This window comes from Malaya genurostris, chromosome 2 (genome assembly GCF_030247185.1).
Source record: "Malaya genurostris strain Urasoe2022 chromosome 2, Malgen_1.1, whole genome shotgun sequence".
Classification (NCBI taxonomy): domain Eukaryota; kingdom Metazoa; phylum Arthropoda; class Insecta; order Diptera; family Culicidae; genus Malaya; species Malaya genurostris.
The window spans coordinates 114,591,361-114,812,770 of NC_080571.1; the positions used below are offsets into that span (position 1 = coordinate 114,591,361).

At 36.5% G+C, this 221,410-nt stretch overlaps 8 protein-coding genes and 1 long non-coding RNA gene across 19 annotated transcripts; 4 read left to right on the plus strand and 5 right to left on the minus strand.

Moving 5' to 3' along the window:
• Window positions 1-16,960: 16,960 nt before the first annotated feature.
• Window positions 16,961-18,047, minus strand: LOC131432202 (uncharacterized). Its single transcript, XR_009229815.1, has 3 exons — window positions 17,915-18,047; window positions 17,033-17,854; window positions 16,961-16,975 (listed from the first exon to the last, which is right to left on the minus strand). It is a non-coding gene; the product is annotated as an uncharacterized LOC131432202 (long non-coding RNA).
• A 4,358-nt stretch (window positions 18,048-22,405) lies between these two features.
• On the minus strand, window positions 22,406-23,814 carry LOC131429349 (replication factor C subunit 4). The gene is made up of 3 exons (XM_058593423.1): window positions 23,540-23,814; window positions 22,604-23,474; window positions 22,406-22,540 (listed from the first exon to the last, which is right to left on the minus strand). Exons 1-3 carry the CDS (start codon window positions 23,653-23,655, stop codon window positions 22,448-22,450), a joined length of 1,080 nt encoding a protein of 359 aa, XP_058449406.1. The 5' UTR covers window positions 23,656-23,814; the 3' UTR covers window positions 22,406-22,447.
• Window positions 23,815-44,014: 20,200 nt separating this feature from the next.
• LOC131432353 (high mobility group protein D-like) lies at window positions 44,015-45,249 on the minus strand. 3 transcript variants are annotated; one of them, XM_058598574.1, is made up of 4 exons: window positions 45,107-45,229; window positions 44,743-45,048; window positions 44,321-44,521; window positions 44,015-44,244 (listed from the first exon to the last, which is right to left on the minus strand). In XM_058598574.1, the coding sequence occupies exons 3-4, from the start codon at window positions 44,468-44,470 to the stop codon at window positions 44,056-44,058; spliced, it is 339 nt and encodes a 112-aa protein (XP_058454557.1). In that variant the 5' UTR covers window positions 44,471-44,521; window positions 44,743-45,048; window positions 45,107-45,229; the 3' UTR covers window positions 44,015-44,055. The 3 variants fall into 3 exon arrangements, with proteins under 3 accessions (XP_058454557.1, XP_058454556.1, XP_058454558.1); XM_058598573.1 differs by lacking the exon at window positions 44,743-45,048 and having other exon boundaries at window positions 45,107-45,249; XM_058598575.1 differs by lacking the exon at window positions 44,743-45,048 and having other exon boundaries at window positions 44,321-44,562.
• A 10,471-nt stretch (window positions 45,250-55,720) lies between these two features.
• Window positions 55,721-56,999, plus strand: LOC131429409 (high mobility group protein D-like). The gene is made up of 3 exons (XM_058593496.1): window positions 55,721-55,879; window positions 56,466-56,666; window positions 56,744-56,999. The coding sequence occupies exons 2-3, from the start codon at window positions 56,517-56,519 to the stop codon at window positions 56,930-56,932; spliced, it is 339 nt and encodes a 112-aa protein (XP_058449479.1). The 5' UTR covers window positions 55,721-55,879; window positions 56,466-56,516; the 3' UTR covers window positions 56,933-56,999.
• A 16,677-nt stretch (window positions 57,000-73,676) lies between these two features.
• On the minus strand, window positions 73,677-148,466 carry LOC131433181 (mobility group protein 1A-like). 3 transcript variants are annotated; one of them, XM_058600062.1, is made up of 3 exons: window positions 148,346-148,466; window positions 73,972-74,173; window positions 73,677-73,901 (listed from the first exon to the last, which is right to left on the minus strand). In XM_058600062.1, the coding sequence occupies exons 2-3, from the start codon at window positions 74,119-74,121 to the stop codon at window positions 73,716-73,718; spliced, it is 336 nt and encodes a 111-aa protein (XP_058456045.1). In that variant the 5' UTR covers window positions 74,122-74,173; window positions 148,346-148,466; the 3' UTR covers window positions 73,677-73,715. The 3 variants fall into 3 exon arrangements, with proteins under 3 accessions (XP_058456045.1, XP_058456043.1, XP_058456044.1); XM_058600060.1 differs by lacking the exon at window positions 148,346-148,466 and adding an exon at window positions 146,974-147,113; XM_058600061.1 differs by lacking the exon at window positions 148,346-148,466 and adding an exon at window positions 96,043-96,187.
• On the plus strand, window positions 98,685-99,402 carry LOC131433180 (probable prefoldin subunit 6). The gene is made up of 3 exons (XM_058600059.1): window positions 98,685-98,873; window positions 98,927-99,027; window positions 99,084-99,402. The coding sequence occupies exons 1-3, from the start codon at window positions 98,801-98,803 to the stop codon at window positions 99,291-99,293; spliced, it is 384 nt and encodes a 127-aa protein (XP_058456042.1). The 5' UTR covers window positions 98,685-98,800; the 3' UTR covers window positions 99,294-99,402.
• LOC131433178 (transcription initiation factor TFIID subunit 9) lies at window positions 107,641-108,713 on the plus strand. Its single transcript, XM_058600055.1, has 3 exons — window positions 107,641-107,774; window positions 107,832-108,000; window positions 108,055-108,713. The coding sequence occupies exons 1-3, from the start codon at window positions 107,766-107,768 to the stop codon at window positions 108,660-108,662; spliced, it is 786 nt and encodes a 261-aa protein (XP_058456038.1). The 5' UTR covers window positions 107,641-107,765; the 3' UTR covers window positions 108,663-108,713.
• Window positions 116,731-148,460, minus strand: LOC131433179 (ras-like GTP-binding protein RhoL). Of its 2 annotated transcripts, none has more exons than XM_058600058.1 (4): window positions 148,346-148,460; window positions 121,092-121,340; window positions 120,900-121,017; window positions 116,731-120,834 (listed from the first exon to the last, which is right to left on the minus strand). In XM_058600058.1, exons 2-4 carry the CDS (start codon window positions 121,326-121,328, stop codon window positions 120,629-120,631), a joined length of 561 nt encoding a protein of 186 aa, XP_058456041.1. In that variant the 5' UTR covers window positions 121,329-121,340; window positions 148,346-148,460; the 3' UTR covers window positions 116,731-120,628. The 2 variants fall into 2 exon arrangements, with proteins under 2 accessions (XP_058456041.1, XP_058456040.1); XM_058600057.1 differs by lacking the exon at window positions 148,346-148,460 and adding an exon at window positions 146,974-147,115 and having other exon boundaries at window positions 116,732-120,834.
• Window positions 148,467-160,140: 11,674 nt separating the features above from the next.
• LOC131433165 (TBC1 domain family member 4) lies at window positions 160,141-214,108 on the plus strand. Of its 6 annotated transcripts, none has more exons than XM_058600020.1 (11): window positions 160,141-160,543; window positions 161,010-161,362; window positions 171,928-172,025; window positions 177,479-177,683; window positions 202,230-202,760; window positions 203,108-203,364; window positions 207,366-207,500; window positions 208,613-209,527; window positions 209,595-210,190; window positions 211,467-211,618; window positions 211,685-214,108. In XM_058600020.1, exons 2-11 carry the CDS (start codon window positions 161,243-161,245, stop codon window positions 212,999-213,001), a joined length of 4,326 nt encoding a protein of 1,441 aa, XP_058456003.1. In that variant the 5' UTR covers window positions 160,141-160,543; window positions 161,010-161,242; the 3' UTR covers window positions 213,002-214,108. The 6 variants fall into 6 exon arrangements, with proteins under 6 accessions (XP_058456003.1, XP_058456004.1, XP_058456005.1 ...); XM_058600021.1 differs by lacking the exon at window positions 160,141-160,543 and adding an exon at window positions 160,570-160,586; XM_058600022.1 differs by lacking the exons at window positions 160,141-160,543; window positions 207,366-207,500 and having other exon boundaries at window positions 160,616-161,362.
• Window positions 214,109-221,410: the final 7,302 nt, after the last annotated feature.

Sequence of the window (221,410 nt, forward strand, 5' to 3'; positions counted from 1 at the left end):
GATTGAAAATTTAGATTCTATCCGTTTTTTTGTATGCCTACTATTTTGTAAAGTCTAACACATTTGAAACATCTTTTTTTTCTTTGCATTTTATTATAGTAACACATTTAAAGAATATTCTGTGAAATTTTCAAACCTACACGGGCAAAATTCCGATTTAAGAAATGAACAAAACGAGTCATGATTTGGGGAGAATAGTATATTTTCATGTTATGATAATACACCATGATTAAAAGTTCTCGGATCATGATACATTTGGACTGATTTCGTTGAAATTTAGCGTAACGCATTTGACGTTGTTGGGTATAACTTCAGGCGTGTTTCTGCTACAATGGTAATCTTTGCAACATAAATTCAGGCGTTATGTTTTAAAATATGAAGATTTCAAATATGAATTAAATGGAATGGTGTAAAAGTGTGTGGCGTATTGTTTAGACGATTTCAACTAATGTCTCAAATAATGTACATTTGAATAGCAAAACAGTGAAAAGCACAACGAATTTCTTTTAATCTGAAGCATAAACAATTTAAATATGTTTTTAAACAACTGCGACATCTAAAATAACGTGTTTACTTGCGTTCATTGCTCCAGTTTTGATTTTTTTTGTCAGAATTTGAAACACATACACGAACTGCATGAAAAAACACGTGTGAATCAAACATTATAAAAAGATACTCTATGTCGAATTCTTGCAAAGACAGCGAATCATTTTTTCTTCTTTGTTTTCAAAACATCGTTTGCAAAATCGTCTTAGATGAAATATTTAGGTGAATCAATACAGCTTGTGTTCTTATATCTATGAAACAAATTAATCAAACAAGTTGAATAAAAAAACTAATTTTCGTTAGATGGTGCTCCTTGTTTACAGTCGAATTTATTTTTCCGTTTACGCTAGCTCTCGAAATATTATTTTAACAACAACAGTCACATCGAATATGTAAGAATACATTCAGATATATTCATACAAAATGTAAAACTTATGATGTCAATTTTCGGTTCATTATCTTTATGTTGTCAGTTCAGCCGGTGGGTAAACCAACACAATTATAAAATGAATATGCCTCAGGATCAAGTAAAAATTTTCAGTAGCTCTTGCTTTTGAATGTCTGCTTTATGTCTTATCATTAATCTATTAAACAATCCATCGGATCACTTGAGGCAGAGGGTTCAAAGTGATATCCGGATAGAAAATTGGAGTTACGAGCTTTAAAAGAAATACATTCCTCAAGTAACACATTTTCGGACCATGATTAATTTTCATGGGAGAAGACTTTTTGCTCATGGTATCATGAGAAGGTAAAATGATTGGTTTCATGATTTTCTAATCATGATAGCAGTAACGGATTTCTTCCCGTGTACCAGAACAAAACTCAGCAAGTTATCTTTATCTTTGCATATCTCATACTACGAAGAAGTAAGAGCTCGGCACACAGGCCCAAGATTTCGGTTTCGATTGACTTTCAAACTTGACAAAACATTCTTGAAATGTTTCATTATAACAAATTATAAAAGAAAAAATATAATTTTTGAAACTGTTAGACCCTACGGGCTCCCTTGAGTAACAAATTGTTTCTATTGATATTATAGACAAAAAAACTGAAAGTCCGTGTACATCGTCTTTCAAAAACTACTGAACCATTTTTTCAAATTTTGCACACACCTTCTACATATAAAAAAAACCAGACCCCAACCTTTTCCTTTCCGTTGTTTGTTACTTTGGATGGGTTTTATAACTACAAAATGGTGAAATTTTTAGTGAAAAATCGAAGTTTTCATTTTGAACAACCACCAAAAATTAAAAAAAAATCAAACAGAAACTTTGTTGTTTAGAAAAACTTCTACTCTAACTATGCTGCTTTTATTTGTTCACTTCTGATTAGTCTACGCTGTCCACTGTATACCGCAAATCATGATTTTCGTCCTCAAAAATACCTCTTAACCGACTAATCTCTCAAAATTTTTCCACGAAAAAATTACAAAATTTTGTTCAAAATGTTCGTCGAGTACGCAAAATGTCTGTGTGTGTGTATGATTTTCACAAACTTAGATACAAATGAAAGGTCTTGAGGCCCCATACAAAATTCCTGAATATTATTTGGATCCGACTTCCGGTTCGAGAGTTATGGGGTAAAATGTGCAAAAAAAGAAAATATGTGTTTTAACTTTTCTCATAGATGGCCGATTTTCACAAACTTAGGTTCAAATGAAAGGTCCTGTTGTCCCATGCGTTATTCCTGAATTTCATGCGGATCCGACTTCCGGATCCGGAAATATAGGGTAAAGTGTGTTAAAAATTGTACACCATCACTGAAAATGGGGAAAAACCTTAAAAAAATTTCTAAATCGACCTCAAATCTTTTCCAATTTGATGGTTTTTATCAGTAGACGGTCAAACAAACCGATTTCGGTTATTCTTTTAAGAATCGAAGAAAAATTTTTTTTTTGCCTTTCTCATATAGAAAGGTTATGCAATCACTGTGAAAACCGACGTTTGAACCGAGGCCCGGAGGGCCGAGTGTCATATACCATTCGACTCAGTTCGTCGAATACGCAAAATGTCTGTGTGTGTGTGTATGTGTGTGTGTTTGTGTGTGTATGTGCGTATTTGTGTATGTAACGTTTTTTGCACTACCTTTATGGGGTAAAATGTTCAAAAAAATGAACTAACTTTTCTCATAGATGGCGCGACCGATTTCCACAAACTTAGGTTCAAATTAAAGGTCCTGTGGTCCCATACGTAATTCTTGAATTTCATCCGGATCCGACTTCCGGATCCTGAAATATAGGGTAAAGTGTGTTAAAAATTTTATACCATCACTGAAAAGAGCGAAAAACCGTAAAAAGTAAATCGTAAATCGACCTCAAATATTTTCCAATTGATAGTTTTTATCAGTAGACGGTTAAACAAATCTATTTCGATTATTCTTTAAGAATCGAAGAAAAATAATTTTGAAGAATACCACAGTATTATATATGATAGTTTGATTGATATGAGAAAGGCATCATTACACCACTAGGTGGATTAAAACAGGTTTTTTATCATGCAATACATTTGAATTTATTTTATTGAACGATAATTCTGAAAAAAAAATCGCTAAAATGATGATTTTTTCATCATTTATACCCTTTGTTTAATTTTGTTTAAAGAAACTTTGCTAAAAAAAACTTTCCTAGCTCTTTATTTGAACGAGTTATACTAATTTTTCAGAGTTAAGGCAGGGTGGCTCTAAAAATTACCTTTTTATTCTAACTTTTCTGTGAACGAGAAAATTGTCTTCCGATGAGTTGTCATGCTAATTATTGAGCACAATTTTACTCAAAAAAGTTTTTTTAATACAAGCTAACTTTAAAAACTTAGGATAGTTTTTTCGTCAAACACTAACATTTCAACGGCTTTGAAAAGATCATTGAATATGAAGAGAAATCTGACAGGGCGTTATTTTTTAGGCTCGTTTAAGGCAAAAAATCGACAAAGTCGAATAACTCCAAACTTAGCAATATGTCGCTTTAGCAAAATTATTAAAATGTTCACATCATAAATATTCAAAATGAAACATGAGCCATAAGTTGATGTTAGTTTTAAATATATTAAGTCTAAATTATCTTAATAATTATGAAAAACTAAATATTTCGTCAAACCCGTAATAAGTGTGCGCAAATTGAAATCAGAATGTGAGATAAGATCAAAGATTACGAGAGTAAGTATCTGAATTCAGTTTTAGTGATAATTCCCTATGCATTATATCATTGCACATTTACGACTTTAATATAACATCGTTAATGTAGATTAACATTAATTCAACATGCTTTAATTCAGTGTGCATTGAATTTGCATTTAAAATATAATATAAATTGTAATAAAGCATTATCTTACAACAGCATAGAAATTGAATTGCTACATTGAATAAATGTACTGTGGTTGAAAAAAGTAGAAAAGTTCTTCAATTTAAACGCGTCTAAAACTTTGTTTACTAATATAATAGTTATCGATAAAACAAAAGTAAAATGGATTACCAACATTAACTTACATAGCCACTTACATTACCGAATTATTTACAGAGCAGCCATTTACTTACTACTTATTTACTTACCAGCCGCTACCTAATTTTGGATCAAAACCTACCCAAAATCAACTAAAGTGCATCTCCCCAATTTTAGGTAACGAGTGATGACCTCAAAATTCAGGTAAATCTAAGTTTATCCAAAGTGCCACACCATAACAAAGCACGCTACCCATTTTTTACAATCAAGTCAAAGTTTGAGTAGATAACGACCTAATTTTTGGTAGCTTATAGAAGAGCACGACAATTAGTGATTTCTCCTCAAAAATAGGTAAAATTGATTTTCAATGCATGTAACCGTCATCCTGGGATCAACTCCAGAAAATGAGTATATACACACCTTAATTTTCTTGCTGAATCTCGGCAAAAAATGTCGAGATTTGCACAGCCGTGTGCTGGGAAATCGTCTCGGCAAAATGTATAATTACTGAAAATCTCGGCAATCCTAAATTTATTAACTGTCAATTATTACCGAACTTGTCAGCAGAAATTAAACTGTTAGTTCGGCAAAAGCGAGCAGGATTGAATCATGAATTACCGAGTCATCAGTAACCGAACGTGAAATGGATTTTTCTTTATTATTGTATGTAAAATAAGTCACAAAAGCAACGGTTGGACAAAGATGGTGTTTTATTACGTTCATTTGAATCTAACATACAAAAAAGAAAACATCACGCCTCAAGACAATTTTTTCAAGTGCTCCTCAACGCACCTACCTGGAAATAAGTAGACATCAATTATTATATTTGCGAAGCAGATAGTTTTCTTATTTCACTCATCTTGTCACGAAATTTAAAAAATCTGTTCTCCTTCTTCCAATGTTTTCCAGCTCCACGAGCAATGACGACGTGGTGTTTTGAAAAATCGAAAAGAGACATTAGATGACAAGTGTCTCACTGAGTTTCAGTAAAAACTATCTCACTGTACGAAATCTCGGCAAACGGATTTGCTGATTTCGGTATATTTGTTGTTTACTGACAAGTTCAGCAATAATAATTATCGATAAACTTCGGCAAAAGTACGCGCTTTACTGAGATAGCAGAATATCACTTTAACGAATTTCGGAAAAGAGCATGTGAATTACTGAACAATCAGTAAAATCAGTCGTAATGCCGATCTAATTCAGCTTTTCAATATGACGAGCTCGAGAATCGGTTTAAGTGTGTACATACTGAAAAAATGTACAAAATAAATTTTCGATCCGAAAAAAATGATTCACTTTAATAATGAAAGGAAAAATATGTGCCGTTTAATTTATTAATTCGTATCACATATTTGTCTCACAAATTCCAAATTATTTTATTAATTTTTTCAAATTGAATTGCTGATGTTTCAAAACATCTTGAGAAACAATCATGTCCTATATACGGGGCTACCACTTTTGGCATAAAGTCGTTTGGCATAATACCGTTTGGCATAACACCGTTTGGCATAATGGTCATTTGGCGCTGCCACTCGTTCGGACTTAACTGAGGGATAGCTCCTAGCTTTGGGTAATCCGGGCAAACGCCCACAACTAGACAGAGGTGATTTCTGCGGGGGCGCTACCCCCCCGCAGTGGCCGGCGCTTCCAACGGCGGTTGTGTGCTTTTATTACAGAATTTTAAAAATAAAAAATAATAATGCTATTTCACCTAATATTATCGAAATATTTGGACCGAATATAAAATTCACATATTTCGTTCGAGTTTTCCTTGCACAACATCAATCGATCGAAACACAAACGAAAATTTTCATTAGATTAAAATATTGCAAATTCAATTATTATTATGCCAAATGGCATTATGCCAAATGACCATTATGCCAAAAGACCATTATGCCAAATAACTGTTATGCCAAATAACCATTATGCCAAACAGCGTTATGCCAAACGGTATTATGCCAAATGACCTTATGCCAAACGGGTCGCCCCCCTATATACATTATAAAAGTACGGGTGTGTAATGTCAGAGACATAACTAGATGTCGTGAATACGAATAAAACTGACACACTTTCTTTATACTTCCGAATTCGAACTGGTAGTTGATCGATTGCAACTTTCCCCTTTTTCACTACTAGAATTTTAAACGATGCGCCTAGATTAGTTACGTTAAACATTCTGAAACGCAAATAAATGTAATAAAATAACCAGATAGTTCTTTATAATAAAAATGGGCCGTATAGAGTACAGTAAAATAAAATTTCGCATAATTCTTTAGGAGTATTATTATGGTTCTAAAGAGAACCGATTTGAAGAATTCTGGAATTAAGAACTGGACCTGAGTTCAAGAACTAAATTCAGAAATTAGAATAGACTCAGAATTCAGTTGGATTTTAGTTATAGAACTACAATTTCGAAATTGAAATTAGTTCTGAAATCTTTTTCCAGAATCCAGTTCAGCACACAGGCTCTGAATTCTAAACCCGGAACTAAGCTCTGAAACTTGAAGACGATTTTTCGTCTCGACCATCAAAATGGGTTGTATAAAGTACAGCAAAGCAAAATTTCGCATAATTCTTTGAGAGTATTATTATGGTTCTAAAAAAAACCGAATAGAATTCTAGAATAAGGAACTGGACCTGAGTTCAAGAACTAAATTTAGAACCAAGAACAGAAGTTCTGCTTTCATTGACGACTGCTCCACCTGACGATTGAAGTCCAAATGAGAGCACGACCTGAGCGTTTGAGGTTTGGCACCACGCAAAAGGTCTGCTCTCTTTATTGACGACCGCTGCTCTCGACGATTGAAGTCCAAATGAAAGCACGATCTAAGCGTTTGAGGCTTTATATCACGCAAGAGGTCTGCCTTCATTACCAACAACTCCACCTGACGACTGAAGTCCAAATGAGATATGCGACCTGAGCGTTTGAGGTTTTTAACCAAGCAGAAGGTGCACTCTCCGAAGCTGCTGGTCCCACGACGTCTGCTTGCATCCAACGCACAAGAAGAAATGATCGAATTTCGCATTTTTTTTTTTTTTTTGCATAAATATCTGTTTATTAATCTTATTTTTGTGTATTACATCAACATTTTACAGTACAAGTGTTTTGACCCTTTGGCCTTTCATCTTTGTTGTTCATACGATTCGTTATTAATAATAGGTGTTTTAGTTACTCTTGTTTTACATACTAATGTTTAATCATAATATTTATTTTAATTATTAATAAAATATCTACCTACTTATAACTATCCCTAACCTAATACGTACAAATTTTGAATTATTTGTATTTCATAGATTGAGCACCTCTCTTCAAATTTCGTGCAGTATTGTTCGAATTTTTGTTCTAGTATATCCAGGGAAGCCATCTCATGTACTTCACTAGTCCTTGTCCAAGGGGGTAGATTTAGAATCATCTTTAAGATCTTACTTTGAATGCGCTGAAGCCTAAGTTTGTGTGTTCGTGCACAGCCCCGCCAAACAGGGACTGCGTATTCAATTGCGGGGTAGATGATTTGTTTATAGACAGCCATCTGATTCTTCAGGCAAAGTTTAGATGTTCTACAAATCAGCGGATACAGAGACCTAATGAGTATGCTGCATTTTTGAACGATTTTGTCAACATGTGACCTGAATATCAGATGTCTGTCAAAGGTGAGTCCTAGATAGATAACTTCGTCGGACCACTGGATGACCTCATCACCGAATCGTATTCGGCATTCGTCTGATGGAACAAGTTTTGGAGATCTTGAATGTGGAAACAAGATGACCTGAGTTTTTGTTGCATTGATCACAATTTTCCAGCTTGTAAAATATTCAGTTAGAGCGTCCAGACCTGTCTGTAGTTTATTCTTCAGAGCATTAATGACACGACCTTTGTAAAGAATGGCAGTATCATCAGCAAATTGTGACAGAACACCACCACCCGGAAGAGGTGGGATGTCTGATGTAAAAATGTTGTATAGGATGGGACCTAGGATACTTCCTTGGGGTACACCAGCAGGAATAGGAAATCTTTCTGAAAGTGCATTATTCAGAGAAACCTGGAATGCTCTATCTGCAAGATAATTTTTGATAATTTTAATAAGATACATGGGAAAATTATACCTATGCAATTTAAACACCAGGCCATCGTGCCACACATTATCGAATGCCTTTTCAATATCCAATATTGCCATGGCAGTCGTTTTGGACACTGATTTGTTTTGCTGGATGACGTTGTTAACCCTTGTGAGTTGGTGGATGGTGGATCTTCCTTTCCGGAACCCAAACTGTTCTTCCAGAAATATATCCTGTTCATCTGCGAAAGCAAGAATTCGCCTCTGTATTGACTTTTCAAACAGCTTGGATAGTGCAGAGAGTAAGCTGATGGGCCGATAGCTCTTGGAAAGAGAAGGATCTTTCCCCGGTTTCAATACTGGGATAACTTTAGCTAACTTCCACTTTGAAGGGAAGTAACCAAGCTCCCAGCACCTGTTGAAAATTTTAGCTAAGAAGACAAATGAGCGAATACTCAAATGTTTCAGCTCAATGTTGAATGTGTTGTCGAAACCGGGGGCCTTCATATTTTTGGATTTTTCCACAATAGCCATCAGCTCATTCGCAGTGACTCTACTTTCCTCAGGAACTAAGCTGTCTGATTGGTCAACCTCAGCTACTCTATCTGCAACGGCTCTTTCATGTGGACTAACTATGTTGAGTCCTAAATTGTGAGAACACACAAACTGCTGGCCTAGCGCATTTGCCTTCTCTACTGGTGTGATTAAAGGTATTCCTTCAGCTGCGTCCTGGGGTGGCAGCAAAGGAGGAATAGGCTTCGGTTTTTTCTTAAGCACCTTCGTTAAGGACCAGAAGGGGAGAATTTCTCGAAGCTTTTGCTGGAAGTTCCTGTTGCGAAGCTCAGATATCCTTTCCTGGATTATCCTAGTTAAGTTGTTATAAGAAGTCTTCCTATCTAGGATGCCAGTTCGTTGATACTGCCTCCGGTAGATATTTCGAAGTCGGATGAGTTTCTTGGTGACACTGTCGATTTGAAGAGAGGAACTCGGCATATGTTGTACTGGAACCGTCCTATCACGAGCGACTGTGATTGAATGCTGGAAGGAAGATAGGGCCGCATCGATTTCCATCGGGGAATCAAGTGGCAGATCGATATTAATATGTTGGTCGGCGATTTGTTGAAATTGGACCCAATCGGTGCGATAATAGTTCCTCCGAGGTTGAATAGGCACTGTTTCTGGTGAAGATCCCAACGTCAATATTACTGGAAAGTGGTCGGAAGAGAGCTCGTTGAAGACAACCGGAGAGCTGTCTACGGCGATGTTGCTGCTGAATATATCCAAAATGGAATGAACTCCCGATCTGGAAAGTCGCGTTGGTTGATCCGGAGCGAGGATGTTGTATTGTCCAGCTTCGTAATCTTCGGCAAGTACGAATCCGTTTCGATTCTGTCTTCTGTTTCCCCACAGCTCATGCCGTGCGTTCAGGTCCCCAGCAATGATGAATTTGTTCTGTCATCGAGTGAGCATAGCCAGATCTCGCTTCAATGATGCACACGTACCATCTCGAAGATTGGTTTGTTTGGGGCAGTACGCTGCAATGATGATGATGGGTCCCATCGTCGTTGTAATCTCAATTCCGATGGCTTCTATTAGTTGCAATTTAAAGGCTGACAGAAGCCTGTGCTGAATGGATCGTTTAATGGCAATGGCAACTCCCTCTCCTCTGGTAGTTGCCCTGTCGAGCCTGTGAATCCTGTAATTGGAAATTAAAATAGAAATTTCAGGTTTAAGATGAGTTTCAGTTAAAATAGCAATATCGGCATTCTTCTCTTGAAGAAAGTCGGACAATTCAGCAGTTTTGCTCCTGAGTGAGCAAGCATTCCAATTTACTATAACCAATTCATTATATTGCATATTCGATGATGAATTTGCCTAAGGCGTTGATTTGATCTAACCGCGTTCTGCAGTTCCGAAGTTTTGTTGTCATTGTTTCAAAAATGACGATCAGTTGTACAGCAGAGAATAAATCACTAGAGTCATCCTTTGCTTGTGGGTGATTATTGCCCCATCCAGGAGGAATTTTTGAAGAAGATTCTTTTTGTGATCCAGTGGTTGAATCTTTTGGGTTGCTGCGAGGAAGTGGCGGCAAATTCGGAATATCCCTCTTCGGTGGGAGCCGTGGGAAATTAATTTCATCCTTCTGTGGAACATTCTTGCGCGTTGATTGTTTACGGGACGCCTGTTGTCGAATTTTTGTGAACTCAGCACGTTTGGGACACGATTTGCTAGTAGATGGATGGTCGCCATCACAGTTCACACATTTTACAGCGATGTCATCTAGTAGGCAATCGTTGGTATTGTGTGGTTCGGCACATTTCCCGCACCGACTTTTCATGTGGCAATTCCTCGCTCCATGGCCGTAGTTCAAACAGTTCGTGCACTGTGTGACATCCCGATGTACCGGTTTATACTTTTGCCATTCGATGATTATGTGAAATAACGATTTAATCGTTTTCAGTTGACTCATGGTGATGGTGCCCTTCTCCAGATGAATCAGGTACAGTTGATCTCTAAACTTTTTGTCCGTATTATGTCGTTTCATTTTGAACACCATCATAGGCTTTAGTCCAGCCTCCGACAGTGCCTGCTTTAGTTCGGCTTCCATCATATAGGGTAGTCCTCGAAGTACAACCTTCATAGGTTTGTTGGCGGCAATATCGTGTGTGAAGTATTCCGCTTTTGTCTGCTTCAGATAACATTCCACTCCTTTGTCGTGATTCAAAGCCGGAACAGTTATTTTGTAGCCTTCAGTACATAAACGGATTGTTGCCTGTAGTCCTTTGCTGATCAGTGTGTTGAAATCCGAGCGTAGAGTTGGTGGGAAGCCCTTCAGGTAGAAAGGCGGCATTTTTTCCTTCTTCTGCAGTTCCTCTTCGACATCAACTGGCAGATCAGCATATTGGTTTTTACTCAGCAAACGGTCGTTTACCTGTACATCACTTGGCTTCAGACGCTTAGCATCCTTTGGATCCTTCTCGGATCTATGGCGGTTTTTACCCATAGCTTGGGTAGGTAGACAACTGCGAATAAAAAATAAAACAAAATCGAAATTAGTCGTAGTAGGTTATTCGTCTATCCACATCGAGTGTTAGATGACGAATGATCGAATTTCGACCACGGTTCCCCTTTTATACGCAGTCAGTTGAAGATATGTGCCTGACTACCTCAAAATCGTCGTCCTTGCGCGAAAAAGCCAAGCAAAAGTAAAGAGTTTTCCGCGTTGTTTTCAAAATTTGAGAAAACTAAATATTTGAGTTGTTTGTGGTTATCTCACACTGTTCAAAATATTATCCTAAATTCCTGATCATATATTTGATGAAATGGTGAAAGAATTATGTTGCTGCCTTTAATACAAGTCGAGATATTCACGATTACGTTCTGCCCATTCTTCCATATGGCTAATTTTGAAAAGGCACCCCATAGTAAAGTAAGTCGTATTCACGACAAAAACAATTATATAGTTACTATATAATGCGTTGCAGTTACTTGGGTAGCTTGTTGCGATCCTTTCAAGGAAGGCTACGTGGCAAATCTAAGAATCTGATGTTTGCATAAGAAAATAAATTAACACATATTAGTGTATGTTTCTGTAAAGTTGGCTCAGTCAACCTTCCCTCCTAGGTTAAAGGCACCTTGGATTTGGACTTGTTACCACTTGCGCCACCTTTCCTACAAACTTCAACCCTTGTCATTTTTGAAGAGCTTCCGTGCTATCTAGAGTTTGCCTATCATAATCGCCCTGACCTGAATCTATTGCACGAACTTATTGCAAATATTGGGGATTTACCACATTCGACATAAAAACAACATCGTTGGCTTCGTACTACTCCATCATTTGTTTCGGTGATGGCTCGATACCAGAATGGACAGTAAGCGATTTTGGAGAAATTTTACTTTATACATTTGAACGTTAATGATGGGGGACGTTATGTACGGATTGCTGAATTTCCCGCTGTCACATATGCCCTGCCACATTAAGTACTTTTTAGCCATCTTCGTGAACTTCATGAATACCCTGGCGAGACTTGCCGACGAAAACCTCCGAGCCGGAAATCTACTTGGTGTCCTCTTTGTGGAACGCCTCGTTGTTTATTACGATGTATTTCGGCAGCACAAACAACACGGCTTCCTAACGTGGCGTGGGCCACCGTGTTCTGTTTATTGGTTCAGATAGGCATATTCCTAACCTTGAAGACATGGATTTCGACCGAGGAAAAATTGATTGATTTTCTTGGCCATGTCCCGAATCGAAAAGTTCGGTTTGCTCTTGAAGTAATCCCTGACCTTCCGTGGGTGCATGATGTTGCATTTCTTTGCTTTTATTCCGTTGCAAGCCCGCCGCTGGGTGTTACGAGGCTCCTTCTGATTTAAACGACATGCATATACAGTTGTTTTTTTACACTTATAGAAATCGTGTGAGAGGTGTTCAAATTTGTTGTAGTTGGAATATTTCTATAATAGGCAGGAGTGCTTTGAAATAGTATTGGGATGTAGTCTTGAAAGATCTCGACGAAGAGTAGCCGAAGCAATAAGTTCCTTGTTTCCAACCTATAGCAAATTTACACAATTTAAAAAAAAATTTCCAAGCATGATGAATTTCGCGCCAATTCAACCAAATGTTGGTAATACCGACGACGTAATACCCTCTCATATTTGAATGAAACTTTCGGAACATGTAGACTGTGTCACAAAAAGCCACTTTGCATACTTTGTTTTTCCCTGATTTATCTAGGCTGTCTTTTGAAAAGGGCCAAAAAAGAGAAATTTGATGTCGGTTATTTCATTTCGAATTTCAATATTTTAGTAAAAGATACTATCAAAATGCTGTACGGGATTAATTTCTGGCAGCCCAGAAGAGCCAAATTGTATAATTTTGTAAGATATTAAACACTGATCAGATATAAACGATTTTAAACACTTGCGAATTTAGAACTGTGAAAATTGCAAAAAACTGATTAAATTATCTTAGATTTGCACTACACTGATAATTTTAATTTTCGATTTACAAAGAAGCAATCTTTATAGTTCTTTAGGTAACATTTAGAGTCATTAGAAGGGCTGATTTTGCAGAATGTTCCACATTGCTATCCATTTTCCGATGTATTTTGCTCTAATACAAACGACCACCAACAGGATGATGTAATCGATCTTCTTCGAAGGGAAACTGGCTCTGCGACCTGACAACTGCTCTACCTGACGACCGAAGTCCAAATTAAAGCACGACCTAAGCGTTTGAGGCTTTATACCACGAAAAGGTCTGCTTTCATTGCCAACTGCTCCACCTGACGACCGAAGTCCAAATGAGGGCATGACCTGAGCGTTTGAGGTTTGAAACCACGCAAAAGGTCTGCTCTCATTATTGCCGACTGCTCCACCTAACGATTGAAGTCCAAATGAAAGCACGACCTAAGCGTTTGAGGCTTTATACCACACGCAAAAGGTTTGCTTTCATTGCCAACTGGACAACTGAAGTCCAAAAGTTGTGACCTGAGCGTATGAGGTTTTTAACCACGCAGAAGGTGCACTCTCCGAAGCTGCTGGTTGATTAAGGCTGTGAACCATTTCACCGACGACACGACCAGGCACTCTGAAGGAAAAACGGTTTAAAAAATGTTCGTTAATAGCGGCCCTTACACGATCATTAAAAGTGTCATTACTAAGTAATGACACTTCTGCTCAAACGCTCGTCATTACTGCATTAATGTACATCATTACTTTTTAGCATTACACGTTCATTATTAATGATGAGTATTTGTAACTACTCCAGCAATAGCAATAGCAATATTTTTATTTTCGTTTAGCTGAAAATAAATTTGATTTGCCATTGAAACGTCAAGGTTAATGAGATATTAACAATTTAAATCTACACTTTGTCATTTTTTCGCGTATAGTTCTAAAGATATTCAGCACTTCCACAAAAAAATAAGAAGAAGAAATAATGTTGGTAATGATGGAAAATCCGGAATTGCATCATTACTCGTGTCATTACTGAACTCGTAGACCTTACACGATCATTAAAAGTGCCATTTCTTTTTAGTAATGACACTTTTAATGATCGTGTAAGGGCCGCTAATGATTTACCATCAATTACCATAAATTGAGCGGTCCCTCGTTATTGATAAAATCAATTTGATCGAGCAACACTGTTTAGTTGCTACGAACAAGTTTCCAAGGCGTTCCAATATAGGGACCGTGCACGATTACAAGTAGCGCCATTAGTGGCGAATAGGCGAAAAAACTCGACCATAGCTTTACACCTAAGACAAGACCTGACAACTGGCTTCTTATTCTTCCTTCCAAATCATCCTTCTCGTCATTTTCGCCCTGTGGAATAAATACCAACGTATCGGCTACAGTGTAGCCATATTTACTGATTTTTTTAATAACTATGCTAGGAAAAAAATATTACATTTAAATTTTTAGACTTTGGGCTTTTGATTTGAAATAAACATGAAAAATGATTTGGTGAATGCATTTTTTTTATTATATATTAATGCTTAAAAACAAATAATTGAGCTTTGATGACAAAACACGAAATATCTCATGTTGAACGCAATTCGAATCCACTGTTGACGTATTATTGGATCTTTTGGAAACCGGAAAAAGTCAGGCTTGGATAGAAATGCTTAGTGCGACCACAGTGTGGAACACAACAGTTCATTCTTCTCGTAAAACTAAACACACACGAGTTTACACTAATTTAACAAATCTTTTTTGGTTACACTTTAATTCACCAAAGAAAAAAACGGCTTGATGCCTATTTTAATTACACAGTGCTGCCACTATAAACATCTGTTACCAATGAGATTGAAAAAAGTGAAACATTCTCCGAAAAATTTCATTTTCATTGGTGAGCTAAAATTATACATTTTAATAAACTTGTTTTCTGATTTTCTTTATACTTGGCATCATTGCTCGCGTACCCTGCAAAAGTTTTTTCTTTTCACAAAGTGCAGGTAGCAACATCAAAATCAGCCAATCAGAAACTGGTCCATTTTGGAACAAAAGCAGCCCCCCCAGATGTCAGGTCTTGTCTTAGCTTTACACTGTTACCATATGTTCACGCTGAATAAAACAGTCAAAAACCTGTTTTAATACAACATAGTGGTGTAATGATCCTTTTCTCACATCAATCATATTCTCATATATAATACTGTGGTATACTATTAAAAACATTTCTCTCCGATTCTTAAAATAAACCAAAGAGATTATTTGTGCAATAACTAGTATAACCTACAGAATGGAACAGTTCTCTGACATGGATGAGAAAACGTAGTGAGTTCCATTATTGTAAGTATTTCGGGCACTAGAACCCGAGAACGTATAATCGAAGTTGGTTCGTATGGCCATCAACTAACATGATTTCAATTGCAACCAAAAAATATGTTTAATTTTCGGTAGAAACATAAGATCATTCATTTGAACCTAAGATTAGGAATACCGGACAAAGTGTAAAAATAAGTGAGATCTTTTTTTGAGTGTATGACTATTATCTGCCGTCGTTATTCGAAAACCGGGAATACTTTTGAGGCCAATTTAGAAAACTTTTTACTTTTTTCGTTTCGACTCTTCAAGTGACGGTACACAATTTTTAACACGCTTTGCCCTATCATTCCGGAACCGAAAGTCTGATCCGGATGAAATTCAAGAATTCCGTGTAGAACCTTTCATTTGAAACTAAGTTGGTCAACATCGATTAAGTCATTTTCGAGAAACACACACACAAAGATAGATTGCTCAGCTCGACGAACTGAGTGGAATGGCATATGACACTTGGCCAATTTTTACTAGTCGATTTTCAAGTGATTGTATAACCTTTCCATATGAGAAAGGCAAATCAGTTCAGCGTTTCAATAAAATGATTATTTGTTGTTAGCTTCGTGACTCGTATTTTCTATATACGTCAAACTGGCTACTCGTGAGATTGCTAGCTTTTTTACGATTACAATTTATTTTCTTACTCCATTCTAAGAGTATGAGCAGCCTGCGAATTATTTGAACTTTTAGTTGAAATTTGACAGTCGGGCAGTTATTTTTTATCGAGTAGTTAAATTTATTTAAAACCATGGCCCATTTCAAAGTTTGACGGATGGAAAATTATTTGGGTCTATTTTGCTCTGAAAATAAAGTAATAGCAAGTGGTGTAATAATTGCAATTCAGCGAAAGTAAAAATAACTTCGAGATAAACTTACTTCATTTAAAAAATATTTAATCATTTTATTGGGGTACTTTCTTTGAGTGAAAGTATGTAAAGAAATTACACAGAAGCAATTTTTACTAAAGGTCTGGAATTAGAATGTTTTAGCAAGATATTTTTCAGTGTTTCCAGTCAAGTCGATTAAAAAATCATTTAATGTGCTGAGAATATCGTTTGAGTGTTTGAAATTGAGTGAATATGACAAATATTAGACACAAATCCTACTGCAATGACAGAAAATGACGTGGCCGTATTTAGATACAGAATGAATAATTGGATTCAAAATTTAATAGTCAGTCGATGTTGAACAATCGTTCGCACCACACGCGAATAATTCCATAGGGTTCGGAAAAAAAATCCGCAGAGAAAATACGCTAGAAAGTATTTTCAAACTCAGTTTACAAGTTTTGCTATGGTAGCATTATTTTTTCCACTCGCCGCCTCGTGCGCTGTCGTCGCCGGCCGCTAACCCACGCCCTCGTGCACGGTCCCTATAAATAAACAAAGATTTTGCCTCCAGAAGTTTGCTACAGGTGAAACAAACTAGAGGGTCGGGTTCAGGTTTCCCGTCTCTGGTGCAGCGAACAATCTCCAAAAATTCAAATTGTAGACTCGGTCGGTTAAGGGACGACACGGTTAGGTTTGGTGTGATGAAGATGTCGCTGTTTTGTCTGAACCACCGAGAAAGCATCCTGGTTCCGGGAGCACTCACGAAAACATAGCCTATTCCACTGCTGATATCGAGAGAACCGGAAAGTGAATGACAATCACGTTAAAATTTGACCGATTACCTGTAAAATCAGTTTATTTATGCTTCAGACGTCAGCTATATCACTGTCTTCTGGTTTGGTACTCCATACGGAAAGTTTTGATACGTCTGACATAACGGCGATCGCTCATAGACATCCAAATTAAAAACATCGATTACATTACAGTAAAAATATGGTCTATGCGTTACAAGAAACTACAAGCCCCAATTTTCATTTTATCTTTTCAATTAATGCATTCAAAAATATAAAGTAATTGTTTTAATAAATGAAATAAAATGTGGAGTTGGCTTGATTACAGACACTTTATTTATTTAAAATAAACGTGTTGGATGAATGGGGTAAACTATCTTCGTTCACAAAATTCAAGTAGCTGGAAAGGTATTCTAGGATAAAAGTCTATTTGCACTATGCTGGGCCGGTCGATCCGGGACGCCGAGTTTTTCTTGGTGCCAACGGTGCGAAAACTCGGCGAGGGATATCGGTGGCAACAAAATGGATTTTACGTCGAATTCGTTATTCCAATATATGCACACGCCGGCAGCTCAGTCATCCCCGACGAGGAAATGAAACGTCCCGAATAGTCCCGGATCGACCGTCCCGGCATAGTTCGAATAGACTTCATGAGTGGATGATTTGCAAAAAATCACTTTTAATCCTATCCTTCCGCTCCGGCGAGTATCAAAAGGTTCGAATCCGACTCGATGTCGATCGCGCAAAAAAAATTTCGTTCAAAAATACTTTCGGATTGATGCTGGAATTTCCAGTTCGCTTTCCGGAACATTTTGAAGTTCTAGTTTGCTAGAACTTGGTGGGTTGTACTTGTTCGACTTACGAACGGGTAACCTGGAAATAAATAACTATTTTAAAAAGCTGTCGTTAGTGCATATATTATGAATACCTTACCTGGAATATTGTTGATAGTCATTTTTCGGTTAGCACAATCACAATTTCGGTACTATTCAAGATTATTTTTATTTTTCAACAGAACAACATTGGCAACTACGGTCTGTTATTCGAAATCAACAATGTTTGGCCCTTGTTGCCAGTTTCAATATTTTTTCAAGCGATTTAGTTTTGACTAGAGTGACTATAATCAGAGTGGCGACAACTGTTCGTTTGGAATGACAGCTCCCAGTTCCAAACGAGCAAACGACCTGTCAATTCAATGTAAAGCTAATGGAATGTTTTGAATTGTTCCCAAAATTACGGATGAGATGTCGTCACTCTGGTTATAGGCACTCTAGTTTTGACGTTACCAGTTACTGAGGGGTAGTTAAATTTACGATACAGTTTTTATAGACGAGTGGCAGGTCGTGTCGTCGATTTCACGGTTAATTTTAACTTTTGGTTAAAATCTGACACTTGAGTGGTTATTTGGTGTCGAGTAGTTAAATTTGACTAAAACTGTGGCCCATTTCAAAATTTGACGGACGGAAAGTTATTTGGGTTTATTTTCCACTGGAAATAATTTCAACTAAAGAATTAGTATTAGAATTTTCATTGCGAGATTTTTTTCAGTGTTGGGAAATAACTATCGATCTGTCAAAAATAACCATGCTCTCGAGCAGGGTTATTTTTGACAACATCAAATTAACCACTCGAGTGTCAGATTTTAACCAAATGTTAAAATTACCCGCGAAATGGTTCACAGCCTAAATCATTCCCACGACGTCTGGTTCCATCCAACGCACAAGAAGAAATGATCGATTTTCGACCACGGTTCCCCTTTTATACACAGTCAGTTGAAGATATGTGCCTGACTACCTCAAAATCGTCGTCCTTGCGCGAAAAACCCAGACAAAGTAGAGAGTTTTCCGCGTTGTTTTCAAATTTTGAGAAAACTTAATTCTTGAGTTGTTTGTGGTTATCTCACACTGTTCAAAATATTATCCTAAATTCCTGATCATATTTTTGATCAAATAGTGAAAGAATTATGTTACTGCCATAAATACTAGTCGAGATATTCACGATTAAGTTCTGCCCATTCTTCCATATGGCTAATTTTGAAAAGGCACCCCATAGTAAAGTAAGTCGTATTCACGACAAAAGTTGATCCAGATCCGACTTTCGGTTCCGGCATCACAGTGCGGTTAATGAAAATTTTCAATTTCATGAGTATTTTTTCACAAGCGATGGCGAAACAAGGTGCACATTTTTATAAAACTTACTGCTAAATTAATCTAGTTGGCAGATCTTGTTAGTTAGTGAATATATAAAACTAATTTGGGACTACTAGTCCCCAGTTCCCGCTTCCGAAAGTACAGATAATAGTGAAGAAAATGTCAAAAAATGGAACTCACTTCGATTTCTCAGCAACGGTTAAGCCGATTTTCACGAATCATGATTCAAATTAAAGCTCCCATTGTCTTTGAATATACGAGGCCTGTTCAAAAAGTTCCCGGAATTTTTTAATTGCGCGCGTCTGGAGAGTCCGGTGGTCAAAATTTTTTTTATTGTGTTGGTACATATGTCCCTAATGTATGGTGAAATTTTCAGCTGTATTCATTGTTTACATTCTGTCTTGTAGCGGCTGGTGTAGACATGTTTTTTTTGAGCTCGGCGATTTTTGTTAGTTTAAACAATGGAAGAATTGAAGAGTCAAAGAATTTGTATTAAATTTTGCGTGAAAAATGAAATAAAGTGTAACCAAGTGTGCAAAATGTTACAGAGAGCCTACGGTGAGTCTGCTATGAAAAAAACAAGTGTTTACGAGTGGTATAAGCGTTTCCAAGATGGCCGCGAAGACGTTGAAGACAACGAACGCTCCGGTCGACCCAGCACGTCAATAATCGATGAAAATGTGGGAAAAAAGGAAAAAATGATTATGGATGATCGCCGAATCACTATTAGAGAAGTTGCTGATGAAGTTGGCATATCAGTTGGCTCATGCCATCATATTTTTTCAAATGTTTTGGGCATGAAACGAGTGGCAGCAAAATTCGTTCCAAAACTGCTGAATTTTGATCAATAAAACAAACGTCATAACTGGTGATGAAACATGGGTGTACGGTTATGATGTCGAAACAAAAGCACAATCGTCCACGTGGAAGAGATAAAGGCAGAATAGCTGAGAGTGCTACAGAGCATTACAAAAAGTGACTATTAGGGGTGTTTCGAAGACTGGAAAAAACGCTGGCATAAGTGTATTATATCTAGGGGGGATTACTTTGAAGGGGACCATATAGATGTAGACGAATAAATATTTTTTTAGAAAAATGAGAATTCCGGGTACTTTTTGAACAGACCTCGTACTGTGCAATTTCATACAGATCAGACTTCCGGTTCCGATGGCGTTGAGCGTCATAACACTCAACATGACGATGCAAAACTAGTACGCGACGGTACGTGCGGCTTTGCTCCTTTCGAAGCGTGTATAGTTCAATTTCGTATACGTGCAGGATTGCCACATTAAAATTTATATTTTTCGGGTGATAAAAATGTAAATTTCTAAATCTTTTATTCAATTTGTACTTACTTGTTAGTGTTATTACAAGATCATGATAACGATGCTTTTCTATAAAAGTACCCTTATTGTCTTTCTCATATAGAAAGCTTATGCAATTACTTGAAAAATTGGCTAGTGAAAATTCCCCCAGAAGGTTAAGTTTTCTATATCATTCAAAAAAGTTCATCGAGCTGAGCAATATATGTGTCTGTGGGTGTAGGTGTGTGAGTATGTGTCAAATAATGTCACTCATAAAATAAAAAATCTTTCGTCCCATAGGTTGCAACTGAATTTCACACCGTCAGTGACGATGCAAAAAAGCGTAGAGACTCACTCAATTTTCTCAGATATGATTTGAATGATTTCCACAAACAGGCTCAAATAAAAGTTCCTATCGTCTCATAGGTTGCTGTCTAATTTCATCTGGGTCCGACTTGGCATAGCTGTTTACAAATTGAAAAGGTTATGTTACTTTATACCCAAAAAAAAATCCTTATTTTAATCAAGATTGAAAAAAAAACCTTCACAGAATCTTCTAGTGATATTTTTGGAAATATAAGGATATAAGAAAGGCATCATTACACCACTAGGTGGATTAAAAAAGGTTGTTTTTAAATATGTTTAGTGCAAAAACGACATATCCTACAAAAAAGTGTTGTTCTAGTGATATTCACAAAATCAGTCAAACTTTCGAGTAAAAATACTGAAAAAAAGTCGAGTTCTACACCAAAAAAAATAACTTTAAAAATGGAAATATGTGCAATGACTTTATGACTTTTCGCGAAGATGACTGAGAAGATTAACACACAGTATCAAATGAAACAGCTCAGGATCCAACATGAGAAACCGACTGCCGGGTCTGAAATTACAGGGTGATAAGGGCAAATACAATAATTTGTATTTGATAAGAGTATTTTTTATAAGTGGCCATGCACATAGAAGCGGGATTTTCAAAACTGGTTGATAAAATCTAATTCGGAGATCTTATTATTTAATGGGCAAATACACTCATTTCGGCTATATCGGTTCTCGATTCTGCCAATACGGAAATAGCGATTAAAAACTCCTAAATGGTAACTACGACTTTTCGAACATGATTGAAAATGTGAAATGGTGAAAAATATTACAAATTTCCAACCGTAATTAAGACTATGCAAAGAACGCAGAAATTCCGCAAAATTGCACTAAAACCTTTCTAATATCTAAGTCTTATTAGTAGATGGCAGACCCTGTCAGCTTGGAGCGATCTCAATCTTCAGTTCAGCAACGCCATCGTACGGCGTCTCATTCAACATGTCATGTCAATTGTATGGGTGCGCAGCCCTGCTATTTTGGCGCGTACGAATTTGACATTTCTCTCCCCTACTTCTATGTATGAGATTCGATGCAGACTCACCTGAGGGCGACATGCTCGCAAAAAAGAATGTTGCCAATTATTTGTTCGGGAAATGTGAGAGCTGAATATCTTGTTAATATGATGTCTTTGTAGATGGCCAAACTCAAAGGCTGAAATGAATGGTCCTATAGTCTCAAAGGTTTCTATTCAATTTAATTCAAATCTAAATTTTCCGATGATGATAGGTGACGATCCAAAGGAAGTGGAAACTTTGTGAAATTGTGCTAAAGGCTGTTATAAAATATAGATCTTGTTAGAGGCCTTGCAAATTTGAATTCTGAAATGAAGCTTGCATCAATGACTCATATTACCACTAGTGAGAAAGGCATCATTGCGCCACTAGATGGATCCAAACAGGTTTTAAAGAAGTTTTATAATATGTATAAATTTCGACCATTGGATTGTATAAAACTATGAAGGATAATTTGCAACCGATTCTAATTTTCGAATGTTTGCTTGTAAAATAAACAAAATAAAGCATATAGTTTATCTGACCCGAAGAGGAAAATGACTTTAAGGTTAAAACCTTTGTTGTCCAAAAAAACGCTTATAGTAATATCAAAGTTTTATTATTATGAAATTTATTCCCTGAAGCTCAGTTACTTTGAAGAGCCTGAATAGTGACACAACCTAAATCCATAATTTGTATATACTCCGATCCACCACCCTGTAAACGGAAACAGCACTCCTGTGAACAAAACAAAAAAACTTTACCGATAGATTTGAAATCTTCAATCCATCGAAAACTTACTCCTAATTTGTCACAAATAACACTCTTCTGCTTATCGTTCAGTCCGTCATGCATAATGACAAAATCCGTCATCTGCTCAAACAATTGCCCAACGCTATACGCTTCGTGCGTTAAGTTCTTTACGTAATCTTCCAGTTTGCTATAGTTAGCAGTTTTACAGACTGAGATGAAATCATTTAGATAATGTGGTGGTACGACACCGGACATTTCCAGAATATCGGTGTGTTCAATTTTTGCTTCCTTCCCCTTTAACCTATGGCAAGATTGAAGTGTGGTAATTGCTCGTCGCAAATCACCGCCAGAAATGTCCACTATATCGCGATAAGCCTGGTCATCGACATCGACATTCTCTTGCTCGCAAATATATCGTAGTCGTTCAATTATCTTATCGTCACCAAGAGGTTTAAAACGAAACTTAGTACAGCGGGATGTAATGGGTTCGATGATTCTTGAAACGTAATTACACACCAAACAAAATCGAGTTGTTTTCGTTTCCTTTTCCATAGTTCTACGCAAAGCGGCCTGAGCAGCGTGGGTCATAGCATCAGCTTCATCAAGAATAACAATTTTGAACGGTGGACATGGCTTGCCATCGGTTCTTGTTCCACTGGCCGTTAGTTGAGCGAAAGTTTTTACTTTGTTTCTTATGATCGCTATCCCACGATCATCAGATGCATTTAATTCTAGTATACGCTCTTTAAACATGTCCCCAAAAAGCTGACGAGCCGCAGCTAGAATAGTACTAGTTTTACCAGTACCAGGTGGTCCGTACAGTAGTAAATTCGGTAAATCAACGGCTGTCGCTAAACATTCTCTGAGTACAGCAACCACCTCACCCTGCTCCACAACATCGTCAACGCATTTTGGTCGACTGGAAGATTATTTTGAATTAATATACAAAACGTCATGGTTTTACAAATCTGTCTGTTTGCTTACTATTTTTCGACCCAAGGAACAGAATTTGTTTTACTGCGTTTTTCCATCAGCTGTCCATCGGTACCGGTGTTGAAAGGTGTTTCAGAAATCTTACCAGTTTTCAAAAATGCTTGCATGATGAATGAACTGTGCTCTAACTTATATACAAAATTTCTACACAAAAATGCAATCTTTTAGTACACCTGAATAATAATATAAAATGCGTTAAATTTACAGACAATAATACAAGGTTGAAGTATTTCGATCGAATACAAGCAAGACAAACAATAATAATTATTATTATTTGACAGTGTTTGCGCCAAATCGAGAAAACGTACACGATGTTTGATTTCTACTGAGAAATGGATCAAATCGAATCTACACGAAACAAGAAAGCTAGGACTAAATGTATTAATGTACCACCCGTACAAAAATAAACCATTGATTTTACAGCATAAACAATTGATTCACTATTAGAACGATTAAATATAGTGTTTCTACGATTCTTTTTTCTTTTTTTTTATTCGACTTCATTTGATATTTGTCAATCCCGCATGTACGTACAAAAAACAAATCTTAAGACGAGGTTAATGAGATTGAAATATGGGTATGTTTGGTAGTGAGAAAGCAATGTTATTGGCAATAATATTTTCCATGATTAGTATATATGAAGGGCAATAACTTATTGCCTTTCATATGTATCTTTTATTGAAAAAATAAAACTAAGACGCTTAAAATGTAGAACCGATTCAGAACGGTTCTGCCAATCTTGTATGGCAAGAATCCGACAGAAAAGAACCGGTAATAACCGCTAGACAAAATTCTCTGCCGGAAACGGTTGTTGCATTGTTGCCAGACTTTTGCCGGAATTCTGGCAAAAATGGCTGGTAGACATAGCCAGCCGTCTGGGGGGAAATCTGCCCGCCGCGTACAAGTGGGTCGATTTGTTCTTAAAATTTTTATTTTTTTTTGGGTCGATTTGTTCTTAAGATTTTCCTATACTCCATTTTGTTTTTGTGTGTATTAGTATTTAATTATGGCGTCTAACATCGAGTATAACCGAGTGGAGTACCTGAATGATTTTTCCACGAATGAAGACGTTGTCCGACTCTTGCACTATTTCCAGTTATCTACTGTGTGATTTTAGAGTTCCTGTAATTTCCAATAAGGCCAGTCCAACACGAAAACGTTCTTTCTCTACTGTTTCCAATAATGATAATGTTGAAGATGTCAAACGTCGCAAACGTTTGCTGTGATGGAGATGTACTGGTAGCTAATGGTCATGGAATGAGGTGAAACGTAGCAACTAAGTTCTGGTCTAGAACCACACATCCTCCCCTATCTCCAAATAAAGTAGATGCTCAGGATAATATTTATTTAGAAAATAAAGTTGGTTTGATTTTATTATCTTTACTTAAAATCAAAAATACAATACTTATTTAGCGGACGTCTCCACCCGCACTACAATTCCTTACGGCCGTCCCGGTCCGCGTAAAAATTTTTCTCAGCGGTCGTTCCGATCCCCACTAAAACTCCTCACGGCCATCGCGGTCCGCGTCCAAGTTTTTTCATCGGTCGTCCCGATCCGTACTAAAACTCCTCACGGCTATCCGCGTCCTCGTCCAAATTTTTTTCACCGGTCATCCCGATCCCTACTAAAACTCCTTACGGCCGTCCCGGTACGCGTAAAAAATTTTCTTAACAGTCGTCCCGATCCCTACTAAAACTCCTCACGGCCGTCCCGGTACGCGTAAAAATTTTTCTCAGCGGTTGTCCCGATCCGCACTAAAACTCCTCAAGGCCGTCCGAGACCGCGTAAAAAATTTTCTCAGCGGTTGTCCCGGTCCGCACTAAAACTCCTCACGGCCGTCCCGGTCCGCGTAAAAATTTTTCTCAGCTGTCGTCCCGATCTGCACTAAAATTTTTCCCGGCTATCCTGGTTCGAGTCCAAATATTTCTCAGCGTTTGTCCCGATCCGCACTAAAATTCCTCCGCGTAAAAGTGTTCCACAGCGGTCGTCCCGCATCGCTATAAAATGTCTTCCAAATCGCGGCTGCCACGTAAAATGACCACCTATGGTCGTTTTGTTTTCCCATGTATAAATAAGATACATTCATTTTCTTACCTATTAGCGGCCCTTACACGAGAATTATTAATGTCATTTTTAATGATCACTAAGTAATGATGTATTTCAAATTTGATAGAAATCTCGTCATTACTGCACCATTACACGTTCATAAAAATGACATTATTTTTTAGTAATGACACTTTTAATAATAGTGTAAGGTCCGCTATTCTCTTTTTGCACTAGATGCTGCGTTTTTTTTTAGAATTTTTTTTCCGTCGACTTGCTATGATGATCAAACTAACTTTCGTCTCCTGGCAGGATCGCCATTGTGTGATTTTAGAGTTCCTGTAATTTCCAATAAGGCCAGTCCAACACAAAAACGTTCTTTCTCTACTGTGTCCAATAATGATAATGTTGAAAATGTCAAACGTCGCAAACGTTTGCTGTGATGGAGATGTACTGGTAGCTAATGGCATAAATCAAATAAACATAGATTTCCCAGTGTAATAGTAATGTAGTTGAGCAACCCGTAACACCAAAAGCACCGTCTGGTGGAGAATGGGTGCGTAAATGCTCCTAAAATGCATGCAAAAAGTTGCCTGCGCATTTAACACAACAACAGTAGCTAATGGAAAAAAGTACACCCGTTTGTCACTAGAGGTGCTGTTAGTGTCACCGTACAGTGAGAAATCTATGTTTATTTGATTTATGCTAATGGTCATGGAATGAGGTGAAACGTAGCAACTAAGTTCTGGTCTAGAACCACACATCAACTAGTGCAGTTAATGAGTTTGTTGGTGAGTTTTTTCATATAAATATCAAAATATTGTCTAATTCTTTTTTTTAGCAAATAGTTACGAAGCTCTCTTACCAGTTTTGATGCTGGCTGATCGTAGAGTGCCTATAACCAGAGTGACGACAGCTGTGTTCCAAACGAGCAAACGGCCTGTCAAATATAATGCAAAGCTAACGCGAATTCCAACATTTCGGATTAAATGATTTGAATTGTTGTCAACATTTTGGATGACATGTCGTCACTCTGGTTATAGGCACTCTAGCTGATCGGCTATCTATAGTCTTAATAAGTGGCGGAATTCCTTGGTAAGTTGCTTGATATATTTTATTTCTTGTAGAAACGTGAAAAATTTCCGAATTTGCCTCCTGTGATTGTGACAGGAATTGATGAAGTTGCTCAATTGGGGTCTGCTGTGCAAAAATTAAAACAAATTTTAATCACCAATACCCGACACACAGCGATCACTAATTCAGTCGGTTTCTCGATTTTCGTACCCAAGCTCAAGCAGTTTTCTACAGTGACGCGAGAGAACAAGGAAAATTGCACCTCGTTCCACTAGCTGCGACTCTTCGTAAACTTAAGTAAGCATGAGGTTTAGTCACAGACTAACAGACATGACAGTATGAGTAAATTCTTATAAAAAATAATTTTTCGTGATGCACTAGCTCCACCTATATTGTACTGCGCGAACTATTTACTATCTGTACACCCCTTGTGTTATGTAAAAGTTTTTTTACTAGTTGGTTTCCCCTCGTTTGTCAACACCGATCAGCTGCTTGCAGGGATGCCTGATTTCATCAAAATATATGAAAATGAATCGTCACAATAAATTATTGGATTACGTTGATAATATATTTAACTTTTTCGCGATATTGGAAGGTAACCATTTATTTGACTCAACGTTGTTCATCTAGACTATTTTTTATTGTGTTGGTAGTTTTCACCCGAAATTAAGTGGCGGCAGACCAGAAGCAAGTAAATAATGTAACAAAACGGGTTCGATTTTGTCTTGCGTTGGAGGATGAGAAATAGGCACAATTATGTAAATAGTTTTGGCAATATGTATTAAATCTGTATCCTGCATGAAATTCGCATGGACGTATACAAATCAATACATTACAGGTAATTCTGTATGAATGGCCACTCTGTTGGTAAATGAAAAAAATAAACACAGTCTAGATGACAGACAGGATGTTTTTGATAGGGTAGCGTGGCGCCATCATGACACATGTGAGTACTGTCCCAAATAAAGGAATATTCGAAATGACCGTTAAAATGATTGAAGAATCTAATTTGAGTGTCCTGTCTGTTAGTCTGTGGTTTAGTTGTGTCGATGAATTTTGTCAATCGAAAACGAGTTGTCCTCTACTGTTTATTAGTCAGCTGCGCTGATTCCATGAACCGGTCGAAGTATATATCTGCACAGTGTACAACTGTAACAGAAGATTCTGTCCGAGGTATTCATTTCTTCGTCACTTAAAAAAATACATCGATCCTCTTGACACAAATAGACATTTTAAAGAACAGTTAGCAGATGCCAGTATTGTACAAGTCAAAAAATGACTACCAATATTCACAATCTTAATTTTCAAGCGACAAGGTTTGTTACAGAGCTCGAAACATGAGTATGTTTTCAAGTTTATTTATTGAGTAAATTTTCCAAACACATTAAATTTGTTTTTCCAAAATAAATGAGAAATCAACTTTGGCTAGAATATTTTATATTCAACTTAAGGCCATCGTCCAAGTACCATGCGCGCGGGTGGTTTTAAGAAATTTTCGATGGAAATTTTGAAAAATTTGAGAAAACCAAAAACATACAGACCTTTGAAATACTTTTATCTATCTACAGGGTGAAAATGGCTGGAAAATTCGGAGGATTTTCCGAGTCTTATCAAAAATAGCTCTGAAGAATGAGTGTTTTTGTGATCTTTCGCAATTATCTGGAAAAATAATGCGATGACATAATTTTTTTTTTCAAATAAACCTTATGATGGATACAAAGATTACATTCGGACACATTTTTGGAAAACCTTTTCACGCTTTTCATAGAAAATCCACGAATTTAAAAAATTTCCACGAAATCGGTTATATGAAATTCGTTGATTTTCCATGAAAAGCGTGAAAAGGTTTTCCAAAAATGTTTCCGAATGTGATCCTTGTTGCCAGCATGAGTTTTTTTGTGAAAAAAAAATTTCATTCCATCGAATTATTTTTTCAAATAATTGTGAAAAATTACAAAAAAAAGCTCATTGTTTCAGCGCTATTTTTGATAAGACTCGGAAAATCCTCCGAATTTTCTAGTCATTTTCACCCTGTAGATAGATAAAAGTATTTCAAAGGTCTGTATGTTTTTGGTTTAGTCAAATTTTTCAAAATTTCCATCGAAAATTTCCTAAAACCACCCGCGCGCATGGTACTTGGACGATGGCCTTAATCGCTGTTTCATTCAATAACTGATAACTATTTGTTTTTGCAAGAATATTTTCAAATCAACTAAATTATATTTTCGAAAATTTATTTTTCAAATTAGAGAATGATTGTCCTTACGATTTGTTGGTTGATTCAATATAGATATTCATGGTGGTATCAATCAGTCATCGTTGTTAAATTCAACCATGTTATTTGGTTGAATCGATCAGTATGTATAGTAAACAATGAAACAATATAGAAATATGTTTGGTTTTACATGAAATTTTTTTGAATGTGCCATATATTTTTCTGAGTGCTTTCGTTCCGCTACAAACTATCATATTATCAAACGTAAAGGAATTCAGTACCGTTATTAGCGAATTGCTTAGACTGCATGCATTCGACACATACAATGAATCTTGAAGTTCTGGCGGGAGTTCTACCAAATACAAATTATAATACGGAGTACTTCGACAAATTTTCAAGGACACATTTTGCATCGTGCGGTACACTGTCATGATACACTGTCAGAGTGACAATGTACTTTAACGAGTTTTCTATAAAACTAGCAACACTGAAGGGCAAGAACAAGTTCACCATAGTTACTGTTTATTGTAGTGAAAAATAAACTTGAACTATGTTGTTGTGTATGAGATATGGTTATTCCATATCGGATTTTGTTTTTTGTCCTCCTTGGCTTTTCAGAAATTTGCTCCTTGGCTTTTCGGAAATTGCTCAGTATTATATGTTAGAATGTCTCGGCACTGTTCACCGAATCGTTATGGTAGCCATCCGTTCTTCACATTGCAAATCACTCCCGTCAGAGGAGTAGGAATTTTTCCAACATCTGCTAAATGCGGGGAACCTTTACGTCATAATACTGATAGAAAATAATTCAATTAATAAGTTTATCCATCATGAAAGAAAAACTGTTGTGTCTGCCACCGTTCGGGCTATAATCAATTTGTCTGGGTCACGCATATATGAGTGACTATTGCGAAAATGCATACACAGCTTGCATTTGTTTCTCTTTTAACTTTTATTTTATCGTGTAGAGCGCTAATCGCTGTTTCCGTGGTACGTATACGAATCGTACCCATGTTCCACACCAAGGCCCGTCTATGAAATAAAGTCCCATCACTGCTAAAAAATATCGCAATTCTTCATTCATCGATTAGCTGGAGTGTATCTTTGAATTTGTTGCAATACAACAACGGAAAACATAAACAAACAAACTTGTTTTGCGCCGTAGCAACTAGCATAAAGCGTTGCCAGTAGGGATGTCGTAATATCGATCGATTAATCGAGTAATCGATTAATAACCCTGATAATCGAGTAATATTTAATCGAATAGCTTAAAATTAATATTCGATTATTGAGCTAATCGAATAATTAAAAAATCCCATAGTAATAATCGAATGAATAATCGAGTAATCGATTAATAACCCAGATAATCGAATAAATTTCAATCGATTAGTTTCAAAATTATACTCGATTATTGAATAATCGAGTAATTCGAAATTTCCGACATCCCTAGTTGCCAGAAACGATCTCCTTCCACATTTTCAGACTATCGTAACGAAAGGGAGTAATTTGCTAGGCTTACTTGTTCAGGCTGTGAACCAAACATTGGCGGTTCGTTTATATGGGACTTAGGGGTATTATTATTTGTATTTGGTTCTACCATTGAAAGCTCGTTTTTGGGAGCTTTCATCACGGCTGCTAATAAGATGTGAAACACTGAATCCCCTGGATATTAATAACGTCGAAAGGCTAGTTGAGCTTCAATCCCAAACAAGATTCATAATAGTATATTTTAACTAGAGTGACTATAATCAGAGTGGCGACAGCTGTTCGTTTGGAATGACAGCTTCCAGTTCCAAACGAGCAAACGACCTGTCAATTCAATGTAAAGCTAATGGAATGTTTTGAATTGTTGCCAACATTACGGATGAGATGTCGTCACTCTGGTTATAGGCACTCTAATTTTAACCATATATCACAGGAAATCAACCCTTCAAGGTATATTCATTCGTGATAGCTTTCTAAATTTCCCTGACTCGATGTTATTTTTCGACATATCAATGCAGCGCGATGTGCATGGAATCCCGGATCACCTACGCTCGATGAAAATCCCAAAAAATTTTTCAAGTAAGTTCGCAGGGATATTGACTCTGAGAAAATGTTTTACACGGACGGATCCCAAGTAACATTTTTAATATTATTAAATACTTCCCACATTATCGAAATGACGGAATGCGTAATGAATTCTTACTCGACTGCATGATTTTTCAGTGCTCGATCGGTTCAGTGCTAGAATTTTCGCCTGAGTTGGCAGCTCGATCAACCTGATTGACAGTGACATTATAAATGTCATTGAATATTCGCTCATTTTATGAATGTGTTAGTGTGAAATTTAAGCGACTTAAGCCGTTTCACTGCACTCCAGCTAGAGGAATGGATGATGCTGACTGAGGTACACTGAAATGAAAATCTTATTTATTTTCATTAGAATTGTCATATGAATCATATGCACAATATAATTTATAAAGGTTATATGGAAACCTATAATCGTTATTTAAAGTGTACGTTAAATGTAAATAGACTTTACCATAATGAAAATTATAAGAATATTCCATATAATTTATATGGAAATCCGATGAAACCTCACACGTTACATAATTTATATTCATTGGATGTGTAATATAAATCGTATGTAGATGATATTCCATAAAACATATATGACAACTTATGACCATTAATGGAACTCTATATAAAATTTAACTTATGTTCAATAAATTTTATATCCTAATAATCTTTATGATATTAATAAGATTACCATATACAAGTTATGCGAAAAGTCGATAAAACTTAAGCCAATATAATTTTAATATTCATTACATTTTTCTATGGATTGCATGCTTATTATATTTAATAAAAGTCATATGAAAACCTATAACCTTTATTGGAAGCGTATATAAAATCTGCGAAAAGGAAGAAAAAGGTACACTGCTTTCTTAAGCTGAAGAAAATAGCAAGTTTTATTGCGATAATATTTTAACTTAGATATATAATGGAGTTTGTTTTTACGAAAACATATGCGTGAATAGTACTGCATGAAGCTGAAGAAAGAGTTGTGTCCTCGATATTCATCATATCATATAACTTCAGCAAACAGTTTTTTAGGAAGTTGTCAATGTTATTTTAAATTGCTGACAAGATAGCTCATTCAACTTCGTTCAAGGATATGCTCTAACGGACCATGAAATAAATATCCGGTACGTTTCATTAGTCTGTCTATCTAGTAAGAGGATTTAATTTTTTGATTTTCAGTTTCGGAATCCCACTTCTCCTCCACAAATATCAGGAGGTGCTCCCTTACGGAACTGACCGCTAGTATAGAATAAATCCTCAAAAAGTAGAAGTTTGCGATTATCTGCTATTCGTACTGCATCTGATTCATCTGGTAACAGTCAATATCAGATGAAATCAGTCATTTCCAAAGAAGTAAGTGTAGTTTAAATATTAAAATGAAATTATACATATTATGGAACGCTTTATATACGAAAAATATAGCAATATTTTTTTGATAATTATTTCTATTGTAGTTTTCGATTTCCATAAACACCATAATCCCAGTCTTTTTAATTTGAATCTTATACGTATCACTTGGCCAATCAAATGGCAATCATTTGATCAAATAGAATAGTTCAAAATGCTATATTGAACTGGTAAAACCTACATCAAAAGTTATATATGAATTTAAAAATACACTCCTATGATATAGATGAACCTATCTATATAAATTTGAAGTGAATATAATATGCGCTTCATGAATTCTTCCAATGTATGTTGTGTGGATATCTAGTAATAGTTACAAGGCACGCCAATAAATTTGACTCAGGCTGGAAATTTCATTCGTTATATGACAACCTTGTGGAAATAACGTTAAGAAAAGTTTTATGTTTCAAAAGATTATCATATATATTTGACATGATGTTGAATACACCTTGTAGCTATCGTTGGCAATGCTAATAGTAAAAAATCATTAGAATATCATATAATGTGAAGAAGAAAATTTGGCTCAGTGTAGGCCGTTTTGTTAATTTCAATAGTTTATATTGGGATTCTAAGAAGAACTGGTTATTTACTAGTTCTGTATATCCGAAAAACATGAAGTTTTAAATTTGTATATTCAGTTATATAATGTTTTCGTTTAAAACTAAACTGAAAATCAACACGAAAACGTGCAAAATCAGAAAAGAAGAAGAAGAAGACGAATTAATTGACAATTCAGTCCGCATCTTCTCACTCAATTCCGAATGATTTCCGAATCAACCGGTTGTAGGCGAACCGGTTCATTCGGAATCGGTTGTTGCACTGGAGTTGGAATTGATTCGGAATTCATTATGATTTCCACATGAAATTCCGAATGAAAATTTCTCGCCGATTCGGAATTGATTCGGAATCCATACGGAATCCATTCGGATCTGATAATGTGGGTTGTAGCTGTCTTCAATGCTACATAATAAATCTTGCAATAAAACTTTAAATTCCACGAAAACCTACTGAAAACCTCTATAAGAGCATGTTCCTGCAAAGTGGACCATTCTTCATAAGGTTTATAAATCCAAATGAAGAATCAGCATAAACCTGCTTTAAAACTCCAAATTCAAGAAAATTTTGAAACCAGCTTTACGACCAACATTAAATTTCTTTGGATGGAATGAATTCCGTTATGAATAAACTGTCGTTTTGATGATATTTTTCTTGACTATGTGTGTCATGTCTACTTTGAGTGCAATCAGTAAGAATATATTATATTTTAATTACGAGTTTGAGACCATTTCCGAACGTAAAAACTTTATGCGCTTTTATTTTTATCGTGAATGTAAGGATAAAAATAAGAATTATAACTAATCGCCTTGAAATAAATGCGGTTTTTGCGAAAGTCTCCATGATTTATGAAAATTATTTTTTGTGATTCATCGTCATTTTCGTATAAAACTATTCTGTGGCGATAAAACTTGTGCATACGATCTGAAAATGAATCATGAAAGTCCAACATATTTCCTCGTTTTTGCATTTCTAAGTTTATTTGATGTCAATAAATGCTACGATATAGAACATCATAATGGCGGCCATGAAATTCCTTTTAATGCAAATTACACTTAACCTAAGAAGCAATAAATCAAATAGCCTACAACTATTGTGTCATAAATGTACTTTAGAACCCTCAAATTTACTCTGAGTGAAATTGTCATAGAATGAACACGCACACACACAAAACTAGATTTATGAAAGAATTTAACTGGCAATAATGTTTTAAAGAAAATGTTTGAAAGCAATATTAAGAGTGTTTGCATGGTTTTATTCTAGTGCAAATTGTTTTATTTTTATTTTATTTTTAGTGCAGGTAAAGGGTTTTATAGAAGCTTTGAAAACTATGATATTACTGGTTAAAAGAGACACTTATTATAGTTGGCATAAAACAGGTAGTGATTGAAAAATCAATTACAAAACTCCTATAAATTATAATCAAAACCATAAGGCATTCGAATTGTTACTTGGGATCACAAATTGAAGAGGCGACAGGGTTTGGTATGCTCAACTATAATGTTTCGGCCTCATTCAGGCTTTAAGAACCTGCATCTGTTTACAAAGCAGAGTTAACAGCAATTCATTATAGCTTGAGTGTAATTTTCACATTATTTCCTCTTCACAGATAGTCTCAGCGCAATTGAAGCCAGTTGATCAAGCACTGCTGTCAAAAATGAATCGTTTTTCTTGGGCAATATAAGACATTACCTGAACGGTATATTGAATAATAATTATCAAATCACAACAGTTTGGGACCCGGCTCATTGCTCCATTACAGGCAATGAAAGAGCCAAACGTGGTGCTATTGAGAGTGAAATTTATGAGCGACCGATTGCTTTCAACGAATTCTATAGCGCGTCTCGTCAAAGAACACTTGCCAGCTAGCAAGCTTCTTGGGAAGGAGATAATCTGGGTCGGTGGATGCACTCAATTATTCCTAAAATACCGACAAAGGCATGGTTCAGGGGACTGGATGTGTGTAGGGATTTCATTCGTGTGATGTCCAGACTTATGTCCAATAACTACACGTTACAATCCTTCGAATTGGACTTCCCGAGACTAATCATTTTGCTTGTGGCGAAGGTTACCGCAATATTGATCGTATCATTTGGACATGCATGGAGTACCGTGATGTCAGATCTCAACTAATAAATTCCTTGCGTACTCAAGGTAGACTATCCAATGCCCCAGTTCGCGACATTCTTGCTTGTCATGACCTTCATTACATGAAACTTCTTTATCGTTTCATTAAGTCCATTGAAGTTCCAATTTAATGTTTATTCTATGTTAGCCTCCTTCCTCTTCTATGAGTTCAACCAAAAGACCGCTATCTAACATTGAATAAAAGTGATGAATTGATACAAACAAACCTGAAACAGTTATAAAATTATGTACAGAATAAATGTTTATTTTTAATGTAATTAATAATAGCAAATCGCTTCATAAAAACAGTGTTTAGATTAACTAATGAATTCCGACATAAATATATGATATTCAAAATGTATAAGGTTTAAGGTACTATGTATTGCGGATGTTACGGCGAGGAAAACTTATGTATATTGTCTTATGAAATAAACGTATTAATTGAAAAAAAAGTGTTTCACAACAACATTAGCCCATTATGTCCCAAGTAACCATATGCATTATATCACTGCTCATTTACAACTTTATTTTTACATTGTTAATGTATAATTACACTAATCCTACATACTTTATAGCAATGTGCATTAAATTTGCATTCAAAATGTAGCTGAGCATTATTTTACAACAACCTTCAGCCGTGCTATATATCGACATTCAATGCTATAACTTAGAGCAACGAAATTTTAATAATAACTAGAAGAGTGATAATCCTATAAGAGTCTAATAATCGCCCTTTTCAGCTTTATAATAGCATTGTAAAAACATGTGTAAATCCGCTGCATTTAATCAAATTTTACACGAATTTTTAAAGCTGAATTAATGTAAAGTTATAATGCGTCGTGGTTACTTGGGGTCCCAGCGTATGATATATTATACGCAAAACTTCCTATATTTAATACATGTTTACTTTAGAAGTTTAATACCTAACAGCTTTACTAGAGCACTAGTTGATAGTTTACACTTCTAAGTTCTTTGTATTTTAAAATTGTTCTCAAATGTCAACGTTTTATTTGTATTATAACCTTGCAAAGTTCACAAAAATTACCAAAGAAAAGTAAGCAACATATTTGTGTGAATCTTTTGTTCAAAACCATAGGTAATACTTCCATCGTTTGACAAACCATTGTCAAAGATTCAAATTAGTTGTTTCTGTAGCGAAATTCCAAAAATGTATGTTAAACAATAAAAAAATGTTAACATTTCAACGTATGATATATCATACGGTGGGATAATACAGAAATATTTTTTCCAACGCATATCGTTAGCCGATTGCAGACCCTGTCAGCTTGGAGCGAAATCAATCTTCAGTTCAGCAACGCCATCGCACGGCATCACATTCAATATATCATGTCAATTGTATGGGTGCGCAGTGCTGCTATTTTGGCGCGCACGAATTTGACATTTCTCTCCCCTGCTTCTATGTACGAGATTCGATGCGGACTCGCCTGAGGGCACCATGTTCGCAAAAAAGGATGTTGCCAATGATTTGTTTGGGAAATGTGAGAGCTGACTATCTTGTTAATATGGTGTCTTTGCCGATTGGCACATTCCCACATTATCGAAATGACGGAATGAGCAATGAATTCTTACTCGACTGCATGATTTTTTAGTGCTCGATCGGTTCAGTGCTAGAATTTTCGCCTGAGCTGGCTGCTCGATCAACCTGATTGACAGTGACATTATAAATGTCATTGAATATGCGATCATTTTATGAATGTGTTAGTGTAAAATTCAGGCGACTCAAGCCATTTAGAGGCGTGCAAAACAGCTCATTTTGGTGAACAGCTCCGAACCGATCAGCTCACCAAAGTGAATCGATTCGATGTATCAGCTCATCAGCTCTTTTAGTTTGAACTTAAAGTTCATTTTGTGCGCCGTTTTTCTTATGCACCGGTTTTCTTTCATATGCATGATAGAAATTGAATCATTGATTTGCAATGATGCAATGAATGCAATGCGAATTAGTTTATCTTTAATTGATGTCGACTAAATTGAATCTCTTAAAGAGCCGAAGATCCGATCAGCTCGTAGCGTGTTCCCTTCGTCATAATGCAGTGAACTGGGTAGCAAATGAGTGAGCTGATGAGCTGCGGTTCTTTTGAAAAGAGCTGTGAGCTGTCAGCTCACTTCAATGATTCGATTCACTGGAACAGCTCAGGAGCGAATTGCCCATCTCTAAAGCCATTTCACTACACTCCAGCTAGAGGAATGGATGATGCTGACTAAGGTAGGCTGTTTTGTTAATTTCCAGCGAATTTCAACAGTTTATGTTGGAATTCTAAGAAGAACTGGTTATTTACTAGTTCTGTATATCCGAAAAACATGAAGATTTAAATTTTTATATTCAGTTATATAATGTTTTCGTTTAAAAATAAACTGAAAATTAGCACGAAAACGTGCAAAATCGGGAAAGAAGAAAAAGACGAAATGACATTTGAGTCCGCATCTTCTCACTCAATTCCGAATCAACCGGTTGTAGGCGAAATTCATTCGGAATCGGTTGTTGCACTGGAGTTGGAATTGATTCGGAATTCCACATGATTTCCACATGGAATTCCGAATGAAAATTTCTCGCCGATTCGGAATCCATTCGGATCTGATAATAAGGGCTAATTGTCGCAAAGCTGATTTACCGGTAGCGACACCTGTCTATGAAAAATGGATTCTTTCGGAAATTTTCATATCGGCAGTAGTCATTCGCAACATTTTTATCGTGTATTTAATAGTACAAATCGATAGTCCCACGACAAAAGGGCCTAACTGCAAATGAGAGCCTCTCTTTGTTTACTTTCTCTTTTGATTACTACGCAGCCATTATTGCACATTTTCTAAAGTTTCCAATATAAATCGAAAGCTTGTAGTTTTACCACAGACTAACAGACATGACAGTATAAGTAAATTCTTATAAAAATAATTTTTCGTGATGCACTAGTTCCACCTATATTGTACTGCGCGAACTATTTACTATCTGTACACCCCTTGTGTTACGTAAAAGTTTTTTTTACTAGTTGGTTTCCCCTCATTTGTCAACACCGATCAGCTGCTTGCAGGGATGCCTGATTTCATCAAAATATTTGAAAATGAATCGTCACAATAAATTATTGGATTACGTTGATAATATATTTAACTTTTTCGCGATGTTAGAAGGTAACCATTTATTTTTCTCAACGTTGCTCATCTAGATTATTTTTTATTGTGTTGGTAATTTTCACCCGAAATTAAGTGGCGGCAGACCAGAAGCAAGTAAATATTGTAACAAAACGGGTTCGATTTTGTATTGCGTTGGAGGATGAGAAGTAGGCATAGTTTTGGCAATATGTATTAAATCTGTATCCTGCATGAAATTCGCATGGACGTATACAAATCAATACATTACTGGTAATTCTGTATGAATGGCAACTCTGTTGATAAATGAAAAAAATAAACACAGTCTAGATGACAGATAGGATGTTTTTGATAGGGTAACGTGGCGCCATCATGACACATGTGAGTACTGTCCCAAATAAAGGAATATTCGAAATGACCGTTAAAAAGATTGAAGAATCTAATTTGAGTGTCCTGTCTGTTAGTCTGTGGTTTTACCTTGAAAGTTTTGCGAAGAGTAAAACGTCAAATATAATATCAGTTCGGTAAATCGTGAAAGAAAAAGTAAACAAAGAGAAACTGTCATTTGCAGTTAGGCCCTTTTGTCGTGGGACGATCGAAATAGATATCAGCAATAAAAGTACACTCGGAGTAGAAGAAAATCGATTTCAAAGTGATTACTACTACTTTTTTTAGTGTAAACTACAATTAAACATGGAAAATCTTCAGAAATTAATAGCGGCCCTTACACGAGCATTATTTTTGTCATTTTTAATGATGACTAAGCAATGATGTATTTCAAATTTGATAGAAATCTCGTCATTACTGCACCATTACATGTTCATTAAAATGATATTATATTTTAGTAATGTTTAATGACTCGTGTAAGGGTATGAAATTGGGTAAGGTTAGGTTTTGAATGAAAGGTATCGGGTTCAGTGCTGTCAACTGTTTTTTACAAAAATCTGTATTTGGCGGAAAAATCTATCTGTACAATATCTTTCGGTATAGTTGGCAGCGCTGATCGGGTTTTGAATTTGAATGAAAGGCATCGACAAATGAAGTTGTTTATTGCAGCTTATAATACAATATATGCAAATAATTATATTATCAATGACAATCCGCTAAAAACCGAAACGAAGGTATATTTTGGACGAAATGCACCAAATTTTTCTGTTTTCATTGTGCCATCCGGTGCCGATACTGTTTAAAAGACATTGAATCGTCTATAAATTTACCTCTTTCTAAATATAGGCATGTTTCTTATAATTTTGTTGCTACTGTATTGTCCCAGCGTATGATTTATCATACATAGGATAATTTCGTTTGGAAAAGATTTTTAATAGTGATTTGGCATTCCCCAACATCTTCAACACAAAATATGATGGTATTGATGATCACCCTCATTCTTGTTTACGTCCGTATCCGCAATACGACGAACGGGTACTTTCGAACGAATACGAATAAGCCATTCTTGTTTTCACTCGAATAAATTCGAACGCGACTCGTTTGCTACAAAATATTCAAATATCAGTAAACCGACGACAGTAAACTTCTTAAAATAAATGCTAAGCCTGGATGAAATCAGTCCAATTCTTGTGATTAACCATATGCGAAACGCTAGAATGTATGTCATTTTAGATTCAAACGAAACGTGTTTTCGAACATCATTCGTACGAACGAAAAGTTCCATTCTCGTTTACGGACGAATAGACGAAATGCCGTGGTTTCGATTCGTCAGTTTTATGTTGCGAATGAATCGTTCGAACACATTAAAAAAAGTTTAACCGATTTCTAACAAATTTATTTCGAGTCTAAAGGTGATTTGCAATCAAATCATAAATTTGTGTTTTGCATAGAACATTTAGAAAGCATAGCAGTACAGTAAAATGCTCTTTTTCTCTGGCGAGCCTTTGAATATATGCTCGGTTCCAAGTTTTAACGCATCAAATTTTACATCTATTAGGTACTATATGGAAAATACGCCATGGGTAAACATGCTTTATAAAAATATTGAATGCTTGATTTTACCAATGTAATAAATATGAAGACTATCGAAAACATGACAAAATTGCAAGAAAAATGCAAAATATTTTTCGCCGATACAACTGATCGGACTGCTATTTTAAAAACTTTTTTTACTTTGCATGAAGTTTAATTTGAAAATTTCATTTACCGACATGAATGAAATTGGTCCTGAGTGCGATATTTATTTATTATGTAGCATGCGATGCCGATCCTTCTTTTGCACAGGAATCGAGTGAAAACAAGAATGGCTTGTTTGCATTCGTTGGAAAGCATGTGTTCGTCGTATGGTCGATACGGACGTAAGCAAACATGATGATACAAAATCAGTGAAAAAAACAAGTCAAATAACAAACGATATCAAAGATTTTTATTTACAACTCAAATCTGTACCAGAACTGATAGTTTAAAGTTGGATGGGCGTTGTTTTTATGCATGTACGATGTTTAAAAGTGTGATTGATTCGAACGTAAACGGGAATACGAATTTGCTATACTTTCGAACGTATCGCATACGGCCGTAAACAAGAATGAGGGTGGATATCTGCTCATTTGGTTCAAATTTGGGAACCCCTGGGGTGGAATCATGTAAGGTGATTATCACCAAGTGATTATCACTTTTGAAAATTTGGAATCATGTAAGGTGATAATCACCAAGTTCTGTCACCACTGCTGAGAGGCTAACATCACTATCAAACGTTGGCATTACGTAAGGTGATAGTCACCACGATTTAATCACCTTCATGTCAAAATGGAGGTGATAGCATTTTAGTTATCACTTTCAGTAGTCATTTGATTTTTTGAGAAGTGGCTTTATAAATTATTGTCCGTTAGGTGAATTTTAAGCCACTGATATAAACAACCTACCAATATTGATCGAAGAGGATAATTTTTTAATAAAATTCGTACTGATATTGTGTCAAAATTAAATACCAAAATGAAAAGAACTTAGTTTATAAGGTATAAAGAATTCATAGAATGAACGGTAGTATTTATCAATTAAATCAATTCATTTATGTTGTAATTATTATTTGAAGGAATATCATTGGGGTATTCGTAGAGTCAAAGATAAATTGCTTTCTGGAAAAGTGATAAGTTTATGAATGTAGACATCTCATGTTGCACATAACGTAACATAAAAAATCTATGCTAACATTTTCAGTAGAATTAGATGGCCGTGACTTAGTGAGCGACATATCAGTCTCGTTCAACTGAACGAGTAAAAAAGATTAAACTGCGTTCTTAATTTTCTTCTTGTGAGTTGAACTAAATAAGGCAATATTTTTGGACAATTGGTTGCTGCTAATCATAGTGGATATTCGTAGTACCGGTGGGTAAAATTTCCAAAATGGAGGTAGCATTTGAAAGCTCTGTGAAATGACATAATCGTAAAGTGAATGAAAACTATACAAGAAATTATTTAACGGATCTTTCTCATTCGAGAGGAATGCCATCCGTTGTGAAACATCAAGAAGATCTAACAATTCGTGTCAAAGCTTTCAAATTTATCCCAAAGAATTGACTGTGACATTGATTTCCATTGAAAAATAAAAATCGGCACTAAATTAAACCAACAAGTGAATTTTTTCATTTGTTTATGCGCAGGTAATTTTTTTCAGCGTTACTCTTCGATCGATACAAATCATCATTGATAAACATGACTCGAATTAATGAAAAGGATTGAAAACTATAGGAATAAAAATTTAGATTTTAAAATATTATATGGGTATACGCCACTTTCATATGTTACTCCTCTAAATATCAACGGTATACGCCACATTCATATTTTACTCCTGAAAAATTGACGTTTCTTGACAGGTGATATATGAGTGAAGTTAGCTCAATCACCGGTGATGGTGATAGTAAAAGACATTCTGGTGATCACCTCTTTATCACCAGGAGGTGATAGTCACTTATCACCTTACATGATTCCACCCCTGGGTTAGTGTTTCAATGGTATAGTCTAAAAAACCTATCTGAATTCCGGAATAGAACTGACATCAATTTTCTAATAATGACTTTAACGATTTTCGCTAATTTAAATTAATGTGATATAAACGATATTGAGAAGTTCATAACTACAACGCTAAGTTTCCTTATAGTTTCCTTATATTACATTTTGGTGGGGAAAGGGTTCCAATCAGCTTTTTACAGCCCTGTCCAAAATGTATTGCCCTCCCCGTTAATTTGTATCAGGCCGAATTAGCGCATGCGCGCCATATAAACGCCTCTTTCAATATGAGGAAATTACATTGTTACCCAGCAGTTTCTATTATTTCTTCATGTTGGTTTTCTTACCTTTGTTCATAGCTTGTATTCTGTTTTACCTTAATTCCAGTGTTCTATTCAGCTGTGATTCGTGTCTTTTGTTGTCATTTTTCACTCCGTACTTTAGCTGGCATGTTATGTTGCTTCCAATATTCCTTTCTAATTCTTTCAGCATTTTCGTATTTCTTGTTCCTCATCCAGTCATCCGTTTCCAAAAAAAAAAAAAAAAAAAAAATTAGTGTTTCATTGATCTTTGTAGGGCAGCTCATCATGGTTTGACGGATAAGAACTGAGGACATGCGTTTTTATTTAAATGATAATAACACTTGGGTTTAATAGTATATCTACAGCATGTTCACATTTCGTTATCTTCGGTTGATTCTTGACAGTATATTACCATCCGCTCAGGCACTTTTGAACATCTGGTACACTGACTCGCAATCGAAATGTGTCACAACCAATTTGATACAACACACCCGAGGGAACGGTATGATGTATGTTGTACACACAAAAACACTTACATACACACAGGCACATACACATACACACATGCATACATACCTACATGTATTCCACAAGCAAGCATCACAACATTGAGTTACTATTTCTATTCTAATAGATTCTAACTAAAATTTGTGTGTCAATAGTCATCTCATTAGTAGAGTCACCATGTTATTTTACCGATTACTCGACTTTCAATAAATTTATTGAGATAAAATCGAATACAAAATCTTTGCCTCGTCTGTAAGAAGCAATGGAACATAAAAGTAGTTCAGAAATGATTCAATACTGCTGTTTTAACGAACAAAAAAAAAAAAAAAAAAAACGCTCCAGGTTTCATGTTATTCTTGAAATTAATCTATCAAACAGAGATAACAGATCTCACTCTAACTAATGGTTTTCGTACATGAAATGACTAATGGATTTGAGATGAATGGGGGTACCGTTACCCAATTTCTATCTCTTCTATTGGTCGATCGTTAGTCCTGAGCTGAAACAGTGGCCTTTATTACCGTTCTTGCATGCACTCACTCTTACATTTCATTCACACATCATCTCACCCATCAGGTCCCAAACGATACATCCTCACAATATAAACTGGATGAACATCGTTTGACAGCTATCAGTGGTTTGCTCATTGGTTCGGTCATTATTATTTTATTATATTCTACAATATTCTATTTCATTCCACAGTATTCCATGGTACACAAACCACCAATAAACGTCAAAGATGGATTCGATTTACCGTTCATTTATTGTCATCGTGTGAAACCCAATTGGGATACGTTTACTCTACTCAATTTTCACTTCACACTGGTAATAAGGGCCGGTAGTATGAAAATAAAACATAAAAAAGAGCTCAGTTAAGCCCTACCGGCCTCTCCAACCCCGGATGTTGGAGCGTAATGCAATCAACATCTTATTCAAGTCGTTCCCTATATTATTCATTTAATTCAATTATGAAACTAAAAACTGTAACGCATATCTTTATCAAATTGTAACGCTAATTGATTGAATGTGATGATGTTTGCAATACCGTCAAGCCCACCAACCAAAGGGAGGGATAACTACAACGCTAAGTGAATTAAAACAGATTTTTTTGCTGTTGTCAGTTTTTGTTTATTTTACTTAAGTTATTAGTTCAATCACTTTCCTCGCCGGAGTCGTCGTCGTCGTCATCATCGTCATTCTTTTTGCCTTTCTTAGGTGCAGCCTTCTTTGCAGTCTTACTCTTTTTCTTACCGGCGTCCTTGCTGCCACCATTCTGCTCGAACTCATGGACAAGTTTGTTATACTGATCCTTTTGCTTGGCGGCCTTGTTCTCCCATTCCTGAGGATAGAAAACAAAAATTAAATGTTAGACGAAAACATATAAATATTGAGTGGAAAATAAAAAAGGTTCTTACGCTCTTATCCTTCATTGCTCTCCATAGCTCACCGCCCTTCTTAGCGATCTCTGTCACCTTGATACCGGGGTTCTCCTTCTTTATCTGTTCGCGGGCAGAGCTCAACCACAACATGTAGGCGGACAGAGGACGTTTCGGTTTTTCAGCCATTGTACTTTGTTTGGTAGGTGTTTACAGAGTTGACGAAACGAAAGTAGGGATCTGAAGTAGTTGAAAACGAAAATTGCTTTAGAATATTATTGCTGAAAAAATAAAACAAATCGATGGGAAATCTCTCAAAAGTGGGTGAAGCGGAGCTACATCCGCTACTGAAGACTTTAGATTGAATGTATGCATACTTATGTTGCATTATAACAATTATTGTATCTCGTGATGTTTGGAATTTCAATTAATCCAACCATTGGAGGGATCTCTTTGCTTACTTTTCAAACGAAAACGATGACCTGTTCTAATTTGCCGTTACGAAAGAAAAATTACTCTTGGAACTGAACTCATTTTAAAAATTTGTTTCAATTATACTCAGATTAAAAATAAACTTGTGCATAGACTCAACATTATAGTCTTGAATATCAAGCCCTAAAAGAGGTGCGTCGTTATTTATTTAGCTGTATTCAATTTCAGAATGAGTATCTGGAAAATTTAATAGTAATGGCTCTCTTCTAGTATAACCGGCCATCTTTCAAAAAACGGTAGCTGTTTTTGGCGCTGACAAGCTTTTAGTCTATTTTCTAAAACAGACAGTATCACGATATTACAATTGCAAAAGAAAAATAGAAAAACACTTACCTTAAAACAGTCGATATTTTCTTAATGCCCTTAAACCGAAATATCACGAAAAATACTTTTTCTTAAAAATTGTTGAATGACAAAAAAAACTTCTTATCCTTTGCTGTATTTAGGGATGTCGTAATATCGAGCAATTAATTGAGTAATCGATTAATAACCCAGAAAATCGAGTAATTTTTAATCGATTAGTTTACAACTAAGAGCAAATTCAGCAGCTGCAAGATTCATATGGGTGGTCTATAATGTAAATGAAACTGAAACAAACGTATCCCCAGCAATCCGTTTTAGTTTTATTTATTCGACCAGTTCTACTGTCAAATTTAAAACTGGTATACATTGCCGTTCTATTTTTGCTATATTTGAAACACAGATGAAACGCTGTTGAGGCAGCCAGTTTATTTTGTTATAATTTCTAGATTTAAATTTTAAAACTGACATAAATTATGCATCTAGAACTAGAACACTCCTGAATATGCCGGCTGTGTACCATGTCGCGGTTAATTTTAACTTTTGGTTAAAATCTGACACTCGAGCGGTTAATTTGATGTTGTCAAAAATAACCCTGCTCGAGGGCATGATTATTTTTCATAGATCGATGGTTATTTTCCGACACTGGAAGTGGAAAATAAACTAAAATAACTTTCCGTCTGACAAATTCTGAAATGAGCCGCAGTTTTAGTTAAATTTAACTACTCGACACAAAATAATCGCTCAAGTGTCAGATTTCAACCAAAAATTGAAATTAACCGCGAAATAATTCACAGCAGAGATCCCAAGTAACATTTTTAATATTATTAAATACTTGTAGCTGTCTTCAAAGCTACATAATAAATCTTGCAATAAAACTTTAAACTCCACGAAAGCCTACTGAAAACCTCTATAAGAGCATGTTCCTGCAAAGTGGACCATTCTTCATAAGGTTTATAAATCAAAATGAAGAATCAGCATAAACCTGCTTTAAAACTCCAAACTCAAGAAAATTTTGAAACCAGCTTTACGATCAACATTAAATTTCTTTGGATGGAATGAATTCCGCTATGAATAAACTGTCGTTTTGATGATATTTTTCTTGACTATGTGTGTCATGTCTACTTTTAATGCAATCAGTAAGAATATATATTTTAATTACGAGTTTGAGACCTTTTCCGAACGTAAAAACTTCATGCGCTTTTATTTTTATCGTGAATGTAAGGATAAAAATAAGAATTATAACTAATCGCCTGGAAATAAATGCGGATTTTGCGAAAGTCTCCATGATTTATGAAAATTATTTTTTGTGATTCATCGTCATTTTTGTATAAAACTATTCTGTGGCGATAAAACTTGTGCATACGATCTGTAAATGAATCATGAAAGTCCAACATATTTCCTCGTTTTTGCATTTCGAAGTTTATTTGATGTCAATAAATGCTACGGTATAGAGCAACATAATGGCGGCCATGCAATTTCTTTTAATGTAAATTACACTTAACCTAAGCAATATTAAGAGTGTTTGCATGGTTTCATTCTAGTGCAAATTGTTTTATTTTTATTTTATTTTTAGTGTAGGTAAAGGGTTTTATAGAAGCTTTGTAAACTATGATATTACTGGTTAAAAGAGACACTTATTATAGTTGTCATAAAACAGGTAGTGATTGATAAATCAATTACAAAACTCCAATAAATTATAATCAAAACCATAAGGCATTCGAATTGTTACTTGGGATGCCATTTATACAAATTTATCTGAATTATACAGATTTTTACAACTTCATGCAGATCTAATACAGAATACAGATTTTATACAAATTCCCTAAATTAAATACAGAATTATACAGATTTCACAAGAAGTTATAAAAAAATTAAACTGTATTCGTCTGATCTATCTGAGATGAAAGTTTATTAATAAACGGCAAATCACAAATTGAAGTAAAAATTGGTGTGCAGATATTTGATCAACACAAAAAAACATTTAGAGAGAGTGAGCACGTGAAAGCAGAGCCAAACTTGGTACTGACCAAAGCGAGTAATGCACTTACAGTAAATTAAAAGAACCTTGTCAGATGGTGTCCCGGGTTGGCAGTTTAATGCATAGGGCGCTGGTCTTACAAACCAGTTGTCGTATGTTCGAGCCCCGACCTGGAAGGATTCGTAGTGTCAGTAGAATCGACGACACGACCTGCCACTCGACTATCAAAACTGTATCGCAAATTTAACTACTCCTCAGTAACTGGTAATGTCAAAACGAAATCATTTGAAAAAATGTTGAAACTGGCAACACAGATTGGTAGATTGTTGGTCTTGGAACAACAGTTACCAGTAACCGTGGTTACGTTTTCGGTCAGTTAAAATATAAATAACCAAAATCTCTTCTCTTCGGTGCGAAAAAATCCTTCATGTAACTTTTAGTTATGGAAAATTATATTAAAAAGCTAAAAAAAATGCCTTTATAAAGTGCGACGAACCGTCAACCGCATAGGTTAAAGAGATAATCTAGTGCACTGATGTGTGAAGTTCGATGATGTTTAGAACCTAGTGTTCGACAATATGGAATATGCCGATCCGCGGGTTTTGCTCGAATCACAACCTCGTAACGACGCTACTGAACAGCATACCGTTGGGATTCATAGGTAGATCCAGGTTTTGCTTGGGCCGGAGCGGTACAGCCGTCGGGTATCTACTGACGTTAGGAGGTGTCGGAATCTGGTAGATTGTCGATACCGTCTTGCAAATAATAAATACAGTGTAATAAATAAATTAGGGAAAAATAGATATATAGCTTGTGTCTTTAAAAATATACGGCAAATAATAAAGTTTTTTTTTCTAAATTTTCAATTGTAACATCAATTAATTTTGTTTTTATGACTAAAAATAAATAACATGTAATAAAAATTTCTGCTGTTTTATTACCCAATATTATTCTAATTGTTTCATTCATCAACGTTTATTACGCTCTGTAAACATATATATATATATATATATATATATATATATATATATATATATATATATATATATATATATATATATATATATATAGATATATATATATATATATATATATATATATATATATATATATATATATATATATATATATATATATATATATATATATATATATATATATATATATATATATATATATATATATATAGACTATTATTGCAAAACTAGTAGTTACTTAAACATCTAAATTCCATTGTTAAAATATCTCTATATCTAGAATAGAGTTTATGAGTAAGTAAATATTCAGCTATCAAACTTTGACACTGGATTCTACCGACGAATTCTATCTAACCAGATTAATATTTTGAATATATTATATATCACGTACAAACAATGGCCTAATGGTACAAGTATATGCTGCTTTAAGAGACGAAAAGAACGCCTCGGTAAAATATACGGCTTCGTTTTCTCTTCTGCTGAAGATCACACAGCTGCGGACAATATCGTTGAATGAGTCTCACAGCTTCTCCATGTAGTTTACGGATGAACGAAAAGCGAAGATTAATTTTGTAGTGAAACTGCTCTTGGTTTAGCGTTATGCAAAATATAAATATTCTTGTTCATCGTTTAAAATCTCTAAATGCAATGTCAACTATGAAAGAGTTGTTTCAACCAAGCCCATGAACAGCATATACATAAGCTGCGGATTGCAATCATAGATTTTAAAACTAACCATCTAACCACGCTAATATCACTATGATATTGTTCTCTCTCGTAAATATCTAAAAATAATAATAATATTTATTTATATTTTTTTACAAACTTTTAACGGAAACACAGTTTGTTTGTTTATGTTCCTGTATTTTTTTTGCTCATAGCAACCAGAGCAGTGTTGTTCGCAATGATTAATGTAATACGCAATCAGGAATGTAATACCAAAGCTTTGCTTTTTGTCAGATGGAATGCTGAGCAGATTTATCGCTTGCACTCTAACAGGGCCCCTTTTGCTTGATGACATTATCAGATAATGGGAAAATTAATCGAGTAATCGATTGATAAAGTAGATAATCGATTAAAATTTAAACGATCAGTTTAAAGTTAATCGATTGTTGAATAATCGAGTATTTCGAAAAATTCGACATCCCTAGCTGTATTTTATAGGCTAATGCCCAGCGATGCCAGAAGTTAGTAGTGACATTTATTAAAATTGATTTTTCTCCAAAACTCTCCCGGTGGAAAGCTTTTTTTTTGGTCGCCCGACAAGACTAGTTCCCGTAGTTCTGCGTTGATAAATTCACTTTTACTTAGATTCCGTAGGAAAAATCCAATTACCGTAGATTTTGTCTACGGATCCGTATAGGTCCGTAGATCAACGGAAATTCGAGTAGATCTGACATCGCTGCTAATGGCGTATGCCGCCAATCAAGGATGCCAGATCATTTTTAAAAATGTTTAGATCGAACCAAAAATATCAAATCAAATTCAGCAGCTAGAAGTTCAATATGGAAGATCTATAATTGAAGAATACAACCAACTCTTTTGCGATCGCAGCGCTGTCCGAGTGGCGAGCTTTGAACTAAGCGATGGTGATAATTTTCAGATTTTGCTTGAAGATTCGAACAAAATGCAGGGTTTTTATTATTTTTTCTTACGAATCGAATACTAACATACAAAAACGTGTGAAAATTTGGTGAAAAAATCGATCATTAATGATTCAGTAACTTTCCGTGGTATGTTTGATTGATATTTATGGAGAAATCGTAACATGAAATACCAAATTCGAAGAAGTGAAGTTGGGTACTGTTTTCATGTCTGTGATATTCTTTGTTTTTTGGGTTGGATTTTGAGATTAATTGATAAATTATGATCAAAAGTTGTATGATTCGTCTATTTACTCATGTTTTATCATCTGAATCAAATCTGTATGTGAACTGAAAATTTCAAATTTCATCCGAGATTGTCAAGAGTATAGGACAATTTGAAATCATATGTTTGATGACAACACGTGAATAATCGTTTTTCTTACCCATATTTGTAAGGTTTTGCCATCTGCATTCTTTCAAACTCAAGTAAATTGAAAAAATCGTCGAAAATTTTTCTAAATACATGGGATATGTCAAAACAATCACCATAACGCTATCTCGTGGTGACCACGCTGATTGGATTGTTCAATAGAGCAGAAACCAAGGGGCAATTCAGTCTAAACTCTAGACAATCTTACACGCTTAGAAAAAGTTACTCAAAGTTTGAGTACTAGTTACTCATTTTCAAATGATACATGGAAACGTCAAAAATTGAGTAGTTATCATCAATGATATTGAGTAACTCCTACTCTAAATTTGAGTTTAACGCAAAATCTTGATTTATAGTTACTATTCGCATTCGCGATAAGTCTAAAAGTTGTAATAACCATTTGTAGCAACAGGTTGTATTTTTTGTTAGTGAGACGCGTATTTCGAGGGTGAGTCGATCAACACAAACGGTGTTGTGTCTGCAAAAACCGGAATGATCAGCTTCGTGTTGTGCTTTAGAATGGAAACGAATATGCTCAAATGTCATTTATGAGGAATAAGTGTATGATTGGTGCCTGAGCATAACACACTACTCCAAGCGACCACCACTTGATATAGTATTGAGTTCAATTATAATACATTTTAATACAATACACTCAGAAAAGGAGCAATTTTTTTGCAAATTTGGTATATGTGAAATAAAATTTCACACAAAATTTGAGTGATAGTTACTCTGTTTTTGTACATGTACGAATAAAGTATTACTCAGTAAATGAGTAGATTTTACCCAAATATCGTTTCCAGTGGAAGAACTCAAATTTGAGTAACTTCGGAGTTACTCTAAATTAGAGTTGTTCCACTTTTTCTGTAGATGAGTGAGATCTTACTCATTTTTGAGTAACTATTTTTAAGCGTGTATACTAATAAACTCACGTCATTCCAAAATAATTTTCTCTAATCTCATTTAATCCCAACTAGTCTAGATAAGATTGGGTAATTTAAAACTAATCCAACCAAGTTTTTTCCTAATCTTGTTTGAAGTGTATAGCGGCCCTTACACGATCATTAAAAGTGTCATTACTAAAAAGTAATGACACTTTTAATGATCGTGTAAGGTCTACGAGTTCAGTAATGACACAAGTAATGATGGAATTCCGGATTTTCCATCATTACCAACATTATTTCTTCTTCTTTAACTTCTTCTTATTTTTTTGTGGAAGTGCTGAACATCTTTAGAACTATACGCGAAAAAATGACAAAGTGTAGATTTAAATTGGTTATATTTCATTAACCTTAACGTTTCAATGGCAAATCAAATTTATTTTCAGCCAAACGAAAATAAAAACATTGCTATTGCTATTGCTGGAGTAGTTACAAATACTCATCATTAATAATGAACGTGTAATGCTAAAAAGTAATGATGTACAGTAATGCAGTAATGACGAGCGTTTGAGCAGAAGTGTCATTACTTAGTAATGACACTTTTAATGATCGTGTAAGGGCCGCTTATCTGTCATTCGAGCTCCCACGCAGAGATGCCATTTATACAGATTTATCTGTATTATACAGATTTTTACATGCGCATACAGATTTAATACAGATTTCTTAAATTAAATACAGATTTATACAGATATCACAAAAAGTAAAAAATAAGTAATGAAACTTTTCCGTCTGAGCGTGTTTGATTGCCCATATTAAAATGAAAATTTTTTCGTGCAGCTGTTTAATGATGAACGCTGAAATACATTTATATCATAATTTGAAACCAATTTGAACTGATGTTCAAGGAAGTCATGGCGTCATGAAACTTTATTTTTAGACTGAAAAGTTGTATGACCTGACTTGACGTTGCGTATGGGTCGTTTGAATTCCTTTTTTGAATTCCAAGTCATCGTTTTCAAACGAAAAAAGTATATGGATTAACAATTCAATTGTGATTGATAACAAAAACAATTAAATTTTGTCGTTGAATGTTCTTGTCAGTACGGCAAGGACTTACGATATAAAGGAAAGCTCCTTGCATCTGCCATTTTATAACAATAATCTAATGGAATAACATCTTTAAACATCATTTTATTTCCGAAATTTCCTTTCATTAGTGAATACAGATATATACAGATTTTTTATATATATCAATACAGATTTTCTATGAAAATATCTGGCATCTCTGCTCCCACGTTTACAGCCTCTTATGTCAAAATAATGCTTTTCCAGATCTCGGCTAAACCTCTCTAATCCCATTCTAATCCAGCGAGATCCCTGCTAAACTTTTTTACTCCCGGTAAAACTTGTTTGAGTTCAGACAAAGTTTAGAGTGATTTGCCCCTTGGCAGAAACTGGAACAAACGTTCCAATTTTATTTATTCGACCAGTTCTGGTCTACGATGCCGTTCTATTTTTTGTATATTTGAACACGAGTAAAACACTGCTGGGGCTGCCAGTTTTTCTTGTTATAAAATTCAGATTTAAATTTTGTAACTGACATAAATTATGCATCTAGAGTTAGAACACTACTGAATATACCCTCAGTCTGTGCAAAATCTGTGTTCACTGCCCATAACAACAGTGCTCATCGGGATCGTATTGATGATTAATGTACGATTCAGACAGTCCCCTTCTTCCGTCACCAGCACCGGAACGTCAGCTTCCGTCAAAACTAGTTTAATACTTTCTTTACCGGAACGTTCACACGCTCCGTCCGTCAAGACGTTCCGTGACGGTGACGTTACGTGTGAATGGCTCCATAAGAATGCATGTAATTAATGTTGACGGTGACTGCGACGGAGGTTGACTGTGACGGAAGGAGACGGATCGTCAGAACAAATACAAATAGTACTTACAACATAGGAACTCACTTCGTTTTTTCCAAGAGACCTTTCACTTGAATCTAAGTTTGTGAAAATCGGTCCAGTTATCTCCGAGAAAATCTAGTGCACATTATTGTTACATACACACATATATACATACACACACAGACATTTACTCAGTTCGTCGAGTTGAGTCGAATGGTATATGACGTTCGGCCCTCCGATTCTCGGTTTAAATGTCCGTTTTTACAGTGATTGCATACCTTTCTAAAGAAGAAAGACAAAAAGTAGCTTCAATTCAAATACTGAGTGTCAATTATTAAATATTTATGCAGTATTCACAAATATTCAGCAATTTTTACGTAATTATTTAAATATACTAAATTTATTTCCACTCAAAGTTTGAATGCTTATTACTGAATTTTTATCTTATGTGTAAATAAACTATTAATCAGTTAATGAGTATATTTTACCCAAACATCGTTTCCAGATTCAAATCAAACTCAGAACATTGTTTATTTTGAAGGGAGAAATAAGCTCAAAACAATCATATTCTAGCTAGAAATCATTATGACTCAAATTTAGACATCCACTTGCAGTTTTGTTATTTTAAACAAGCTATATTTCTCTGCGTGTAGAATGTTTAAAAACAATAGAAAAAACTGGCCACCCGGCTCCATCATTTTTATTTCTTATTGACGGCAGAGATGCCAAGCTCACAGTTTCTCACAGACTGACAATGAAATTCGAAAAGTCTAGAAATAACTAGCGATAAATAGTGAAAATTAGAGTGCCTATAACCAGAGTGACGCCATCTCATCCGTAATGCTGGCAACAATTAAAAACATTCCATTAGCTTTACATTGAATTGACAGGTCGTTTGCTCGTTTGGAACTGGGAGCTGTCATTCCAAACGAACAGCTGTCGCCACTCTGATTATAGTCACTCTAGTGAAAATACTTTTTCGGAACAGCGTTTGACACCTTTTTATTGCTCTCAAAAATCAGTTGCGAGACCTTGGTTTAAATCCCGAAGTGAAAATAAGTCCGTTTTGTGCATGAAAATGTGAATCAAGATACCCGATTGTGAATAAAAAAAAAACGAACATCGTGAATTAAAAAAATGAGTAACAAAACTAGAATTGCGATTATGTTTAAACTATAATTTTTTTAACTGCTATTTACAAGGAAATTTTTGCTTGGCTTCATTTTCAATGCCCGAAAACAAAGGTCTCCCCACCTATCGTATGGAGGCTAATACCATAAAGATCTTGCGAGATCTGACAAAATCTAGGAAAATTTCAAAATCTGGGAATATTTGGAAAATCTGCAAAAGGTCTGGTTAGCGGCCCTTAAACGAGTCATTAAAAATGTCATTAGTAAAAAAAATATCATTTTAATGAACGTGTAGTGGTGCACTAATGACGAAATTTCTAACAAATTTGAATTACATCATTTAAATGACATCATTTAAAATGACATTTTTAATGCTCGTGTAAGGGCCGCTGTTAGTTTAAGCACAGACTAACAGACAGGACACTCAAATTAAATTCTTCAATCATTTTAACGGTCTTTTCGAATATTCCTTTAGTTGGGACAGTACACGTATATGTCATGATGTCGCCACGTTACCCTATCAAAAACATCCTGTCTGTCATCAGACCCTGTCAGCTTGGAGCGAAGTCAATCTTCAGTTCAGCAACGCCATCGCACGGCATCACATTCAACATATCATGTCAATTGTATGGGTGCGCAACCCTGCTATTTTGGCGCGCACGAATTTGACATTTTTCTCCCCTACTTCTATGTATAAGATTCGATGCGGGCTCGTCTGGGGGCGACATGCTCGCAAAAAAGGATGTTGCCAATGATTTGTTCGGGAAATGTGAGAGCTGGATATCTTGTTAATATGATGTCTTTGCTGTCATCTAGACTGTGTTTATTTTTTCATTTACCAACAGAGTTGCCATTTATACAGAATTACCTGTAATGTATTGATTCGTATACGTCCATGCGAATTTCATGCAGGATACAGATTTAATACATATTGCCAAAACTATATATATATATATATATATATATATATATATATATATATATATATATATATATATATATATATATATATATATATATATATATATATATATATATATATATATATATAATTGTGCCACTTCTCATCCTCCAACGCAATACAAAATCGAACCCGTTTTGTTACAATATTTACTTGCTTCTGGTCTACCGCCACTTAATTTCGGATGAAAATTACCAACACAATAAAAAATAATCTAGATGAGCAACATTGAGAAAAATAAATGGTTTCCTTCCAACATCGCTAAAAAAGTTAAATATGTTATCAACGTAATCCAATAACTTATTGTGATGATTCATTTTCAAATATTATGATGAAATCAGGCATCCCTGCAAGCAGCTGATCGGTGTTGATAAACGAGGGGAAACCAACTAGTAAAAAAACTTTCACATAACACAAGGGGTGTACCGATAGTAAATAGTTCGCGCAGTACAATATAGGTGGAACTAGTGCATCACGAAAAATTATTTTTATAAAAATTTACTCATACTGTCATGTCTGTTAGTCTGTGGTTTAAGGGTCTGGCTAGAGTGACTATAATCAGAGTGGCGACAGCTGTTCGTTTGGAATGACAGCTCCCAGTTCCAAACGAGCAAACGACCTGTCAATTCAATGTAAAGCTAATGGAATGTTTTGAATTGTTGCCAACATTACGGATGAGATGTCGTCACTCTGGTTATAGGCACTCTAGGTCTGGCGAAGCGAGAAAAATCTGTCATTTGCCAGACAAATCTGTCAACCTGGCAGCGCTGGTTCGATCTTAAAATTTTTTTAAAAATGATCTGGCATCCTTGATTGGCGGCATTCGGTATTAGCCTATAAAATACAGCAAAGGATAAAAAGGTTTTTTGTCACTCAACAATTTTTAAGGAAAAGTATTTTTCGTGATATTTCGGTTTAACACCCTTAAGAAAATATCGACTGTTTTTAAGGTAAGCGTTTGTCTATTTTTCGTTTGGAATGGTAATATCGTGATACTGTCTGTTTTAGAAAATAGACTAAAAGCGTGTTAGCGCCAAAAAAATGCTACCGTTTTTTAAAAGATGGCCGGTCGTACTAGAAGAAAGCCATTACAATTAAAATTTTCAGATACTCATTCTGAAAATGAAAACAGTTACATAGATAATGACGCACCTCTTTTAGGGCTTGATATTTATGACTATATTGTTCAGTCTATGCATAAGTTTATTTTTAATCTGAGTATAATTGAAACAAATTTTTAAAATTAGTTCAGTTCCAAGAGTAATTTTTCTTTCGTAACGGCAAATTAGAACAGGTCATCGTTTTCGTTTGAAATGTAAGCAAAGAGATCCCTCCAATGGTTGGATTAATTGAAATTGCAAACATCACAAGATACAATAATTGTTATAATGCAACATAAGTATGCATACATTCAATCTAAAGTCTTCAGTAGCGGATGTAGCTCCGCTTCACCCACTTTTGAGAGATTTCCCATCGATTTGTTTTATTTTTTCAGCAATAATATTCTAATGCATTTTTCGTTTTCAACTACTTCAGATCCCTACTTTAGTTTCGTCAACTCTGTAAACACCTACCAAACAAAGTACAATGGCTGAAAAACCGAAACGTCCTCTGTCCGCCTACATGTTGTGGTTGAGCTCTGCCCGTGAACAGATAAAGAAGGAGAACCCCGGTATCAAGGTGACAGAGATCGCTAAGAAGGGCGGTGAGCTATGGAGAGCAATGAAGGACAAGAGCGTAAGAACGTTTTTTATTTTATATATCAATATTTATATTTTTTCGTCTAACATTTAATTTTTGTTTTCTATCCTTAGGAATGGGAGAACAAGGCCGCCAAGCAAAAGGATCAGTATAACAAACTTGTTCAGGAGTTCGAGCAGAATGGTGGCAGCAAGGACGCCGGTAAGAAAAAGAGTAAGACTGCAAAGAAGGCTGCACCTAAGAAAGGCAAAAAGAATGACGATGATGACGACGACGACGACTCCGGCGAGGAAAGTGATTGAACTAATAACTTAAGTAAAATAAACAAAAACTGACAACAGTAAAAAAAATCTGTTTTAATTTACCTAGCGTTGTAGTTATGAACTTTTCAATATCGTTTATATCACATTCATTTAAATTAGCGAAAATCGTTGAAGTCATTATTAGAAAATTGATGTCAGTTCTATTCCGGAATTCAGATAGGTTTTTTTTTAGACTATACCATTGAAACACTAACCCAGGGGTTCCCAAATTTGAACCAAATGAGCAGATATAATCAATACCATCATATTTTGTGTTGAAGATGTTGGGAAATGCCAAATCACTATTAAAAATCTTTTCCAAACGAAATTATCCTATGTATGATAAATCATACGCTGGGACAATACAGTAGCAACAAAATTATGAGAAACATGCCTATATTTAGAAAGAGGTAAATTTATAGACGATTTAATGTCTTTTAAACAGTACCGGTACCGGATGGCACAATAAAAACAGAAATATTTGTTGCATTTCGTCCAAAATATACCTTCGTTTCGGTTTTTAGCGGATTGTTATTGATAATAGAATTATTTGTATATATTGTATTTAAGCTGCAATAAACAACTTCATTTGTCGATGCCTTTCATTCAGCCTACCTGGATTCGATTTCCAACCCCCCACACAGAGTTGAAGGTTTGTTCTGGCCCGAAGTGGTGAATGGCCTTAAGGTTCAAAGATGTGTAATGAATTGTAATTGTAATTGTAATTTATCAGCCCACAACCTGGCAGACCGTGTCCGCCCATCTGCTTGAGTGAGGTTCACTTCAAGCTGGCTGTGAGCCTACTAAAGCCTGACCGTTGATATGCACTAGACCGTATAGCACACCGGCTTCCTCCACCAGCAGGCGCTGCTCTGAGTCCCACTGGTTTCAGATACATTAGGTTAGGGATAGTGGAGATAAATAGGGAAATATAGCATTTAGAAGTTTACTAACTACTACTAACTACTGTCTTTGTGGCTGAAAATAAAGCGTACGGAACAATAATAATAATTACAATAATAACAATAATAATAATAATGGTAATAATAATAAAGTGACATTAAAAACAATAGTGCACTTACCCCTCTCTCCCCACCTTACCTCAGCTTAACAAAGGTCAAGTTATCACTCAGTTACCACCTTTTCGTCGTTCTCTGGAGACGCCCCAGGGTTCTTCTTCCTAAAATTTCCTTGCTCTTAGGCCTTCGATGACAGTTCCTTATTTCAACATTCTCGTTTCATTGCGCCCCCACCATGAAATGAAATAAGATAAAATAAAGTCAGGTGTTAGTAAGTCTGTTGGATCATATGATGCAAGGTAAGGATGCGCATTCAACACCAGATTGTCCAGGGAAGCCACAGTATGTACACAATGGCACGATTGCTTAAAATGTCTTCACACCTGCCCTGATCAGTTTCGCCGTCAATGCAACCTGTATAACATCAGTACCGATATCGAACCGGATCGGAAGGTTTGAAACTTCCCCAACGGTTCATAAGATGTCAATCCGCTCCTATTCCTGATCAGAGATGCCAGAACCGCAGATATGTCTGTAAATCTGCAAATTTTACAGACTTTTGAAATTGTCGCGACCTTTTTTCCAAGTTCGTTTAGTTATACATCATAGAGAAATTTCTGCAATATTTGCTAACAGCAGATTTGTTTTCAGATATACAGACTTTTGCAACGCTGTCTGAAGATATTTGAAATTTTTTTCTGGCATCTCTGATAATAATAAGTCCACTTTTTGAATTTAATTCACCTGTTCCGGACGAATGTGATATATTAATCACCCCCATTCTGCATCCCGATCGAGTCGGACCCCGTCAAACGAATGTAAAAACCTGCACTCTGTAATTCGATCGAGTTATGCCTTTGTATGGAGAACTCGATCGAGCTACAGAACGCAAAACTTCACACCCGATCGAAACAATCCGACTCGAACAGAACACAGAGCCGGGGTGAATAAGCATCCCAATTGCATCAGTAATGCCTGAAACAACCCAATGGCCCATTGTCAATTTCAAGCAGTATCAGTCATGTCAACTCTGTGATAAATACAGATGATATAATAAATTCGTTTTACCGTTTTAAGCGAACGATCGATCTCGGTATGATCCGACTTGGTCAACACGAAGTGTAAATTGACTCCCACCCTCATCCGCCAAGCAGGGTACGCGCCCTGTAGTTTATCATCCTAAGCTCAGGGCAATAGGATAGTTACTATTAATAATATAAAATTTATAATTTTGTTAATAAAAGTTTACATGTTGCACACTTCCCACGTTAAGAATATTAGCAACAGTCACAAAGTGGGTTGATAATCGAGACATCTATAGTAAGATGTTAGTTCCTTATCAACAGTTGCACTCTGTCCCACCGCTTGCTAATACTCCGCACCTCCTCATTCTGCTAAAAACAGGAGTCACCAGTCATCATTTGACACCGTGTAGGCATGAGGTCGGGGCTTGTGACGACCAGAGCTAAGTCAATCAAACTGCCGATACAAACAGTAAGATATGATATTTGTCGCTCCTTCCAGGATGTCGTGCACCTTTGACCCCCAAGGTTCAAAGATGTGTAATGAAACATAAAAAATAATTTCGTTTCCATTTCTTAAGGAAATGAATTTTCTATTTGTATTTTTATTGTATTTTAGATATTTGTACGATTTTTGGGAGTATCGTAAGCTCTTTTGATAGTTTTCCCAATGTTTAATAAGTTTTGGAGGTATTCATACTTCCTTTGCTAAGTTAGCGTTCTAATTCATATTCACGTGTTCGTCAAATCCCAAAGGGTCCCTACTATTTTTTACAGCAATGTTTTTGAATATTCCGCATTTCGATGATATAACAAACTGGATTTGATTTGCTGATGGCAAGAAATTTTCAACTAATTTCAAATTCTGATGCTCGAGTTTATCGGCTAACGATATGCTTTGGAAAAAATACTTCTGTATTATCCCACCGTATGATATATCATACGTTGAAATGTTAACAACATTTTTTTATTGTTTAACATATATTTTTGGAATCTCACTACAGAAATAACTAATTTGAATCTTTGACAATGGTTTGTCAAAAGATGGAAGTATTACCTATGGTTTCGAACATAAGATTCACACAAATATGTTACTTACTTTTCTTTGGTAATTTTTGTGAACTTTGCAAGGTTATAAAACAAATAAAACGTTGACATTTGAGAACAATTTTAAAATACAAAGAAATTAGAAGTATAAACTATCATATTATTATGTCGGAATTCGTTAGTTAATCCAAACAATGTTTTTATCAAGCGATTTGCTATTATAAATTACATTAAAATGAACATTTATTCACTTTTATTCAATGTAAGATAGGTGTCTATTGGTTGAACTCATAGAAGAGAAAGGAGTCTAACATATAATAAACATTAAATTGGAACTCCAATGGACTTAATGAAACGATAAAGAAGTTTCATGTAATGAAGGTCACGACAAGCAAGAATGTCGCCAACTGGGACATTGGATAGTCTACCTTGAGTACGCAAGGAATTTATTAGTTGAGATCTGACATCACGATACTCCATGCATGTAAAAATGACATGGTCAATATCGCGGTAATCTACGCCACAAGCACAATGATTAGTCTCGGGAAGTCCAATTCGAAGGAAATGTGCATCTAACGTGTAGTGATTGGACATGAGTCTGGACATCACACGAATGAAATCCCTACTCACTTCCAGCCCCTGAATCATGACTTTGCGATATTCTAGGAATAATTGAGTGCATCCAACGACCCAGATTATCTCCATCCCAAGAAGCTAGCGAGCTGGCAAGTGTTCTTTGGTGAGACGCGCTATAGAATTCGTTGAAAGCAATCGATCGCTCATACATTTCCCCCCTAATAGCACCACATTTGGCTAAAATATCGGCTCTTTCATTGCCTGGAATTAATTGATTTGATAATTATTATTCAATATGCCGTTCAGCTACTGTCTTATTTTGCCCAAGAAAAACGGTTCATTCTTGCCAGCCATGTTTGATCGACTGGCTTCAATCACGCTGAGACTATCTGTGAAGAGAAAATAATGGTTTATAGAAAATGTGACAATTACACTCAAGCTATAATAAACTGCTGTCAACTCTGCTTAATAAACAGATGCAGGGTCTTAAAGCCTAAATGTGGCCGAAACAATATTGTTGAACATACCAAACCCTGCCGCCTCTTACTTACTTCGCCTGAACTTACTTGAAAACATTTTTGGGATTTTCATCGAGCGCAGGTGATCCGGGATTCCATACACTGTCGAAAAATAACATTGAGTCAGGGAAATTTAGGAAGCTGTCACGAATGAATTTATCTTGAAGGGTTGATCACAGACTAACAGACACGACAGTATGAGTTAATTCTTATAAAAATCATTTTTAGTGATGCACTGGTTCCACCTATATTGTACTGCGCGAACTATTTACTATCTGTACACCCCTTATGTTATGTAAAAGTTTTTTACTAGTTGGTTTCCCCTCGTTTGTAAACACCGATCAGCTGCTTGCAGGGTTGCCAGATTTCATCAAAATATTTGATAATGAATCGTCACAATAAATTATTGGATTACGTTGATAATATATTTAACTTTTTTAGCGATGTTGGAAGGTAAACATTTATTTTACTCAACGTTGTTCATCTAGACTATTTTTGATTGAGTTGGTAATTATCACCCGAAATTAAGTGACGGCAGACCAGAAGAAAGTAAATATTGTAACAAAACGGGTTCGATTTTGTATTGCGTTGTAGGATGAGAAGTAGGCACAATTCTGTATATAGTTTTGGAAATATGTAATTAATCTGTATCCTGCATGAAATTCGCATGGAGGTATACAAATCAATACAGTACAGGTAATTCTGTATGAATGGCAACTCGGTTGGTAAATGAAAAAAATAAACACAGTCGAGATGACAGACAGGATGTATTTGATAGGGTAACGTGGCGCCATCATGACATATGCGAGTACTGTCCCAACTAAAGGAATATTCGAAATGACCGTTTATATGGTTAAAGAATCTAATTTGAGTGTCCTGTCTGTTAGTCTGTGGGTTGATTTCCTGTGACATATGGTTAAAATATACTATCATGAATCTTGTTTGGGATTGGAGCTCAACTAGCCTTTCGAAGTTATTAATAACCAGGGGATTCAGCACCTCACATCTTATTAGCAGCCGTGATGAAAGCTCCCAAAAACGATCCTTCAATGGTAGAACTCCCGCTAGAACCTCAAGACTCATTGTATGTGTCGAATGCATGCAGCCTAAGGCTATTCGCTAACAACGGTACTGATTTGTTTGAATCGATCTGGTTTCGTGAACCAATCACAGTCGCAGTCACAGTGCCTCAATGATGTCATACTCTCGTCCTATTTGCTCAGTATGAACTGTCGCATTAAAGGGAATCTATAAATATATGCTTGAATACATTCGTCATCTAACACTCGATGTGGATAGACGAATAACCTACTACGACTAATTTCGATTTTGTTTTATTTTTTATTCGCAGTTGTCTACCTACCCAAGCTATGGGTAAAAACCGCCATAGATCCGAGAAGGATCCAAAGGATGCTAAGCGTCTGAAGCCAAGTGATGTACAGGTAAACGACCGTTTGCTGAGTAAAAACCAATATGCTGATCTCCCAGTAGATGTCGAAGAGGAACTGCAGAAGGAAAAAATGCCGCCTTTCTACCTGAAGGGCTTCCCACCAACTCTACGCTCGGATTTCAACACACTGATCAGCAAAGGACTACAGGCAACAATCCGTTTATGTACTGAAGGCTACAAAATAACTGTTCCGGCTTTGAACCACTACAAAGGAGTGGAATGCTATCTGAAGCAGACAAAAGCGGAATACTTCACACACGATATTGCCGCCAACAAACCTATGAAGGTTGTACTTCGAGGACTACCCGACATGATGGAAGCCGAACTAAAGCAGGCACTGTCGGAGGCTGGACTAAAGCCTTTGATGATATTTAAAATGAAGCGCCATAATACGGACAAAAAGTTTAGAGATCAACTGTACCTGATTCATCTGGAGAAGGGCTCCATCACCATGAGTCAACTGAAAACGATTAAATCGTTATTTCACATAATCATCGAATGGCAAAAGTATAAACCGGTACATCGGGATGTCACACAGTGCACGAACTGTTTGAACTACGGCCATGGAGCGAGGAATTGCCACATGAAAAGTCGGTGCGGGAAATGTGCCGAACCACACAATACCAACGATTGCCTACTAGATGACATCGCTGTAAAATGTGTGAACTGTGATGGCGACCATCCATCTACTAGCAAATCGTGTCCCAAACGTGCTGAGTTCACAAAAATTCGACAACAGGCGTCCCGCATACAATCAACGCGCAAGAATGTTCCACAGAAGGATGAAGTTAATTTCCCACGGCTCCCACCGAAGAGGGATATTCCGAATTTGCCGCCACTTCCTCGCAGCAATCCAAAAGATTCAGAATCTTCCTCAAAAATCCCTCCTGGATGGGGCAATAATCAACCACAAGCAAAGGATGACTCTGGTGATTTATTTTCTGCTAAACAGCTGATCGTCATTTTTGAAACAATGACAACAAAACTACGAAAGTGCAGAACGCGGTTAGATCAAATCAACGCCTTAGGCAAATTCATCATCGAATATGCAATATAATGAGTTGGTTATAGTAAATTGGAATGCTTGCTCACTCAGGAGCAAAACTGCTGAATTGTCCGACTTTCTTCAAGAGAAGAATGCCGATATTGCTATTTTAACTGAAACTCATCTTAAACCTGAAATTTCTATTTTTATTTCCAATTACAGGATTCACAGGCTCGACAGGGCAACTACCAGAGGAGGGGGAGTTTCCATTGCCATTAAACGATCCATTCAGCACAGGCTTCTGTCAGCCTTTAAATTGCAACTCATAGAAGCCATCGGAATTGAGATTACAACGACGATGGGACCCATCATCATCATTGCAGCGTACTGCCCCAAACAAACCAATCTTCGAGATGGTACGTGTGCATCATTGAAGCGAGATTTGGCTATGCTCACTCGACGACAGAACAAATTCATCATTGCTGGGGACCTGAACGCACGGCATGAGCTGTGGGGAAACAAAAGACAGAATCGAAACGGATTCGTACTTGCCGAAGATTACGAAGCTGGACAATACAACATCCTCGCTCCGGATCAACCAACGCGACTTTCCAGATCGGGAGTTCATTCCATTTTGGATATATTCATCAGCAACATCGCCATAGACAGCTCTCCGGTTGTCTTCTACGAGCTCTCTTCTGACCACTTTCCAGTAATATTGACGTTGGGATCTTCACCAGAAACAGTGCCTATTCAACCACGGAGGAACTATTATCGCACCGATTGGGTCCAATTTCAACAAATCGCCGACCAACTTATTAATATCAATGATCCACTAGATTCCCCGATGGAAATCGATGCGGCCCTATCTTCCTTCCAGCATTCAATCACAGTCGCTCGTGATAGGACGGTTCCAGTACAACATATGCCGAGTTCCTCTCTTCAAATCGACAGTGTCACCAAGAAACTCATCCGACTTCGAAATATCTACCGGAGGCAGTATCAACGAACTGGCATCCTAGATAGGAAGACTTCTTATAACAACTTAACTAGGATAATCCAGGAAAGGATATCTGAGCTTCGCAACAGGAACTTCCAGCAAAAGCTTCGAGAAATTCTCCCACATTCAAAGCCCTTCTGGTCCTTAACGAAGGTGCTTAAGAAAAAACCGAAGCCTATTCCTCCTCTGATGTCACCCCAGGACGCAGCTGAAGGAATACCTTTAATCACACCAGTAGAGAAGGCAAATGCGCTAGGCCAGCAGTTTGTGTGTTCTCACAATTTAAGACTCAACATTGTTAGTCCATATGAAACAGCCGTTGCTGATAGCGTAGCTGAGGTTGACCAATCAGACAGCTTGGTTCCTGAGGAAAGTAGAGTCACTGCGAATGAGCTGATGGCTTTTGTGAAAAAATCCAAAAATATGAAGGCCCCCGGTTTCGACAACACATTCAACATTGAGCTGAAACATTTGAGTATTCGCTCATTTGTCTTCTTAGCTAAACTTTTTAACAGGTGCTGGGAGCTTGGTTACTTCCCTTCAATGTGGAAGTTAGCTAAAGTTATCCCAGTTTTGAAACCGGGGAAAGATCCTTCCTTTTCCAAGAGCTATCGGCCCATCAGCTTACTCTCTGCCCTATCCAAGCTGTTTGAAAAGTCAATACAAAGGCGAATTCTTGCTTTTGCAGATGAACAGGATATATTTCTGGAAGAACAGTTTGGGTTCCGGAAAGGAAGATCCACCATCCACCAGCTCACAAGGGTTAACAACGTCATCCAACAAAACAAATCAGTGTCCAAAACGACTGCCATGGCAATATTGGATATTGAAAAGACATTCGATAATGTGTGGTACGATGGACTGGTGTTCAAACTGCATCGGTATAATTTTCCCATGTATCTAATTAAAATTATCAAAAATTATCTTGCAGATAGAGCATTCCAGGTTTCTCTGAATAATGCACTTTCAGAAAGATTTACTATTCCTGCTGGTGTACCCCAGGGAAGTATCCTAGGTCCCATTCTATACAACATTTTTACATCAGACATCCCACCTCTTCCAGGTGGTGGTGTTCTGTCACAATTTGCTGATGATACTGCCATTCTTTACAAAGGTCGTGTCATTAATGCTCTGAAAAATAAACTACAGACAGGTCTGGACGCTTTAACGGAATATGTTACAAGCTGGAAAATTGTGATCAATGCAGCAAAAACTCAGGTCATCTTGTTTCCACATTCAAGATCTCCAAAACTTGTTCCATCAGACGAATGCAGAATACGATTCGGTGATGAGGTCATTCAATGGTCCGATGAAGTTATCTATCTAGGACTCACCTTTGACAGACATCTGATATTCAGGTCACATGTTGACAAAATCATTCAAAAATGCAGCATACTCATTAGGTCTCTGTATCCGCTGATTTGTAGAACATCTAAACTATGCCTGAAGAATCAGATGGCTGTCTATAAACAAATCATCTACCCCGCAATTGAATACGCAGTCCCTGTTTGGCGGGGTTGTGCACGAACACACAAACTTAGGCTTCAACGCATTCAAAGTAAGATCTTAAAGATGATTCTAAATCTACCCCCTTGGACAAGGACTAGTGAAGTACATGAGATTGCCTCACTGGATATACTAGAACAAAAATTCGAACAATACTGCACGAAATTTGAAGAGAGGTGCTCAATCTCTGAAATACAAATAATTCAAAATTTGTACGTATTAGGTTAGGGATAGTTATAAGTAGGTAGACATTTTATAAATAATTAAAATAAATATTATGATTAAACATTAGTATGTAAAACAAGAGTAACTAAAACACCTAATATTAATAACGAATCGTATGAACAACAAAGATGAAAGGCCAAAGGGTCAAAACACTTGTACTGTAAAATGTTGATGTAATACACAAAAATAAGATTAATAAACAGATATTTATGCAAAAAAAAAAATGCTTGAATACATTTCTGCTTTAGTTAACTCCTGGCTGCCAACGAGGAAGGTGTTTGAGTAATAAGTGGATGACATTGTAGCTGAAAGCTACATTAATTTGCTCGCTGGATTGTTGCTTTAGTGTGAGTGCGGTGTGTTGATATCAGTTAGCTGTTTATTCTCCGGTAACTAGCAGTCCTATTAGAATTATTAGATGCAATATCATACAGTATCAAAGTTAAACTCAAGATAAGCTGAAATGCGATTTTTCATGCAATGTTTGAATAGGAACAACAAGCATTTGATCGCGGAATTTTGTTGCGTATGCATTGGTTCCTAATATGCAAAAGTGAAAGTTTCCAAAGATTAGCGACGCTTTTTAACAGAGAATCATTAAAATTACACTATTACTGAGTTTATTGGTTCACGATTACTGGTTCAACATTTTTCGATCAAAATATATAAAATCTTCTCATGAATCGCTGTTTATAAAATAAATAAGTTTGCATGTTCTCTTTCTCGAAAATTATGATGACTACCGGTGAATCTCTCAACGAGTGAGCACGTTGAATCGGGCTAGTGCGGTGAAAATTCGAGAAAAAAAGAATTTTTATCCGTACTTTGGCGACTCGACGAAGCCACACGGCGAGATTTTCGCTTGAAGTTCAGTGAAAAGAAAGACCATTGGACTATAAACGAAAATTAACTGACAATACAACCTAAGTTGCAGTGTCAATCTCAAGTAAGGTGACGTCAACCAGAAGGCACAAATCTCTAAATAACTAGGGGACCGTGCTACTTGAGCCAATCAGTTTCGATTCCTGAGCCAGAAAAAAAGAAGAAAATTGTTATGATATGAAATCGTTTCATTTGTCTAAGTTTATATCCTGAGATTGTTTGTATTCTAAATGGATCTTTCAGGTAACTTCGAAATCATCATAATTAATATATTTTTCAAAAATTTTAAAATGTGAAAATTTGCTTAAGGAATCTAAATAGAGTAGAATTGTTCTGAAAAAAATCAAAATGTCGATTTGATAATTCGCAAAAACAATCTAAACGCTAAAAGTAGAGTAAGTTTATAATTTGTCACTGATTAGTGCATCTTTATTTTTGTATTTATTATAGGATCGTTAGAATTATTTAATTTTCAATCGTGCTCGGTCGTGTCTTCAGTCTTGCATAAAACCCTTTAATTTTTTTATATGCGTTCGTTACGAGGCTTTTTCACGAGGATTTCTGAAACTACGCGGTTTTTTATGCGGATTACGGAAGTTAGCCATCTGGCAGCCATGCGTATGCGGGGCAGACTCTGTTTTCCGCTTGTGACGAATTCCGGCAACCGTCAGAAGGCTGGCTGCATTCCGGCTGCTGTCAAACAGTCCAGGCGAAATTGCGTCATTATCACGTGTCTTGTTTATTTCCCTCCTCTTTCTTTTTTCTTTTTTTTTATTCGACTTCATTCTAGTGATGGGCAATACGGCTCATATCAAAGAGCGGCTCTGAACCGAACGCTCTTTCGTAAGAGCCGGTTCAATTGAACGGCTCATCGGCTCTTTTTCAATAAACGTCAATGTGGAGAAGCGGTTCGAGAGAGTGAGTGTGAGAGCCACGGAAATGCATGAGCGGTATGGGCGATCTAAAATTGTGTTTTACAACTAGAGGTGTCCGTGTACGAGGAAGCGGGATATTCAAATAAATTAGTTGAAATTCCATTTGGAAAAAAATCTATTTTTCTTCTCCTATTACGAAAGAATTCTTTGAAAATTCACTGCTGGATAAATGTTCCTGTGTATTTTTGACTGCTTCATTAGAAAACATCATTGTTTAACCAACAACGCAATCAAATTTGGGCGTACACAGGCACACAGATTTTCGAAGTTGAAACGCAGATTTTAAAATGGAAACTCTGCTTGAGAGCCGCGGTTCAATTTTTAAGAGCCGTGGTTCGTTCGCTCATTGCTACGAGTCGGTTCAAATGAACGGCTCGTGAGCGCTCGCCCATCACTACTTCATTCGATGTTCGTCAATCCCGCATGTACGTACAAAAAACGAATCTTGAGACGAGGTAAATGAGATTGAAGTATATATGAAGGGCAATAACTTATTGCCTTTCATATGTATCTTTTATTGAAAAAATAAAACCAAGACGCTTAAAACGAAGAACCGATTCAAAACGGTTCTGCCAATCTTGTATGGCAAGAATCCGACAGAAAAGAACCGTTAATAACCGCTAGGCGAAATTTTCTGCCGGAAACGGTTGTTGCATTGTTGCCAGACTTTTGCGGGAATTTTGGCAGAATTCCGGCAAAAATGGCTGGCAGACATAGCCAGCCGTCTGGGGGGAAATCTGCCGCCGCGTACAAGTGGGTTGCCTTGATTCGTGTTTGTCTTGTATCCGACGAAATTACATTAAAGCACAGACTAACAGACAGGACACTCGAATTAGATTCTTCAATCATTTTAACGGTCATTTCGAATATTCCTTTATTTGGGACAGTACTCACATGTGTCATGATGGCGCCACGTTAACCTATCAAAAACATCCTGTCTGTCATCTAGACTGTGTTTATTTTTTTCATTTACCAACAGAGTTGCCATTCATGCAGAATTACCTGTAATGTATTGATTTGTATACGTCCATGCGAATTTCATGCAGGATACAGATTTAATACATATTCACTTGCTTCTGGTCTGCCGCCACTTAATTTCGGGTGAAAACTACCAACACAATAAAAAATAGTCTAGATGAACAACGTTGAGTCAAATAAATGGTTACCTTCCAACATCGCGAAAAAGTTAAATATATTATCAACGTAATTCAAAATTTTATTGTGACGATTCATTTTCAAAAATTTTGATGAAATCAGGCATCCCTGCAAGCAGCTGATCGGTGCTGACAAACGAGGGGAAACCAACTAGTAAAAAAACTTTTACGTAACACAAGGGGTGTACCGATAGTAAATAGTTCGCGCAGTACAATATAGGTGGAACTAGTGCATCACGAAAAATTATTTTTATAAGAATTTACTCATACTGTCATGTCTGTTAGTCTGTGATCAAAGGCCCAAATATATGCAATTATACCTATATTAATACTAGCGTAAAGGATTTCGATATTTCAGCTTCTCTTCGTCAAGCTTGTATTCAAATTTTGAATGCATGCAGCTTTTTTATAGTGTTAAGTCGACGACACGACCTGCCACTCGTCTATCAAAACTGTATCGTAAATTTAACTACCCCTCAGTAACTGGAAATGTCAAATCGGAAACGCTAGTGAATTTTTTTAAACTGGCAGCACAAGTTGATATATTTATTGATTTTGAATAACAGTCACCATAATCTTGGTTACTGCATATCGAAGGCAAGATGAATGTAAACAAAATAAATTTCAGACCGGTTAATATATTACGGAACATTTTAATGGATTTACCTGGCTCGAGCGGAATGTAAAAATTGAGGAGTATTAGTTATGTCTTTTATAAAGCCAAGTTCAAAATTCAGGTCTTGACTTGAAACCGTTGTGTGAGAAGGAAGACATGGAAATGACCGACAACGAGCTGAGCAAGGCTAGTGCTCTGCGGTACCTGCATAACGTACGGTAAAATGATTTCTTTGTGGGATTCAACTAGTAATCCTCGAATAGTGGCCAACAAGGTGAAATACTGTTTCCACTGCTGCGCAATCAACCGACACAAAACAATTTTGACACCGGCATATTACACCGAATCTTACTGCCCAGAAAAGCTAGCAGTTGAAGTGTACGGATGAATCGCTGGAAGCAGATCATTGGTTCGTTCGTTGGTTTCATCCATAGTTTCGATTAAATTCCGTAAATCGAGTTCATTTAAATGCATTTCTGCTTAATTTGGACAACGTTTAACACTAATAGAACTATTCCACCGCTTTCAAAACATGTTTATTTGTTTTGGGGTTCCTTGGTAACTAGTCCATGGCAACTTAAACAGTGTTGCTCGAGAAGATTATTTTTATCATTTACAAGGGGTCGCTAGATTTGTGGTAACTGGCGGTGAATCGTTAGTGAACAGTTTTAATGCTGATTTTTCTTCGGAGTGCCTGGTCGTGTCGTCGGTTAAGTTCTCTACCATTCTTGTATCATGCAACGCCCGAGTATCTGAAACGCTCTCGAGTCCCTTCGAATCTCGAAGCGGCCTACAGCAAGGTAATGGACTCTCTTGTTCATGATTGTTTTAATATTGTGGCACATAACCTCGAAAAGATGATGAAAACATACATCGGGTTGAAAACTGAAGTTAGGCGTATCGTACTGGCCATATATGCGTCTAAAACAAAACACAGAGGAAAAGGTTCTAGCGAAGTAACACTACGCCTCCCACCACGAATATTGATAGACGGTGACAACGACGACACGACCTGCCACTCGTCTATTTAAACTGTATCGTAAATTCAACTACCCCTCAGTAACTCGTAATGTCAAAACGAGTTCGCATGATTTTTTTTTAAACTGACAACCTTGGCCGATATATTGTTATTTTCGACTAATAGTTACCGATATCCTAGCAACGATTCGATTAACGTGTTGTTTACATGTCTTGTACCGTCGGATTGAGCGCAATTCCTTCTCGATAGCTGCTGAACCTAAAGTGCCTTGTTTTCGATAGCTACATTAAGAGTATACGGAAGTGTGATCGTTGTAGAAGAGTCGGAGTTTGATTCCTTTTGTCAGTTTCCGTGCCTTTCACATTAGCGCTTATATCACTTGATATACCGAGATGATATGCATATCACGTGGAAGTGTTCACATATGATCGAAATGATATCGTTTGACAATCAAGTTGTCATATTGAATGTTCCCATTAGGAGTAAGATCAATAATAGTGCTTTCCTCTCATACAACTCAATCAATAATTGAAGTCTTGCATTTAATGTCTCCGAACGCTAGTATTCATTGAAAAATTTGAAATTATAATGATTGTTTATTATCATTCTCGAAGTGACGTCCATAAATGAGTGCGTTCAATGCCATTATCCGTGTTGCTAGTTGGAATTTTTGACAACTCGACATGATATCGTACATGATATCCCGGATATCATGCCAAAATGATGATACGCGTTGACATCAAATTGTATGGGATATCATGTAATGTCGCACATTATATCATCGGATATCAAGTATATCCGCATATCACTTGATATCAGGGCTAATGTGAACATGGTATTAAACTCGACCTATATTTGATTTTGTGTATGTCGATCAAATTAACACGTAGAAACGCATACAGCCAGTACTCAGAAATCTTATAAATAAATCACAACTGTGTTGTGATAATTGGCACCCAGCTCTCCGGTTTAATACACAATATTATAAGAGTTATAAAGACCGGTGTACAGCGAAAAAATACTGAATTTCCAATCATTGATGGAAAAGTTCTAGGCTCAAACTCCATGGCCTGCGTTAGCACTCTAATGGCATATGTTTATATGCCAAGGGCAGATATATCAAAACTAAAGATTACGTACAATCCTATTCGGTATTTCGATCGAATCGTAGTATTTTGGTCGAATACCAAATTTTGTATTCTCTATCGAGTTCGAGAGCTCCATAAAAAAGCATCACTCAATCGAAATGCAGAATGAAATTTTTTACATTCGGCCGAAATATTCTAATACGATCGAAATGCAGAATAGGGATAATAATTTCGGATTACATTCAGTTTATCAGAACCAATCCAGACTAGATAAAAATATTAACTATTAGAAAATGTGTGATATATTTTAGTGTGCAAATGCAATCGTTCTATCATTAATACAAACACACAACTGACTTTTTTTTGCAGAACCGTCTGACCGCCTTGCATTGTATGTACAGTTCCTGCATTTGTTCTTGTATTTATTTTTCGTCACCGGAGAAAAGAACTTTAGATTTTTCCGTGAATCTCTGCGCAAGCAAATTCTGCTCTGCGGAACGGAAAGATCTAGAGGTTTGTTATCAAGTTTGCCACATTGGAATTGGTAGTATCGTTACTGACAATATCTTCTGGCTTAACTTAAACTGCTCGTGATTTTCGAGTTCATTCTCCATATTCAGCTAATAAATCAAATTTTCATGAAGTCAATAGATAATTTATACCATACACCTAGAGTGCCTGTGTGTCCACTGACTACGAAGAGACTATTATACCGTTGGAGTCTAGCTTTATTTCTCCCATATCAAAGAAGGATCCATTTTTGAATTCAAATCATGTACTTTTGGAATTTTTTTTGTTTATTTACTTCGCCGGAATTTCTTGGTAACCAGTCCGTAGCAACCAGAACAGTGTTGCTTGAGAAGACTATTTTTATAATAAACAAGGGGACGCTCAATACTGTGGTAACTGGTAGTGAATCACTCACGAACACTTTTTATTGTGATTTTTCTTCGAAGTGTCTGGTCGTGTCGTCGGTGACAATATCGATGTGGTTGACGAGTTCGTGTTTTCAAGCTCACTGGTGATGGCCCATAATGATACCACCAGAAAAATTTAGATGCGTATTTTGGCAGTCAATCGTGCGTACTTCGGAACCAGAAAACTCTTCGATCGAGAAAAGTACGCCACCGCACGAAATTGACCTTCTACAAAACGCTCATTATACCGGTATATAATAGCAACCAGGCATGGACTATATTGGCAGAGGACCAACGCGTTCTCAATGTTTTTTAAATAAAGGTGCTGCGGACCATGTATGGCGGAGTGCAGATGGAAGACAGCGTATGAATCACGAATTACAACAGCTGCTAGAACCACCCATCGTACGGACAGCTAAAATCGGACGGCTACGATGGGCTGGGCATGTAATTAGGATGTCGGACGACAGTTCAGTGAAAGTGGTTCTTGAATCTAATCCGGCTGAGACAAAAAGAAAAGGAGCGCAGCGAGTAAGGCGATCAAGTGGAGGGCGATCTACGAAGCATCCGTGACTTGAGTGGTTGGCGACGGCCAGCCATGGACTGAATTTTGTGGAGACGTATGCTTGATGCAGCAAAGGACACCCGAGGACTATAGTTGTTAGGTAAGATAAGTAAGTTGGTTGTTGGCCAAACAAACTATATCTATAACTATATCGGTTCACGATTCACCCCGAAATAGAATCAACAAAGGTTTCTCATATAAAGGATAATGAGGAAGGCATAATTACACCGCTAGCAGGATAAAAACAATTTTTTCTGCTGTCATCAGTTTTGGTTTATTTTACTTCAGTATTTATTAGTTTAGTCACTTTCCTCGCCGGACTCGTCTTCGTCATCAGAGTCATTCTTTTTACCTTTCTTAGGTGCTGCCTTCTTTGCAGTCTTGTTCTTTTTCTTACCGGCGTCCTTGCTGCCACCATTCTGCTCGAACTCCTGAACAAGTTTATAATACTGATCCTTTTGCTTGGCGGCCTTGTTCTCCCATTCCTGGGAATAGAAAACAAAACAAAAGTTTGGCGAATGAAAATATCGAGTGGTGAATAAAAACGGATCTTACGCTCTTGTCCTTCATTGCCCTCCATAGCTCACCGCCCTTCTTAGCGATCTCTGTCACCTTGATACCGGGGTTCTCCTTCTTTATCTGTTCGCGGGCAGAGCTCAACCACAACATGTAGGCGGACAGAGGACGTTTCGGTTTTTCAGCCATTGTACTTTGTTTGGTAGATGTTTCACAGAGTTGACGAAACGAAAGTAGGGATCTGTAGGAGTAGTTGAAATTGAAAGTGGTATTACAATATTATTTTTGAAAAAATTAAAACAAATCGATGGTGTATCCTGCCCAGGTGAGCGAACCGATTCTCGAACTCGTTGTAATGAAGTGCATTATTAGGTTGGCAACACGAAATTTTACTGATTGTTCTGTAATTCACATGTTTTTTTTTCGAAAGTCATTGAAATAATACTCTGATATTTCGGTAAAAAGTTTTTGTCGTGAATACGACTTACTTTACTATGGGGCGCCTTTTCAAAATTAGCCATATGGAAGAATGGGCAGAACTTAATCGTGAATATCTCGACTTGTATTAATGGCAGCAACATAATTCTTTCACTATTTCATCAAAAATATGATCAGGAATTTAGGATAATATTTTGAACACTGTGAGATAACCACAAACAACTAAAAAATTAAGTTTGCTGAAAATTTTAAAACAACGCGGAAAACTTTACTTTTGCTTGGGTTTTTCGCACAAGGACGACGATTTCGAGGTAGTCAGGCACATATCTTCAACTGAACGTTATAAAAGGGGAACCGTGGTCGAAAATCGATCATTTCTTCTTGTGCAATGGATGAAAACAGACGTCGGGGCGAGAAGACGCATTCAAACAGCGGCATCGGAGAGCGCACCTTCTGCGTGGTTTAAAAACCTCAAACGCTCAGGTCGTAGTTCTCATTTGCCTTCCGGTCGTCAAGGCGAGAAGATGCATTAAACCAGTTTCGCATCATTTGGCACTGCGAGCGGATGTCTCGCGGGTTGTACGCAAAGCTAGTTTCAACTCAAACAAAAGCGATTGCGTCAGACAGCAGAGCTACTGGTCGTTTGCACTGGAGACTAAGAAAACGAAAAGTGGGCAACATTATATAAAGAACGGCTGATTTTGGCTCTAAATGTTATCTAAAGAACTATTAAGATTACTTCTTTGCAAATCGATGGTAGAAAGTAGCAGTAGAAAGTTTAGTAAAAATCCAAAATAATTTGATTTGCTTCGTGCACTTTTCGCTGAGCGAAAATCGTTCGAGATAAATGTTCCGAACTGTGCTAAATATCGTAGAGAATTCCATAATTTGGTCCTTCTAAAAGGCAGAAATGAATCCTGTACAGCATCTAGATAGTTTCTTTCAATGAAATATGCAAATCCGAAATGACGTCAAAAATCGTTGAAAATGTTAGTAGTGAAAAGGGGGAAAGTTTCGCAATTCACACAATCAATCAACTATTAATTCGAATTCGAAAGTGTAAAGAAATCGTGTCAGTTTTATTCGTATTCACGACATCCAGTTATGTCTCTGACATTACACACGCGTACTTTTTTTTACCGAAGTTTGGCATAATATATTGATAAAGTTAACCACAAATATATCGAAATCAGCCAATCCGTTTTGCGACGATATCAGGAAGTGTGTTAGCTTTTACTGAAATTCGGCGAGACACGAAGCTGGAAAATATAGAACTTGGGTGAATGATTTCGATATTTTGTCATCAGCTCATCACCCTTATTCGTATTGATTTTTCGATCGTGTTTCATTCGTATTCCCAATAACGCTAGCAAAATCAAAGGTAACTTGGTTTCGATCGAAGAATCAATACGTCGTTATTCAGAATAAGGGTTGCAAATATCATTGCATATTTAGTGTCGTATGTACGTGAAAAGTGATGGCATTGTAAGGGAGCACGTACCCACCGGGTAACGCCAATCGAGCACACACATTTTCTTAATAAACTTACAATGTTAAATCAATTGGAGCGCCAGCACCAGGACATCAGAACACCTGAGGAACTTATGGAATGGTGCATACGGCGAAAGAGGAAAGGAAAGGTAGGAAAGAGCAGACTATCAAACAGCCTTCATAGGGGTTTGTCGCTGGCGATAACCAACCAGCGACTGGCACAATAGAGAAGGCAGCAGTGATTATAAATATACTCTTCCACCCAGTGCTTGATAGGAAGAATATGTATAGAACAAGAAGACTAGTGTTCGTTGTCTGATGAACAGAAAGGATGTTTGGATATATGATATATGTCTATCACAAGGCTTAGGGTGGCGAAATGGTAGCGTGTATGCACGGATTGCATAAGAACGCAGGTTCGAGTCCTGTCTCTGAGCGCATCTTTTACCAAAAAATCACCTGTTCTGTGAGTTTCTCATTCATTTTGGTTTCTTTAATATATGCAAAATATAAAATTTGCAAAAACTGAAAGGAGGTTTTGCTGATTTGAAATGTAAGAGCTGAAATAAATATTCCTTCGATTCGATCTTCGATTTCTGTGGAAAGCAAGCAACAAATGCGTTTATTTACTACCTTGATCAAATAGTTCCCGGAATCACCACCGTGTGGCACTCTCTCAGTCACCCGATAAGATTTTTTTCTGGTTGCCACATCTGTTATTGGTATTTTATCAAATTTTTAGCTTAATACCTCAACATTTGTAAAAGTTACGCTGTATTGAGTACATCTGCGATTGTGCGTGTCCTCGATTTTGACTAATTTTCAAAATGGAATTGAATTATCAACAACGAGTTTGCATTAAATTAAAAACGGTTTCAATGGTGCGACAACATTGACAACAATTTTAGAAGAGTGTTCAGTGCAACGATACACTGAAGAAAACAGTCGTTTATCAGTGGCACGAACGTTTCAGAAGTGGCTGTGAGTCTGTGAATGATGATGATGGAAGTGGTAAGCCATCGACATCGAAAACCGACGAAAACATGAACAAAATCGAAGAATGGATAGCCGTACACTGCAATTTAGAGAGATGGCAGAGGAGTTTGCTATTGGATCGTTTGCGTGAAGCAATTCGCCCAAAAAAGACCAGATTTGTGGGCAAACAACTCGTTAATCTTACACCACAATAACGCACCGTCACACAATGCCATTGTTATCCGTGAACATTTGGCCAAAAACGAAACGAATACCATTCAGCAATTACCGAATTCACCTGATTTGCCCCCTGTGACTTTTTTCCAGTGTTGCTCAAATATCGAATATGAAACGAACGTCAACGATCATCGTTCGCTTTCCTTCGGAATTGTTCAATAATCGCTCTGGTATTCGGATTTGTTTGTATATCCGGGAGCGACCTAGGCCGATGCTGCATTGCTGCTGGCATGAAGGCCTTCTATACACAGTTTAGATTGAACAAGCCCCCGAATGCCTTAACGCAAATGAGTAACGAATATTTATGCAGTGATCATCGTCAAAACCTAATTCACGATGATCGTCCATGCTCTCTTTGAAACAAGTAAATCAAGACGTTTCCCCCTGTATTAGTACCATAGTCTTATGTGTGTGTGATGAACCATAACCCAGCACTCCCCCCTGGAATCCAACGATCATCGCAGTGACGAATGACAAACGTATGTATAAAACGAACATGCACGATGTATACCAGTAACGAAGAATATAGTAGATTCGAGTTCTCCACGATTATGACTTATTCATTTTAATCCTTCTCACTTTTATGCGGTGAATAATTCAACGTTACTCGAGAGGGTGTGAGTAATATAAGTAAGTTCGCACTAAAGATGGATGAATGAATTAGTTGTACGAAGAATATGTACAACATTGCTTTTTATCTATTGGGTCGACTCAAGAAACTGCTCCGTGGAACGCGTTTCAGCACCCGAGATGAGATTATGGAAAAATCGCAGATGGATCTGATGGCCATACCGAAACCGGAATATAAAAAAATGTTTCGAGGATTGGTTCAAGCGCTGGCATAAGTGTCGTGTAGTCGATGGAGTGTACTTTGAAGGGTACAATATAGATTTTGATGAATAAACTTGTATTTTTGATTTTCTGAATAAATTCCGGGATCTGTTTTGATCAAGGTAGTATAACCTGACGCACTGTTATGTACACGATATATTCGATGTTCTTGTTAAGACGTCTTCAATCGTATATCCCTTTATTACTATATTACCAAATGGGATTTCAAATGCAGGCTTTTGATACGGTTGACATCAGAAAGCTCGAGTCTGTGGTGCTGAATATTGGTGTTCCTTCTGCGTTCATCAATCGTATTATTCAGTGTTGTTTGGTTGCGAAGACATAAATTAAGTTGTATGGCCAGCGTATCTCTCCCGTATCCCGGGCTTGAGGTATCAAACAGGGCTGTCCTCTTAGTACAACATTATTTATAATTTTGTATCATCATGAATTTTTGCCGGATAGCAATTTTAAACATCGAGGAACTATCAAGTTGTTATGCAACACTTCTCTAAATGTGTCCACCTTGTTTATTACATTTTCGAAAAAATCAAATCTAATTGTATGTATATTGTGATTAGTGTGTATTTATTGAGAAGTCGATCAATACACAACATAAAAACATCTGTATTCTTGCGTATGCAGATGATTTGCTGCTTCTTTGTGAGGATGATAGTAACGTGTCTTTTCTAATTAGTATTTTGGAGCCTTTGCTAGTGTCCATTTGTCTATCGATCGACGTCTCTAAGACTAGAGTGCTGTTTCGGAATCCACACACTTAAATTTTTTAGCTGAGTCTCGGCAAAAAATGCCGAGATTCGCACAGCCGAGTAATCAGCAATCATCTCGGCAAAAATAAAATAACTGAGCGTCTCGGCACCCTCAAATTTGACAAACGTCAAATATTGCCGTAATCGCCAGTATAAGATTTACTGTTTGCTCAGTGAAACGTTCGCTGAATATTCGGCAATAAAATAAAACGAAAAAATGAAAAAAACAAATTGCCGAATCATCAGTAATTAAAAATCTACACACTTAATTTTTTTAGCTGAGTCTCGGCAAAAAAATGCCGAGATTCGCACAGCCGAGTAATCAGCAACCCTCTCGGCAAAAATAAAATTACTGAGCGTCTCGGCACCCTAAAATTTGACAAACGTCAAATATTGCCGAAATCGTCAGCATAAGATTTACTGTTTGCTCAGTGAAACGTTCACTGAATATTCGGCAATCCAATAAAACGAAAAAATGAAAAAAATAAATTACCGAATCATCAGTAATTAAAAATCTAGTCAATTAATTTTGTATTTTCTCAACATTATAAACACGCCATTCAGGATAAAAAATTCATTTTATTAACACTTAAAGGAGGCTTACAAATTTGTTGCCAGTAGTGCTTAAAGCCTACCTGAAAACATGTAGCATAAATAAAAAGCGGCGTTTCCAGATGCGGCCACCTTGAGTCGAGCTGGAAATATGAAAATAAAAATATGCATTGATTTTCGGCTTACAAAAATGTTCAATATTTAATGATGCATATACGGATTGTTCAAAGAATAAACTTACTTTGATCTATTGAATTATTCCTTGCATTGGGTTATTTTTTCGCATATCCCCCAAAGTTTTGTCTCGAGGACGCTTTCCACACGGTTCCACGCTTCTTCGAAGATTCTCCATTTTTTCACTCGAGAATTTCATTAGAAAATAATCGCACAATGCGAAGCGAAAATGTAACGCGGCAATAAATGACAGCTGTCGTGCTGAATCTCGGCAACAGCTAGCGCATATTCCGAAATCTCGGCAAACGTCTCTGCTGATGTCGGCATATCTGTTGTTTACTGATAAATTCAGCAAGCAATTATGCCAAATTTCGGCAAAGTGATGCATTTTACCGAAATATCAGTGAATGCATTTAACGAAGTTCAGAAACATGCGTATTGATTACTGAGCAATCAGCAAATTTACGTGTTGCTGATCAGTTTCGGCATTTTATTATGCCGAGCTCAAGAAATGGTTTTAAGTGTGTAGTCAATTAATTTTGTTTGTAATTTCTAAAAATTATAAACACACCATTCAGGATCAAAACTTCATTTTATTAACACTTAAAGGAGGCTTACAAATTTGTTGCCAGTAGTGCTTAAAGCCTCTACCTTAAAACATGTAGCATAAAAAGCGGCGTTTCCGGATGCGGCCAGCTTGAGTCGAGCTGGAAATATGAAAATAAAAATAAATATACAACAATTTTCAATATTTAATTATGCACATACGGTATTGTTCAAAAAATAAGCTTACTTTGATCTATTGAATTTGTCCATGCATTGGGTTATTTTTTCGCATATCCCCCAAAGTTTTGTCTCGAGGACTCTTTGAGCCCCGTGTTGGGTGTTTTTCCCTTATAAGGTGATCTGAAAAAGTCGCTTTTTATAAAGCGAAACATGTCACTATATTTATATTATATTTTTACTTGCAAGTGGTTCCACGTTTCTTCAAAGATTATCGATTTTTTCACTCGAGAATTTCATCAGAAAATAATCGCGCAATGCGAAGCGAAAATGTAACGCGGCAATAAATGACAGCTGTCGTGCTGTATCTCGGCAACAGCTAGCGCATATTCCGAAATCTCGGCAAACGTCTCTGCTGATGTCGGCATATCTGTTGTTTATTGATAAATTCAGCAAGCAATTATGCCAAATTTCGGCAAAGTGAAGCATTTTACCGAAATATCAGTGAATGCATTTAACGGAGTTCAGAAACATGCGTATTGATTACTGAGCAATCAGCAAATTTAGGTGTTGCTGATCAGTTTCGGCATTTTATTATGCCGAGCTCAAGAAATGGTTTTAAGTGTGCATATGGTTTAAGTGTGCATTCTTAGTACTGGCGACCAGGTTACGTTATTTGGGTGCGTTCATTACCAGCAGTTCAACCCGTTCAAGGACTACATCAGAGAGAATTAAGAAAGCGTATAAGGCCTTTTATATACTTTGTTTTATTTTTTTTTTTTTCAAATAAAATTTTTATTAGGCTCATTTGCTTTAGCTTAACGTGGCCGATTGTCTTGTTGTTAGGGGGAGAGAAAGGGATGCCGTATTACGGGGCGGCATACTCCCCAGTTAGTAAGGGGACATAGGGAGGGTGGGACCTACACAGTATTGAATTGAAATTTGAATACATCATTGGTTTGTGGCATACATCTTTTAGACACATTTTGCGTTCGATGAATCTTCATGTTTTTCAGCTTGTAGCAATGAAGAGATTATTCTGGATTGGGATGCTTCGTTGGTGTGTTCTGACGTTGATGTGACGTTTTTGGGTAGCTTCCAGCAACTCAGTCAGTTCAAGGCAGATGCATGCTCCGAAGCATCGTTTACACAGGCCATACTTCCAGCAACGTAAAGAAGAGTGCGGTAGAGCTGTAGACGAGAAAGAGATAGGGAGAGCACTAAATTTGAGCATTGATAGTTTTCAGGAAGTTATAGATGAGAGTCATATAAGGAAGATTTCGAGTTGCCAAGACGTCGCGGACTGGTACGAAGGGTGGTATACCTCGGGCCCGAAGGGAATCATGAGTTGGGACCTGGCATCACAATACTCGACACATGTCCAAACAACATGTTCGATGTCATGATAACCCTCACCGCAAACGCAGACACCACTCTCAGCGAGCCCCACACGACGGAAATGCGCGCTGAACATATAATGATTAGACATGAGCCTTGACATTACACGAATAAAGTCTCGGCTCACGTCTAACCCCCGGAACCAAGCTTTCGTCGATACCTGTGGGACTATTGAGTGTAACCATCGTCCCAGAGTTCCACTATTCCATGTATTCTGCCAGCTGGCTAGAGTTTTCTGACGACAGCAACTGAAAAATTCATTGAAGCAGATTGGTCTTTCATAGATATCACCTTCTAGTGCGCCCACCTTGGCTAACGAGTCCGCCCTCTCATTGCCTCGTATGGAACAATGTGAGGGGACCCAAACCAAGGTAATCTGGTATGATTTTGCAGATAAAGCACTCAATTATTCCCGTATTTTCCCCAGGAAATACGGTGAGTGCTTTCCAGGCTTCACTGAACGGAGAGCCTCAATGGAACTGAGACTGTCCTATACAATGAAGTAGTGATCTGTGGGCAGAGTGTCAATGATCTCAAGGGTATACTGAATTGCAGCTAGTTCTGCGACGTAAACTGAAGCTGGATCACTGAGTTTATAGGAAGCGGTGAAATTTACATTGAATATACCGAAGCCAGTGGACCCGTCTAGATATGATCCGTCAGTGTAAAACATTTTATTACAGTCGACTTCTTTAAATTTATTATTAAAAATTTTTGGGATCTCTTGAGGGCGTACAGGATCCGGGAATCCACGAATTTCCTCTTTCATGGATGTGTCGAAAAACACAGTAGAATTAGAAGTATCCACAAAATGAACACGATTGGGAACAAACGAAGAAGGATTTATATTCTGAGCCATGTAGTCAAAATACAAGGACATAAAACGGGTTTGTGAATTAAGCTCGACGAGCTTTTCAAAGTTTTCTATCACCATCGGATTCAAAATGTCGCATCGGATTAGCAGTCGATATGAGAGATCCCAGAACCTGTTTTTCAACGGTAAGACGCCCGCCAGCACTTCAAGACTCATCGTATGGGTTGATTGCATGCAACCCAAGGCAATACGTAAACAACGATACTGAATTCTTTCCAGTTTAATGAAATGAATATTCGTAGCGGAGCGGAAACAGAAACATCCATATTCCATTACTGACAATATCGTCGTTTTGTACAACCTGATCAGGTCTCCTGGGTGAGAGCCCCACCAAGTTCCGGTTATTGTACGAAGGAAATTGATTCTCTGTAGGCATTTTCGTTTCAAATACCTAATGTGACATCCCCAGGTACCTTTGGAATCGAACCAGACCCCGAGATATTTAAATGTGAAATCCTGAGCTATGGTTTCACCCCCTAGTTGAAGCTGTAATTGCGCAGGTTCTCGCTTCCTTGAAAATACAACCAGCTCAGTTTTCTCCGTAGAGAACTCGATACCCATTTGAAAAGCCCATGTCGACAAGTTGTCGAGGGTATCTTGCAATGGTCCTTGGAGATCGGCAGCTTTGGGTCCTATAATAGACACAACACTGTCGTCGGCAAGTTGTCTTAGCGTGCAAGATGTGTTGATACATTCATCAATGTTATTTACGTAAAAGTTGTATAAAAGGGGGCTTAAGCATGAGCCCTGAGGAAGACCCATGTAACTGAATCGCTTTGTCGTCAAATCACCATGCTCAAAATGCATGTGTTTCTCGGACAATAGATTATATAAAAAGTTGTTCAAAACTGGTGAAAGACCATGCTGATGCAACTTCTCAGATAGAACGTTAATGGAAACTGAATCGAATGCCCCCTTGATGTCGAGGAAAACTGATGCCATTTGTTCTTTACGAGCAAATGCCATTTGAATTTCTGTTGAGAGCAACGCTAGACAATCGTTCGTTCCTTTGCCCCTGCGGAACCCAAATTGTGTACCTGAAAGCAATCCATTTGTTTCGACCCAATTGTCTAGACGGAAGAGAATCATTTTCTCCAACAATTTCCGGATACAGGAAAGCATAGCAATCGGCCGATACGAATTGTGATCGGAGGCTGGTTTTCCAGGTTTTTGAATAGTAATAACTCTCACTTCTCTCCATTCGTGTGGGACAATATTACCCTCGAGGAACTTGTTGAATAAATTCAGCAAGCGCCTTTTGGCAGAGTCGGGCAGATTTTTCAACAAGTTGAATTTAATTCTGTCTAACCCCGGGGCTCTATTGTTACACGACAAGAGCGCAAGTGAGAACTCTACCATCGAAAACGGTGTTTCGTTTGTATTCAATGTCGCGACGCGGGATATCTTCTGTTCCGGAACAGAATCAGGACATACTTTCTTAGCGAAATCAAATATCCAGCGGTTAGAATATTCCTCGCTTTCGTTCGCGTGATTTCGATTGCGCATGCGACGGGCCGTATTCCAAAGAGTGCTCATTGCTGTTTCTCTCGTTAATCCGTCAACAAACCTTCGCCAGTAACCGCGTTTCTTAGCTTTAATAAGACTTTTCATTTGAAATTCTAACGCCGCGTATTTCCGATAATTATCTGGAGTTCCGTTCTTTCTAAACGAGATGAAGGCTGAAGCTTTTTTCGTTTTCAGCTCTGAGCACTCTTTGTCCCACCATGGGTTGGGAGAACGCATACTAGTTTGCGCGCTAGGTACTCGTTTCGTCTGAGCTTGAATTGCGGTGTCAAGAATCAAGCCAGCCAAAAATGTATACTCTTCCTCCGGAGGAAGCTCCTGTGATGTTTCTAGTTTCTCAGATATCGAGCTCGCGTAACGTTTCCAATCAATGTTTCGTGTGAAATCGTACGAAACATTGATTGTTTCCGATGGTCTTCCACGGTTGGTGATAGAAACTATGATCGGCAAGTGATCGCTACCGTGAGGATCACAGATTACCTTCCACTTGCAATCTAACTGTAGCGAAGTCGAGCAAAGGGATAAATCCAGCGCACTTGGTTGTGCTGGCGGTCTAGGGTTCCGTGTCATTTCTCCCGTGTTTAGAATTGTCAAATTGAAGTTGTCACACAGATCTTGGATTAACGAAGAACGATTATCATCATATAAGCAGCCCCATCCTGTACCATGCGAGTTAAAGTCCCCTAAAACCAGCCGCGGTGAAGGAAGAAGTTCTATGATGTCTGCAAGCCGACGATGCCCTATCGAGACTCTGGGAGGAATGTAGATAGAAGCTATACATAGATCTTTGCCTTTAATATTAATTTGGCAAGCAACAACTTCAATTCCCGGTGTCGATGGGGAGGTTAATACGATAAAATGAATAGCACTTTTTAATCCCTAAAAGTACCCCTCCATAAGAGTCTTCTCGGTCCAGGCGGATTATGTTAAAATTATGGAAGTCGAGGTTGATGTTAGAAGTAAGCCAAGTTTCACTCAAGGAGAATACATCGCAATTATGAGTATGTATTAAGTGTTTGAAAGAATCAAGTTTTGGGATGATACTTCTGCGATTCCACTGAAGCACAATGATCATATCTTCGATTCTCAGTGGTAAATTATCCATCAAAAGATACGATCGCTGCAAGGAGGGGCCATTGTTCAGTCAACTGTTTTAAAAATGTCCTTACTGTTGGCAGTAGAGCAGTTAGGAAGCTTTTCAGAGGATCAGTAATATTGAAGGCTGTTAATATCCAGTCCACGATATCAGAAAATTTCAATAATCCAGCGTTTGTTGGATTTTCTGGTTGTGCTTTGGGGTCATTCGGGTTTTTTGATGCCCCAGGAAGTACTGGGTACTCCTTATCATCCCTAAGTTTTTTGAACCCAGGAGGTGTTTGCTTCGGTTTTGAGTCAGCACTTTTTGTTTCCGTTTGGTTCTTTTGTGACGAAGAGGACAGTCTGAGGCCTTTACGAGGAAGCTTGGGAGAAGCCAGATTTTGTCTTTTCCTGCTTCCTTCAACCTGTGTGTAGGAAGGTCCTTCGCCTGGGTCGTCAGAGGTATCCTCTTCAACTGGCAAGATTGCAAACGGGTTCTCAGGGGTCGATGGAGTGGTTCTTTTTAAGATTTCCGCATAAGAACGTTTGGAACGTTCTTTCACGGATCGCTTCAATTTCTCCGCACGCTGTATGTACGTAGGGCACACCGAAAGATCATGAGGATTCTCCCCGCAGTAGCAACACTTTTCCACTGCTCTTCTGCAGAGATCGTCCTCATGGGCCTCTCCGCATTTGCCGCATCGCAGTTTGTTGCAACAATAGGTTGCCGTATGACCTAACTGTTTGCAGCTTGTACAATGCATTACCCGCGGTACATACAGCCGAACAGGTAGACGAACTCCACTCACTACCAAGTAATTTGGAAGTGCAGATCCGGCAAAAGTCACGCGAAATGAGTCCGATTGGTAAAATTTACCATCTATCGATTTGGAGTGCAATTGCTTGCACTCCAAAATTTTCACTGGATGAAGGTCGGGGTTTTTGAAACGGCCTACCCCGTCCTTCATCAGATCTTCGATTGTCCGACTTTCGTCACGGACCACACCGTCGATCTCCACCACATGAGACGGGACGTACACGCGGTACTCCTTCGTGAACAACTCGCTGGTAGCAATCGCGTTTGCTTGCTTCAGGTCGGACACAACAACGCGTAACTTGTTTGGCGAAACCTTATCTATTGTTTTTATTGCCGAGTAATGTTTTTCCAGGTCCCGAGCAATATTTAAAACTCTGAGAGACTTTAATTTGGGCCGGAAGTATACCACCCACGGACCCCCCGAGCCATCGTCTTGGTAAACTTTTTGGCGGGCAGGCAATATCTTAGAGGGAGATGGAGGCATCGGAGAGGGAGATGGCATCGGAGAGGGAGATGGTATCGGAGGGGGAGATGGTATAGGAGGGGTAGATGGCATCTCGGAAGCAAACTCAGCCTCTAAATGTTCTTCGTTCATTCGTTCAGCTTCGCCCTCCTCCGAGACACCCCCACTGTCATCAATATTCATATTTAAAGTGCGGGAGTAAAGAAGTCTTGAAATGAGAAAGAAAGAAATAAAATGAAAAGAAAATATATGAATAGTAAAAGTTGAAAGAAAAAGTTTGAGAAAATACTTAACAGTATGTCACGGTAAGCTGTTAGGTGAGTTGCTCCTTCACTCCTTCGTTGTGCTTCAGCGTGACCTTGACTCAGGATTTGGCTGCTGCGATGCGGGTAGCAAACAATAGAAATAACTGCTGCCCGAGGATAGCACAATAGCGTCTACTGTTGATACCGATACAAAACCGGTGCACAGACAGAACTCACTTGCGGGGATGCTACTTTTTATCACTTTTATTTAATGCCTATACTACAGCCTCTGCTGTGATAGGCACCTTCGTCTTACCGATGTCGATTGTTAAAAAAACGCGTGTGCTCACTTCGAACATTCGGTTACGAATGATGATATACTTTGTTGATTCTTACACAAATATCCTCTTCGATGGGCAGTAATAAAGCGGTTATATTATTTGTATCTTGAGTTTAGAGTGTATTTTAACGAAATATCACATCGATCATTTATCGAAGAGAATATGTTGAGAGATTCAGGTCTGACACTAAATAAAACTTGTGAGCTGGCTCTCTTGCATTTGAACTGCCTAACCGTGAACAGCTACTTTTTTCTATTTCTTCGAACTTTATAACTGGCAACGAGTGAAAAGTAACTAGCGGTGGTGAACAGTGTAGAACAATTAAAAATATATGTATAATTATACCACAGACTAACAGACATGACAGTATGAGTAATTTCTTATAAAAATAATTTTTCGTGATGCACTAGTTCCACCTATATTGTACTGCGCGAACTATTTACTATCTGTACACCCCTTGTGTTATGTAAAAGTTTTTTTTTACTAGTTGGTTTCCCCTCGTTTGTCAACACCGATCAGCTGCTTGCAGGGTTGCCTGATTTCATCAAAATATTTGAAAATAAATCGTCACAATAAATTATTGGATTATGTTGATAATATATTTAACTTTTTCGCGATGTTAGAAGGTAACCATTTATTTGACTCAACGTTGTTCATCTAGACTATTTTTTATTGTGTTGGTAGTTTTCACCCGAAATTAAGTGGCGGCAGACCAGAAGCAAGTAAATATTGTAACAAAGCGGGTTCGATTTTGTATTGCGTTGGAGGATGAGAAGTAGGCAAAATTATGTATATAGTTTTGGCAATATGCATTAAATCTGTATCCTGCATGAAATTCACATGGACGTATACAAATCAAAACATTACAGGTAATTCTGTATGAATGGCAACTCTGTTGGTAAATGAAAAAAATAAACACAGTCTAGATGACAGACAGGATGTTTTTGATAGGGTTACGTGGCGCCATCATGACACATGTGAGTACTGTCCCAAATAAAGGAATATTCAAAATGACCGTTAAAATGATTGAAGAATCTAATTTGAGTGTCCTGTCTGTTAGTCTGTGATTATACTGCCGGTGGCTATAGTTTTGGGGCAATTTTGTGAAAGGATTAAAACAGGTTTTTCTTCTTCATAAAGGTTTGATAGCGTTGTTCCAGCTCGTTTGGCTGTGATATCGAAAACCAGAATAGAAAATTTCAGTTGATTGATGGATTTGAATTGTTAAGACAAAAAAAGGAAACGCTAGTGGAAAAATTTTTACACGCTGATTCCACTCAAGATAACTTTGTTGGCGGTTTAGAAGTGAGACAGGACAGTGTTCTGATATTCATTGGAAGCGTCGAAATTATGGCGCATCATCATCACCTTCGGGTTGTTAGAGCTAGCGAGCGAAATGTTTGGCCAAACGTGGTGATTTCCACTTTGGTTTAGGATGGATCAAAGGGATATATGCAGAAGATATTGTCGATGAGGAGGATTTTGCGGATTCCCTGAGGACGATCGAGTTCCAGGAACTAAAAGGAAACAACATGAGGCAGGAATCTGCCCAACCCAACAGAAACTTCGACGGTCGAAGCGAGTTCGAACAAAATTGTATGATCATTTTAACATTGAAAACTTTGTATATGTTTCGAAAGATAATTGCATATGTTGCATGTTCGATTAAATAAGCTTAATTTTTTGAGTTTTCGAAGTCTGCGAAAACTCGATTTTCAAGTCTGCAAAAAATCTGCAACAAAAAAACGTCTGCAACACTTTATAAGAAATTTACAGACCATGCATTTCTGTTGCGTAGTGGAATCACGATTGGACTGATAAGCATAGAATTTCGCCTATTTTTGTACATTTCTAGGCATAACTGTCACATTATGCAAAATAGCTATAATTCAATTTACTAACGAAAACATAGACAGACAAAAAAATGGTGTTGATTCTAAGTATAGTTTTTAACAGAAGAGATTTTTGTTCATTGCCCCTTTTTTCTTAACCCTCAGGGTACGGACTGGGTTACCGTAACCCGAGCGAAATTTGAAAGAAGCGCCATACGAAGAGAAGTCGGCGAGGGGGGTCCGGACCAGGGGGGGAAAAAACTTATAGGTACACACTATTAGAGGCCCAAGCGGCAGAGTCAGTCTCCGCTTTGTGTCCGAGCTAGACACATATAAACATTGTGCTCGGGTGTGGTACACCCAGTCCGTATCAAACGTTACAAAATCCAAAATTTTCAAAAAAATTAAGTTTTAATTTTCGTCTGTTTGCCGCTGAGGAATAAAAAGGTAAGTAAGAAGACGTACTCTTTACTTAATTTTGTAGATTCTAACCTCAAAATAACGCGTTGTACATGGTGTAAGCAAAGTATTGTAGTAGATCTCAATCACTTGAACGTACGTCTTATATCGAAATCTTTGCTGCTCGTAGTGAATTATAACTCATTAAATTTTGTTTCTTGTAATTTTTTGTTAAAGAACACACATTAAAAACATGGCAACGCGTCGAATCACTCGAAGCGTTGCTGCTTTGGAGGAGTTGTACAAGGAAAACGAGGAGGACAGCGTTACAGAGAATGACAGTGACACCGATGTCGCCGTAGGTGCGGAAGAGGAAAGTTCTCACGATTCTGAAACAGACGCAGAATCTGAAGGAGAGCCATTGTCAGGCGAAGAAGAAACAGCTGCTGAAAAACAACTTTTTTACGCTCAAAGTAATTAATTTTAACCTTTATCATCATAAATCAACGAAACAACGTTTTTTCGCTAACTCGAAAAAACGCGTATTTTCATTTTTCAAAAAAAATATAGTTTTTGGAATAAATCAAAAAACCGTTATGGACATTTGTAAGAACTACTTTTTACCATTCAAATGCGAGTTATACATTGTTAATATTTTTTTTTTCAAAAAGTTACAGCATTTTGAAAAAAAAAAACGTTTTTTACAAAAAAAATTCAAGACCCGTTAATATTTTTCATTATAATTTTTTTTCAGTCAGTTAAATGATTAATCTGATAACTCTATTATATTTTTGAGACAATTTCACACAAAATAAAAAAAAATTATTCAAATTGACAAAGTACAGCTCGATATACACCCAATCAAAGTCGCCGGGTTAGGCTAACCCTGTCCGTACTGAACGTAACTTTTTTATAGTCCGTACCCTGAGGGCTAAAACATAAATACCACATAAAGCCGAAATTTCGGCAAAGCCGAAGCATAACAGGCCGAAATATATATGATGGCGAATGAGTGTTTCAAGATATTGTTCAATTTTTTCACGAAGTTACATTTTTAGCAGTAATCCACTTGTTGTCTATAATTGAACTACATATTAGTTATAAAAAATTAATTTCATTTACTTGAGCAGAAAAGATATTTATTTATATCTGGCATCCCGCAGTGAAGTTTGTTATTGTTTAGGTGATGAGATACCATATTTTTTTGTATTTTTCCTCTACCAACAACTGTCTTTCGTGATCAACTTTGTTAGTTTTTTTTCGCTGATCTGATTTTCACCGGTTTTAAGCGTTGTAAAGTGCTGTGTTATGATTGTGGTACAAAGTACTTGGTAAGAATTCTAACATTTAGTATAGTTGGAAGATTTCATTCCCACCTAAAAAAAGGCGGGTGGGTAATGTCAGAGACATAACTGGATGTCGTGAATACGAAAACAACTGACATGTTCCTTAACACTTCCGAATATCAATTGTATGAATTATGCACGCATTCCCCTTTTTCACATTTTTCGCAAAAACAAAGAAAGCTTCACTTGATCTCGATTACTGTGAATTTCACACAGCGAAAAGTGCACATATCTAAGCAAACTATTCTTGATTTGCAGTAAACTGAGGATATTTCCCTACGATTTGCAAACAACAAATCCTAATAGTTCTTTAGAAAACTTTTAGAGCCATTAGAACGGCTGATATTGTGCAATGCTCTCCATCGTTGTTTTTTTTTCCAATGCTAATGACTGGCAGCTGTGACGTAATCGCTCTTGTCGAAAGCGTGCAGACGACACAAAACACATCTACTCGCAGTGGCGATACAATCCAAACTGATTCAAGTTTTATTGAGAGGCTTGTTTCTACCTGATTTCGTTTGTAGCTTTTTCACTAATGGGCGGTCCTAACGGCTATAAAAATAGCCGCATACAGAATTTTAATGTCGATTATTTCATTTCGGATTTGCATATTTTATTGAAAGAAACTATCAATATGCTGTAGGGATTCGTTTCCAGCATTCAGAAGAGTCAAATTGCGTAATTCTCTACGACATTAAACTCTGGAACATTTTTCGCAAAAAAAGGCTTCACTTGATCTCGATTACTGTGAATTTCACACAGCGAAAAGTGCACAAATCTAAGCAAACTGTTCTTGATTTGCAGTAAACTGAGGATATTTCCCTACGATTTGCGAACAACAAATCCTAATAGTTCTTTAGAAAACTTTTAGAGCCATTAGAACGGCTGATATTGTGCAATGCTCTCCACCGTTGTTTTTTTTTCCCAATGCTAATGACTGGCAGCTGTGACGTAATCGCTCTTGTCGAAAGCGTGCAGACGACACAAAACACATCTGCTCGCAGTGGCGATACAATCCAAACTGATTCAAGTTTTGTTGAGAGGCTTGTTTCTACCTGATTTCGTTTGTAGCTTTTTCACTAATGGGCGGTCCTAACGGCTATAAAAATAGCCGCATACAGAATTTTAATGTCGATTATTTCATTTCGGATTTGCATATTTTATTGAAAGAAACTATCAATATGCTGTAGGGATTCGTTTCCAGCATTCAGAAGAGTCAAATTGCGTAATTCTCTACGACATTATACTCTGGAACATTTTTCGCAAAAAAAGGCTTCACTTGATCTCGATTACTGTGAATTTCACACAGCGAAAAGTGCACAAATCTAAGCAAACTGTTCTTGATTTGCAGTAAACTGAGGATATTTCCCTACGATTTGCGAACAACAAATCCTAATAGTTCTTTAGAAAACTTTTAGAGCCATTAGAACGGCTGATATTGTGCAATGCTCTCCACCGTTGTTTTTTTCCCACTGCTAATGACTGGCAGCTGTGACGTAATCGCTCTTGTCGAAAGCGTGCAGACGACACAAAACACATCTGCTCGCAGTGGCGATTGAATCCAAACTGATTGAATTTTTGTTAAGAGATTTCCTTTTATGTGATTTCGTTTGCAGCTTTTTTACTAATGGGCGGTCCTAACGGCTATAAAAATAGCCGCATACAGAATTTTATTGTCGATTATTTCATTTCGGATTTGCATAATTTATTGAAAGAAATTATCAATATGCTATAGGGATTCGGTTCTAGCATTCACAAGGACCAAATTGAGGAACTCAATTTGGTCCGTCGCTGCTGGTTGATGATTCCACTCCCACGACGTCTGCTTCCATCGAACGCACGAAAAGAAATGATCGATTTTCGACCACGGTTCCCCTTTTATACGCATTCAGTTGAAGATATGTGCCTGACTACCTCAAAATCGTCGTCCTTGCGCGAAAAACCCAAGCGAAAGTAAGGTGTTTTCCGCGTTGTTTTCAAATTTTAAGAAAACTTAATTTTTGAGTTGTTTGTGGTTATCGCACACTGTTCAAAATATTATCCTGAATTCCTGATCATATTTTTGATGAAATGGTGAAAGAATTATGTTGCTACCATTAATACAAGTCGAGATATTCACGATTAAGTTCTGCCCACCTCAAACGGAAATCCAGGGAGTCCGCGAATGTTCCTGCGAAGATTATCCGGGAGGTATCGTCTCTGCATCCTCCAATAATGCAGACTGTGGCCATCAAAAAGAAATTTGGGGAAAATTATTATTGCGAGACAAAGGGGTTTAATTATTCGTATTCGTTTACTGGGAAGAACTGAAGAAAACTATGAATGGGCAGCTTTTCCTCAAAAAGTATGTCCGTTATGATGAATGCCACTTTATATTTTTTGCAACAGCAGCTAATTTGCAGCATTCGGCCAATTTCGAGATATTGGCTTGTGGATGGAACATTTGCAACCGCTCCTTTGGAGTTAGCGCAAATGTATTCCATTCATGAGTCAATATGTTATGAAGATGTTGAATCCGTTGTGTCGCTTGTATTTATATTATTAAGTAACAAAAATCAAGAAACATATACATATGCGTTCGAAGCTTTCATTGATGTTTGCCAGAAAGCTGAAATAGTGCTTGAGCCTAAATTTATTATATCTGACTTTGAAAAGACTGTAGTAAATGTCGTAAAAGAAATATTCACCGAGGCTCAAAACATCATCAAACATCTCAACTTACGAGGTTTAAAAAACCTATACGCCAAAGATGTTACTATAAAAATGACTGTACAAATTTAAACAAACTCAATATTTTTTTTATACCGTTGATATTCTAGGCACTATCATTTCTTCCACATTCTCGTATACAGGAGGCGTATAAATCCATTGAAGTGGATATTCCTACAGAGCTGGAAGAATTTCTAAAATATTTTTTTTATTTTGAAATTAAATATGTTTTAGGACGCAATAAAAACAAACGGCCGATGTTTCACCCAGTGCTTTGGTCAAATTACAGGGCAGTTAAAGAAAATTTACCTCTAACAACCAACCAGCTTGAAGCATGGCACCGTCGCTGAACGGAACTGGTTGGAAATCAACACCTACGGTACGGAGCTTTCCAACATTAAAATGACTGAAAGTGTCCCTCTATTGCTTGTTATCAAAAACAAAATACCTTTAATATATATATATTTTTCTAATTTCATTTAAAAAATTTAGGAATGATTTTAATTTGGTTGATTGTGAACAAGGCAGCTAAGCCGAAGATATTCTTGCACAATTCAGAAACTGGCAGACCGGGCAAACAATATTGCAAACCGCGTTAGAGTATCGCATCGATCCCAAAAAGTTTCATCCGGCAGACTGACATACGTCGTGACATTACGCGCAGTAATGTGCCCATTGTTGTGTGGCAAGATTGGGCCATGGATAAGAATAGGATTAAATGCGGAGCTTGAGCTTTACCGACCACCCCTGGTTGCCACGTCCGTTACTGATCGGGATTAGCTGAAATTGTACAGGGAATTTCTAGATGATTCGACCTGGGACTGGTAAATCATCCTTCAATGGACATCTGGTAACCCCAGAATTCATTGACCAGTATCGGTGCCGGCCAGGCTCGAACGTAGATCGTCTAAGGAATGGGAAGGGATGTTAGTCCAACTACTAGCCGTATTTACTACTGCGCACTCCACTAGTGTCACGGGAGAAAGATATTTGTTAGTAAAAATTTAAGTATTGGTATTATTCGCGCGCGACTCAGTATGTTCCGTTTTCAAGATGCTCGGATGCACCACTAAACTCACTGACTTCCCGAGTGAACGTTTCAACAATATCCGACACTGAAGTCCCGAAAAGTCTTGATTTACAGTTCTTATCCGTGAATGAAAATTTGAAATACTATCGCGTAATGAATAAAAACTTCCCTATTTTTTTCTAAATGAAATTACCTGCTACAAAATAAACGAGTAAATAGGATTTAGACAAAATAGTTCATTCATTGTAGTAACATATTTTTAAAGTTTTTATAAAATCATTTTAAATCACCAAAAGTCAACAGATTTCACGCGCGGTTTGATAGTTTATTATTTCTGCTTCATTATTTTAATGATTTAATAAAATTATTAATTGGTTATATTGGTTGATCTGGGCAGTCCGCTACATAGAAAAAATATTTATTTATCAAACAAATAAGTATTTTTGCCTTTCTCTATAGAAAGGTATTAGAATTGCTGGAAAAACCGACTTTCGAACGGAGCATCGGAGACCCATAGTGTTATATACCATTCGACTCAGTTCGACGAGATCGAAAATGTCTGTGTGTGTGCATGTGTTTGCACACTTTTCGAAGCTATTTTAACGCACTCAATTTTCTCAGAGATGGCTGAACCGATTTTAACAAACTTATGCTCGTTTGAAAGCTACTATATGAATGTCACATTGTTTTCCATATAGATTTCAATTGAAATACGGGTGACCGAATCAAGTGTTTTGCACATACATATTTTCAGTACTCATTGCCACTATAATATGAAGTGTTTTACACATGTAGTTCGATTGAATAGCAAAACACACCACATCCAAAGGATAAATACATCAAAGCTATATGAAAAATAATCTAATCTTGCATCTTAGTAAATTTGCACATGGAACCTTAAAACAAATTTCTTTGGTTATGTATTGGAATGAAAAAGCATAGTAAAATGAAGTGCAATTTACATATGAATCGATCATGTACATTTTTATCAGTGTAGTAATATTAAAACATCAAACCTAACATATCGATAGTCCCACGACAAAAGGACCTAACTGCAAATGACAGCTTCTCTTTGTTTACTTTTTCTTTCGCGATTTACCGGATTAATTTTATGTTTGACGTCTTACTGTTCGCAAGACTTTCAAGTTAAAACCACAAGCTTTTGATTTATATTGGAAACTTTCACGAAATTGTAGTAATGGCTTTTTAATAATCAAGAGAAAGTAAACCGCGAGAGGCTCTCATTTGCAGTTAGGCCCTTTTGTCGTGGGACTATCGATATATTGCCATCATTAATAATGAACGTGTAATGCTAAAAAGTAATGATGTACAGTAATGCAGTAATGACGAGCGTTTGAGCAGAAGTGTCATTACTTAGTAATGACACTTTTAATGATCGTGTAAGGGCCGCTATTGTTTACGTTCGTATCGACCATACGACGAAGGGAAACTTTCGAAAGAATACGAATAAACCATTCTCGTTTTAGCTCGAATAAATTCGAATGGACTCGTTTGTTACAAAATATTTAAATATCTTAGGGATCTTACACAAGGACCAGGATTGTCATTATTACCCAGTAATGTAAATTTTAATGAACGTGTAAGGGCAATAATGATGAATTCTCCATACAAATTTGGAATGCCATAACTTAGTAATCATTGAAAATAATATTAATAATTCTCGTGTAAAGACCTCTATAAAGTAACAAACATCATCCTCTTTAGCGTTGTTGTTTCTAATTCCGAATTTCAGAAGCAAAATTCGGAATTGTACAAAATACACGCATACACGCTTTTCACATATATCATAAAATATATAGTATCACAACATTACAATTACAAAAACAGATACAAAAACACTTACCTTAAAAATGGTCGATTTTTCTAAAGCACTACAGGTGAAATAACCCGAATAAAACAACTTTTACTTAAATCAAATGCTGGTGGAACAAAATGGTACTTGTCCCTCCTCGTAATATATTTTAGACTTTTAGAACAATAGGAAATAAACAGAGATGCCAAGTAAAATTTAAAAATTTCCTCAAGCAGGGTTGAAAAAGTCTCGAAAAAACAACTACACTGAAAATCATTCTTCAATGATTACTAGATAATGACATTCCAAATTTGTATTGAGATTTCATCATTGGTAATAATACCAATACTGATCCTCGAGCAAGGTTCTCTAATCGGTCAGATAATCGGATCGATGCGCTTCGACAAAGCTAAGTATGCCGCAAGATTCGTATATACTACATCGGTATGTGTCACAGAGACGTACAATTGATCAATAGATTTCAGCTCTTTTTCATAGAAGGGCGAATCTTACAAAAGTAAACAAATCGAGTTTATATATATATATATATATATATATATATATATATATATATATATATATATATATATATATATATATATATATATATATATATATATATATATCAAATACAAATAATTTGTATTTGATTCAATTTCTAAAGAGGAAGGACGAAACTGTTTATGTTCGTTTTTTAGATGGTAACTTTTTATTACTGGAAACAGTAAACGAGACAGTAAAATTACCAGATTAGCCTTAGTCGCGGAAACCAACCAATTTCACGAAAAATGCTCGAGGGCTTAACTCACACAGGGAGCATAGAAGTAAACAAATCGAAAATAGGCGAAATTCTTTTAGAGGAAAAGTAAAAGAAATTGCAAATCTTTTAAAGATAAATCAATTCTTAGATTTATTAAAATTATTAGTCGAAACATTCATGTACATCCAAAAAATGAGAACGAGTCTTGAGACCAGGTAGTTGAGATGAAAATGCTGGTACATTGAGAGAAGAAGCTTTATATATAATGTTTGGTAGTGCAAAAGCTATGTTACTGCCCTTCATTGAAACTTATAATGAAAAACTGTCAACCAAAATAACCAAAGGCGCCAAAAATAAAAAACCGATTCCTGGTAGTCATGTATGGCAAAAATCCGGCAGAAACAGAACCGTTAATAACCGATAGGCGAAATTTTCTGCCGGAAACAGGGATGCCAGATATTTTCAGAGAAAATCTGTATTATACCATGTTCACATTAGCGCTGATATCACTTGATATACCGAGATGATATGCATATCATGTCGAAGTGTTCACATATGATCGAAATGATATCGTTTGACAATCAAGTTGTCATATTGAATGTTCCCATTAGGAGTAAGATCAATAATATTGTTTTTCTCTCCTACAATTCAATCAATAATTGAAGTCTCGCATATATCGGTCTCACAACGCCAATATTCAATGAGGAAATCAAAATTATAATGATTGTTTATTGTCACTCTCAAAGTGACGTTCATAAATGAGTGCGTTCAATGCCATTATCCGTGTTGCTAGTTGCGATTTTTGACAACTCGACATGATATCGTACATAATATCTCGGATATCATGCTAAAATGGTGATACGCGTTGACATAAAATTGTATGGGATATCAAGTGATATCGCACATGATATCATCGGATATCAAGTATATCCATATATCACTTGATATCAGCGCTAATGTGAACATACTATTACCCTGTATAAAAAATCTGTATTTATCTGTATTCACTAATAAAATGGAATATCTAAAATGAAATGATGTTGAACCAAACACAAATAACAATTTAAATTATTATTTGTATTTATTATTAAATATTAAATAAATAATTTGTTTTTGGTTGAACGCTATCTCAACAGATTATGGTTAAAGAATAAGATTTTCAATGAGCATTTATTTTTCATATCTTCGTAGTTCACAAAAATATGTAAAGACAAAATTTAATATGAATGTATTTTCAACGATAATTAAATACCAGACCAGCAGAAAGATATGCTTACCTCTTTTGGTCTGCTAATGTCAGCAAGCCAAAGGGCCCTGCTAATTCAGCTAGCCAAAGGGGTCCTGTTAGAGTGCAAGCGATAAATCTGCTCAGCTTTCCATCTGACAAGGTACTTTTAATTTACTGTAAGTGCATTACTTGCTTTGGTCAGTACCAAGTTTGGCTCTACTTTCTCGTGCTCACTCTGTCTAAATGTTTTTTTTGTGTTGATCATCAAATATGTGCACACCAATTTTGACTTTAATTTGTGATTTGTCCTTTGAATAATAAACTTTCATCTCGTTACTGCAATCAAATACTAAAAGATAGCTCAGACGAAAACAGTTTAATTTTTCTTTATAACTTCTTGTGAAATCTGTATAAATCTGTATTAAATTTAGGGAATCTGTATAAAATCTGTATTCTGTATTAGATCTGTATGAGGTTGTAAAATCTGTATAATTCAGATAAATCTCTATAAATGACATCTCTGGCCGGAAACGTTTTTTGCATTGTACCAGACTCTCGCCGGAATTCTGCCATCGTTCCGGCAAAACCTTCTGACAGACGCTGCCAGGTGTCTGGGGGAAATTCTACCAAGCACATTCAAGCGGGTAACAAGAATTCGGAAAAAAATTATATGGATGGCATCCCTAATCCAAATTGACATCTAAAATCACGAGCAAAAACCAAATGTATTGTTTGAGATCATCATTATAGTAGACCAAATATTGGAAAATTCATACTTTCATCCTTCAAAACAAGTTCATCGATTTAATCCTTAGACAACTATGGACAAGGAAACTGCTGTGCTTCAACGTAAGCTTGAATCCGAATTGAAAAACTACAAAGATGCCCAGAAAGGTAATTATTTTCTCTTAGGCAATTCAAAATCAGTTTAAAGTTAAATCTTTCAGAATTCAATAAACTTGTTCAACAACAACAACTTCTTGATGGTCAGTACAATGAGAATAAGAACGTTTTAGAGGAACTGCAACTCCTAAAGCCAATAAACACGGTAATGCTCAATTCTGTCTTAAAAACGATTTATGAAGAGTGTTTGCTTTTTGCTAGGTGTATAAACTTTACGGCCCTGTTTTGGTGAAACAGGAACTGGAGGAGAGTAAGCAAAATGTGGCCAAGCGAATCGAATATATAAATAAGGAGCTGAAAAAATGTACAGATAATATTTCTAGTCTTGAACAGAAACAGGATAAGTACAGAGCAAATTTACAAAAGCTACAACGTCAGTATCAAAGTCAAATTGCTCTAACAAAACCGTAACTTATTCGTCAGGGAATCCTTATTTGAAGCTTGTATCATTTGTAAGTGCAGCGAAAATTTGCAACCTGAAATTGAATAAACTTTGGTATGAGTATTACACTTAATCGAAGCTAACTGAATAAATATTGTATTTTTACATTCGTCAACCCCAGGTAAATAATCACGACTTTGTGCTTCGATCGAGTGCAAAATTTGCATTCTGTATTTCGACCAAGTTCGAGTTTTCCATACAAAAACATCAGTGGATCGAAATTAGAATGAAAATTTGACTATCGATCTAAATCCATAATAGGGGTGAATTGTTCGCCGAACTTCGCAAATACGCACAGAGAATAATATTGTAAAAGGTATTAATTTTGAATTTCACGCAATTTATTTCTTTAATTGGAATAGTGACAAAGTAAAATCTGGCTTAATATAGCAAATATTGTTACTTGGAACTACGAAAATATATATTTTAGATTAGTTTGTTTCAATAGATCTGTTGACTAACAATTTCATAGGAATTGAACTTGAAAAATCAATTCGGATTAACTTTAGTCAATCGTAACATTTGTAGTGATTTGAATTTAGAAACATGACTGTTGAAAAACCGATGTTATTTCAACTTACGCTTGTCTTCGTTAAAATCCTACATTTTGTTTGCCTTTAACAGCAGAATGATTTCCTTCCAAATAATTTAAAGGGTTCCCCTTCGAAGCAATCCTGCAAAAAGCACTAGAAAATAATCATATTTATTTATTTATTTACAATCAACAGACACAATTTGGTCCTAATGATAATTCCTAATAATATTCAGAAAATTTGTACGTATTCTGCTTCGTGACACATTAAAATCATACCCAGATGAAACGCGGTTGAACGATCTCTGTAAACCAATAATAGAACCGTTTGCGCCATAGTTGGTACGTCGTATAGGAAGTCGAAGAAAAGCACTGTTGCGGAGAGCTCTGGGTCGCACATTAATATTAATTTCGTTGAGCAAAACGGGACAGTCGATCCTACCGTTGAATATATCTGCTATTATCAAAGCGCGTGATAATTCTCGTCGCACTTGTAATGTGTCGAGACCCATTAATAACCCGCGACTTTCATAACTAGGTAGTTGATGAGGATCGGTCCACGGCAATCGACGAAGAGCGAAGCGAACGAATCTACGCTGTATTCCCTCAATTCTATGAGCACCGTTCAGGTAGCATGGGTTCCAAACTGCCGAGCAATATTCGAGAGTTGAACGAACAAGCGAGCAGTAAAGCGATTTTAGACAGTGTATGTCTGTGAAGTGCTTAGTTATTCTCATTAAGAATCCTAAGCTACGGGAAGCTTTAGCTACAATGTAACTGATGTGATGCTTGAATGTAAGTTGCTCATCGAGATGGACGCCAAGATCCTTAACGCTAGTAGATCTTCCAATCGAGGATCCATCCAGAAAGTATTCGACATGCAATGGCATTTTTCTCCTCGTGAACGTAATGGCCGAGCATTTATCTGGATTTACAATCATACGGTTAACTTTACACCAATCTGCGAAGATTAACAATTGCCGCTGGAGAAAGGCTACGTCTTCTAAGTTGCGGACGATGTGATAGATCTTGACATCATCAGCAAACGATAAGCGGGGACCTTCCAAGGCAAAATTGACATCATTGAAGTACAGTAAAATATTAACGGTCCTAGATGACTACCCTGTGGTATTCCGGATGATGCGAGGAACTCTCCGGAAGTATGATCGTCAATTTTAACTGCTAAACGACGATTCCTAAGATACGACTGCAACCAACGAAGAATGTTCGAACTGAATCCAAGTCTGTCCAACTTAGCAACCGTGATGTCGTGGTTGATTATATCGAAAGCGGAGGAAAGATCTGTGTAGATAACGTCCGTTTGTAAACCGTTAGACATTGCATCATCGGGTTGTTTGAGATACCTTTTTTTCGATTAATATATTTTCTTCGAAATTCAAATTACATTTATAAACTTCCAATTATTTTCATACCACAATCAAGCCCTGGTATATTACTTTTTATAGTATCCAATGATTCAGTGCTCCATCAGTCCGGTCAAGACAGAGATATCCTGCATCAAATGTTTTTTTGTGAAGAAAACGTGTTATGTAATGGTATGCAGTTTCCAATAATAATATTAATTATCCATACTTACGTTTGAATTATTGAAAAGCCCAAAAAATAAGCAGATAAAATTTCACTTATGAAACACGTACTAACTATTTGTTTATTCACGGGTGAACAAATTGCTCTGGTTAAAAGTTTTACTGCACCATACACGTTCATTAAAATGATATTATTTTTTAGTAATGACATTTTTAATTACTCGTGAAAGGGCCGCTGTATAAGCAGCCCTTACACGAGAATTATTTTTGTCAATTTTAATGATGACTAAGTAACGATATTTAAAATTTGCATAGAAAACTCGTCATTACTGCACCATACCGGTTCATTAAACGATGGTGTAACTTTTAATGATCGTGTAAGGTCCGATATAGAGGTTAAACTTTTTTTATTTTAGTGTGTTTTTTGTCTGACGAAAGTAAATATCGCCTACAAATAATGTACAATCACGCTTTTTAGACCTATCTACTTCACTTTTAAGAGTTATACCATGTTCACATTAACGCTGATATCACTTGATATATCGAGATGATATCAGGCATTTTTTTTAGAACGGCCAATAAGCCACCTGTCAACTTTCACTTTCGAAAGAAATTGCAAGCGAGCTATCCAAGATAGAGTGTTAAATTTAACACCAGACGAAAGAGAAAACCTTTCTCTGCCGTTTACTATTATGACTTAGCGTGTGCCGAGTCATTCAAAATTACTCTTCAAAGTGAATGTTGATGGATACTTATTGGCCGTTAAAAAAACGCGTGATATGCATATCATATCGAAATGTTCACATATGATCGAAATGATATCGTTTGACAATCAAGTAGTCATATTGAATGTTCTTATTAGAAATAAGATCACAAATATTTTATATTATATGAATACAACTTATGATGTTTCTCGGACTCCAATCCATCAACCAAGACTTGACATTCTCCTCTTCGTCCGGTTTGAAATGATTTTTTTACTTCCGGGAGAAAAGTTGAAAGTTCAGTACGGAATGCTCTGAAGTCGGAGATTATCACCGTTACTGGAGGCATAGATTGTTGTTTCTTCCCATGACGACAAGCGTCCATTTTGGGAATTTTCGAAAAAAAATTCTTCTATGCCGCTACAATCATATTCAGGAAGAATATTGTAAATATTGTTACACGGCATAGGATCAACGGAAGGGAAGTCCGTCCGTTGTCTTTTATTTTTTCACTCAGATTCTATAAGATCGTCAATGTTGTTAGAAAAGTTTTGAATAACGGATTGGGATTTCTTCCGTATTGTATTATTTTTAATCTTAGGCTTGTTGTCTTTCCGGTTGGATGCAGGCATTTTAAAAGAATATAAATTAACTAGGTTAAATTAGTCTTCGAATAGACTCCTAGTTTGGTTAAGTCTAGGTAGCTAGAAAAAATTCCAGGAGCCAAGAACTATTCGCGTGCGGTGTAAACGACTGTTTAACACCGACTGTGAAAATTAAATTTAAAGTAAACGAATGTGCGCTATTATATACTATGAAGATGAATTTTCGTTGCCGAACATTTTTATATCCGGTCTACTGTTTCTACCTGTACGCGGATATACAGATTTCCTAAACTCAATACAGATTTAAACAGATATCTAAAAACCCCTTCTTAATCCACCTAGTGGTGTGATAATGCCTTTCTCTTCTTTCATAACAGTATCATGAAAATATGTTTCATACTTTTATTAAATAATTTTGGACACTAATTTTGACAACAATTGATGCAGATTGATTCGAATAGTTCACAAAAGCATGCTTCAGTGTTTATGTCACACAGTCAGCATCATTTTTCCAAACTAGTGCTTGACATTTGCGTTGCCTATGTGTAATCAGTGATGCTAATCTAAAAGAGCCTTCTTAGTCCACTTAGTGGAATTTTCATATATCTTGAAAAATCACCATAGGGGGGATTACATGAAATTTTCGAAATCGAAAAAAAATATTTGATGCCAAAAGGCTTAGAATTGCATGAAACGTCGAGATTTAGTGTCATCTCGGAAAAAATTTTTTTGAAAAAGTCGACTTTTTGGGACTTAAAAAAAATATGAAAATTTTTCCTTAAAAAAAATATGAAAAGTCCCAGAAAGTTGATTTTTTCAAAAAAAATTTTTTTGGAGATGACACTAAATTTCGATGTTTCATGCAGTTTTAAGAGTTTCGGCATCAAAAAAAATTTCATGTACTCTCCCCTATGGTGCTTTTTCAAGATCGAAAATTGTCAAACCTTTACCACCGGGCAGCACCTCTTAAGCATGTCCGATTTAGGTCAAATTTTGCATGAAGGCTTTTTTCGAGGTGCTTAAACTTTTAAGCACTAGAACTTAACGAAAATAGAGTTGATCCCAAAATTTTGGCACCCTTATATATATAAGAGCGGTAAAAATCAACGTGTTTTGTCGGTTACGTCACTTATACCATCATATATCTGGAACCAAAAGTCACAACCATTTGATCTTCGAACTTGATCAACGGCCCGACAGTAGCTTTCAAACAAGCCCAAGTTTGTTAAAATCGGATCAGCCATCTCTGAGAAAATTGAGCGCGTTCAAATACAACGCTTTTTGTCGGTTACAATCATATCTCCGGAACCAAAAGTCACAGCCATTTGATCTTTGAACTTAATCAATGGCCCGACAGTAGCTTTCAAACGAGCCCAAGTTTGTTCCAATCGGTTCAGCCATCTCTGAGAAAATTGAGCGCGTTCAAATATCTTCGAAAAGTGCACACACATACATACACACACACACACACACACACACATACACACAGACATTTTCCGATCTCGTCGAGCTGAGTCGAATGGTATATAACACTATGGGTCTCCGAGGCTCCGTTCGAAAATCGGTTTTTCCAGCAATTCTAATACCTTTCTATAGAGAAAGGCAAAAAGCCTTCTTAGTCCACTTAGTGAAATTTTCATATATCTTGACAAATCACCATAGGGGGGAGTACATGAAATTTTCGAAATCGAAAAAAATTTTTTGAGGTCAAAAGGCTTAGAATTGCATGAAACGTCGAGATTTAGTGTCATCTCGAAAAAAAAATTTATAGAAAAAGTCGACTTTTTGGGACTGAAAATCCCAGAAAGTTGATTTTTTGAAAAAAAAAATTTTTTGAGGGGACACTAAATTTCGATGTTTCATGCAGTTTTAAGAGTTTCGGCATCAAAAAAAATTTTCGATTTTGGAAATTTCATGTACTCCCCCCTATGGTGCTTTTTCAAGATCGAAAATTGCCAAACCTTTACCACCGGGCAGCACCCCTTAAGCATGTCCGATTTAGGTCAAATTTTGCATGAAGGCTTTTTTCGAGGTGTTTAAACTTTTAAGCACTAGAACTTAACGAAAATAGAGTTGATCCCAAAATTTTGGCTTCCTTATATATATATATATATATATATATATATATATATATATATATATATATATATATATATATATATATATATATATATATATATATATATATATATATATATATATATATATATATATATATATATATATATATATATATATATATATATATATATATATATATATATATATATATATATATATATATATATATATATATATGAGCGGTAAAAATCAACGTGTTTTGTCGGTCACTTATACTATCATATATCTGGAACCAAAAGTCACAACCATTTGATCTTCGAACTTGATCAACGGCCCGACAGTAGCTTTCAAACGAGCACAAGTTTGTTAAAATCGGATCAGCCATCTCTGAGAAAATTGAGCGCGTTCAAATACAACGCTTTTTGTCGGTTACGTCACTTATACCATCATATATCTGGAACCAAAAGTCACAACCATTTGATCTTCGAACTTGATCAACGGCCCGACAGTAGCTTTCAAACGAGTCCAAGTTTGTTCAAATCGGTTCAGCCATCTCTGAGAAAATTGAGCGCGTTCAAATACAACGCTTTTTGTCGGTTACGTCACTTATACAATCATATCTCCGGAACCAAAAGTCACAGCCATTTTATCTTCGAACTTGATCAATGCCCCGATAGTAGCTTTCAAACGAGCCCAAGTTTGTTAAAATCGGTTGAGCCATCTCTGAGAAAATTGAGCGCGTTCAAATATCTTCGAAAAGTGCACACACATACACACACACATACACACACACATACACACACACATACACACACACACACAGACATTTTCCGATCTCGTCGAGCTGAGTCGAATGGTATATAACACTATGGGTCTCCGAGGCTCCGTTCGAAAGTCGGTTTTTCCAGCAATTCTAATACCTTTCTATAGAGAAAGGCAAAAAAATGGAAAGAACAAATTAATTTTTTTCGACTGAGGGGGCCACAGAGGCCACATATTATACAATATTATTGTCAATCCAAAGTGTTGTCAATACCGTCAATCCAACTAGATTGGTAATTTGTGTTTGCATTTTTCGATAAAAAATCTAGCGTTTGGAGCTTTAAATATTGTACTGAATATTGAAATCTTGAGAAAAGAGTTCATTGCACACCTTAAACAGTTTCGAATCTGGAGAGATTGGATTGATTGATGAGCAGTTTTGATTTTTTGATAATATTTTCATCAATTCGATTAAGTTTCCACTACACGATCAATAGTATTGTCAATACTCCTTGTATTGACAATAGTATTGCCGCTTTTGGTAGTAGTGACGAGATAAATGTTTCGTAATCAATGGATGAATCACAAATTGATATTGAATATCCTAAAATGGTGTTAGTATTTGAAATTGAGCACTGAGATCTCACATCAACTTACCAAGCCAACATTTTGGAAGTATTTGAAAATGAAACTATGTTTTATTGATTCTGTTTTTGAAAATTTGAAAACATTTCATTTCGTCGTTGTATCGTGAGATATAAATGTTGAACGCTCATTCAATTTCTCATTATAAAACCATAAAATGTTGGAAAACCATTACCTCAGCACATTTTCATTTCAAAATGTCGGTTTTATAGCGATTACAGATAAATACAGATTTTTCATTTAGAGTAATACAGATTTTCTATGAAAATATCTGGCATCTCTGGTCGGGGATAAACATTCTGGACATAAACTGATGCCAACATGCAAGTTTCACTCCTTCTTCTGATTGCTATTTGTTATGGTTAGCAAAACAGCTCCTGAGTCTAGGGTTCCTACTGCAGGGTGGTAGAAAAAGTGTTGTCAATATCGTCGGTAACAATGTAGCTTGATATTGCATATTTTGTTTTTCGGATCATCTTTTCAAAATTATTAATTTCAATAGGATTTAGGTTCAATTTGTTTTTAAGTCCTGTCAATGTTAAAAGTATTCGAGTACATTTAACAATCACTGAATGATACAAAGAGAAAGCCTGAAATCATTATCATCATTGGATACTTCTGTATGTTAGTATTTTTCTCAAATAGAATATGTTAAATACTTTAGTTAATAAAGCTGCAAAAATTAATTTCCGAAAATTGAGTGTTTTAGAAAATTTTTATTAAGCTGTTTCAACTAAACGTTTTCTTCAAAACAAACATCTGGTCAAAATGAATCCAGAGCTATATATTTGACCGATGTAACATTTGTCTAAGTGTTTTCAAATGATAAATAATCGCATGTTATAAGGGGAGAAAGTTTTCAGAATGAATAATTATCTCGACTGGCAACAGTAATCGCGAGGCATCTATTATTTACAACAGGGAGCAACCGGAATAAGAAGAGAAATATTTTTCTGGAAAAAGAAGCCAGTTGTCTGGTCCTGTCCTAGCTTTTGGTTGAAATCTGACACTTGAGTGGTTATTTTGTGTCTAGTAGTTAAATTTAAGTTAATTTAGTTTTTTTCTACTGGCAATAATTTCAACAAAAGAATATATTAGAATTTTCATTTCAAAATTTTTTTCAGTGTCGGAAAATAACCATCGATCTGTCAAAAATAACCATGCTCTCGAGCAGGGTTATTTTTGACAACATGAAATTAACCGCTCGAATGTCAGATTTTAACCAAAAGTTAAAACTAATCGCGAAATGGTTCACAGCCTTTATATTTAATGAAAAAAATATATTCCTCGATTTAAAAATTCTCTCGGTAAAAATCTCCACATCAGCTGATGCCCAGCAACTTCTCCCAATACATTCATACTTGGATTAGATCGTTCGGATTTAATGCGGAATAAATTTCGAGCTTTTTCCTCAGTGTACTTCGAAACGACAAAATGTCTAAAATCTATCTTTTTGGCATCACTGGCTCAGTTGAAGTTCTCTGTTTATTTTTGATTAGCTGACGCTTTCTTCAATTTTTTGTTTCAAATTTGTTATAAGTATTGCTGTGTTTTAAAATTCTCAGTTTCTATAAAACTTGAGAACATGGAAAATGTAAGTGTTCTTAAAAAAGAGATAACAATTTATTTAATAATGTAATTCTCATTACAGCCAACTCATTCACACCAGGGTGATCGGGAGAAATCTGAAAAAGTAAAAATTGCTAACCAAGCCAAGCACATACCGAAGGATGCACAAGTAATAATGTCTATTTTGAAAGAACTTGGTGTCACTGACTACGAACCAAGAGTTATCAATCAGCTATTGGAATTTACATACAGTAAGTTAATATCACTAAAAAATTACCCCTCTGATTTGTAAATACCATTTCAAGGATACGTAACTTGTATTCTGGATGATGCAAAAGTATTTGCTAACCATGCCAGAAAAAAGGTGATCGAATTGGACGACGTGAAATTAGCCACTCAAATGATACTTGATAAGGCATTTACCAGTCCGCCTCCACGAGACGTTTTGTTAGAGATAGCACGTAACCGAAATAACATACCGTTGCCGTTGATCAAAACTCACTGCGGTCTTCGCTTACCGCCAGATCGTTATTGTTTGTCGGCTTGCAACTACAAACTGCGTGCTGCTCAACAAGCAAAAAAAATGACAAAGTCCGCAATCGAAGGTCGCTCATCAATAAAAACAGTTCCTGGAAAGAGCATAGGAGGAGTGTCCGGCGTGAAACGACCGGCTGTTCAATCCACTGCAAAAACACAAGTTGTGGCGATACCTAAGCCAGTGTTCAAATTTACCACTGCAGCGAAAACAGCTATCCCGAAGGCCATTAAAAATCCAAATGTTGGTGTTGATGGCCCAAACACAATAGAGATCAAAACTGAAATTGAAGATCCACTGTCTTTCGGGATGAGTGACACGGATACCGGAAGTTCAAAACGAAAACGAGAGGAAGATGATTTCGAAATAGTTCAATAAATCTGGATTCCAAATCATATCGAATTGAATATACACTTTTTGTCAGCTTAATTTTTGTTGATTATTGGATATATCGAGAAATAATACTGGTACTGTTTCTATTATCGACATTGCTGGAACTTCCGCAATTGGACTTTTTCCCATGTTCTTTAGACTAATTGTTGTGTAGAGATCATCATTGTTTATCTGTATCTAGATCGAGTTCGAGTTTGCATTACGAAAGCATCACTCGATCGAAATACAGAATGTAAATTTTCACATTCAATCGAAATAATCCGATTCGATCGAAATACAGAACGATGGTGATTATATTTTGTATACATGTATACAAGATTTAATTGTTATGCATCCTGTAGTGTATGTTTTTTTCGAATTGTAGAAGCCTAAAAAATAGGTAAAACAATCATTTTGAAACGAAATTAAAAAAAAACGTAAAATTTTACTAAGTTTTTTGTCAATATTTTTGAAACGAATTGAATTAAATCATCTTTTCGGCGCGATTTTTGTACACGTGCAGTACAAGTTCCAACATTTATTTGCAAAACTATTATGCTTGCCGAAATTTGTGTTGTTGATTATGAGTTTATAATAGGGGAGATAGGGTCTATACTGGACAGCTTAAACATCTTATAAACCAACAATTATTTCGAACCATAGATTGACTGTAAACGCACTTTCATGTGACAAATTAGTAAATTCAGTATGTCGTCAATCGTGTTCATGTCAAAGCAAAGCCTTGGTACTACATTCCTTTTGTAGAATTTGACCTTCTGTTTCAACAGACTTTGTAACCGTTTCATATATAGCATACAGAACCATTACCTGGCTTGCTGGTGTTACGATCATACTGACCTGACACTAAGAATCCTTCCAGGTCGAAGCTCGAACATACTAGAGTGCCCATAACCAGAGTGAGCACAGCTGTTCGTGTAGAATGACAATTTTGTTCCAAACGAGCGAACGACCTGTCAACGTCAACAATGTAAAGACCACTATCGATAAGTACCCACGTCGTCATCTAGACAACCCCCATGTAAGATCCTTCCCGTCAACAACTGCCGATCATCAACTGGAGTGAGTTGCGTTGATCAGCACACGACAACGTTAACCAAATACAACAATGTTAAAATTCAAGAAATGATCCTAGTCTTTAGTACTGTTAAGAAATGCCCTCGGCATCTTAGATCTAAAGCATATTGTATATTGTTGAACAAAAAAAATATGTAAAGCTGACAACATTTCGGATTAAACGTTTTGAATTGTTGTTAACATTACGGATGAGATGTCGTCACTCTGGTTCAACCCATACACAACCTGACAGAAATGAGCCTGTTTCATATGTGTTCCACTGAATTCAGGACGGCGCTAGTGTACCTAAACAATACGGGTGCAATGAATCACGAAACAAAAAGATTACAAAAGAAACGAGTACTTCATTACGTTATTTACGGTCACTGTGTATGCGTCCAGCAATATATTTAAAAGGAGCGTAATTTTCATATTGTGACTCACGCAAGAACTCCTGAATGAAATCAAAATATTGCGAATTTTTCTAACAGCGCTGCATAGCAACAAACTCATCAATAACACACGTCATAAATCTCCAAACATGCGCATTTTGTAATCTTTCTATCATTTAATTGACTCTGCCCAGCGTCTTCTCTTTGGTCTAAAAATATAACTATTGATAATAATTGATAGAGTTAGAAATGAAGTGTTTTTTAAATGTGGTGGGTGACTAAAGAGTATCTTACGTATTTCGTCGTATCAATACAAACTCAAGGAATTAGTAGCATTTGTAGGAGTATTTGGTATCATTGAATGATCTTCTAACGATTCGGATGAAGATGAGAGAACCATAGATTTAATCTTGATTTGCAAATTAGTAGTATTGTTCTTCAAGATTCAGTAGAATACCTTACTTCATGTTCATTTTTTTTATTGAAATGTGATAAACTACTTTCAAACCTTCTATTGATGGAAAGAGAAAAATTATACTTATACTAAACTATAGTAACTAATCATCATAATTATTTTATAAATGTCAAGAAAGGCTACCAAAATTTATTTTATTTATTTAAATATAAAATTTTAAACCGCAGATTGTCGAAAAACAGATACGCTATTTCCAAATGCTATTCTATTTACGACGCCATTGTGGAACGAGAGAACCAAAACTTTTACTTATACTGTTTTCGTTCATTGACCAGAGCAGCCCTAGAGGTGACCCAGAGTCGCCCAAACAACTTTTGAGATGTTTGTTTTAGCAACCTGGGGTCGCTCTAGATCGGACTCCAATCGCTTAGCTTCGCTCTGAAAATTTTCTAGGTCGCACCACGCATCCATACGAGTTTGTTTATTTTTTTCTTTTTTTCATGAGTTTTTGTTCAGGGCGCATACTACGTTTTCGTTTTACTCGGAGTCAGTGTCGCCCGCGTGTAGGTTCTAAAACGAAAACGTTATTATATTCTATATGTATGGGAGCTGTCAAGTTGTCCACGGGTTGCTCTGGTTATAGGCACTCTTGAACATACAACAACTTGTATCGATTCTTTTATATGAGCTCCATTGAGATAAAGAGGGTTCCAAACTACTGAACAATATTCCGCTACTCCAAATTACTAATTAAACGTTTCACTTTTGTACTAAATTTCTATATATGCCTTGAAGGCAAATCATTGATATTATATATTCTAATCTAGGCGAATCATAAAGATAGTTATGGTTGAAAACGATTTTCTTAAGAAAGTGGTTGTTTGGGCGTGGGTTCAAGTGAAGCGTGCCTGTTTGGGAAACAGTACTGATTTCGTTCAGTACACTGTCAATCCACCATGCAATCATTGTACGGTTTAGCATTGCAGAGACTTCCGGTGGATCTCTCAACGGGTGAGAACGTTGAATCGTATTAGTGCAGAAAAAATTCGAGTATTTGGCGAGAAAGAAAAAATTTTTATCAGTACTTTGGCGACTCGACGTAGCCACACAGCGATATTTTTGCTTATAGACCAGTGAAAAGAAAGTCCATTGGACTGTAAACAAAAATTAACTGGTAATATAGCCTAAGTTGCCGTGCCATCAATCGGCGTCATCTCAAGTGAGGTGACGCAAACTAGAAAGAAGAAGAAAAAAAGATGAAGAAGGTCAATGCAGAGGCGAAGGAACAGAATTCACCTAGGTGTGAAGTGAAAAAGTGTAGGAGTTAAGTTTTCGGGTTAGGGGAGAGGATTTATGTTGAAGGGAACGGAAAAACCGCATTTCCAGGTGGGAAATTTCACACCCAGGCATTTTCCATGTGTGTATCATATTTATTGTACGAAATTTGCGGTATATTTGAGTCGATTATCTCCCAATAACTTGTCGATTATATGTAAGATAAAATACAGCAGATGCTGTTTTGGGACATTAAGTGGAAGATAGACTTTAGCAAACCAAGTAAAACTAGAAACCATGTGCTTTCATTCAACACACCGTTCGAACTAGTTGGCATTGATTCAAAGCATGTTTATCTTACATCATAAATCATTTATGCTTACATGTATGTCGTCATACCGAATTGTTCACAAAGCTTTGTTAACCAACACAAGCAAACTATGTGGTCAAATTTTCTCTAAATCTTCATGAATTTGATGTGATTTGATGATGACAATTTTTTTTCACTATCTCTCAATATTCTTGCATGCCTCTTAATATTCTTGTTCATTATTTCACTAGCTCCCTTGACGAAACGTCACTTTTAAACGGACAAAAACAGTTTTTAGTTCCTAGTAAGTCTAATTTTAATTATTTACTCTAATTCTGCAATTCAAACGAATCTGAATAATTCGAACAAATGTAAAATTTTTTTTCTATGTTTCGATCGAGTTCGAGTTTGCCATACAGTGAGTACCCAGTAAATTCGAACATCGGACGCATCGTGCACGAAAGCTTTTGATATCGTTTCGAGCTTACATAGTGTATCGATAGAACAAAAGAGTGAAGATATACCAAAGCAGAGAGCGGATATCCAATACTCAGGTGATGAGATATATCGGGGTTGGATATCCAACCTCAAACATAGGGCCAGAGATTTTCTGGCCCTAAGAGGCGAATGACCTAAAGGTTAAAGCCTCCATGATCGAAAGAAAAGAATGTTTAACACTCTTTCACAACCTATCGGGGAAACGTCGGCTCGAAAATGCCTTGTTTGATATTCCTTCGCTCTGTTTCTCTAGCGATACATAATATAAAAATAAAGGTTTCTTAGGTCGACGCGGTTGATGCAAATGGTGCAGAAGTGTCCGATGACGGGCCGATCGAAGCGCTACGATCGGCCCCATATCGTGCTCAATCGGTCCGATAATCGGCCCGATGATCGGACCGATGCGGGTCGACAACATCCACCGGGTATTAGAGCCAAATTCTAATGAAAAAATGCTCAAAAACTTTCGTTTTGACTAAGCGAAAATTTAAAAATGCATGATATTGTAGCATTTTGAAGCAAATTGGGATGTTACAGAATGCTAGTGAATTAAATTTACAAATTTAAAAAGTTCACCATGTAATATGAACGAATAATTGCAAAAGTCGGAAGATACGTTTTGTAACAGATCGGCGGAAAAGTTCGTATCTTTTTTATGAGAGGGCGCCACTAGAATTAAATCCATACCATTTTCAGTTAGTACCAACCCTCAAAAGATACGTGTATAAATTTGACAGCTGTCTGATTATTAGTTTGTGAGATATTGCATTTTGAGTGAAGCTACTTTTGGTATTGTGAAAATAATGGAAAAAAAGGAATTTCGTGTGTTGATGAAACACTACTTTTTGATGAAAAAAAGTGCCGCCGATACCAAAAAATGGCTTGATGAGTGTTATCCAGACTCTGCACCGGGCGAAGCAACAATTCGTAAGTGGTTTGCAAAATTTCGTACTGGTCATATGAGCACCGAAGACGATGAACGCAGAGGACGTCCAAAAGAGGCTGTTACCGATGAAAACGTGAAAAAAATCCACAAAATGATTTTCAATGACCGTAAAGTGAAGTTGATCGAGATAGCTGACACCCTAAAGATATCAAAGGAACGTGTTGGACATATTATTCACGAATATTTGGATATGAGAAAGCTTTGTGCAAAATGGGTGCCGCGTGAGCTCACAATCGATCAAAAACAACAACGAATTGATGATTCTGAGCAGTGTTTGGAGCTGTTATATCGAAATAAAACCGATTTTTTTCGTCGATATATAACAATGGACGAAACATGGCTCCATCACTTCACTCCGGAGTCCAATTGACAGTCAGCTGAGTGGAATGCACGCGATGAACCGAACCCAAAGCGTGGAAAGACTCAACAATCGGCCGGTAAGGTTATGGCGTCTGTATTTTGGGATTCGCATGGTATAATTTTCATCGACTACCTTGAAAAGGGAAAAACCATCAACAGTGACTATTATATAGCGTTATTAGAGTGTTTGAAGGACGAAATTTTAAAAAAAAACGGCCTCATTTGAAGAAGAAAAAAGTTTTGTTTCATCAAGACAATGCACCGTGTCACAAGTCGATGAAAACCATGCTGAAATTTGTTTATTTGTTTATTTGTTAAAATAATCCATCTGACAATTAAAAGTCTTAATGAATAACACGAAGTACAACGAACAAACTTATAACAAGGATACACTTAATAATTTCTGTGAGAACTTGTGCGTCGGCTCACCAAATTCAAAGAGATGCTCAACTTTGGAAAATGCACGTATGCATGCTGTCATTGGTTCATGTTGTCCGAAAGTAGTACGATGAAATCTTGGTTGAAGTAGACTCGTCGAGCGTAGAGATCGCTGAGAAGCACGGAAGTCAAGAAGAGATAACAATTTTGGTGAATCAATATCGCCATTGATTACTTTAGCCACAAGTAACGCTTGCTGCATCTTTCTTCGTCGCTCTAAGGATTCCAGGCCAATCAGACGACAGCGGTCAGGGTACGGTGGTAAATCCAGAGGGTTTTGCCATGGGAGGTGCCGCAGAGCCAACCGGACGAATCTCTTCTGTACACGTTCTATTCGTAAGTTCCAAACGAGTTGGTACGGGCTCCAAACCAAACACGCATTTTCGAGTAATGGACGCACCAACGAACAGTATAGCGCTTTTAGACAGTACGGGTCTTTGAAGTCTCGGCTAATTTTTGCTATGAAGCCGAGTTGTCGTGTTGCTTTGGAAATCAAAGTTGATCGGTGTTGGTTAAAGGTAAGCTTAGCATCCAGCAAAACGCCGAGGTCATTGACAACGTCGACTCTTCCAAGAGTTTGTCCATCGATTTGATAGTCGAATATTATGGGGTTGGTTTTGCGATGGAATGTTATAACTTGACATTTCACGGTACTGCTAATTAAAAAATTTCTTCTACACCAGCCAACGAAAATATTTAAAAGTTCCTGGAGACGAACACAGTCCTCAATAGACCGAACTGACAAATACAGCTTCAGGTCATCAGCGTAAACCAGTCTGCATCCAACGCCAAGTAGTAAAGTAGCGTCGTTAAAGAACAGCACAAACAATAGTGGACCTAGGTTACTACCCTGAGGAACACCAGATTTATTCGTGAAAGGAGAAGAAATACACGAGCCTAACTGCACACGTAGCACTCTGTCGCATAAATAAGAGCTCAGCCATTTAACAAACATTCTCGAAGCGCCTAGTCGGGATAATTTTGTTACAAGTATTTCATGATCTATTCGATCAAACGCTGCTTTCAGATCAGTATAAATTGCATCAATTTGAGATTTTTCTTCCATCCGAGTGATACAGGTAGATGTAAAATCCAACAGGTTCGTGTTCACCGATCGTCCAGGCATAAAACCATGCTGATCAGTAGAGATGTACGTTTTAGTTTTGGAAAGTACGACAGTGCTAACTACCAATTCAAAAAGCTTCGACGCTGCTGACAAACTGGTTATACCACGGTAACTTCGTACATTTAGGCGATCGCCACTTTTGAATACTGGGAACATATAAGACTGTTTCCAGATTGTCGGAAATACGCCTTGCTCGAACGACTTATTGAATATCACACACAAAGGATCAGTCAAGACGTGGACGCATCGACTATAAACTACTGCTGGAATACCATCAGGTCCAGTAGAGTATGACTTTTTCAACCTTTTTGCAGCGGTGACGATCATATCCGGAGTGATTTCAAATGTGCTTAAATCCACTAGACTAACAGGAACGTCCATTGCGGCGGTTTCAGCCTGCGTGTCAGAGGCGGTACTGTTAGCAAAAACAGATGCGAAGAAACTTGCAAACAGTTCACAAGAATCAAATGTACAAGTGGATTCTACCCCATCAAAACGAACGTTTGGAGGAATTGACGAGCATTTTCGTTTCGAGTTGACGAAGCTCCAGAATTTTTTAGGGTTCCGTCGTAAGTCATGCTGCACTCGCATAACATAAGCTTTGTACAATCCGGTATTCAGTAAACGATATTCATCGCTAGACTTTTTGAAGTTTTTCTTAGTTTCAGTAGAACGCCAACGACGGTGTTTACGCTGCCATGAATTCCGTTCACGTTTCAGAGCTCGAAGACGAGAACTTGCCCACGGAGGAGAAATCGCACACTTTACAAAAGGCAAATTTAAGTTTAGCCACTCCAACAAAAGATCTCGAAAATTGAACGAATTGGGCTTCGAATTGCTCCCTCATCCACCGTATTCTCCAGATTTGGCCCCCAGTGACTTTTTCCTGTTCTCAGACCTCAAGAGAATGCTCGCTGGTAAAAAATTTAGAAGCAATAAAGAGGTAGTCGCTGAAACTGAGGCCTATTTTGAGGCAAAGGACAAATCGTACTACAAAAATGGTATCGAAAAGTTGAAAGATCGCTATAATCGCTGTATCGCCTCTGATGGCAATTATGTTGAATAATAAAAACGAATTTTGGCAAAAAATGTGTGTTTCTATTAAACGATACGAGCTTTTCACCCGAACTGTTACCATGGCGTTCACTCTAGTTTTCGTTTGATGAATAAGGCTGTGATATAAAATCCATTGAATGTCTGTGAAATAATTATTTTCAGTTTCTATACTTAATCTAGTACGTAATTCATTTATTGAATTATATTAAACCGGTGGCCTTATATCAAAAGCAAAGTTAATAACATCGATTATTAAGATATTTTTAATACTATTAACATAAACTTTTTGATTCAACAAGTCCATATTTGGACCTTATGTTCTCATCGAAATCTATATGACTAGTAAATGGATATAAAAGCAGGATTTCTTGGGTTGTTTTTTTTACAAAACTGTCATTGATAGGGTTTTTCACTAATTTCTCAAACTAGCAGATTTTTTGACTCGAAGATAATCAAATCAAATTTATGTAGAGCTCATTTTCACCTATAATCGTACAATCATACAACTTTTTATATTTATGAATGTGTGTGTTGTGTGTGTGTTTTAGTTAAACGTTTTACTCTCCTACTGAGCTCTGTCATTTGTATAATGTTGTTAGGAACGTCCTCTGTGAATTATGTTTTTCAAAAACTGTTTATTGCGTATAATAACTGTAGAAGTCCATCAAAAGAATATTCAATTATTTATCTGTTCAATAATAGTGACGTACCTAGCAGCGTTGTACATAATGCTATTAGAAATATACTGAAATGTGAATTTCTCCCATACATCATTCTATTTGGTCACGCTTGAAATAGTCCCGGGTTGGCGGTTCAACACATAGGGCGCTGGTCTTACAAACCAGTTTTCGTATGTTCGAGCCCCGACCTGGAAGGATTCGTAGTGTCAGTAGACTCTGAATCGGCTGCGAAGTCTGTTGAAACAGAAGGGCAAATTCCGCTACAGGAATGTAATACCAAGGCTTAGCTTTTTTGAAACAGTATAACATTTGATTATTATAAAATTTGCGAAAAAATTGTGTAATAAGCTTAATACATAACTCATCATCGTAGTACTTCATGAGCAATTTCAATAAAACAACAATAGATCAAAAAATGATCCAGTTGTGGAGTAAAAAAACACTCGAGTAGTTCATATTAATTTAAATTAAATAGGATGGAGTCTCCTTGTGCAAGTTATCCATGTCGATAATATTGGCGTTGATCGCCATTTTTTTAAGAAGCCGCTAGAATAGGACTAATTCCTGTGATTCAAGTACTTTTACGTTTATTAGGCTTTACAGTTATTTGGCTTCGCTGATGACGTCGATTCTGTGGTTTCAAATATATTATATATCAATATGGATCTCTCTTGCGTTTTACGAGGGACATCACAGTAGCACATCGGTGACAAAAAAGGTTACTATTACACTACAAATTCCTTTATGTGTATTTGACAGCTGTTTTCATCAGTACACTGAATTAAATAACCCCAATTATATAAAACATAGAATCTTTTGCTAATTTGTGAGATAATACACATTATTATTTCAAAAAATCTCTTTTGATATAAATGTATGTGAAATTTACAAATGGAAAAGTAGAACTAAACAAGTTCATATTAATGCTAATTCCAAAAATACGCCCAAATTTTCGAATCAAGTATTACAATTCCTTGATTTTAAAAACCAATCCACCTGTAGTTCAGGTTTACTATGATTATGATATCCGTTTTCAGTGGTATAAATACACAATATCAGGTCGCTTTAATTTCAGAAAAGTTGAACATCACTTCATAATATTGAAATGAAAGGACGATAAGTTTAATTATTATTCCACATAGAACTTTGTACGGTTTGTTATTTTGATGGTCGTATTGTGTATAGATGATACTTTATTTCATTAGAAAAAAAAACAACACTTAAACTATAGCAAAGTTCACACCTCTAAGTGGACGTCATGCTAAATTAGTTTTGATATTTTAGATTCTGGTGCATGCTAAACGTAAATTTTTCATAAGATTGTGTTACTGTGATGTTTTTTTCGATTTGTATTGTATTCCTTAGAGTGATAAATTTTCATAGATAATATATTTGGTGGCACATAACTTGCGAGTGATGATGGTAACATACATAGGACTGAAAATCGAAGCTTGGCGGATCGAATTGGCTATAGACATGAAGCAGTATGCCTCTAACCACGAATATTGACAGTCGGCGACGATATCTAAGTGGTCCTTCAATGTATATCTGGTAAGCATCCTTCCGAAAATATCAAAACAGTGAGAAGAACCGTAAACAACAAATTAAATGTTCTTTTGACCAAATCCTCCACAAATTATCGTTCAGAATGACTAATGAATTCACTAGATTTAGGAAACTTGATGGTTTGTTTATCATAATTTTAGTGCTCTGATTGCCCACCGAACGCACGTGATGTTGGCAACGATCGAACTTGCTTGAAACTTAAATCCTCAACAGTGGGCATTTCTGTTTATCCGGTTTGCCATTAAAAAATATTCAAATTGGTTATTAAAACCAAGGCGCATTAATCATATTTTTCATTTGGTCGTTCATATGTTGGTTAAAAACATTTCATTTTATTTAAAAAAAGTTAAACGATATGTAATGTGAAAGACAGAAGAGATACCTTTCGAGTGGTGTTCAAAAGAGATGGAAGGGTTCGTAGATCTCGAGGCAGATCTCGAGTTTGCTGAATGTGTGCATTAGAACAGTCTGGATATACGGCAGAAGTAGAGAAAAAAACTTGCTTCAAATGATCCTGAAAATATAGATTTAACTATCACAATGGTATGCCTACCATCGTATATTACAAATGTCATGAGTAACAAAATATTATCAAATGTCAATTACATATTTAATCTGCGATGGACTGCTTAAGTATTGATGAGTCTAAAACGAAATGTAAAAAAAAACGTGGTTTAATGCCCTTGACGAAAACCGAGGTGAAATAAACTAATTTCAAAACGGTTAGTAGTAAACCAAAACCGTATGCAAAGCTGTTTCGTCGCTTCGATGCAATATTTAAGATTGTGCACGGATTTAAATCCATTACTGATACCATGATGAGGAAATCATGAAAATCATGAAACATTACTTCTCATGAGACCATGCCTTTTACTGATGATTTTGAGATCGCATGAGAAGATACGTTTCATAATACTCATAATATCTTAATCATGGTACCGGCAATGGATTTTTATCCGTGTGGTACTCAACTAAAGTGAAATTTTGTGTTTGCTTGACAATCCATGTTGGACTGCTAAGTATACCAGCAATTGAATATGAACTGCTAAAGCAATGATGAGCCTAAGACGAAACGTAAAAAAATATTACGTTTTGTTGGCACCTATTCAAGATTCGATGCTGAAAACAGTACTGTAATAGAAATCAGACCCTTAAATATAACTTTTTAATAGCACCACACTTGTTTCAAAATATGAATCCGTTCATGAAATATTGTCAAATTGCAAAACAAAGGAGGCATTTTTTCGATCCGGGAGCAGCTTTTTGTTTATAGGTCGAGTCAGCAGTAATCACTCAAATCATTACTTGGTTATACTGTGTAATCTCATTTCATTCTGATATATCGACATCAGATATGACGTCTTGGGCGGTTGCAATCCGAATAGACTTGTAAGTCAGCTTAAAATTCTAGTTAAATGTATACAACTACTACAATCATCTCCATTTTGTCAGTTTTTACAAATGATCCAAGACAAAGATTCGGCAAACAACTACACCAATAGAAAATTGTCATATTGGAAATTAGACGCTTTCATAGAAGCAAACTAGGCACGATACAATCAATGCTGCGAATCGAATAGCACATAATAGATGTAATTAGCTCTACTCTAATGAATACTATTTCTGTCCATACTGTTTACCGCTTCAATGACAGTTTCAAGAAGGCCAAAAGTAACATTTGTCTAATATAGATAAACAGGATAATAGAGCCTGGTATCTGAGTCGTTTTTTCTACTGTTAAATTTAAAGTAGAATATCTACCTATCATCACTGGATCTCATGCCTTACAGTGTATTACTTTATAGTGAAATCGTATCTCTAAGGCTCCTAGGGGAGCTATAGTATCGTGCAGACACGTGGTTTATGGTGGGGTTTCTTTTCTACCGCTCGAACGGCTTCGTCGAACACGTCACCGAGATTGAGTTTCTTCTTCGCGGAACATTCCACCAGTGAGTAAGCTTTAATTTTATGCTTTAGCTTTTTACCCTCAATTGTGGTGACAAACTTTTCCGATCCATGCACTCGAAGATCACTTTTGGTACCTGGAAACGAAAAAAATACAATAAATAAAAAAATATTTGAAGAACATTTCAATAAATTAGCTCACCAACAAGCACAATTGGAATCGTTGGTGCAAAATGCCTTATCTCGGGGTACCATTTCGAAAGCACGTTATCGAAAGATGTTTTACTCGATATAGAGTAGCATATAAGAAAACAATCGGTCTGTAATGAAGATACGAAATAATAGATAAGAATTGCTCTCAACTCAATTCTTCGCCGGTTAAAAACAAACTTACGTTTGGGTAACTGAGTGGCCGTAATCTTTCATAGTCCTCCTGTCCGGCTGTGTCCCATAGCGTTAGCGCATACTCCTTCTCATCGACGGAAATGTTGCAGGCGTGGTTGTCGAACACTGTCGGCACGTACTCGCTAGGGAATTCGTTCTGAGTGTAGGTAATGAGCATACAGGTTTTGCCAACCATTCCATCGCCGACCGTGGTTATCTTCAACGGTCGCATGTTACCCATTGTCATTTTGGTGTCAGTCTAGTTGAAGATAATAAAATTCGTTACATTTATAATTATGCATGACTAATGTCATATAAAGTTACAAAGATGAACAATAGCAGCATTTTCAAAGGCTGATAAAGGTTTAACCAAGATCCCGTCGTATATAAATAATCTCCAATTAATATTAATAATTTATCATCTTCAGTGATTACATCCGTGCTGTAATCTACAACTTTACTAATTGGTGAAATTATATTCGCAAAACTATGTTCCAATACGGAGAGATTCTCTCTATCGAAAAAGAAAAGTTGAAGAACTTTTCCCCGGTATTCTAAATGGCGTACGTTTGTTACGCATGCACTTGAAGAGGCCCATACCTTCTTATGTGACTTTCAGTCAGGATACAAGAATCCCGTGCAAATCACTTGTTACCTATGACAATCAGATGGCCACATGTCAATATTGCCAAAAATCTGTTCACTACGGTAAGCCATGTGATGAGCTGGACAAGGAGCTGGACAACTACACCAAAGGACAACGTTGCTTCTTTCACACCAACCCCAAGCAACCCCAGTACACCTGTGACATCCACCAACAACAATGAGGGGATGCTTCAACGAAACCATCAGTATCCCCTAAAGAATAAAATACACTAGCTGCAGTTAACAACGCATGCTACAACAGAAAAACAGATTTTTTTAGAAACGCAGTAAGTTGTTTCGTTTAAAAACTGCAAATTTAAACCTTTAGAGGTATTACAATTGCGTCTTCAGCCAAACTCACCTTAATACAACCTAAATCCAAAGACGGCTTCTTTAACACGGATCAATAAATCTTGTCTTGAATACATCGCAGTTCTGAAATACAAGGCTTAACCGCAAGCATTTTTGTCCCCCTAAAGTGAGTATTCGAACCACTGTGCAATAGTTGACTGGCGTTACGAAAATCATACGTAACTAGCATTCTGGAAAATGAAGCCCGGTCAAAAAACATAGTTAGACACAGACAAATTCAGATAAATTTCTGACTTCATGTCTGCAAGGTAAAGAATGCACCTTACCGAACCGATGAACAGAATACGGTGGCCAAGTTTCGCCCCAGGAAGCTTTATCGCGAGTAGTTTGTGCTACCGAAATGCTTCGTAATGAACAACGAGCCGTACATTATAGTGGACGCTAAGCAGATCTTCGGCCTGGGTTTTTCCGTCGGCAGCCTGAATGTTCCGAAAAATTTGCGAGAAGAACTTGGTGTGGTAGGCAATTTGTGGATGCGGCAAATTCAACAAGCCATACATAACGATTGGCACCATCCACGGCCAATTATACATAGAAGAATAACTCCAGATGCGCCTGATGCCCTTCATTTTTGCCCCATGAAAATGACACTCGGTTTTGGCAGGATCTGGCAACGCGCGATTACACGAAACTAGTGTTGAAGTCGACATCACGAATTTAAAGAAAAAGTGGTTAAAAGTGTGTAAGAATGGTGGCTCTAGTGTTGCACAGGATTCGATGATTAGTGTTAAGCCCACTACAAGCATTTAGCCTTAAAAGTAAGGTTGATTAAACTAACTTCGTCTAGTAGAGTATTTATGGAAAATGATCCATTCTTTCAATGTTTTGAACATTCAAGAAGTTATTTGTTCGACGCGATATGGAAAAGCTCGCACTGTAGTGATAGAGAATGATGGCGAGACAGACCCGTGCGCAGGAGTCCTGCAAGAGGGGAGGGGTTCATTGGGAGGTTTTAAATCAGGGAGGGGTGGAGCTTCGTTCCATTTTGCCGCGTTATCCGATTTTGACATTGTATGCAAGCTTGAACACAAGAACTTATCAGATATTGCTTGGTTGCTCGAAGCGCCTCTGTAGGAGAATTGCTACTTTGCCAAACAACACTTTTTTGATGCCAAACAATGTTGAGTGCATGTTATAAAATGGGGACAGGCTCATTTCGCCGAAAGGGACATTTTGAATACGAAAAAATTCGAAAACAAAAAATTCTGGGTTTTATTCAAAAATATTATTTTTTTATGTCTCCTAGATAATAGATGTAGCGCAGCCACATAACCGAAACCAAGATTGCCTGATATACCAAATACTGAAATTTTGTCGACCTTCTTCTTTTGATACTTCTCCGGAACTCAGCCCGGAGATCTGCTTGGTGTTCGTTATAATGTCTCATCGTTTGTTACGATACATTTCGGCTGCATCAACCACTTGCGGTATAGCTTTCTGGCGGCATATTGGTCTTGAAAACAAAGTCTGGGCCACTTCATTGTCTGTTGTACGAACCAGATGAAAGTATTACGGTTTCTTTGAACGATGCAACCATACGGGACATGGTCGAATTATTGATTCTCAACTGTTTCGCGATCCACCTGTGGGACTGGCTTAGATTTCCACGAATTTCTAGAAAGCGATCTCAATTACCACTTGACATATGGTGACGAAGTTTTAATCGAAAATTGCTGACCACATTTTCTAAAGCTTTGCTAAACAATTACTGTTAATTTGATTACAACTCGAAATATTCGCAATCAAACACTAACTAACACGTACAATACTAAAGTAAATGCGTTTTCACGTCACCAGTTTGTTACCTACCTTCAAGTAACACAGTTTTTCCGTTCCGCTTTGTTTGGATTTGGCATTTTGCCGTTGTGGAAAAAGGCCATAGAGTGGTAAGCTACGAAAAATGTTCAGGTGGAGCCCTAGGACATGAACCTTCCTAACATACCAGTGCTTCGCACGGCAGAACAGCCATCGTTAGGTGGAAGCTGAATAAGACTCGAGTAACAGTCATTGTCAAGATCAAAACTGTGCACCCCGTTATTAACCGAAGCAAATGCAATTGCATCTCTTTCACGCTTGAACATAATGTACACACAGTTAGACGCCTTGTTGAATTGAATCTCATTTACATCATTATCGTTTAGATGTATTCGTTCCTTAAGCAAGATTTTAATTTCGGTTGCTGCTGGTCTAAATTTGCAACGCTTGAAATCAATACAAATTGAATTTGGTCTTGTAGGCCAAGTTTTAGGCTTTGTTAAATCGTATTTGCCCATTTCGTACACTCTATTGTTCACTACAGTGTATTGTCTTTGTTTCTGTCGTCTCGACCGTGAGCAATTTTCGATGTGTCGGATGAGATGCGAGCACGAACTGACTGAGTTTTAGTTTTATGTTTTTAGATATTGAATCATGAAAAGTAATCAATTTACATTACATTATCGCAACTCCCCTTATTATAAAAAAAGGCGGGTGGGTAATGTCAGAGACATAACTGGATGTCGTGAATACGAAAACAACTGACATGTTCCTTAACACTTCCGAATATCAATTAGTTGATCAATTGTATGAATTATGCAAGCATTCCCCTTTGCACATTTTTCGCAAAAACAAAGAAGGCTTCACTTTTTGATGAGAGGCTTGTTTCTACCTGATTTCGTTTGTAGCTTTTGCACTAATGGGCGGTCCTAACGGCTATAAAAATAGCCGCATTCAGAATTTTAATGTTGATTATTTCATTTCAGATTTGCATAATTTATTGAAACAAACTATCAATATGCTGAAAGGACTCGTTTCTAGCATTCAGAAAGGTCAAATTGCGTAATTCTCTACGACATTAAACTCTGGAACATTTTTCGCAAAAACAAAGAAGGCTTCACTTGATCTCGTTTACTGTGAGTTTCACACAGCGAAATGTGCACAAATCTAACCAAACTGTTCTAGATTTGCAGTAAACTGAGGATATTTCCCTACGATTTGCGAACAACAAATCCTAATAGTTCTTTAGAAAACTTTCAGAGCCATTAGAACGGCTGATTTTGTGCAATGCTCTCCACCGTTGTTTTTTCACCAATGCTAATGACTGGCAGCTGTGACGTAATCGCTCTTGTCGAAAGCGAAACTAATTGTGCAGACGACACAAAACACATCTGCTCGCAGTGGCGATACAATCCAAACTAATTCAAGTTTTGTTGAGAGGCTTGTTTCTACCTGTTTTCGTGTGCAGCCTTTTCACCAGTGATGCCACTTTTTCCTGAGGTCAAATCCGTAGATTTGACCCCAAGTCTAATTATACTCTTACATGCTCCTTTGAGACGAGCTTGCCGTGAACTTATATGGGGAAACCTCACTTAATGTTTCTAAAAAAATGTTTAGAATGAAAATTAGTAGGTATCAAACACAAGTAAATCAACAAATAAAAAAAACTACGTAAAATCATCAGCTTGGAATGCCAAGCGATAAAGACAGGCTTCCTTAAAATGAGTACTCAGTGCCGGTAGATGTTTGATAGTTTTTATAATTGGACATACAAAAAAAAATCTGGATAAATGATGCGACAATATTCAAGCATTTTCCGTACATATCTTGGAAAAAAATGCATTTTTTTAATATAATTAAAAATCCGTAGATTTTTGAAGGTCCATCCGTAGATCCGTAGAAAAGACAAAAATCCGTAGATCTACGGATAAATCCGTAGGGCTGGCATCGCTGCTTTTCACTAATGGGCGGTTCTAACGGCTATAAAAATAGCCGCATACAGAATTTTAATGTCGATTATATCATTTCGGATTTACATAATTTATTGAAAGAAACTATCAATATGCTGTAGGGATTCGTTTCCAGCATTCAGAAGAGTCAAATTGCGTAATTCTCTACGACATTAAACTCTGGAACATTTTTCGCGAAAAAAGGCTTCACTTGATCTCGTTTACTGTGAGTTTCACACAGCGAAATGTGCACAAATCTAACCAAACTGTTCTAGATTTGCAGTAAACTGAGGATATTTCCCTACGATTTGCGAACAACAAATCCTAATAGTTCTTTAGAAAACTTTCAGAGCCATTAGAACGGCTGATTTTGTGCAATGCTCTCCACCGTTGTTTTTTCACCAATGCTAATGACTGGCAGCTGTGACGTAATCGCTCTTGTCGAAAGCGAAACTAATTGTGCAGACGACACAAAACACATCTGCTCGCAGTGGCGATACAATCCAAACTAATTCAAGTTTTGTTGAGAGGCTTGTTTCTACCTGTTTTCGTGTGCAGCCTTTTCACCAGTGATGCCACTTTTTCCTGAGGTCAAATCCGTAGATTTGACCCCAAGTCTAATTATACTCTTACATGCTCCTTTGAGACGAGCTTGCCGTGAACTTATATGGGGAAACCTCACTTAATGTTTCTAAAAAAATGTTTAGAATGAAAATTAGTAGGTATCAAACACAAGTAAATCAACAAATAAAAAAAACTACGTAAAATCATCAGCTTGGAATGCCAAGCGATAAAGACAGGCTTCCTTAAAATGAGTACTCAGTGCCGGTAGATGTTTGATAGTTTTTATAATTGGACATACAAAAAAAAATCTGGATAAATGATGCGACAATATTCAAGCATTTTCCGTACATATCTTGGAAAAAAATGCATTTTTTTAATATAATTAAAAATCCGTAGATTTTTGAAGGTCCATCCGTAGATCCGTAGAAAAGACAAAAATCCGTAGATCTACGGATAAATCCGTAGGGCTGGCATCGCTGCTTTTCACTAATGGGCGGTTCTAACGGCTATAAAAATAGCCGCATACAGAATTTTAATGTCGATTATATCATTTCGGATTTACATAATTTATTGAAAGAAACTATCAATATGCTGTAGGGATTCGTTTCCAGCATTCAGAAGAGTCAAATTGCGTAATTCTCTACGACATTAAACTCTGGAACATTTTTCGCGAAAAAAGGCTTCACTTGATCTCGATTACTGTGAATTTCACACAGCGAAAAGTGCACAAATCTAAGCAAACTGTTCTTGATTTGCAGTAAACTGAGGATATTTCCCTACGATTTGCGAACAACAAATCCTAATAGTTCTTTAGAAAACTTTTAGAGCCATTAGAACGGCTGATTTTGTGCAATGCTCTCCACCGTTGTTTTTTTCCCAATGCTAATGACTGGCAGCTGTGACGTAATCGCTCTTGTCGAAAGCGAAACTAGCTGTGCAGACGACACAAAACACATCTGCTCGCAGTGGCGATAGAATCCAAACTGATTGAATTTTTGTTAAGAGATTTCGTTTTATGTGATTTCGTTTGTAGCTTTTTCACTAATGGGCGGCCCTAACGGCTATAAAAATAGCCGCATACAGAGCTTTAATGTCGATTATTTCATTTCGGATTTGCATAATTCATTGAAAGAAACTATCAATATGTTGTAGGGATTCGTTTCTAGCATTCACAAGGACCAAATTGAGGAACTCACTGCGATATTCACCACTTTTCGGAACATTTTTCCCGGACGATTTGTTGTACAGCAGCAGATATTTTGTTCTCTTCCTTACACGGAAAGACCGAAATTAGCATTTTGGCGAAAAAATTAGTTGATTTTCTGATTTTAGTTAGTTATTTTTTGAGACAACTAAAAAAATCTTACTTTTGCTAATTTAGATTTTTTAATTCTAATTCTCTTAATAATAATAAAATATTTGTTGAAATGGCTATTTTTTTTAGTTGAACTCACCAATTAAACGTGCTGTCATTTCTTAGCTAAGGCACGCTTCATATCCATTCAACTAATTTTTTAGTTGAATTAGAGAAATAAAACGTTGTTTTCAACCAACAAAAATGGTTGAGTTGGTTTCTGCAATTAGCAGCTATACGGCGCTCGTTAACACCGTAATGACTACTAGCCACTAGATGGCACACTACTACCGAAAAAAAATTCAGTCGCGGTTATCTTTTCTATATTTGCAGGTATAAATACGATGTTGTATTGGAGAAAAAGACATAAGCGAAACATAAACTTCTTTTTGAAAAATTTTACTTCTAAATCGCTGTTTTCTTCATTCGACTTCGCGAAATCGACTCTCTCACTGAAAACTTTGAGCACTCGGAAAACAAAAACCGAATACATATACAATTAGAATGCAACAGACTCACTTCACTGTTCCGCGTAAAAACATTATTACGCACAATCGCTTCAAATGCGCACAAATTCTGAATAAATCCACTTTCTACTAAGATTTTACGTCATTTTTACACATCAGTTCAGTAATTTATATATGGATATATCGTATCACATGTGAAAAACTTCAAAACAATTAGAAAGCAATTTCAAGACTCTCCCTTTTAGCTTTTTAATGGATTGTTTTGCCCGGAATGAGAAGATACAAAAAAACATCATTTGACGTGTACAATTAGAGTGCAACATTCGAAACTCACTTCACTGTTTCGCGTAAAAACATTATCACCCACAATCGCTTCAACTGCGCACAAATTCTGAATAAATACACTTTCCACTAACAGTTTACGTCATTTTTACATATCGGTTTAGAAATTTATATAGGGATATATCGTAACACATGCGAAAAACATCAAAACAATTTGCGAGCAGTTTCAACAAGACTGTCCCTTTTAGCTTTTTAATGGATTGTTTTGCTTTGACACTGCTGTCCTTCAGTAATGACGGTGATAGATAAATAGAATCAAAGTTTCTGATTTTAATAACGAAATTAGTTGTCAATGAGAATTTCGTGTTGGATTGAAATATTGCTGGTTTGTGTCCAGAATATTCGCCAACTAAACACATTCTCTAAAAATAAGAGTTTTTTTCAGCACAGTAAATTCTAAATTTTAACTAATTTTATAGTTATTTTGGAAATTTTGTTGTTAAAATCAACTAATTCAAAAACAGTAATACGAATTAGGCGCAGAGCTAATTTCGGTCGTTCCGTGTAGAACGCGTTCTGATTGGCTGGTGTTGACATGGATCAAATGAGACAGGTTTTTCAATATTGTACTATTGAAATACTTCAATGCTTTTGCTATACACGTTTAAATTGAAAAATTTCGATTCTATTGGTAGTTAGATTATATAAATCCTTTCACAGATCACTGAGCTATGAGCTTTAAAAATACGAGAAAGGCAAACGCGCCTTATGAATTATCCTCTTTGATACTCGTTTATACCAAACATTTCAGAAAAGTTTAATTTTGAATTATTTGAGACTATGTCACAAAACTGAAAATTTTATCATAAAATTGTGATCATATTTCCGATGGCATGTCGCAAGAATTATGTTGATTCATTAGATACAACAATAGATATTCACGATCAAAAACTTATCACTCTCTCAGAGGGTAAATTTTGAAAAGGCACCCCATAGTAAAGTAAGTCGTATTCACGACAAAAAGATTACATCATGTTGTTTTGATTATTATTGCTAAATCGTTCCTTGGTGCTTTGTGGATTCGGAGGTGTACTGTTCATATTATTAGAACCATGCTGAAATATTGTTGTTACTTCCAACGATGGAAAAATGGTTTAAAATCGTGATTCTCCAGACTTGAATCCTATTCCTAAAGATAATGTTTGCGACTTTATGAAATGTAAAGTTTCTATGCTTACTCCCACAACCAAGCAGGATCTGATTCTTGTTCAAAATGACCCTTGGAAAAATAAGCATTATATAAAAATAATGATTGAGAATTGCACTAACCTTATGCGTATAGCAGCCGTGTTGTCTGAATTTAGTGAAATATCGTTCATTTTATTCTTTTCATTGAAATAAATGCTTGATTCTACTGTAAATAATTACATAAAAAATAACTTATATGAACTTTCTCATAATTTCATTAACACTGCCTACTAATGAACATGATGTGTTAAAACTGGTGAAACGGCAATTTTTCAGTATGGGTTTAATAATTTTTCCAGGGGCTGTAGTTTCGAAACATATTACTAAGTTTTGGCATATACCAATGGCTCAACTTACTACAATAGACAAATGATAAGGCCGTTGTTACATCCTGTGTCACGCACAAGAATGCATAATATATGCTAGTGAAATAAAACTCCGTTCACCTTGTACATATAACCATAAAAATGGCAACGCTAATCGAAAACGCAATTCACGTCAAGATTGACGTTACGATTGCAATAATGAGAATAGCGTAGGGAAAATAAGTATCCAGTTGTCACGTATTGTCTCGGACAGATCATTACGATCGAACGAGTCACTCTAGCTGTCGATGAATTAAAATTTTGTCGAAATGACGGCTGTTATTTCTAGTAAACGAATCGAAAAACTATTGAAGTTCATTGGACTACTTTCTGCATACTGCTGAAGTCTCGTTTAAGAACCGTAGATTATGTGGTGTGATGAGCGCCGCTTTCAAAAATTTGGTTCTCCCAATCTCCACAAACAAAGTCAGTTGTTTCTATCAAAAGATTCTATCATTAGGCATTGAAGCAATAGAGGGATTCAAACACAATTAATGTGCATTAACCCCTTAATGATCAAGGGAAATATAGTTATCGATTCGTCAATTATTATTAAATCGATATTTTTTTTACTGAATGGTCAAAAAAACTTATTTCCAAGGCGACAAATGTGTTTCTGAACGATTAAAAAAAAGAACTGTCAATGTTTATTGAAATAAAAAAGTTTGTGCAAAACGACGTATAGAAAATAGAAGACATAATAAATGTATTATGTGCAACGTCCACTTGCTCTAAACAAGTACACGAAATCGTTTCCTAGAATACCATAACTAACTATTTATTTTACTATTCTGATAATTTACGCAATTGAAGCAATAAATTAAATTACGATATAATAAACCCACCTCGAAGTTTATTTATTTTTGAGGATCATAGGGAAAAATATTTCCCATGAAATTATAGGAAACTTATGCACACTGCTATGTTTTTCTGGTGATATTCTCTTACTTTACACCCATAATAGCTAAAATATTGTGTTGTACTGACATACTTTGTCCTGGACATCTTATGGTCGTGAAAGGGTTAAGATGAATAAAATTCAGAATATTTAATGTAGCAAAAGAGAACATTGCAATAAAGTGACCATGTAAATAAGAGTAATGAATCGGATATTAATTTCATCTTATTTCTTGTTCGAAAGAAAATCATTTTATTCGAGTAAAAGTCGCTGTACTCAGCCTAGTCGCGCTAGACGTGGCTGCTTAATTATACAATATTAGAACAGGTTCATTTCGGTCAATTGAGCAGAATTGAGATTTCTTTCCGCCGAAGCAACAACGGAAAAAGTGTACTGTCTTTGCTTCAGTTATGGCATTCATACGATTCTACCTACACATAATAAATGTGATGCCGGCACAAACATTCGGCATGGATTCCATCATACAGCTTTCAGCGACTGATGAAGTATGATGCAGACGCCTCGCAGGCGTCTTCCAGTCGCACTATCGCTACAGGAAACGGTTGAGCGTGTTTTATTGTAATGCAGGAGCACACAGAACAGCCTTTTAAAATATTTACCTCGGGATCGTTGTCAGTTCTGAAAACAATGAAGGAAAGCACAACATTGGAATGTGCTCCAAGATGAACAAAAAAACTGTCATTTTTCTTAAACTGGTTCGAGTCCGCACATCCCATCGTACCACAAAAACAAGTGACTGAATTCACCTTTTTCGGATATTTACCAAACAAGGAGTATTTAGTTTACAATGAATCATACTGGCTTCGTTTACCGCGCATAACACAAGAAAAGTAAGCAGAATGCGGTCAACACCCATCAACTGGTTTCCCAGAGCATAGACATACAATTGCCGGTCGATAAGCTATGGAATACGGGAACTCACGAAACACAATCATCAATCGGAAGACCTTTCGACAGAGTGTCTAACCATTGTTAACCACATTTTCAGTCTCTGGGAAGTTTATGTCATTACGGAAAGGTAAAACGGAATGAGAAACGCCTGCAATTGCATTTACTATAGAAAGTGTAAAGACCTGAAATTAGAATATGTATGGAAACATCAATGTCAACTCGATTTTTGTAGCTTTGCTTAAATGTTGACCTGAAAACCAAAGACCTATCAACTATGTCATACTGGTTTTGTCACGTTAAAAGTACATCTTATTAATGAACTATAAGCTTCAACTATGGGTGGTGCGTAGATTATGTCTCAAAGCGTATATGAATTACCAATGATCCTGCTGTTTATAAACATTATTAAGCAACATTTTTATCAATCGGTGTATTACCGTAATCCAAGCGCTTTAAATCCAGCGTTATTCGGTTCGCAGCAATTAATCTTCGACCAGCGGATGTCAAATGGGTAATAAACATTAATCTACATCAATTAGTTTTTATTAACACGCCTTTCCTAACCATTATTACATCGAGAGAGATGAACCTTAACTGCGGTACAATAAAACTGCAATCGTACCAGTCAGAGGTTTGCGGTTTAGTGTATTTGTTATCAGTGGCCCAAAGAATGGCTAGTAACTGATAGATTCGATTCATTAATTTGTGGAAGATTTCTGATGATTCACTGATCGAAAAGTGTGAAATTCTTCTTAAATCTCGCAAATTTTCTTAAATCTCGCAAATATGTGAGTAACGTATTATTATATTAATCGGAGGATTAAACAGATTTAGAAGCTTCATCGCATTTTATCTTCCCTTCTTTGATTTTACATAGCTGATTACGGAGCTCTTACAATGACTTTCCAAAAAATTTTCTACTAATTACACGGAACGACCGAAATCAGCATTTTCGCGAAAAATTTAGTTGATTTGCTGATTTTAGTTAGTTATTTTTTGAGACAACTAAAAAAATCTTACTTTTGCTGATTTAGATTTTTTATTCTCATTCCCTTAATAATAATAAAATATTTGTTGAAATGACTATTTTTTTTAGTTGAATTCACAAATTAAACGTACTGTCATTTCTTAGCTAAGGCACACTTCATATCCAGTCAACTAATTTTTTAGTTGAATTAAAGAAATATAATGTTGTTTTCAACCAATATGAATGGTTGAATTGGCTTCTGCAATCTGCAGCTATATGGCGCCCTGTCACCGAAACGGTAACACCTTAATGACTACTAGCCACTAGATGGCACACTACTGCCGAAAAAAATTCAGACGCGGTTGTCTTTTCTATATTGGCAGGTATAAATACGATGTTGTGTTGGAGAAAAAGACATAAACGAAACGTAAACATCTTTTTGAATTTTTTTTTCTTCTAAATCACTGTTTCTTCATTCTCACTGAAAACTTTGAGCACTCGGAAAACAAAAACCGAATACAAATAGTACACCGGACGGCGCAGCTCGGAAGGTTTGAAGATACAAAAAACCTTCATCACAATTAGAGTGAAACATTCGAAATTCACATCACTGTTCCGCGTAAAAACATTATTACGCACAATCGCTTCAAGTGCGCACAAATTCTGAATAAATACACTTTCCACTAACAGTTTACGTAACACATGCGAAAAACATCTAAACAATTTGCGAGCAGTTTCAACAAGACTGTCCCTTTTAGCTTTTTAATGGATTGTTTTGCTTTGACACTGCTGTCCTTCAGTAATGACGGTGATAGATAAATAGAATCAAAGTTTCTGATTTTAATAACGAAATTAGTTGTCAATGAGAATTTCGTGTTGGATTGAAATATTGCTGGTTTGTGTCCAGAATATTCGCCAACTAAACACATTCTCTAAAAATAAGAGTTTTTTTCAGCACAGTAAATTCTACATTTTAACTAATTTTATAGTTATTTTGGAAATTTTGTTGTTAGAATCAACTAATTCAAAAACAGTAATACGAATTAGGCGCAGAGCTAATTTCGGTCGTTCCGTGTAGATGTCATTAGCGATAAAAAAAACACCTCAGCCTCATCTTTTCGGGAAATGATGGAACGAAATCATTCACGAGTTTTTGTCTCAATACTGGTGATTTTTCTGTGTTAGTATAAAGCAGTACAGCCGATGATTTACTCGTATAATCTGCATACTTTAATAGCTAGTAGCTACATCAATTATTTTACCATTATGGCCTTATAACAACGATGGATATAATATATCCGATAAAAATTTGATTGTCGATAGTCGACGTGATTGTTGTTTCTTAGAAACATCGCTTATCCGAACAAATATTAACAGCTCAGTTCCAGATTAAGTATTAAATGAACTCACAATGTGTAGTTTCTCAATGCAGAGTTTTGTCTTAGTTCGCTTGCTTATCCCAGCCTCACGTAAATCTTTCTTCGTTAAATAGATTGTATTTTTGTATGTGTGTTGCAAGATGTCTGGATATTGAACCGAATTTATAGCAATAATATTTTGAAATACACATTCGGAATGTAATTAGCAAGAGAAAAATCAAATTGAATACCATTCGATTCCACAAAATTTGTTGACATCACTAAAATGCTTCTTTATCTGAGATTCGCAGCTGGGTGAGTATATTTGTCTTCTGATGTAATAGCGAAGTTTATGAACTCAAGTGAGTAAGAAAAGTACTCGTTTAGGGGTTATCTCATGTTTGTGCTTTGGGCACCTAACCGTATTTATTTTTCTTTACGTTTTGTCTTAGGCTGTCAAGGCATAATAGTTTCGTTGACTTCACGTCTGTTTAGCGGGTCATGTTGGACTGCTGGATGTCATTGCAGATCAACATAAACTGTTTTGCACTGGCGAGATTAAGACGAAGCGTAACAAAAAGTTCTTGTATGTTTTTTGTGCCTTTATAGAAATGAATTAGAAGCTTAGGCTCGTTCAAAAATCACTATTTGGCCAATGATCAAGCTCGACACTCAAGTAGCAGGCACTTCCGGTTTCGGAGATAAAATGATATATTGTTGTTTTCTTATCGCTCAATTTTCTCAGAGAACGCTGAACCGATTTAAACAAACCTAGGCTCATTTGAAAGATACGATTGAATTGTAAATCATGTTCGAAGATCAAGTGGCTTTCACTTCCGGTTCCGGAGATATAATTTTATAAGTGACGTAAGCGACAGAACGCGTTGTTTCTTTACCGCTCAATTTTCTCAGAGACGACTTAACCGATTATAACAAGTCTAGCCTCATTTGGCAGCTACTATTGAATTATGGACCAAGTTCGAAGATCAAATGGCTATAATAATATATAATGGAATAAGTGACTCAACAAATTTCGATAAACTAATTTGCCTATTTGAAAGCTATCAGGTGTACAACTTTGCTTCCGCCGTTTTCCGATAGGTGGCTGTACCGGCTGAGGCTGATCAAAATACATAGATGATATTGTCTTTAAAGTGAGTGCGTTCAGTGTCTAACGGGAAGTTTACTTTTCTGTTACAATTCGAAAAAAAATGCAGCTGATGCGCATCGAATGCTCTCAGAAACTTACGGTGATGCTGCTCTGAGTAAAAGAACGTGTCGGGAGTAGGTTTAAAAATGGTGATTGCGATGTCGAAGATAAACATTGTGGTGGAAGAGTAAAAACCCTCTAAAGATGAACAACTAGAAGCATTGCTTGATGAAGATTCGTGCCAAACCCAAGAAGAGCTTGCCGAATCGTTGGGAGTGAGTCAGCAAGCCTTTTCAAAACGTCTCAAAGCCCTGGGCATGATTCAGAAAGAAGGAAACTGGGTGCCGTACGAGTTGAAACCGAGGGACATCGAGCGCCGTCTATTTGTATGTGAGCAACTGCTTCAAAGACAAAATCGTAAGGGGTTTTTACATCGAATCGTAACCGGTGATGAAAAGTGGGTTCGATACGATAATCCTAAACGCAGAAAACCAAGAGGAAAGTCCGGGCATGCTACTTCGTCGAAGTCAAACTCGAATATTCACGGTGCCAAGGTTATGATTTGTATTTGGTGGGATCAGCTCGGTGTTTTCAGCTCTTAAAACCGGGTGAAACCATCACAGGAGATCGCTACCGAACGCAACTGATGCGCCTTAGTCGCGCGCTTAAAGGAAAAGCGGACACAATATCAACAGCAACATGACAAGGTCATCCTCCAACACGACAATGCTCGGCCTCGAGTCGCAAAAGTAGTCAAAAAGTACCTGGAAACGCTGAAATGGGAAGTCTTGCCCCACCCACCGTATTCCCCAGATGCCGCCCCTTCTGACTTCCACCTATTCCGTTCGATGGCACACGGCCTGGCAGATCAACATTTTCAATCCTTCGAAGAGTTGGAAAAATTGATTGCTTCATGGATAGCGTCAAAAGAGGACTCCTTTTTTCGAGCCGGGATCCGAAAATTGCCGGAAAGATGGGAGAAAGTTGTCGCTAGCGACGGACAATACTTTAAATAATAAGCACTGTAAGCACTTTTTCGTAATAAAGCTTTCAATTTTGGAAAAAAACGGCGAAAGTAAAGTTGTACACCTGATAACAATGTCAATCAAATTTGAAAGGGTTACGGCGAACATTTCCAGTTCGAGAGATGTTATGTTATATGTGACATAAACGAAAAATCCCTGTGTTTTAGAATACAACAACAAAAATTTCGGAGATAAAAAAAATCGATTTCGAAAGACTATTAGGTTTTTTGATAAGCTCGCAATACTAATGGTCGAGGTTAGAATTTTACAAATGTTTTAGTGGAACTATTTAAATGGCAACAAAAAGACATCATCACACCACCTCCCCTCCCTTCCCTTTCTTATTTCAAAGGAATCCATTCCCGATTCCGGAAAATCAGGGTGATTGCACAAAAAATAATATCACTAGCTCAAAGATTACTGAGACGATTTTCACAAATTCAGATTCAATTGTTAGGTCCGATCCGACCATATCCGACCATATCCGACCTCCGGTTCCGGGATTATAGGGTGATATTTGTTAAAAAAATATGAAAATAATGTCACCTGCGTTACTCGAAGATAGCTAAACCGATCTCCACCATCCAAGATTTGAATCAAAGGGCTTAATTTCACTATTTATACAAATATATCTCTACAACCGAATGTCTCAGTTGATTGTTGACATGAACAATAATCAACTAATCAATTAATAACCTTCAAATGAGCTTAATTTCATGTTCACATCAGCGCTAATATTACTTGATACACCAAGTAACATGACGACACCTCATCCGTAACGTTGGCCAAAAGTCAATTTAATCCGACGTGTTGGCAGTTTTGCAAGTTTTATATTGTACTTGACTTGGTATTTGTATGTTTGGCTCATTTGGAATAATATTGCCAAAAAATATTTGTTCCAAACGAACAGCTGACGTCACTCTACTTACAGATACTCTAATACCAATATGACATGCATATGCAATTCCACTAAATTTGGCTCAAAGCAGTATCGAGTTTTGATTTTTTTACTTAACACTCCTAATACCAAGCCTCAAAAAGTTACGCGAAGCACCAAGCCTCAAAAAAAGTTGGAACAGTAACTTTGAACTGTCATAGCTCAGCTGTTTTTCAACGGATCTCAATAAATTTTGAACCCTCGAATTTTGTACCGTTCGTAAATTTTTTCAAGTATATCATTATTGACAATCGGTTAGGAAAAATCAATGAAAATGTGATCGATTGGACTAGTTTTGAGGTAAGTTTAGAAATTAGTTAAGGTGTTTTACTTAGCGCTTTTAGTGACGGCATAAATATTTTAATAATCTTCACCCTGTAATTACGCAATCGGTTGTCAGGAATTTGTGTCGGCTGAAATTCAGGAATTCAATATGGGACCACGAAACTTCTCATTTGAACTTATATTCATTTGTGAAAATTTGTCAATCCATAGCTGAGGAAAGTGAGTGAGATCCATTTTGGAATAAATGAACACTTTTTCCGGTGCTTTCGGAATCGGAAACCGGGAATCAGGATAGCCAGAACCGGTTTATTTTATTTGTTCACTGATAATTACTACCGATTGGAATAGTCACGCGGTTAGTCTAGAATTTTATTTATGTTTTTTTGTTTCGTCACTTTAAGTGACTGTATTAATTTTCAACAAACTTCACCCTATAATTCCGGAACCGGAAGTCGCATTCTGATGGAACTTTGGACATTTATACCTTTCATTTGAATCTAAGTTTGTGAGAATCGGTTCAGCTATGTCTAAGAAAAGTTAGTGCACTTATTTTCATTTATTTGCACATATCATCCTGCAATTCCGGAACCGGAAGTCGGATTAGAATAAAATTCAGGAACTCTATACGAGGTTACAAGACCTTCCATTTGAATCTAAGTTTTTGAAAATCGGTTCAGTCATCTCTGAGAAAAGTGAGCACAAAAAATTTTTACATACATACATACATACATACATACATACATACACACACATACACACACATACACACACATACACACACATACACACAGACATTTTGCGGACTCGAGGAACTGAGTCGAATGGAATATGACACTCGGCCCTCCGGGTCTCGGTTCAAAAGTCGGTTTTCACAGTGATAACCTTTCCAAATGATAAAGGCAAAAAGTTTTGAAAATTTCTGTATTTATGCCGTTTGTTTTTAGATTCTCCTTAAGAACATTGAGTTTAATTTGTTATAAATAATCGTGAGTATTAATAGCAATGAGTGTATGCCACCGCTTTAATTTCTAAGCATTTTGTAAAAATAACTAAAATTTGAAATTTTTTTAGTACTTGTTTTATTTTTAGATGTTTTTGAATATAAAAAAACTGCTCGTTTATCCCTATTTGTAACTGGTTTTATTAGCAATCCAATGATGTATAAAAACATATAGGTCATCGCTTTGAATTCAGAGATATTTACGATCATTGTAAAAAATCCCATCTTTTTTGTGGTCTTCTGTTTACAGTTTTCTCTATAACTTTAGGTAGACAACTCTATTTTACGTATGTTTTAGTGCATTTTATTTCTGAAACTAGTACCATTCCAATGGTGAATGAATTTTGAAAATCGGTTGACTATCAACAAAGTTATGACTCGATAAGGTTGGAGCTCTCAATTTTCAGTCGCGACGTTGATGCCAAAGGAAACAAAATTAGGTAGCAGATAGGGCATTTTTTGCGCTTGAAAAAAACCTGGAACGGGAAAAATCACATTTGCATTGATTTTTCCTAACCGATTGTCAATAATGATATACTTAAAACAATCTACGAATTGTACAAAATTCGAGGGTGTAAAATTTATTGAGATCCGTTGAAAAACAGCTGAGCTATGACAGCTCAAAGTTACCGTTCCAACTTTTTTTCGGGCTTGGTATTTGGAGTGTTAAAAGACATTTCTATTCAGGCCTATTTGCGTACAAGCTTTACGTGGCCGATTGAGCCGATTTTTTAAATAATTTTTTTTTGTATTCGATCTCGTTGTCACCCTTTTTCTGGATGGCTGGTCTCGTCATCCATTGAAGCATCGGTGGTATTGTTGATTTCGGTCTTCTTTTCGTTTTCCTTGTTATTCGCAGTCTTGATCTCGTTGCTAGTTACTGTAGAAGCACCTTGCTGTACATTGGTTGCAGTTGCTTGTTGGTTAGATGGTGAAGGTGTTTTTGAAACAGGAGCACTGCATTCACTAGTTTCCGTTGTTGAGCGGTTGTTCTTATTTTTGTTTGTTTTGTTTGTTTTCGCAGTTTCTGTGCAAGGTTTACCGTAGTGTGCAGGTTGTTCACAAAACTGACATGTCACCAGTTGATTTTCATACGTAATCAGCGTTTTACACGGATGTATCCCGTCTTGATCACAAATGATGTAAGATGGAATTGCTTTACGTAGTTGCATAAGTACCACTCGCACGCCATTCCGGATACCCGGAAAAAATTCCGCCATACTTCCCTTTCGATGGAAAGAACTTCACCGTTCTGCGACATACTTTCCCGAACGAACTGATAGCTGGTCTGTGGGGGAAGCTCATGCACGCGTACTTTTTTGACATTGTCCACCATGTACACAGGGATTTTATATTTAACATTGTCAAGATCAAAACTGTGCACACCGTTATTAACCGAAGCAAATGCAATTGCATCTCTTTCACGCTTGAACATAATGTACACACAGTTAGACGCCTTGTTGAATTGAATCTCACTTACATCATTAACATTTAGATGCATTCATTCCTTAAGCAAGATTTCAATTTCGGTTGCTGCTGGTCTAACTATGCAGCGCTTGATATCAATACGAACTGAATTTGGCCTTGTAAGCCAAGTTTCTGGCTTTGTTAAATCGTATTTGCCCGTTTAGTGCACTATATTGTTCACTACGCTGTATTGTCTTTGTTTCTGTTGTCTCGACCGTAAACGATTTTCGACTGTGTTGGATGAAATGCGAGCACGAACTGATCGAGTTTTGTTGATTACGTTAGTAGTTGGTCAAACAAACAAAACGGTCGGTTTTACCGTTTCCCAGTTCCTGGTTCTGGAAGTACCGAAAATACTTCATTTCTGAAACTTAGATTTAAATTAAATTCTAGAATATCATTGAATTTATAACAATTCCCACTTCCGTTTTCGGAAATACAAACGCTTAAAATTTTAAATCACCATTGCTTAGAACTTCAAGAATGTTTGTCATACACCATTCGATTTAGTTCGTAGAGTTGAGCAATGTCTGTTTGCATGCATGTATGTATGTGTGTATGTATGTGTAAAATTCTCACTAACTTGTTAAGGGAGGAGTAAGAGATACTTAGAAGAAGAAAAAATTTACGGAGCATTATGAAGCATCATTTAAAGAATATTTAGTTAAATTTCCGTATATTAATAAAGAACAAATAAGGCGGTAACAGAGCATTCCCCAAAACCTCATTTGAGAATCACGTTGCGCGGTGTACACGATAACTCGGAGTAGAATTATCTGAAATCAAAGATGTTCTTAAATTTACTTAAAGTACGAGTTATTTCTCCCCCTTCGTCGTTCTCAAGTTATTATTTTGATTACGCTAAATTTTCCTCCAATTTTGAGGTGAAAACTACCATAATATGAAAATGGAAAAAAATCAAAAACGTAGGAAGGAGGCATTTCATACCAAGAAAGTATATTCCAAGTTTGAAAAGAATCGGTTTAGTAGTTTAGTATTTTGCAGGATCGTATTCACGGACTTCGAAAAATTGGCTAATTTGATTAAAAACTTATGTCGTTTTCGCTTGATGCCAAACCTAACCCAGTTTCCACTCTAACTGCTGTCAAACCGTTTGTTTGAAGCCAGTTTCGAACCCAGTTTTAACGTTGTTGAACTGAAAATCGAGTCAGTTTCGAACCTGGATTTTATATCAGGTTTGTTTAAAACCCCGTTGCTAAGTGCGAAAACAACACAGTTTCGTGAAAAATGTTTGTTTGATGAAACTACCCTGGGTCAGTTTCAGTTTTTTCAAGCAAAAACGAGTTTATAGGTCACTTCGTTTATACCGTTTCCCGAACTCCAGTTCCAGAAGTACCTGCAGTAGTTGAACTCACTTGGTTATCTCAGAGATGGCCCAACCGATCTGAGAACTGTTTTATTGTGGAGGTTATACTAGTTGATGCACAAACGAACTTTTTTGTTATCTTTCAATGATAAAAAATAAATTGAAGAATATCACAATATTATATGTGAGAGCATGAGTGATATGAGGATGGTGTATATATTTTGTCTTGTGAACCAATGTTAACTTTATTGTTTTCATTCAAAAGTCCAACATATACGTTTATGTATATAGGGGTTACTTTCAGGAACAACACATTTTAACTTTGGTTCTTAATCTTGGTAAAAAACTAGCAAGATCTGCACACCAAAAATATAAATTGCTGAGACTCTCGGCAACGCCTGAATTGACAAGTTTGTATATCGGCTAAAGCGAAAAGTTGTAAATCATGAATTGATGAGTCATTCATAATTGATTTTCCATCCCAATGAGCATTCGCATATTTAATGCGCTTCATCGCCACCAAAATTTTGTTGAGTAGCGATTGAAATCATGTAATCATATTAATCAAAGTAACTATTACAGGAACAGCTTGACTGGAAATCAATTGGCGAAGGCTGTTTTGGAATTTCGGTAAACGTAGTGTTAATTTCGGCATGCTCGTTAAAGATGGAGCAAAATTCAGAAAAAAACAAAATAACTAAATTTTGTGTTGCCATTCTGATTAGACACTTCATTTTGGTACACCTATTGATTGGTTTAATTGAGCATAAGATTATCAATGGGAACTTAGATTTGTATAAAACTAGATAGTAGCCGATGGATTTATAGAGCTATTAATATGAATCAACGTTTTCAAACATCAGTACAGTCATTTCAAAGACAAATTTGGGCAGTGCGACTAGACATCGACTCCATTTGAATCTATCTTCTATCTGAAATATGCATTCCGGATCGATCGCGGATTGGAATTAATTTGATACGTTTTAATTGGACGCTAAGCTGTATCAAGCTACATAGAATTGTTTATCAATTGACTTGATACAGTTGGGATAAATATCAAGCTAACTCATTTGTACCAAACTGCTCAATTTCTTGCGAAAAGGAGTCTTATAATTATCAGTAATAGATATAAATGATTATCGTTTGAAACGTGATTCTTCTCTGACACAGGCATGGACTTCATTCATTAGCAGGGGATTAGATGCAAATTAAAATGTGCGTCTTTGAAGATTTACGAATCACGTGTAACACTTCATCCCAAACCCCAAACACACCTAGTAGTTTGTATGCATGATAAAAGTAGTACTCTCTTAGGCTGCGTTGTAGAATATTTAGTAATTTTTCAGACATTCTTCTCATTTATTCAGTTCCAGTCACTCATCGATCACTATGCATACTCTACTATGCGGGCACATAAAATAAGCCAAGTAGAAAAATTTCTTTCTTTTCAAGATCGTACGTCGAATGCATAATAAATCTAACGAGTAGTATGAGTAGTTCCATCGCAGTTTTATCATCTGTTACGTTTTAATTGCATGTATTCCTAGCCTATATGTGGTAATGTGAGTAATTTGTCGTGTAGTTACCGTTACCCTCATTACGTAGTTATTTTGTAGAACTATTTCTACATCTACATTTCTACATATTGCATCTATACTCTTCAGTCAAGAAGACGCGCATATCATTGTTGTTCGCTTTAGTCCTACCTTATTGATTGTAAAAGTGGAATAAGATAGTGTTTAAAGTCTTTTCATTCAGTTACCGTCAGCCAGAATTAAAAGATGGCTTGTTTAATCATTTGTTACTTTTTATTTATTTCACGTTAACGGCTGTTAACGTGAAATAAATATTTTAAAAGTAACAAATGACAAATAAAAGAAATCTTTTGTAGTGTAGTTCTGCAGTTGGGAAATTTAATTGTTATTTAGACACCAGCGATATGGCCAGTTGAAAGATTTGAAGCATTTCCAACAATAAGCAGCAGCCGGAACTTTGCTCTTTTAATTTCTTTTAAGAATCCAAAATGGGATCAATTTTTAATAGAACGATGTTTGATTTATTTGTGTGTTACAATGTGTTTGTTGTGAATAAGTCGTGATGTAGTGAAGGTAACGAGCCTTATACTGGACATATCTTCATATACTTTACTGTCGACAAATATTTCTACATACAATAAACTTAATGCAATATATTTGTATGAATACATAACCGGCTGTTAACGTGGAATAAATATCAGGTGTACAACTTTGCTTCCGTCGTTTTCCGATAGGTGGCTGTACCGGCTGAGGTTGGTCAAAAAACATAGATGATAATGCCTTCAAAGTGAGTATGTACAGTGCCTAACGAATTGTCATCGCCGTTTCAGTGACAGCTGTTCTTGTTTTCGTATTATTCACGCTCAAAAATGTCTGTTTATGTGCCCGATTCTCCCCATTTACGGGAAGTTTTACTTTTCTGTTACAATTCGAAAAAAAATGCAGCTGAAGTGCATCGAATGCTCTCAGAAACTTACGGTGATACTGCTCTGAGTAAAAGAACGTGTCGGGAGTGCTTTCAACCTTTCAAAAATGGTGATATCGATGTCGAAGTTAAAAAAATGGTGGTGGAAGAGAAAAAAACCTTCAAAGATGAACAACTAGAAGCATTGCTTGATGAAGATTCGTGCCAAACCCAAGAAGAGCTTGTCGAATCGTTGGGAGTGAGTCAGCAAGCCATTTCAAAACGTCTCGCTAAAAGGAAAGCGGCCACAATATCAAGGGCGACAAGACAAAGTCATCCTTCAACACGACAATGCTCGGCCTCACGTCGCAAAAGTGGTCAAAAAGTACCTGGAAGCGCTGAAATGGGGAGTCTTGCCGTATTCCCCAGATGTCGCCACTTCTGACTTCCACCTATTCCGTTCAATGGCACACGGCCTGGCAGATCAACATTTTCAATCCTTCGAAGAGTTGGAAAAATGGATTGCTTCATGGATAGCGTCAAAAGAGGACTCCTTTTTTTCGAGCCGGGATCCGAGAATTGCCGGAGAGATGGTTGAAAGTTGTCGCTAGCGACGGAGAATACTTTGAGTAATACATCTGTAAGCACTTTTTCGCAATAAAGCTTTTAATTTAGGAAAAAAAAACGGCGAAAGCAAAGTTGTACACCTGATAATTTAAAAACAACAAATAACAAAAAAAAAAGAAATTTTTTGTAGTGTAGTTCTTCAGTTGGGAAATTTAATTGTTATTCAGACACCTCCGGAATGCATCTTGATTTCAGATAGAAAATCAATTCAAATGGAGTCGATGTCTGGTCTATTCCTACCTTTTTTCGATGTTCAATAAGAAACCAAAGAATCACAAACAGTATGGTCTGATTTGGTTGAACTTCTATTAATATTATAAGTGTAAATTGACTCTCATTCTTATGCGTAGGTATGCGTCCTAATGCTCATAATCCGAAGCCCAGATTTTCTATTATTCACATCAACTTAACAGATCGGCTGAAAAGTTCGTATCGTTTCTATGAGAGGGCGCCACTGGAATTAAATCCATACCATTTTCAGTTAGTACCAACCTTCAAAAGATACGTGTATAAATTTGACAGCTGTCTGATTATTAGTTTGTGAGATATTGCATTTTGAATGAAGCTACTTTTGTTATTGTGAAAAAAATGGAAAAAAAGGAATTTCGTGTGTTGATGAAACACTACTTTTTGATGAAAAAAAGTGCCGCCGATACCAAAAAATGGCTTGATGAGTGTTATCCAGACTCTGCACCGGGCGAAGCAACAATTCGTAAGTGGTTTGCAAAATTTCGTACTGGTCATATGAGCACCGAAGACGATGAACGCAGTGGACGTCCAAAAGAGGCTGTTACCGATGAAAACGTGAAAAAAATCCACAAAATGATTTTCAATGACCGTAAAGTGAAGTTGATCGAGATAGCTGACACCCTAAAGATATCAAAGGAACGTGTTGGACATATTATTCACGAATATTTGGATATGAGAAAGCTTTGTGCAAAATGGGTGCCGCGTGAGCTCACAATCGATCAAAAACAATAACGAATTGATGATTCTGAGCAGTGTTTGGAGCTGTTATATCGAAATAAAACCGATTTTTTCGTCGATATATAACAATGGACGAAACATGGCTCCATCACTTCACTCCGGAGTCCAATCGACAGTCAGCTGAGTGGACTGCACGCGATGAACCGAACCCAAAGCGTGGAAAGACTCAACAATCGGTCGGTAAGGTTATGGCGCCTGTATTTTGGGATTCGCATGGTATAATTTTCATCGACTACCTTGAAAAGGGAAAAACCATCAACAGTGACTATTATACAGCGTTATTAGAGCGTTTGAAGGACGAAATTTCAAAAAACGGCCTCATTTGAAGAAGAAAAAAGTTTTGTTTCATCAAGACAATGCACCGTGTCACAATTCGATGAAAACCATGCTGAAATTGAACGAATTGGGCTTCGAATTGCTCCCTCATCCACCGTATTCTCCAGATTGGCCCCCAGTGACTTTTTCCTGTTCTCAGACCTCAAGAGAATGCTCGCTGGTAAAAAATTTAGAAGCAATGAAGAGGTAATCGCTGAATCTGAGGCCTATTTTGAGGCAAAGGACAAATCGTACTACAAAAATGGTATCGAAAAGTTGGAAGATCGCTATAATCGCTGTATCGCCTCTGATGGCAATTATGTTGAATAATAAAAACGAATTTTGGCAAAAAAATGTGTGTTTCTATTAAACGACACGAACTTTTCAGCCGAACTGTTATGTATATAACTAGTCTAAAAGCAAGCAACGACTCTTAGTCTCATAAATCGTAATATTTTCTTTCGTCTAGAATGCTCCCAATATAAAAATGTGAAACCTATACGCTACTGAAAACATTCTCAAGTAACTTGAGATTGATATAATGATACATCCTTTTAGTAGTTCAGTAGCTAACAAAGTGCAGAAAGAAATTAAACCTTCTACGGTTTGCGCTACCACACCCAACAATATAGCATTGTACGAACGACCATACATACTTCGACACGTTCTATCATTTGTCGTAATTCACATATAGCTATCGCCAGTCGCATTTATCTAATGCCTCACTTTAAGCTGAGCGATAAACGATAACAACCCAATCGTAACCGTGGAAGATTCGGATCCAACGTTGATTCCAGCACACTTGAATGCAATTGTGTAACGATTGACCAATGCTGGGTTGTAGTCGAAAAATGTTGACTCACTCGAATTGTTTAACAAATCAGTAATATCGCAGAAAGTTACACCTAATTGTTTAGCTGAAGATATTTAATCTATTGGTGAGAAATGCATGTTAGTCCGATCTGGGCATTATTAGCTCTTGTTTTGGCTATATACTAAATTTAGATCCGTAGTGCTTACGAAAGCCAATCACTGCAGCACATACGAAATTCAACACGGTCACTAAACACAATTGATTGGACTCGCAAAAAAACGGGATGCGTAATCCGTGAATCACCCAGCAGACCATTAAGCGGAATTTGTGATGAAATTCCTAGAAAATCATCTTATGACTTTTTCATTTTCATCTGTTCATACCTTTTCTCTTTTCCTTCCTCAAAGGTGTAGACCGCGAATAGCCGGTGTGTTGAACTTTTGTTTCTGCCCGATATAATCCGCTCTTTTCCTTGGCTTAATTATCACACGACTTTCTCCTCCGGGCTTTAAGCTTGAGCGGTTCACATTCGTTGTGACTGCCCGAAATATTGCCGTTTTTATCGTTTTATCAAAAAACAACAACAAAAAACTGTTAAAGGTTACGTCCGCACCTGTTGGTTGCAATTTTGCCGCTTCGTTTATGTAACACAAAACAGAAAGTTTTAGCAAGTTTTAAGTTGAGTTCATTTTCGGATTTTATTTTCGGTTTGGAGTGAATGCACAACACAAGATTTGTAATAATCTAAACTGAGTTTGGTACTCGTTTCACTATATCCTCGCATACGGTCGACTGAGGTGTGTTCTTCACTTTGCAACTCGCGAATTCCAAATTTAGCACTGCAAGTAACCTATATCGATGTCTACGAACGCAAACAAACGTCTGCCACAATAACGACCACTAGCAGCAACGAAGGCGAACAGAAATTATTTGTATTTTTCCACTGATAAGGAATCCTATCTTTTATCACTTGATGTGCGATATTTCTTTTCTTTCTCCACTTGAAACTGTTTGACTCGGGTTACTGCCAGCTAGCGTTATTTTTCGCTATAGATAAGCACCAACACCATGTTGCGACGTAGAAGCACAAACCGAAGCGTAAATCATTTTCCAACTACGTCCTGAGACGGGTGATTAAGTCACTCTGCTGTGGCCGCTAATAAACACAAACCGAACCCAGCGAGTTGAAATCGCGAATGTCAGCGATGAAGATTTTCACGTCTAAATGGTGTTAACTCGCTCGATTTACATAAATATTAGTGAAACACAAAACCACCACACAAAAAAAACGAACCAAGAGTTTATCAATTATTATTCATACCACACGATGAACCAGCTCACATCATTAATCGGCATTCCCCACACTTGAAGGGGTGGGAAGTTGTATTTACCTACTCCCAACTTCGTCTGTTTCAATTAACTAAACAAACAATTGTTTTTCCATAGTCTCAGAATGGACATGTCACATGTTTCCTGTGGAATTCGCATTTGTTTCTACATACAACTACGCGCACACAGCGGAACACAGGATATGAAAGATGCTGATAAGTGACCGATAACGATAGAGCACGAACGTGCTGAACAGCGCACACTATAATACACACACTATAAGTACGAAACAAATGACGACCAACTACCACCCACACCCCAGGAAGGAAGCAGTTCCTTGATGACCCAGGAAATGTGATGCTCGAAGAGGGCCGAACGTGATGACGAACTTCAATGAATTGTAAATGTATGATTTTGGCCTTTTACCCTTTACGAGAAGAAGCACACTGACTGGTTCGGGCACGCGATCGCACCGGTTTCTACAGCACTTAATAAGCACCTATCGACTACGACAACACGATCGACACGGACAAGACGGGGCGCGTCTGCAAAGTGACAATAACAACCGACCGACTATCCAACCAAAGCCTATCGCACCGAATGAGAGTGGCTCAGCTTCAACGACGCTCACGTTGCTGTGGGTGCTGTTGGATGAGCGAAGTAGTGAGATCCGCACACTTTCGTGTGGATAGTTTTATACTAAGAAGAGCTATTAAACGGTTGTGTAAAAGTAATGTTACAAGTAGCAACTACACTTTTACTGTTCTCAAACTGGGAATATTTCTTTTCGCGGGAATTTTTACTAAACAGGTACAACTTGTTGAAGTCACTCATAGAGCGTTTTGTTTGTGTTAAATATAATTTGACCGAAAATCAAACTTTCAATCGGATTCATATTTTCATTTTTAGTGACTTGATAATTTTGCAAACAATGTTTACCTTTTTCATAAAGTCATATTCCCGAGTGTGACAATCTATTCGAATCAGTCCGTCGAAATCGCGAAATATCTGTGTGCATGTGTATGTACGTGTTTGTGTTTGTATGTGACAAAAATATGCATTTCTCCAAGATAGATAATCAGATTTTCACAAACTTATGCTATTTTTCAATAGAAACTTGTTTAATTAGTAAGGATATGACTTTCGTTTCTGGTAGCATAAATAAAAAATCTGGTTTTATTCACCTAGTGGTGTTATGATGCCTTTCTCATATAACTCATGTTTTCATTAAGGGGGGGGTAGGGTCTAAACGATGAAAAAATCATCATTTTTGCGAATTTTTTCCAGAATTATCGTTCAACAAAATAAATTCAAATGTTTTGCATGATAAAAAGCATCATTCGAACAACATTTTGTAATTTTTTCGTGGGAAAATATTGAAGAGGTATTTTTGAGAACGCTTCTTAAAAATTATGATTTGCACTGTATCTCAGCGCAGACTAATTAGAAGTGAACAAACGATCGCAGCATAGTTAGAGTAGAAGTTTTTCTAGACCCCAACGTTTCTGTTTGATTTTTTTTAAATATTTTTTAATTTTTGGTAGTTGTTCAAAGTTAAAACTACGATTTTTCACGAAAAAATACCGCCATTTTATAGCTGTTAAACCTCCCCAAAGTAACAAACAACGAAAAGGAAAACGTTGGGGTCTGGTTTTTTATATGTAGAAAGTGTGCGAAATTTGAAAAAAAAATGGTGCAGTAGTTTTTGAATGACGATGGACACGGACTTTCAAAACCTGCTTTCGAGGAAAACGCGTTTAAAGGTTTTTGTCTATAAAATCAATGGAAACAACTAATTACTCCAGGGAGCCCGTAGGGTCTAATATTTTCGAAAAATCATATTTTTTCTTTTATATTTTTATCATAACAAAACATTTCAAGAATGTTTTGTCACGTTTTGAAGTGAATCGAAGTAGAAATCTTAAGCCTGTGCACCGAGCTCTTGCTTCTTCGTAGAATGAGATAGCCATAGATAAAAGTCCATAACTTCCAGAGTTTCGTTCCAATAGGCTTGAAAATTTCACAGAAAATTTAAATGTTTAACTATAAGAAAATATAAAGAAAATAATAAATGATTTTTCAAAAGTGTTAGACACTGTTGCATCAACGGAATTTTCCCTCAAAGCTGAATAGTGAAAATTGCATCATTTCGCCACATTGCAGCTCTCTACACGGCCACTTATTAAAAGCACCCTGATAATAAAATTTTGTGAACTTATCTCCCTGTAACTCCGTAACCGGAATCCCGATTCAACTAAAATTCTTGAGCATTGTATAGGATCACAAGATCTTTTGTATGAATCTAAGTTTATGAAAATTAGTTTAGCCAACTGTGGGAGAAAGTGCACTCAATTTGTTGTACACACATATACAGACTTTTCCGATATTGACGAACGGATTCGAGAGGTATATGACACTCAACCCTGTAGGTCTTGGTTCAATAGTCGTGTTCAATGGTGATTGCACAACCTTTCTATATGAGAAAGGCAAAACACAATAATCAGTGAATGTAAATTTGTAAATCAATGCAAACATCGGATAAAAACTTTGGGTGTAAAAAACAGACTCGGGTCGTATATTTATTGCAAAAATTGTTGTAAAACATCTTCATTTCTAGTACCGTGCAAAAAAATTGTATGTAAAAACAGGTTTATAACATTTGGTTAGCTGGTTCTTCCGAAACAAATGCGTATATCCGATTACTTTTGGGCCGACTATCGTTCAGAAACGCAGCGTGGATCAGACCCCGTAACAAATAAACAAATTGTTCTTCGTTCGCAGCGAAATTCGGTCAAAACTAAACTCGTTCTCTCTATACAAATGTTTTTCGGTTCTCGCAAATACATGTTTTCTAAACGATTTTAGTAATGTTAAGTCCGTGTTCGATTTCTGCATTCAAATATACATACTTTAACTGCTTTTCCAAATTTAATTGTATTCATCCGATATTGACATATTAAAAGTTGTAAGTTAATTTAGTGACATGATAAATTCGTACATGCTTTTGGTTGTAAATTTAAGTAAATTGAGACGTAAATTAACATGATTTTCTCTTAGTGTGTCCCTTACAAACATTAACAAAAATACCTCTTCAGAAATGGAATAGACGTCTTTACTTTGTTTAGTTTTTACAAAATGTGTTTTTTGGGAGACGGGTCTTACTCCATGCTTGTTCCCGGAACATTTGAGATATTTTCTCCCTTTGTATTGTCGATTTACGGTCTGTAATATCCACTTGTCATAAAATTAAATGTGTTTTTCTGCTAAAAAGGTTAACCTAATTTCTTTTCAAAGGCCGTAATAATTAAAAAATCCGCCCAAACTTTCGTTTATCTGTTGATTCCAGAACTCTGTCAAAACATTCGAAACTACTGCAGTGTACCGCAAAATTAGTGACGTAGATTAGCATTAGCATAATTTCGAAGAGGTGCGATGAACAAGAACTCATTACGTGATTATATACTAAATGCACTTGAAAATTTTATTATAGTAGTTATGTTTTTACTACATATTTGAGAATCATAGGGATGTACTTGGAATGCATGCACAAAAGTTCATTAATCTTATTTATTATTTGTATATTTTTGCATCACATCTATTGATGAAAGAAAATGAGAACCTTTGACGCCGATAAACGTTTTTTAATACCCAAGAGCAACTCAAACAAATAATAAGTTATAGTAATTAAACGTTGAATTTCCACAGAACAACCAGAACCATCCCGTTCATATTCCACGAAGGATTAGAAAGTTGTTTGTTGAAGTAAATTTAATATCTGTATCACCTCATTCACATTCAACATTTGCAAAGTATTTTTTTATGCTCGAGAAATGATTGATTTTGATTTTAGATTAATAATAGTAAACGCAGGCCAGATTTTGCAATTCGATAATTCAATACCACGAAAAGCGAAACGTCGAACAAAAAGAAATAAAAACATCTAGAAGGAAGGAAAGAGACAAAAAAATTAAACAGTTCTATGCAGCGATGAAAGCGTTTTCATATCTGTGTGACAAAGTCATTTAGTAGGGCTTATAATATAATGGCTGTATTTCCACTCATTAACAATTGGGTGCCATGGCCTTGCGTTGAAGCTACCGACTTCCACTTGAAAGCGTAGGTTCGAAACTGCTTCATCTTTAACAAACATGTTCAATATAATTCCATGACTAATTTCGCCATTATGTATGCAATTTTAAGCTCTCCCCCTCAATTATTTTTTATGGCTAATTTCATACGCCTAAATGTTGACTATAAATACATTAAGTTTGTGATTCTATTTTTAGATCAGCACGACTAAATCGTAATAATCAAAATTGGGTACAAATAGACATCAAGAAAGAAATAGGGTATATACTAATATTCTTGTGGTATTGTTTTGGTATCTTAAATAGCTCAATTAGTTAAGAATATGGTATGAATGGTGCAAGTCTTTGGTATTCAGTTTTGATATTTTAGCTCTTAATTCAACCTCACCAATACCAAATAAAACTATTTAGTTATCCTGAAAAGAATGACATAATATGGTCTTCGTTTGATATTCTCTTCTGATCGGGTTTGGTGTTGATTTAAAAATAATAATATTTTCCGATCGAGCTTAGATTTTGCATGGTGCTTATGGGACCCAAAAGGAAAACGAAAAGTTTGGTGGAGCGAGAAAATAAACATTTTCATTTTTTTCCCATACAACCTTGTCCTACCCTAGTGTGTATGAACAACCTGTCATATAGAGTCGTAAAGCAAAACATGTTTTAATCCACCTAGTGGTGTAATGATGCCTTTCTCATATCAATCATACTATCATGTATAATACTGTGGTATTCTTCAAAATAAATTTCTTCGATTCTTGAAAGAATAATCGAAATAGGATTGTTTGACCGTCTACTGATAAAAACTATCAATTGGAGAATACTTGAGGTCGATTTATAATTTTTTTACGGTTTTTCGCCCTTTTAGTGATGGTATAAATTTTTTAACATACTTTACAGGAGCTTTCATTTGAACCTAAGTTTGTGAAACATTTTACCCCATAACTCCGGGACCGGAAGTCAGATCAAAATGAAATTCAGAAATTTAGTATGGGACATAAGCTTTTATTTGAAGTTAGTGCAAACACGAAAAGTTTGGTTTAGCTGATATCAGTATTTTGTCCCACCCTAATGCACACTACCCTGTATTTCAGGAACCGGAAGCCGGACCTGGATAAAATCCTATATCAACTTACGGAAACATATTGCTTTTCATTTAAACTTGAGTTTGCGAAAATCGGTCTGGCCGTTTCAGAGAAATTGAAATGATTTCCGGAACCGGGCACGATGATCCGGTTTACGCAAAATCAACGTATTTGGTTTACAACTAATCATACGTGCCAAATTGAAGAATTATACGGCTATATAAATGTATTTGGCTCGATTTTTCCATGGCATTTATAAAACCACGACCCTGAGAATAAAATTTTTATACTATACTTTTTTACTGATAGTTCGTACTTTCGGAACCGGGAGTCGTATCCGGATGAAATTTGGTAGGGTTGTATGAAATTGTAAGAGCTTTTATTTGAATCTTGAAGTTCGTGAAAATTGGGTGAGCGGTCTCTGAGAAAATCGAGTGCACTTTTATAATTTATTTTGCACATTTTACCCCGTAACTCACGAACCGGAAGTTGGATTTCGGATGAAATTCAATATCAGTCTATGTGAATCTGAGTTGAAGAAAATCGGGTGCACTATGTTTTTGCCAAATAAGCATTTAATTTTCTCAGAGTTGGCCATACTGATTTTAATAATCTCCAATTCAAATGAAAGGACTTAGGATATCATATCTGATTCCTGAAAAAAAAATCAATTTCAAGAGTAGTAACTTTTGCATTTCTCATGAAGAAAGGCTATGCCATCGCTGTGAAAACCGACTTTTAAATCGAGGCCCGGATGCCACTCGAATCAGTTCGTCGACTACGCAAAATGTCTGTGTGTGTATGTGTGTGCATGTCAGAAAAATATGCATTCACTTTTCTTCGAGATTGCTGAGTTGATTTCCAAGTTATGTTGAATTGAAAGACTTTGTTTTGTTTCTTCAATTTCCGTTTTCGGAAACGCCAGAAATAGCTTAGCTTAGTTGAGTTGAACACCTGTGAGTTTCCCGTGATTGATGAACTAATTAGTTGAAATTGCATATTGATTTTGATTCAGAGCATGAAATGTAGATGGCCACGCCCATGCGGATCACTGTAGGAAGGGATGGAATGCCATTTAAACACAAATGGGTTCCAGTTTCGAGCTAGGTGCACATTATTTTCAATTTTTATGGTTCGCCCTTGGCAAAACCCTTATATAACTACTATCTGTTGAGTAAAGACATGACACTTCGGTGTAATGAGTGTTTTGAAAATACATCTGCTCCGCGAATTATGCTTAACCGTTAGGTGGTGTTAGCAGTTCTACAGCATCTAGTAGTATGATAAGTGTTCAAAAATTCAAACCTTTGTTTCGAATGACGTTGCGAAAAACCGGTAGCTCGGCTACCAAAAGAAATTGATCTTCAATGCCAACTTCTCTTTCTGAGCGTTCACCTGTCTCGATGGTATAAGATCACCAAACCAAGAATTGATCCACTGGTTTCCTGTTCCATGTCGTAAAAGATCACTAAAACGGAAGCTCGCAAATCAAGGTGAATTTCAGTACCGATGTTTGAATGACGTCAGGTGCCTAAAAAGGCAGTCGTAAACGGAACATTTGGGATTTTGCTCATCTGCCCATACTCGCATATCAGTCCTATATCGATTTTCGCCAATTTTGAGTTAGCTAGAGGAATGAAATCTATCCTCATTATATTATCAGAAATTGCAATAAAAGTTCAGTAAAATGTGAAAAAAGTACCAACTCATGTCTGTCCCATATAAAAAGTACCCGCATGTCAGTTCCATTCAGTGTAAATTTCAATAATTTCATTTGTTGCGATAGTGAAATTGCAAAGGTGTATTACCGATATTTCATGTAATAATACCATGATTTTGCATTAGGGAGCACAATAAATCAAAAAATTCGGATATGAAATTTTGATCGTCTTTTTCTCGACATGCCGATTTTCCATATGGGACTGTTATGCAAGAATGGGTAGTCATGCGGAGCTCAAAACTCCGTGTCACTGTTAGACTGACTAATTGGAACCATATGTCTATTTTTCGGCATATTTGCCGTATAACCGGTCTTCACCGAGCGATTACTACGTATTCTTTATATTATATGAATTCCAGTGGACGATTATGGGTCGTTTGTTGGTCCAGCAAAGTAAAGGCTTGTTGAGATGGCTACGTAATTCTCTCAAGTATCTGAATGTTTCAAGTTTCAAATGCGGATGCTGGAAATTGTCAGTCATCAACTATCTCGGACGAGTTGGCCAGAGCTGCAAACTTCCGCTCAGACAACAGCATTTGTACTAGATTTCAATCAGAAAATGTTAAAATGTCTATTGCATTTTTGTATGCATTATTACAGGATTCTGGTCAGAGCATCATCTCATTGTAGGATTCTGGACATGACAAACTCAATCATCTTACTTACGCTTACTCTTTCAGTCGTAGACCACGTCGGTCTCTGCTGTATAGAAAAGAAGTCTCCATTCAACTCAATTCATGGCTGTTCGCCGCCGGCCTCGGTAGCTGCGAAAAGTCCGCAGGTCGTCCTGAACTTGATCGATCCATCTTACCCGTTGCGTGCCTTTTCTTCTTACACTGCTCGGATCATTGTCGAGGAGCATTTTAACCGGGTTGTTCTTCGAAATTCTAGCAACATGCCCGGTCCACCATAACCGCACCGACCTTGGCCGTTTGGATGAGGGTTGGTCCTTCCAGCAACAGATGCAGTTCATGGTTCATTCACCTTCTACACGAATTGTCTTCCATTCGTACTCCGCCATAGATGTTTTGCAACATCAGCCGTTCAAAAACACCCAGTGCATGTTGATCCTCCACGAGCATTGTCCAGGACTCCTGCCCGTAAAGAATAATCGGTCTAATCAAAGTTTTGTAGATAGTTAATTTCGCACGACGGCGGCTCAATCGAAGCGTCCTACGAAGTCCAAAGTAAACACGATTTCCTGACAAGATGCGTCTCTGAATTTCTCTGCGGGTGTCATTATCGTCAGTCACGAGTGAGCCCAAGTGCAACACCTGGCGGATGGCGTAACTGTCTCGTATTGAGCCAACTACATATCCCGGTTGACAAGAGCTATTCAAGTGAAGATTTACTGAATCTAAGTCCATTGAGTAAAACAAATGATTTTTGAAGTTAATAATCTAGGATTTTTTTAATTCAAATACATGTTGATCGTAAGCACGAATTTGACCTTTCTCTTCCCTATTTCTATGTACGAGATTCGATGCGGACTCGCCTGAGGGTGCCATGATCGCAAAAAAGGATGTTGCCAATGATTTGTTCGTAGTCGTGCTGAGAAATTTTCTTGCTCATGTCTTGTGGAGCAGGCTGGATTCAATTTATTTATTTGCTGTCGGTAGCAATTAATACTCCAAAAGTGTCGTGAATACAACGTACCCACGCATCACCTATTCATTGACTTCAAAGCGGCATACGACACAATCGATCAAGAACAGCTATGGCAGATCATGCACGAATACGGTTTCCCGGATAAACTGACGCGATTGGTCAAAACAACGATGGATAGAGTGATGTGCTACGTCCGAGTATCTGGGACGCTCTCGAGTCTCTTCGAATCTCGAAGAGGGCTACGGCAAGGTGATTGTATCTTGTATCTTGTTCAATATTGCCCTGGAAGGTGTGACGAGTTCGTGTATTTGGGCTCACTGGTGACCGCCGATAATGACACCAGCAGAGAAATTCATAGACGTATTTTTGCAGGGAATCGTGCGTACTTTGGACTCAGAAAAACCCTCCGATCGAGAAAAGTACGCAACCGCACGAAATTGACCATCTACAAAACGTTCATTAGACCGGTTGTTCTCTATGGCCACGAGACCTGGACTATGCTGGCAGAGGACCAACGCGCCCTCGCGTGTTTTCAAAAGAAAGGTACTGAGGACCATCTATGGCGGAGTGCAGATGGAAGACGGAACGTGGAGACGGCGTATTAATCACGAATTGCAACAGCTGCTAGGAGAACCACCCATCGTACGGACAGCTAAAATCGGACGTCTACGATGGGCTGGGCATGTCATAAGGATGTCGGACGACAGCCCAGTGGAAATGGTTCTTGAATCTAATCCGACTGGTACAAGAGGAGGGCAGCGAGCAAGGTGAATCGATCAAGTGGAGGGTGATCTCAGAAGCATTCGTGCCTTGAGTGGCTGGCGACGAGCAGCCATGGACCGAGTTATGTGGAGACGTATGCTTGACACAGCAAAGGACACCCCAGGCCTATAGCTGTTAGGTAAGGTAAGTAAGCAATTCATATTTACAGTCCTCTGGATTAAGAAACTCATAGTACAAGACACCCTTTTGAACCCATCAAATTCACGACTTCGTTTTCTTTCTGATGATTTTCCAGTGATTTTCAGATGATATTGATAGTTGTCCAGAGGCAACCCATGATTTTCTTCGCTTCCCAAGTAGCAATCCGCAACTAGTTCTGATACGACAAAGTCCAAACTATGTTGCAACAAGAGCACGAATATGTTTTTTATGTTATACTGGTTAAAACATGGTGACAGCAATGTTTCATCATAACATAACTAGTTACGAAATAGTTATTTAGGTTTCCAATAATAACCTTTTTGTGTCATATTGAATTAAATATAATTTATAAGCTATCGTTACTTATTCCAAACATATCTTTAATCACAACAATGCTTCTAGCTACTAGTTGAAAATAAGTTTATTTGACTTCAATAGTAGAAACCCGTAACTAGTTTTGATACCACTTAACCCAACTGTGTTGCAACAAGAGCACGAACATGTTTTTTATGTTATACTGGTTAAAATAAGGTGACAGCAGTGTTTCTTTATAACGTAAACATTGAACTAACTATCATTTGTAAGTTATCGTTACTTGATTCTAACATATCTTTAATCACAGCTATGCTTTAAGCTACTAGTTGAAAAAAGGTTTATTTTCCGTTGCGAAACCATTATAAATACGTAAGCGTATATGTAAATCGTTACTGTGAATTGATGTAGTAATAACTTAGATATTATAAGATTATAACATATAATTTCTTCATTGATTCAGATAGTTATCGGTAGGTTTTCCCAACGTTATGATAACGAACATGCAAACAAAACAACCTTTGTTGGCTTGAATATGGCGAACACAACATGGAGTCTCAAGAAGTGTATGAAACATAAATAAAACCAGGATATTACTTGTTCCAAAACTACTTTTTGCCGAAAATAGTGAAAGGCAGAATAGTCATTTTTGTTCTATGCACTGTCATAAACACGAAGAAAATAATATAGGGATTGAACATCGATTGTGATAATATTATAATTCTCATGATATATGAATTTAAAATGATAAGAAATCACTCTACTTGGAATAATTTTGAGCATTCTGAACATAGTGTTATTTTGCTGTTTATTTAGTTCCGCTCGACAGTTTCAAAATCGTTGTGAAATTTGTACCTTGTATCAAGTTTGTGATTTAAAGTACTCTTCTGCTTTTTTATTGATGATAGAAAAGTGTTCAGTATTCATTCAATGTTTATAATGGCGATGGTGACTAAGTTTCAACTAGTTTACTTGAAAATAAGTTATTTCTAAGTTATGAAAGGATGAGTTATTTCAGTATGGCATTACAACGTAACGACAACTTTTTTTCAGCCGACTCAACAACTAGTAGGAAATGCGCTTTTCGAGTCATGCAAGTGGTTAGATGTTAGTAACAATCACTCATATATCTGGTTGCAAACTAGTCACAAACAAGCTAGCGTAACAAAAACTGTTACTTGGGTTGGGATACTCAGAATAAAACCATTTCTCATCTCTCGTTAAAATCCGATTTAAAAAATCCTTTGTTTCATGCAAAATATCGCTCATTGTAATTTACTTTTCCTGCTATTATTCAGCTCACGGGGAATCATCTTTCCCTCCTTCTGAATCATTTCCATGACGTGTAGACAATTGGGAATGGCTTGGCGACTAAGCTTTAATCTGTCTCTCATTTTTTTTTTTAATTATGTGTTGTAGTCATTGAACGATCCTTGCAATTCGGCATCTTCAATATATTTGGGTTGACATATGCGTTATTGGTCTTTCACATTGAAATCCCTACTTTTAAACCATTCGAACTAATGTCTACAAGCTGCGCCCGATAGAGCATGTTTCTCACAAACTTCAACAAGAATTCGATGGGATTCCGCACTTTATTTTTCAAAAGAAAGTAATTAATCAACACTAGCCGAAAATGCTCTTTCCTTGGTCAGAACTTCGACATGTTCATTTCACTAAATGTATATGAGATTAACTGGCAACTGATTAAACAGCAATGTTTTTTACATTTTTTGCGAATATGACATAGAAGTAGGGCAGAGAAATGTCAAATTCGTGCGCTCCAAAATAGTACGATATGATCAATGAGATGCCGTGCGATGGCGTAGTTGAACTGAAAACGGATTTCTCTCTTAGCTGACAGGGTCTGATATAAGTGTCTAAACTTTATATTCTTAACCCGGATTCGACCATTATTCTTAATATTTTATAACTATTTCGTGATACAGAATTCATACTTAGCAACAATAACAAACTGTACTTTATGTCAATATATCGCATAAACAGAAAGTAGAATTGGTGCAACCCCTATGTGAAATTATCTAAAAGTTCCTATCGAATTAAAGTATTGATGAGTATTTTTTTAATGTGAGTTGTTCGCGAGATAAACTTAGAAATCACCTCAATTCCGAAAAATGAAATGATTCAATTATTCAAACGCGAAAAACAACTCTAAAAGTTGTAAAACTCTATCGCATTCATCCAAAGTGTGTTATGCTGTAACTAACAATGTTTTCACAATTCATAAACATTATTGATGTTAACCAACTTTGTACAAGTTTGTTCCACTGTGTCTGTAGTAACATGCAACCCACTGCCGCCCACCGTACAGTGCTGCTCTCTTTAATTTCATACGCACAATACACCATAGCATTGCTCTCTTACTCTCTTGGCAACGATCGAGTCAGGTATTTAATTCCCTATTCCAAACTGACATTTCGCCTTTACTGCTGTACCCAAAAACATTAGAGACACTTCCGGTGAAACTCTCAACGGGTGAGCACGTTGCATCGTGTTAGTCCGGGGAAAATTCGAGTATTTCGCAAGAAAGAAAGGATTTTCAGCCGTACTTTGACGATTCGACGCAGCCACACAGCGAGATTTTCGCTTGTAGTCAAGTGAAAAGAAAGTCCACTGGACTATAAACGAAAATTAACTGGCAATATAGCCTTAGTTGCTGTGCCATCAATTCGGCGTCATCTCAAGTGAGGTGACGCCAACCAGAAAGGAAGAAGAAGAAGAAGAAACATTAGAGAACGAGAGTCGAAGAGAGAACAGGCAGCATAACTGAGCATAGCAGGAATGATTCAACCCTCGGCTATCTCGCTCCAGCATAGGTGCAAAATGTAGCGCCTCTTTGAAGAGAGTAGAGCTTTTCTGTTGTTCGGTTTGTATCGCGTTCAAATTGATCCATACACCAAGATAGAAAGGTACCAACATCACGGACAGTTAGACATTTTTGTTTTGAGCATACCCTCATTCTGCGCTGGATAGTTTACATCGTAGCAACGCACGTCCTCCGGCGTAGGACAAGGAAAATATTTGCACTTAAAACTCAAACCCTACTGCCCTAGCATATCAAATTGTTTTCAAATTAGTATATTTTTTACAAGTTCAGAATAGCAAAACGATGTTTGATTTGATTGAAATGTAATAACTGAAATTCTTATTTTCATCGCGAATTGCTATACTCTATGGTGAAGATTGAATCTTGTTCGATGGAGAGAAAAATCGATTCAGGCGATTGAATTTCAGTTGTGAAAAGTTACTGATATAATGCAAAGTTCGTGTGCTGAATTTGAAAATATTTTTCAAAATGTTATCACATCGCAATCAATCATATTTATTCGCAGTGTTTTATGTTTTCAACCTTGGTTAAAGTGAATTTGGTTGAGACAACCTAGTCATTGTGTAGCTTAAAGCAGTTACCTGAAGAAAAAAAGTGTGAATGTGTTGCGGAAAACGACCTTCTTTAGATGTAAAATCTAACCGATAACCAGTGAAGTGTGTCCCAAATTATTTGGATATCCGTTATTAGCTACTACCTGGTAGTAATTAGATATTTTTCAAAGTGGAACGTCTTACTATGAAAACCCGTCTCACTGCATTGACATGGCGAGGTTCAGCATCCGTGGATCCCAGGTTCTCGGCATCTATGCTACCTTGGTCCATAGCCGATATCAGGAATCACGAGAATTATGTAACAGTAAGTACATGGAACCATTATATTTCTCTTACTAATAAAACACTGACTAACTTGGAGTTCGAGATTTTTTTTCCATTCTCTGCACACTTGCTCCGCAGTCACATAAATTATTGATTTTTTTCGAATCGCACAACATATGAGCTTCAAAGAACTATTTGACGGAAGGAGTCATGTTACCATGAATGTTGGATCACAATTAGATTTTTGATAGTGATATGATTTGATATTCTACAGTATGTTCAATCTGTTTTGAGCATTATTTCCTATGTGGGCTTATCGACACAGAAAACAATGGAGTAACACTTTTACCTTAATAAGTAGATCCGCAAATAAAGTATGATTAGGCTAGTACCTATATTGGTACAAGTGGTTCTTTCGTATTTCACTTCCACTAAACTTTTCGTACTCCGTTTGGGTACCATAGGAACTTTGCACAGTTTTAAATATGGACGATTCCGTTTTATTATTTTATTAAATTTAAACAAAAACTGTTTTAATCCACCGAGTGGTGCAATGATACCATTCTCATATTACTCTTTTTTCATTGATATCACCAGAGGATTCTTCTAAAAATATTTATTTGAAACTTGTATAAAAATTAGAAATGTAAATTAAGGAATAAGCTAACAACCATTTTAATTTGTAAACAGCTACAAGTTAAATGTTGAAAAAAATCCCTACCTTGCATCTACGTTCTAAGCAATTTAAATTTTTAATTTTTGGCACACTTCACTCTCTAGTTCCGGATCCGGAAGTCAATAGCAGCTCGCAGCCCCGGTGAAAGAGGTGGGTACGGTGGGTAGCACTACCCACCCGAAAATTCCAAAGCTGGGTAATTACCCACTTGAAATTTCGAGCACAAAACAATTGTAATATTAGTATTATTTATAATAATAAGAATATTTTTATTGTCATTCGGAATAATAAATAATTTCAAAATTATAGAATGCTAGTTCTCAAGGTAGAGTAAGGATGTAAAGATATACCGCAGAAAGGTGAGACGTGACAAGGGTCATTTGAGCAAGCAGAAATCTTTTAATAACTTAACTTTTCCCTTCCAGCAGAGGAGCCGAGCTTAAGCATCTCATCAATGCGAATCATTCGAGTCTCTGATATACCGGAAAATACCGATAAAGGTCTTTTACTCTTTACATTTCGAACCGGCAAAAAAGAATGCAGTAGCAAGTAGAAAGTAACTTCTGGTAGCTTTGCCGGACTTAATAGTAAATGGTAGAAGGCCTCTATCGGTATTTTCCGGCAGATGTTTATGGTCAACTCCTCTGGCAGAAAGTGAAAGTTAAGTTACTTAAAGATTTCTACATGATCAAATGAACCTTGTCACGTCTCACCTTATATATCTTCACATAAATAAAATCACTCGAAATCTTTTGACGTAGGACTACATTTTGATTTTTTGTACTGGTGTGCAAATTCAAAATACTGAAAACCGTACAAACAGTGCTCAGGTTTTGAACATCTATATCTCAATCATTTTTCATTGATTTTCCATATCATTACATAAAATGCGTTAGAAATATTGCTACACTTTGGTTGGAGTAGATGAATCTATATCTAAAAAATCATATTTTAGATAATTGGTGATCGAAACTTCAGTTAGTAACGAAAATCTTTGTCCTGGTTTTCTTTAATAAATACGACAGTTTTGTATACATAAGTTCGCTTTTAGGAAAATCACTCATTCAAACCAAGATTCTGTATCGAATAGACTTATACACTTTGTGGTTCAGAAAAGAGGAAAAAGTTGCTAACACATCGTTCAAAAAGTCCAGGAACTAACCAGGAAAACATAATTTCGTGTGCAGGAGTATTTTTTATTCATCAATATTATTATTTTCAAATGACATACAATCGTTCTAGCACTTTAAAAATTTTTTAATACCATCCTTATGAAATGATTTGTGAATGGCCTAAACATCGGCTTCAGTTGCGGCGATGACTGTTTTATTCGAACCAAATATTTTGCCCTGGCGTGTCTTTTTCTGATCAGCAAAGGACAAGCTATCGCTGGGGGCTAGGTAATTGTGAACAACGCGGGTGAGGAAACAGATCGCAGCCCAATTCTTGAATTTCTTTATTGTTTTCATCGACTTATGGCACGGTGCATTGTCTTGGTTAACGGTGATTTCTTTGTTATTCTTATGAGGCCGTTTTTTACAACTTCGCTCTTCAATCGCATCACTAACTCAATGTAATAATCACTTTTGATGGTACTTTCCTGTTCAAGATAGTTGATGTTAATTATACATTGAACATCTTCAAAACTGATGCCATTCCAGCTACCTGTTACGTTTTCAGATGGCTTTCCCAGTCCCGGATAAAAATAGTGGATCCATGTTTCGTCCACTGTTTAATACCAACGCGTTCCATTTTATTGCGGTAGACTTTTGTTGATTATGAGCGAACACGGCACCCATTTGGAAAAGATATATTTTATGCCCAGATTGTCGTACAAGAACCACCTCAGCACATCTAATGTCACACATTTTGATTTTGCGTTCATACATCAAAAGCAAAGCCTTGGTATTACATTTCTGTAGTGGAATTTGACCTTCTGTTTCACCAGACTTCGCAGCCAATTCAGAGTGTACAGAACCATTGCATGGCTGGTGCTACGATTCTATTGACACTACGAATTCTTCCAGGTCGGGGCTCAAACATACGACAGCTGGTTTGTAAAACCAGTGCCTTATGCATTGAACCGCTACCCCGGTACTTCATACATCACGATTATCAAAACTTGCTTAATTTTTTCCCGGTTGACTCTTTCATTTGGCCACGTTCGAAATCAGAATACCACAAACCTTTATTTTGAATGGATCCTAGTGAAGAACACACTTATCATTTTTCATTAATTCGTCACTTATATGTCGGTAGATTCAGTGTTCGTTCTATTGATGTTAAATTTTGACATATGTTCTTTGAACGTGATCTCCGAGTCAGTCCTGGGACTTTTTGATTAATGTGTTATTCACATCAGTGGCTAGACTGTTTATGGATTTGGTGAGACACATTTTGATCGAAGATCGATTGTTCCTTCGTATTCGAGGATATGCAGGATGACCTCGATGATCATGAAGTACTGCATGAACGAATTCAGCACTTTCCATCAACAACCTCAACAAACTAAACGATCAGTATAACCAAAATTCTCAAAGAAATAATTTTGAAAGACACAGACACAACTAAGTTAAAACGGATCACAAAAGACTGCTGTCTCAATATTGAAAACACATATTAGAAGTGATTTTGAAACCAGCCTAAACCTTAGATACGAAATTTTCTTTCAAAACTTTGTGCCGAAAACTCTTCAAACTTCTAATTTACGCGTTTCATGAGAAGTTTTATAGAAACAATATTTTATTTAAAAAACGACTTTGCACTTTTTAGGGATAAATATCATTTCCTTAAGAATAAAGGAATACATACTTCAAAATAATGGGTTTTTCTCCCCGGTATGAAAAATTACCCACCTGGGTTTAACATGTTTCACCGGCCCTGGCAGTTCGTAAGACCATTAGACTTTTTATTTGTGTCTCAATTTAGCCGTTTCTGAGAAAATGAAGAAAGTTCCGTTCTTGATTTTGTTGATGTTTGTATTTCCGGTATTTCCGAAATCGAAAACAAGGATCTAGCCAAAATCCGTTCCTTTGTCCAGTATCTAACATGAACTACAAATTGAAACTGTTTTAAGCCAAATTTAGAAGTTTTTTTTTCGTTTTTTGAAACGTCGCTCTGAATGACAGTTTGCAGTTTTAAATACACTTCAACCTGTAGTTCCGGATCTAACTATTAGCAACTAACAAAACCTACAAATTGAAATAGCTTTGAGACAAATTCAGAAGATTTTTGTCCTTTTTTGTATCGTCGTTCTAAATAATGGTTTGCTATTTTTAACACACTTAAACCTGTACCTCCGGAGCAGGAAGTCGAATCCGGATGAAATCCAAAAGCAACCTATGGGACCATCAAACTTTGAGTTTAAGTTTGTAAAAATCGGTGTAGTCATATCTGAGAAAAATTAGTGACATTTTAATATATGTAATGACAATATAATGGACATACACACACATATACGTACCTACATACATCCACACACGCGCTGACATTGTACAACTCGACGAACTGAGTCGAATGGTACAACACAATTTTTACTTGTCAATTTTTCCAGTAATTGTTCAACTTTTCCATAATAACAATAATAGTAATGATGGATGCAAATTATATGGTTTTTGGTGTCGTGTATGAGAAAAGTGTATCATCCGTTGTCTACGTAGCAAATTTCATGCATGTAGAAAACTCACAAACTTCACAAATACACATTCTGAATAAGGTCCTAGAAAGCCCAAAATGTAGTATATACCTATATTGCCCAGAAACAGTTAAAATTACTGAAAGAAAGAAAATTAAAAAAACTGTGATCGAATAACTAATTCATAAAGGCTATTTTGTAAACAAAAGTTTCATAATTTTTTTATTATTTACAATAATACAACAAATTATGCTCTACAAAAAGCCACAAAATTTTAAGCAATTGTGCCATTGTGTACATATTGTTTTTTCAATTGGAATCGAAAAGCAGTCAGAATGACTTCCTTGGGCAACCTAGTGTTAAAATTGACGGTTTTAAATAAATAAATAAATAAATTTCACAAAAAACAACAACATAAATAAATCCAAACGTAATTGCACAGTTGCATACATGTTAAACAAGGAAAGAAGAAAGAAATCAAACATGTAAATCAATATTTTAATAGCAGAAAATGGGATCTTCTAAACTATAAGAAATAGTTTGAGTTTAAGTCACAGGCAAAGTTACTGGATTTGAATTTATTTAAAATATGGTCGAATATACCAATATCATACTCCTTCAAATTGAAACGTTAGATTTTTTGTGTCTTTACAGTCATTTTTGGAACATGGTTTTGCACTTAAAAAGTTTTCATACTATACTGAGTAAATATTGTGTAGACTTCAAACAATTCACTGATATAGCAGAATAAAAGCGTCAACTCATAGTACGGCCACTGGCAGCAGTGGTGCTAGATATATTAAATAATGAGTCATTGTTCGGACATTGCATTGAGATTAAAGATTTTCTTAAATTGTCCTACGAAAATTATGCATGCTCCGTTTCTTAGAGTTTCTTAGTTTCCCAATACTAAATCACATACAAACTTTAAACCACGGATTTCACTGATCGAGCTAAATTTGTTCATAGTTCCTATGGAAACCAAAAATAAATGCACAAAGTTTAGTGGAGCTGAAATGTAAATTTAGTTTCATTGTATAGTGCACTCTAAAAACATACACAAAAAATGTGGAATGATTTCTCAATATTAGGAGAATTATCCGAAAAAAATTTGCAACGAGGTAAATTTTAAAAATTTCATTTTGAAGTAATTTTTAACAATTTCTTCAAAAATAAAACTATTTGAAACCATTTAAAAAACTTCAAGTTTTTGCCTTTCTCATATAGAAAGGTTATGCAATCACTTGAAAATCCGCCTAGTAAAAATTGGCCAAGTGTCATATATCATTCGATTCAGTTCATCTAGCTGAGCAATGTCTGTGTGCGCGCGTATGTGTGTGTATGTGTATGTGTCAAAAAATCTCACTAGGTTTCCTCGAAGATGGCTGAACCGATTTTGACAAACTTAGATTCAAATGAAAGGTCTTAATATATTTTTTTAAATTTTCTTAGATTCAAATGACAGGTCTTCCTGAATTTCATCCGGATCCGACTTTCTATTCCGGAGTTATAGGGTAAAGTGTGTTAAATATTGTACACCGTCACTTAAAGCTGCGAAACAAAAACCGTAAAAAATTTCTAAACTGCACTCAAAACCGTTATTCCCAATCTTAGTAGCATTAGTAGAGTTTGTATGTCATGTTAGTTGGTGGCCGTACGAACCGACATCGATTATACCGGTTCTCGGGTTCCGGTGCTGGAAGTACATATAATAGTGAACCCACTTCGTTTTCTAATGAATGGTCTAACCGATCAGAGAACTGTTTCATTCTCTATGTTATACAAGTTAATGCACAAACAATCCCTTGGTTTCTTTCAAAAATTGAAGAGAAACATTTTGAATAGAATACCACAGTATTATATATGAGAAAGGCATCAATATACATAAGTTTTTCTTTGCCATAGCATGCCGTACTTTAAACCTAATATATTTCGAATATCACATTAGTATGTCGGTATTCATTAGTTAATCTAAACACTGTTTTTATCAAGCGATTTGCAATTATAAATTACATTAAATAAAAAACATTTATGTTGTACATGATCTTATAATTATTTCAGGTTTGTTTGTATCAGTTCATCACTTTTATTCAATATGTGTAAGATAGCTGGCTATTGGTTGAACTCATGGAAGGATAAGGAATCTAACATGAAAGAAAAATCAAATTGGAACTCCAATGGTCTTAATGAAATGATAAAAAAGTTTCATGTAAGGAAGGTCACGACAAGCAATAATGTCGCGAACTTGGGCATTGGATAGTCCACCTTGGGTACGCAAAGAATTTATTAGATGAGATCTGACATCACGATACTCCACGCATTTCTAAACGACATGATCAATATCGCGCCACAAGCACAATTATTAGTCTCGGAAAGTCTCATTCGAAGGAAATGTGCATCAAACGTGTAGTGATTGGACATGAGTCTTAACATCACACGAATGAAATCCTTACTCACATCCAGCGCTCTGAACCATGTCGATATTTTTGGGATAATTGAGTGCATCCACCGACCTAGATCATCTTTATCCCAAGAGTTCTTTAGTGAGACACACTATAGAATTCGTTGAAAGCAATCGGTCGCTCATAAGTTTTATCCTCAATAGCACCACGTTTGGTTAAAATATCGGCTCTTTCATTGCCTGGAATGGAGCAATGAGCCGGAACCCAGACTATAGTGATATGTCGTTCAGGCACTTATCATTTAAACACTAGAATATTACTTTGCCGACCAAAAGCAATACTGTACTCGAAAAAAATTCAACAGTCAAAATTGATCACAAAAAATTTATTTTTAGTCGGATATTTTAGAAACTCTCCGGGATTGAATGCACACAAGTTCGCTTTGTTTTTGCAATGTTGGTCTATTCAACTTTCTCTTCTAGGATAAGTGTCCTAGACTTACCACTATCCATCAAATGCGCAACACTTGACCAATTTTTCTTACACACTTTCATTCACTCTTTATTCAAATCCTTGTCGTTTTTGAAGACCTTTCCTGTTTTTCGAACCCTTCCAAGAGTTTTTCTATTGGACCAAATTCTGACTAGTTTGGCGGATTTGCTATCACGACTCCATCACCGGTTTCGTGCAATGGCACGGTGCCAGATCTCGCCAAAAGATAATGTCACCTTCGAGGGACTGGAGGAATGATAACAGGTATTTCTGGAGCCATTATTCTTCGTATATTTGGCCGTTGATTGATCACCTAAGTACTTCTTAGTACATCGTTGGTCAATCTTCTTCCGAAACATCTCTGTAGCATCCAGACAGCTGGGTATCTGCCTGGTGTACGATTTAATGTATGTCTCGTCGTCCATTACCATGCATTTCGGCTGCCCAACCTTCATATTCAGTTCATTGGTTGGACCCCTTCGTTACCTCGAAGACAAGAAATGAACCAGGCGGACGAATTGACCGTTTTTTGGCCTCGTCCCGAATCAAAAGGGTCGAATTGTGCTTAAAGTGATCCCTCATCTTCCTTTCGTTTACCGGGGTGCATTTCTTCGCTTTTACTCCGCTGCCAGCTTGCCGTGGGATCATCTGGATCTTCTTGAACGATTTTACTGAACACGATCGAACAGTCGATTCCCAACTGTTTCACAATCCATCTGTGCGACTAACCTGCATTTTCCATAATAGCGCACAATTGTTTCTTGATGTTTTTATGTGAACAGATTTATCTTTAGAATGGAATTTCTTGTCGATAAATTTGATTAAGAAGCATCAACGTGTTTGTCAATTTTTTCTTTAACTAGGAGCAAGTGAAAAATCGTCTAATGCAGAGTTCAATGCACAAGGCGCTGGTCTTAAAAACCAGTTATAGTATGTTCGAGCCCTGATCTGGAAGAATTTTTAGTGTCAATAGGACAGTTGTGCGTGCAATGATTCTGTACGCTAAGAATCGACTGCGAAGTCTGTTAAAACAGAATGGTCAATTTTCACTAAATGAATAAAATACCAAAACTTTCCTTTAGCTTCGTCACCTCGCATTTCCTCATTTACGTTGTCCGATTTCGTATCTCGATCAAGGCTTTGTATTATTGAGCCACTTTGACAAAATGACTTTCGGCAAGATGGACCATTCAAAAATTTGCAATGAATTTCGGAGATTTTCTTTATGTTTCGTCTTAGGCTTGTCAGTGCATAACAGTTTATGTTGAGCTGGCATGCCAACTAGCAGTTTAACACAAACCGCTGAGTAGACATAAAGTTAATGTAAAGACGTTGCATTTCGGTACAAAACAAAAAGTGATCACTTCCATAGAAAATAAATTCCATTTTATACCATTATATGAAAAATTTTGTCTACTATTTCGCCACTAAAGTCATGCAATAGTAACATACATAGATACTTTTCTTTTTGCAAAGGTCGTCTGTGTATCAGTTCTGATGAAAATTGCTATGAGCATACCGAAATACTAGTATCTGTGTCGGTTACTATTTCCTGACATCGCCACTAATACTAAAACTAGTAAATAAAATTTTTGATATAATTGATCTACCTAAATGGAATTGTTTTTCTTTGGAAGCGATTTAGTTGATTTCGCTAATCGCTCTAAAGAATTTTTTTTTGAAAAAGTGTTCGCTTAAACATTTTAAACGCGCATTCGAGGTTCTATATTCCAGGGTTGGATTTCAGTGTTTTATATTATAGGATGTGAATGATAGGATAATTCATAGTATTGAGATAAGATATAAATTTATTGACTGCAAGCATGGATTTACTTTATTAGGACTTAAAATTCATGTAATTAGATGAGTTTAAGTTTGACTGTTGAAACTACCGTGAAATCACATTGCTAAACTCCGTCTACAAGGTACTCTCTCAAATCCATTGTCATCGCCTATCACCAATAGCTAATGAATTCGTAGGGCCATATCAAGCGGGATTTACTAGGGCCGGCGCCACTGCAGATCACATATTCGCGATATGACAAGTACTCTAGAAGTGTCATAAGTACAACGTACCCACGCGAATGATGAGTTACGTCCAAATATCTGGGACACTCTCAAGTCCCTTCGAATCTCGGAGAGGGCTACGGCAAGGTGATAGATTTGTCTCTTATCTCTTTTTCAATATTTCTTTGCAAGGTGTGATTCAAAGAGCGAGGATCGATACGAATGATACGATCTTTCGAAAGTTCGTATAGCTTTTTGGTATTGCTGACGACGTTGGTATTGTGACCCGTAACTTGAAAAAAGATGTTGGGACCTGGTCTATGTTGGTAGAGGATCAACGCGCCCTTAGTGTTTCGGAAGGAAAGGTGCTGCGGACCATCTATGAAAATGGTTCTTGAATCTGATCTGGTGGGTACAAGAAAAAAAGGAGCACAGCGAGTAAGGTGGACCGATCTAATGGAGGGGGATTTACGAAGTATCCGAGTCTTGAGTGTCTGGCGACGAGCAGCCAAGGAACGAGCTACATGGATACGTTTGCTAGATACAGCAAAGAACACCAGGGGATTAGGCTGATAGATAAGTTAGGTTTGATTGATTCAATTATCCTGATCATTAAAAGTCTGTATGGAAAACCTACTTTGGGTTTTTTTTTCGAATATCGGACCAACCATCTTCTAGAAAATTAAGCATACCGGTAAACTAAAAATAAGCAAACTGGGTAAAATGAAATGATAAAAAAGATAAAACTAGAAACATGCGCAGCTTCTCACAAAATATCTATATAATATTCTGCATGATGGAAAGTATTACACAGTTCGAAAAACTCTTGTGATTTTAAATCTTATCAGATGCACATAAAAGGAGCGTAATATTTTACACAAATTTATATTCAAGAACATGAAAAATTGTGTGGTTTGAAAATTACATGGCTTTAAAACGAATGGAATGAAAATCATAAGATCGACAGCAACAACTCGAATTTCTGTACGAATGGAACATTGCGTCATTTGAGAAGTTAAGTAGTTATGACTTGTATCGTTTGTAGAATTATGTCACCTGTAAAAATTATAATTTATTTCTGTGTAGTTCGAAAGGCCCAGGTATCGGTAAGATTGAAAAAATAGCAGAATTAAAACTATACATCTTGGAAATTATTTTTATTGTACTCAGGTAGAACTATTTTTCCTTAAATGTTAAACCCTTATACTTCATTAACTTGAAAAAAACTCTTCGATTAATCATTTAACCATGTATTTATAGTATGCATTCAACTATGAAAGCCGTGTCATTGAAAAACACGACGTTTAAAATCGAGTCATTGTAAATGTTGTCTCGAAAAATTTGTGTTTATGAATAATGCTACATAACATCTTTTTCCATTTCTTTAATTTCAGTTATCTGTCGGTGTTGAAAACGGACACATTGAAGCTTATAACACTGACTTTGAGCTGCAGTTCGTACATCAACTAAAGTATATTCTCGGATTCTGCAGGTATGGAGAATTCTTAGTTAGAAAGAATTTAAAATGTCACTTTTCACACCTTAGAGAAACATTTGTGTACAATTCAATTAACATTGTTCTTGTATCTCCTACCGATATTAGAATGTATGGGATGAAAGTTATTCGAATGTGATCAGTAGGGTAACAGAGGTATTTTGGCCACTTCATATATTTTGGCCCACCTAACAAACTTTATCGATTTTATCGGATTTAATTGATGTGAAGTAACTCATGTTACATAAATTTGAATGTAAACACATTATTTTACCTATTGCGGAAGGGTTTTTCAAAGATATTACAACATTTGGTGGATATTTATTCAAAGTGGGCCAAAATAAAATCAATCCTAAAGTGGGCCAAAATACCTCTCTTACCCTATATGAAGAAATAATTCAATTCTGTAACGCCAATTTTGATTCAGGTGTTGCTGGAATATCACAATGGAAAGTTCAGCAATCAACATTGAGAGGATTTAATGACAAACGTTTCCAATGTTTATTGATCAAATTTTGAATGATTGACTCGATGTTCTCAATGAAATTACATATTTCCGCCTGGCAGTGTCGGGTCTAAAGTATTTGTAGGATTACGAAAATTATGCCAAGCCACAAAACCATCGAACCTCTTTAAACTTGTGTTTCGATGTTATTGCTGCGACAAATGTTTTCATTATCAAAAATATTATCGACTCAATCGTGTTCGTATTGGATTCGCAGTCAACGGAATTTGAAACCGATAAAAATGAGTTCCACAGTTTGTAAAAACTAAACTCACATAGTTGTCTTATTATATCTTACACGAGGTTTTCGGAATATTTGCTACTAATATGCAGATTGAAAAGGACAAGAAAGATAAATCGAGAAAATTTTGGCCTTGAAGAGAAACTCATTTTTTGATGATCGAGAAATGATGCAAATAATGAGAATACATCGATATTCACAAATCATTTGCCAAATAGTACAATTGTTCATTTTCTACGCTTGAACATGGTACAGAATCAATACTTTAATTAAGTCACATTGATAGACAAGCTGTGAGCGAGTATTTGAAAATAATGCAAGTATTTATTTTAATTATTCTTTGCTAAAAAAGAGCACTAAATCTTCAAAATTTTAAAGTTAGCTGACTCGAATTGGAAACAAGCTTTTCAGTATGAATTGCGTCGGAAGATTAGGAGGGCCGGTCTAAGGGAGCGTTACAATTTTTGTGGTACAAGGCGCAACATAAGCGATTTCAATGCTTCTGGTTACTATCCTGTGCTCCAAGCAGTCAAATTTCTATTCTGAAAAGCACCCTCAAATATTCTCTTTTACCAGATTTTTGACAGTGCGCTGAAAGAAATTAGAACTGTTTCCTAACCAGCCACGCATTATTTGAACCCGCGCCCAAAAAGAAGCTTCATCCGAGGAAATCATTTCAGTTTCTCCGTCAAGCTCAATACAGATTATGCTAAGCAGAGTTATCAAGCTTGTATTGCAGCTTGGCTTTTTGTAAACGTCGCCTGATAGTATTAAGGCTAACATGAACTCTTTTTTTTTGCAAAGTTTAGCCTTGGATTTCCGCAGACATAGAATAGGAATTTATATGAAATTCAATTTATAATTTATAACTTTTAAACTTTACCCAAGCAGCAATTGAAACTTGTTATAATCGGCATGTTTCACAATTGTTTCATATAGGTTATTTTTGTTAGATAGGTTAGACAATTGATTCAACACGTTTTTGTAAGGGATGTAAAATTCATTCATATTACTGCTTATGAAACCAACTCAAACATCTGAATGGAGTAAGTTCCACATCCGGGTTTTCAACTGACTGAACGACAAGATCATTTGAGCAGTTTCAATTCTGGTTTTCACTTAGCAAACATTACTGTTGTAAAACATATGAAACAAGAAACTTGTTGCACATCATACAAGAAAAGTACGCTTTTCCAATCGCATAATCGTTGCGAGAAGAGTTAATAAATTCAGTTCTAGAACAATGTTTGATACTTGGGTATCGTATGCTGGTAAGTGAGACTCCTGTTTCAATTCTCTTTCCGGTGATAAAATGCCTTTCTCATTATCGTATTGTATAAGAAATTTATGCAATCGCCGATTTAAAATTTTTTACTACTATTTTTAATATTCAATACTGTTGTTATATGCACATTGAAAATAGTAGTCCAATAAAAACGGCAGTCTATCGAATCAGCTGCGTATATTAAGGGATTGGACTTGGTACGAAAACTAATGCATATTTTTTCCAAATTACAAATTGGGACTTGTAGCTGAAGGTAGAGATAACTTGGGTAAAAACCTAGTTATAATGAAAGTTTTTTTCAATTTCCAAACACTGTCAGGTTTAGTCCGATCTCCCCTATATTATGAAAACTCTTTTTTTTACACTCAAAATAATAATCATGTTATAGTTACGTGAAAAGTTATGTGAATATTTTCCACCCTACTTTTCACGTAGGTTTTAATGGACTTACATTTAAAAGCTTTTTAATGCACCATCCTGTAAAAGTTACGTGTTTTATAGGTAAAATGTAATGTACTACTTATATCACATTTACCTATCAGTTCATATCAAATTTAGATACCAGAGAATTACTATTTTATATATTGGTTAAAGTCAAAAGGGAGATTTCAGATTCTTATATAAATCTAGGAAGTGAAAAATAAAACATTTATTTCAGAAAATTAGCATAAAATTTTAATTGCTGAAAATAAAAAGCAACTATAACGTCGTGGGATCTCGAATCGGCAAGCCTTCAGAAATCGTGTTGTCACTGCCATCCAACCGAAGCCGAAGTCGAGATACGAGAACTCCCACAACACTACCGATGCAGGTTGAAGTCGCATTACAGGTTCGAGCTTCATACCGATTTTGAACTCGTTTTTCGGTGGACCAACGACCTACATTCGGAAGGAACGGCAAACTTCCGAACTCACGCAGGCACTCGGTCTAGTTGAACACATGGAAACTTTCATACTGGAATGGTCCGGTCGATGGATTAAAAAATTGTAATTAAATAACTTTTCTCGCAAATATTTATACTACTTACACTTCGAGGGCCACTGCTCGCCATTTTCAAAATCGAGTTTTTAACACTGGAAATTTACGTAGATTGTTTGACGTTTGGTCAATTCACGTAAACCTTATGTGATGACTCTATTCATTTTAGGGGATGTTCGTATAACATTCATTTTCGTCACGTAAAATATTCAATTTGACATTTGAAACCATTTTACGTGATTTTTCAAGTGAATCGAACGTGTATTTTTATTTGAGTGTAGATATTTAAGTCAATTATAAAATGAATAATTTCCTACAAACGACTTTATAAACAATTTTTTTTTAGGTAATTGTATACATATTATATACGCATACTTACAGAAAAATGTTTCTGGATACTCGTCTGTATCGATCAGAAACTTTTCGATAAATATTAATTTTATAAAAACCCATAAGATATTGAAGTGGGTTCTGTTTTCTAGTTTTTTTTCTCTATTTCCCGTTCTTCCGAAACTGAAAACCGAAGACAAAATTTGACAGTATTTATCACAGTGTCCTTGAGACCCCCCTCCTCCACAGAAATTTTTTTGCTGAGTACGCTTCTGTATCGAAAAAATACTTTTCGTTTAATATTAAGTTTATAAAAATCGATTTAATAAATCCATATAAAATTGAAGGGAGTTCTGTTTTGTTGTTTTCCACTATTTCCCGTTTTTCCTTAAACTGGAAACCGGAGACCGAATTTGACAGTTTTTATCACAGTGTTGCTGTGCTTTTACGATTTTTTGTATCGCCACTTGAGTGACGATTGGTAATTGTTAAAACCTTTATCTTATAATTTCTGAAGGAACGCAAAGCGCTCCATTTTCTCGGAGAAGGTTGAATCGATTTCAACAAACTAAAAACTATTGGATTGTAGATCAAGTTCGAAAATCACATGGTTGACCCTTGCGGTTCCGAAGATATCATTGTAGAAATGACGTACCCGACAAGCCACACTTTGCTCTTCTTCGCTCACTATTTTCGAAAATGGAAGAATTGATTTTACACCATTGATCAGATTCGAAGATCATATGACCAACATATCCAGCTCTGGAGACATAATCGTATAAATGACGTAACCGACAAATAGCGTCCTTTTTTATCCGCATTTTTTCAGTTTTTGCCAATAATCAAGTTCAAACTTATATCTGCTAATACATTTGGTTTCTGAAATGTTGCCGAATATGCGACGTAAGTGCAGAAACACGCTTTTGTGAACTACCCGAATCAATATGAATCAATCTCAATGAAAAAATAAGTTTTAATGAGACTTTTGGAATGGCAAAACAAAGGCATTATCACACAACTAGGTGGATTAGTAAGAGTTTTTTTTGCATATATCCGCATAATTATACTTGTATATTCTACAACCGAAGGTCGGATCCGGGTAAAATATGGGAGTTTTGTGACCACAAGATCTTTTTAATTGAACTCAAGTTTGTTTCAATTCGATTCCTAGCATTCTTCGAGAAATGTGAATGCACAACAATATAACTTACACACAGACATTTTGCGATCTCGACGAATTGAATCGAATGGTATGTTATATGAAAATTGTATCACAAGTGGGGTTTCACAGTATTACTCACACTAATAATCTAGGTAAAAACAGTAAAAGACTAAATATCGCTACTTTTTAGCTAGATCATTAGTAGATTCTATTGACAATAACACTTTTAATTGCCATGTAATTCTATTTTTTCACTGTCATGCAATTACACTTTTCCTAAGTATAACAAATGTAATTCATCTGTTATTCACAGTATTTATCAGTGTATCAGTTTTTATTATCTGTTGTATAAAACACTGATGATGACTGTAATCACGTGATAGTGACAAAGTTGAAGTAAATGCTAAACTACAGTGTAAATATATATAATATGAAATATAAATTTATACTTTATGTTTCGTCTTCGACTCGTTAGTACATAACAGTTTATGTTGAACTGTTATGTTACCCAGCAGTTCAACATAAACCGCTAAGCAGACATAAAGTTTCTGCTATATACAGTTGCGCCGAAGTGCAATGTCTTTACTTTCGTGTCGAACGTAAACTTGTTTTGACTTATACTAGCCGATTCATGTGGTGGCCACTGAGGGGTTAACCTATTTTGTGCTTAGGGCACATAACCGTTTTTATACTTTATGTACAGTACAGTACACAGTAAAGACGTTGCACTTCGGTGCAAACAAAAAAGTGATCTGTACTTAACAGAAACTTTATGTCTGCTTAGCGGTTCATGTTGAGCTGCTCAACATAAACTGCTATGTACTGACGAGTCGAAGACGAAACAGTTAAGTGATAAGATGTAAAGCTAAAGCAGATTTGTTTCATTTGAATTTAATTTCATTTGAATTTCATTTCATTTGAATTCATTTCATTTGAATTTCATTTCCAGAGTTATCGTCAAGCAAGAAAAAGTGAAGAAAAACTCAGATTTTCTGATTCCAAAACCCAACAGCACACGTATCTTGCCTATCACTATTGGCAATGACAACGTAGCAGAAATCTACGGTCCAGAATATGGTCTAGTTTATTTGCTGAAAACTCCGCAGGATCCTCTACTGCATATTCATCTATACGAGTGTGAAAAATACGAACAGGTGAGTTCCGAATGTTATATTTTCAAAATTTATCGTATCCAAACGTTAGCTTTAAATTCGTTCCAAATAATTACTGTACTAACGTTTCCAACTTTATTTGGTTGGCTATCACGAGAAGGTAATTGATAGGTTTATTGAGGGACTGAAAGCATATTTCGAAACAAAGCTCGAAGCTCAGGCAGTATTATGCCCCAAAAGGGTGTTCGTAATTAACTTATATTTGAAAAAAAAACGCTAAACCTCCATTCAAACACGCGAAACAAACAACCCCTTAGAGAATAATATAGAATGACAAAGCAAACATCACAAACGTTTACCGCTAAATTCTGATTTCAAGCCAGACCTGATTCGCGCACCCTCCACGAAAAAAGGTGTGAAGTTAGCGGTGTTAATAGCACCTCCAGAGTATATACACATGCATGATATGAGATTATATCGCATCACTAGCAAAGCATTTGCGATTGCTGTAGCTCTGCGCCGTGTGGGTATAGTAAGATCTGTGATCTTGTATTGAAATCTGTGTGACTCAGCAAACCAAACAAACGTACTCTAATGTCGGAGTGCCTTGCTATTGCTTTTTGAAAACGTATGGAAAATAATGTTTTCATTTCATTTGATGTGTGAGCGTTAAACTTAACTAAAATCTGGCAGCGGTAAGTGATCGACTCGTATTTAGTTGCATCTTACCAATACTCCAGCTTACTGCTAATGTTCTATTCCTTACCAATCGTATCCAAACCTTTAATCTTTAAAATCAGTTATGACTTCTGAACATATCTGAATATGAAACACTAATATACCCAATCATCAGTAGCTGTTTAATCGTAATCTGAATCCTTCCAAGCCTGGACTCTAACTTAAGACAACTGGCTTGGAAGATCAGTGCCTCATGCATTGAACCATCAACTCGTGTTGATTGATTTACTGGTCCTTAAAAGAGGCGAATTTTCCTGGAATGCGATAGACCAATTCGATAGTCCCACGCAAGGATGGCTTTTATCGTATCAAAGAACGTTCACTGGCAACTCTTCAACGATTGAATCAGTGCCATCAAAGAGAAACGGAAATCATCGCAACAACAAAAACATGGCATGGCTCATTTAACATAGAATCTACACCAGTGCGAGTGCGAATTTCACTCGATGATATTTCTGAGAATCAAAGGTTAGCACGCTGCTGTGGGGATCCTCTCTGAAGCAACAAACGGTCGCTTATTCTCGTTTCGCGATCCGATTTTATACAGGCAGTTGACAATTGCGATAGAATAATTTTACTATTGCCGCTTATTCTAACTATGTGCATATAACCTTTGTATAAGTTGTGTCTATGAAAATGTCTGTGAATGCTCCACACAAGGGTTTTGAAATATTGCAACCTAGTATGAGAATCATCAAGTTGAATCATCGATTCGATTTTCTGCGATAATTGTCAACTTGCGATTCTCTCTTGGGAAATTCCACACAGCAACGATCATTATCAGACTGTAATTTTTTTAAGGGCGTGAAATACTCAGAGTATGAAGTGGAGCGAAGTGGAGTAGCAAAATTCTCTCACGGTTCATGCATTGAGAGGCTCGAGTTCTTTTTTTTCTTTGCTGTGTCAGTTTGACGGCTAAGACCAGTATCGGTCCATCTCGCCTCCTCGCCGACTCGAGTTCTTATAGCATCTTCTACCGGATTAAAAATGTTGTATACAATATAGCAATATAGCAGCTTCTGTCAAATTTTCGGCAATCACCAACACTGGTCCCACGACAAAAGGGCCTAACTGCAAATGAGAGCCTCTCTTCGTTTACTTTCTCTTTTGATTATAACGGAGCCATTATTGTAAATTCTCTAAAGTTTTCGATAAAAATCGAAAGTTTGTAGTTTTTCCTCGAAAGTTTTGCGAAGAGTAAAGCGTCAAATATAAAATCAGTTCGGTAAATCGTGAAAGAAAAAGTAAACAAAGAGAAATTGTCATTTGCAGTTAGGCCTTTTTGTCGTGGGACGGTCGAATTGAATAATGCTGAACATGGCTCGCATTCACTTGGCCTCAGATACATTCCTCGGCATCTTAGAGCTAAGGCAGTGTGCCTTATTCAATATGTCGTTGAAAACAAACAGTTAAGTAATTTATCCAGTGTGACTTCCTCGCGAATATCGATGGCGCTTTTTCGCTGCTATGTATTTCTAAACAAATTTCATTGCGATGTTATGTAATGTATCGATGTTAAATTTGGCCAGAAGTGTTTTCGAGATTGGTGCTTAATGGTATCAACCTGTTCTTCAAACATATAATTTCATAAATTACTGCATTTATAGTTCGTTTTGAACAGAAAATTGAAAAACTTAAGCCACATGTGCCAATCGCTTGCCAACTGATTGCTTTCTGACCTAATTTCTCTATCGCGAATGGTGTCTCTACAGTTGGTGCACTATCTCCAACAGAATATGATTTTGGGTAACCTCCTTCCCAGTGCCTCTTGTTTGCAGAATTTTCCTTTTAGTCTCAAATTTAATTCGCGATATTTCAACTGCAACGTACATACTAATCGGAAATGAACGATCCGAATAATCTTTTTTTACATTTATACTACGTAAATTGTGCCTACACGCTAAAGTAATTCACTCTAGTCTATAGGTAGCAACGCACCCAATGTTTATAACTAGTTTTTGATACAAACTTTTATTACACTTCATTCACATAATTTTTTAGTATTAAAAATGTCTACTCTTCACTATACTGGGCTGAGGGCAATTAAAAATTTAAAAAATCGTCGCGTAACCTTTTTCTGTCCTAATTTTGACCGCATATAACTTCTTCATTTGTTAATGGATTTATATGTTTCAACCACCAATCCATTCGAAAAGTCTTTACTTAAATGTGCATAATAAAAGTCGAAATGTTTTCCAAAAGTACACCAAGTTCTCACGAGCCAATCACAGCACGTTATCAGGACAACCAGCAAAATAACTATACTTATACTATACTTGGTCATTGAACTATCGAGTATCTCATTTAACAGACACTTTGACCGTACCGATTACAGTTGACGATGATTTTAGTCAGTCTGTCAAGGTCATTTGACATGACTGACAATTTGCAGCTCTGGTCACAACAGCAGTACTGTTGTACTGATGAAATTAATTGTTGGTTCATGTATACCAAAATCACACAAAAAAATCATATTGATATATAGTATTGTTAAAATAATCATGAATAACAAAGTCGACAAGTATCAACGAGAATAGTATATGGATTACACATTCGGAAATCCAGAAGTGCCTATGATTGGTTATGTGTCTCATTATTGAACGTTTGCGATTTGATGATTCGTGATTCAATTCATGTAAATTTTATGGTAATCTATTCAGAATGATTTTGTTTGAATTTGGATATCATCAGAGTTTATGCTTTTCAATGTCAGTTTGAGCTAATCAGCATATTACAGAAAAATTTTAATAACAAATAATTTCTCATAAAGACTGTCCCAGAAAGTATGGACGCACTTTGATTTCGCTGTAAATAATTTACAAGTATTAGATATTCAAATTTTATTCGATATACTGATAATATTAGACTACAACAACAGAATATTATTCTCAACATTTGCTACTTAGCCATTGTAGACTAGCTGGCGCACCTTCTTGAGAACGTTTCTCATTAAATTCCGTACAGACTTCTTGGCGACAAGTTTTGACACTTTTTTCCAATCTTTTTCGAACTGTTGAATGGTTTCGGCTGCCGAGACATGTTTCCTAAGATGTGCCTTCGTTAATGCCCGAAATTCCTCAATTGGTCGAAGTTGTGGGCAATTTGGTGGATTCATGGCTCTTGGGACATTTTTGGTAATATACCATTCTACCGTTAATCTCGATTAGTGGCAAGAAGCAAGATCTGGCCAGAAGACAACAGGATCCTTGTGACTTTGAATTCATTTAAGCAGTGGGGTTTTGAAATATTGCAACCTAGTATGAGAATCATCAAGTTGAATCATCGATTCGATTTTCTGCGATAATTGTCAACTTGCGATTCTCTCTTGGGAAATTCCACACAGCAACGATCATTATCAGACTGTAATTTTTTTAAGGGCGTGAAATACTCAGAGTATGAAGTGGAGCGAAGTGGAGTAGCAAAATTCTCTCACGGTTCATGCATTGAGAGGCTCGAGTTCTTTTTTTTCTTTGCTGTGTCAGTTTGACGGCTAAGACCAGTATCGGTCCATCTCGCCTCCTCGCCGACTCGAGTTCTTATAGCATCTTCTACCGGATTAAAAATGTTGTATACAATATAGCAATATAGCAGCTTCTGTCAAATTTTGGTTACTTAACTGTTTGTTTTCAACGACATATTGAATAAGGCACACTGCCTTAGCTCTAAGATGCCGAGGAATGTATCTGAGGCCAAGTGAATGCGAGCCATGTTCAGCATTATTCAATTCGACCGTCCCACGACAAAAAGGCCTAACTGCAAATGACAATTTCTCTTTGTTTACTTTTTCTTTCACGATTTACCGAACTGATTTTATATTTGACGCTTTACTCTTCGCAAAACTTTCGAGGAAAAACTACAAACTTTCGATTTTTATCGAAAACTTAAGTATACCAAAATCACACAAAAAAATCATATTGATATATAGTATTGTTAAAATAATCATGAATAACAAAGTCGACAAGTATCAACGAGAATAGTATATGGATTACACATTCGGAAATCCAGAAGTGCCTATGATTGGTTATGTGTCTCATTATTGAACGTTTGCGATTTGATGATTCGTGATTCAATTCATGTAAATTTTATGGTAATCTATTCAGAATGATTTTGTTTGAATTTGGATATCATCAGAGTTTATGCTTTTCAATGTCAGTTTGAGCTAATCAGCATATTACAGAAAAATTTTAATAACAAATAATTTCTCATAAAGACTGTCCCAGAAAGTATGGACGCACTTTGATTTCGCTGTAAATAATTTACAAGTATTAGATATTCAAATTTTATTCGATATACTGATAATATTAGACTACAACAACAGAATATTATTCTCAACATTTGCTACTTAGCCATTGTAGACTAGCTGGCGCACCTTCTTGAGAACGTTTCTCATTAAATTCCGTACAGACTTCTTGGCGACAAGTTTTGACACTTTTTTCCAATCTTTTTCGAACTGTTGAATGGTTTCGGCTGCCGAGACATGTTTCCTAAGATGTGCCTTCGTTAATGCCCGAAATTCCTCAATTGGTCGAAGTTGTGGGCAATTTGGTGGATTCATGGCTCTTGGGACATTTTTGGTAATATACCATTCTACCGTTAATCTCGATTAGTGGCAAGAAGCAAGATCTGGCCAGAAGACAACAGGATCCTTGTGACTTTGAATTCATTTAAGCAGTGGTGATGAAGGGTTTTGAAATCTTACCGCAGCTGCAAATTGCTTGCCAGATCATAACTTTCTTACCAAATTTTTCGACTTTAATCGATGTCTCGGACTGGTTTAACACTTGCCCTTATCGCACCGAATAATATTGTGGTCCCGGCAAGGATTTGTAATCGAGTTTCATGTAGTTTTCGTCGTCCATGATTATGCAGTTCAAATTTCCAGCAAGAATCGTATTGTACAGCTTTATAACCCTCGGCCTGTTCGATGCTTCTTGTTTCGGACTACGTTTTGGTTGTTTCTGCTTCTTATAGGTTCGAAGATTCAAACGTTCTTTAGCACGAAGAACATTTGACTTCGAAGTGCCCACTTTTTTGGCCACATCCTGAACAGAAACCTTTTTCTTTTGCTCGAACACCTTCAGTATACGTTTATCCAACTGAGGGTTAGCAGGACCTTTTTTCGACCCGTTTTTGGTTTATCCTCAAAGATGTTATCCTCACCGAACTTCCTGATTGCATTTCGCATGGCTTTTTCACTTACTCCTTCCATTTTTGCTATCTTTCTCAGTGACAGTCCGCGTTCTATGAACCATTTGTACACAATTTTTCGACGTTGTTCTGCTGAAAGTCCACGCATTTCGAAGCAAACTAATGAAAACAAATAAACAACTGCACAAGTGGTTAGAGAAGAGTGTAAACAACAGGACGCAGCCATAAAAATTGGCAGATTCTGAACCATTGCGAAATGGCAGCGGTTTTTGGTTGCGTCCATACTTTCTGGCACTAATTATTAACGGTTGCTTGCTAAGTTATTGAATATTCAATATTTACATAACAAATCAATACACCGATTGCGAATTATTGTCATAAGCTTCCCTAACAAAGATTTCTCTAGCTACTTCGATTTGGTTTAATAAAATAAACGTTTGTCTCTGGTTACTATAGCTTTTGGTTCCTGTGATATAATAGTGAAATGTAAAATAGGCGGATGAGTGATGTCAGCGACATAACCGGATTGACGTGAATACGAATAACATTAGCTCGCTGAAACTGAAACTGTGCCTTTAAAAAACACGATATCAGCTCCTGATAATGACAAATGCAGGTTAAAATTGGGGCTAAATAATAGATATAATAATAATAATACTACACGGAAAGACCGAAATTAGCATTTTGGCGAAAAAATTAGTTGATTTTCTGATTTTAGTTAGTTATTTTTTGAGACAACTAAAAAAATCTTACTTTTGCTAATTTAGATTTTTTAATTCTAATTCTCTTAATAATAATAAAATATTTGTTGAAATGGCTATTTTTTTAGTTGAATTCACCAATTAAACGTGCTGTCATTTCTTAGCTAAGGCACGCTTCATATCCATTCAACTAATTTTTTAGTTGAATTAGAGAAATAAAACGTTGTTTTCAACCAACATAAATGGTTGAATTGGTTTCTGCAATTAGCAGCTATATGGCGCTCGTTAACACCGTAATGACTACTAGCCACTAGATGGCACACTACTACCGAAAAAAATTTCAGTCGCGGTTATCTTTTCTATATTTGCAGGTATAAATACGATGTTGTATTGGAGAAAAAGACATAAGCGAAACATAAACTTCTTTTTGAAAATTTTACTTCTAAATCGCTGTTTTCTTCATTCGACTTCGCAAAATCGACTCTCTCACTGAAAACTTTGAGCACTCGGAAAACAAAAACCGAATACAAGTAGTACACCGGACGGCGTAGCCCGGAATGAGAAGATACAAAAAACCATCATTTGACGTGTACAATTAGAGTGCAACATTCGAAACTCACTTCACTGTTTCGCGTAAAAACATTATTACCCACAATCGCTTTAACTGCGCACAAATTCTGAATAAATACACTTTCCACTAACAGTTTACGTCATTTTTACATATCGGTTTAGAAAATTATATAGGGATATATCGTAACACATGCGAAAAACATCTAAACAATTTGCGAGCAGTTTCAACAAGACTGTCCCTTTTAGCTTTTTAATGGATTGTTTTGCTTTGACACTGCTGTCCTTCAGTAATGACGGTGATAGATAAATAGAATCAAAGTTTCTGATTTTAATAACGAAATTAGTTGTCAATGAGAATTTCGTGTTGGATTGAAATATTGCTGGTTTGTGTCCAGAATATTCGCCAACTAAACACTTTCTCTAAAAATAAGAGTTTTTTTCAGCACAGTAAATTCTAAATTTTAACTAATTTTATAGTTATTTTGGAAATTTTGTTGTTAAAATCAACTAATTCAAAAACAGTAATACGAATTAGGCGCAGAGCTAATTTCGGTCGTTCCGTGTAGTAAAATGACTAACGCCACACAATGAAAGTAAATGAAATAATAAAAATAGTTCTTTATAATAACGCATGCGCTATCCAAAATAACAAACAAAAATCAATCAACGAGTTGTGATAAAATCGAGTACAATATCTTTGCTTCGTCTCTAAGAAGCAATACCGCAGAAAAAATAGTTCGAAAATTGTTCAATACTACAATATTACTAGTGACGCGAAAACTCGATGCGAATGCTCCTAATTTCATTTCACTCTTGCAGTCAATCTATCGAACAGAAACAACAGATCTTACTCTAACTAATGGTTTTCGTTAAAGGGATGACTAACAGAGCTCAGATGAACTTACTCTATAAGCTTAACCAAATTACATTTGGCGACAATGCCAAAGTAACGAATTGACAATTGACTCGAAGAGATTTTTATATATCATTTTCTCAAAATAATAATGTGTTCACCTCGACATAATAACAGTCTTGTATTTTGCTTCTGTATAAAACATTCGCGTATCACAGAAATACAATTGATGTGACGTTGATAATGTTATTGAAAGCCTTTCCTACTTCGCTCGAATAGCGAAGATACAGATACGAATATGTTTGCGGTGTTCACAAGTGACTAATTGACATTTGACCCCCCCTTGATTGGTGTAGAAGATCGATCAAAACTTAAGCGAAAAGACCATTAACGATCACACGATCGAGTGAGAATCGCCGGTGCAACACACTCACTCACCAGCTGTCCATCCGAAGTACAAGTGATGTGAACCGCTAACGGATAAAATGTTGCTTTTAGTTTCACGGTTACAACCAGACGGCAAAACGAACACTACTGCACGATTTGCACATAAACGTATTGTATATGCTGTGGTGATTCTGAACCAGATTTTCCGCCCGCTGCTGCCCACTCTGTTTCGTGTAGGACTTCTGTACACATATGTATATATTTTTCTCACTGTAACCGCGTGGAAGCCGCATTTGTTTTTCATGCCAAACTGGTCGGCTAGTTTAATTTTATTTCCCGAACATTTCGGTTGTATTTGAAACCGCTGCACGACTCAGTCGGATTTTTTCTTGCAAGCGCGTGTGAGAAAAACGAGGAAGAAAATTTCTTGAGCTCTTGTCTAGATAAAAAGTGCCAAACAGAAATCGAAAGTTATATCGGAAGACAAAGTGCCTGTGATTTCCTTTTTCTAAGATATTAAAAGTAAAACCTACTTCGTGTTCGACTAATTAAATTAATTGCACGTTTTTCCTCGCATCGTGGAAACTTCGCATCAGTACGAATCAGATCCAGACATTCAAAGAGTGTTGCTGCATGCGATACTGCAAAGAATAACGGTTGGTAAAGTGTTGTGCTGCATGCAAGATAGGTGGAAATTATTCTGCAGATGCAGATAATAGTGGTTATGAAACAGTCTGCTGAATAGAGTTCCCTCATCAGTCATACAGCAGTACAGTAAATAGCATCAGTTTCAGTATTCAAGTTGAGGACAACCAGCGAGTAACTTATTATTTTGGCGCATACAGACAACAATTTTGGTCCTTGTTGAACATCAAACGTATCACATGTTAATACTTTAAATGAGTACATTTTAGCCTTTTCAATTCGAAACAATTGTATTCACAACTTACACATTCTCTCCGAACATTTTTGGGTGGAGTCTTTCGAGACTTCAAAAATAAAAATAAAAGATAAAACTGTTGAAGTTCGAAGCAATCAACTCGTGAATCGAAAAGATACACGTCAAATTTTGTTAGACTGGCAACAGTAAAATAATACAAAGAACGAATCGAACCAATTGTATTTTCAATTTGATTTACTTTGAATTTTGTTTTCTAACATTACGGTTTATAACGTTATATGGGGACAGGTATAGCGAGATGGGTTTCATGCAGCCAACCAGCGATACAATCTCAAAAATATCTCAATAGTAATCAGGAGAAAATTTGATATAAAGATATCTTGCGATGAAACTACTTTGCGGTTTCCATATAGCATGCATGAAAAAACAGTAATTCCTTTTCACAGAAATCCAGGTTAGTTTTATGACATTTAAATGCCATTTTGTATTTGATATGTTACCGTTTCTCTTGTAAGCTGAAAGCTTTCCATAACTTTAACATACCATGATATCAAAAATTAGCAACGTTTTGATGTTTTATATAACAATACAACTCTAATTATACAGGAGATGGTCATTGAGCTGAAAACCATAATACCGAGAGCCGAACTGGTATTTACGTCGAAAGCGTCTTCGCCGAATCGGGCATCTCGCCGAAAGGGTAATTTTGCGAACTGAATATTTAACTAAAAAATATGGCACTGAGCATATATATCGTTTGATTTTTAAATGTATGATACAACGAACGTAAATGAAATGTAATATTGCTGCTGTAATACTACCATAGGATTTATCAGGTCTTTATCAAAGGAAATATTTTGATGTTTGTAGAGCTAAAAATTAACGTGTTTTAGTTCTTATATGAGTAAACAGGTGGAAACTCAAACGTTTTTTTTTCTCTAAATACTAGTGGTAGTTGAAGTTGTAGTATGCAACCCTTCGATAGTGGACTTACAATGTCTCTTATTTATTTTGATGAATACAACATATTAAGTCGAACCGTCAAACAATATGAAATAGCTGTTCTCATTGAATAAAAAATCGGATACAGGCTCTTTATCGAAATTATTTATAATTTTTATATCTGATAGATAATTGATGTGGTGCAGTAACAAAACCGAAACTAAGGTGGATATTTCAGTTGCACGATTCTTAATCTACCAAACGGATGTGACACCAATCACAGATGGTAAAAAAATGTCCATTTCGAAATACAGCTATAATGGCTGCGGCCGAATTTCGAAGCCCAATTCATGCCACGGTGGCAAGCGACATGACGCATTGTCTTGGTGAAAAAGCGCTTTTTTTCTTTTCATTCAAATTCTTTTCTCATCGATTTCGTTTATCAAACGCATCAATCGGCCAATGCAAAGTTCAAAATTGATAGTTTCGGTCGTCGGTTTCACTTTTTCGATAGTTTGCGTTTTCAAGCTGCTTGGATTGTTTTCATCGATTGCCGTCCTCGAGCTGACGACCACTTTGACACTGGAGTGTATCCAGGTTTCGTCCATTGTTACATATCGACGCAAAAAATTCTGTCTATTTCGGGGAAACAGCTCCAACCGCGTTGGGAATCAATAACACATTTTCGTTTTTGTTCAACGTTAGCAAACGTAGCACCCACTATGACAACAGCTGCATCATAGACAAATGTTGATGCAAAATAATGTGCACACTGCTGTATGATACCTTTAACGCAATTATGAATTATTGTTTTCAAAAATTGCCTCATTTGGCCGGCCGTAGCGTTCAGCATCTTCAGTGTCAGTACGAGCACGTTTAAAGGTGAGAAACCCCTCAAAACTAATTGGCTCAAGTGGCACGTTCCCCTAGTCATTTGGAGATTTGTACGTGAAATGTGTAACAAAAATTTTGTCTTCGAAGAACATATAAATAAGATAAGTGAGGCAAAGTATCATAAACCAAATCTTACTCTCAAGCAAAGACGGTAGGCTCGGTCGGAAGGAAAAAGAAGGAGTAACTTGTTCAAAATGTTTTTATATTATTTTCGGGGGGAAGATTTTATTTTATTCGAAACTACAATACATGTTTTTCCAAATGTGTTTCACACAACTGAGAATTTAATGTTGATATCATCAAGTGCTCAAGCAACTTATCTAAATTGTCCTACCCTGCTAGCTGAAATGAAAATGATCTTCAAACAACACTAGCACAACGTTGAATAAAGTCCAATTGAAACGAGTGCCACACGATTTACTGTCTGTATCCTGAAAAACAAAGCAATAAAAAAGGCTGTCTCAGCGAGTGTAAACAAATCAATCGTTCACACTAATTAAATCGAATTGGGTGATCAGTTCGAAGTGCACAGAATTGAATTGTGTTGTGAGATGGGTTTCGCACTTCGATCGGTTGAGTTATAGTTTACGTATATATTTCAAGTGAAAGTATGTGAAGGTTGTCAACGGAAATTGCATTAAACAAAAGTACAAGCGACTGGTTTCCATTAGATTGAAGATAAAATATTACGCGCAGTGGTGTGAGATCGATACAATTGGATCCAAATATTATTTCCGCCCGTTGGTGTAGCATCAGTGATAATGTTTACTTTACCTCTATACAAGGACCATTACCCCGTCACATCGTGGAGCGATGCCTCGTCTGGACGAATGAAGAAAAGTGTAAGTTTTTATGTTGAAATTATTTGAATTGAAAATAACTCTATCGCTCATCCAGAATGAATGACTTTAGAGTAGCTACATTCAGGAGTCAAACAACGACAAAATAATACACCGTGTCTGTCTCGCAAATAAAGAAAAACGACCAAATGTGATTAAAAATAGCTGGCAAATACATTTTCAATCGGGTAACGCCGTTCTTTCTTTACATCAAGCGAAAATTATTATTGTGTGTTTAAAATTCACAACGTAAACTTAATTTAGCTATGTCATTCATTATTACATGTTTCACGTTTGAGAAGATGACATTCGTGTAGAGAAATGGTTAAGTAGAGCCGGTTTCGTGGAGTATCTTCATATCGTTTCAACTTTTTTTTCCTCACTTAATTTTCCCGATGCCCACAATTTCATTGCGTTAATTCTGACGATAGCGAAAAATGAATTTATAAATATTTTTAACAAAATTTCAAATCAGTTCAAAACTGACACTTCAACAATGTGTACCGTTTTGATGAAAATAATTGGAATATTGAATAATATTTTTCATCACAATAAAATGAACTAACTCCATGATACGGTCGTTCGCTACTTCTACTCTGTATGCTTCGTGGTCAATTTTAACGGAGACACCTCGGCTCCTTCATGACGATCGATAACGATTACTGTTAGTGTTGTTGTATACCCGAAAAACAGTGAAAATAGCAAAAGTAGTGCAACAAATCTCGAACATTTGCTGTCCTCCCATGCCTTTATGGTGTAAATAAATCGACTTTGTCAGTTGATTTGTGATAGATAGGGAAAAAGAGAAAAAATAACATCATGAGAAAATATCGGCATAACTCACATACAGAATCTTAAAATTGCCGTAAAACGGTGTAATACTGGGTGTACAAGTTTAAAAAGTCGTTCTTTCAAAGATAATCGTTGTCATGCTGCAGAATGACTTTGCCGTGCCTTCAAGCCCATTTTGGCCGTTTTTCGATTAATCCATTGTTTAAATTATTAATTTGTTGCTGGTAGCGGATGGTACGATCTGTTTCTCCTAGTTTAGGAAACTTGTCGCACACTACTTCCTTCTGATGTCACTTCACATATAGCATTGTCAAATTTCTTCCCAAAACAATTATTGCGCTTGATGTTTGATGGTTATTTGACGTTACACATGTTTTTTTCGTTTCGGATTCTCGAAATATGTTAATTTTTTATCGCCAGTTACAATCTGGTTCAAAAAAATCGAAGCAATGAAAAGCAGTTCGTATTGAGTATTTCACTTTTCCATCGATCGTTCGTTCGGTTTGTGTCAACCTTTTAATTTTTTTACACGGCTCTCAGACTTTTCGAGTGACATTCAACTTTATTACCATCATTTGTTATGTTTGTGTATCATCTACATCCAATAACTTTTGTATTACATCATCTTCAAACTTTTTCGGGCGATTTTCGTATTCTTTGTAAATAACATCAAAATCACCTTTTTAGAATTAATAAAACAAATGTTCACAAGTTTTCACGGTTGGAGAAAGATAACCATGACTCTTAACAAGAATTTAATGATTTTACTATGCCTTTTGCTTTTGATTGAAGCAAGAAAATCGATATTCAACATGTTTAACGCGAAATCAAAGCATATTCCTAGCTCGAAACCAAGAAAACAAATATGACGTTTTGAAGAGGAGACATTTAACCAACAACATAGAGCTTCAGGATTGCAACATACTTAAATAGATTTTATCAGCCATCTGATGACAGCATAACTACATTCTAATCATCCGCCCCTGGTGAATACCATTGTACTACATGGAATGAAAAGTTCCGGGCCTCTCACAGAAAAGACGTGAATAGTTTCGAACCATGTGTAGTTTTGTTGAGAACAAGCCTCTAGATGGCACGATACAAAACTCCTGATAAAGAATCCACTAAATTCTGAATAACAGCTGTTCGTGTCAGACGAGTTCTAGTTGTCATCAAGCTATGGAAAAAGACGCACTAGCGTATTCATGCATAAAAAAAAGTCTTGGCAATACATTCCTTTTGTCGAATTTGGCCTTTCTGTTTCAACAGACTTCGCAGCCGATTCTTAGCATACAGAATTATTGCATGGCTAGTACTACGATCCTACTGACACTATGAATCCTTCCAGGTCGGGGCTCGAACATATGACAACTGGCTTGTAAGACCAGTGCCGTATGTATTGAACTGCCAACCCGGGCTCATGTTCATGCATAAAAGCAACGGTGAAATTGAATGATTTGCGGTACGGATTGGTCCAGTATCCCCCGTTTTCTCCAAAACTGGCCCCCAGCGACTTTTATCTATTTCCAAACCTGAAAAGGTTTCTTCAGGGAAACGGAAGCGAATCTTGAAGGCCTTGACAAATCTTTTTTTTCCAAATAGCATCAAAATGTTCGAGGACCGATGGGTCAAGTGAATCGCTCTAGATGCAGATTATACTGAAGAAAAACAAAGTTTCACGGTAAAAAATTGACTTTTTCTTTGTTAGGCCCGGGACTTCTTATCTCATGTAATTATAAGAGAAATACTTTGAAAACTGCAATTTAAAAACACGTGCATGGAGTAGGCGATTCTTTAGTATTGTTAATTTTCGTGTTGATATTTATCTGGCGATAATCTTGGACAAGATTTCATTTATTAGCGGTTTGTGGTTCATTCAGATTGAAAAAAACGAGCAGATTTACATCGCGTTAGACACTGTTTTGCCCTTTCTCTTGTAGAAAAGCCATGCGATACCAATGTAAATCGAACTATGAACAGAGGTCCGCAGGATCGAGTGTTACATACCATTCGAATCAGTTCGTCGAGATCGCAAATGCTATGCGTGTGTATGACAGAAAATTTCTCGGAGATTCACGCCAATGATATAATATTTTCATTTAGAAGTAACAATTCTCATGAATAGATTTGAAACCGACAGAATCCCAAATCGTACCTCGAAACGCAATATCAATAATAGGTGTTTGATTTACAATAGCCGGATTGCATTGGAAAATTTATAACAAAATGTTTGTTGTTGAACTTCCTCAAGCCGGTTACCGAGAAAGAAAAATGGAATTGATTTCATTGACGGCCAATTAGTTATAAACCGATGTGCTATGATAATGATAAAATAAAACATAAGTTAGCTTATTAGAATTAATATTATTTTCGGATAAACCGACTCTTACGTTCAACTATCGCTTTAGTCTAATGATCCTCGGTTTGTCTCACAATGAGTCTTCATGCTCTGTACCTACTCTAATCCTAACAGTCCAAAGACAACGGTTGAATTGGTCTTGTCCTGATCTCCTATCTAACACCTGGTTATCAAAGTAAATGCCCATTTAGCTCAACTATTTAAACCAAAAATATCTGAGACGACCTAGGCGTCTGAACCAAAAAAATGCAGATTTTGCATCCCGGAAATATAGGGTGATATGCACCAAAAATGTACTCATTTTTCTTAGATATGACTGAACTAAATTTCGCAAGCTTAGATTCAACTGAAACTATAGTCCTATAACCTGCTATAAAAGTTCATCTGGATACAACTTCCGGTTCCGGAGTTACAGGGTATTATGTACGAAATAATGAAAAAAATGAGCATTCAGTTTGCTCAACCGTTTTTATCTAACTAATGTTCGAATGAAGGGTCCTATAATTCTCAAAAAAATATTCAAATTGAATCTTCTAGTTTTCAAATTTTGTTAGGATCCAATCTAATTTGTATCTGGTTTCCGATTCCGAAGTAGTCAAAAACAAAACTTTTAAAGTTGAACTCACTTCTATTTCTCAGTGATGATTGAAATGATTTTCGCAAACTTTTGTTTATAATAAAGTTAATATTGCCTCAAAGTATAATGTTTAATTTTATCCGGATCCTTCTTCCGGTTCCGGGTGATGAGTGTCAAAACTTTCAAACTATCATATAAAGTGACGATCCAAAACCGGTACGTGTTGGTACGGAAGCAGAGAACACAACATCCCCTTTACGAACGATGCACACAGTGTACGGTGCTCGATTTCGTACACGCTATAAAGAAAACGAAAACCGACAACGAAGTTCGGTTTTGAAAATACAACCAATCCATTGGCAATGAACACATACGTTCCTGTCTTTTCAACCGTGTCTTCAACACCTACCATGATGCAGGCATGTTACCGGTGTATGATTTTGGTTAAACTCGGTCCTGCAGTTGGAAAAAAATCATAGCCACTTTACGGGGAAGTGTGGCCGGATGAATGTAAGAGCTTCAATGGATTGAAGTTTATTTAAAAAGACGTTTATCTGAACTTCATGCTTAACGATGCATATGAAACAGCAAAATTTTTGTTTTCGTAAGAAATATTCGAATGGAATGTTGTTTTCACTGCATTTATTATATTTTATGGAAAATGGACCAAATTCTTTGGAACTAGCCAGCAAAATCTTCTAGCATGCAGGTCTTATTTGTTTATAACCAAACAAACTCACTTTGGCTGAACCGAACCAAACAAACTCACTTTGGCTGAATTTCGATTCAAGTTACAAAAGGATAATATTCTTAGCTGGTATCATTTTGATAACACTGTTTTTGACAGATTACACATGAATCGCGTCTTGTGTCATTGTCAATCAAACTTGTTCAGTTTTGTCCATAATTTATTCATGAATCGTCGTTTGGTCTATAATTTAATCATAAATATACTCTGGCAAAAATGGACAAAGATCCACTTTTTATCGCAAAATTGTTTCAGCAACGAAGCTCATTTCTGGTTGAATGGATGCGTCAACAAACAAAATTGCGTATCTAGAGTAAAAACTAGCCAGAATCATTGCAAGAGCTACCAATGCTTCCCAAAAGTCATTATCATTCTCCAAAAATCGGCTATCATCATCGATCGTTATCAAAATCATCATCGATCATGATAACGATAATCGTTTCAACTTTCTTCGCGTTTCGTCTTCGGATTTTCGATAATCGTTTGATTGTCTGGTATTGATATTGGGGTAGCATTATCCCTTCGGATCAGTGTTGCGTAATTATTAGCACCTAGTCCAGTATCGCCACTGAGTATTATCTCATTCCTATCAAAAATCACTACTGTCATTCTTTGAATTCACACATTATTATGAATGATCATTCTCACGATTACCAGCCATGGAAGGATTTTCACTGGCAAATGAAGAAATTCAGATGTCGGTAGTTCAATACACAATAGGAATATGCAATGCAATTAAAGCGAAAAAAAGAATTATAATTATAGATACAAAAGACTTTGTTTGAATTCCCGAATTTATTTACTCTCGTGGTCAAATTAGATTAAGCCTAATTAAACGCTATTTGGCATGAATTTGATTTATCGTGAGAATAATTTTGAATGATTATCGTTTCATTATCACGTGAAAGTTTATGAAATATCGCTACAGTGATATTGAACCAGATGAGATTTTCATCATACCACAGATAACAGATATACAGGCTCACATATAAACTGTGTGTAAAATTTGCTCAATCAGCATGGCGAACACTTGCAGATGTCACCACGATCGACACGAGGTGCCCCCACTATTTGGGTGCCGCTTTCACATGAGACACAACTTTGGGTGCAACATTCACTTCTCGCTAGATTTTTGTTTTGCTGTTGGTTAAAATGACAAGTTTATTTTTGATTTATTCCGATCGAATTCTCGTGTGATTTATGCGACATGAAAATAAAATTGTCTTTAACACTGAAGAAAGCTGAAATAAAATATGTGCTTTTCTGTACAAACCAAAAAACCCCTAAATGTTCACACTCTGCGGCGACCAGTAGTCAGTCGTCACTCGTTTTCGTTCTAGCCATCAGAAAGGATATAGCATCTCGGTGCAAAATCCAAAAAGTCGTTACACAAATAGTGTAAACTTTGCGTCTGCTTAGCGGTTCAAATTGAACTGTTAGGCGGAGATGGCAGTTCAATTTGAACTGCTTTAAGCACTTATGAGCCGAAGGCGAAACGTGAAGAAAGCTGAAATAAAATATGTGCTTTTCTGTACAAACCAAAAAACCCCTAAATGTTCACACTCTGCGGCGACCAGTAGTCAGTCGTCACTCGTTTTCGTTCTAGCCATCAGAAAGGATATAGCATCTCGGTGCAAAATCCAAAAAGTCGTTACACAAATAGTGTAAACTTTGCGTCTGCTTAGCGGTTCAAATTGAACTGTTAGGCGGAGATGGCAGTTCAATTTGAACTGCTTTAAGCACTGATGAGCCGAAGGCGAAACGTGAAGAAAGCTGAAATAAAATATGTGCTTTTCTGTACAAACCAAAAAACCCCAAAATGTTCAAACTCTGCGGCGACCAGTAGTCAGTCGTCACTCGTTTTCGTTCTAGCCATCAGAAAGGATATAGCATCTCGGTGCAAAATCCAAAAAGTCGTTACACAAATAGTGTAAACTTTGCGTCTGCTTAGCGGTTCAAATTGAACTGTTAGGCGGAGATGGCAGTTCAATTTGAACTGCTTTAAGCACTGATGAGCCGAAGGCGAAACGTGAAGAAAGCTTTAACACTTAGGGAAATCGTGTGATAAATGTTAAAATTGTTGTAGTTGGAATATTTCTACAACAGGCAGGAGGATTTTGTTATCGTTCCGGAACGTAGTGGAACGTTTTGAAAGATCGCGGCGAACAGTCGAGTAGGTGCAATAGTGTTTCCAACGTATAGCAAATTTGAAATTTACACAGGATTTTGAAAAACTTTGTTCGAGCCTGTATATCTGTTATCTGTGATCATACTCTCTTCTCATAATCATCGTTGATTTTGCGAATAGTGATAATTGATCGATAAAATCGAGCATGATTTTTTTCAGCGGCAATATTTGATAATTTAATATTTTCGCAACACTGATTATTATTCGTGGAAACCGGCTGATATGTTGGAAAGAGTGTGCAAAAATTGGACCTTGCACATGAGCCGTCTAAAGCGGAGTCGCAGACAACATTTGCATGAAATCATCTTCAAACATTAAATTATATTGATCGTTCTATCGACTCCAATAAAGATTTCATCAATTTTCCAATTTTTTGTGTGTTTTTGTTTTGAAAATCAAATCTCATACCTCTTAAAAAATCATCATTTACAGATTACAGTTTCGTAAGTATAGGGTGATGAAAGTTAAAATATCTAACCGTCATTTGATTGACGACAAAAAATTTCCAAAACATCCAACATCCGTAGTAAGGTTTTACAACCCTCCTACCTGACTATTTGGAGGATGTAAAAACTTACTACGACTGTGGCGGTCTTCGGTTCCGGAAACAGATTGTCTAAAACTCTAATATGAAACTTGTATCGATTTCTCATGAAATGTCAATGAGAAAGCCACCATTGCACCACTAGGTAGATTAAAACAGGTTTTTTGTTTATCAATGGTTCAATCACCGACATATTATGATTAACACACTTACTTATCGAAAAGACAAAATTAAAAAATTAAAGTATTAGAATGATGTGACAGATCTAGGTTTGCTCGAATTCCGGATATTTTTCGTTGCGTGTAACGTCTTTTCTGTTGATTTCGTATGGTTTACCAAACCATTCTCTCATCCCTACTAATACGATTGTTATTCTGTGAGGTGCAGCGGTACTCACGGTCTCTAGAAACAACGAGTGTCGAACTAGCAAGACTGCAAATATATGAATGATACATTTAATTGTTTAATTAAAACTAACATGAATAATAATAAAGAAATTATTTGCAGTCGTGAATTGTTCAAGTGAAAGAAAAGCATGAAAAAGGATGAACTCGAATTCAATGATTACAAGTATTGAAATCTAGCAAACTCAACAGTTCCGAACAATCGATACGTGATTTGAACAGATCCAAGGCCCGTGAAACGTGTTAAGCCCAGATGGGAAATTTTGTGTACCAGGTGGATGACCCACTATTTTGAAGTATTCATAAATTTTAATGGAAATGTTATTTAAATATGACATAACATAGTTTTTAACCGATTTTATTGATAACGTGGTTAAAACCACTAATAAACGACGACGACGACAACAACAAATTTATGATGAATAGCTTCTAGAGTTGCATATTCACCATGTTTGTTTTTCAATTATTTGCTTAATAATTACGAATTGCGCTGTAATTGACTTCATTATGATCATCACGTAAACTTTAATGTTTCGACACCGAGAAAATTTGAGTGTGCTTAAATATATAAGCACACTCAAATTTTCTCGGTGTCGAAGCATATATTTAATATTTTGATATCAATAATGAACAAATGAAACTGTTGAATACATAATATACGTCATAAGTTATTTTTTATTCAGCTCGATGCTCGTTAAGAGTTTAGCATAGATTTGTTGGAAAGATGCCAAAAGTTTTGATGTGTATATCCAATACAGTGTAAGCAATGTGGCGACCACTTGTCTACCTAGCAATTTTCCGCATTATTTGGTAGCACCATTAGGACCGAGCAAGGACCGTAAAGGATTATATTTTCCACTCCGTTAATCGAAACACCAATCGCACTATCCTTTATCCTTGATAACAACATTTTATACATGTTGGAAAATATAAGCGCAAAACGATATCACCTTGACGCTGTTTGAAAACATGATGCACAAGAGAAGACCCAATTATAATGTAATTTTGTTACCTGCTGTTGATTTTATTAATGGAAATCAAATTAGCTTTCATCTGTGCTTCGTAGAAAAACGGAAGTGGTTTCATAGATCGCGCTGCAATCTCTTTCGTGGAGGCAGTGCATATCTAGGTATCAACATAGAACAACATTTTGCCTTCAACAGCACTAGCTGCTCCAAGGAAAGAAAACTTCAACGGGCTTAATAGGCGTGTATAATGAAAGCTTTCTGTTCTGTTTTTCAACTTTTGACCCACCTGCTTGACGATGGCGATGCAGATGCTGATGCACAGCAATCGTTAGTACTAGGAGCGGCTCGATCAGCTCACATGTAGACCGAAAACAAACATTACAATACAAATGCAAACAGCAATATAGGCTTAGTATTCCCGCACAAGAGGCCCGCGGAAGCTATTATATGCGCCGTTGTCGTTGGAATGACGGTTGTAAACGGTAACGTTTATTTTTATATCTACACGTATACATGTATGCACATTCAGTATGCAGAATTTTCTCCTTGGGTTTCCTGTTTCGTGAGCTGGGTGAGAAAGTAAACCAAGTGAAAATAAGGTCATTCACACTAGTGTGATATTGTTCACAGTTACCATCATCTCAAATTTAGCAGCAATTTGCAAAATTATATTGTAAAATAATGGAATAAGTTTCAAATCACGTCAGAAAATCTACTGCAATTACAACTTCGATATATCCGTAAAATAATGTTCGCCAGACGAGAGGTTGGCCGCGCCCTTTGCATTTCTTGAAAGTTATAAAACTTGTAGAAATAGTACACGTATTAATTCAAATTTGACCGCATGTAATATGAAAAGCAACTGTGTTCATGATCGGGCGTTTTACCTAGAGAATATATTGTTGTAACACTATGAAAAGTTTGGAAAAGTGCTGTATTTTATGTATATTTCACTGAATGTTGAGCAAATTTGCTCGCGTAATTTCGTAATTGGTGAAAGTTGATCACGAATTCAAGATTAACGATTATTACTTTTATTATGTAGTTTAGATATAGTGATATTTACAGTTCAATATTCATTTCATAGGCAATATACATAAGTTTTTCTTTGCCGTGGCATCCACAATATTTATTTATTTATTTATTTTACTGTATCACTAAGAAAAGGCAAATTTAATTAATATTTAACTTTGACTGAGAAAAAAGTATTTATTTAGCTGCGAGCGACTCCGAAATATTTTTGTATTCATTTCGGCGAGAACGAAAGATATACGATCAAAAAGCTCAAAAAGAATGATTGTTGTGTTATAGGGTCTGAGAACTTTTTTTAGTAATACTTTGTTCTTTCATCCATTTTCAAAAATATCTAGGGAAAAGCAGTATAAAGCACTCCGCTTACTTTGCTAAGCATGAGAAATTTGAAGTTGGTTCTTTCTACTATGCAATTTTGGCCTCGGTTGATTTTCGCAGTGATTTCAGTGATTTGGTTCTTTTTGATCATTGAAATGACTTATTAAAAGAAATACTTACCAAAAGAGACTTACCGTTCTCAAATATAATGTTTGACGTGAATACGTCTTACTTTATTATGGGGTGCCTTTTCAAAATCCGTCATGTAAAAGAATGGATAGAACTTAGTAATGAATATTCCGAGTTGTACTAAACGCAGTAACATAATTCTTTCTTCATGCCATAAAAAATATGATCAGTAATTATAATAAAATTTTCAACAGAAAGAGATAACTCTAATTGGGTTTTCTCAAATTTTTGAAAACTTGCATTTCTCGTACCCGCGACGACGGTTTCGAGGTTGTCGGGCACATATCAGTCCCGATGTTCAACTGGAGGAGTGGAAAAGTTAAACCATTGTCAAAAATTTATTTTTGTGTTTTACATGGAACAAGGTGAGAACCTTCAACCAGCAGCGGCAAAAACAGACCTTCTGCGTGATATAAAGCCTCAAACGCTAAGGTCGCGCTCTCATTTGCTTCTCGGACTGCGTGGATCTGGATTCAGGAACTGAAAATATGAATTGGATTGTGGAATTGAGTTCTAAAACAGAATATTGGAAGTGAGTTCGGTATTCTGAACTTAATTACAGGTTTGGTATAGTTCCAGGTTCAGCATACAAGAACTAATGAACTGAATCCTAATTCTGAAATCTAGAACCTGTTTCTTGACTAGATTTTGGAAGTGTGTTCAGTTCTTCGACTTGCGTTTGGAATTCGAATCCGAATTCCGATTTAGAATTTTAACCTCAAAATTCTGAAACAAAATTCGGGATATGAATTTTATGATCTCGATTCTGGAACTAAATGTTTGATCTGAACTTCGAACCTGAACTTTGGAACTAACTTAATCCTGAATTCGGACACTTTCATAGATAGTTTTGTTATATACTGTTTACACATGAAATTTTTATATATAAAAAAAACATTTATTGGGAAGCAAATGACGAAGGAAAAACAAAGGAGATAGGCTAGATATTACGGGATAGATTATCTTCCAGATTTCAACGTGAGTTTCGAGACGAATCGAGAGATTCGTGGTGGTCGAAAATCCATTACAGATAAAGCCCGTAACGAATGCCTCTTTGATGCGATTACATAGGGCAGCATCAAAACTACATGAAATGAAGCTGAATGAATGGAAAGTGAGGGTACTCGAGCTAACAGGTAGCACAAGGTCAAATACTGAGAGCATATTCCATAGTTCGGACAAGTTTCTGTTGATGAAAAAGATATCCTGTCACTGGGGTTTAACTCAAAACTAAAAACACGAGTGTACTTCGAGCGTTCTTGGATACAGATTCGCTAGAACTTTTTGACACACCTTGGATCGATTATTACAAGCCAGAGAACAGAATGCTTACCCGGCAGTGAACCGAAACCAGCATGAGTGCTCCAAAGCGAACTAAGGAGACTCTATGGGTCGGGAAGGTTATTAACCTGAGAGAATGTAATTCCTGAATTCAGTTTCATAATTTAATTCCTTAATTCGGTGCCAGAATTTATTATTCAATCCCTGAATATTGCTCCTGAATTTTGTAGGATTTTTCTGGGGTAGATAAATAAATGACAGTGAAAAGCACTCAACAAAACATCGGATGATGGGGGTGTATAAAAATATTTTATTTGTTCCGCTCCATTTTTCACACACTTGAACAAGTTCCATAACTACGATATTTATTTTTAAAAATATTTCGAAATTGCTTCTCGTATTACTATCCAGTATATTTTGAGTTCTATATGAATTGATCGAAAAATATTTTTTTTAAGATTACGCCTAATTTGTATTTAGTCAATGAAAAGTCACAGCAATGACAGTTTAGAAAAAAACAATCAAATTGAGAAAAACAACGTATATTTAAGGTATAATACAATCGCGGGAGATTCTGTTTTGTCTTACCTTTTTGCTTTACAAAATCTTTAAGCAATTGAATGTAAAAGCTCATCTAGGTTCATGTTCATATTTTGCTCTGCTCGTTGAGTATAAAATAATACTGATCAGTCACGTGATCTTGTCACATAGACATAGCTCCCAGAGTCAGCTGATTTATTCACACGAACGAAAAAAAAAACGTGTGCAACAGTGGGTCAGCCGTGCCGCGGACTTAATTTCAATATACTGCAGGGTAAACCACGTTTTGCGTCCTGTGCTACAGCAGAGGCAGTATAATTAGCGACTTGTCGAGGATCATCAATATGCAAACAACCTAATAGCACTTATCTGTCGTTTCCTCACTTAAGGTGATGGACATGTTGTACCTGTGTGAACGTATTTCGAAACATGTTGGAAACGCTACTGTTGTATCATGTACTGCGATTTTGGTTATAAGAACAGTAGTAAATTATTGCTATACTATGGCAATCAATCAATTTTCACTCAATAGTTGGAAATGCTTACCTTCCTATATTGAAGAGAACATACATCACTGCCAAGTTCAAGTTCTAGGCAAACTCTACCGCATTCTCACGTAGCAAGAGCCATGCATTACAGATGTGTTTTTTCTCTTTCCCACTCTCGTTATTTCAGATGGCGGAACTGATGCAGCAAATGCGTGATCCAGCCTCAATCGGTGGCGGATCGGTCGGCAGTATACCGCAGAGCATTGTATCGTCTAGTGCAAACTCCAACGACATACACCGAGCGTTACGTGGCCAGGGCATACATTCGACACCGGCATCAAACTTGAAGCTATCGGAGCAGATGCGCCATGCACAGCATGACAGTAGTCCTACGTTGGCCTACTGTCAAAATGGAAACAACGCAGCCGGCACGGGGCATCCGGCACAAGGACGTCTGTCGGCCTCAAAAAGTTATTCGGGCGGTCTAAATCAATCGAGCAGTGGAGGAAACATTCAGAACAGTGCCAGTGTGTCATCTAGTTTATCTTCACTACCGGATATATCCGCTAATAATTCGCAGTTTTTCGAAGTGTTATACGTGGGAAAAATCAAAGTGTCACATAAGCGTGTTCCGTTCACCTTTATCGATGACGCGCTGCCCAAGTTCAAGGCTTACGACGCTCAGAAGCTCAAACAGCAGCTGGATATAGCGCGAAAGGTGAGTTAACTGTAAAACGATCTATCCGCTGTCGCTGTTCATGATAATTGAACACAATGACAAAATGAAGCATAACTGCCTGGTCATTCGTCGCCATTAAGTTTTGATATTGAGTTTCTTCAACTAACTCTAGACGTTCATCCTCAAATATGAGTAACAAAAAAAGATGACATAATCGATGAGCTTGAACAATAAACAATCATATCTTCATTATGATCATAGCAGAATAACTTGTTATAAATCATGAAGAGATATTTAATGTTATCACTGCTCAAACGAACTTAAAACTTACTAAATTTCATTACAATTATTTATTCGGTTTACGTTTTACTGTTTACTGCTCGCAGAACACAAACAGTGAATCATCCGATACGGACGTGGATGCATCTTCCAATCAAGTAGCGTCATCCACGTTAGCAGCGCCAGCACAGGTGCTTAACAGGATTAGTGAATCTGGTGAAACAACTGGCAGCGATGGGATGGCGCAAAGTACAATCATTACAGCGAATAAGGAGAACACTGAACCAGCGTTGCAGTCATCCAACGATGCTAAGGTCTTCCAAGGTCGCAGAGTCAGTCATTTCGATATTCCGGCGAAAAAAGTGTAAGTAGTTTCTGTAGTCGCAATATTTTTTTTTTTTTTTTCAAAACAGAGGGTATAGGTAATCCATTTTTATCCCTTATTGTTGAATATTTTTTTGTTTTAATCGATTCTAGATGAGTTATTCAATGAGGACAACGCAGAATAAAAAGTTCTACCGATTCTTTTGTTTCCGAGTAGATGTTATAAGAAATACCAACATTCTTTCGACTGCTGTACACTTTCATACAACTTGCGAATTTGAAATTACAGGTTGATGAGCGTTATCAATTTCAAACCGTCATATAAGTGACGACGCAACGAACAAAAAACAAATTCTGCAAACTGGTCATCAAACTCTTCCAATTTGCAATTTTCAAGTCACCGTTACGCAAATCGTTTAAATTGATGCTCATTATTTAATTTTCAATTTAATCAACATTTTTGTTGTTTATTTATAAGATAAAGATTTATTTCTCCAATAACTACATTAAAATAGAATTTTTGAAATTGTCATTTCCTGGTCGATTGCGAAGATTATCGTGTCATTTCAGAATGGGAATTAGAATCCACCAGGTTCTGCGTCTGAATTCGGAATCGCGGGTTGGTGATTCTATGTATTGGACACTGGTATTGCAAACCAGTTGACATTTTTTATATCCCGACCCAGAATGATTAATTCTGTTAATAGGACCGCAGCATCAGCTATAGAATGGTTCTGTACGCTGAGAATTTGTTGCGAAGAATGTTGAAATAGAATATTCTAATTTATTTATTTGTTCGGCTGATTGAATTCTCAAGAGTTTATGAGATCGAAGCTTACGAGAATGTATTTCTAGATTCAGTTTCCGTAACAATCCAGGGCGAACAATCCGAGATCTGTAAGGTGAAGCGAGGAAAGGGTATAGCCGAGTTTTCATACAAAAACTGCCCCCAAACAGAACAAAAATTGATGTACGCTGTTTGAAAGGGTTTATATTGGAGATGATTTTCCCAAAATTTTAACCCTTTAATTGCCATATTGGTGGTGTTAGGGTGGTTCTTCTGATTTTCATTTTATTCAATTTTTTCAAAAACTCCTAGATACATAATAATAGGGCTTAAGCTGATATGTGATAAAAGTACTCCGCGAAACACCAGAAAAAGGCCACTAAGTGCAAGTAAATTCGATTAACTATATTTGCGAAAGCGTTTGAAATTCAATTTTTACACATAGCTTTCATTCATTCTTCGTTAATACATATTTCGATTAAAGCAGTAAAACAATACGATTTTCCGAAACTGATTTATAAAGGGGTCCTCTTCAGGAAATAGCAAAAAACTGAAAATTTTAAGTTTAAAAGAACATGTTGTTTGTATAGAAAATCGACGATGCGAATTAATACGTTCTTTTTGGGTCTTCGGAACGTGCTGCAGGCGCTTCGACTTGATTTCTATCTGGTTTGTAGTATTTCTCAGGACTGCTAATAACTAACCTTGAAACCACCAGACTATCCAGCAAGATGTTGAAGTTAGAAACGAATTACAACCGTCCGCTGGTACACATGTTCACTAATGCATCACACTACATCGTTGCTTGGTATATCGACCCAGTCGTGCGGGCCTGTGTGAATAACATAAGGAATAAAGTTCTTTTATCATTATTAATTACGTCAATACTCAAGCCCTGAGCTCAAGTTGTAGATGGAAACGCATGGTATTTAGTTCTAAGGGCATGTGATATATGATTTTAGAATTAAATACCATGCGTCTCCATCGGATGATGACAATTTGATGGAGTCGCATGGTTTTCCGTATGAACTATTTTTTCAAAATCCGATATTATACCCGTCCACATTTTTTAAAAATCTGAAAAAATACAGCGTAATGTACTCATAAATGATTTATTTTTGATGTAAAATACAGCGTGGTACCAAAATTGCAAGTGCGATTAAAAATAAATCGAAAATTTTGAACATTTTTTTCACATGAAATACATTTTGAAAAATACTGAAAAAAAACAGAGAGGTTTCCCATAATTCCTAAAATATTCCTGTTTTTTTCAATTTTTTTGCTAAAGAGGTTTTTGAAAAAAATTAATAAAATGGAATTCAGAAGAAGCACCCTAACTCCACCAATATGGCAGTTAAAGGGTTAAAATTTTGGGAAAATCATCTGCAATATAAACCCTTTTAAACAGCGTATATCAAGTTTCGTTCTGTTTGGGGGCAGTTTTTGTATGAAAACTCGGCTATACCCTTTGTTCTGAATAGCTTCGATGCGTTGGGCAAGTTCTACAAAAGACTGCGATTACCCCAGATTAATTTCTTAAAAACTTTTACCTTGTTCGATTGTTTGCTCTAAATACTAATTATACTAATTAAAAGTCAAATGTGATAAGTTTTTTATTAACATCACGTTTATTTCGTAAGTTTTTTTAAACAGTGAAAATAGGGAACGTTTCGAGCGTCGTTGCATCCGTACGAGAGTACGCTTCACGTTCAGTTTTGCTCTAAAATAGCTAAATCGTTCAATATACTACTGTAGGCAAAAAATAGTAAGACTATGTTCATTTTTTCAAAATTCTTTATTTATTCTTCCAAATCTATTCTATCTCCCTCAAAGTAATCCGACATGCCCCAATATACTTGTGCCAAAGTTTTTTTTCCAATTCTTGAAACAGTAGCTAAGTCAATTGCCTGTCAATGTACGATTCACGTTTGATGTCTTCAATTGACTCAATACGGTTTCCCCGGAGCGGTCGTTTGAGTTAGCTGAAAAGCCAGAAGTCACACGGAGTTCAATCAGGCGAATACGGTGGTTGTGGAACGATATTGGTTGAATTTTTGGCGGCCTCTTTTTACGAATAACTTCGCACAAAATGATGTTGATGGCTGTCCTGGTCATGGTTCGTCGTCATCGCGTTCTCAACCCTCTTTGAACAATTTGTATCAATCAAAAACACTTGCTCGCGACATACAATTATAGCCGAAGGCCTTTTGCAACATTCTGAACGTTTTTTGCACCAGAAATTTGATTCCAGCCACAAGATTTATTGGGACTTCTTTGTTGAATAATTTTACTCATTGTAAAAATCGCCGATTGCAGTTTTAATAAACACTATTGAATATTTTGACGTAACACTTGGCACAGATGTCACTCACAGTCATACCAACCCAGAAAAAAAAATTGACGAATAAGGTTTCTGCGCGAAATGTAATTCGAAAGCCTTACTTCGTTTTGCCCACAGTAATATTATGAATTACTTATTCAATAGTAATACTATGAATCACTTATTCAACACAAATTATTCATCGTAAAGACAAAAGTGGAAAAAGTTTATCGTTTCGTACACTGTATTTCCTATTGAGATCGTATCGTTTACCAAGACATAGCCCAGATCTTCTCCTATACCTTTTAATACATTTCCTATCCTGTGATACACGTAAAGATGCAGTGGTACCCGCGGTCTCTAGAAACAACGAGTCATTCCTTCCCTTCCTCAGTAGCATAGACTTTCGTTATTGACCACATAATGAAAAGTTTTGAGTGAGTGAGTATGAACAGTGAAAATGATTTGCTTCTCCAAAGCATCATCTTTTTTTGGTTCATTGTTCTTCGGTCAATCACGAAGTGCAACTACGGGCGGACTACTTCAGCTTAGATCTGCAGCATTGAAATTCTTATGTAAAACATCAAGACAAATGCAGTTTTTTTTTTTTTTTTATTTCGATTATAGAGGTTTTAACCTTAAGGTCATTCGCCTCTTCGGGCCAGAAAATTTTTCTGACCCTATGTGCGGGGTTGGGAATCGAACCCAGGCAGGCTGCGTGAAAGGCATCGACTTATCCATCACGCTGTACCCGTCCCCACAAATGCAGATTCAAAAATATACTATTTGGATTATTACATGGTTTGCAGAAATTTGGAGAGTTTTTTGCTTCTTAAGAGTGAAACAGTTAGTAATGAATTATAGCGGTTTCTTGCTTCATAAGTTTCTTCTATACACAACTTATCAATGTAAAATATTATTTTTGTCCACATAGTGACGACTCATCAAAGGAAGATTTATTCATTGGAACCATGAATATGGCAAAAGATAGTTTGAAACATTCTGACACACAGAAATCAAAATCTCAGCAACAGCCTGCCAACGATTCAAAAGCTTCTGAGGATGTAGAGTAAGTTGTTGTAATGATTTCAATGCAACTTCGCAAAGTGAATAGCTTCGTATTTTTCAAAGTTTGGTTAGCTTATATTACGTTCATACTACAGAATTAAAACATGCTATGAAAACGGTTTTAGCTGTACAGTGTGAAAATTATGTTAGATTCATTGCTTAAACTGCTTGCATCATGAAATAATTAAATAAAAGTTCACACTACAGGTTTGCAAACTCGACATCAATAACCAACCATTTAATAAGATAATCTTTCATCACGAAGGATTCTGTTTTTAATTTTAGTAATACATCACATTTGTATTGAGATTTGTGCATCCGTAGTATGTTCTCAAAAATATCCACTAAAATTTTGCAATATTAGAATATTGAACTGTCGTAGAATCTATAGAAAAAAATACTAACCTGAAATTGAATAATTAAAAACTTGTATATAGGACTATAAATAACAAAGTTGTATATTTAAATAACTATTAATATGCTTAGTAAAGATGTAGCCTGTTTTAGAGTATAATAGCTTTTTTTTTTATAATTATCCAGATAAACGTAAATTGTCTTCAAAAATTTGGCTCAAATTTCGTTATCACATATAGATGAATTATTCTGTACTCGAAGGAGCGTATTTTACATTCGAAATACTGTACCGAATTAACTATGCCGTATAAATAAATAAAATACCTTAGAAGCTTTTAAATAGCACGGCAAAAGCATTAAACAGCACGCAAAAAATAAATAGTTTATTGAAATACAATCATTTATTGAAAAAATACCAATTACCAAAAAACAACAAATTCTGCATTTGTGTCACTATGCTTCTTCGTTCTTTAATAATGATGCAGATTGCATGAAGTAATTACAAATAATTCAAAGCAAAAATCTACAATATGCTATTCACATACATCTGGATAGTATCCTATTCCGCACTAATCTAGTTTTAGCAGCAATGCAGCTTTTAGTGAAGTTACACAGCTTCTCTAAAAACAAATTGATTTGACAGATACAGTATGCATGACAAAAAGTAACAAAATTTCATTGTATATATAAATCCTAGTTGATAGTCTTCGTTCTTTTTACAGTACTCCCACTATTTAAATATTTTACATTCCATTCTAGTGTCCCAGTGCGCCGTGATCGGTCTGCCTCGATAGGGTCCATTCCGATAGTAGAGCAAAACCGAACGATGGTTTTTCTAATAGGGCAGTCCGACTTGAGACTCATTAGCCCCGATCGCAAGCAAGTCCTGCTGCACAAGGAATTTCGTGATGTGGCCAGTTGCGCCCAGGGACAGAAAAATGCCGATCACTTTGGTATCATCTGTCGCGATGTGAACAACGACGGCTATATCGGATACGTGTTCAAGTGTCAGTCGGAAAACGTTGCCGATGAGATCATCATCGCCATCTCGCAAGCATTCCTCGTTTGTTCGGAGCAAAAACAAAAGGATAAAGCATCTGCACAGATTTACTCCTGCGAGCATTGTCCAATGCTGTGGTACCACAAACTATGTTCGGACATTGAAGGTCTAAGCGACAAAAAAACACAGTATATGATATTTAAACGAATTGATACCACTCTAACTGATGAGGATCAGCGAATGCTGATGGAGAAATATCATGGTGCCGAGGAGGCAGCAGGTCACAGTATTGGAGAACAGAACCAATTTCTTATGATGCTACTAAGAGCGCATTGCGAATCCAAACAACAAAGACACGTACATGACACAGCAGAAAACAGAACAGAATTTTTAAATCAATATCTAGGTGGCAGTGGAATCTTTATGAAGGCCAAACGGTCGCTAACTAGCTCGTTTGATCACCTACTGAAACGACGTACCAGCAAAGATGACTTCAATGGGACTTCTTCATCAATCAAAGATTCGAATTCCTATGGTGACTTGAAGGGTGATATGGAGCCTCAAACTAGAGCTCGGGCTTCTACGATTGGATCTAGTCCCTCTCTCAGTAGAAAGAACTCTGATTTTGGAATCCCGCAACCAACACCTCAACTGAAGTCTCCAATGATGGATATGTAAGTAACAATATAATTGCTAAAAAGTAGTACAGCATTTATTAAAATTTCTATTACTAAATTACAGCTTCATAAAAGTGGGCAACAGTCCTAGGGAAAACTCTAGTCATGCTGGCTCCTGGCGACAAGCAATGTTACACCGCGTGGTAACCCCATCTAAAAACATGAAAACAAGTGGTGATGAATACATGTCACCATTACGAGCTCCTCACATAAGCACCAGACAACGGAATCGTGAAGAGCTTCGTGAGCTATGGCGCGTTGCAATAAAGCAAACTATAATCCTTAACCGTATGGACAAGGAAAATGCTCGACTGCAGGCACGACAGAACGCAATCAAATCTAATGAAATCAAACGAATCAAGCTGGAATATGATGAAATCACAACCTGTGACAAGCATGCGATCGAAATTTGGGATATATTTTTGAATGCCTCTACAACGGAAGAAGTTCGCACCAAGAAAGACCCTAAAGTTCTATACCAAGCAATTAAAAATGGTGTCCCAAGAACTAAGCGAGGCGAGATTTGGAAGTATCTTGCACATCAACATTCGTACAACACGGCTCCGGTAGATACCACAAATTTCCCTAATTTCAATACCCCGTACCAAGTGCTACTGAAGAATTTAACCGAACATCAACATGCTATCTTCATTGATTTAGGTAAGCAAGTTGTTAAACGTTGTCTATTTATTTGTTTGTTAGTTTTATTGCAAGTGTTCGGATCTGGTATTATTATTTTTTGTTTCGACCATGGAAGTTTTAACCTTAAAGTCATTTGCCTCTTTGGGCCAGAAAACCTTTCTGATCCTATATGCGGGGTTGGCAATCGAACCCAAGCAGGCTGCGTGAAAAGCATCGATCTACCCACCATGCTATACCCGTCCCTCTGGATCTGCTATTAAAACAACAGTCCTTAACCGTATTCGTCTTGAATTCGGAATACTGGATTTTGACCGTAGTTCCCCACACCCTCAGTACTCGTACTGCACGAGCATCCTAACCGACTGTACACACCCAGCGAGTACAAGCTGGGCCCCGCAGTCGACGACCTCTTCCAAGTTTTTACTGAGCATCACGTAGGCTATTCTGGCTTCCGACATTCTTTCTACGTTCTGTCTACTGCATTCTGTTGTGTTTTTCTGCTTCCAATGCTAAAAACAGGACAGAAAGTCCGAAGAAGGTTTATATTTTTCGTACATGCTCAGTGAGTACGTGTTCCATCGACGCAAATAGGTGGTAATCTGAAAGGGCTAGGTCTAGTGAGTAAGGCACTTGCGATAGCAATTCCCATTTCCAGTTCTCTTTTATTATCTCCCGAAATGGTTTCTAAGTCTGAGATGAAGTATTGTTATAAAGGAGTATCATTTACCTTTTTTGGTACCATCAGTTCAAATCGATCATTTGTTGTTTGTAGCGTTGGGTATTTATTGTTTTACTCGGTTTACGCGGCTCCTAATAAATAACGCCACGTAGATTTCACCAAACGCAGTGCGTTGACTTCTTGCCGAATTGACATGGTTTTGCTGTAGATGTTGCTGTCTCATCTGGAACGTGCCATTTGAGCCAATTTGTTCTGATTCCTGATTCCTCATCTGGACTAACCAAAGTATTGCGTAAAAATTTAGGAATGAAATTTTTAGGAATGAAAACGCAGAGTTAATCTATAAAACGATGATGAGTGGTCTTTCCGTAACTTGTCTAGGATTCAACGATAAATGAACAACTGGTACGTTGTCGATCGTCCTTCTCGAAAACAGTAACGAAAATCACGAACCATGTTAAAGTGCAATTTACTAGATTATCTTTGAATTATATTGCAATATCTCATTTGTTCACACGATTTAATATTTTCATGTTCATCACTTTTTATAAAGAACCGTATTTTTCTAGTGTTAAAAGACATTATCTTCAAAAACATCAATTTTTTTTTTCACAGGTCGAACCTTCCCAGATCACAAATTCTACAAGGATGCCCTCGGCGTTGGTCAGCTATCGTTGTTCAACCTTCTGAAGGCTTACTCCATTCTAGATCCAGAACTAGGATATTGTCAAGGGTTGGGCTTCATTTGTGCTGTTTTGTTACTCCACGTAAGTTCAGCTCTCACTATCATTACACCTACCTCAAAACTCAATGATGACTCTTATTTTTTATAGTTGGAGGAAGCCGACGCATTCGATCTTCTCAAGCATCTGATGTTCAAACGACAAATGCGCGCAAAATATCTTCCAGATATGAAGCAATTTCAGTTGCAGCTATACCAACTGTCCCGTCTATTGAAGGACCACATCCCTGAACTATACGACTGGTTCGATCAGCATGACATCTCACCCACTCTGTATGCAGCTCCTTGGATTTTAACCGTTTTTAGTTCCCACTTTCCACTGGGTTTTGTGGCCCGTGTTTTCGATCTTCTATTCCTCGAATCGTTCGATGTGATTTTCCGTTGTGCAATCGCTCTTCTGGATGTACACAAGGAACAGCTGTTGCAACGGGACAACTTTGAAGATATTATGAACTACTTAAAAACTGTTGTTCCGAAAATTGATTGCGATGTGATGGATAAGGTTTTTCGGAATGTGTTCAAGTCCGATTTCTCTCGGCAGCTGATCGAATACCAAGTCGAATATAATGTTCTCAAGGAGGAAATGAGCTCCCAGAATCATCATTTAGAGAATCTTAATCGATTGAGGGAGGAAAACCACCATCTTGAAACGCAAATACAATTTGCTCAATCCAGCCTGGCTCAGCTGGAAAAGACTCGCCATACACAACAAAATCAAATCCAGACGTTGCAGTCACAAGTACAAACTTTGGAAAACACCGTCCAAACGTTGGCCAAGTTCATTGAACATACAATGGAGTCAAAATTGGATGACGTACTACCGAACGACATATGTCGTATAATTCAGCAGGTACACGATCTACAACATCAACAGATTATTCAACAGAAAAAACGGTCGCCGATTTTCCTAGACCGCAAAATCGGCAAATCAATATCATTTAACAGTAACCTGGGTCATGCGTTAAATGTACTGGAAGAAGCCAATGAGCAGGACAGTTCTACTGGAACTCCTACTAAGAAGAAACCATTCTTCCAGAGTTCTTTCGAACAAATTCGTCAACAGAAAGCAACTCTGCGATTACACAAACTTGACGAGTGCAATAGTCCCGAGCATGCCGTCGATCTCCGCAACGCAAGGCTAAACACAAGCGATGATAGTGGAATCGCGACGCCGATTAGTCCACAAATGCATGCACCATCGACGACTCCAATGGTGGCCGAATGCAAACCTCTAGTGCCCCTAATCGACATTCATCCTTTAAGTGGCGATGTGAATGTACAGTTCAATGGTACAACGCAGCTCAAATCTATCAAACCACGTATTCAATCACGGCAAAGTTCAGTCTCATCAATTGTGAGTGATATCAGTGAAAGCGGTACGTCAACTGGCCAGAACAATCGAAGTTAACAATCAGCTGTTGACCGTTAAATTCCAGGTACAGCATTCTGTCTGACCAATCGTACAACTAAACCAACATAAGATGTGCTACTAATAAGCTTATATATGTGCAAACCGAAACTGAACATTGACCATGCTCTTACATAGGTCATTTAAGGAGAAGCTTATAACTATATTCTATTTATTCTAATGCTTTGACAAACAGTGATGTGTAGTAGATAGTGCTAGCGTAAACGTTTGGGAAATCTTTCGGAATATATGCTTCAGAAACGATGCAGCTTATACATATATACAACTAATACCGATGTTCAAAGGTACAAACAGACAACCCTCTTTTGCTTCCGCGTTACAGGTACATACATATATCAAGGTCTATTGCTTTACCAAACATTAGTCGACAACAAGATGATACAGAATATAAGCACGCCACTTCAGAATGCACACAAATTTGGCTTTAATAGAGAAAAAATCATAAACCCAACTGTCACAGATCAGTGAAAATCAATTTATGTGAACATACGGATGCACTATCGAAAACCTTAAGCAATTAAGAATGTTCTCATACTGAACTGTATATAACAAAAATTGGATCGCAACAAGCTTACCAGCTTATTCTTGACACTTGATAAAAATGTATGGTTAAAATTAGTGGCTTGTCTAAATGTCGTCCAGTAAATGAAAGTGAACATATTTATTTTTCTGAATAGCTCCAAAGCTGCCCATTTAGTAATCTGATTCAGGAGACGAGAAACGTACGAAGTTGTCTTTCTTTCGAGCTTATTCTGTAACCAGGGCTAAACGGTTGTTACTTTTTTATTTGTTTTGTTTTCTTCTAATCTGTTGTTATTTAAGTACCAAAATGTACATTATGTTTTAATGAACAATTATGTTTAATTTATGTCCATTAAACAACTTAAGTATTGTAGAAAAAGATTGATATTCAATTGAAATTTGTTGCAGATTTTCATATCGGTTAGATTGAAGTGCGGTGTGTACTTTTAGACAAAAAAATGTAATCCAAATTTTGACTAGACTAACCATACAATACAAATTAATGAGGGAAAAAGCATATGTACTAATGATATTAGCATTGAATAAAACCCAAGAAATCCTGTATCCATACTTTGTGAGATTATTATTGTGTGAGAATATTACCCCATAGTACTGAATTATCTTGGAAAATCTAAGAATCTATGAACTATATACACATAAATTATGTTTTCAGTTATTTTTATGAACCGTGAATCTGTTATATGTAAAAGCCATTTAATACACTGGCATCTGTCAATGTGCTAGGAATTTCGGTAAATTCTATGAAAAATTCATGGAACAATTGTTGATAGAGCATGGTTAACTTAGTATTGGAACAACGTCATTTGGGTCTACTTCAGATTTGTGCACACTGTCAAAAAATTTAAAATATAAATGTACCAAAGTTTTTATAAACCGATTTTAGGGCACCGAGGCTTGATAAATTTTCAAAGTATGTGTTATGACCCAGAAATGTTAATAAATTATGTTTTAAAATGGAATTTGCTAAATACCAGTGACTTTGTTCCTATGTGGGATCAGTTGCAATGCAACGGTGTATCATATGTATCGTAATATAAAAACCCGTTTTAATGTACCTAATGATGATGACGCCTTTCTTATATTACTTATTTATTACATCTTTTATGCATATTATAAAACTTCATTGAAACGAACCATCCGAAATCGGATACTTGATTCGGTTGTTTTGGTACATACTATTTATACATTCTTTTTTATGCATATTACAAAACTATATTAAAAGTTGTTTTGATCCAACTAGTGGTGTAATAATGCCTTTCTCACTACTGATAATAGAATCAATTGATGGAAGTTTCATTTCAGAACTCCGTTATCGAAATAACACAGCAAATTTGTAAGATCTTAAACTAACATGACCTATATTTGCACAGTCTTTTGAACAGTTTCACAGAGTTTTCACATTCTCTGGATCATCACCTTGCATGTTAGTTTACAATTTTCAACAAACATCACCTTATGAATCCGGATCCGAATCTTGGATTCGAATTAAATTTCATAGACACCTTTGAGACTGTAATACTGTTTTATTTAAACCTAAGCTTGTGAAAATCACTTTAGGTATCCCTGAAAAATCGAGGTTAGTTACGTTTGTTTTGGAGGTGATGATCACTTCACCGGAAATACTTCTGCAACCGGAATCTAAGAAACGGTATAGCCAAAACGCCTACTATTGGGAAAGTTTGAGTACAGTTTCGCAGAATCTTTGCATTTTTTGCATAGTCACAATGATGGTTGGAAATTTGTAGTATTTTGCACCATATAATTCCAAATCTGGAAGTATTATTTCCAAAACCGGAAGTAGTAAATTTTCATAGTAATCTACGGGACGCTCCAATCTAACTACAATTTCCGGTTTTCAACTACTTTTTCCGGTACTTTCGATAGCTAGATCTGCTGATTGAAAAATTTAACCCGCTTCTTTTTGCATGGTCACTTATAAAAAAGCACTCATGGAATTGAATGTTTTTATACTTTTCACCTTGTAGTTTTAGACCCGGGAGTTGGATATAAATTAAATTCAGGATTTTCTATAGGATGCTGAACCCTTCTATTTGATACTAAGGTTGTGTAAATCGGTTCAGTCATCTCCGAGAATAGTATGTACATATATTCTCACCGAATAAAATTTAATGACTTTGTACTTGACCACAAGACCTTTCGTTTGAATCTAAGTTCTTTGAGAACGGCCAAACCATTTTTAAGAAATATGCACAGATCAAAGCGTTACATACACCCATACACACACGTAGACATTTGCCTATCTCGACGAACTAATTGGAATTGTATATGACACACAGGACACACAGTGATTACATAGCCTTTCTATATAAGAGATGTAAATAGTTTTTCGTTCTTTTGAAGCCAAAGCTGGATAATTATCATTACTCGCTATTACTCCTCCAGGTTACACTGTGAAATAGTAATCTTGAGAGTTCCGTGATGATCTAAATTCCACTACCGAAAAAGCCCGCAGCAGATTCTGCAGATAAAAAAGATATACTGTTTTTGAGTTCCGCGCATACTTATTCAAGACTAAAAAGACGAATACGAGCGCACTTTGGAAGCATGTTTGGCTATGCTGATGCAGATTGGGTTGGACATTTATACCGTTTTCGTTTATTGATCAGAGCAACCCGAAAGCTGACCCAGAGTCGCCCAAACAACGTTTGATATGTTTGTTTTAGCAACCTGAGGTCGCTCTAGATCGGACTGCAATCGCGTAGTTTCGCTCTGAAAATTTTCTCGGGTCGCACCACGCATCCATGCGAGTTTGTTTATTTTTTTTTTTCATGAGTTGTTGTTTAAAGCGCGTACCACGTGTTCGTTTTAATCGGAGTAAGAGTCGCCCGCGTCTAGGTTCAAAAACAAAAACGGTATTAGTGTTGGTTGGTAACTATTGACTAAACCTGGATCCATTACTACATACCAGAGAACAGAATCGTTTTTTCGAAACAATGCACCGGCTAAAAAGAAATTCTCTAAGAAATCAATGTGAGTTTCATTTTGGCACTACTTTCAGATGTTAAGGCCGTGAACAGCCGAAGAAAGTTTGTAAGGGCATCGAATAATATGATCAAAAAATTGGAATAGTTTTGAGCCACGTTATAAAGACATCTCGGACCACTTCTTCTCATGCTATTTGTGAATAATGTATGCAATAAATTGTCGTCATTTGAAAACAAATATATGTAAATTATCTCAAAATATATCGCATAATCGCAAGCCTTGTGGACGGTAGTGTTCTACAAACACATAACGGCCATAACAATCTCATGGATGAATGTTCACTATCGCCGTTTCAATAGTGAACATCATCGTTTAAATTGAAAATATCAGGGTGGCAAGTCGATTTCCAATTTCAAATTCCCGTTTTTTTTCTCGTTTTTTCCGGCTTGCGAAATACTGCACGAAAACTCTCGGTTTTTAGAAAAAGCCCAAAACGCCTTTGTTTTTTTTTTTTAGTTGAGGACCTTCAAAAGAAAATTGAATCAATAAATCAAACCATATTCTAAAACTTTCTAAGGTTTTTCACAAGTCCTCAGAAACCAGTTTCAGCACAAGCTCTCAATAAAATAAAATCAAATACTCTCTGCAAACGGTGGATAAAGTCAAAGTCGACAACTCTTATGTTTTCTGATTGATTTGAAACTGCTGTTAAATCCTTAAAAATCGTTGGACGCGATATGGTGTGTTGGTCCGACTTCCAATGGATTGTTCAACATAGAACCTGCGTGGGGAAATAAGTTGTTTCAATGGGGGACGGGTATAGCGTGATGGGTAAGTCGATGCCTTTCACGCAGCCCATCTGGGTTCGATTCACAACCCCGCACAAAGGGTCAGAAGCTTTTTCTGGCCCGAAGAGGTGAATGACCTCAAGGTTAAAACCTATATAATCGAAACAAAAAAAAAGTTGTTTCAACACTTTTACTGAACTTCTCGCTCAAACCATAAATCAAATAAACATAGATTTCCCAGTGTAATAGTAATGTAGTTGAGCAACCCGTGACACCAAAATCGCCGTCTGGTGGAGAATGGGTGCGTAAATGCTCCTAAAATGCATGCAAAAAGTAGCTAATGGAAAAAAGTACACCCGTTTCTCACTAGAGGTGCTGTTAGTGTCACCATACAGTGAGAAATCTATGTTTATTTGATTTATGCTCAAACGCAGAATTACCTCAAATTGTTCATATTTGGGCTACCGAGGAAATTTGGCGCCCGGGGCAAAATAAACAAACCTAACACACTGAAGAAGAATATAAATTGTATTCGAAATGCGTATATGTGATGTGACGTTTATTATACATGATTTATAGTTTGTGAGATACATAGTGAATTTGTATAGTGACGTGTTATACTTATAATAGAATTAAATGGTAATATTAAAAAATTTATCCTTGTAAAATAAGAGAGATTTGTCGCCCCCATCGTTGGTTTTAGTGAGAAAAAAAACAAAGCTGAACTTCATCTCCGGAAGCTGACTTGGGCGAGCAAAAAAAAACGGTCCCAAGCCGCTCTCCTAGCGACGACAATGTAAATTTATGGGTTCAAGATTTTTTGTTGACAGACTGTTTGCAGAGAATAATGGAATCGAGTATCGGAGAATATGATTTTATAGATTTCATAAGAATTCGAATGTTGCAAAAAAAGTTTCATAAATAACGATCTTAGAATGCACAGTTGGGTGCCCTAAGCCACAGCGCACTAGGCAGCTTTGGACTACTGTTCATGAACAGAGAAAAAAAGAAAGAATCTGCAACGACCCTGAAATGTGCCGTTTTGGCCAAAAAACGTAAGAAGTTCTTCACATCTAGAAAGAACACTAAGTGGATGTGTTGCGTCAAGTGTAGTAAACAATTTCGCTTCAAATAACTTTTTTTTCATTTTTACTTGCATGATATTATACATAATGTGCAATATAATTTTGTCGTGAAAACGACTTACTTTACTATGGGGTACCTTTTCAAAATTTACCCTCTGAGAGAGTGATAAGTTTTTGATCGTGAATATTTCTTGTTGTATCTAACGAATCAACATAATTTTTGCTACATGCCATCGGAAATATGATCACAATTTTATGATAAAATATTTAGTTGAGTGACATAATCTTGAATAATTCAAAATTAAACTTTTCTGAAATGTTTGGTATAAACGAGTATCAAAGGGGATAATCCATAAGGCGCGTTTGCCTTGCTCGTATTTTTAAAGCTCAGTGACCTGTGAAAGGATTTATATAATCTAGCTACCAATAGAATCGAAAATTTTCACCTTAAACGTGTAAAGAAAAAGCATTGAAGTATTTCAATAGTACAGTATTGAAAAACCTGTCTCATTTGACCCATGTCAACACCAGCCAATCAGAACGCGTTCTGAGGAAGAGAACAAAATATCGGCTGCTATACAACAAATCGTTCGAGAAAATGTTCCGAACAGTGTTTAATATCGTAGTGAGTTCCACAATTTGGTCCTTCTGAAAGGTATGAATGAATCCCGTACAGCATCCGGATAGTTTCGTTCAATGAAATGCAAATCCGAAATGAAATATCGAAATTAAAATTCTATATGCTGCTATTTTTATAGCCGTTAGGACCGCCCATTAGTGAAAAAGTTACAAACGAAATCAGGTAAAAACAAGCCTCTCAACAAAAATTGGATCAGTTTGGATTCTATCGCCACTGCGAGCAGATGTATTTTGTGTCGTTTGCAAAGCTAGTTTCGCTTCCGACAAGAGCGATTACGTCACAGCTGCCAGTCTTTTGCATTGGTGAAAAAGCAACGGTGGAGAGGATTACACAAAATCAGCCGTTCTAATGGCTCTAAAAGTTTTCTAAAGAACTATTAGTATTTATTGCTCGCAAATCGATGGTGAATATCCTTCGTTTAGTGCAAATCTAGAACTGTTTGATTTGATTTGTGCACTTTTCGCCGTGTGAAATTCACAGTAATCTAGATCAAATGAAGCCTTCTTTGTTTTTGCGAAAAATGTGGAAAAGGGGAATGCTTGCATAATTCATACAATTTATCAACTAATTGATATTCGGAAGTGTTAAGGAACATGTCAGTTGTTTTCGTATTCACGACATCCAGTTATGGCTCTGACATTACCCACCCACCTTTTTTGCAAACATATGAATTTGTGAGCAAATATCACCCTAATATTTTTTTTACACGGAGCTGTATTATTCGAAGCTTCATCAGAAGTAGAAATTACAAAAGTATCTGTTTACAAAAATTCTCACCTAAAGTAAGGAGGTATACTAAAATGCCAGAGTGCAGAATGTTTAAATACCTTCCATTTATAGTTATAAAAATGGTCTAAGGCTACCGATTCTCCCCTACTTTAAAATTTGGAACATTCATTATCCTGTTCCGGAGTCGAAAGCCACCGAGAGCACCTATTGTTTGACTAAATTTGTGAATTTGTGCAAATTATCCTAGTCATCTAGATACTGACATGCGTTTTGTTTATACATGTAAAAAACTTCAATCCAGGACTCAAGTAGGTGTTATCTCAATCGAATTACGATTACTAATGTCGTATACATATAGCAAATCGTGTTTCGAGGTTTACCGTTCAAACATTACAGAAAGACTACAGACTCCAATAATTGCAAGCAATCGACGCATATTTAATTTATGTTCTACAGTTGTATGTATATACAATTACAAATTGCATCCAATGTTCTATTTCTTACCAACCGTATCTAAATCTTCAATCTTCAGAACCAACCATTTGATTATAGTATAATATTACACATTTCTGAACGTTTTCTCATATATAAAGTATGATATTACACACTTCTGAAGGGTCATATAATAAGAATAGAAATAATATTTGTACCCAAACAGAATTCTTCTAGAATAAGATAAAAAAGTTATTGACGTAAAGTCTAGGTGAATTAGAACTGATTTCAAACCACATTAAAGATTTTAAATACACTTCAGCAATAAGACGTCAATGACTTTTGATTGATTTCGCAATTTCACTCCCTAAGATCATAGGCCCTTATTATCGTTCTCACTTCCACTTTCACATGCACTTCACTTACATGTCACTTCACTTGATTTTTCCTATTACCAGTATCACGCATAGTGAAGTGATCGTTGTGGTGAAAAAAAAACTATTTTTTTCAACAAAATGTTGGTGGCGTGATGTTTATGATGACATCATGTTCATCCAAGTAATTACTTTTGTCTCTGAAGCGACTTCCGTAATAAGGACCTACATTCACTTCACTTGATTTCCACCGTAAAGTGATACCCATAATAAGGGTCACAGTCACTTCACTTTGTTTTCACCGTGTATACACTATACACTATACACTATAGTGACACCGGTTTATTACCGGGCCATAGTTGAAAATGTTTGTGCGCAGTGGAAAAATAAGCTTATATATGGACCAATTATATTTTTATTGAAGTAAAAATCATTTTTCCAACAAAATGTTGGTGATGTGATGTTCGTACAAACACAAGCTCATCTACGCAATTACTTTTTTCTCTGAAGCGACTTCCGAGATAAAAACCTACATTCACCACACTTGATTACCACCGTGAAGTGATACCTATAATGGGGTCACAATCACTTCACTTGGTTTTCACCGTGTAGTGATCAGGCACGTACCCAGAGGGGGGGGGGGGGGGGGGGGGGGTCCGGCCCCCACCCGAAATCAGAAACAGAAATAAAATAATGTTTGATTCGAAGCGAACAGTGTAAAAACTAAATAAAATGGAAATTAAATACGGGGCAAAATAAACGACAATAATAAAAAGACACTTAATTGTTCTGGATGACTGGAATATGAAAGTGCGCGAGCTTACCATAGTTGAGTAAGATTCTGCAAGGGG

Bases quoted from the DNA above. Each gene is read 5' to 3' on its own strand.
- LOC131429409 (XM_058593496.1), top strand. From the start codon at position 56,517: ATGGCTGAAAAACCGAAACGTCCTCTGTCCGCCTACATGTTGTGGTTG. The intron at 56,667-56,743 runs GTAAGAACGTTT...TTCTATCCTTAG, and splicing joins GAGCAATGAAGGACAAGAGC to GAATGGGAGAACAAGGCCGC.
- LOC131433178 (XM_058600055.1), top strand. The intron at 108,001-108,054 runs GTAAGTTAATAT...TACCATTTCAAG, and splicing joins GCTATTGGAATTTACATACA to GATACGTAACTTGTATTCTG.
- LOC131433180 (XM_058600059.1), top strand. From the start codon at position 98,801: ATGGACAAGGAAACTGCTGTGCTTCAACGTAAGCTTGAATCCGAATTG. The intron at 98,874-98,926 runs GTAATTATTTTC...TAAATCTTTCAG, and splicing joins CTACAAAGATGCCCAGAAAG to AATTCAATAAACTTGTTCAA. The intron at 99,028-99,083 runs GTAATGCTCAAT...GCTTTTTGCTAG, and splicing joins TCCTAAAGCCAATAAACACG to GTGTATAAACTTTACGGCCC.
- LOC131433181 (XM_058600062.1), bottom strand. From the start codon at position 74,121: ATGGCTGAAAAACCGAAACGTCCTCTGTCCGCCTACATGTTGTGGTTG. The intron at 73,902-73,971 runs GTAAGATCCGTT...TTCTATTCCCAG, and splicing joins GGGCAATGAAGGACAAGAGC to GAATGGGAGAACAAGGCCGC.
- LOC131429349 (XM_058593423.1), bottom strand. From the start codon at position 23,655: ATGCAAGCATTTTTGAAAACTGGTAAGATTTCTGAAACACCTTTCAAC. The intron at 23,475-23,539 runs GTAAGCAAACAG...ATAATCTTCCAG, and splicing joins GTTCCTTGGGTCGAAAAATA to TCGACCAAAATGCGTTGACG. The intron at 22,541-22,603 runs GTAAGTTTTCGA...TTTTGTTCACAG, and splicing joins TTATTTGTGACAAATTAGGA to GAGTGCTGTTTCCGTTTACA.
- LOC131433179 (XM_058600058.1), bottom strand. From the start codon at position 121,328: ATGACAATGGGTAACATGCGACCGTTGAAGATAACCACGGTCGGCGAT. The intron at 121,018-121,091 runs GTAAGTTTGTTT...TCTTCATTACAG, and splicing joins GGCCACTCAGTTACCCAAAC to ACCGATTGTTTTCTTATATG. The intron at 120,835-120,899 runs GTGAGCTAATTT...TTTCGTTTCCAG, and splicing joins GATTCCAATTGTGCTTGTTG to GTACCAAAAGTGATCTTCGA.
- LOC131432353 (XM_058598573.1), bottom strand. From the start codon at position 44,470: ATGGCTGAAAAACCGAAACGTCCTCTGTCCGCCTACATGTTGTGGTTG. The intron at 44,245-44,320 runs GTAAGAACCTTT...TTCTATCCTCAG, and splicing joins GAGCAATGAAGGATAAGAGC to GAATGGGAGAACAAGGCCGC.
- LOC131433165 (XM_058600020.1), top strand. From the start codon at position 161,243: ATGAAAACCCGTCTCACTGCATTGACATGGCGAGGTTCAGCATCCGTG. The intron at 172,026-177,478 runs GTATGGAGAATT...TTTCATTTCCAG, and splicing joins TATATTCTCGGATTCTGCAG to AGTTATCGTCAAGCAAGAAA. The intron at 211,619-211,684 runs GTAAGTTCAGCT...TATTTTTTATAG, and splicing joins GTGCTGTTTTGTTACTCCAC to TTGGAGGAAGCCGACGCATT.